This window comes from Homo sapiens, chromosome 9 (assembly GCF_000001405.40).
Source record: "Homo sapiens chromosome 9, GRCh38.p14 Primary Assembly".
NCBI classification, from domain to species: Eukaryota; Metazoa; Chordata; class Mammalia; order Primates; family Hominidae; genus Homo; species Homo sapiens.
Genome location: NC_000009.12, coordinates 78,285,103 through 78,573,460, shown reverse-complemented (window position 1 = coordinate 78,573,460; position 288,358 = coordinate 78,285,103). Strand labels below are relative to the sequence as shown.

Below are 288,358 nucleotides of genomic sequence, written 5' to 3'. Positions count from 1 at the left end.
GTCTTGCTGACACAAAGCTATGTGCAGCAAAGCTTTTTCCAAATTTGGGAAGCACAAAAGAGGATAATAAAAACCTACCACATGGGACTATTGACAAAGTTGAATGCCATAACTAGAAATCAGCCACATGAGGGCTTGGAAATAGTAAGCCACTGTGCTATATGTGTCTTCCACCTGCTTCATGCCTAACCTGGCGGTAGGGATGACATACAAGATCTCCTCTACTACATTTAACAAATAAGGAGACAAAGGAAGGAAAAAAAAATGACTTGTACAAGGGGGACATTTATTCGGCACACGTTTATCAATTTCTTGCCAAATTCTAGCTACCACCACACTACATTGCACAAGCAATGTTAAAGTAATACAATAAGCCCCATAACCAAAGAAAGTACCAAGTACTGCAGAATAAATCACCCAACAAAATTAATACTGCAACAGCTATACACCCAGCCTTCAGAAGAAATTCCCCTAAGCCTTTGGTTAAGGATTTCTGACAACCTGAATTCCACCTTAGCACTCAGGTTTCAGGTTGAAGACAATGGCAAAGGTGCATTGGGGACATAGGAGTCTGTGCCAAAAGACAGGCAAAGGGGGTGCTATGTAAGATGTTACCTCCAACAATAGGCTGGAAACTGTCTATAGACCACAGCACAAACAGAAGGAGTTTTCCAAGGTAAAGCATAGAAGTCCGTTGCTTCACTAGGGCCGGAGGCCCCTGTTCTCCCAAGAAGCTTTGGATCATACCATGAAGAGCCCAGCAATGCAAGCTGTAGAGGCTGGCTGCCTGAGATGGTGCACTCCACATTTATTATCATCAGCAAGAAATCCTGCATTTCAGCACCCAAAAGAAATAAGAAACTCCTGTCTGATTGCTGATGAGCACATGTACACTTCTCTAGGCTCCGAGTCCACTCCTGATAAACATCAAAGAACCAGCTGCTCTTACCAGGACCTCGTGGGGTTTTTACTTACCCTCCAATTCCAGCAATCCCAAGATGAGTCATATGTTTTTCATGAAGAGCAAAAAGAGGTGAATGAAACCACAGGCCAGGTAACAACGGTAACTTATTCCTGAAACAAATACTTCCAAGGACAAATACACAATAAATCATCTAAACTATACCAAAAGCCTCAGAGAAAGAAAAATCATGTGTCATTTCAAATAATTCACAAGTCTTAATTATCTCAATTTTTCTCCTTTAAGGAAAGTTTAAAATTCAAGATGCAACATCACAACCAAAGCTCTCATTGGGAATAAAACCTAACCCCTCACAGAATCAAACATCTGCAATCACATGAGTAACAGAATATGGGTAAATGGGGGGAAATGCAGAAAATACAAATACCATGAAAGTTGCATAGAAAGCATCAAAGTATCAGGCCAAGTTCACAGTCACTGAAAGCAGACAAAAAGTGAGACCAAATCCCAGCTCCATCACTTTCTGTGTGACCTAGGACAGGTTACTTAATCTTTATAAGCCACAGTTTCATCATCTATACGAAGAGTATAATAATATGTGCCTCTGTGTTTTGTAGGAATTAGATAATATGTCAAGTGCCTGGCTTATAGTAGATACTCAAAATTATTGAAAAACTCTCTTTTGAACTCCCAAGACCCTATCACAGCCACACAACTTTACAAGTATTAAAGACATGATTTAAAGGCAGTTTTAACTGTTTGATCCTTTTTCTGGTAGATGTTCAAGTGAGTTAAGTTTTTATTGGCATGCTAAGTTTCATGATCTGTGGATGCATTTCTCACAATTACCAAAAACTGTTCTCAAGTTACTCTCCAAAATTTGTTTCATTTCTCTCCCTACTTAACTTTTTCCTAGGGCCACATTTGATCAGATTTTCTTTTTCAACATTATCAAGGTAATGAGTTAGAGGAGGGCCTTTCATCCCCTACCAGATCACTGAAGGAAAACGGATACTTGTTGCTATCCAACAGCAACTCTTACAGATGACTGGCAGGCATGGCTCAAGACGAGGTGCAGCCTTTCCTGTGGTTCCTTTCTGTTCTGTTACCCTTCCTTTCCTGTGGTTTCAGAAAGGACTTCTTCCGGGCAGCAATCCCTAGCCCATGCAGGAATAATCCAGCCTGTGTGCAAGCAACTAAGTCACCCATAGTTTTTACCTGGCCTATTTTGGCCCCTTCAGTTTCACCGAACCAAAGTAAAATTTGACTTCTGTTCCTTTTAGTTTGGGATTTTTTGGAATCATGTGTAGTAAAGGTCTACACAGGAACCTATTCAGCTCCCTATCACTGCCTTTCTCATCCACATCATTTGGTAAACCAGGTATACGCACCCTCCCTCCCTTCCTCCCTTCCCTCCCTTCCTCCCTTCCCTCCCTTTCTCCCTTCCCTCCCTTCCTCTCTTTCTTCCCTCCCTTCCTCCTTCCCTTCCTCTTTTCTTTCTTTCAATCAGAAAGATAACTGCTATAGTGAGAATCAAGCTGTGCTATAGTCCCCACAGGTAATCACTTTGCATGTAAAATGGGTTTGCTTTACCAGGAGATGACAATTCTAATCCATACATTCAATCCAATAAACTGTTAATGAATTTTTAATGTGTGCCAGGCCCCATGCTATGTGCTGAGAATACAAGGATTATTGGAGACATGGTCCCTGTCCCCATGGAGTTTTAATAGAGAAGTAGAAAAGTCAATAATGTAGTGAGTTATTGTACTCTATTGTGTTATAATAATATAGTATAACAATACTACAATACTCTGTAATGCAGAATATAATAGGGTATATGGTGACTGTTTTGGGGGAAAGGGTCATTTTGCTGGAGAAGATCATCATGGAAAGCTGTTTTTAGTTAAGGATTTTATTGTCTGATGGAGAAAAATTGTCAAAACTTTCTAAAGTTTCTCCCAGATGGTTTCTCAAGCTACTCCAATAATCCTCCATGGTGTTGCCAGAATCATCTTTGTAAAACATAATTTAAGGCCAGGCACGGTGGCTCATGTCTGTAATCCCAGCACTTTGGGAAGCCAAGGTGGGCGGATCACTTGAGGTCAGGATTTCGAGACCAGTCTGGCCAACATAGCAAAACCCTGTCTCTACTGAAAATACAAAAATTAGCTGGGTATGATGGCATGCGCCTGTAATCCCAGCTACTCAGGAGGCTGAGGCACAAGAATAGCTTGAACCCGGGAGGGAGAGGTTGCAGTAAGCCGAAATCATGCCACTGCACTCCAGCCTGGGTGACAGAGTGAGACTCTGTCTCCAAACACACACACACACACACACACGCACACACACGCACACACACACAATTTAAGCCACACCTTTCTTAAATCATTTAAGGAAACCCTATATCTCCCTTACGATAAAACTCCAAAGGCTAACTCTCACGATGCATGCTCCATGCACACTTCATGGGCCTCTCTCCACTCTTCCACACTCTCTCACATCTCCACAGTCTTTCATGTGTTAATTCCTCTTTCTAGAAGTTTCTACATCCCTTCCACCTCTGACCCCTTTTCTACCTGGTGAAATCCTACATCTTCTTTGAGATCTACCTCAAATATCAGCTCCTCTGTGAACCCTTCTGTGACACCCTCCACCTGCTTTGCCCACCCAGGGAATTTGGCACCTCTAACAGACAATGTTGGTTGGCTAAGAGAATCCTGTTCCTCAACCCCACTATTTTATCAGTTAGAGTCTCCAACAGAAATAGATGGTACATTCAGATTAGGTCATTTGAGAAGAGCTTCATAAAGAGACTATTTACAAAGAAGTGGCAGCAGAGAAAGCCAGCGTGGTGGCTCACGCCTGTAATCCCAGGACTTTGGGAGGCCAAGGTGGACGGATCACGAGGTCAGGAGATTGAGACCATCCTGGCTAACACAGTGAAACCCCATCTCTACTAAAAATACAAAAAAATTAGCCGGGCGTGTTGGCAGGCCCCTATAGTCCCAGCTACTTGGGAGGCTGAGGCAGGAGAATGGCGTGAACCGGGGAGGCGGAGCTTGCAGTGAGCCGAAATAGTGCCACTGCACTCCAGCCTGGACAACAGAGCTAGACTCCGTCTCAAAAAAAAAAAAAAGCCTAATGGGTATTGCAGCACCCAGGGAGCCAGAGACAGCAGGGTGTCTCTAGGCCCACAAGGGAAAGGGGAGCTGGCCACTGCTGGCCCAGAAGGAGAGGACCACATGTCAGAAGCTTCCAAATGCAGCCTGCTGCTGCCACAAGGGAGAGAACAAGGGAAGTAAACAACCAACCAAAACCCCACCCTTGTTCTCCTCTTTCTCTGCATCTGTCCACTGTTCCCCGTTGCCCAAACCCAAGAGCAAGCAGACCCGTTGATGTCTTTTCTCTGTCAGCCTCCTGGTGTAGAAAGCAAGGTTTAGAAAAGAGAAGCGGGGGTCTGGAAACGCTACACTCTCATTTTGTGGTTCCTCTTGCAGCTGATGGGGAGAAGGGGGTGGCATTTGACATGGCTTGGGCTTATGTCACTGAAAGTCTGCCTTGAAGCTCATAGAATGGCTCTTACTTCCTTGATGAACAAGCCAATCCGGTCATCCCTGGCATTTCCCCTCCTCCACCCCGAAAGTGGATCTGACTCTAAAGCTATGGCTGCCATCTTGAAACACTGGGGGAGAGTCCAAGAAAATCACAGAGATACCAGATCTCATGTCATTGAGGCCTTAAACCCATACTAGCAGCTGCCTGCTTCCAGACTTCCTACTGTGTTAGAAATACATAACTCTATTGATTTATGCTATAATTTAGTGTTTTCTGTTACTTATAAAGGAAAGCATTCCTAACAGAGGTGGCTTCCATATATTATAGCAAGTCCTGTTGAAACCATCTGAATAGGTGTCTGTCTTCTCCCCTGGAATGTAAGTTCTGCAGAGTCAGGGCTGGCACAGGGCAGGCCCTAATTATTGCTCATGGAGTGAGTAAATGAAGCAATGCACGAAGCACTGCAGCTATATAAGTAGGATTCAATATCATCTTGATGCTTCTTCCAAACGCCATTTCTTCCCTTAGCGTTATTTTACGCTCTTAAATCCCTTGCTCCCTGTGTTTCCTCATCCTCCCTCTGCCCTCATACATCCATCGCGTATCAAGCAGACTTGCCTCATACAGATTATTTGCATTCTGTTTAATACCTATTTTTAAAAATGATTCTCGCTGTAAAAGAGATGCGCTGATTAATGTACTCAAAATATCTTGCACTACACAGCCAATTCCTTTATCCTTGTTCTATTCATAATGTATAACCCTTTTCTCTTCAAATGTGCATAAAAGGACCCGTTCCCCATCAGCTTATTTGTAACTGCAGAGCTTGAGGTGGTGCTAGATGTCAAAAATGAAAAATTGCTAAATTCAAAATTGCTTCTCTCTTTGTTTTAAAGGTGACCCGCAAGTAGTTTTTATATTTTTTAATGAGCTAATTGTAGGATTATATGCTGAATGCTCCAAATGCAGAGAGTGAGAGAAGAACACTCAGCACATACCTGCTACAAAATATCTGGTATTGTTTCCTCGCCTCTGCAACCCCAGAGTGCTGACACCCACATTCCCCACAGCCCTAGTGAGGAGACTGACTCAGAGGCAGCTCTGCTTTTGAATTGGGATAATGGGTGTCTAGAACAATGGTAAGCTGGGCTAGGAATGGGAAGGCACAATTTGGCTATTTGCTGGGTGACCTTGGGCAAGTTGTCTTAGCCAGAGCTCAGCCCCTCCACACCTGCCACGAGGGAACTGGCCTCTTCATTCCCTCCCTCTGAAGAACTGATGGTTATGACTTCGTGTTCAACATGTGCCTTCCATAAAGGGAGGCTATCAGAGCTGTAAATTATTTCCAAGACTCATCAGGCCCATACACATTTTATTTGATTGAAAACATTCTGGAATGTATGCAGTGATCCTATCTGTTCCTCAGTTCCAGACCCTGCTCTTTCTGGTTCCAAACACAGCCCGAGGCCAGGCTAGGATTTCGAAGATCTCAACTCTTGTCCTGCACTGAGATATAAAGACACTCCCTCAGAGTGACTCAGTCACTTCACAGGTCCACAGCCTTTTCCAGGTCATCTATGAATCTATTCAGGAAGAAAATCATGCCAAACAAGAAGTGGAAGTTCACTAGGTGACACTGTTTAAGGAAAATCACAGAATTTCATTAGCAATTTTTCATTTTTGACATCTTTCGTTTTTGACCCCCTCCTGATGAAAATGGCACCCTGGGATCGACGTGAAGTTCTGCCTTATTTACTCTGTCTCCAGTTACCTGTCACCTATTAAAATGTGGACAACCATTTGAGGGTAGCACATTAAATTATTCATTATCTACTATTACAGCTCAGACAGCATGAGTTGTTCACATTCTGTTCCAATGAGCTGGCCACTACAGCATCAACAGAACAGCAAGCAGGGCAATTTTGCTATGGAGTCCAAAGAAGGGAGAAAATCAGAGTGAGTAGAATCACAAAAGGAGGGTACCACCATGAGGGGTGCTGAGCACTTGTCATCCATCCACTCCTTCCCCCATCAAATATTAAGTGTCTACTGTGTGCCACGGAGTGTGCTAAGAGTGGATGATCCATTATAATGTGACTTCCTAATCACAAAGAAAACTAAGAACACTCAAGATCAATGTGGCCCACTTCCTGAAATCCTCCCAAGCCAGCACTTCATAATTATGCCTCTCTGGGAGCTGGAAAACTTTGGCTTCCATGCCCAGGGGACACAAGACCTCCACACTGGCCTCCTAAGAACCAAGCAACACTGACCATCTGAACACAGCTCCTCTTCCCCATCCCACACTGACCCTACTCTAGTTGTTTCCAAAAGACTGTGGCCTTCCTGTTCCTTCGCCCACTGATGTGGCAGCTGTGTGGGCCTGGCAAAGACACTAATGAAGGAACGCTGCTAATCTGGGAAAAGAGGAGGGCTGAATCACTATTCATGCCATGAATTTATCAGCCCTGCTTACATACAAAAACGAAAACAAATACACGATCAGGAGAGCCATGCTACGTGGATCCTGCAGAGACTCCATCTTGGTCCTCGGAGTTCTCTGTGAGCGCCTAAGATTTAGACAAGAACCCTGAGGGACGGAGTCCACCCTCTGCCCTCACAGCCTCTCCCCGGAGGCTTGCTAGACCCAGGGCTCTTTCAGACTCTATTTTGTTAAAGTGTTACATCTCCCAGTGGGAAAAGGTGGTGTGTGTTTGTTTGTTTTGTTTTGTTTTTGCCTTCCCATTAACGTATCAGAAAGATGTTGGAAACAAAAGCCCAGGTTTGGCCTTCTAGTGAAGTTACTTGAGCGTTGCCAAGTGCACACAGGGAAGCCAGCCACTTCAGGAGGTTAGAGCATCAGCAAGTTGGATTTGAGCATCAGCATCTGGATTTGAAAATGCCAAGCTGGTACTTGTGGGTCAAATGGAAATACCATGCTGAACTCTATGCCTTGGGAGCTTAAGACTGATTAAGTTACTGCTGAGACCTTACCTAGTCAGAATTCATCTGCAAAATGAACTACAAGAGCAAGCCATCCACACTCAGGTAATTCCTATCATAAACCTAATGAGAAAGTAACTCAGAAGCCACCAATGGCTTTTGCCTGAAGAGATGAATGACGTGGAGGAGAATCCTTGGCTGTAAGAAGAACAGAAGAAATTAATTGCTGAAACCTTCACAGCATGTTGAAAGCCAAGAATTATCCCCTGGATCTGCACTTATAATTTACAACAGCTGCCTCCTTCAGACAGGCCAAAGTGGCTCTTGGGCAGAGCACAAAGCCCAGCTGATTGCAGCAGTGAATCTGCATACAGGTCAACACTTAGCACTGCACAGATGACGCCCGTCCTTGGGCACATGCATAGAACCTAGCCGGGGCCAAAGACTGGAGCCCTTGCTCCCCTCACTCTCTGTAGCTAGCACTTCCCTTGTGACAAAGCATCATCCCACTCACGAGCTTATTGTCATGATAACATTTTTTAAAATTCCACTGAGAGATGGCTGAAGCACAGTCTATTTACTGATACTTTTTAGCTACTAGAAACTAGGATTGTCACGAATGCATCATGAAAGAACATCTTATGCCCTTTGGTGAACTCCTTGAGGGTGGTAATGGAAGGACCAGGGAACGACATCAGGAGATTCCTTTGGGGTAAATACCTAAAGTCAAGGCACTTAAAATATATATATAGGAAAAAAAATAGGATATAAGTAATCAGGAGAAAATGAAGCCAGAGAAGATGGAAAGTTGATATGCAAAAGATTTATTTAAAATAAATAACTTTTGTAAGGGGTAAAATTTGCAGAGGTAGAGTCTCAGAGAAGTGTGATTTCTACTAAAGATAAGTGCAGGTCTTGGGTAAAGCAGATCATAACCTCTGTAACACATATTTAACAACTTATTTTCTGATTCATACCGGAAACTAATGTTTCTATTTGAAGGACAAAGTTTTAAGATTCTACCCAATGTGAACTTGCCCAACAAGCCATTTCTACTTATCTAATTTGTAGCCTCCAGTGCTGAGAATACTATTTGGGAAAGAACGGAAATTCAGTGAAACCAAGATTTAAACAACATGAATACAAGTATGGAGCGGCAGATTTTGAAAAATTGCTTTAAAGACTTGCAGCCACTCTTCACGTGATCAGTTCTGAAAAACTGGGCTGCAGATTTCATTGTGGGTTCTCAGCAGAGAGAAATTGAAGGGCATTATTACAGAAAGCCCCAATTCTCCAGTCAAGCTCCCTTGAGAAGAACTTAACACAGCACAATGATCTCATGATTACCTAAAATTCCAAAATTAATAAGATGATTTATTTTGCTTACAGGGCCAGCTGCCCTTAACTTGATGTTCCTAAATTAGGTAAGACACTGAGTTTCTTCAGCTGTTTACACTTTGCTGTGAATGTGTTTATTAGACCCTTTTCTAAGAACAAGCAAAGCTAGGAAGAAAAAATATATGTGTGGTCCGTGGTTCTTGGGGATGAAGACCAGGGCATATATTTTATGGTGAGACCAGTTGCTCCCTCTAAGGGTATCAGATTTTTCCTTGGGTTATTCTACTAACATAGAGATGGAGACATTTTTCAAACTGCTTCGGTCATATTTTAGTGGCCATTTAATGCATCAAAATCAAGGGGGCAGACAATAGGATACTATACAGGATGGCCAACTTTCCTGGCTCTGCTGGCCTCATACCCCACCCAGATAAACTCCCTTCTTTCTCCTGTATCCATCACATCTTCCTTACCCTTATAGGATTGCAGTTGCACAGGACAACAGGAGTTTGGATCCATATACATATGTATAGATATAGATATAGCTGGCTGGGCACGGTGGCTCACACCTGTAATCCTAGCACTTTGGGAGGCCGAGGTGGGTGGATCACCTGAGGTCAGGAGTTCAAGACCAGCCTGGACAACATGGTGAAACCCCATCTCTACAAAAATACAAAAATTAGCCGGGCATGATGGTGGGTGCCTGTAATCCCAGCTACTCGGGAGGCTGAGGTGGGAGAACTGCTTGAACCCGGGAGGTAGAGGCTGCAGTGAGACAAGATTGCACCATTGCACTCCAGCCTGGGCAACAGAGGGAGACTCCATCTCAAGAATATATATAGATAAAGATATAGATATAGATACATAAAATACAGGAGCTTATATATATATAAGCTCCTGTGTCACCCCAGTGAATAATTCAGAGACACACTCCAACCTGAACCCATAGATAATTTAATTTATGGCCCGTTTCTGCTGTTGTTAGTACTTGTCCCTCCAGCAGCCTTCTCTATCAAATGTGCTAGGTATGAAACCACAAATTCTTGCCTAACCCCCTCAGCTTTTTTTTCCTTTTACCCAATAAAAAGGGTAACTCCATAATCCATCTGCCAACAACCTCCATCATGATCATTGCTAGACACAGGAATGAGACGTAGCCTTGGTGACGGAGCCATCTCCAGGGCATGATGGGCTGGCAAACAACATTGTGCAGGACTCGACCCCAGCAGTGACATCATGTGGCAGCAAGAAGCAATGGTCATAGTAGGCTTGCCACATAGACTCCATCCAGCTCCTTCCACATCGGGAGTGAGTTGGGGGGTCAAATGATCACCCACCACCTCTACTTATTGAACTGAGCCAGCTGCTGCAGCTCTTGTACAAACTTATAGGAGAGGAAAATGCTGGACTTTCTGGTAATAAAGCGAGCAGGTGCTCCTGCAATAATTGAGAAGATTACATTCTCATCACCCTCAAATTTATATCAAGTCCTTCTGTTCTACTTCCTTAAAAGGAGACATAAGATCAAATTTTAGCAATCCCGTAACATGACAAACATTTTGAGCAGCAGAATTAAAAACAACAACAGCATCTCCCAGTAAGACCCCCTTCTCCTTAGCCTCTCCACTCCTCTCCTTCAAGGTGCCTTTCCTGGCACTATCACCACCCTCACAACCCGCTGTGCTCCTCATTCCCCTCTCACACTCCATCAGTTTATTTCTGCTAAAATATTAACTGCTAATTAAACTGTCAGCTGATGCTAATGACTTCAGATGAACATATATCTGGGAGCATTGGCATTTGTAAAAAAAGACTTACAAAGAGCATTGCCTTCCTCTCCCTCATGTTGCTACTGTCTCAGGGGCTGTCCTGTGAACAGTTCCCACCCTTTCTTTCCTTTGCCCAAATAAGGAGTAGGATGAATTGAATTAAGCCTAGATATTCTATTTTTTTTTTTTTTGAGACAGAGTTTCACTCTGCCACCCAAGCTGGAGTGCAGTGGTACGATGGCTCATTGTAACCTCCGCTTTCTGAGTTCAAGCAATTCTACTGCCCCAGCCTTCCAAGCAGCTGGGACTACAGGCACACACCACCACGTCTGGCTAATTTTTTATATTTCTAGTAGAGAAGAGGTTTCCCCATGTTGGCCAGGCTGGTCTCGAACTCCTGACCTCAGGTGATCCACCTGTCTCAGCCTCCCAAAGTGCTGGGATTACAGGCGTGAGCCACTGCGCCCAGCTGATATTTTCCTCTTGAACAGTGCCATCCTTTGCACTAAATGAATCTGGCCTCATGATGCTTCATGGTACACTGGCCTCTATCTGTTGAATGTAAACAGTTTAGAACCATGATTTTCACTTATCTGTCATGGTATCTTCTATTGAGGAATTTTTCACACATACAAAGTGGGTCTGTAGCCCATTAGATCATGATTTCCCAGGAGAGCTCAAAGGCTTATGTGGAAAGCTCCAAGTTAGTGTCTAAAACCAAGGGTCCTAACCTTCATTCTGTGGTTTCCTGGAATCCTAGAGAGGAGAAGATTGCAGACAACAGCAGAATCCGTACCTTCCAGTGAAAACTTTTGAGTCCCTAGTTGAGGGTAGAGTGAGATTTCAGAGCAATCAGGAAGACTTCTTCCTCTTGAAAACTGCCCAGACTTTTTTCTTAGTGCCTTGCACTTTACTGAAATGTAAACATGCGTGTCTGGCTCCACGCACCTGGTGGTCCAAGGGAACAGGGTCTGATTTGTCTTTCCTTTGAAGCAGGGACTCAGTAAAGGTTTGTTGAGTGAGTATATAAACGATACATAAATAAACGAAAAACAATGAACAACCATTGCTTCTGATACTATCTGATACTAATAGAGGGGAAAAAAAGATGTTCATCAACTTATTCTCCAAAATAAGCCAATTACAACATGGAAAGTTTGCAGGACTCCCTATAATAAGGACATGCGGGCTTGATCGAGACGTTTTAGCCAGGCAGCACTGTGACGAGAAAGACAATTGCATATTTTAAGAATGAATTATTATGGAAATGTTTTCACAGGGATAAATAATAACAAATTTCTACATACTGTATTTTAGCATATTGTGAATTACATAATTCAGCAATGCACAAATTGGCGTATCAAGTGTGCTTTGCCTGAGAGCTGAAAGAAACTGAGAATCCCTTCACCCACATCTAAAACACCCCCAGTGTCACCAACTGCCTGAAATGTATGTTATGGCTAGAAGTGTGTCCCCAAAATCCATATGTTGAAGTCCTAACTCCCAGTACCTCAAAAACATGGCCTTCTTTGGAAATCAGGTAGTTGCAGGTGTCAGTAGTTAAAATGAGGTCATACTGGAGTAGGGTGGTCCCATGATACAATACATCTGGTGTGCTTATTTAAAGGGAAGATTTGGACACAGTCGAGCACATAGGGAGAACACCATGTCAAGGTAAAGAAAGAGATCGGGTGATACAGCAGAAGCCAGAGACACCAAAGATTCCAGCAAACAACCAGAGGCTGGGAGAGAGGGAGAGTGATAGATTTTGGATGTTTATCCCCTCCAAATCTATTTGAAATGTGGTCCCCTATGCTGGAGGTGGGGCATGATGAGAGCTGTATGGGTCATGGGAGCTGATCCCTCATGAATGACTTGATGTCCTGCCTATAGCAATGAATTCATGCAAGAGCTGGTTGTTAGAGAGCCTGGCACCTCCTCTCTCTCTTAGTCCTCTCTTGCCATGTGATGTGCCTGCTCCCACTATGCCTTCTGCCATAAGTAAAAGCGCTCTGAGACTTCACCAGAAGCTAAGCAGATGCCATGCTTATACAGCTTGCGGAACCATGAGGCAAATAAAACTCTTTTTTTTTTTTTTTTTTTTTTGTTTGAGAGGGAGTCTCGCTCTGTCGCCCAGGCTGGAGTGAGTGCAGTGGTGTGATCTCGGCTCACTGCAAGCTCCACCTCCCGGGTTCACACCATTCTCCTGCTTCAGCCTCCCAAGTAGCTGGGACTACAGGAACCCACCACCATGCCCAGCTAATTTTTTTTTATTTTTAGTGGAGATGGGGTTTCACCGTGTTAGCCAGGATGGTCTCGATCTCCTGACCTCGTGATCCACCCGCCTCGGCCTCCCAAAGTGCTGGGATTACAGATAAAACTCTTTTCTTTATAAATTACCCAGCCTTAGATAATGCAGAGAGGCATGGAGCAGATCCTTCTTCACAGCCCTCAGAAGGAACTAACCATGTGACACCTTGATCTCAGACTTTCAGTCTCCAGAACTGTGAGACAATAAATCTCTGCTGTTTTAAGCCATCCCATTTGTGGCAGTTTGTTACTGCAGCCCCAGGAAACTAACGCATGGTGCTACCTCTTGCTCTTTGCCTAACTCTTTTCTCTCATCTCTCCACCCCCCAATTAAATGAGCCCAGTGACACAAGAGTAGTTGCTCAGAGTGTCAGCCTGAATATCTTGGTTAATAATGGCCATCACAAAGTCAACTTCTATTCTTCTGAGTGAGGCAAAGTATCCATCATGTTGAATTTCTCATCAGGTTTTTGGAAGACTCCAGAATCTTCATCATGCTCACTCTTGCTTCCAACTCTGCCCTGTGTGCGCCAAGTTTAATCAGCTGGGCACCCCTGAGACAAGCACCAACACTTCTTTGTCTATATAGGTAGTATTATCTTATTGTTTTTCAACTTGGATAACTAAGAATCCTTCAGAAGTATAATTTATAAAATGTCCACGCCTAGACACCCCCGAAGTATGAGAGTACTTCAGGAGGTGTCTCCTGTGGTATTTCCATCTTCCCCTACTCTCATTCTCCAGGAGGGTGACAGATAGTGGATATCCAGAGAGTGGAGACACAAGGAGGCTGAGTGGTTGGGATGACTCAGTGCCCATATCTGAGCCTATATAAATATTTCAGCCACAGCAACAGATAAAGAGATGAGCTAAGTCTTCTTATATAGGACCAAACATCCCAATGAAATGAGGCCTTCTCCCTTCAGAAGGCCACAATAAACAAGAACCCACCAGAAAAGGGCCTCTGCTGCCACTTGCCATCTTACTTGACCACAAAAATATCAGTTAAACAATCACATAAATTCACTCAACCTTTGTGCAGAACTTATATGTGCCAGGCACGGTTCCAGGAACTGAGAATACAACAGTGACTAAGAAACAAAACCCGCCCCTCATGGAACTTAATCTAAATGGAAAGGGACAGAGAATAAACACGGTATAGAAATCAACACATTGACTATGTTAGTGATAAGCGTTTCACACAAGAAATAGGAGTGTCTAGCAGAAGTTATTTGAAGAGTGTTGCTTGTGTGTTTTGCCAGGTCAGACAGAGTGCTGGAAGAAGACGTGACAGAGAAGATGAGATTTAAGGAATGAACTGGAAGTCATCATGAGGGAGGAAGCCATGCAGCTATGCAAGGAAAGAATCTTTCAGGCAGAGGAGACAGCAAAGGCAAAAGTTTCAGTAGATGTGAAAAGTACAACACATTATGCAAATGCAAACTAACAGTGTTATTAGAGAGGAAGGTGAAAATCAATATTCAGTAAAATCTTCCATTTCAGAGGAAATAGAAGAAGAAAATAATTTTACACCAACTGAACACATGACTTCATTCTTTTGCTCCATAGAGACTTTTGCCTCACCTTGCATATCTTAGCCCTCAAAAATACAGGAAAACTACCCAAATTGTATTAAGGAAATAAAATTTCGAGTAACATTGGTAATAGGGTTGTTACCCCAGCAAAGCCCAGTCAATCCTGACTTATACAAGGGTGCAGAGAGTAACAAGAATTGAGCAAATTGCTAAAGAAAATAAGGTTTCTTTTACAAATAAAAATAATAGTAATAATATGATCTTCAACTATCTGTAAACATATGAAGTAGATGTAGTCTGGAATATTCTGGAAGTTAGATACAGAGTTGATAAGTAGATTTCAAATCATTCCAAAATAAATGCATAAATAAATAAATAAGTTTGTAATAATTAGACCAGCCCAATACTCACTGAGGAAACAGGCTTCAGCAGGAGATGTTGTGGAAGGAATGCTGGCACCAGCACCAGGAGTGTGGGCTGAACTAGGAGGGTTTATGGGAAATCCTTTCCTACTAGAAGTTTCAGAACTCCAGGAGTAGCCCTTTTGTTTTTTGGGGTTTTTTGTTTTTTGGAGTTTTTTGTTTTTTGGGTTTTTTGAGATGGAGTTTCACTCTTTTTGCCCAGGCTGGAGTGCAATGGCACAATGACTGCTCACTGCATCCTCCTCCTCCCGAGTTCAAGTGATTCCCCTGCCTCAGCCTCTCAAGTAGCTGGGATTAGAGGAGTGGGCCACCACACCCAGCTAATTTTGTAGTTTTAGTAGAGACGGGGTTTCACCATGTTGGCCAGGCTGATCTCAAACTCCTGACCTCGTGATCCACCTGCCTCAGCCTCCCAAAGTGCCGGGATTACAGATGTGAGCCCCCGCGCCCGGCCGCCCTTTTGTTTTTTAGCAGTCCCTCATTCCCTAATATCTCTTGGCTTTGACAGTGGTGTAACTAACATTCACCAATATTCAGATCACAGTGTCAAGGTTAGTGAGTTTCTTTTCATTTCAGCAGTCTAACTCACGGCTGTCATCATCAGGTGTCATTTAATACTGGGGGAAAATGTACTTGTGATTTCTGACCTTAGACAGTTATCAGAGTTTAGCCTTAATAATTGTGTCAGAGATAAGATCATTAACAGAGTTCAGATGGTGGCAAAGGAACCCTAAATAAATTTACTCTTTAAGAATATATTGGTATCTTTATCGGGGCTCTTCCTGAGACATTTCTGACAAACAAGAGATGAGGATATTTTCAGTGTATGTTCATGCTACAAATTAAACTCCCATCATGAGAAATGCAAATTTCTTTCCTGAGAGCTCTGCTCTCTTGTTTGCTTTAGAGGAGTCATGATTATGATGGTGTAAATACCAAGCTTAAGACCTTACCACTCAAATAATCACTCACTTACTCACTTCTTACACATGTCCACCTGCCACAGCAAAATTCACCTTTGCCTCCACGCATGTTAGGTTTATCTTTTCCCTCGAATGTATTTTCATACATTAGATTTTCACGCAGATACCAGCCCTGTACATGGTGGGGCCTCAATCAACGTAAAACAACAATATCTGCACACCTCTTAGGGAGCTACTTGATATGAAAAGTTTTTCATTACTTTTCTCACATTATCTTTTTTATTCAGCAAAGCCTACCCTACGGGTGTATTTTTTTTTCCCCTCAAAACGTCTTTATGCCGGATCCTTCTCTTCTCTGACTGAAATTCATCTGTGTTTATTCCTCAAGCTCTTGCACTTATATATTTTATTACAGCTTCTTCATACCCTTTCCCACTCCCAAACCTAATCCTTTTCTTCTTTACCCTGAGGGCCCCTGCCAATATAACTTCAGGTGAAACAAATGAAAATACTAGCTTTTGCCCCAGGCTTCAGCCTTCTTCCACCAAAATTAAAACGTAAAAACATCACATGGATATTAATATTATATTCCCTGCCCTGTAAACCTTCTATAACGTTCTGTGGTCTGTCAGTCAACAGCATTTATTGAGTGTCCACTATGAAAAGGAAGTCAGTGCCCTTTGGAGGACTAAAGGAAGAAAAAGTATTCTTTGCTTTCCTTTACTACCAGTAAAAGTTCCGTCTTGTTGTTTCCCTCCACTCGGAATTCCTCCACGCCCCCGTACCTGTCTGCAAACGCTGGACCAACACTTGCCCTAAGTGTTTTGTTCCTCTCAGGTACCCATTCTCCTGGTTTCCCAAAGAAATCTTCACCGTACCTATAAACTGTCCAATTCATAATAAGCTACGCCCCATCAGCTCCAAAAGGCCATGACAGAGGCAGTGAACTAAAATCTGTGAACCCTGCTGATGCGCCTGGAACTGTAGTAGACACTTTACGTTCCTAATAACATTCATTCCTAGAGCTAGTCTGCAAGATGAAAATTACTCCCATCTCTCAGATCTTGCCAATCAGAATCAGAAAGGCTCAGTAACTAGTTTGAAGGTTTTTAAAGTGGCAGAGTGGAGAGCAAATTCAGATCTGTTTGACTCTAAAAAGCTTCCAGAGGAAATACGTTTATTTTGCAATTTGGCCAAAGAAAATTGCCTATCCTTATCAAATTAGGAGTTGGGGATCAAGAAATTCAGATTTTGCTGGGCACGGTGGTGCGTGCCTGTAGTCCCAGCCATTTAGCAGGCTGAGGCAGGAGGATTGCTTGAGTCCAAAAGTTTGACTCCAGCCTAGGCAGAAAGAAAAGAAATTCACATTTTCTTAAGTGGTAGTGACAGAGGCCATTAAGCTACAAATGAAAGGGTTTGAGTTTAGAAATGGGCAGCAGCATGGGAAAGACAAAATAGAATGTACATTTGCAAGAGCTTTAGGAATAACAGTGAGATTTCAGCCGAAGAGTCAAAGGATTTCCTGGGAATTATCCAGTCATGGTTGGATGATCTTGGGAAGAGTATTGGAAAGAATGACAGAGGCTGTGGCCACACTGTTCTTGAGGACAGTCTTATTTCCCTCTGGAGATTCTCCCATATTAATGCCCATCCTGGTGTTTCAAGGTTCAAAGCCTCAGCCACAGCAACAAAATGGCTTCATGAAAGATAAAGAGGATCAAAAAACTCTCATACCTGGTGCTTTTGCTGTTAAACCAATCTCACCAGCCCATTCACAATCGCAGGGGGTCAGTGTAACATCAGTAAGCCACATCACCCAAAGCCCAGATGGTCCAAGTCATAGCCACATGTAGCTCCTTTATGGCATAAGAAATTATGTATCCCAAGAGTCAAAATGACTGGGGAGATGTTCACACAGGAATTCCAAAGTGAAAGCTGGGTTAGCTCCCACTACTCACCACAAAAGTCCTCTATTTATGCATTTATAAGGTGAGGTAAGGGTTGCCTACTCAAGTGCTGGCAGGGACAGGCAGGTCATGTGAGTGAGTGGTGACAGGAAATGGTAGGGTGATGGAGAATTTGAACACAGAACAAGGCTCTTAACTGTCCAATCCAATCCTACTGTCACTTTAATCCCTCATCTAAAGAGAGGAGCTGCAACCCAGTGAAGACGATTGTTGACCAGTGAGAATGGATACCCAGCATTGCCAGATCTTTCCATCTTTCGAGACAACCTGGAAAAATGTAGTTTGTGTGTGTTCTCTGGATTGTTTAATTGGTAACTAATAAAGCATTTTTAATAGGCAAAATTGAGCTGTGAACTGCTCCAGGCAGCCCCCACACCAGTTTGGATTGTCTCCAAAGTCCTCCTTCATCCTGAGCCTTCTGGCTCTGTCATTGGGTTGGATCCCTTTGTTCTCGAGGCAAGGTATTCCATCTACTAAACTAAAGGCAGGTATGTGTACCTCTGTAAAGCCTAAGCAGCTACTGAGTCCTGCCATGCTCCCTCCTCTCTCCTTCTTATATCTCTTTTATCAGTGTACAGTTAGTTCCACCTCAAGTATATCCATGTGCTCAAGTACATCTGTGTGCTCCCTTACCTGCTATGAACTGACAGCTGCCCAATTCCCAACAGATTTGCTATACCTCTTTTGGACTGTCACATAAGCTCTCTTAGCCATCAAATACAAACACATAATCGCCACTATCAAAAGTAAGCATTTGCAGTGCAGGCCGGGTGCAGTGGCTCACACCTGTAATCCCAGCACTTTGGGAGGCCTAAGTGGGTGGATTGCCTGAAGTCAGGAGTTTGAAACCAGCCTGGCCAGCGTGGTGAAACCCCATCTCAACTGAAAAATACAGAAATTAGCCAGGCGTGATAGAGCATGCCTGTAGTCTCAGCTACTCAGGAGGCTGAGGCAGAAGAATTGCCTGAGATCAGGAGGTGGAGGTTGCAGTGAGCTGAGATCATGCCACTGCACTCCAGCCTGGGTGACAGAGTGAGACTCTGTCTCCAAAAAAGCAAAAAAAGTAAGCATTTGTGAGGTACCCTCTACCAAGCTAGCTGGCTACGATCCAGCTTACTTCCCTACACAGGTAATGTTTATGGTGATTACCAGTGTGTTATCTGAGTCAGACTGCCTGGGTTTGAACCCCAACTCCTCTACCTACTAGGTGTGTCATTTGGAAAAATAAATGATACAACCCCTCTGTGCTTCAATGTCCTCAGCTATAGATGGAAATTACAACAATACCTACATCAAAGGTTGGTTGTAAGGATTAAATGAATTCTTATAGGTAGACCTCTCAAAATGGTGCCTGCCATACAAGTGTTCTATGGTTTTGCTAACATTATAATTCAAAAGGACCAACCAGCACTTTTGATGTAGGTAATACCAAAATGGGGTGTTAACTGATAGCGATGGAGAATACGAACACAGAACAAGGCTCTTAACTGCCTGATCCAATCTTACTATCACTCTCCCTCCATCAGTCAGTCCTCCCCACAAGGTCACAGAAGCAAAAAGCTGCACAAAGACAAAGCAAGTTCGCATCTTATTACCAGCCAGGACTGCGGCTAGCAGGGAGACTGAGGCTGAGATTGGTCTGGCTTGGAGCTGGATCACAGGCTGGGCTCTCAGACCTTAATGTGGAACTCTAGAGAAGTAGATTTAAATATACAGATGGACTTTTCAGTTTAGCCTCTATAGCTCTAAGTGGTCTAGCACCAAACTATAGAAAACACTAGAAAAGAGTGTTACACCTCCTTTCCTCCAAAACCAAAACTTAAATTTCAGACATAGCCCTAGCTAAAGAGAGGCAGGGCTTAATGCCAATTCCCCTCAATACACACACACACACACACACACACACACACACACACACAGACACACACACACACACACCCTTCTGGGGCAACAAATAAACAAGAATTCTCTGGCTTTTGTTGTACAGAAGGAAATTGGTATAAGCAGTTGTGTCTGGTCTCTCCCAGTTGGACAGCAATTTCCGGAAGGCTTTTGGGGAAACAGGCCCTCTCATTTCCCCAGGCTTCTGGAATGAAGAGAACAGCTTCTAAGAGTGGGAAATGCAAAGGCAGTCCCTCATCTAGTGCTGTGAACACTTCAGTGTCCTAGAACTTGGCCGTCGCCATCTCTTCCTCCCTAGAGTTGGAGTGACTGAAGCTATGTCCTGACTCATCTTCAGAAGTAGAGCAGGGCGGAAGGAGAAGAGAGGACCCCCGAGCTCCTGCCAGAGACCAGCTCTAAACAATAAATGTGAACAACAAACACAGCAGGAGTGACCTTGGGTCTACTTATGTGTAAATGAGGGTTGGACTCATGGTCTGTAAGTTCCTTCTCACTCTAACGCTTTATGAGCTATAAGGCCATGAGCTCAGGCACCACGTCATATGACTGCCTGAGTACAAACACTATATTTCTATGGCCTTGGCCTGTAGAGAAGCCACCACAAGTTCAGTCATTGAACTTCATCAACCTAATTTTATAGCTTGCTCCCATTCAAAAAGTGCCTTCTCTGTACTCCACCCATGTTCACTGAAAACCTTCCACCCACCTGGGGAGCTTTCAGATATGGAACTCTGAGTCAAGTGGAAAGCCACTGTGAAAAATCCAGCTCTCTGGCCCTTGAGGAGTAGAGCATTGTGTTGCTCAAGGGTACACTGATTCCAGGCACTTCTGATTTGCTGAAAACAATGACCACTTGTTCTGTAATTCCTCATGCTTGTTCTCAGCTCAAATTTCATCTAGATGTTTCAGAGTTAGTAGAGCATGTGAAAGGGTGTGTTTTTCACGCACACACACATTTTTCATGTGCTTTTTGTGATTGGATAACTCAAATATAGCTTTGTTTTAAACCTTCAGACATGCTGTGATATTAATGGAAGAAGGAAGTTTACAGGAAAGGGAGACATCTTGGCTTCTATGTGAAAGGGCAGACTTGAAGGTTGGCTTTATTTTATCAACCCAAATGTGACCTTTGAATGAAAGAGGTTACTCAGAGCATTACAAAGAAAATAGAACTTCAGAAGGAACATCACGTAGATACAATCAACAATGAAATTTCTAACAATCCCAGTCTCCAATGCAAGCACAGTTTTAGGTTATGCAAAATTTTTCTTTGCAATGAAAAGAAATCAAGAGCTGGCTGTAATTTCCAACGCACCATATTGCAGTGCCGTTATTTAGAAAACTAAACATATGTATATATAATTTTTAAACAAAGATGTTGTTGTTGTTGTTAAGTGTAAAGCCTACAGCAGTTATATTTGTTACAAACGTTGGGTCTAATCCAGGGAGGGGGGAAAATTACTTTTTCTGCCACAGGAAGTCTTACCTCTATTAGCTCTGGGACACGGTTTTTCAAAATTACAGTTTCCCTCCCTTTGGGCCCCAAGAAAATATGAGGATGGAGAATCGGCTTTGCATCTTTGCTCACATAAGTCACAACATTTTAGAGCAGAGGATTTTGGAATAATCCTTAGAACCAACTACTTTACCCTTCCATGTATTATTATTATAAGGTCCAAAAAAGAGAGCAAATCAAATAAAATGGGATGAATGTCAGAAGAACGTGACATTATTCTATAATGTGTTATTTATTACTGCTAATAAATAACAATCAATGAATACTTACTACGTGTAAGTCCCTGATGTAGGCACCCTTATGCATGTTAACTCATTTTTTAAGAGTTGGGGTTTTGCTCTGTCACCCAGGCTGATGTGCAGTTGCACAGTCACAGCTCACTGCAGCCTCAAGCTCCCAGGCTCAAGAGATCCTCCCATCTCAGCCACTGGAGTAGCCAAAACTGCAGTCATGAGCCACTGTGCCTGGCAACTCATTTAATCCATCCAACAACCTTCTGAGACTAAGTGCTATTATTACACCCATTTTATACATGAGGAAACTGAAGTCTAGTGAGATTCAGTAACTTTCATGGCAAGTGAGAACACTAGAATTCAAACCTGGGCAATGTGGTTCCACATTTTTAACCACTGTGTTTTTAAATTGTGTACTCACTGTGTGCAATTCTAAGGCTTTGCTAGATGCTTCAAATTTATTGTCTCATTTAATTACCATAGCACTGTAGATTTCCACACCCCAATTTACAGATGACCAACTACAGATCAAAGAGACCAAGTAACTAAACAAGGGGCACACAGTAGGCAAGTAGCAGAACAAAGATTGGAACCCAGGCCTACCAGGTCTCAAAGTTTATATGAAGTTACGTGTCAAGTACCCTGTGCTAGGAGCTAGGAATTCATAGTAAACATGTGACATGGTTCCTGCATTCCTAAAGATTATGTCTCCACCTTTCTGGGAAGGAAGATAGAGAAAGAAAAAGATGTTACAGTATAATGTGATTATTGAAAAAGGCCCTAATTTTGTAAGCAAAATTACACCCTGAGATCTTGGAGTTCAACAGTAGAGTCTTGCTCCCTTTATAACGGTCCAATTTTTTTTTTTTTTTTCTGAGATGGAGTCTCACTCTGTCTTCCAGGCTGGAGTGCAATGGCGCAATCTCAGCTCGCTGCAAGCTCTGCTTCCCGGGTTCATGCCATTCTCCTGTCTCAGCCTCCCGAGTAGCTGGGACTACAGGCGCCCGCCACCGCACCCAGCTAATTTTTTTGTATTTTTAGTAGAGACGAGGTTTCACCATGTTAGCTGGGATGGTCTCCATCTCCTGACCTTGTGATCTGCCTGCCTTGGCCTCTCAAAGTGCTGGAATTACAGGCGTGAGCCACAGTGCCCGGCCTATAACAGTCCAATCTAATGTGACTCCTGAATGAAAGTAGGCCCACCCTATTTGCTTAGGTGATCTGAAGAAGCCATTCCAGAGAATCTGTGAGCCTCTCTTATGCATCCAGGGGTGAAAATGGAAACAGAGTACAAAATCTGACTATTTAACTTTACCAACCAAACAAGCTTAGCTGAGCTTTCAAAATAAACTTAGTAGTTCTGAGAAATAAGAAGAGTTACTTACATATGAAGAGCTCTAAGGCAACTGGAGACTGGAAGAAATAATGGGAAGGAAGGAACCAGGGGGTCCTACCAATTTGGCGACTAGGACCCTATTCTTCATTAAGTTTCTAAATTTGGTCCCACAAGTGTGAGCAGAATGAGGAAACACTGCCTGTGTGGATGAACGCTGGTCTTTCTGGCTTCCAGGTGTGAGTCAAAGGGTGAAAAGGGAGTGAAAAACTTACATATCTGTCCAGATGACTGATGGTGGGGAAAAATCCCATTTTTCACAAGTTATGGGCCGTTTTTTTTTTTACTGCTAGTAGTGCACAGAAGATTAAAGTGAAGTCTATATTTCACAAATGGGAGGACCAAATGATTTAAAACCTTTGTTATAATGACCTACTTCGAAGTGAAGAATCAATTTCTTTTACAGCAAGAACCTGTTAATTTAGGAAAAGGGAAAGAGGAAGGAAGCACGTGAATGGAGCATAAGAGAAAAAGAGGAAAAGGCGGGGAGAGAAAATAGCTAAGGAGGTTAGGTAGAGTTTTTCTGATTCTATTTTTATATGTCAAGCAATGTAGAGGTCACTTTGCATAGTGAAGAGAGGATGAACTTCGGATTCTGTTTTTAACTCCATCTGCCCCTTAAAACCCCCAATGGCTGCTGTAACAAATCAGCCCATATTTAGTGGCTTAAGACAACCAAATATATTATGTTAGAGTCAGAAGGCTGATGCAGGTCTCCTGGGGCGTTAGCAGGGCCTTGTGACTTGTTCCTTGTTGAGACTCTGGGGAAGAAAGTGTTTCCTTGCTTTTCCAGCTTCTTGAGGCTGCCCACATTCCTCAACTCGTGGCCTGCTTTCTTCCACAAAGCCAAGCCAGCAATGGCCAGTAGAGTTTCCTCACATCACATTCCTTTAACATTGACTCTCCTCTTCCCTCCTGCTTCCACTTTTTAAGGACACTTGTGATTACATTGGGCTCACCTGGATGAGCCAGGATCATCTCCCACTTTTTGAGGTCAGCTGTTTCCTCCTTAATTCCGTCTGCAAACTGCCTTTTCCATGTAACCCAACATATTCACAGGTTCTGGAGCTTAGGACACAGACATCTTTGTGGGGGTGGGGGGCATTATTCTGCCTACCACAGGGGCTGAGGGACCCTGGCAACTTACTTAGCTACTGACTCTCAGTTTCCTTATCTATCAAATGAGAATAAACACTTGCTTCAGGATTTCTGCAAAAATTAAATGATATTACATCAGTAACTCATCTGTAAGAGTGGGCCCTTGGTAAATACTACCTATTGTTATCTTTGTTAACTCTTATTAGTCCGTTTTCACACTTCTATAAAGATACTACCCGAGACTGGGTAATTTATAAAGCAAAGAGGCTTAATGCACTCACAGTTCTGCATGGCTAGTGAGGCTTCAGGAAACTTACAATCATAGTGGAAGACAAAGGAGTGGCAAGGCACGTCTTACATGGTGCAAGTGAGACAAAGAGTGCAGGGGAAATGCCAGACACTTATCAAACTACCAGATCTCATAAGGACTCCACTATCACAAGATCAGCATGGGGGAAACGACCCCCATAATCCAGTCACCTCCCACCAGGTCCTTCCCTCAACACCTGGGGATTACAATTCGAGATGAGATTTGGTTAGGGACACAGGGCCAAACCATATCACTTAATAAACCTATTAGAGAAGGCAACAATGTCTATAAAAAGCTTTTCTAATGACCCAAGCAGTCATTTAACAGTATATGCTGACAATTCTATTTTGAGTTGTTTTTTTTTTTTTTTTTTTTGTCTTCGTTTTTCATTATATGAAACTCCCTGGAATGCGTCCTGCAAGCTGTCATCAGCATACGTACATCAATCAACATGTTCTTGCTGCCTGGCACAGGACTGGCAGGAAACAACAAACTTAAGCCAAGAGGGCTTTCTCCACCTTTGCTTTTTACACAGAACCCTGCCTGGAGTCAAGGGGAGCTCAGAAAATGAAAAAGAAGTTAAAGTGGTATCTTAAGTGATTTTACTTCTCCTGTCACACAAAGCAATAGGATCTTTCTGGCAGGAGCCCCTTCAGATATCAGTAGATCCAAAGCACTCCGAGTGACCTGTTGGGAAAATGGCGGTGTCTTATGTTGTAAAGACTGAAAGTTCTAAATTTTAGACGATAAAAATTAGAGAATCGCCAAGCAAAGGTACCTTGCTCCTTTCAGTATTATAGTATTACAGCCACCAAATATTGCCTACTTATTATCCAAATGTTCTGAGCAAGCTTTTCTTCAGCAAAGCTAAGTATTGCTGGAAGTTCTGCCAGGTACCTACCAATTAACTACATCTTTTACTTCACAGCTGCTGAGATAGTAGGAAATTCAAGGCAGTTGTTCCCAGGAGCTAGCCAAGTATAAGATTCCACTGAAGATGAAGAGAGAGCATTTGGAGGTGCAGCTAAGCTACAATTCATCTAAGATGAGAAGTAAGAGGTTTCTTCATGGTTACCATAAAGTTGGTCACCTCTAACAAGCATGGCCAGATCAAATTATTCTGTTCTCTACAAGCATAAAATATTAGGTTGGTGCAAAAGTAATTGTGGATTTTGCCATTACTTTTGCACCAACCTATTACTAGGACAAGTCGCTGCAGACACAAGCCACAGAGCTCCAGGGATCTTAACTCTCTACAGCTTCTCCATGGTCTGGGGAGAACTTGTCCTGATAGCTCTAACCACAGAGACTTTATATTGGGGCAGCAGCCTTCCTGTCACACTTCACTTTTTGTTGGGGTAGAATAAATTTTCAGCCATAGTTATATATAATGAAACAGAGCAGAACTTGGACTTAAGTTGCATCTTCTGATTCTGTGGCTTTTCCCTACCACAGCAGGGTGCCCCTTTAAATTAAAAAAACAGAGAGAGAGAGAAGAAAAAGAAAGAAAGGAGTAGCTGCCAGAATATGCTCAGGCTAGTATACTACAATATTTGAAACAAAATGGATGCTGCTTTTAAGTATGTGATGTTGTTTAACTTTCACAAGAAAAACATCTTTGTTAAGTGTTCATAATTTGTGGACAGTTTGTTTTCTGAGAAAAAACAAACTCTCCAAAAGTATCTGTGCCCTGACCTTGCCCTCTTGCTCATTCTGGAAGGTTCAGGGAATAGCACTACTCCATAGAGTTTGCATTCAGTATCTTGGGAATCAGAAAACTTCCAAGAGTGGCACGGGCAGTAGTGGGTGGAGACAGAGCCCTCCAGCCAAACACTCTCACTAACACATACTCCCTCGGGCAGCTGAGGCTGCAGCCAGAAGAAGGAGAGGCAAGATCCAAGGGCAAAGAGAGGGGTTCTTGGCCAACCATCCATGCATCAAAGGACAAATAGCTATCTCCCTCGACACATGCATGGAAAAATGGAGCAGGCAGAAAACAATAAATTGTCAAAATGGCAGCTCTATGTAATCACCAAGAGAGCTAATTGGGTTACAGAAAGAAAACACACACACACACACACACACACACACACACACACAGTCATAGAGACGGAGTCCTGTGAAATACAACCTAATGCTTCCTTATGAATTTTCATACTCCTCTGTGATCCATCACAGCAGATATTACACCCCAAACTATCATCCATCATGAACACCACAAGCCAGCAGGGAAGCACAGCACCAAGGCGACTCGTGACTTCTGCTCCCTGAAGTGCCTCCCCTACCTCCTGCAACCTATAACTTGGGAACTCACTAAGGAACAAAGTGCTAAGGCAGCATGCATTTAGTGGCACCTATGCTTGCATGGGAGTGGCGGTGCCAGGGCATTCTCCTGTTTGCCGGGGAATCCATTTGCACCACACGTGCAAAGCTGGGGTGTAGAGCATCTCCTCAGCAGGAGATTTCTACTAAACAAAGTTTTGCCTTCTGTGCAAGATGCTCTCACACCTCAGAGGCCCTGGTAATCTCCAAGTTCCAGATTTTCCCATTAAGCCTTCATTCAATGAAGTAGGCTCTGTCTTTTTGTTGTAAGAAATTCTAATTTAAGACTCCAATACTTCCATAGGATCCTTCCCTAGCGTATCAACCTAGGGACCCAGGAGAAGCAGTGGGAAAAGTAAACAAAGAAGAATGAAGAAGAATAATGGAGGAACAGTTGAAAGAGAGATTAAATATGTCAGGTACCTTCATATACATCATCTTGTCTTTGCAACAACACTAACAAGAGAATTTCATTTACTCTCATTCCAATTTTAGTATATGTGCTGCCGAAGCAAGCACAGAATTTTATTTACTCTCATTTTGCAAAGGAAAGACCTGAGAATCAGAAAAGTTACTCAGCTTTTCTATGTAGAAAGATTATTTTGTGTTTTCTTTATTGTCTCAGAAGGCTGGTAAAGCTAAGTACAATAGGCTGTGGGTACCCCACCTTGTTCTCAAGAGGAGCTGCTAGACCTATTCCTGCAGGTTTTGCTAAGAGGTGGCCACACCTGTGCTTGGATCCCACCATCCCATTCAACCTGTGTAAGCAGAGTCTGAGGCTTGTTGAGAAGGAGAACAGGTGCAAGAGTCATCCACCCAAATGGGATTTCTACAGGATGAGGGGACTGAGGTTCTAGTCCTTGGCTGGAGGTCAAGTCAAACAAACTCATCAGTCTGCCCTGGTGCAGTCACAAACATGAATAGGATGCATTTCGAGAATGTTAGGAAAAGCTAGATATTTCTTCCTTGGAGTATGTGGGCTTACCAAACCTCAGTGTTGTTGCTGCCTCAAGCCCAGAAATTCATACACTTCTGAATACAGTAGGGTTCCAGCTTGTCCTCCTAGCATGTGGCATGGCAAGTATATGTGGGCTCCCATGGGCCCAGTACAGACTAAGAAGGGGACTTGGTCCTATTTGTCCTTGTGGAATTCAAAAGAGCTTCCTGCCAGGGCAAGAAGACCTCAGCACTAAGAGGCTGTGGGGTAGCCCACCACAGGCAAGACTTGAGGAGGGATTTAAGAGAACAGCAGAACAGCATGAGGATTTTGTATACCACAGGGGTCCCTGTGAGGTACCTCTGAAGGACCCAGGGATGGCATGGAGGACCTGAGAGTTGTGCATGTTGGCCAAGGAAAACTGCAAATAGCACCAGCTAGCTAGAGACTTTTGCCTCTTTTCGTCTGCATTTTGCTCCCCCTGCCCCAACTCTAGAGGGCCCAGAAGATAGGGAGGGACAAAGAACAAAGAATGTAGAGGATATAGGAAACCATGCTAACATGGTTTGTCTCTGTGTCCCCACCCAAATCTCATCTCAAATTGTAATCCCCTCATGTCGAGGGAGGGACCTGGTGAGAGGTGACTGGATCATGGGGGCAGTTTTCCCCATGCTGTTCTAGTGATAGTGAGTGAGTTCTCCTAAGATCTGATGGTTTTATAAGGGGATCTTCCCACTACTCTCTCTCTCTTTCTCACCTGCCACCATGTAAGATGTGCCTGCTTCCCCTATTGTCATGATTGTAAGTTTCCTGCGGCCTCCCTAGCCATGTGGAACTGTGAGTCAATTAAACCTCTTTGCTTTATAAATTACCCAGTCTCAGGTATCTCTTTATAGCAGTGTGAGAACAGGCTAATACAAATGCCTACCTCCTCACTACAGGGCTGCGCTGAACCTGGGCTGGTAGGGATGGGGAGAAAGGATGGGGAGGAAGAAGAAAGCTTCCAATTATAAGTGAGCTTCAAGTTTTAGAATGGACTGAACTAAAAACATAAAATGGATTGAACTAAAAAATTTTAATGGCTAAAAATGAGCTTTAATTATCAACATAAATTACGATTACTGAACAGTTGTCAACAACTGAAAAGCTTTGGGATTCTACGGTAGGAAAGTGGGGTTCATCATAGCTTGAATGAAGGTGGTATTGTGATAAAAAAAATTTTTTTTTTGAGACAGAGTCTCACTCTGTTGCCCAGCCTGGAGGGCGGTGGCGCAATCTGCTCACTGAAACCTCTACCTCCTGGGCTCAAGTGATTCTCCTGTAACAGCCTCCCAAACAGCTGGGATTACAGGCGCTTGCCACCACGCCTGGCTAATTTTTGTATTTTTAGTAGAGATGGGATTTCACCATGTTGGCCAGGCTGGTCTTGAACTCCTGACCTCAAGGGATCTGCCCACCTCAGCCTCCCAAAATGCAGGATTACACATATGAGCCACCATGCCCGGCCTGGAGAAAAATTTAAAAACAGTATTTTCCGACTTGGACCCTCTCAAAGTCTGCTAAGCTAATAGGTTAATCACATCGAATATCCCAGATGTTTGCAAAGTCAGCATTTGAACTTTATTTTCCAACTGCAAAGGCAGAGGATCATTCTCGTGCTATGGGGATAGAAATCGAAGTCAGCTGAGGTTGTAAAACTTAGAGTTAAACAGATGTCCTGGAATCACTTTTCTTTATGGTTATCAGCAGCAGCATAAATCTGTTTCTTACAGGAATTAGAGAGATTTGTTTAGGAATTTCAATAGGAGTCTATGGTGCAAATCAGTCCAGTTCCATATAATTTTGTCCACCATTGTGTCAAAGTTGGTAGCAGGAGAATACGCTGGCTGACCAACTTAGTGGAAGACACCAAGAAGTAAGTACTGACAAAGACTCCCTCTTTTACCAAACTTTTGTTAGGTTCCTCTGAGCCCTCCGGACAAAGCCTCCACCTCTGCCTGTGTTCAGCAATTCTTCTAAGTCAGCTTGGCAAAAATCCCCCTACCCATGGCAGCTCCTGTTAGTAATTTTCCATGTACTGAGCCCTTCACTCTGTTTCTAAAGCCCCAGCTATCTTTGCTGTGTTCAGAGTTGAGCTCAGTCACTCCTCGATTGCAGTAGTCTCCCCTGCGCTGCCACAGGCTTGAAGAAAATACATCTCGCCATCTTTAACAAGTGTACAGTGAATAAGTTTTCATTAACTGTACTGACTCCAGTTACCTTACTGGCTTGAACAGCGTCAAAAAGTAACAAGACAACTGCCTCTATTTCTTGTGTCTGTGGTTTTGTCAAGGCTGTTTTATTCCACTGTTGTCAAGTACATTTTTAATTTTCTCATTCTTTTTTGTTGTTTGAATTAAGGGAAAAGAGGGAAAAGATTTGAAAAAAAAAAAACATTTTAAAAACATTACAAAGGGACTGAGGGAAAGGACCAATTAGTATGCATGACAAAGAAAGGCTCTGCATGAAAGGCTGGGGAGGAAGAGAAAGGAAAGGGCTCGGGGAGGGAGAAGAGAAATGAAGCGGGTTTAGCCAAGTCAGGCTTATGTACTAAATGTTATAGCTTTATAAATTCCCAGAAGTGCAAAAAAGATCTTAGTGTATATAATGCTTTAAAAAGTCACAGAAGGAAAAAGGAAATGAATTCAACTCACTTGCTTTCGGGGCTGTCTTAAAAAAAAAAAAGAGGCAGGTAAATGCTGCTAACAGAGCTCTTTGCAATGTTTCAAAATGAATAAATAAAACCTTCCCTGCCAACATTTTTTTATTATTATGTCTGTCTCTGACTTTTTAAATGCTTTCCTTAAAAATGTTTTCATGCTTCCTTTTCCCTCAACGTTTTACAGTTCGCGTTCTTAAATTTCACTGGAGACCTGCATATCAAGTCGCATCTTGCTGATTTGATAGCTGCTTTTACGCAGCCCAGCGGAAGGCAATGCCTTAGCATCACTCTTGCTGGGAAGAGAGTTTATTAGCAAGGCCTCCCCGGCTTGGCTGGCAGGAGGACATGCTAGGAAGGCCAGACTAGGCTTGGTCTGGCCCAGGGGCCAGCCAGCAGGTGACTGGCTCAGGCGGAGCAGGCCACTCAGCGGTGACCTTCAGTCTCATAGCAACAACAAAGGAAATCACCTCTTTCCCCAAACATCATTAGAGACCCTTGCTTTTCCACCCAGGTTGGAAGAGAGGAAGGGAAAGTGGACAGAGGCAGGAGAAGAAAAATCCTTGTTTTGCAATCCTAGTAATTAGTCCTAGAGGATTTCTCCAACTGCTACTGCTGGCAGGAAGGCCTAGAAAGTGGAGTCGTCAGGCTCACTGCACCGGCCACCGCAGTGCCGGCTCCCTACTTGAAATTCAAATGAGAGCTGCTCTGACCTTTCCTGTCACATATTTTATTTCAGAGACAGTTTACAAGGCCTCTCCACCATGCAGGTCATGTTTTAGTTTAAACAGAAATACTCTCGTAGGTGTTAGATGCGAGTTAATGATTACACTGAAATCATCCTAATTAGGCTCTGTTGTTACACACTGCCCTTTGGGGGCTGCCGCTGTTGTCACATAAAGTATTTTGTAGAAAAATAATTGGTCTGAGCTCTCTTTCTCCCTCTTTTCGCACACCCATCCACTCTCTTCCTCTTTTTTCAAAAAAAAAACAAAACAATAATTATTATTGATCTTTCAGCACTTGATTGGGAAGATCATTCACCTCTCGGTCCCTATGATCCTTCAGGAAGGCCTTAGGCTGTCAGCGGCTGCCGAGGGAGGTCACCTCCGCTGGTCGTTTGGCAGCATAGGCCTGCGTCACTTCATCAGGGGGGAAATGAGAATTAGATCCCTATTAGAGTTCCTCCAAAGCAGCCTTACACTTTTTGTTTTATTCTGCTCTGTTTTGGGGGGAGCCCCCAAGAGGAACGGCTGACTTATTCCAAGAGGCTTGTCACCTTCCTGCACTGTGCACTGGTATGAGGAATGATTCAGTGCAGTGGGTGGTGCTCATGTCTCTGTATAATTTCTTTGTCATTTACCTACATCTATATACATACACCATGCACAGTTCACTCTCCAGCAATTTTATATCTTGTTACCGCCAGGATAATCCAATATTGACTTTTTTCCCTCTCAACTTTTCTTTGTTTCTTCTCATTTACCCTCAATAATTGACCCAAATGCCTTACAGAAAAAAGCACTTAGCTATTTAAAGGGATATACTTAACACTAGAGGAAGAGGAAACAAATTTGGGGAAAATGAACAGGGTTTATTCTGAAAAATGGACAATGCTGATGAAGATAAAATGGACCATCACTTGGAGAAAAAAAAAAAACAAAAAAACAAATTTTGTCCTGAACTTCTGACAGTTAAAAGTTGGCTGAAGAGTTGAAAGGAGAAAGGAAGAGGCTTCAAACGAAGAGGCAAAGATTCAAGCTGGGAAGGGTGTGCTAACCTAATACCAGGAGTAGGCTGAGTGCTTAACATCCTTTCCTACAATTGAGAGTCCTGACTACACTTTTTAAGGTTGTTTCCAATCATAAAAGTTTTGGAAAAAGTTATCCCAAGGCCAACTGTCTCAGCCACTTTAAATCTAGATTCAGTGTCATCAGAGAATTTGGGAAACAAAAAATTTTAATGAAGTTTATGCAGCAAAAAGTTGTCTGAGGCAAGTTGGCAAGAAATTTTCTCATCCTGATTTTTAAAAAAAGTGTAAAGAATCAACAAAATTATAAAAACATCACTACTGTTTACCTACCTTAAACATTCAGAATGTCTAGGATTTGCTGTCTGGACCAATAATCCTTTCCACTCAAAGTGTGGTTCACAGACCAGCAGTGCCAGCCTCACCTGGGGGTTTGTCAGAAATGCGGAATCTCAGGCCCCACCCCAGATGTGCAGAATCAGAATTTTTACTCTAACAAAATCCCCAAGTGATTCACGCATGCATTCAGTCTGAGACGCTTATTATACTATATTCTTACCTTCAGAGGCCCAGGACATTTTTCTCCCCCTTAAAGATTCCCTGACTCAACTTGAGTCCTGTGAAATCCACCTTACATTTCATGCCACCATGGGGAGAGACATATGAGCTCTGACTCCTCACTCGGTTTCCCCAAGAAGAGGAAAAGTATAAGACACAGACATTAATTGGGTTTTCAAGAAAAAAAAAAGAGTAGTACTGAAAACTTCCTTGAGAAATATGTTGTTGTAATGTTTTGCTTTTATTTTCTTTTGACATTGGGAAGGTTGGGGTGGGTTACAGGGACAGGATTCAGGGAGCCTTGAATCCCTTTGAAGGAAGTCATAAAAATTAAAATACTAAGTTAGAGACCTTTTGTTCTTTTTCTCTTTACTTAAGAGCTAAAGTAAGTTGTCAGTCCACAAAAACCCTTGCTATATGAATAAACATTCCACCGGCAATGCTAAACATTCAATTAATGTCCTATGCAAGTATGAAAGAACTAGTTTCTCACTGGTTTGATTAGCTTACATCTTGTTAGGATTTAGTTTTAGAGGTTTTATATACACACACACACATCGATATATGTATATGTATATATACTGTGCCTATATATATATGGTAAAGACACTTGCTGTCTCTCCTAAACAATTAAAAGCAAGTTTATTTCATGACCCCCACCAACCTTAGACTGCAGCCTGGCAGCCTCATGCCTGCCAAGGCCTCCAACTGCAGTGTTTGTTGGCAACACCTTTGTCACTGCCTAAACAAGGCATCAATAATTAAATTCCCATTTATAAAAAGAGGAAATTATTCATGCCATCAGCACTCCCCATCAATAACAGGAGGAAACCTAACTATCTCATTACCCCATCACACTGTGTGCAAACAGAACTGCCCGTTGTTGACAATAAATATTTGATAAGTGAGGAAACAGGAAGGATAAACCAAGGGTGCAGAGTGGAGCTGCACAGTTGCCAGGAGACTTGGCCTCGGTGACTGTGGTTTACCTCCCAGGTCATCCTGGAGATGCCTCCTGGATTAGCTGCAAACTGACCACAGCTGAATGAAAAGCAGGCCATGTGCCTGCTTCTGAATCACACAGCCTTTCTATCTTTATTCATGTCTAAAAATATAACAAATCTTGGTTCTCACTTTTCTTCCTTTGCTTTCTCAATACACTCCTAGAGAACTTTCTCAATCAAAGTTTTAAAATACGCTATTGTATTTGAAATATTCTACTATGCCTCAACATCCCAACTGGAAGTTTAGTGAAAAATGGACTGACCAAGTGGGTGGGCACTCAGGATTCAAGCTCAGCTTTCCCGCGGACCTGCTGGGAAGCCACGGGTAAGCTGCTTTATCTCTCTGTGCCTCAGTTTCCTCAAGTTGAAATTGAGATATTTGGAAAAGCTGATTTCTCTTTCAGCTCCTAAAAATAAAATGTTTCTTTTCATGGAAAGCCTTCCCTCATAATAATTTTTTAAAATACAGGAAAATCATAAGTCACCCCAAAGGAAAGATGCAGTGTAATTTTCAGTTTGGTACTAGCTTTGCTGCTGACCTTGGATAAATCATTAACCCCAGCCCCTACGTTTCTCCACTCTGTTGCATAGAGATAATGCCGATTATTTTCTTTTGCAAGGTTATTCTCTATTTCTACCCCTATCTATTTTCCACCCTACTCAGTCCTCCTTGGTATCTTTGGAAGCAGACACCATCACCCATGCTCCCCTCCTTTCTAACTTCCTGTTGGACTGGGCCAGTGGAAGTCTCCACCAAGAGACTGGAAGGCAAGAGTTGAGAGATGCTAGGATATTTCTTCGCCACTCCATCCCTGTTTCTGCAACCCTTCTGGGACAGCAGTCCTGTCTTTCCCTAACTAAAGCTCCCACCAGATGGTCCCTTGCCACAGCTCCTGTTCTCACTGGGCTCTGGAAACCTATTTCCTCCCCTTTCCCCCTCACCCCCAGGCATAGGAACAGCTTCCACAGTGGCCAGCCTCTGGTTTCTTTGTCTCTGCTCACATCTCTGTAAGTATGTGTTTCAGTAAAGCCCCCTATTCAAGCTACCAAAGCTCAGTTCCATTTAAAGACAAAACTCTGAGTGATACCCATAGTAAATATTAAGAATAATCCATCTAAAATACTTCTGGTGATGTATTAGTTCCTTAAGGCTGCCATAATAAAGCACAACAGACTGAATGGTGAAAGCAACAGAAATGTATTTTCTCATGGTTCTGGAGGCTGGAAGTCCAAGGTCAAGGTGTTGACAGGGTTGTTTCTTCTGAGGCCTCTATATTAGTCTGTCCTCACCCTGCTATAAGGACATACAAGAGACTGGGTAATTTATAAAGGAAAGAGATTTAATGGACTCACAGTTCCACATGGCTGGCGAGGCCACAATCATGGTGGAAGGTGAAGGAGGAGCAAAGGCATATCTTACATTGTGGCAGACAAGAGCGTGTGTGCAGGGGAACTGCCCTTTATCAAACCATCAGGTCTCATGAGACTTATTCACTATCACGAGAACAGCACAGGAAAACCTGCCCTCATGATTCAATTACCTCCCACCAGGTCCCTCCTACCACACTTAGGGATTGTGGGAGCTACAATTCAAGATGAGATTTGGGTGGGGGCACAGCCAAACCATATCAGCCTCTTTCCTTGGCTTGTAGATGGTCACCCTCTCCCTGTGTCTTCACATCATTTTTCTTCTGTTGTGTCTGTGTCCTAACCTCCTCTTCTTATAAGAACATCAGTCAGATTGGATTAGGATCCACCCCACTGACCTAATTTTAACTTAATCACCCTTTAAAGACCCTTAACATTCTGAGGAACTGGGAGTTAGGACTTCAATGTATTAATTTGGCAGGGATAAAATTCAGCACAAAAGGTACTTTCAATATAATTTCAGCAGGGACTTTCAACATAATAAGGCCACAAGTTTTTAAGAATGAAACCTGGCAGTATTTCTCACATATCCTTCAAGAGAGGTCTCCCAGATCATAAACCTAAACCACAACTAATAGCCATGCTATTCACGGGGTATGTGGTACCAGACATAAGCTCCAACCAAACAATGGTGACAATGTAGTACTGACTTTACCCACCTCAACCAGAGGAATCTGTGACCAGAATGGGAGCATGCCAGGCGGGAAAACATTAATTGGGAGGCAGAAGATGGGAGGTTCTGGCTGAGTGGCCTTGACTATCACTCAACATTTCAGAACCTCCATTTCTGCATTCATAAAATAATAATATCAACCACCTCATGAGGTTATTAAAAGAATCAAAGGAGACAGTAGATGTAAAAGTCCTTTGCAAACTTAAAATACTGTCCTGTAGAAATAATACACTTGTCCTAAGTTCAATTGTTATGTTTTCTGTTTTTTAGAGTATGAAGAGTTGAAAGACAATAAGCCCTTTGAAATCAGGAAACTTTTGTCATACGCTATTTTTATTCCTTCCACAGCTCCTAGCTGAGCACACAGTGGGTTTTCAATATATATTCATTGAAGTAAGTTTTCATCAGTGCAGTGCTTATCTATCTTCTTTTAATTAAAAACAAAAACATTGAGCAAACGCACCCAGTTCTAGAAGATGAAACTAGATATATCTATTAGTTTGCCCATTAAGTCAAGTTTATGAGAACTTCTCCACATTTTTGCCTATGTCTTTTAGTAATCAAAACACACCAAGACATTTAGGATGCATTCTGAAAATCATTTATCAATATTATTTCCAGGGGCCATTATGTATGGTCCATGATCCTTGTCTGAAGATGGGAGAACTTCTTCAGTTTCCTGATACAGTAGTCTCCCTTTATCCATGCGGCATATGTTCCAAGATCCCCAAGAGATGTCTGAAACCTCACATAATACTGAACCCCATATATTCTATGTTATGTTTTTACTTATACATACATACCTATGATAAAGCTTAATTTATAAATTAGGCACAGTAAGAAATTAACAATAACTAGTAATAAAATAGAATAATTATAACAATGTACTGTAATAAAAGTTATGTGAATGTGGTCTCTTTCTCTCTAAATATCTTATAGTACTGTACTCACGCTTCTTCCTGTGATGATGTGAGGTGATAAAATGCCTACATGATGACATGAAGTAAGGTGAATGACATAGGCATTGTGAGGTAGGGTTTAAAACTTATGAATTGTTTATTTCTGAAATTTTCCATTTAATACCTTCAGATCAAGGTTGACCTCAGGTAACTGAAAGCAACAAAAACAAAACTGCAGAGAAGAGGGACTACTGTAATTAGATGGAACTCTCAATGTAATTGGAGTTTGACCCGATAACAGCTCCATCCTCTAATCAACATATCATGGGTTCATGCCTACTCTGAAATTTTACTTTAAGGAAGACTGCGTTTTGCATCATTTTTACATTATACTAAGTGACTACTGAATGCTGGAATCCTAATTCTTCTTCAAATGCTTGAATAATAAAAAGTGTTATAAGAAATACCAAGGAAGTCTAACTAGAAGTAGAAATTATTGGATAATGAATAATGGGAATTATAAATTGGGATTTTTTTACTTAAGAAATACTTTCTTGAGTCTTTTGATCTTCACTTGATCTCTTTTTACAAATCCCTTAATTTCAATTCAATGTCACTCACCCAGAGCATTATAGTAGATAGTCTTTCCTTGAGTTAGGGCTGGTTTCTTTATAAATTACCCAGCCTCAGGTATTCCTTTATGGCAAGTTTGCCCAACCCATGGCCCATGGGCCTCATGTGGCCCAGGACAGCTTTGAATGAGGCCCAACACAAATTTGTAAACTTTCTTAAAACATTATGAGTTTTTTTTGTGAATTTTTTTGTGGCTCATTGGCTATCATTAGTATTAGTGTATTTTATGTGTGGCCCAAGACAATTATTCTTCTTCTAGTGTGGCCCAGGGAAGCCAAAAGTTTGGAAACCCCTGCTTTATGGGGACATAAAAAGGCCTAACACAATAAGAGACATATTCTATAAAAGGGATGGATTGGTCTGGCTCTTTCCAGCTCTCACATTCAATGCTCCTGTGAGGCCATCAGACCCTCCAAGCCCTTAGGCTACATACATTCTAAAACAGGAAGGAACCTGAAAGACCATATTTTCTTTTTTTTTTTTCTTTTTTTTTTTTTATTATACTTTAAGTTTTAGGGTACATGTGCACATTGTGCAGGTTAGTTACATATGTATACATGTGCCATGCTGGTGCGCTGCACCCACTAACTTGTCATCTAGCATTAGGTATATCTCCCAATGCTATCCCTCCCCCCTCCCCCCACCCCACCACAGTCCCCACAGTGTGGTATTCCCCTTCATGTGTCCAGGTGATCTCATTGTTCAATTCCCACCTATGAGTGAGAATATACGGTGTTTGGTTTTTTGTTCTTGCGATAGTTTACTGAGAATGATGATTTCCAATTTCATCCATGTCCCTACAAAGGATATGAACTCATCATTTTTTATGGCTGCATAGTATTCCATGGTGTATATGTGCCACATTTTCTTAATCCAGTCTATCATTGTTGGACATTTGGGTTGGTTCCAAGTCTTTGCTATCGTGAATAATGCCGCAATAAACATACGTGTGCATGTGTCTTTATAGCAGCATGATTTATAATCCTTTGGGTATATACCCAGTAATGGGATGGCTGGGTCAAATGGTATCTCTAGTTCTAGATCCCTGAGGAATCGCCACACTGACTTCCACAATGGTTGAACTAGTTTACAGTCCCACCAACAGTGTAAAAGTGTTCCTATTTCTCCACATCCTCTCCAGCACCTGTTGTTTCCTGACTTTTTAATGATTGCCATTCTAACTGGTGTGAGATGATATCTCATATTTTCTATTCCACATATTTTGTGATGAAGAGACTCAGAGAGATTAGCTTTGGCTGGATTTCTCATAAGGGACTATGTGTCAGGCATGGGCCTGGAGTGAGAACAACACCCCTGAGTATGGCCAGGCCTCTCCTCACTACATGCCCAGCCCATGTTGTCACCCATCTCATTATTTTACCCATGAGTTCCTTAACCCAGGATTCTAAAAATTAACTCATGCATGGCTAGATTTAAAAAAGTGATCTGAAAGACCAAAATGCAAGTTTTCTGAGGGCCCAAATCTTGTCTTTTTTTTTTCTTGTTAGTTGGATATATTTCTCAACCTCACCTTAACCTTTTTCTGTTTCTCCCAGAAAATCTAGCACTTTGCCTCACACAAAGCAGGTCTTAAAAAAAATAATAATAATGTTGTTTAAAAATGTTGGCTTCACTCAATTTGCAATGATATATTTATCATCATTCTTTCCTCACCCTTAGCATGATTTGACATATGGGTATAGGGAAAGATCACGGAAGAAATAGCTCACCATAAGAAATCTGAATTCCTGGTTATTTCAGAACTCCTATCATATTTTTATGCCCACATGTCTAAAAATAGAAATTAGCTTCCTGAGGGGCCACTGCATCACTGTACCATGATATTCCTCAATGTTCCACAAATGTGCACCACCAGTTGCCCACTTTGGAAACTATATCCACTAGCACATGTCTTAGTCCATTTGGGCTACTTTAACAAATACCATAAACTGGGTGGCTTATAAAACTAGAAATTTATTTCTCAGTTCTAGGGGATGGAAAGTCCAAGGTCAGGGTGCCAGCAGATTCTTGAGGGCCCACTCTCCAGTTTATAGATAGCACCTTCTAGCTGTCTCTTCACATGGTAGAAGGGGAGAACTGTTGATCTCCCCAGGACCTTACAAGGTTACTAATCCTGTTCATGGCAGCTCCACCTGCTCTCATGACCTAACTGCCTCCCAAAGGCCTCACCTTCTAATACTATTACATTGAGAATTAGGTTTCAACATATGAATTCTGGGGAGACACAAACATTCAATCCACAGCAGTACACATAAAATTACTTTGTCAAATCAAAAGGCGGTTTTGGCCACAAATTAAATGCAAACTTGGAATGGCTGCCAAATCCTATTTATCAATGTAACAAATAATATTTACCAATTGCTTCATTTCCCTAAATTGTTTTCCATCCTTAGGATATGTAGCTTGCATCTTAATTTAGCACTAATTTCTCCACACTAGAAACTTCTCCTGCGTGTTTTACCTTATTCCTGCTTCGACAAAAGTAAACACTGATTTGGACTCCTCTGGCAACTTGCTAATACAACAGATTAGTGCATTCTGCCTTAGGCAAAGTCTTTCCTTCTGCCTTTTAGGGATTGTGCAGCCATCAGATGTAATTTTGATGCTTGATATTTTAGCAGTCATGCATGGGACTTCTTTAGGCAAGCGAGACTGAAATATCTCTCTGACAACATGTTGGAATATGTCCCAGTCAAGGACACAAACACAGTTGCCTCTAAGACCAGGAATGCTGAAAGGGATGGTATAGTGGAAGAAGAATGAGAGAGAATCAACTCAGAATTTAGTTCTAAATCTGGGATATGATTATCATCTATGAATCATGGCTTGATTTTTTTTTGTCTCCATATGTACCACAACTGAGACATCGAAGACCAGAAACCTAGAAAACATGTGAGATAAGTAAAGATGACAATAAGACCTTAAAGCCAAATTAACACCTCCTTCATACAGACAATAAATATGTGATATGCCTCATGAATAGACAAAAATGCCCTCTCAGGGTGGCCCCAAATTAAGATCTTCAGGTGAGTCACATTAAGGAGACAAAAAATAGGGTACTCCGGTGACAAGGATTCTCTCCCTGACCAAAACTTTAGTCAGCTTCCTCTGAATCCTTTGCTTGATGAGGTCTGACATTGGGTTTCCCTTCCCATCCTTGCAGGATCCAGTTTGAGCAAGAATTCTGATCAGTCAGTTTAGGGAAAATCCCCCCGGGGCTTTCATATCTGACCACCCTGGATATGCTATCACCCTGCCTTCAGTAATAAACCTAGCAAGTCACTTTAGCCAGAAACACTTTATCTTTGAGGTTTTTCCTCTTAGTAATTTTCCATGCGCTGACACCCACCGTGCTGCTTGGTTATAAATCCCCACTTCTTTTTGTTAGAGTTGGAGTTCAGTGCCATCTCTCTCCCTCACTGCAAGACTCCATTGCAGTGGTCCCTGTACCTATGGCCAGGCTCCCCTCCCCCTGGGAATAAAGCCATTCTTATTATCTTTAACAAGTGTCGTGAATAATTTTTTCTTTAACACTGGCTTGGATTGGGGAGGGGGCATGTCAGCAATCAGATTGGTTGTTTTTTCCTCTAATCCAACCTGCTTGTTAATACAGGACAAATCCCCCTCCGGCCCTCATTTATCTTACTCATCAGTTTGATGAGCTCCGGGACTCCCTATCTCACCAATCCATAATCTCTCAGCTCAGTGTTTCCAACATGAGCATGCATCAGAATCCCCTGTAGACTGAAAAACTGACTACTGGGTACTATGTTTACTATTTGGATGACAGGTTTAGTAGAAACCCAAACCTCAGCATCACACAATATATCCCAGTAATAAACCTGTGCATGTACCCAGAATCTAACATTACATTTAAAAAAATCCCCTGTAGAGCTCACTCAGAATCCCCATTCTCAGGAAGTTGGGGTGCTGAGTGCCCCAGCATCTGCATTTTTTTTTTTCTGAGACAGAGTCTTGTTCTGTCACCCAGGTTGGAGTGCAGTGGCCCAGTCGCGGCTCACTTCAAGCTCTGCCTCCAGGTTCATGCCATTCTCCTGCCTCAGCCTCCCGAGTAGCTGAGACTACAGGCACCCACCACCACGCCTGGCTAATTTTTTGTATTTTTAGTAGAGACGAGGTTTCACCGTGTTAGCCAGGATGGTCTCTATCTCCTGACCTCGTGATCTGCCCGCCTCAGCCTCCCAAAGTGCTGAGATTACAGGCATGAGCCACAGCACCCGGCCTGCATCTATATTTTTAATAAGCTTTATAAGTGAATCCAACACTGATGCAGTTCATCTTACATATATAAAAATTGGTGATAACAGATGTTAATGAACTTGTCCCAGGCCACATGGCTAGTGCTAATTAGGTACACAGCTGGGCTCTGCTCTAGTCTCTAGTCTCCTCTTAATCTCCTGGTTGCAGTAATGAGCCTCTGCTTCTAATGGCATTGATAGTCAGTTCACCACCTGACTTTATAGGTCCTTCTTTTTATTATTTTTTATTTGCTTTGTGTGTGTGTGTGTGTGTGTGTGTGTGTGTGTGTGTATGTGTGTGTGTGTGTGTGTGACAGAGCCTTGCTCTGTCACCCAGGCCGGACTACAGTGGTACACTCTCAGCTCACTGCAACCTCTGCCTCCCAGGTTCAAGCAATTCTCCTGTCTCAGCCTCCTGAGTAACTGGGATTACAAATGCCTGCCACCATGCCTGGCTAATTTTTGTATTTTTAGTAGAGACAGGGTTTCGCCATGTTGGCCAGGCTGGTCTCGAACTCCTGACCTTAAGTGATCCTCCCACCTTGGCCTCCCAAAGTGCTGGGATTATAGGCATGAGCCACCGCACCAGGCCAGTCCTTCTTAATACAGTACCTTGCGCTAAACTCTCTCCAGTCACTCTCCTCCTACCTCCCCGACACCCTCTACTTTAGTCAAGCAGCCCTCCATGTTCTGTTCCCCTCACATGTTGTCATCTTCACGTGGAATATCCTCTCTTCTCTACCCAACAAGTTATTTCATCAATTCCTCAACTTTCTGCTCAGTTCCCACCTCTTCCTCAAGCCTATGTGACTGTTGTGCTTTCACTCTTCTCCCTCTTTTGCCCTCTAATTACACTTCTGTCCTTAGTGCACAGCTTGGCCATTAGCTATTTATTCTAATATAGTTGCTGTGATGGTTAATTTTATATGTCAGCTTGACTGGCATATTAGTTCATTTTTGCATTTCGATAAATAAATACCCGAGACTGGGTAAATTATAAAGAAAAGCAGTTTAATTGGCTCATGGTTCCACAGGCTGTCCAGGAGGCATGGCTGGGGAGGCCTCAGGGAGCTTTTATTCATGGCAGAAGGCAAAGCGGAGCAGGCATCTTCACATGGCCAGAGCAGGAAGAAGGGATGGTTGAGGGGAAGGCGCTACACACTTTTAAACAACCCCATCTCAAGAGAACTCTATCATGAGACCAGCACTAGGGGGATGGTGCCAAACGATTAGAAACCACCGCCATGATCCAATCGCCTCCTACCTCCCACCAGGCCTCACCTCCAACATTGGGAATTATCATTTGACATCAGATTTAGGCAGGGACACGATCCGAACCCTATCAACCGGACCGTGGGACACCCAGATCGCTGGCCAAACATTGTTTCTGGATACACCTGTGAGGGTATTTCTGGAAGAGATTAGCATTTGAATCAGTGGACTGAATAAAGCAGATGGCCTTCCCTTGTGTGTGTGGGCCTCATGCAATTCGTAGAAGGCCTGAATAAAACAAAAAGGTGAAGAAGCTTGAATTTACTCTCTGATGTTGAGCTGGGACATTGATCTTCTCCTGCCATTGGTGCTCCTGATTCTCAGGCCCTTAAACCAGGACTGGAATCTACACGATTGACTCTCCAGCTCTGAGGCCCCAAACTACACCACCAAATTTCCTGCATTTCAAGCTTGCAAACAGCAGATCATGGGACTTCTCAGCCTCCGTACATATAGCTTATTAAATCTATATCTATCTATCCTATCGGATAGGTATCCACACATATCTCCATCTGATTGGCTCTATTTCTCCAGAGAACCCTGACTAACATACTTTTGTTTCTTTTTTACTTATATTTTTTCTTTTAATTTTTATATTTCATTTCATATAGTATTATTGTTTCTTTTCATTTGTTTCTTATATTGTTATTGTCTCTTTTCATTTGTTTCTTATATTGTTGCTTTTGTTTCCTATGTTGTTATTGTTTCTTTTGATTATTTTGCCCAACTAGATCATGAGTTCACAAAGTCAGGGCCCATTCTCTGTATTTTTTCAGTATTCCTCATGGCTGCTAGCAAGGTGTTGAACAGGTAGTGGGTAATCAACAGATATCTGCTAGTAGCTTGTGATTATTCTGTTATTATTACATTGCCAATTGACATACGTTTGTCCTATTTGTAAGATGTAAACTCTTTGCCACACAGTGGCTCACACCTGTAATCCCAGCACTTTGGGAGGCTGAGGCAGGCGGATCATGAGGTCAAGAGATCGAGACCATCCTGGCCAACATGGTGAAACCCCGTCTCTACTATAAATACAAAAATTAGATGGGCGTGGCAGCGTGCGCCTGTAGTCCCAGCTACTCGGGAGGCTGAGTCAGAAGAATTGCTTGAACCCGGGAAGTGGAGGTTACAGTGAGCTGAGATCATGCCACTGCACTCTAGCCTGGTGACAGAGTGAGACTCCATCTCAAAAAAAAAAAAAAAAGATGTAACCTCTTTACATGAAGTTTTATTATTATTATTAGCGTATCACAGGCTATGGGGCACTTGGATATTAGCTTGGGAATTACAGGGTGCAGGGCACTTGGCCAAAGCCTATAAACTGCCAGTATTGTGATATATTTTATTTGTCCTCAGAATGATTTTAAAAATTGACCATTATTTCAATATTAGAACATTTCACATAAAATCTTAACTTCAAGCTTCTCCTAGAAAATCATAAAACCTGGGAATCCTCTGCTCACATTCTTGTAGGTCAGAAATGACCCTGGACTAAGTAAAACCAGTTGCCTCCTTTAGGCAGGACTTGTGTAGTCCAATTTGCCATAGTCATCACCCTTCCTATGGTGTCCCCAACTCTGAAAGTGAGTGTCAATAGCCATTCATCATCATGCTTGACTGCTGTTTTACAGCTAGTAGGAAAACAGCTGCTGGGACTATTGTTCTACCAAAGGAGAAAAATCAAAAGATATACCAAAAAGACTGCTCAGTAAAAACAATTAGAATAATGCCTTTGTAAAGGCAAGGAATATGCTTGTATGTTTGACATGCAAACAAAGCAAGTCAGTCTTTTTTTTTTCTTATGTCCTGCCTGCCTCAGTCACTCATCTTGGGTGTCATGTGCACTGACATCTGTAACCACTGATATAGGCCCTACGTGAATGACTGGCCTAGCTATCGTGTATTGACCAGATAGGCTAAGTTATGTTGCCATAAGAAGCCCAATAATAACAAATGTTATCTCTTATTTATCCAACATATCCTAAGAGTCAGCTGGGGGCTGACTGAGGTCTCTTCTCTCTTGCTGATAGAACAATAATCATCCCGAATATTGCCAGTCACATAAACAGAACAAAGCTCTGAAGAGTTCACACATAGGCAACTAAATGCTCCAATATGAAAATGATACATAATATTTCTACTCATAACTCCTTGGTCAAAATTAGTAAAGTGGCCCTAACTCAACCACAAGGAAACACAGCCCACTTTCTGCCTAAGGACAAAGGGCTGGAAATAAGTGATGAGCAGCACTGATGGACAACCCATAAAGCCAGCAATAACCTGACCTTAAGAAGACTAACCCTGCCCTTGGAGCATGACGACCAACCATTGGTGGTCACTTGCTGATGTGTGGCTTTGCTGGATGGCCAGAGTCCAACAGAGCTGTCATTCATTCAAAGTGTTTGCACAAAAGAGAGCCCAAAACTTTGTTGCTTATTTTTGAGTATTTCTAGAGAAGTATAAAGAACTGAATAATTCTTCAGATCTGTGGCTAACCATGAGTCCTATATATCTTAACCATCAATATCATATCAATAAGAATGATACTCTCCTCATGAATTTAAGATACTCTGTTATACCTGGGGCAATGGCAACATGAACTGATAACAAAGGCAAGATTTCCAAGCCACAGGGGTAAGAATTTTATCAAGAACAGTATAATTTGTTCAGGAGAGAAGCAAAATGAGAGGAAATACATGAGCTCACGGTGCAAAAACCATGTCTAATTCAACATTTTATGTGGCATCTTGCATATTAGTGCTTTAAACTTTTAACAACTTTAATAACATCCTTGAACCTTATTCTTCTCTGACAGGCACATCATAAAAGCCACCTTCAAAAGTGATGCCAGACAAACTACACTTGCTGCTTAGTGTTCTTTCTGACAAGTATCTGTATACTACTCGTAATATGTAAAAAATACTCATTTAATTTGCCTTTTCAATATCACAATGAAAAAGAAAACATAATCAAGGAATGAGAACACATCTTTGAAGGCTCTAACAGGGCCTGGCCATTAAGACTATCTATGTGAACACCTCTGCATCCATCTTTGGAAATCAGCAGTCTTGCTGAAATATACTTAGACTACCCAGCTCCTTTTTCACAGTATTGAAAACATACGCATATTTTTTTCTACATGAACTGACATTTCTCCCATAGTCTCCTTGTGTGTGAAGAAACATTTTAATCAGAACTCAATTTATCATATAGAATAATGAATGCTTTAAAAAAAAACACACACACAGATGAAGATACCTTTACAAATAAGCTAGGACTTTCATAAATTGCTACCTGCTGAAAGCACACAATGAGGGCCCTGTCATGAAATCACAGTGAGATAATAACAGTTTAATAAAATTTGGTGACCAATTGAATACATGTATTAAGAATTATGTAATAAGAATGCCTTTTTGTATATTTCCTGCGAGCCACAATTTCAAAAATCGAGTCTATCTTCCCAGCAAGCCAAGCTGGAGGATTCACAGTCCAAGACATCTTGAGGTCTGTATTAAAAGTTCAATCTGGCTGTTTGGTCCCTCTCAGTGCACGGCTCACACAGGCAAGACATCTGAAGGTTCTGAAGTATGGCTTAAGATTAGCATTACTGTCATAAAAGCAAAAAAAAAATCTTTTTAGAATTATTTTTATTTTTTTTTATTTTTTATTTTTGAGACTGAGTCTTGCTCTGTCGCCCAGCCTAGAGTGCAATGGTGCCATCTGGGCTCACTGCAACCTCTACCTCCCGGGTTCAGACGATTCTCTTGCCTCAGCCTCCTGAGTAGCTGGGACTATAGGTGCCTGCCACCACGCCCAGCTAATTTTTATATTTTTAGTAGAGATGGGCTTTCACCATATTGGCCAGGCTGGTCTCGAACTCTTGACTTTGTGATGTGATCTGCCTGCCTTGGCCTCCTAAAGTGCTGGGATTACAGGCATGAGCCACTGTGCCTGGCCTAGAATTCTTTTCAAATTGGAAACCAGATGTATATTCCAATATGACTTAAGAAATAAAAACAATGGAACAAACCACAGATGGCTACTTTAGGACCATGAAAACCTCAACTTTTAATATCACGAACAGATACTTTTCAAAATCACACACACACAACAACAACAACAACACAGAGATGCAAATCCCAGAACGTGCAGAATATTCTAGGATCACTCTAAGATCTTAAAGGACCTGATATTCCATTCCGATGGCCCCATTCTGCCATCACTTAGCCACATCAGGTTTCCAGAGAGCTTCAGCTTGTGATATCCCAAACCAGTGTAACAGTCCCAGAAGATTCCAAAGGATGATACAGACAGAGAGGTTTTTAAGCTCAATGATTTGGAACCGTCATGACATGTGGGGCCCCAGGAGTAAGTCTAGCAGGGAGAAGGTGGGGAATAAAGGAAGCCTGTGAGGCATTGGAGTGTCCCCTGGTACAAAAAGTTGATGCCCAATTAGATTTAGAAAAAGTGACAAAGAGTTGATGCCCAATTAGGTTTAGAAAAAGCTCTTCTCTGTAAACCTCAATTACCTGTGATGCCTTATGACATTCAGCATTTACAAAGTATAATTACACAATAGTGTCTGACATTTAACGTCTATGGATAATTTAAAAGACTTCTACTTCAAAAAGGCTGCTCATGAGCAACAGTAATCACTTCAATTAGCTTGGCACCATTACAATGTAACAAGACCATTTGACTGCCTATTAGAACCAGCCAAGCTCCTCAACTGTGTTAATTTAGCAGTCATTGCTAATTTCTGGGCTTTGCTACATTTGCATAGGAAAACACAGCCCTCTAAGCAAGAGAGGAAGTTTCATTCCTGAACTGGCTTTCTATTCTTAGAGGGGCTTTTTATATTTTCACATAAAAATCAGAAACACATTCAAAATGTAAGCATTTTTTAAGTAGTATTGGGTAAGATAAGACCCTGAACCAAATTGAAGCAACATGCTTGTTATCTTAGTTTTATGTCATATATACATATGCGTATGTGTGTATGCATGGACACACATTTATAAATACACATAAGTATATGATATATAAACATATATATAGGAAATTCTATAATAGCCAACATGCAACATACATTGGATAATAACCAACATATTTATAATATCCAATCTGTTTTTTAAAATGTATATTATCTAACATATAATATATACATTACAATATATTTAAAGTCAACTCGGCAAAATTGTGATTGGAAAAAATCGTAGGCTTTGTCCTGCAAAAAAATTTTTCAATGATAAGTCAATCCACTAGTACTGGAGCTATGGATACATAGTCTCCTCTATTATTTTTATTTTTGTTATTGTTATGCTTACTATTGGCACTACCTTGCATAAATTAGGCTTTATAAAAATAATATTCTTATACATGATGTAATTTGCTTCTCACCATAAAGAATCTATTTTATAGAAGAGGAAATTTATGCTCTGAGTTGGAGTATACAAAGTGACCCACACACCCAAACCTAGAGATTACAGCATGCGCCTTTTAGCGTCAACTTCAATAAAAAAGTATTCAACATATTCCATAGCTGAGCACTGCTAAGTACTAAATGCTTACGAACAGAAATTCTCATAAAATAACTTGAAATACTGTGGACTCCTGACGCAGTGCTCTTTTGGCAAGATGCAATAACCTTTTCCTAATTGGGGTCCTCCTGACTTGCCACGGTGTGAATATGGTTTGTTTGTCCCCACCAAAACTTGAAACTTGATCCCCAAAACTCCATACCATTTAGTAGTCACTCCCATTACCCTCTCCCCAAGGCCCTGACAACCACTAATCTTTATTCTATTATTTGCCCCTTCTGGACATTTCATATGAATGGAATCCTATAGTATGTGGTCTTTTCTGCCTTGCGTCCATCATGTAGCATATTTTCAGGGTTCAACTGTGCTGTACCATGTGTAAGTACTTTCTTCATTTTTATAACTGAATATTATTTTACAGTATGGTATATCACATTTTGTTTACCCATTTATCGGTTGATGGACATTTGAGATTTAGGTTGTACTTACTTTTTGGCTATTATGAATAATTCTGCTATTGTGTGAACGTATGTTTTCATCTTTGATGAGCATTACCTTGGAGTGGATTTGTTGGGTAACACGGTAACTCCATTTTTAACTATTTGAGGAAGTGTCAAACTGTTTTTCAAATTACACCATTTTACATTCTTAACAGCAACGTATGAAGGTTCCAGCTTCTCCACACCCTTGCCCATGCTTGTTATTGTCCATCTTTTGTATTATGGCATCCTACTGGGTATAAAGTAGTGTCTCACTGTGATTTTGATTTGTACTTCCTTATTGCCTAATGATGTTGAACATTATTGATGATTATTGATCATTTGTGTATCTTCTTTGAAGTGTGAACCCCGAAAATCTGAGACGGGTCTCAGTTAATTTAGAAAGTTTATTTTGCCAAGGTTGAGGATGTGTGCCCACAACACAGCCTCAGGAGGTCCTGACTACACGTGCCCAAGGTGCTCAGAGCACAGATTGGTTTTATACATTCCAGTGAGACATGAGACATCAATCAAATATGCAAGATGAACATTGATTTGGTCTGGAAAGGCAAGACACCTTGAAGCAAAGACAGGAAGACTCAAAGCGGGGAGGGGGCTTCCAGGTCATAGGTAGATAACAGACAAATGGTTGCATTCTTTTGAGTTTTTTGATTAGCCTCTCCAAATGAGGCAATCAGATATGTATTTATCTCAGTGAGCAGAGGAGTGCCTGAATAGAATGGGAGTCAGGTTGGTCCTAAGCTGTTCCCAGCTTGACTTTTCCCTTTAGCTTAGCGATTTGGGGGCCTCAAGATTTATTTTCCTTTCACAGAAGAAATCTTTAATTAAAATTTTTGACGCTTTTTTTCCTTTTCTTTTTTTTTTCTTAGAGATGGGGTCTTGCTCTGTTGCCCAGGCTGGAGTGCAATGGTGAGATCACAGCTCTCTGCAGTGTCAGCCTCCCAGGCTCAAGCAATCCTCTCACCTCAGCCTGCCAAGTAACTGGGACTACAGTGCTGCACACTACTATGCCTGGCTAAATTTTTGTTTAATTTTTTTGTAGAGGTGGGGTCTCACTACGTTTTCTAGCCTGGTCTTGAATTCCCGGCCTCAAGAAATCCTCTCACCTTGACCTCCCAAAGTGCTGGGATTACAGGTATAAGCCACCATGCCCAACCCTTTTGCCCATTTTTGATTAGGTTGTCTTCATATTATTTAGTCGTAAGAATTCTTTAAATATTCTTGATACTACCTCTTTATAATATTTATAATTTGCAAATATTTTCTCCCATTATGTTAACTGTCATTTCACTCTTTTAATAATGCTCTTTAAAACAAATACGTTTTTAATTTTTATGAAATCTTATGTATTATTCTTCACTAATTGTTTCGATTTATGTATCATATCTAGGAAACCATTGCCTGATCCAAGGTAATTGTATGATCAAAGGTCATGATGAGTTATAGTTATGTATTATCCTAAGAACTTTATAGTTTTAGCTCTTACATTTAAGTTTTTGATCTATTTTGAGTTAATTTTTATATATGGTATGAGTTAGGGGTCCAACTTCATTTTTTTTTTACATATGGACCTCTACTATCCCAGTAACATGTTGCAAAGACTATTCTTTCCCCCAACTAAATTGTCCTGGTACTCTTGTAGAAAATCATTTGTCCATAAATACATGGGTTTATTTCTGGATGCTGAATTTTATTTCATTAATCTACATGCCTATCATTATGCTAGTATGATACAGTCTTAAGTATAAGGCTTTGTAGTAACTTTTGAAATTTGGTAGTGTAAGTCCTCCAATCATTTTGAAGATTGTTTTGGCTCTTCAGGCCCCTTGAATTTCCAAATGGATGTCAAAATCAACTTGTCAATTCAAAAAAAATTATGCTGCAATTTTGAAAGAGATTCTCTTTGTCTGTCAATGTTGGATTAGTGTCAATGACCATATTAAGTGTTCCAATCTATGAACACAGGATGCCTTTCCATCAATTTGAAGATTTCTAAAACTTTCTTTCAACACTGTTTTTAGTTTTCAGTATACAAGTTTCACACTTCTTTTGTCAAACTTATTTCTAAATACTTTATTCTTTTGTGCTTTTTAAATAAAATTGTTTTATTTGCTTTTTGGATTACTCATGAATATACAAAAATACAATTAATTTTTGTATGTTGATACTTCATTCTGCAATCTTATAACTCATTTTTATAGCTTTAAAATTTTTTGTGAATTTCTTAGAATTCTCTACAAAAAAAAAAAAATCACATCATCTGTGAATAGAGTTTTATTTCTTTCTTCCCAATCTTGATGTCTTTTATTTTTTATTTCCTTACCCAACTCTCCTGGCTAACACCTCCAGTCAAATTTTGAGTAGAAGTGGCAAGAGACACTTTTTTTTTCAATTACTTTCCTAGTAGTTCCACTGGAGAGTACAATTAACATCTGAATTTATAATAATCTAGTTTAAATTAATATGAACTTAGTTTTAATAGTATACAAAAAACTTGATTCTATATAGCTGTATCATCTTTTCTTTGTGGTGTTATTGTCACACAAATGGCATCTTTATACATTGCACATATTTTCAAAATGCAGATTTATAATTATTACTCTATGCAGTTTCCCATAAATCACATGGGAGAAAAAGCTTACAAATAAAATATATATTTATCTGTCTTTTATATTCCAACATACCAATGCTTTCCATTTATTCATGCAGATCCAAGTTACTAATATCCTTTAATTTTAGCCTGAAGGACTTCCTTTACTATATCTTACACAAGAGATTTGCTAGTGACACATTCTTTCAGTTTTTGTTTATCTGACAGTCTTAATTTTTCCTTCATCTTTAAAGTTAGTTTTGCTGGACATACACTCTTGATTGACAGTTGTTTTCATTCAGTACTTTGAATATGTCATCCCATTGCCTCTGGCTTCCATGGATCCTGATGAGAAATTGGCTGTTAATCTATTAGGCATCATTTGCAATGCAGCTTCTACTTTGCTGCTTTAAAGATTTTCTGTTTGTTTTGGCTATCAGCAGTTTAATTATTTTATTTCTAGAAGTGGCTCTTTTTTAGTTTATCCTATATGATGTCATTGATATTCTTGGATCTATAGATTAGTGGTTTTTATCACATTTGGGAAGTTTTGGCCATTATTTCTTCAAGTATTCTTTCTGCTCCTTTATCTTTTTCTCTTTCATGTTTCTGTGTTTGCTCTACCGGTGGTTCTTATATTTTGATGTGTTTTCATGATGGTAGTTTTTGTTCTTTCTCTTCTGGGTGTAGGACTCCCTTATGCATTTCTCGTAGGATTGTTCAAGTGTTGATGAATTCCCTCAGCTTTTGCTTGTCTTGAAAAGACTTTATTTCTTCTTCGTTTAAGAAGTATAACTTTTCTGGCTATAGTATCCTTGGCCGACACTCTTTTTCTTTCACACTTTGAACCTATCATCCCATTCTCTCCTGGTCTGTAAGGTTTCTGCTGAGAAATCTGCTGTTAGTCGGGAGGGAGGTTTTTATAAGTGACTAGATGACTTTCTCTTGCTGGTTTTAGAGTTTTTCCATTGTCTTTGACTTTTGACAGTTTGACTGCCATGTGCTGTGGAGAAGACATTGAATTGTATCTATTTGGTTTTCTTTGCGCCTCCTGAATCTAGATATCTAAATTTCTTGGTGAACTTGAGAAGTCTTCATCTACTATTCTGTTAAATATGTTTTCTCTTTCATTTTCTCTTTGCCTTCTAAGACATCAAAAATTTGAATATTTGATTGCTTTATGGTGTCCCATATGTCATAAGGCTTTTTCATTCTTTTTTATTTTTGTCTGACTGGGTTATTTCAAAAGACTTGTCTTCAAGTTTTGAGAGTCTTTCTTCTGCCTGCTATATTCTACTGTTAAAGCTTTTGAAGGTATTTTGTATTTCATTCAACAGATTCTTCAGATTTTCTGTTTGGTTCTCTTTTGTAATATCTATTTCTTTGATAAATTTCTCATTCATATCCTGATTTGTTCTTCTAATTTCTTTGTATTGCTTTTCGATATCCTCTTATCTCATTGAGCTTATTTAGTGTCAAACTAAATTCTTTTTCTGTAATTTTTAAAAATTCTTTCTGATTTGGATCTCTTATTAGAGAATCCTTGTGTTCCTTGTCAACTAAGTGTGCCTGTCCCTGGGCCCTCGGGCAGTGTATACTGGCAACAGTGTTAGCAGGTTCAGGTAGGCTGATTCTTGGGCCTCCAGGAGACTTGCTTGCATGCTGGGAATGGCAGCAATTGGCCAGGCAGGTAGTTGAGCTCTCAATCTCCTGGGCAGTAGGTGTGGCATAAGCAATGGAAGTAACAATGGTGGGAGTAGGACAACCCTCTGGGACCCAAACTGTTTGCACTGGTGTTGGTGATGGCTGCAATGGGCTGGATGGGCCAGTCCCCAGACCCACATGTGGTGCATGCACATGGATGCCAGCTGTGGTGGCATCAGTAGGGTGAACGGGCCCAATCTCAGACCCTGGGAGGAATGCTCAAGTGCCAACATTGGTGGACTCAGCTGGGCAAGCTCCAGGCACCCAGACAATGTAGTCAGGTACTGGGAATGTGGAGCAGGTCCAGTGGACCCGCCCTCAGACCCCCCAGAGTTGTGTGGCAGGAGGGGTGGGGTGATCCCCAGGCCACCGGCAGAATGCTCAGGTAGGGCAGTAGCAGGTGCACTTCAGGCCTGACACAGAAGATGACAAGCTTGCTTTTAGTGGGAGCAGCTGTAAGCAGGTAGCTGAGTGGCTCAAGTTTCTCTTACACCTCAGCCCACAGCAGCCAAGAGCAACCGCAGTTGTGGACAGTGGAATTTGTCCTCAGGGCATGTGGAAATACATAGCTGCCTCTCCGTTGGGAGGAGGGCAAGGCGTGTTGCTGCCCATAGCTTCCATTCACTCCCCTCAACAGCAGTGGCTATGGGCAATGGGGATCCAGGAATGTGGAGATATAGAAGCTGTTGAGCCCAAGGGCAGGACAGTCAGGTGGGGCTGGGCTCTCAGAATGGCATCATGATGCATCTTCTTAGGACTAGGGATTTGTGAAACCCAGTGTGAGCTCTCTCTCTCTAGACCAATGCCTTCATGTGGTCTTCAGGCAGCTCCCTATGTTAGTCTTCAGGTCCTCTAGGGCCTAGGGGCTCTCCGGTGACTAAGATTATAGGAGTTTGTGGCAGGAATGTCGACCTCTGGGGGTCTCTCATTTACCCTTTCCCCAAATTAGGGAGCTTCTACAGACTCGCAGCCAATCCTGGCCAAACATGCTACCTCACTTCCCTCTCCTTTGCTTTCAGTGTTGCCCATCATTTCTCTGTTGAATTCCAGTGTCCTTTCTTAGATAATCTATTCAAAGTGTGATTATCTACTTGCTATTTTGGTTCCTCTCTGTGGAAGAGGTGAGTACCAAGTCTGGTCAGTCATCTTGAAGCCATTTTCTCTCAAATTTGCTTTTAAATCATGTGAATTATTTTATACGGTTATTTTGACTTTTCAACTCTAGAATTTCTATTTAGTTTTTTTATACATAATGTATATTTCTTTATTGTCACTCTCTATTTATTAAGACATTATTCTTATGCTTTTTTAGCTTTTTAGACAGTTTCCTTTAGCTCTTTAAACATATTTTAAGTATCTAATTTAAAGTCTTTGTTAAATAAATCCAGTATCTGGGCTTCCTCAAGGACACTTTCTGTTGATTATTTTTTTCATTTGTACAGACTATACTTTCTTATTTATTTGCCTGTCTCTAAATTTTTTTCTGAAAATTTATATTTTAAATTATATAATGTGGTTGTTCTGGATATCTGATTCAACCACTCTCCCCATGGTTTGATTTTGTTTTTTGTTGTTTCTGTTTGGTGACTTGTCATGAACTAATTATGTTAAGTCTGTATTCTCTGTCATGTGTGGCCACTGATATCTCTGATCAATTAACTTATTGGTAAGCTAATTACTGGACAGAGATTTTTTTTTTATACACCTGTAACCAATAAGTCTTCCAGGCTTGGCTGAAAGACTCTTTGTGTTGGAGTGTGCCTTCTTTATGCAGCCAGACAATTGACAACTCTGCCTTAGCCTTCATTTCCTGCCTACACAGAGCCTCAGGGTCATCCAGCAGTGAGAATTTACGGACTTCTCAGGTCTTTACTGATCATGTGTAAATCTCCTGGCATGCACACAGCCTACATCTGTATGTGGACTTATAGATTCCCAGGAATATATCAGAGGATTTCAAAGCCCCTATGGATATCTCACTCTCTAGCCTATTGTTTGCCCCAACTGCTATCTCCACCTCAGGCAGTGTCAAAGTAGAACAACTGCCTCTAAATAGTTTTGATAAATGCCCTTGGAGAAAGATTTTTTTTCACTGGATGAGCTCTGAGTTAAAACAAATAAAAGACGCCTTGCAAGTAGGTCCAGGGACCCACCAGACAAGTCAAATAACAACAATTCCCCAGGAATGAGGCTTTGGAGGAAGTCCAGTCCCATTCTGTCTCTTCTGGTGGTTGTCAGGCTGCTGGTTTTAATCTTGATTGTGGGATACTCTCTTTCAATGCCACCACAGAGCTGAAAAGACGTGAATAGGAATAAGGGAAGTTAAGATGCCATGAAGATCACTGTTCTTACTGAGATTCACCCAATTGTCTTGAATAAATGCTCTCTAGGTTGCTGTAAGCTTTTGGTTAATTTCCAGAGTTCTGAAAGCTAAATATGGCAATTTTTTCTAGGTTTCTCATTGCTTATATGGAGGAGAGAATTTTTGGAAGTTCTTACTCTACCATTTTCACTGAAATCTTTTCAAATATTTTTTTTTCTAACAAAAATCAAAATTCCTCAATTTGATTCAAATCTCTCCTCAAATTGTATCCTAGCCAAACTTACTTTCATCTCCTCACCCTCCTTCAATTACCTGAACTTTTACTTCAACCACGTTGGTTTCCTTCATGCTGCCAGAATATATGATGCCCATTCCTACCTGTGAATCTTTTTATATTTTTACTCTCAGTTGGACTGTTCCTTCCTTCCCCTCTGCCTTCAAAATGCCATCCATCCAGTGAGTCCTGTTGACATCCTCCCTCAGTTTCCCCAAGCACTCCTACCCATAAAGGTGCCATCTCCCTTCTGATGGCACCTAGAACCTCTTGCATTCATGGTCATCAGCTGACTTTACATTGTTTTATATTGCTCCTTTTTCTTGAATCAGATCTTGTTTAATAAACAAGGCTTTAAGATACTTGAGAATTAGTCCATATTTAAATTATAATTACTCCATAGCAGGTGTTCAATAAATTTTAACTGAATTGAATCAGGCAGAAATAGATGGTTTCTTTGAAACTAGTTCATAGTTCTCTTTATGCTTTCACTGTTATACTTGTACTTTGCTAAAGGCTCTTTTTCTTCTGGGCACCAATTAGATGCACTGACATTTCTTCTCAGCAACAGTGGTAGGGAAGACTTTAAAGGAACAGAATTGTCCTGACCGGCTCTTTTCTAAGATGAGCTTCAGAAAATAGTGGCACTAAACAAGACCTTGAAAAATATACGAATAAGAGTGAATATTTCTCAATTCTCCAAGCAGATAAATACGAAAAATGAACAAGCATTTTTGATTGATTTTGCCAACCTGGCATATGGTTTATTTAAACTAGTTCATATTTTTTCTTCTTATTTTCATTATGTGTGCCCAGGGATTTACTAATGATAGAGTAAATTCAAACCAATTCTTTTACTCATCCATTCTAATAATAAGGAGTATGTGTACATGTTTGTGTGTGTGTGCATTTAATGCTCTGTTAAGCACCTACTACATAGCAGTTAAATAAGAGATAATTAGAAATCATTATTAATATCATCAATAATAACAATGAGGAGAAATTCTCATCACTGAGATTCCCTGGGTCTTCACATTCAAATCCCAAGAAGAGTTTGACGTGGAAAAGAGAACAACTATTATAAGGAAATAATAGAATGAGCTCTAGTACTGTAACTGACAATAACAGAATATAATATGTAAAACAATTATTATATTATTATATGTACATTGTAAAAATAATTAATTAAATCTTGGCTGCCAGTGCACCAAGAAAATCAGCTCTCCTGTTGAGTGAAAGAAATAAAACATAATAGACACTTAGGGCCACATATCAACAGTCTCATGAAATAAAACTGCTCTATAATAAACTTATTCAAGTTGCTCTTCATAAGATGTAGAAAGACCAATTCTCTCAAGTTCCTTTTTATTCAATTTTTCAAATTATCCAGTGGTTCAGATTAAATAAAGACACATGTGGCCAGGCACCGTGGCTCACGCCTGTAATCCCAGCACTTTAGGAGGCTGAGGCAGGCAGACCATGAGGTCAAGAGATCATGACCATCCTGGCCAACATGGTGAAACCGCATCTCTACTAAAAATATAAAAATTAGCTGAGCGTGGTGGCATGCACCTGTAGTCCCAGCTACTTGGGAGGCTGAGGCAGGAGAATCGCTTGAACCCAGGAGGTGGAGGTTGCAGTGAGCTGAGATCGCACCACTGCACTCCAGCCTGACAACAGAGTGAGACTCCGTCACGGGAAAAAAAAAAAAAAAAAAAAAAAAAAAAAAAGACACCTGTGATCTTTATCTTTTAAGACTGTATTTTTCTGGTTTTACTGATGATTCAAACAAAACTTAATTTTGATTTGAATTATTAAATAATTCATGAGAGTGTATTTTCCTATGTTGAAGCACCAATACTTCTTCCACTTTGCCTTGCAGTAGCTTCTTCCAGCCTGACTTGGCTCCCCTTTCTGACCTCATGTGCAGCCATTCACTCTGGCACTGATTCCAGATATTTTGGCATTCACGGTCCTGCCTTGGAGCCTTTGAACTTAGTGTTGCCTCTGCCATGAGGGTGCTCCCTCAAGTCCTTGCAAGGTATGTTCGCTTCCCACTTTAGGTCTCTGTTCCAATGTTCCTCTGTCAGTAAGGCCTCCCCTGATGACTTATTACAATAGCAACCAACCCCCGTCAGCACTTTCTATCCCACTTTCCTGATTTAGTGTTTTCCTTAGTAGTCATCACTGACTGAAACACAATGTATCTTAAGTATGTATCTGCTTACTGTATGTTCCATACAACTTGAATGCAAACTATACAAGATTAGGGATTTGGGTCTCTCTTGTTCACTGCCTTATCCCTAACATCTGTATAGTGACTTGCACAGAGTAAGTGCCAAAAAGATAGAGAACTGAATGAGCAAATCACATATCACCAAATGCCTGTATTTCTGTATATGAAGGCATACCCAGTGGTGCTCATTACAAACTAAAATGCCTTTGGGGGCTGGGCAGGTGAAGTAAAAAGGAGAATAAACCAACAGGGAATGGTGAGGCTAGTTGATGAGGGCATGGCAAGACACTTCTCACACAATGTAAAAAAGCTATCTTCAAAGCTAAAATAAGTAAGACAGAATTATGGTGGCCCACAGAGCTACTGGACAAGATGTGTGCCCTCAGGCTAACAGCCAGTTTGTTTGTTTGTTTAAGGCCACCACAGAGACAAAAGCATGGCTTTAAATGCATTTTAACCAGAGCTGGAAACAATCACCTTGAAATGCTGTGAGTCTTGAAAAGCTGCTCCATCTGTGAAATTAGGATTTTTACAATAAATAAATACTCCTCTCACTAGCCCAGCCCTGAGAAAAAGCACTGTCCGTTTAGAAGTCTAAACTCTCCTTTGAATAAAGTAAAACAAAAACTTTTTATTCAAAATATATGGGAAAGTTTATATCCATAGATGTCTTCTGAGAGAAGTATGAAAGGATGCACATGAGTAAGAAGAAAACTGAAACTAAACATTTAGAGTGGGATGTGAGAAGCAATGATGAACAAGGAAATGGTAAAGAAGTTAGGAAAAAAGTATGAATTTAGGTTAACTATTAATAATATTGACTAATTCAAGGAGTTTCCTTTTTCATTGATATAAAATGGTTACACATATCTTTAGGGTATATATGATATTTTGGTACCTGTATACAGTGTGTAATAATCAAATCATGGTAATTGGGATATCCATCACATCAAATATTCACCTTTTCTTTGTGTTGGGAATATTATAATTCTTCTTGCTATTTTAAAATATATAATTAATTATTATTAACTAATTTTCCTAGTGTATTATCAAATATTAGAATTTATTCCTTCTAACTGTATTTTTGTACTCCTTAACCAACTTCCCATGATTCCCTCACCCCTCTTCCATTCTTAGATTCTATTAACCATCATTCTACTCTCTGCCTCCATAAGATCCACTTTTTTAGCCCCAACTTATGACTGAGAGAGAACATGTGATATTTGTCTTTCAGTGCCTGACTTATTTCACTTAATATAATAATCTCCAGGTCCATCTGTGTTGCTGCAAATGACAGAATTGTATTCTTTTTATGGATGAATAATATTCCATTGTGTGTATATTCCACATTTTCTTATCTCTGCGTCCATTGATGGGCACTTAGGTTGATTCTGTATCTTGCCTACTGTGAATTGTGCTACTATAAACATGGGAGTGCAAATATCTCTTGGAAATACTGATTTTCTTTCTTTTGGATTGTCCAGCAGTGGGACTGCTTGGTCGTATGGTAGTTTTATTTTTAGTTTTCTGAGGAACCTAGGAAGTTCCTTTTTAAATAAAGTAAAACTAGATATAAATAATATCAAATAATACAGGGAAAATACTGGAATTAAATTATTCTAAGGGCCTATAGTTTTCAAAGGAAAAATAGAGACACTGATGAATTTTGAGCTTCATTAAGTCAAGTATGTATAGAAGAATTTTTTCATCAGAAGAATGAAATGGTACATATAACTCCCAAATAGCAAATAATCTAAATTTGATTAATACAACCTAAGGGAGGAAAAAATTTAAAAATAAACAAAGCAAACGTATTTTAAATAGAGAACACAAAATAGAATGGTAGAATATATCAAAATTCTATCAGTATTTGCAATAAAAGTAAACAGAATAAACTCACCAATTCACAGAAAGTGATGCTGAGACTAGATTTTTTAAAAATCCTTACGTTGAATATATTCAATGTAAGTCATTACCTTGGGTAGGGAGGGAAGAGACTATTGATAGGAAAAAGCATATGGGAATGTTCTGAAGTGATGAAAATTTCTCATCTTCATCTAAGTGGTGGTTAGATGGATATATCCACATATAAAATTCAGAAGGCTTTACATTGAGATTTGCACATTTTACTATGTATACATTTTTAAAATAAATGATGTTATTGTTTCTGTGTAGTATTACATATATATACATATATGTATATATCTACACATACTGTGTGTGTATATATATATATGCACACATATATCATATATTTTAAAAGTTTCAAAGGAATTGAAACAATATAAAATGGATATTGAGTTGCCTGTTTCTTGTGAGATATCCTGAAAACCACACACCAAAAACACTTTAAAACGCTAAAAAGAAATTTAAACAGGAAAGACATGTTTTATATAAATTAAATATTTATGAATCTCAACATAACTAATTCCTCTAAGTATTTTAGAGAAAATACACTTTTGTCGATCTCCCTTGTACAATTTTTTTTTTTACCTCCAGCAGGTGGAAGCTGAAGAGATATATGCAAAAATAATCACTGAGAAGTGGTACAAAGCTGTTAGTGGAATTTAAAGTATGTGTTGTGGGAGAGCTTGCCTTTGGTAAGGAAGATCAAGGTTTGCTGCAAGGAGAAGGTGGTTTTAGAATCAAGCCATAAATACGACTGAGGTTATTATATGGGGCAGGTAAAGTGAAGACTAGCCATATGGGGAAGGTAAAGTAAAGACATGCCAAGTAGAGGACCCCTCATGAACAGGATCAAAGAGGGAATGATAGGGGGCGATTGGGACCAAGGGGCTCTGGGTATTGGGCAAGTGACAGTGTTCTAAGCAGAGGGCACTGCAAGAACAGAAGAGCAAAGGTAAGACCTGTTAAAAGAGCAGCCAGGATGGAGAATAGAGAGCAATGAAGAGGAAGGGAGAGCCCCAGAAGGTTTCTAAGCAGGAGAGAAACGTAGAGTCTGCAGCAGGGTGCAGTGGGTATGGATGGGTGTGGGGAGATTTTCTTGGCAAATTGCCCATAGCTGACCTCAAACCTGGACGCCTTGGTAGCAGTGGGCAGAGCCATCAGGCAAAGCCAACTTTCTCTGTTTAATTCACTTGACAATGTAGAAGAGCAGAAAGAAAACAGGTACTCAATTCTTTTATTTTATTTTTTTGAGACAGGATCTCACTCTCCCACCAAGGTTGGAGTGCAGTGCCACAATCACAGCTCCCGCAGTCTTGACCTCCCAGGTTCAAGTGATGCTCCCACCTCAGCCTACCAAGTAGCTGGCACTATAGACGTGCTATTACACTGGGCTAATTTTTTTCTTTTGTAGAGACAGAATCTCCATATGTTGCCCACAAAGGTCTTGAACTTCTGGGCTCAAGGAATCCTCCCACTTTGGCCTCCCAAAGTGTTGAGATTACAGGCGTGAGCCACCATACCCAACCTCAGTTCTTATAAACTCTTACGTGCCTAAGTGAGCATGTATGAACGTAGGGGTGATCCTCTGAAGCCAGAGATAAAGCAAGAGCAGGCATCTAGCAAGATAAGCTAGCCCTGCAGATCAATCTATCTCAAGGGTGAGCTTAGTCCTGATGCCAGATTCTAGTCTCAAGAATGAGAGCTTTGTTTCTAGAAACTTCACATTTTTGGAGCAGAAGGCATAACCTGAGGGCTATTCCCAGGTATAGAAGTGAACTAGGGCCCCCTTTAGGAAGCTATATCTCCAAAGGGCCACATGCACTAGAAAAGGGTTAGTTACAAATTCCAGCCAGGAATTTGTAACCATGGGCCAGCCCTCACACTTCTTAGGTATCCAAAAGAATCAGAAATTGAGAACTTAAAGCAGACCCAAGGTGAGAGTACCCCTAGGTCCCTGGAAGAAGTACCTATCAAAGCAGCTTCAAGGTTCCAAGTAACATGAACTCACAATGAAGTCTGAAAAACTCACAGTTAAAAAGATGCCGTCAATAAGAGTAAACAGAAACAACAATCAACAAAAGCATATCCAAAAGGCTAGATATTAGAATTGTCAACTATAATTTATATTGAATGTTTAATATGTCCAAAGAAATAAAAGCAAGAATTAAATCACATGATACAGTGTTCTGGGTTAAGAGGGCAGATTGAAGATACATTCAATTTTGCTCCCTTCCAAAAGCCAAATTATACTGCCAAAACCTTAAAAATCTAAGGAACAAGTAGCACCACCTACTTCTGGAACTAGAGGCTGGGAGTCTGGAAGGCTATAAGGAAAAGGACTGTGTGAAACCTGTTTGATAATCATTTAGATTCTAGATCTTCCGCTTCCTCTCCATACCAATGGGTAACTGCTTTTCACTGACCTCGCAAAGGTCCCCAAGCTTATTCACTGCATACAATGAAAGGTCTCTGGACTGGGGTTGAGGTCAGTATGGTTAAGGGCCCAAGTACTGTACCAGATATTTGTAAATTATTTACGATATGATGTAACACTGAGCCCCCTGCCTCCTTCCCAGTATCAATCCCCAGGAAAATTGACAGCCAGACCCTTATCTGGCAGCCAGACAGGGGATTAGGAGATAATTCTTTGGGAACATGACCTACCCACAGGAAAGACCTAAAGAAAATGACATCGGGGGTCCACAGTAAACAATCCACTGGATAACCACTTGTGTGATGCTCAGTCAGTTAAGTTCCATTCCCCACCTGCTTGGAGCCTCTGATTTACTTTTCAGCCCCATCATGAGCAAGCAGCCAAGAATTACCAGGTATCAAAAATAATCTTTAAAATGGAAAAAAAAGGTTAAAATAAATAAACAAAAATAATATAGAGGAAGGTAGACTTTGCAGGGAAAAATAAAGTTTAAAAACTGTCATCAGTATCCTTAAAGAGATAAGAGAACCTATTGAATCCATGAAATGAAAAGATGCTCTAACAAATCAAAAGAAGCACCATCAGAAGGATTTCTAAAACTTCAAATATTGGAGGAAAAAGAGTTAATACCTAATTAGACTGGCCTTACATTGTAATTTTTTCTTGAGGAACTTGGAACTTTTAAATTTACAGATTCTTAAAACTCAAGAGAAAGAGGCTTGTGTCCATTCCATAGATGTGAAGTCTGAAGAAGATCATAAAAATGATTAACTGTGTCCTGATTTGCCTTGGACAGTTCCTGATACATTATATGAACACCCTACTGATGTGGCACCCCAGTGCTAACAGCGATGGTCACTGCAGGCCCTATCCAAGTCATGGCCACTGTCCCTCAATGAGAATTGAAGCTCTCTTCCCTTTAGTATAACTTATAATCATAGGATTTGACTCTTTCATAATGATGCCCTTTATAAGTTATTAACTAAACAATGAAAATGACAGTCTCAAATTATAAAACCCACAAGACAGAGTCACAAACTCAAAACATGTTGTCTCAAAAGAACTAATATTTACCTTAGAAAAATAAATATCGTAGGTTGCCTTTTACTACACACAGGTGAAAGTCACGTGCACTGGAAACCGTGACAATATCACTGCTCTGTTATCACATAGTGCAAATCATGTGCCAATTCTAATAGCTGAGATGTCCTAGAAACACTTTTTGTACAATTCGTCTTCCTTGACCCCATAATGAAAGAAAAAAGAGGACAAGAAGGGAAAAGTGAAGGAGGAGGAGAAAAGCTTTGAAGTTCTCATTTTCTTAATCAGAAGTACTGACTTTAAGTCCCTGCTCAAAATAACCGTAACCAGTAGACATAGAACTTCTTATTGCTCCTAGTTTACAGATAGGAAAGCTGAGATTCAGAGACCTGATGAGTTTCCCAAAATCATATCACTAATATGCTAGAATACAAAAACCCACCACAGATTATTTGATTCTAGATACTGCATTCCAACTACAGTACCTCTTTCCTAAGTTTTAAAAAAAAAAAAGAGAGAGAGAGAATTTGGAAGACCTAGCTACTGCTAAAAGTCACTGGCAAGACTGTTTCAAGTTCTTTCCAGCAATGCTACTAACATCCTTGGATTATGGGTGCTTAGGCAAATCAACAAGAGCTCCATGTAATCAGCTTCTCCAGTCAACAACAATTATAAAAATATTAGCTAACATCTTTTTTTAAACATAAATGGCATGGTACACAAAGAAGTCACTCATACAGTATTTGTCAATTAAATGTTTTCATTAGGTGTTTATAATCCTATTTCAATGTAGCAAGGACAATTTTGGAATTTGGGTGTTGCTCCATTTGGGCTTTCGGATTCGATCTGTTCGGACATAAAAGGCTTTCAGATTTTTCCCATCTCATTCTCCTATCAGAGAGGGCCTGCTCATCCTTCCCCAGGAGGGCAGGACCATTCTGCAAGGAGATTCTTAGCATAACCAATATCCTGGGATATGCACTGCACCTTAGGACAGAGGAGGGAACTTTTCTTGGGCAAGCTCAACAAGTTTCCCCCTATTGTGTCCACGCTGAGTCACTTCCATAATTCTTTCCAGCTCAGCATCTGTTAGAAAGTCAAAACCCTGTTCTTACATGTAATCCCACCAAGACTCATTCAAACACAAATTTAAAAAGTGATTAACTATTACCCTTTGAAGAAGCTGCACAGTGAAACACAACATGAAAAGAGTTCAACTTGGGGCTTCCTTCAGTCAATCAACTAGAAAGGCAGTCATTAGAATTACCAGTCACTATACCAGGTTCTGGGGTCTCCTCTGTAATGGCACAAAATGGTGTTTCTCCCTAGGTGTGCTGCACTGTCATTACTGACTTTACCTCTTCTTGGTTCATTCTGGAACTTTTCTTACCCTCTTTTTTCTGGTAACAGGCATGACCAATCATACTCTATCCTCCATTCCTTCCCCTACATCATCAGCGATTGGTGTGGGATGTGGGTGTGTGATATTAGCATGATCCTCACTGTATAAACAATCTGAAGATAATGAACTGTTTCCATCTAAGTTATTAAACGGGACCATTGTAGCCTGGAGCTCCAGTGACCATCTCTCCTGACCACATGGAGGAAGGTTATCTGCAGAACAGGAAAAGGAGCCAAAACATATATATTGGTGTGCTTGGGCTGCTACAAAAAAATACTAGAGGCTAGATTGCTTAATCAACAGAGATTTATTTCTCATAGTTCTGGAGGCTGGTAAGTCCAATGTCAAGGTGCCAGCAAGGTAGATTTAATTCTGAGGCCTCTTCTCTGGCTTATAGGCAACTGCTGTCTCTCTGAGATCTTACCTGATCTCCTTGTAAGAAAGAAACCTCTCTGGTGTCTCTTCTTATAAGAACACTAATCCTATGGATCAAGGCCCCACCCTTGTGACCTCATTTAACCTTAATTACTTCCTTAGTGACCCCATCCCCAAATACAGTCACCCTAGGGGATAGAGCTTTAGCATATGAATTGGGAGCAGGGAGGACACAAATGTTCAGTCCATAGCAATACATCAAGTCAGATCCTAGCACAGATGAGAGACACCACACAGCTAGGCTTCATGTCCATGGCTCCAGGCCCCATGACCAAATTATTCTGAGTGAATCTTTCACGTTTGTGTGCCACTTTGGTATTTTTCCCAGCCATATGAACAGAATCATTCATTTTATACCCAAGCTATTTTTGGCTTGGTTTCTGCTGGTGACAACTAAAAATTTCCTAATTAATACATTGGATATATTGACAATCAGAATATAAAACCTCCAAACAAGAAATATGAGCACATTGTCTTCATTGAATGAACACCATCTTGCACAAGGGAAAGAATGGGACTGGCCAGGAAAAGCATTACCCAAGACCCATCCTCACTGTTGGTAGCAATCCTTGCTGAAGTTAAAACTCTCAGCATCACTTTCCATATAAGAGACAGAAAAGTTCTCTAGCTTTGCCTTCTTCCAAAGCAACAATTGAGGGAGTCTGATTTAGGAGTCAGAAGCACCCAACTTCAAATCCTGGACCTGCTTCTTACTGTGTGATGTCAGTTAGTTACTCAACACCTCTGAACATCACCCTCCCGAACAATGAAAATAATAGCACTGACCTCACTAGTATGGTGTGAGAAGAAATGAGAGAATATATGTGAAGAGCCCACCCTTGTGACAGGCACATAGAAATCACTCAAAAGAAGCCCGTTCCTCTTTGTGCAGATATACAGATTCCACCAAATCTGACATCAATCATGACGGGGCAGGAACTGCAGCATTTCTGTTTCCCTTACCTGCACCTCAAATCTCCCTGTGGGAAATTGCAGGCCTGCAAATATTCGTGGGGTTCATGAGCAGAGGCCAGACAAGCCTTGGAACAATAGCCTTTTTCATTCTCCTGCTAGAGAGTCCTGGGGCTCCATCCAGAACCTTTCACCCCAGTATCCGTAAGCCAAGTCTAAATTCAATTACTGTGAAGTTAACTAAGCATTAAACAAAAAATCCCAATCTGGAAGTCATCACTGCTAATTAACTGGTTTCCACTCACTGCTGCTGCCTTTCAGCGGTCAGCTGACAAGGAGAGCTGTCAAGAACTTGCCTGCGGGGTGGGCTTGAGCTGCCGTGACTTGATTTGAACTGACAAGGCACAGCAAGCTAATATCAGAGCCCTCTTTAGGCATCCCACGTGACACTGGAGGGGCACTCACAGAGTGAGTAAGGCACTGGATAAACAGACTGGCCCAGACCCAGAACAGAGACAGGTTGGGGAAAGGTGGGGGGTGTCAAAAAGGAAGATGTCCCTGAAACCAAGTGGGGTGCAGAAGTGATTAGTTAGGCTGTGAATGGGCTGCTTTTCAGCATGATAGCCTCATCCTGGTAGATTCATTATTTTGTCTTATAGCAAGAACACCATAAATATTGGATGGATGGATGGATGGATGGATGGATGGATGGATGGATGGATGGATAGATGGGTAGATGGTTGAATGGATACATTTTGGCAATTAATGGGTTCTGAAATTCTCCCAGGTTCTTGTTGTCCCAAGAGAACAAATTCTAGACTGTTACTGCAGAACCTTGCCCTCATCTCTACCCACCTTGCTCAAAAGAACAAACAAGCAAACAATTACCACCCAACAGTTATTCTGTGTTGTTCTGTGGCACATTTCTAGGGCTGCGGGCTGTGGGTTGTACCTGCTCAATTATTTTGTGTCCTCTTCTGTGGGAAGGAAAGAGGTTGAATAAAAACTTTCAGGCCAGAGTGATGATGGTACAAAGCCACCATCATAAACAGGGAGCCGGAAGTGGGTGTCTTCACCTTTTGATTCACCTCTTCCTGTTTTCTTCCCCTTTCAAGCCAAGGGTTAAACAGTTTATTAATTGCTAATGACTAAATGTACTGTGCTAATACATTGTAACAACAGTGACATTTCTAGAATTAGTTTGCAGGTCTGGAGTGATACTCAGTGATAGCCAAAGAGTCTACAGAAGTATATCAAGGGCTGTATTTGAAAGTTGAAGTGAGTCTGGTCTAAAATGAGCTGAAGCAGCACCAGGAAATATCTGTGGAAATAGGAGCTCCACGTATACGAGCTTCTGTTCACTTTGGAGGTGAGGGGCTCAGGCGTCCCCTGCCCAGAGTTGCCCTGCTAACCAGCTCTCCAGTATTTAACAAGCCCAGGTCAGGTTCTGAACAGATGTCCTCAGGGTGAGCATCCTCTGAGAGGCAGGAGAGTATGAATGGCTCCTCAAGTCCTCACATCAGAGCTTCTGCCTTTCTAAAGCTGGGCAGTGGTCCCTATCAACACGATGCCTGCTCTCTAACAATGCCATGAATCTTCTCAAATCAAGGCCCTTCTGTCTCAGAAATTGGCTTGCAGCCCCAGATGTGTGTGTCTTCTGACCCATAACATTTTTTAATTGAATGTTGATGTGTAAATACCCAGAGGCTTTGCCTATGTCTCCAACATTCAACTAGGTACCCAACATCTCTTGAAAACTGAGACATTTGGTTAACACTAGCCCTACAGTCCTCTGGCCACAGCAGCTGCCTCCTGAAGGGGGAGCATGGACTCTCCACATCGCCACAGTCTCCGCCTCTTATTGTCTGATTTTGTACTGGCTTCACCCATTTCTATTTCTTGCCAGACTCTGGCAGGCACCTGAATTTGTGGCTCCAGGCTTATGAATCTCTCTGCACAAAAATCTCTGAGAGCCAAGTTGGAAGTACAGGTTTCCAAGGGAAAAATAAATAAATTACAAGGCTTCTCTGCCACAAGTCTCACTACCATCTCCTTGTCACTCGTGGAGCCATCTTTCCTATCCTATGATATTCACACCTAGCTCAGGGGGCATCTTAGCTCAGGTAGCTATAATAAAATACATAGATTGGGTGGCTTAACAACAAACAGTCATTTCCCACAGTTCTGTAGGCTGAGATGTCCAAGATCAGAGTAATACTATGGCTGGATTCTGGTGAGGGGCTCTCTTCCAGGTTCCAGATAGCTGAGTTCTCATATCCTCACATGATGGGAAAAGAGCAAGATAGCTCTCTGTGGTCCCTTTAATAAGGGCACTCATCTCATTCATGAGGGCTCCATCCTCATGAACAAATCACCTCCCAAAGGCCCCACCTCCTAACACTATCACAATGGGAACCAGAATTTCAATATTTGGATTGGAGGGAGGAGATAATCAATTCGTACCAGTGGGAACTTAGAAAAATTAAATTACATTTATATTCGGGAACTACCCACTGAAGTGCCTACTATATATTACAAATGGATGCTGAATAAATATTAGTTCTCTTGTTTTTCATAGGAAATGGGGCTGGGTCTTCAATACTCTGGGAGTTTTTGTTTGTTGGTTTTTTCAGCTTCCCTCTTGACCCACCAAGAAGAGTGATTGTATATAATTTCTTAAAGCAGTGGCTAGTTCCACTTCACAGTTTACTCCCATTTGTTCTCATTCCTTGGTCTTGAGTTTCTTCCACCTTTCTTATTATGTTTTTCATTTTTCTCTACTGCATTTAGCATCAGACGCTCTCTCTGTTACTGTGCAGATGAAGGGTTATAAACTTAAAGACCTTCAGGGTTCAAATAGGCCATGAAAATGTGTGAAATTCCTGAGCTTAAGATGACAGTATGGCCTATAGTCATCTGGATCAGGCCATAGCCTAAAGTCATTTGCATATGACTTTGGAAGAAAGGAAGGAAGGAAGGAAGGAAATAAGGAAGGAAAGAAGGAAATAAGGAAGGAAGGAAGGAAGGAAAGAAGGCAGGCAGGCAGGCAGGTAGGCTGCCTAGCTGGCTGTTCTGAACAAACTAGTCTGTTGCTGGATTGGACTAGTGGCCACCAGTTTGCAAAGAGTATTTTAGCCATTCCAACATAAAATCTAGGTTTCAATCCAGAGTCTAGACCAGACGATTTCCAAGCTTTTTATTTTTGCATTCGGATTAGTAAATTACATTTAGCCCAAGTCTCATTATATGAACCTATGTTCATTTATAAAGTAAATTCATCTACCACTGTATTAATAAATTTTGAACATTGTAAAACAAATACAAGGACACCAAATGCCACAGACAATCTGATGCATCACTTGGATCCCTCCTTCAGGACCAAAAGGCTTGTTCCCTCAGCTGCTAGAGAAAACCTCCTTGCCCAAGATCAAACCCTATCCCAGTGGCCACTTGCAGGAGTATGAAGTGCTGGTGCCCTCTTAGAACTTGAGGGCTCAGGAGAACTCTGAAAAGCTTTCCCTGCTTCAGAGCTTTCTGTGAGTCAATGGAGGTGTTTACTGTAACTGCACCACAGCCAACATCTCCCTCCTTTCTCCGCCAGTCCTTCCTCTATGCACTCCAATTGCACTCCTCTACAGGTGTTGATCCTGATGATGATTCCTAATAAATTCCTCGCTTATTAAGCTCTATCTCAAAGTCTACTTCCTGGAACTAGATAATTAGAAGTTCTGATATGTCCCCTCTCCCCACAAGGCACTGTCTTACAGACATTTTGGGTTACTCTCATCTCACTCTGGAGAACAATGGTCTAAGCCAGTGCTGCCTGACAGAATGTTCTGGAATGATAGAAATGCCCAAAATGGCAGCCACTAGCCAACACGTGGTTATTGAGCACTTCAATGTGATTAGTTTAAATAAGGAAGTAAACTTTTAAAAATATTTTATTTTAATTTTAATTTAAATAGCCACATGTGACTTGGAATGACAAGTGCAGGAATAAGCTACTTGTATCCCAGATGGGCAGATTTAAAGGGTCCGGAGTTGTTATTACTCTCTTTTTCATTTTGAGAAAGTAAGTGTGCAGTAATGAATATAATATATATGCAGGGAGTCATTTAATTTAATCATTATATGTTGTTAAAAAAAAAAAAAAACCTTCATCCTCATGTCAGATAAAATATTCAGTAGCATCCCAGACTGCTTCTTTGAGCTGGAGACAGTCTTTGTGAGTTAGCCAGGGCAAGTGCTCAAGGGGCAGAGATAAGACCTGCCATCTGCTCTGGTTTGATCAGTTCAGTTCTGATGTAAGTGAACATTCCCCAATCAGTTTTTTCTGCACAAACGCTAAGCTTCCATTTAAGAGATCTGACCAAGAATCTGTCTCCTACCCTGGAAAAATGCTGCTGCTAAACCCCAGCAAAACTGCACAGAAATTTATTCATCAGTGACAGACTAATAATGTGGTAGGTTCCAGGGGTAGAAGGAATCCAAATCCAATTGCCTTATGATCTAAAGCGAGACATACCTAAGCAAGGTGAACCCGGGGAAAACAGTTCCGTTTCCATGAGAGGCACTTCCTCATCTCTCCCTCCACAGCCCTTTTTTCCAGTTTGAAATAATTTCCCAGGCTGTGATTATCAGAAGCAAATGGGAGATGCACTCAGACCTAGGAGACAGCAGATACCACCGTGCCCTGGGAGCTGGTGGAGTGGTTTGAAGTGTTAATGCATTATCTACTCCTCTGGAGAAAGGTTAAAGTTTGGGCTTGAATCACAAGTGAAAATGAGGTTGGTGGCCTGGTTGTCGCCCCTCATAGACATTTATCCACAGTATCGAAGCCTGGCCCAGCTGGTGGTCTCGGCTCATCAAAGCAGCAAGGCAAGAGAAAAGGGGGGTTAGAAGCCCAGAGAGCTTTAGAAGTGGAACACTGGCTCACTTTTGCTTAAAATGACAATTAAGCTATGCATGAGTAAGAATTCCTCTCCTAGGGAGCAAGCGAACCACAAGTTTTGCCCTTTCCTTTTCCAAAATGGCCTTGCCTCTAATGTGCCTGTGCCTCTGTGCATGATGACCCTAGTGTGCAGTGCTCTCTCTTCCTTCTTCCTTGGGCTAACTTGAACTTACTAACCAAAATTCAGCTCCTCCTCATGCTTTCATTCACAAAGAGTTCTTGGGTGCCTTCTATGAGCCAAGGGATACTATGATTACACAAACATTTCTTGGACACAGCTATATAGAGGTCAGACACAGTCCCTGCTCTCAGGGAGATTATAATCTGTCAGGAAAGATAGACGCTAATAAAAGCACTGTGAAGGAGGGCAGTAGGATGCAATGAGAAGATACAAGGAAGACCTGAGCAAGTCCAAGGCTTCACAGAAGCTTGGTTAGGGAAGAAATTGTTAAGCTGATGCTCACCGTGATCCATTTCTCCAACCTGAGGCTCAGTCTACCTCAGTGTTGATCAGTATCCTGTGCAAACCTTCATTGTAACATTTACTGTTGTATCATCATATCTTCTAGTACTGAGATTGTCTATTCCCTTCTCTGCATTGCAGCTGTCTATTTATATATGTGGTCATATGATTGCCCACAAACATCCTATTTCTCCTTCCCTCTGGGCACATTTTAGGATTGGGCGCTCTGTGCTCCCTTGGATGTAGTCTTTTGACTTGCTTAAGCCAATAAAATGCAAGCAGAAATGACACGTGTCTCTTCTGGGCAGAGCTTTGAAAGTAAGTGTGCAATTGGCTGTGGTCCTTTTCCCAGGTGCAGGGGAAAGGTGGCATTACATTGTAGATGAAGCTTCCAAAAGCCTGAGTCCCCGGGTACCTAAGGGACAAAGCCCCATCACTGACTTTTCTTGGATGTAAAGTATGAACATGAAATAAATGTTGGTCATGTTAAGCCACTGAGATTTGGAAGGGTTGTCTATTTTTGTCAATAATAGTCAACCTCGTCTGGTTGACTATTACAATATGTTAGCCCCCCTCAGGATTGGGCACTCCTATAAAATAAGAGGTACTTATATATCTTTGTATCACCAGTGCCTAGCACATGGTACATACTCAGTGAATGTTTGTTGAATTAATGTCAAAGTATACTTAGACTGTTTTTAAAAATCAGCCTAATGGAAACTCAGCTCAGATGTCTTTAAAAACGGTGAAATTGGGCCGGGCACGGTGGCTCACGCCTGTAATCCCAGCACTTTGGGAAGCCGAGGCGGGAGGATCACGAGGTCAGGAGATCCAGACCATCCTGGCTAACACGGTGAAACCCCATCTCTACTAAAAGTACAAAAAAATTAGCCAGGCGTGGTGGTGGGCGTAGTCCCAGCTACTCGGGAGGCTGAGACAGGAGAATGGCGTGAACCCAGGAGGCAGAGCTTGCAGTCAGTGGAGATAGCGCCACCGCACTCCAGCCTGGGCGACAGAGCAAGACTTTGTCTCTAAAAAAGAAAAAAAAAAAAAAAAAAGATGAAATTGTCAGAAACTGGATCACTGCAGACAGCTAAGATAGGAAATGATTGTTGTGGAATCCGTGGAAGCAATGTCATTGAATGTGATCACGTAGCATATGCTATGATACACAATGTTTATGAAAGTAGTTCAGTTATTTGCTCAGAATGCTGACTTGCATTGAATACAGATAAGAGCAAAGTAAAAAAAAAAAAAAAGGTTAATGATGTCCTGGATCACATCCATTATTTTTGTAATTGCATCTCTATCCAACTGACACTAGGGAGAATTAGCTTCATATTCACAAACCAGGGAGAAGGATAAGTAATTAGGAGAAGAACCAATTCCCCAAAGGTTTTAAATTCGGAATCTACTCAATTACTTCCCCCTTGAAAACTATATCCATTATTTGAAAGCACTTTTCAAGTTTCTGAGTCATCCTATTTATAATACTTTATCTTCAATTACTTTTCTCATTGTATCTTTCATGGAATACATTTCCAATTTCCTGCTTAATTCCCTGTCTACACCCATGAGTATCCCAGGCTAGTCACTTAAGGGTTGGAACATATGTGAAGTAATAATGCAATGCAATATTCCCCCAAATATTTAAGGGACAAATATTTGTTCCTCATTATACCTTGCATTACCCATTAATTTAAAAATAGATTCTTTGCAGAGAGGATAAAAAGAGAATCTGCCATAAATTTGGAAAGAGATGTCCTTTTTCAGAATATCTCTGTAAAAAGAAATCATTAATGATGTTAGCCTTTAGAACAGTTTTAATTTACGTGTAATTGAGGAATATGAATCACTGTGAATTCTAATTAAAGGGTCATTATTCAAGTCAGTGGTGAGGTAGGCTAATTGCTATAACAAATAGACCTAAACATCTGATGCTCAAAACAATAGAAATTTATTTCTTGCTCACTTGCCCCTGGACCAGTGTTCAGACATTCTGAATGCTGTCAGCCCTCCTCCACATGGTCATTCCAAGGCTTCTTCCACCATCTCATTGGTCTTTATTCTGATCCCCATCCCATCAGTGGGGACTAAAGAACACAGACTAGCATGCATGGAGGATTTCAGTGGGATGGGCCAAGTAGTAACACTCAGCCCTTCCACTAACATTGTTGTTGGCACAGTTCAATGGGCATATCTGATGCAAGAGAGGCTAAGAAAAAGAAGCAGTGGATTTCAGGAACACCTAGCAATCTTGCTCGCAATGCAACTTTGGGTTGATGTACAAATACCAGTGAAATTTAACAAAACAGATAAAAGAGACAGATGCAAATGAATTGAGCTTGTTTGCTCATTGGATTGGTGCATCCCAGTTACATCATCAGTCCTGCATGATAAAGTGAGGTTTGACCCAGTTTGATCAATTACATTTTCTCTCCCAGTATCACCACTAGAGGTAGGTAACGCAATACAATACTTATAGACTGACTATTATACCAGGAGTACTCCAAGTGTGATCTGCAGATATCTAGAAGTCTCTGAGATGCTTTCAGGAGACTAAAGAGGTAAAGAACATTTTTGTAATAATACTAGGCTGTTATTTGCCTTGTCTACTATGTTGACATTTCCACCAATGGTGCAAGATCGATGCCTGACCTTTTAGCATAATTTAAGGTATGAACTTACGGTTAAAAGAGGGATGTGGGAATTAGAGAAGTTTTACTTAAGAATCCTTGATGATGCAGTAAAAATTATATTTTTTAAGTATGAACTCTTGAGTACACATCTTTTTAATATTCTATATGACAAAATGGGAGGTATACATAAAGCACTTTTGATGCATACCCAACTATGATGACTGTCTCAAAGAAAAGCATATGTGAAATTGTTCGAATGGAAATCTGCACTAGCCAATTTTTTCATGAAACAACACTTTTACTTGAAAGAATGGCTGACAGTCATACCATAGTTATTCAAACTTGGGTACTGGCAGACATTTTATGAAAAATGAATGAAGCAAGCTAGTCACTGCTAGTGAAACACATGACAGTATTTATTGCTGTCATTATTGTTATTTATATGATGAAATATGAGCTTTCAACTAAAAATTCAAATTTTAGAAATTTTGGATACTCCACTATGAGCTTAACAACTTCCCAACACTTAAAGACTTCTGATAAAACTGGTGATGATATTAATGAATGTGAATTTTTTTTTTTTTTTTTTTGACAGTGTCTCGCTCTGTCACCCAGGCTGGAGTGCAGCGGCTCAATCTCGGCTTGCTGCAACCTCTGCCTCCCGGGTTCAAGCAATACTCCTGCCTCAGCCTCCAGTAGCTGGGATTACAGGCACATGCCACCATGCCTGGCTAATTTTTGCATTTTTAGTAGAGACAGTATTTCAACATGTTGGCCAGGCTTAGTCTCGAACTCCTGACCTCAGGCAATCTGCCCACCTCAGCCTCCCAAAGTGCTGGAATTATAGGCATGAGCCACCCCGCCCAGCCATTTGTTTTGTTTTTTCTACAGTGAACTGTGTCAGTAATTTGGAAACTCTGCATAACTCAGGAAAACAGTATTTTCCAAATGAACAATACATAATGCTGCAAAATTACACATGGGAAAAAGATTCATCCAAAGTGAAAAAATGACAGACTAATGGATTTTATTGTCACAGAGGAAGAAAATTTTATTAGTATGATTTCAGATTCCACATATCAACTAACTTTAAAGAAACTACCATTGTTCAAGTTCTAGTATAGTATCCAAAAATAATGTCCACAAAAAATTATATGAAAATACCGCTAAAATATTTCTCCCTTTTCCAACTACATAACTGTGTGAGGCCTGATTTTCTTCATATACTTCAACAAAAATAACATAGAACAATAGATGATGGAAAGTGGAAGCAGATACGAAAATCCAGCTATCATCTGTTAAGCCAGACCTGAAAGAGATTTGCAAATATCTAAAATAATATCACTCTTCTCACTTACGTATTTTTATTTTGGAAAATATAGTTATATTTTATAAATTATGTTACATATTAACATATGGTGAATATGTTATTATTTTTTCAATAAACCAAAAATTCCTTTTAGTTTCTCAGTGTATTTTTTGTTTGTTTATTTGTTTGGTTTTTTTTGAGACGGAGTTTCACTCTTTTCACCCAGGCTGGAGTGCAATGGCACGATCTCAGCTCACTGCAACCTCTGCTTCCCAGGTTCAAGCGATTCCCCTGCCTCAGCCTCCCAAGTAGCTGGGATTACAGGTGCGTTCCACCAAACCCAGCTAATTTTTATATTTTTAGTAGAGACGGGGTTTTGCCATGTTGGCCAACCTGGTCTCAAACTTCTGACCACAGGTGATCCACCCACCTCGGCCTCCCAAAGTGCTGGGATTACAGGCGTGAGCCACCGTGGCTGGTCCTCAGTTTTAATTTCTAATATGGTTAACATAACAAAAGTTCTTTGGGATCCTAGTCTCTTTCATTTTGTTGATGAAGAAATTTTGACATAATTAGGTTTATTCATTCAGGAAATATTGTGTATCTATTACGTTTTAGAACCTGTGGGGGTACGAAAATGAATAAAACATAATTTTTGCCATTAAATAACCTAAGACCATGTGTCAATTTTTAGACAGATACACAGTAACACAGAAGTTACGTAAGCTCCTGAGACACGTAGCCTCAGAACTGAGAAGGCTATCTGGAGCTAGATAAAAAACATTTGACTTGAGTTTACAAATCTGCTTTAAAAATATGGCTTAGTAGATTATATCTCAAAGCCTTAGCGTCCCCAATCCATAAAATGGAGAGCTCGCCTACCTCACAGAGCTGATGTGAGGATAAAATGTAGTGCTTGTGGAACTCTAAAGTGAGATACAAAACAACTATGTCATTATTGTCACTCTTTTCAAGAAATTCAGCAAGTTGATATGATAAAGTGAAGGGAATACATACATCAGTGTTTTTCTGTGTTACCATTATAACATCCAAAAACACTAAGTTTTGAAACAAATCTGACTCCAAGGCTTTCATATCAGAGACTGTAGACCCCTTACCTTAGCTCAAATCAAGACAGGACAAAGAGAAGATCAGAACACTTTTCCCAAAATTGGTATTAAACCATATTGTCTGCATGGATATCGTGAGTGACTGCTAAAACCCAAGTATGCTATGTCCACAACATTCCTATGATCTGGAAGCTTCCTTTTGTCTATTAAAAGAAGTATTCTGGCCAGGCATGGTGGCTCACACCTGTAATCCCAGCACTTTGGGAGGCTGAGGCAGGCAGATCATGAGGAAAGGAGTTTGAGACCAGCCTGGCCAACATAGTGAAACCCCATCTCCACTAAAAATAAAAAAAATTAGCCAGGCACGACGGCGCGTGCCTGTGGTCCCAGCTACTCAGGAGGCTGAGGCAGGAGAATCACTTGAGCCCGGGTGGCAGAGGTTGTGGTGAGCCTAGATTGTGCCACTGCACTCCAGCCTGGGCAACAGAGCAAGACTCTGTCTCAAAACTCTTGGCCGGGCACCGTGGCTCATGCCTGTAATCCTAACACTTTGGGAGACCAAGGCGGGTGGATCACTTGAGGCCAGGAGTTCGAGACCAGCCTGGCCAACATATCAAAACTCCGTCTCTACTTAAAAAAAAAAAAAATACAAAAAATTAGCTGGGTGTGGTGGTGCACACCTGTAATCCCAGCTACTTGGGAAGCTGAGGCATGAGAATCACTTGAACCTGGAAGGCAGAGGTTGCAGTGAGCCACCGCACTCCAGCGACTGAGCGAGACTCTGTCTCCAAAAAAAAAAGTATTCTTCAATTAGCTTGAAGTGACCAGTTCTCCAGGACCCCAAACTAGCCCACAGTAATAATCAGTTTCTCATATAAATAATCATAAATTATGTTTAAAATCTGTTTTATAATTTGAGAAATATCTCCATAAAACTCATTCACCCATGCTTTTTTACTCTAATTTGAAAAATCAGCAGTATTTAACGTATTCAGTTAATAAATACGTATTAAGCACCCACTTTGCATATGGCACTTTGCTAGGCAATGGGGGTGTTAGATAAATGTGATTCTTACTCTCTCAGATCTGAGAGTCTGGCAGAAAAAATAGGCAATGAGCAAAGAAATAGCATAAAATATAATGATTTGTGCTAATATGGGCAAGTTCAATGTTTTGGAAGCACATTTTAAAAGCACCCAACCAGTCTTGTAGAAAGATAAAGTGGAAAGAGTCATCATGGGAGGCTTCCTGGAATAAGAGGTGTTTCAGTCAAGATCTGAAGGGTGAGGGGATATTCAGTCAGGTAAGGAGAAAGGGGAACAGTATTTTAGTCAGAGAGCACAGCTGTTCACACCTTCTTTCCCTCCAGTTGTGACCTAAAGCTCTCCTCCTGTTCAGAGCAATGACCTTCTGGCCACCAAATCTGAGAGATACTTTCTAGCGGTGTCATGTTCATTGACCTCTCACATCTGTCTGGCATGAATTCTTTCTTGAAACCCTCATTTCTCTTAGCTTCTGTGACATCACAGTATACTACTTGTCCTCTCGGTACTTTAACTTTCTGTGCTTTTTATAATTCCATCCTCTACTCCCCCATTCAATGTTAACTTTCCTAAAGGCTTGAGCCTATGCTCTCTCTTCTTTATACTTATGTTCTTTCAAAGTCCATAGCTTCAATTATAACTTATACAAGATTTCTTACAGGTTTTTATGTCTCCAGCATGGACGTTCTCCGCTGAGCTCCAGAACGGTGGTTCTTACTGACTGTTTGACCTCTCCTCTTGTACAGATCAAAAGCTCCTCAGATTATCTGTGCAACATCAAACTCATCAACAAATCTGGTCTTCTTTCACAGTTTCCTCTTCATTGACTGTCCCCACCAGCCATCCAGTTATCCAGCCAGACTCCTGGGAGTTTTCTTTCGCATGCCCTTTTCTTCTCATGTCTCCTATCTTAATCCACCACCAAGTCCTACCAACTTTATCTCCCAAATATCTCTCAAATCAACCTACAACTCTCTACATCCTCCACAGCCACCCTAATCCAAACCAGACCATCCATTGCCTGGATTACTACAACAGCCCTGCCAAATGCTTTACCCAAATACTTTCAGCCTCCCTCTGCCAATTCCCACTGCAAACAGAATGATCTTGAAATATTCTATTCTACTAACTCTGCCTAAAATGTGTCTGTGACTCTGAACTTCCTTTAATACAGAGATACACAGTCCTTACCATAGCCCACAAAGCCTTGCATGATCTGACTTGCCTCCTATTCATTCCAGCCACACTGATTTTCTTCCAGTTCTTCATTATTATAAGGTTACCTTGCTGAATAGGACTTTGTAAATCTTGGGGGTTTTTTGGTTAGGAATAACCTTCTTCCTCCTTCTTCTAGCTAATGCTGATCATCCCCATCACTTTACCAGAGACTTTTTTTAACCTAGTTGACAAGGTCATTAAGCTCTCGTAGCATTATATTTCTCCCTATTCTTGTTCTAATATCATTGATTTGATCATTTAATGATCATTTAATAATCATCTTCCCATAAGGACTGAGATTCCTTCTGGGCTTATCCTTTGTATCCCCCAAAGTTTAATATAGGGCCAGGCTGAGTGAATAGATTTTTTTTAATTAATTAATATATGTGAAAAGGCTCAACAGAAGAGCAGGAAAAATGCATGCATGAAAGGCTGGGCAGAGTTCAGTAAAGATGAAGCCTCTAGGAAAGAAAGAGGAAGGTGGAAGGAAAAGAGTGAGTAAGGGTTAAGGCTGGAGAGGCTCACGTGAGTCCAGGCAAATAGCCACAGTAAAGAGTGAAATGAAAAATCCCTGCATTGGTTTGGACAAGGGAGTAAGATGATCAAATTTGCATCACTTTGGCTTCCGTGTGAATACATAGGAAAATTCAACTCTAGAGACAGAGAGAAGACTTCAGCTATTCAGAAATCTGGGAAATGAATGATTCATTGGGACATACAGACTAACAGTGGTGGCAGTAGGAATAGAGAAAATTGGATTGGTTTGGAAAACAGAACATGAGGAAGACTCAGCAAGCCTGTGACCTCTCTTTTCCAAATGCTTCTATAATCACCTACTAATTTCAAAACCCTAGACTGTGTCTCTTCTGGCAGAGACTTGAATTTCCTGCAAGCAGCCCAGGTCTCTCCTATAATCTTATATTTCCTCTTAAGTATGTCTTTGTAGATCACACTCCCTGGTAGAAAACACGGAAGCAAGGTTCTAATAGTTCTTCTAGCTCCTTGCCTTGTGCTAACGTTATGCCATCTGTCCCAATCATTGGGTTAATAATAGCTTTTTAAAGTGCTTTTAATTTTTTAATTATCTATACATTCTTCAAATATCTGAACTCAATGTTAATAGTATTCTTAAGAGTTCATTCCATTACATTTAAACATTTTATTGCAAGTATCAACCCTTTTAAATTTACCTGATTAAATTTGACCTTTCATCTGTTCACATTTTTTTCTCACTCCAGAGTTCATCAAAGAGTACCCTTCATTCAACCTTCCACCATCAATTTAGCATCTATTTTGTGCTAGACATTTTCTGGGCACTGCAGATAAAATGACGAATAATACATGGCTCTTAACTTCAATGAGTCATAGTCTAGTGGAAAAGATAGGAATATAAAGAAGCATTTAATCTATTTAATATATTTAAATTTTGCCCTATAAATGTACTAAAGACATATAAACACATGTTTTCAAAGCCCCAAGACCTCTCCTGGAGAATGCTTCATATAAGAGAGGTCTTTTGTTCTGAATCTTAAAGGATGCATAGAGTGTGACATGCAAAGAATATACGTGAAAGGCATGGAAGAGAGAACAGGACATTAAAGTCATGACACATACAATAATGTGATCTGATCAGATTTGTTTTTAGGAAATAATTCCATCAGTCACCATTGGTTCATCAGCTGCCTCATGGTTTTCTTCCTCAATGGTATTATTTAGGATTATACTATGAATTTCTTTTAGAGCATCTCTCTTTAGTATTTTCTTTTTTTTTTTTTTTGAGATGGAGTCTTGCTCTAGTCACCCAGGATGGAGTGCGGTGGCGCGATCTTGGCTCACTACAAGCTCCGCCTCCCGGGTTCATGCCATTCTCCTGCCTCAGCCTCCCGAGTAGCTGGGATTATAGGCGCCCACCACCAAGCCCGGCTAATTTTTTGTATTTTCAGTAGAGACGGGGTTTCACCGTGTTAGCCAGGATGGTCTCGATCTCCTGACCTTGTGATCCGCCTGCCTCAGCCTCCCAAAGTGCTGGGATTACAGGCATGAGCCACCGCGCCTGGCCTAGTATCTTCTCTTTCAGAAAAAAAAAAAAAAAAAAAAAAAACTAGTAAGAACAGCAGGATATACTGTTTCCTACACTTGTTTCACTAGACCAACCAGAATGACTTCTGTAGAATTTTGCTGATATGTCCTGAGTTGCTTTACATCAGCACTGGGTTGAGTCACTAAATCTGGCAGTGGGTCTTCAACAAGACAATACTTCATTTCTGAATAAAACTGTGCTTAGCTCACCAATTCCTAAAATCAGTTCAGGAGACAATTACATTGCAGCAACTCAAAAGAAAAAGAAAAAATATACTAACATGAATCACACATGCCCCAAGTGCCACATATACCATTCGAAGAAAAAAAAAAACAATTGTTTTTTTTTTTTTTAACCACTTCACTATTTAATTACAAGCAAAGTCCTCTGTGGTTCTCCTTGGTCTCCTCTCTCTAAAAAAAAAAAAAAAAAAAAAAAAAAAAAAAAAAAGAAGAAGAAGAAAAGAGAAAGGAAAATCACTTCCACCATTAACTCCTAATCTAAAAAGTAAATTCTGCCTTAAATAAAAATCTGGGTCTTTCTACTAAGCTAATTTAGTGTTCGCATCTTGTTACTGAATGATCTTAAACTTCTAGGGTCCCCACTCTATGTATCTGACAGCATCTCTCCTTCATATCCCAAAAGCCCACACACAGAAACACTTGCTCTCTCTTCATCCACTGGATGAACTCTTAATTCTCCTACCTCCATGAACCCTATGGCTGTCCCCCAACATAGGAGAAACCAAGGAATTCTTAAAGAACATGAAGAGAAAATGCCCCTTAATGAGACCAACAGCTCATCAGCCACTGTCTCCAGGGAAACCCACAAATGTGCCCCAGCTCAATCAGCATTCTCATTAGCTGCAATGGGAAGAAAAAGAACCAAGAGAGAAGGGTCAAGAGCAATTGTCTGCCACTGCCATGAAAAGACAGGTTTTTTAAGGCTTCGATTGGTCCCTATTGAAACTGTCACTCTCAGATTACAGCCAGCAGTACCAGGAGCATCCAGAAACCCAGAGAAAATCACCAAGCTGGTTTCTGTCTGGTTTCTGGGAATGACATGCAACCTGTCAGCAGGCATCTTAGCCCACCGAGCCCAGCAGCTGGGGTGGTGGTGGCAGCTACCCTGCTTGACAGCACCTTCTCCAGAGGCCCTGTATCATTACAGTCTGCCCTTCTGCTGGGGTAGAATTAACTTGTTGTGACTGTGTGACAGTTCTGACGACTACATAGTTTGAGGCAAGGAGCTGGGTCACACGCTGCTACATGCATGGGCTGTCACTAACTGCTCCACTAAAACCAGACAAAACCTTGTCAGGAGAGATCAACTCCTCTGGAGACAGAGGTAAGAGACTCAACTCATGGCCTGCTCATGAGGGTTTTGTTCAGTTCAAGGACAGCATCAACTGACAAGAGGACTTACTCAATGTTACAGGGAGACACAATCAATGCCAGCAAGAGGAAGGAGGCAGAGAGGCAGAAAGGGGAAAACACACCCGGACAAATTTGAGAGTGCTGAAGGAGACAGGCTGTTAAGAGGTGGCAAAAGAAGACAGTGTCCTCACTTTGGAAAATCGATGACATAAACTCCCAAATCACACCTATTTCACAGTCATAAAAGCTCCACCAAGAAACTAAAGCAATCAACCTTAGTGTTACTTAATACAGTATCTTCTCTATGCTTAACACTGTGCTAAGTATTATAAAAGCTACAAAAACACAACACATGACCCCTAACTTTAGCAACCTTACAATTTCGCTGTTGAGATAAGACATGCTCTCATAAAAATACACAATGTGGTCAACATACCCCTCTTTCCTCAGGCCTATACTCCCAGTGGGAACCTGAAGACCTAGTTCAACCTGCAGAAAGAGGAGAGGGCTCAAAGGACAGAGAGAGGCACAGTGTGAAGAAATCACAGGGAAGTTACCCCATAGCTCCTTTAAGAAATAACTTTGCCCATCCTTGGGCTACTACAGGAGGTCAAGATTCTTGCTGTCCTTTACTCTCTTTTGGCTACAGGAGGTCAAGATTCTTGCTGTCCTTTCCTCCCTTTTTGGCTGTACCTGAGGAAAGTCCCTCCAGGTCCCCAGACTTGGGTGTTAATTGACTCACAGTTCCACATGGCTAGGGAGGCCTCAGGAAACTTACAACTATGGCGGAGGGGAAGCATGCATGCCTTACATGGTGGCAGGCAAGAGGGAGCACGTGAAGGAGGAACTGTCAAACACTTATAAAACTGTCAGATATCCTGAGAACTACTATCACAAGAACAGCATAGGGGAAACCACACCCCCATGATTCAATCACCTTCCACCAGGTCCCTCCCTCGACACATAGGGATTATGGGGATTACAAATCAGGATGAGATTTGGGTAGGGATTCAGAGCCAAACCATATCAGTGAGCTTGCATACTTTTCATGCTATTACGGTGATGTGCTATTTAACTTACTCTTCCTTCTGCAAGTTGTCAGACTCAGGGATCCTGACAACTTTGTTAAACCCCAGGTTTCTTCCTCTTCTGTTCTCTCCATCCCCTATCCAACCTAAGCATATGCAAGAAAGTGATAGGAACAACCTGAGTTTGTCCAAATTAAAGAGATGGGCTTTGAGTTGTAAATATTGACCCTGAAACCCAACTGTGGATTTATTAGCTATGTAAATTTGGTCAACTTATTTAGTCTGAGTTTCTATTTTCTTAACTGCAAGATTAATGTAAAAAATAAACATATGAAAATACCTAGCATGGTATCTGGTACTTGGTAGGTAATTAATAAATGTTGGCCAGGCACAGTGGCTCATGCATGTAATTGCAGCACTTTGGGAGGCCAAGGCAGGAGGATGACTTGAGCCCAAGTTCAAAACCGGCCTAAAACATAGTGAGACCCCCATGTCTACAAAAAATTTTAAAAGTTAGCCAGACGTGGTGGTGTGTGGGAGGCTGAGGCTGGAGGATCACTTGAGCCCAGGAGGCTGAGGCTGCAGTGAGTTGTGATTGTGCCACTGCACTCCAGCCTCAGTAATAGAGTGAGAACCTCCCTCAAAAAACAACAACAACAAAATGTTGGTTTCTTTTTGTCTGTTTTAATCCTCTACTAGTGACACTGAATGCCCAATTAAGTGTAAATTTGTATGTACAGTCTTTATTCTTAATTAGTACACTTGATCCCCATTATTCACAGAGTCCATATTTGGGAGTTGACCTACTCACTATAATTTATTTGTAACCCCAAAATCAATACTTGCAGCACTACTAAAACCCTATGACTTTATTACTTGATTTGGGGCTATACCCACAGATATGCACAGAGTGACAAAAAATTTAAGTCACCCAATGAGCACATTCTTCACTGAGGCTGAATAAAGTGACACCCTGCCTTCTTGTTTCACCTCTTGTGCAGTAAATGAGTATTTTTCACAGTCTGTTTTAGGGATACGTTTTTTGTATTTTCATGCTTTTTGTTGGTGATTTTGCTGCTTAAAATGGCCCCTAGGTGTGCCTGTAATCCCAGCTACTTTGGAGGCTGACACAGGAGAATCACTTGAATCTGGGGGACAGAGATTGCAGTGAGCCGAGTTCGCACCACTGCACTCCAGCCTGGGCAACAGAACGAGACTCTGTCTCAAAAAAAAAAAAAAAAAAAATGACCCCTAAGCATAGTGCTGAAGTGCTGTCTAATGTTCCTAAGCATAAGGAGGCTGTGATGTGCCTTATGGAGAAAATGCATATGTTAGATAAGCTTCTTTCAGGCATGAGTTACAGCACTCAGTTACAGCACTGCTAGCTGTGAGTTTAACATTAATGAATTGACACCACATATTAAATAAGGTGTTTTTAAACAAACCCACATAAAACAAGGTTATGAATTGATTGGTTGTCAAAAGTGTTGTAACCAGAGGCCCACAGGAACCTAACTCTGCATTTCCTCTAGGAGCAGTGGGTTCAGTACTTGCTAATTCAGTGTTTGTAGTAATATCAGAGAACATAACCGCCAAGAATGATGAGAACTGATGTATGTCTTTTTCTCATTTAATTTCCACACTGATTCTCTGAGGCAAGAAGCTAATTAGCAGAGTCCATAATTGCATTATGAAAAAGAAAAAAACATTCACTTGATTTGGGTCTTGAAGGGTCTTAAGTACAAAAGAGCTCGGGAGAGAGGAGAGGTGCGTGGCAAAGTGAATCGGCAGGATCTGTTCATCGGAAAGTAAAGGGCTTCACTTACCAGATCATGAGGTGAATGTTGGGACTTTGTGGGACATTTTTACTTCTGGTACCTTCCTCAGTATTATTTATAAATCATTTTGGATGACTAGATGGATTATATTCATTTTTCTTTCCCTCAAATCTCCTCTAATGAGCTTAAGCATTGGTACTGCCTTGATCTATAATTAGTAAGATAGCAGGTGATACACTAATCTGGGATGAATTTCCCAAACCAGAGTCCGATGAGATAGCAAAGGCATCAGAGTTCTTTTTATCTAGTCAACCTCTCAGCTAACTCAGGCAAGAAGCATAAAAAGATTCAGTTTGTCTCTATCTGGTCATTATCTTTTCTTTAATGTATTTTCCTACCCTGAACACACACCTTCTCTCGGACAGTGTTAGGAATATAGACAACTCTAAATAAAATTCCATTCTTTCAGGAAAGTTTAGAGTCATTTTCTTAGGGACAAGAGGGGAACTTGATAGGCATGTTTCAATTCCCTCTATTTCAAATGAGAACTGTAAAGCTCTGGGAGTTCATGAGACAGACCGGGGACTACAGCCTGTTTCTTCCACCAGTTGAATGGACTTTCCATGCCTATAGCAATTATGTGTGTGGATTTTCCAGAAAAACCCTAATTTTTAAAATGTTTGGTTCCATCTTTGCTCTAAGAGTACTGATGCCTGTTAGTCTCTGGGCTCTGAATTTTGGGTCTGATGATAAGGTCACCACAATTATTATATCATGTTTTCTCTAAGTGATAGGAAGACTTTTCTTAGTTCTCATCCTCTTGCGGCAATTCATCCAGGCCTGTGGCATCCATTGTCACATCTGTGGGTATGATCCCCAAATCAAGTAATAAAGTCATAGGATTTTAGTAGCCAGATGAGTCATTTTACTGATAATGATGAAATTGAGTCCCCAAGAGGCCAAATCATAACTGAAATGACACAGCTAGCAAGAGATAGTGTCAGAATGTAACATAGGCATCTAAAAATATTATGAATATATAAAGAACTTGGTTGATATTAACTTGCTAGTTTAATATCACAATTGGTCTAAAGATTGCAAGAACCTTAAAAGCAGCATTAGTCATATATTCATACAAAACAAACATAATGGTTAAGACCTTTATTTGTCTCCAAATTGCGAGGCAATAGGCTCTGATTTTCTCATTAGAGTAATATTTATTGACCTATATCACCACGGAAAATGATTACCCTGAACACCTGCCTGCAAAAACAACCATGAAAACATTTATCAGGATTTGTATAACAAAAGGAACACTTTGAATGAAACACAAATACTTGGTCTACATTTTATTAGCACTTAAAACTCAATTATCATTTCACACCAGAAGTGAAGGCAGTGACATTGACAGGCTTTTAGCAATAAACCTACATACACAATTCTAGCTCTTAGGTCACTTGAAGAGCCTTCTCAAGCTGCTAGAGGCCAGCAGATCACACTGTAGGAAGAATTGTTCTAAATGATTAAGGAATCTGTACCATTAAAGAAAAGCATTGTTTAAAAGGCAAACTGTTTTCCAAATTAGGGGGTGCCACACAATGGAAGAGTATAAGAATTATCATCCTATTGCTCTCCCCCAACAAAGGATGCTCTGATAACTGGACTTTTTAGCTGCTTGCACAAAATAACTGAATTGCGGCAACAACCTCCCTGACTCATAATTCTTATCCTTCTAATCCATCCTACATTCTTCTGCCAGACATCTCGGCCTGAAATATCATGTTAATCATGCCAGCTCCTGCTCAAAATCCTCAGTGATCCAAAGGCCCAGAAAGTCACAGCTATTAGAAAGTATCATCTGGGACAAAACACTATTCCTGCATTCATGGCCTTCTGGGGACCTGTGGTCACAGGAAGATAAAGACCAACTTGGAAGTTTTTATCATCCTACTGCAGTCAAAAACTCAAATGGTTTACAGAGAGGTTGATCTTGTGCTTCCGTTTACCTGGGATTTCTCAGTTTGTGTCTGTTATCACAGCTAATAGCACTTCTGCTTGGTTTTCAAAAGTGTCCTGGTTTGGACAAAAAATTTTATAACATTAGTTATAGGCATTATGATACCACATGCCTGCGACCATTATAAACATTTTTTTACCAAAAGTTATAGACACTACAAGGACCTAATAACAGCTCATCACCCTCTTCTCATCTCATCCTCCACCCAGCACTGCATCGTAAGCATGAGTGAGGAGGATCATCATCAGGGCCAGCAGAGTAAAACACCTAGCTGATGCAAACTTTACTCCCACCCCATCCTGAGGTTGCTTCCCATCTTTTCCTGGTATGCTCTTAACATCTTGTGATTCTCCATCCAAAAACACAGAAGGATTCAGACCTGACAACACATCTTGATGCTCGACTGCCTCCGGAATGTCCGGTTTCACTAGGTCAGCAACTAAGCACCCAGAATCACACCAGCCCCATGTATTAGACAGGGAAGAGGCACATGCTTTCCACTACCTAGGAGAAAGAGCTTGTCACCAAGAGACCCTGGCTAATAGATTTAAAAAGAGAAAAATATAGGCCAGAAAGTATAATCTTCTTAATCCTGGAACATTTACAACTCCATATACTTGATGTTTCTATGGAAAACCTAGAATATTGCCCCTATCTATTCCTACTGAAGTCGCTCTAACAAAAAAGAATTCTAAAATAGAATTGAGTTCCCTCAAATATTATGAAAATAAGCTTTCATGGTCCTATTGTCCTATTTTATGTATTTCTTCCCAATCTCTGTCTTGCCTAAAAAGTTTTCACAGTCTGCATATAGTATATTTAAAATTTTATATCAAGCTTTAATCAAAACTTCTTTATATAGTTGCCAATTATAATTATAAAAGCATCTCAATGTTTTTTAGTTGATACATTACAATTTAATAATTTACCTGGTTTTATATTTAATTTCCTTCCATGTTTCTACAATTGCAAGGCATTTGGCTAAGCACTGGGAATAGTGAACTTTAAAAAAATAAAAATAAATGTTTTTACTAAAGTACAGAATATTGGACTCTTTTGGAAGACTAAATTTGAATTCTTGAGATATATTTTAATAGCTCTGGTACCATCATCACATATTAATCACAAACTTTAAGAAAATCAAAAAGAGAATAAGAAAATGAGGAAGAGAAGAGAAGGAAGAAGAGGACAGAGGGAAAGGGAGTGGGTAATGACAGAGCAGGGAGAAAACAGGAGGGAAGGACTTATAATTACAAGGATAAATTGAGGGTCTTACTTCTGTTCTGACATTTGCTTCATGTAAATGATGGAAATACCATACCAATTCATTTGAATACATGTCAAGTCCTTCCATGAATTATAATAAATGTCAGCATCATTCTAATATTTAAAAACAAAAGCTATCTATAATTCAGCCATGACTCTTTCCCTGTTGTCTACTCCATCATGTAAAATAGCCATTGCCTGGCCTTTAAGGTCTTATACACTCAGCCCAACAACCAAACTAATTTTTCTCCTTTTGTCTGCATAAAACCTCATCTCCAATCAGAGATACTTATTGGGAAACAAATATGGAGAGTTTGCATTTTCAGTAATGCAGGAATAGCTTTTATTAAAATAAACTTCTCACAGCTAAGAATTATAATCTCAGGATTAATTTTTTTAAAGAAAAGAACTATTTAAAGGCACAAGAGAATAAAAAAAAAATGCATAAATTGAAAGGTAGTAGACCTTGGAAAAAAGGGAACTGAACTGGGTGTGAACATCACTTTGATAGCTTTTCTTTTAAGAGAACTTCCCAGTCCAAGGGATGTTAGACAAATAGAATTCAAGCAGAATTATAGCCTTAACAGCTTGAAGTATCTGAGGACAGAGTTCACAGCCACCAGAGTGGCTGGCGATAAAGAAAGGAAATTCAAGTAAAGGAAGGATCCCCAAAATTTGCATGTAAACTCCCCTCAAATCTTTGTCTGATTTTTACATGACTTTTGCACACACACACACACACACAAAGACACAAGAAACCCAGCAGAGAGCAACAGCTAAAACGCTAAAAGAGTAGAGCAGAAATACCTGGTGCTGCCCACTGCACAGTAGGAAGAATCTGAAGTTTAGGTGTTTCCAAAGTAAGAGGGTTTGGGTAAACATCTTTGGTTTTCCACTAAAACCCCAGAAGGGCATATTTTAGGATGAAAATGTTTGTCTCTGAATTAAGGAATTTACCCTAGTAATACTAAGGGCAAAATCAACAGACCCACCTTAATAACACCAAGCTTCCAAGGAGATCAGCCAGTCATTTAATCACCTAGGTAAACAAAAACCAATACTCTTCACTGGAAGATAAAAACATCCAGAGATTTTACAATACATCATCCATAATGTCCAGTATATAGTAAAGAAACAGTAGACATGCAAAGAGTCAGGAGAATGTGACCCACTATCAAGAGAAAAGATAGTCAATAGAAATTGATCCTGAGATGACCTAAAGGTTGGAATTAGAAAACAAGGACTTTAAAGCACCTGCTTTAACACTGTCAAGGACTTAAAGGAAAAACTTGTCAGAATGGCTATACAAATAAGAAGATCAACTGGGAGATAGAAGATATAAAAAAGAACCAAAGGGAAACACTAGAACTGAAAAAGGGGGAACGGCTGAAATTTTAAAATTCACTGAAAGGGCGTAACAGCAGAAAAAGGGGCCACATAGGCTGCAGAAAAAATAAAAGCCAGTGAACTTAAAATAATAGTCAGTAAAAGTAATTCAACATGAAGAATAGAGAGAATAGAGATTCAGAACAGCAAAATAAAGCTACAGTGGCCTATGGGGCAATATTAAGTTATCAAACACAAATAATTACAGTCTCAGAAGCATAGGAGAGGAAATGAGGAAGAAAAAATACTTGAAGAAATTATCACTAAAAACTTTCTCAAATATGGTTAAAAAAATTAACTTACTGTTCCAAGAGAATATGTAATCCCAAGCAAAATTTTTAAAACAAACCCATATCTAGAAACATCATAAACTTTTAAACTAAAGGTAAAAAAAAAAAAAAAAAATCTTAACAGCATTTGGTGAGAGGGGGAAAGACACATTAAATACAGGAAAATGACAATAAAAATGAAGATTAAGTTGTCATTAATAATAGTAGAGGCCAGAAGAACAATATTTTTTTACTGCAAAATAAAGGAGAAGGGGCAGGTGGATGTACCAACCCAGACATCTATATCAAGTGAAAACATTTTTCAAAAATGAAAACATGATAACTACATTCATGATCAGCAATCATGAATTTTAAGAAACAATAAGGAAATTCTTTGGACTAAAGAGAAATGAAAGCAAATGGAAACTCATGTCTATAGGAATAAAGAACATTAAGAATGATAAATATGAGAATAATTATAAATGATTATTTTTCTTTTTAAAATTTCTTTAAAAGGCAAGTGTCAAGTTAAAGCAAATAATAACATATTGTTGTAGGCTTTATAGGCTTTAGAACACAGATACGTTTTTTTATTATTTTAAAATATTTTTATATTTTATAAAATACAAATATACACATATTTTAGAAAAAAATTACAGTTATATGACAAAGGTTGGGATAAATGAAATTATACTCTTGTATAGGTTCATATATTTTACAAAAAATGGTACAATATTCACTCTGTATTAAGTTAAGAATATTGCATACTGGCCAGGTGCAGTGGCTCACACCTGCAATCCCAGCACTTTGGGAGGCCAAGGCGGGTGGATCACCTGAAGTTGGGAGTTCGAGAAGAGCCTGACCAACATAGAGAAACCCCATATCTACTAAAAATACAAAAATTAGCCAGGCATGGTGGTGGGCGCCTATAGTTCCAGCTACTCAGGAGGCTGACGCAGGAGGAGCACTTGAACTCGGGAGGTGAAGGTTGCAGTGAGCCGAGATTACACCATTGCACTCCAGCCTGGGCAACAAGAGCAAAACTCCATCTCAAAAAAATATATATATTACATACTATAATACGTAGAATAGCTACAAAAATTAGACATATAAAATAGCTTACATGCCAGAAGAAATAAAATGGAAAGTTAAATATATGATTAACCTAAAAGAAAGCAGGAAAGGAAGACGGAGAAACAAAAAAATAATAATAATAAAACAAATAGAAAATTAATAGTCACTCTATATCCAGCCATATCAACAATTAGATAATTATAAAATGATAGACCTGAATTCTACAACATCGATAATTACATTAAAAGTAAGAGAACAGTTTCTAGTCCAACATGTAAAGAGCTTGGTAGTTATCACTCCTATCCTCCTCACAACAACAACAAAAAAGATGAAGCCAGGTGCAATGGCTTATGCCTGTAATCCCAGCTCTTTGATAGGCCAAGATGGGAGGGTCACTTGAAGCCAAGAGTTCAAGACCAGCCTGGGCAACATAGTGAGACCCTGTCTCTAAAAAAATAAAATACAAGAAATTAGCCATGCATGGTGGTAGGCACCTGTAGTGTCAGCTACTCAGGAGGCTGAGAAGGGAAGACTGCTTAAGCCTGGAAGTTCGAGACTACGTGAGCTATGATCATACCACTGCACTCCAGCCTGAGCAACAAAGCAAGACTCCTCTCATAGATAGGTAGATAGGTATATAGATAGATAGATAGATAGATAGATAGATAGATAGATAGATAGCAGCTCTTCATAGAGGTCATGAAACAAACTGCCATCTCGAAAACTAGAGAGGGAGGTGGATACAGGAGCCTGCAGCTGAAGCCAACATCCATAGGAACACTTTAAACCATAATTGACAAATTAACTCAGGTTGAACCAGCCTGAGAATTTAAAACTCCAAGGGTCTGGACGAACACAGGATCCCATGCTTAAATGAGTTTTACCTACCAGGTTCTCACTGTGAAAATCGACGAGAACTCTCCTTGTGCTTCAGGCAAGAGGAGGAGAAAATAAATCATTTTGAAATAATACCCAGAGCTTTCTGTTCCCCCTAACCAATCCTGCCCTCAAGGAAATCTATTTTGTTATAGCCAAATTGGCCGAGGTTTTACCAAAGCCTAAATGATCTGGAGGCAGGAGAATAACACGCTCCCAATGTGAGGAAAAGAAAATATCCAAGCATAGGACAATAGTACACTTCCCCTCTTCCCATACCTTACCACTGCATCAATATGACTGCTACATAATAGGAGAGGAGTAAAGCTAAAAGAACTGCAATTCTCATACTCTATTCAAAGAGTCTGTAGGGACACAAAAAGACAACAGGGTAGACAAAAACAAGCACACTAGAGGAAATTTTAGCCTCTGATACCACTGCTACAGCAAACAGTAAACAGTCTAACTCATAGCCAGATAAACAAACAAACCCTCACATTTGAGGCCTGATGCTCAGTTCTTGTTACCCAGCACATCATGTCCAGCTTTCAACAAAAAATTACAAGGCATACTAAAAGGCAAAACCATGGTCTGACAAGATTTTTTGTTAAAGCATCAAGAACAAGACTCAGATAATATATGGCAGAGGTTTTGGAATTATTAGACCAGGAATTCAAAATAACTGTCATTGCAGACATTCTTCATTTTATTGCACTTCACAGATACTGTATTTTTTTTTATTTTTTTATTTTTATTTTTTTTTACAAATGGAAGGTTTGTGGTAACCCTGAGTCAAGCAAATCTATCAGCACTGTAGAAGTAATGTCTAGCTTAAGGCCTTATTATTTAAAGGATACATTTTGTAAGGCTATAGCTGCCATACGTAGTGATTCCTCTGATGGATCTGGGCAAAGTAAATTGAAAACCTTCTGGAAAGGAGTCACCATTCTAGATGCCATTAAGAATGTTGGTGATTCATAGGAAGAAGTCAAAATATCGACATTAATCGGAGTTTGGAAGAAGTTGATTCCAACCCTCATGAATGAGGTAAAAGGGTTCAAGACTTCAGTGGAGGAAATAACTGAAGAGTGGTAGAGGCAACAAAAGAGAACTAGAATTAAAAGTAGAGCCTGAAGATGTGACTGAATTGCTGCAATATCATAAAATTTGAATGGATGAGGAGTTGCCTTCTTATGGATGAGCAAAGAATGTGACTGCCTGAGATAGAATCTATTCCTGAAGATGCTGTGAACATCACTGAAATGACCACAGATAATTTAGAATATTACATAAACTTACTAAGTTGATAAAGCAGCAGCAGGGATTGAGAGGATAAACTCTAATTTTGAAAGAAGTTCTACTCTGGGTAAAATGGGACCGAACAGCATGGCATGCCACAGAAAAATCTTTTGTAAAAGGAGGAGTCAAATCAATGGGGCAAACTTCACGTCTGTCTTATTTTAAGAAATTGCCACAGCCACCCAGCCTTCAATAACCACCACTCTAGTCAGTCCGCAGCCATTAATATTGAGGCAAGACCCTTCAGTAGCAAAAAGATTGTGACTCGCTGAATGTTCAAATGACCGTTAGCATTTTTTAGCAATAAAGTATTTTTGATTAAAGTGTTTGCATTGTTTTTAGAATAATGCTATTGCACACTTAATAGACTACAGTACAGTGTAAACATAAATTTTACATGCACTTAAAAAAATTCGTGTGACTTTCTTTATTGTGATATTTAATTTATTGCAGTGGTCTGGAACTAAACCCTCAATATCTTTGAGGTATGCTTGTAATATTCTAAGGGCTTTACTGGAAGGAGTAAACAGCATGCAAGAATAGATGGCTAATGTAAACAGAACAATGGAAACTCTAAGAAAGAATCAAAAGGAAATGCTAAAATCAAGGGTAAGTGAATGAAATATTTAAATTAAAGGCCAAAGACTGTCATGCTGAATTTATTAAAAGGTAATATTTATGTAATAAAGAGTCTGACACCATATTTTATGTTTGACTGCTGGCAGCTTTCAAGCTCTGCCACTTTTCATTCCCCTCCTAACCCACATCTGGGCAAGCTGATAAGAAAGCCAAGTGCTCCTTCCTTTGGCACTGGTGAAAAGTTCAAACCATACAGTCCCCAGTTCATGCACAGGAACCTTCATCCCAGCTTCACCTTCTAATCACAATAAAAGTCAAGGCAGTCTTTTTTTTTTTTCCCTAATTCTCAAGCCATTTGTTTTGCTAGTTTGGGTGCCAGCCCTGCCCTCCCCAGAAAGCCTCATCATGTGGTTATAAACCTTTTCACACACCCTCTTGGTGCATGTGTGGCATTGTGAGTCTTGACATGAAAACCTAATAGGAATGGCAGTGGGGAGTCTATCCCATCTATGTAAAGTAACCATTAAAAACTCTACTCTCCTCTCTCTACAAGAGACACAGTTTAAAAGAAGTACTTGATAAGAAGCATTATGAGAAAAAGCAGGATTATTTTTAATAATAAAAGGATCTATTCATAAGGAAGACATAGCAATCTTAAATGTGCATGCACCTAATAAAGGAATCTAAAATAAATGAGATAAAATGGACAGATGTCAAAGGAATGACATGCTGACACATGTCATGGTATGGTTGAACCTCAAAGGCATTATGATAAGTGAAAGAAGCCATACACAAAGTCACATATTACACAATTTCATTTTCATTAAATATCCAGAATAGGTAAAATTCATAGAGACAGAAAGCAGATGGGTAGTAAATAGGGACTGGAGAGAGGAGAGAATGAGGCACAGTGACTACAAAATGGCATGGGGTCGTCTTTGGCGATGATGAAAATGTTTTGAAACAAGACAGAAGTGATGGCTGCACAACCTTGTGAGTGCAGGCATGGTGGCTCACGCCTGTAATCCCAGCACTTTGGGAGGCCAAGGTGGGTGGATCACTTGAGGTCAGGAGTTCGAGACTAGCCTGGCCAACATGGTGATACCCCATCTCTACTAAAAATACAAAAATTAGCTGGGCATGATGGCAGGCGCCTGTAGTCCCAGCTACTTGGGAGGCTGAGGCAGGAGAATCACTTGAACCCGGGACGTAGGAGTTGTGGTGAGCTGACATTGTGCCCTGTACTCCATCCTGGGCAGCAGAGCAAGACTCTGTCAAAAAAAAAGAAGAAGAAGAAAAAGGAAACGGAAAGGAAGAAAGAAAGTTAGGGATATAAGTGCAAGAGCAGATTATGGAAGACCTTAGGGACCAGGCTGACACTTTTTGGTTTTTTATTTTTTTCCTCCATTCCGTAAGAATACCCTGGTAGAAAGCTCTTCTCCAACAGATTTTGTAAGTAGTAAGTCAAGAAATCATTTTCTAAGAACTGCTTAATAGCTGTAGTTAGGAAACTTAAAATAATGCAGTTATTTATTGTTTGTGAGAGAACTTTGACTTTACTTTTCATCACATTATGACTTATTATGTCTGTACAAATATGTCCTCATGAGAGGCCTCTACTCTGAATTTACTGTGGGTGGTCCATGTCACTGAGTTTTGTGGTTAAAAAAAAATAGCCACCATATCATCTATGTGCCATCAAGACACGTTTAGATAAATGAGAGAAACTCGTCATTTAGAAAACAAGAGAGTTTTCAATTTAATGGATATCCTCAGGATAATTTATTTGATCTCATTCTCAGCTCTCCTGAATTCAACTCTAACTAACCCCTAACCCATACAAAGATATCAGAAAGCTTTACCAAAAGAAACTACCCATTCGTTGGAGATAATGCCACAATGATCAAACATTACCATAGTTTTATTTTCCCCATCACAGGTTTACGACTGAGTTCAGCTATGAGAGAGAGACATAAGTTATTCTCAAGTTCAACCAGAAAGAAAATATTAGAGTGTTTATCAAAACTACAACAATAGTTGATCAACTAAAGCTCAAAAAAAATTAATCATCTGTACATTATATACAATGAAAAGTTGAAAGGTATGCCTTATTGCATGCTTTAGACCAATCTAATCCCCTTCTCTATTTAGATACAAATTTGCAAAAATAATTTTATACATTTTTTGAATTCAAAGCTTCGGGTACTACTGTTGACTGAAGCCCTTGAAATGTGCACTGATTACAGTGCCAATGTAATGTACATTAGCAGAGAGCTCAAGTATCATACAATAACCTTAAATCAGAGAGAGTTGTAAGAGGCTAATAATGAAGATGAAGTAACGCTGAAAGTACCAGCCTTTTATTCTGAACTCAAGAAATGCATTAGAAAATATGTTTTAAGAATAGGTCATAGAGAACATAAATGCAAAGTAGAAGAAAAGAAAAGGAAAAAAAAACTCTACTAGGCTCAGGGAGGAGAAACGGGCAGAGTGAGTGGGAGAGGCTGTACCTAAAAGGATATGCATAATTTAGAGAATAGAGATTGAAGAGACTCCAGGACGAAAGTACCATTCATTTAGATATAGTGGCAATGGTTTCAACAATAACCAAGAAGATGCCGCCTGCACTCTGTAAGAAGCAGCATTTGAATTTAAGAGCACATTTATTTGAAAATCTTTAATATTGCATTTCTATACCACGCTCCAAGAGGGCAACCCATTCTTTCTACCAACTGTTTAATTTCCAGTGACCCATAATAACTTACATGAATCTTATGATAAAGCATTTTAAAATAAAACAGAGAAGCTTTAAAAATAGAATATAAAATCATTTAGAAAGAAAAATAAGGGTTAAAAACAAAAGACTGCATGGGGAAATATTAGTCCATAAATTCTATGTCTTGGGATCTTAGACAAATGCTGGAGGTGGACTACAAATCTGGTCTGGGCTTTCTAGCTTCCAAAACAAAGGAAAAAAAAACACAGTTGGTTACAGCAATAGTTCTCAAACTTTTTGGCCTCGGGATCTATTTACATTTTTAAAACTTATTGAGGGCCTCAAAGAGCTGTTTATGTGGGTTATATCTACTGACATTTATCTTATTAGCAATCAAAACTGAGAAATTTTAAAAATAGTTATGAATTGATCTTGAAAATAGCAATAGACCTATTACATGTTAATATAAATAACATTTTATGGAAAATAACTAGATTTCTCCCCCCAAAAACATTAGAAGATTGTCATTGTTTCACATTTTTGCAAATCTTGTTAATATCTGGCTAAACAGAAAACAACTGTATTCTTGTGTCTGCTTCTGCATTCAACGTGTTGTGATACCACATATTCAGCAGCTTCCAGAAAACTCCACCATACACTCACAAGATAATGGGAATGCAAAAGCCGAATAGCTCTCATATTAGGAACATAGATTTTACCTCCAAGACTCCCTGAACTTGTCTCAGGGACCCACCATGGATCCCTGAAAGACACTTTAAGAAAACAAAGGTTACAGGAATCATAGATCGTGTAAGACAAAAACAAGTAAGAGATGTACAATATTTCAAGGAATGAGATCTGAAAGAAAAAAAAAACATATTCCCATGAATCCTTATAAAGAAAGGGTCATGTAATGTAGTGTAGTCCATCCTCAACACTACCCCAATAATGAACGCATTTGGAAGTGGTATATGATTAGACATCCAGACAGGAGTTGTACACACATTCCCCTATTTCCCATAATTTATAGCTCTGGATAAGATGTGAGTTAAAGAAATCAATATTTCCTGTAATTGATGTCGAGTGCAGTTTGTAATTATGTTTTGTGGCCTGTGACTTTTATGAGTTTGCTCTATAAAACAATTAACAACTCCATAAAAATAATACTTTTGACATTGTTATTTTCACTTACAGGCTTCTGCTAGATCCATATTGGGGATAAAGGGATATGATACCACAAAACTTTATAATTGATTTTCAATACAGGAAAAAAATTATTTTTCCTATCTCCAATGATTCTATTTTAATGTGCTTTTTAATTATAAATCCTTAATAGGAAAAATTGCATAGTAGTTAAGGGAATAACTTTGGAGTCAGATGCACCTGGGTTTTGATCCCAATTCTGCCTCTTGCTAGTTTTGTAAACTTGAACACTTTCACATTTTTGAACCTCAATGTCCTCCTATGGAAAATGGGAGTTGTAATAGCAGCCACCTCACTAGGTCATTGTGAGAATGACAGGTAATACAGATAAAACCATTAGCACTGTTCTTGGCATTTAAAAAGCACTGAGAATGTTAGCTATCATTAACTACAAGTATTACACATATCTCCCTGGCACCTTTTCCTCCCAGGATCACTCCTTTGGTCATCACTCTAGAGTCAAGGGCACACAAGGACCCAAAAGGAAGGTGGAAAGTGACAGAGGAATGGAGCCCAAGAGAAAAGAAGGCCAGAGAAGATATGGAGATAGAGACAGAGTCTTGGGACTGCAGCCAGATCAGTGGGGAACTAGAACAGGAATCAAGCAGACCCTGAGGATTTCCACTTCTGAACATTTCCTGTCCTTCCGTGAGTTAGGTAATGAACACCAGCTAACACTGAGGTTCTGTGCCTGTGCTTCTATTTCTTTTGAGTCCCTGTCATAATTAATGAATGCTATTAATGGAGTGCTGTGCCTAGCAATTACCACTAGGTTGCCTACAGGTCATGCTGGAGAAGAGAGAGTAACAGATGAATTATTGTTCAATAAACATTCACCGCCCTCCTCTTCCCACTGTGAGTGGAGTTTACTTCTCTACCTAACTTGTGTTTGGTTTGGCCATGTAACTTGTTTTGGCCAATGGGATGTTAGGAAATGGGGGTTAGGGGGTCACAGGACTTAATATGACTTGCTCTTGCTCTCTATTGATTCCCCATCAAAAGAGATGTCTACAGTAATTGCTGCCCAAGAGCCCATGCACCAGAACAAACACACCTGAAGCTGACTTGAACCCAACCTGCAGTCTGTAGCTATTCCCAGAAGCCCCTGAAGACTAAGGCACAGCTTCTCAGCCTACAACAGCCAAAGCACAGTCAACCCAGACTTATGAGCTTGAGAATATATGCTTTTTCTATAAGGGACAAATTTGGGGATATTTTATAACTCAGCATTATTGTGGCAATAGCTGACTAGTATTTTTGATTGGGCAAAGTGTCTGAGCAAGATTTTTCTAACTCCTATAAAGAGACACACTGGAAAAGAATTCTGGATGTGACATCTGGCCCTACTGCAGCCATTTTGCCACCATGAAGAAATCAGACTGACAGGGAAGACACCCTAACTTCAGTGTCATTAACACTGAGCCACTGACTGTAGAAGGTCTGTTGCTTGCCTTCCCTCTGTTGTGAAGATTTTGTTAAATGTTCTTAATTTTTATGTCATTTAAGACAATTTTCTATTTACTGCAGAACTCCTCTGATATTTTTATTTTGTTTAAAAAGAAAAACACAGTTACGCAATGCCAAGATCGTGTAAATACACACTGCTGACAAGAAAAGGATATAGCCACTATCTAATTCCTTATTATTCTATGGCCCTCCAGAAGGTTGCCTTGGGGCCTATTGATGTCAATAATCCTAATTCCTGATATTCTTTTCCTATAAGGCAATTTGATACAGTTTGGCTGTGTCCCCACCCAAATCTCATCTTGAATTACAGCTCCCATAATTCCCACATGTTGTGGAAAGGACTTGCTGGGAAATAATGGAATCATAGGGGTGGTTTCCCCCATACTGTTCTCATGGTAGTAAATAAGTCTCACGAGATCTGATGGTTTTATAAGGGGTTTCCCCTTTCCCTTGGTTCCCATTCTTTCTTGTCTGCTGCCATGTAAGACATGCCTTTCACCTTCCACCATGATTGTGAGGCCTCCCGAGCCACATGGAACTGTGAGTCCATTAAACCTCTTTTTCTCTATAAATTACCCAGTCTCTGGGATATCTTTATCAGCAGCATGAAAATGGACTAACATAATTTTAATTTTGACACAAAAAGAAAGTTCTAAAATAGTCAAATTCATAAAATCAAAGAGAGAAATTGTGGTTGCCAGGAGCTATGTGGGAGAGGGAAATGAGTTTCTAATCAAGGGGCATAAATTTGTAGTTATGCAACATGAATAAGTTCTAGAGATCTGCAGTACAACATTGTGTGTGTGTGTGTGTGTGTGTGTGTGTGTGTATATATATATATATATATATATATATATACATGGTTAGTAACACTGTATTATATACTTAACATTTTCTTAGCAGGGTAGCTCTCAAGTTCAGTGTTCTTACCACAGTAAAATAAAGTTATTTTTAAAATGAAGGTTCTGAGATGTGTGCTCATGCATGTCTGAGAGGCCAAGCTACTTTCCATACTAAGATTCTCCACAGTGCAATGGTCACTTGGAACCAAAGCATTTGAGGACTTTGGGGGGAAATGGAACGGTTCTGACCTGGGCACCTGGGCTCATACTGAAGCTGTATACCATAGTTTCCTCATTTGTTATGTTCCTTTTCACTAGGGTCCCTATCAGCTATAAAACTCCATACAATAAGCTTATCATGGAATTCTTGCCTACCATGTGCCCTAAGACCTCAGCATAACACTCAGCAACCTCAGATATTATAAAATCAGGCCTTGTGGACCACTAGGCATCCAAGATCTCAGCCCTGTCCTTCTTGCACTAGTTTGTCTGAACTTCTGTGCAACCCCCCACTGGTTTCTGGCCTCCTCATTCATCTTCCTGTTTCCCCGCTCTCTGTAACCCCTCTTCACATTCAGCCCTGCTTTTCCACTTGCAGTCCTCAAATTTCTCCCTCTTCTAGGGTTGCTGTGCCATGTCATTGGGACCAAGTCTGTCTGTATTTTTTTCCATTCCACCTTCCTTCTGGAAATCCTCTGTCCACAGCTATTTAAAGGCAGCACCTGGCCACCACCACTGCAGTTGATGTCTCACATGAAAACATCGGTCTGCAGAGAGTTGTTTTATTCTGGTGCCTTCCCTCAAGCCTTGGAATCTGAGGTGGAGTCAGAGGGAGAACAGCCCTCTCTCCTACTCTGCGCATTGTCATCTGAGCCCAGCGGAGACACTGTCATATACATAATGAGTGAAGAAAATTAATTGCATGGCAGTTTTTTTCAAAAGTCCCTATCAAATTTATGAAATCAACATTCAATTCTCCACCTTACAATAACATAGGAGACGCATACATTCAACCAAGGAAATTTGGGAAATGAAGTTGTAAGATTATAGCACCCTTTCATGGAGAGGCACTTGCCACTTGAAGAAGAAATTGGTTCTGCTGCCAGATTTGGTCTGGAGAAGGGAAAGAAAGATCCCTGGACTTCTCACTGACTGCTCAGCTCCTGTCGGAACACCACAAATATTATAATCCAATAACTCAGAGATTAAGGCATTCATGTTATCCGCTCTCACTTATATTCTTTGATCCTGTTGACTGCTTTGGTGCTTCTAGGTAGAATGCAATGGAATGCAGACCAGAATGACATCAGAGATTCCACATTACCAGACAAGGACTACATTGGTAGACTGGAGCACCACGAGGTCAAGTAACACCTCTCATGTTTAGACAGCAATTAGTGCTGATGGCTTTCCAAATCTAGGCATGCTGCCTTTGTGGGGAGGCCTATGTGCCTAATAACTTCTGTCCAGGTCTCCTGGGTACCTAGAATTCTTCTACCAGTAACATACACATGTGCATGCATGCACACACATACAAACACACACACATTTCCAGTGAATCAAAGGGGGCCATAATTATCAGACCAGGACCTGTCTCATTTGAGGAGTTTCCTAGCCTTTCTCAATGTTTGTGAACTTATTTCCAATTCTACCTTGTCTTTCAATAAACTTCGGTGTTTGGTTAATAATCCTGGCTTTACCCATCTAGCAAATGTTTACCAAACACCTACGTGCATTAGGCACCATGCTAATTATTAGAATCTTCACTAGACCTTGCAATTAACTACTGCCACATTTGCACAGTTGCCCCCTTTATCCTGCCAGGGTCAAAAGCAAATTCCTAAATACGCAGAGTTTTTGACACTCTTTCCTGGAACCCCTTATTTGATCACTGAAAGCACTATGCAGAAAATTAAACTGAGCTGTTAAACTGCATTTCTGTAACTGGTCTTTTTCTCCCAAAGACACTACTGACAACCAGAAGAAAGGAAAACATCATCTGTGCTCCCAGTTAGCTTACTTCCTGGAACTTCAGAGCAACTAGAGATCCATTTGCCATCAAGAATGGGAGACTCTCAGTCTCCCATCAATCAGTAATTAGCTATTCCACAGATTTATTAAACTTTGGCAGATTTCCCATAGAGCAGCCACAGTTATCTTTGTGAATTGTAAATAAGATAATGATACTGGTCTCTCAGAAGAAAACCTATATTTATTACTTGGAATTATAAGGCCTTTAATAAAAATCACCTTTCCCATTTGGTCTCTTCCACATCCCTATTACATAATGTTCTACCAATTATTGCTACCTAAAATTACTTAATTAATTTAATTGTCTCCCTCTACTAGAATAAGATCTTTGAGGGCAGCAGGTATGTCTGTCTCATTGTCATTTATTCGGTACCTAGTAGAGCACCTGGCTCATAGTAGGCACAGAATAAGTATTTTTAAATGAGTTACTTTTTTAATAAATGAGTAGTGCCTGGCTCTTCTTCATGTTTTATAAACACTCTTGGGGTCGGGGGGGCACCATCATCCATTTCCGGAATTTCTGTTCTTTCCATCAGGAATCTCCAGCAACCACTTTCTCAGTCGCCCTCCTGGGACTGGTCACGTTTACAATTATTCCCTTTAATACTTTTAGAAACCAATGAGCTCATTGAACTTGTGTGCATCAAAGAGCTTGAAAACCACCATGGAATTGTGGTTAAGCTCGACACAAGTTGCAGTTGCTGAGATATTTTTGGTTTACAGAGTGATTTTTTTTTCCTTCAGAGACACAAGATCCCCCCATCTAAACTCAAGCCAATAATGTACCTTCCTTCCTTTTCTCCAATAACCACAAAATATGATGCTGAACTTTTGTGGATTTTTGATGTTATTAGATCTGAGATCTTTTCCAGTTGTTATATGATAGCTCATCAGGTTACCAAATCACTCAGAATTCTTTAAAACATTTTGAAAACCATTAATTTATTAAGCATTAAGTTATAGCTATAGTTTAATTAACTTTAAAGTCAAAAGAACTTACTTTCTGGGGAAAGGGTAGAATTAAAGCATTCAGGCAGGCTTGCCTTAAAGATGTAATCAAAAAGGTGACATGCAGAATGAACTAGAATGTGGGGTTGTGCCAGCAGCTATTCCTATGCTTATGCTGCTCAGGGTTGTTTCCCTAACTATGGGGGTAGCTCAACATCCCATTCTTCCATGGGGATATGGATGAGTCATAGAAACAGCAAATGTACAAGCTGAACAAGAGCTTAGAAACAAGCTCTTAGGCATCAGCTTGTCCACACCTCCATTATAAACTGACCCAGAAATTTTTGCCCAGGAAAGAAAAGTCCACTGAGAATGGAAGAGTAACTGCCAAAAGACAGAATTTCTCTTACCACTGCCCCTGTCATGACCAAACCTGCCAGTCTGCTTCACTGTATGGAATTTGCAGAAGACTCATAGACCCTCAAAGATGCATTTGCTCTTGTTCCTTTCACTAAGAGACATGGTGAGATCTCAATGCAGTGAATAAACAGAGGTACAAGTCCAGTTTGTCACTGGGGATAGGAGGGAATAAGTGTGAAACAAAACCTCTGAAATCTGTCACCGCAAAGGGGAAAAACACAATGGCAGCTGTGGAAACACATGTGCAGATCCATAGAAGTGTTTCCTTCTTACTGATACCCCAGGATGTTCAATTCATTGCCTCTGAGAGATAAAAGGCAGGGAAAGTGCACGGAAAATGTCAGGACATCATGTGCTCTGGAGAAGGAATAGGCAGCCAGAGACCTGCTCCTTTTCATAATCATGGATGGAGTATTTTCAGAAGGCTACACTGCCTTTGTTACTAAGAAGCTGCACATCATCAAAGCAGGCAGTGAAAGGCCATATTCCTGTGGGGTTTCACCCTCCTTTTATGCAATGCCTAAGCAAGCTCATTTATTCCCATCTTATTCATTTCCCTCTAGCTGCTACCAAGAACCCCAAAATGTTCAGCTCCGAAGTTAATGCACATTTACAGCCTGGGAGTATTTTCCTTTCACTGAATTGGAAGAGAGGAGCAGGGAGGGAGAAGGGAGGTAATTTAAGTTGTTCTATTGTTGGGAGTGAGGGGAGTAATTCTTGCTTATATCAGCAGCTTGCCGAGTCCCACCATCATTCCTACCCCCCTTTATTTTATTTATCTCTTTATGGCCTATCTGATAATGCTAGAACCACTTCCTGTTGTATACTGGCTGAGGAAGCTTTCTCCAGGCCCAAGAGCAAATCAATAAAAGTAAGCCATAGCGATTCATAAAAATAAAATTGTCATCATTATTGTTCTATTATTGCTGTGTCTGTGGAAAGAATCTCCAGAACTGAAGGTTTCTTGGCTAATATTTATAATCTGCGTTGAATGGTGCTAATGAATGAGTGGGTGTGCATTAGACTGAAATGCGATGGTGTTTGATTTATACCAAGTCCAGGTCTGATTGCTAATGTTAAATCCATTAAAGTGTCTCTTAGATCTGCCTTAATGTACTCCCCTGCATATAATAGAGCTTAAACATACCCGTTTATTTAGCTTTTCATTATTGGTTGAATATTTGTCTTTATTACTTTATCCCCATGATAAATTTGACTTATGATAGTTTAAAAAAACAGCACTTCGAGAAAGCTAAGCTTTTAAAAAGCTACAGAAGTAACTCCAGATTCCCCAGTCTTCCCACAGATAAAAGAGCAGAATATCCTCAAATAATTATTATTTTTAAAAGTTCAAACTGTTAAATCCGAGCATGTCCCAGATCACAAAATCCAGACGCTTAGGGGAAGAAGAAATATTTTATCCTGGAAGGAAAATCACAAACAGAGAAATGAAAGCTATCTGCCTAAGCTGCCACCTTTGAGTGTCTCTGGGGTGGAAAGCTTTCTGTATTCCTTTAAAACGCTTCTCCCTGAAGGAATCCATAAAGCACAAGTGTAAATAGGAACAACAGGTTGAAAAGACTTAGGTGTAATCATCGAGAGTCCCCTCTAAGGTCAACCATTTCGCAGGGATTCTGAAAAGGATAGTAAGTATGAAATACACCCACTGCCTGTGCTCCCCTCCTTTAATCTACAAGAGTTTTCCATTCACAGCCCAGGCAGTCCCAGGCGACAGACGCCAAGTCAATTTGGGGTGTATTTCTGATGCTTCCCCTCAGTGCTTCACTGGCTTTACTTGAAAGCTTGACTTCCTGCTAAGTCCGTGTTTGCTGATGCGTATCTGGATTAGGACAAGGAACAGACTTCCTGTGTATTTCTGACAATGCTGCTGCTACCTCTGGCTTTGGTGGTCCAACCTATCCTCTTACAGGAGACCTGAGATGGACATGGGAGACACAGCAAGGCAAACGAACCATGAGGATCTGGATTTGATAAAGCAAGATAAAGAGATAGGTAAAAAGGAATAAATCCCCTCCACCCCAATAAAGCAGCTAAACACAAATCCTAAAGTAATAGGCAGATGATTCTCTAAATACCTCCATGGTTATTTGGTTCCTACTGGGGATGTGGACAAGATTGCTGCAATCAACAAGTATGGGGCACACCCATGCTGGGTAGTGCAGGAATAGACCATATAGCTCCTTTCCCCAGAAAGTTTATAGTTCTGTTTTGTTGAAGGAAATGAGAAAAATATTTCCTAAGTTGAATAACCAGAGATCAATAAGAAATAGAAACCACCACCTATTGCAATATGTCATGAACAGCCCAGAAAGTAAATGTCGTGCATATGACAGGTGGGGATGCAATGGTCCAGTTCTTGCAGGGGATTTTAGAGAACAAGATGGTCTCCAGATAGATGTGAAAGAGTGACTTTGTGGAAGAGGTAGGGAGACAGCTGTAGCAGTAGAGGGACATGTGCACAGAAATAGCAAAGTCTAGCATACATTTTAACTTAAATTGGGCAGAATCATATTTTAAAACTAAAACACATATACACATACATACAAATGAAATTACTAAAATCCAAGTATTTGTCACACTTTTCTCAATGAACCTGCGTATTTAGTACCACTTGACACTAAATATTTTGGATTTACATAAACAAATCTAATCCTGGCATGAATCTACAGTCTATTTTTGATGGCTTTGGATTTCATGATAAAATTTTTACACAGCTTATTATAAGACAAATACTAAAATTAGGCTTTATCAAACTATAAAGGTTTTGTACGTAGATTTAAGGTCACTGGATTCATTTATTTAGCTTTGTTCTATAATGTACTAAATAAGAATGGGAAAAGAATAATTCAAGCTTTGCAATATGTGTTGCCAAGCAGTTGCCATGTCATCTAGCCACTGAAACTCAAAAAAGAAACACTTTCCCCATCATAAAAATTAGCTGTAGAACAAAAAGGTCCTTCTTGGAATGATGTATAATGAAAAGAATTTTTTTAAACTGTACTGTCATTTGAAACAATGCTACTGATCTTCTCTCTGTAGGACATAAATTTTGAAGGTTCTCCCCAGGAACCAGGATGAATTTACTTTGATCCTTCCACTATCTCTCATTCCATTTTTCCTTATCTAATAGTGGCAGAAATTTGGAAGCTGACCAACCAGGTTAATGATGCATTAAATATCCAAACAAATACAGGACAAAGTATACACAAAGCAAGTATGCATCTTGAATTATAACACATACAAACAGAAGAGGTAGCCCAGGATAGTTGTCTAGATTATAGTCAAAGTTTTGCCAATAAGATAGATCCCTGAACCTAAGGGATTGTTGGATCTGATGGTCCCAGCATTTCCTTCAGTCTCTAAGGTCTCATCATTCTGTGATTCTTGAGTCAAGAAAGCAGAGATTCCTGACAAGGTCAGGAGAACAAAGAAAATGGAAGATGAGGACTGACATTTAACAAGCACCTACTATTGGCCAGGGAAGATGATAAATATTCTATACACAATCTCTAATTCCATCTTCCCAACAGCACCATTATTTTACTATTATTTTCCTATTTTACTGAGAGGTAAACTAAAGCTCAGGGAGGTTACTTAATAAACACACAGTCAAACAGCTACTAGGTGGCCACGCAAGGATTTTAGCCTCACTAAGTGTAACCAGGGTTGACACTCACAATATTTATCAGCCAGAGTGGTGTGGATAGTGGTGAATCGGGCAGATGCAGCAGCCAGTTGGAAAAGACACCCAACGTCGATGACCAGCACAGTCTTATCTGCAGGAATCAGCACAGGTTTAACTCAGCGCACAGGTTCTTCCATTAGCCATCAATGACACGCTTAAATTAAGTTCTCAAACTCTTGCTTTGTCTCTAAATTTGTATTCGCATTTACTGAAACAGTGAAGTGTGTGTTTGCTAATGAAAACATTTTAGGTGGAGATCTATCAATCTCCTTAAGTACCTCTTCTTTTGGGAAGAGGTGATGGTTCTCTGAATACAGTAAAGCAAAAACAAAAAAATTCCTATAACATTTTATCTGCACTGTAGTACACAGGACATGCTTCAGTTATCACTGGTAAATAGTCCAGTCTTCATTCACTTTCCTTACTGCTAACACAAAGTCCACCTGAAAAGCACCAAAATAAATTTGTTTTAAAATGTAGGGACTATGCCTTGTTAAAGTGAAATCTGCATTTATCTCTAAATTGTAAGCAATATCAAATCAAGATAAATTGACTAAGTTACCTTAAACTTATCCCAATTGAATATGATTCTGCAAATATTATTTATAACCCAAAAATATATCAATATAGGAAGAACCTACAGTAAAGGACTGGCCTTTTCCAATTCGCCATTCACACATAACATCAAAGATATTGACAGGTAGATGACAGATGGGTTAGATTAGATAAATGATAGATAGCTATTTCATTTTTCATGTAAATATATCATTGCTATCATCTGACTCTTTCAAAAATTAAGCAGTGACCTTGTATTCACCATGTAATTCAGGTTAATCTTTGACACTGAAATGTAGCACTTCAGAAGGGATACGGGCATAAACTGTGGCCATGATGAAAAAATTAAAGTTTTCTTTTAGGAGAAGCATGCCCTAAGACATACATACTTTGTACAGAGAAAATGAAAAACTGGTAGAGACAGTTAAAATCTTAAATAATTTTTTTAAAAAAACCACATAGCAAAACAATAATCCCTGTGTTCTCCAGCAAAATCTAGAAAGTAAATGTTCTTTCAGATCAAAAGTTCTAGATTTTCTAGGCCGGGCATGTTGGCTCATGCCTGTAATCCCAGGAATTTGGGAGGCGGAGGCAGGTGGATCACCTGAGGTTAGGAGTTTGAGACCAGCCTGGCTAACATGGCGAAACCCCGTCTCTACTAAAAATACAAAAGCTAGCCAGGTGCAGTGGTGTTGCACCTATAGTCCCAGCTACTCAGGAGGCTGAAACAGAAGAACTGCTTGAACCTGGGAAGCGGAGGTTGCAGTGAGCTGAGATCACACCACTGTACCCCAGCCTGGGCAACAGAGCAAGACTCCATCTCAAAAACAAAAAACAACAACAACAAAATTCTGGATTTTCCATGTAATCAACCACATTCTCCACGATAAATGGATTCTTGACTGGATAGGTTACAAGTAAATTCTCTAAAGAAATGCTAAACGTTCCAGAAGTTTCTTCAGGGGGGATTGTAATGAATATCCTGCCCTTCAGAGGCAAGTGGGCTTTGGCAGCAAGAGCAGAGGACAGAAGTAAGGAGGTGGAGCTTGAGTCCCAGCAACACCATAGCCCTGTGACCTTGGTCAAGTCACTTTCCTTCTATGTCTCAATTTCTCATCTATAAAATAAGACAGTTACCTCCTCCTACCGATATCCAGTGATCACTGTGAGGACTGATACTCAAAATACTTAACATCTAATGCAATATAAGCACTGAATAACAACCTTGTTTATCCTCTACCTCATTCCAGGAAGGACTCAAGGTAATCAACAGAAGAAACAATACCAAAAAACATCTATTAAGTTAGAGAAATTTAGGGCAAAGAAAACGAACTTCAACCATAAGATAAAACAGAGAATTAACATGTAAAAGAGCACCAAATTTGGGAAGACATTTCTTGCAAAGACCCTAGCAAGGGGAACATTGAGAAATGCTACATAGTAGAGAGATTCTTGATGTCTCATTTACACAATCTGTCAGCCTCTATTACGGTGATCTTTGGGTTTTTCTCCAGGTGTTCATTAAGCCTCTGAGAGAAGAAAGAAAAGAGACATGTATTTCACGTCCATTATTCCTGGTACAATGGTAGCCCTTTCTAAATGTTATCTAATCTTCACACCAACACTACTATAAATTAATTATCCTCATTTTACAGATTACAGGAAACAGGGGTCCCAAGAGGATGATTCTCACAGCAATCTGAGTATGAAGCCTCAAATGTCTGTTTACTTCATTGCTGTAGCCATGATTTCAGATGAATAAAATGGAAACAAATAACCTTAAATAATGAATTAATGAAGAACCCTGAACTCTACTACGGAAATACATCAGTGTCTCCAGCAGACATAGGTGAGGGGTGACATCCTTATGGTAATAATAGAGTAAACCAGGGGTCCCCAAGCCCCAGTCCATGGGACACCAGTCCATGGCCTGTTAGAAACTAGGCTGCACAGCAGGAGGTGAGTGGCAGGCAAGCAAGCGAAGCTTCATTTGTATTTACAGCTGCTCCTCATGGCTCACATTACCACCTGAGCTCTGCCTCCTGTCAGATCAGTGACAGCATTAGATTCTCATAGGAACACAAACCCTGTTGTGAACTGTGCACGTGAGGGATCTAGGTTGCATGCTCCTTATGAGAATCTAATGCCTGATGATCTGTCACTGTCTCCCAGAACACCCAGATGAGGTTGTCTAGTTGCAAGAAAACAAGCTCAGGGTTCCCACTGATTCTATATTATGGTGAGTTGTATAATTATTTCATTATATATTATAATGTAATAATAATAGAAATAAAGGGCACAATAAGTGCAATGCACTTGAATCATCCCAAAACCAACATCCCCCACCTCCCTACTCTGTGGAAAAATTGTCTTCCACAAAACGGGTCCCTGGTGCCAAAAAGGTTGGGGACTACTGCAGTAAACCATCAAGTAAGGTTGAATACTGACATAACAGATTTACTTCTACTGTTAAAATCTATGTTATTGACCCTAGAAAAGTATTTTCATTAAAGAACTAGCAGATATTTAAATTCATTTAAAATTCAAATTATAATTTACACCAGTTCATTCACATATTCATGAAATGCTTAATATGTATTAAGCATCATGTGAGATGTTGCAAATATAAAGGTAATAAAATGCAGTCTACACCCCAAAGAAACCTATATTATTTTAATAACCATATGTCTAGCTATAACAGATAATGAAATATGTTTGTCATATTTTTTATTTGGGTTTGGGGCATCATTTGAAATTTAAAAATAGGATTTTGATTAGTCTATAGAAGTGAAGATTCAGATATCTTAAAAACATAAAAATTAGATATTTGCTAAATATCCATTATGGTTCTAGCACTGGGTTAGGCATTAGGGAACTTATGAAACCATTAAACAAATGCAGAATCTGAGCTTGCCATCCTCTCCCCTTAAAGTTAGGCTGTGTCAGCTACTAGGATACTTAGCTTAGCAAGTCTACTGAAATGCCAACCACCGTTAACTGATTATTTTTACTTTTTATATCACAGCTATCTCTAAGCAACCTAGCTAGTCCCTCAATGTAAACAAAGCCTTTCAGTCTAATTCTCAGAGAAGCTTCTTGCTTCAATTTTCCTTCATTCTTAAGCCTCAGCATTCTTCTGTCTGGCGTCACCCCTGACTTATCTCAATAACATCTCCTTTCTGAAAGCTCAGGGCATTCACCCATTCAATCACTCTTTCTTTTCTCAGTTACCTGTTACCTACTTCCTGCTTCCTGGCTACCTCTCCATGCCACTCCACACTTTGGCATCTGGATCAGAGTCTTTGTCTCAGCCTGTCTCCTGTCATCATCATGGTCAAATTCAACATCCAGGTTCAATATACTTCCACATTTTGTATTAAATAGTAGCCACACCCAGCCTGGATTCAACTGCCTTCTTCTTTCTGCAATCCCTTTCCATAAGTTCATCCATTTCCATTGCCTCAAACCTCTAATGATGCCCAAATCTCTATCTGTACCCCAAAATAGGCCCCAGAACCTTAGACATAACATTTTCATCTGCTTGATAGCTATATTGGTAGATAATTTGGCATGTCCAAATTAAATGCATCGTCTTTCCTCAATTAACTCTCCAACCCCACCGTTCCCCTTCTCCTGTGTTCCCATGTCATACGGCCCCAGCATTCTCTTCCTCTTAGGGTTCATATCACTGGATTCACTCGAATGTTTCCAAATCCTATAGATTTCCCCCAAGCAATGTCTTTCTTCACTTTCCTGCTGCTGTCATTGGTGTCTCTAATATATTGTCAGCTCCTTAACAGCAATGATTATATTGTGGCCATCTTTGTGTTTGTCACAATACCTAGAACATTGTGAATGGCTAATAAGCATCTGTTAAACTCTGTTCTATAAAATGATTTCTCATGTATTACCAGAAATTGACCCAAGTTTTGGGTCCTGGTGTTTATACAACATAGAAAATGTCTTTTTTTTTTTTAAGTATACAACATTATGGATACAAAATTAGATACGGGGCTTTTGAAGGAGCACACATAAGTGAAGTGCCCTGAAGTTTAAGATTCACTGGCTTCATGGTAATGTATACTTTGGAAATGCAAATGAACCTTCTAATTGAGATGTAAGTTTATTGTAATTTTTTTTTTGGTTTATAAACAACAGAAATTTATTTCTCACAGTCCTAGAGGCTGGAAAGTCCAAGATCAAGGCTCCAGGAGATTCAGTGTCAAGTTAGGGTCCATTTTCTGGTTCATAGATGGCACCTTCTCATTGTGTCTTCACCTGGTGGAAGGAGCACATGAGCTCCCTTGGGCCTTTTTTTTTTTTTTTGTTATATAGGTACGTACATGCCATGGCAGCTTGCTGCACCCATCAACCCATCATCTACATCAGGTATTTCTCCTAATGCTATCCAACCCACACCCCGACAGGCCCTGGTGTGATGTTCCCCTCCCTGTTCAACTCCCACTTATGAGTGAGAACATGCAGTGTTTGGTTTACTCTTGTGTTAGTTAGCTGAGAATGATGGTTTCCAGCTTCATCCGTGTCCCTACAAAGGACATGAACTCATCCTTTTTTATGGCTGCATAGTATTCCATGGTGTATATGTGCCACATTTTCTTTATCTAGTCTATCATTGATGGGCATTTGGGTTGGTTCCAGGTCTTTGCTATTGTGAACAGTGCTGCAATAAACATACATATGCATGTGTCTTTATAGAAGCATGATTTATAATCCTTTGGGTATATACCCAGTAACTGGATTGCTGGGTCAAATGGTACTTTTGGCTCTAGATTATTGAGGAATCACCACACTGTATTCCACAATGGTTAAACTAATTTACACTCCCACCAACAGTGTAAAAGCATTCCTATTTCTCCACATCCTCTCCAGCATCTGTTGTTTCCTGACTTTTTAATGATTGCCATTCTAACTGGTGTGAGATGGTATCTCGTAGTTTTGATTTGCATTTCTCTAATTACCAGTGATGATGAGCTTTTTTTCACATATTTGTTGGCTGCATAAATGTCTTCTTTTGAGAAGTGCCTGTTCATATCCTTTGCCCACTTTTTGATAGGGTTTTTTCTTGTAAATTTAAGTTCCTTACAGATTATGGATATTAACCCTTTGTCAGACAGATAGATTGCAAAAATTTTCTTCCATTTTGTAGGTTGCCTGTTCACTCTGATGATAGTTTCTTTTGCTGTGCAGAAGCTCTTTAATTAGATCCCATTTGTCAATTCTGGCTTTTGTTGCCATTGCTTTTGGTGTTTTAGTCATGAAGTCTTTGCCCATGCCTATGTCCTGAATGGTATTGCCTAGGTTTTCTTATAGGGTTTTTATGGTTTCAGGTCTTAGGTTTAAGTCTTTAATCCATCTTGAATTACTTTTTGCATAAGGTATAAGGAAGGGGTCCAGTTTCAGTTTTCTGCATATGGCTAGCCAGTTTACTCAATACCATATATTAAATAAGGAATCCGTTCCCCATTGCTTGTTTTTGTCAGGTTTGTCAAAGATCAAATGGTTGTAAATGTGTGGTGTTATTTCCGAGGCCTCTGTTCTGTTCCATTGGTCTATATCTCTGTTTTGGTACCTGTACCATGCTGTTTTGGTTACTGTAGCCTTGTAGTATAGTTTGAAGTCAGGTAGCGTGATGCCTCCAGCTTTGTTCTTTTTGCTTAGGATTGTCTTGGCTATTTGGGCTCTTTTTTGGTTCCATATGAAATTTAAAGTAGTTTTTTCTAATTCTGTGAAGAAAGTCAATGGTAGCTTTATGAGATAGCATTAAATCTATAAATTACTTTGGGCAGTGTGGCCATTTTCACCATATGGATTCTTCCTTTCCGTGAGCATGGAATGTTTTTCCATTTGTTTGTGTCATCTCTTATTTTCTTGAGCAGTGGTTTGTAGTTCTCCTTGAAGGGGTCTGTCACATCCCTTGTAAGTTGGATTCCTAGGTATTTTATTCTCTTCGTAGCAATTGTGAATGGGAGTTCACTCATGATTTGGCTCTCTATTATTGGTGTATAGGAATGCTTGTGATTTTTGCACATTGATTTTATATCCTGAGACTTTGCTGAAGTTGCTTTTCAGCTTAAGGAGATTTTGGGCTGAGACAATGGGGTTTTCTAGTTTATTGTAATTTTCAACCCTAACATCTTCTACTAAAGTGATGCCTTGTACAGTCAATGATATACTAAAATCAAAACTTCTATTTTTTTAAACAACTACTGTTTTTATTTTTTTCCATAGGTTATTGGGGTATAGGTGGTGTTTGGTTACATGAGTAAGTTCTTTAGTGACTTATGAGATTTTGGTGCACTAATCACCCGAGCATTATACACTGTAGCCTATCTATGGTTTTTTACCCTTTCCCTTCTCCCAACCCTCCCCACAAGTCCCCAAAGCCCATTGTATCATTCTTATGCCTTTGCATCCTCATAGTTTAGCTTCTACATATCAGTGAGAACATGTGATGATGGTTTTCCATTCCTGAGTTACTTCACTTAGAATAATAGTCTCCAATCTCAGCGAGGTCACTGCAAATGCCATTAATTCATTCCCTTTTATGGCTGAGTAGTATTCCATCATATATACATATATATACCACAGTTTCTTTGTCCACTCGTTGATTGATGGGCATTTGGGTTGGTTCCACGATTTTGCAGTTGCGAACTGTGCTGCTATAAACATGCACGTGCAAGTATCTTTTTCATAAAATGACTTATTTTCCTCTGGGTAGATACCCAATAGTGGGATTACTGGATCAAATGGTAGTTCTACGTTTAGTTATTTAAGGAATCTCCACACTGTTTTCCATTGTGGTTGTACTAGTTTACATTCCCATCACCAGTGTAGAAGTGTTCCCTGATCACTACATACACACCAACATCTACTGTTTTTTATTTTTTGATTATGACCATTCTTGCAGGAGTAGGATGGTATCATTTGTGGTTTTGATTTGCATTTCCCTGATCATTAGTGATGTTGAGCATTTTTTCATATGTTTGTCGGCCATTTTTATATCCTCTTTTGAGAACTGTCTATTCATGTCCTTAGCCCACTTTTTGATGGGATTGTTTTTTTTCTTGAGGATTTGAGTTTGTTGTAGATTCTGGGTATTAGTCCTTTGTCAGATGTATAGCTTGTGAAGATTTTCTCCCACCCTTTGGGTTGTCTGTTTACTCTGCTGACTGTTCCTTTTGCTGTGCAGAAGCTCTTTAGTTTAATTAAGTCCCGGCTATTTATCTTTGCTTTTATTGCATTTGCTTTTGGGTTCTTAGTCATGAAATCCTTGCCTAGGCCAATGTCTAGAAGGGTTTTTCCAATGTTATTTTCTAGAATTTTTATAGTTTCAGATCTTAGATTTAAGTCATTAATCTATCTTGAGTTGATTTTTGTAAAAGGTGAGAGATGAGGATCCAGTTTCATTATCCTACATGTGGCTAGCCAATTATCCCAGCACCATTTGTTGAAAAGGGTGTCCTTTCCCCACTTATTTTGTTTTGTCAAAGATCAGTTGGCTGTACGTATTTGGATTTCTGGGTTGTCTATTCTGTTCTATTGGTCCATGTGCCTATTTTTATACATGTACCACGCTGTTTTGGTGATTGTGGACTTATAGTTTGAAATCAGGTAGCATGATGTCTCTAGATTTGTTATTTTTGCTTAGTCTTGCTTTGGCTATGTGTGCTCTTTTTTGGTTCCATATAAATTTCAGAATTGTTTTTTCTAATTCTGTGAAGAATGGTGGTGGTATTTTGATGAGGATTGCATTGAATTTGTAGATTGCTTTTGGCAGTATGGTCATTTTGACAGTATTGATTCTATCTATCCATGAGCATGGGGTGTGTTTCCATTTGTTTGTGTCACCTATGATTTCTTTAAGCAGTGTTTTGTAGTTTTCCTCATAGAAGTCTTTCACCTCCTTGGTTAGGTATATTCCTAAGTTATATTTTTTTATTTTATGGCAGCTATTGTGAAAGGGTTTGAGTTCTTGATTTGATTCTGTTTGGTTGTTCTTGGTGTATAGAAGAGCTACTTATTTGTGTGCTTTAATCTTGTGTTCAGAAACTTTGCTGAATTCTTTTATCAGTTCCAGGAGTTTTCTGAAGGGGTCTTTAGGGTTTTTGAGGTGAGCAATCATATCATCAGCAAACAGTGACAGCTTGACTTCCTCTTTACTAATTTGGATGCCATTTCTTTCTCTTGTCTGATTGCTCTAGCTAGGACTTCCAGTACTGTGCCAAAGAGGAGTGGTGAGAGTGGGCATCCTTCTCTTGTTCCAGTTCTCAGAGGGCATGCTTTCAACTTTTCCCCATTCAGTATTACGTTGGCTGTGGGTTTGTCATAGATGGCTTTTATGACATTGAAGTATGTCCCTGGTATGCTGATTTTGATGAGCGTTTTAATTATAAAGGAATGCTGGATTTTGTCGAATGGTTTTTCTTTATCTACCGAGATGATCATGTGATTTTTGTTTTTAATTCTGTCTATGTGGTGTATCACATTGATTGACTTGCATATGTTAAACCATCCCTGGCATGAAACCCACTTTATCGTGGAGGATTATCTTTTTGATATGTTGTTGGAGTCAGTTAGCAAGTATTTTGTTAAGGATTTTAGCATCTATGTTCATTAGGGATATTGGTCTGTAGTTTTCCTTTTCAGTTAGGTCCTTTTCTGGTTTTGGTATCAGGGTGATACTGGCTTCATAGAATGAATTAGTGAAGGTTCTCTCTTTATCTTGTGGAATAGTGTCAATAGGATTGGTACCAATTCTTTGACTGGTAGAATTCTGATGTGAATCCATCTGGTCCTGGACTTTTGTTAGTAATTTTTTAATTACCATTTCAATCTCGCTGCTTGTTATTGGTCTGTTCAGGGTATCTAATTCTTCCTGATTTAAGCTAGGAGAGTTGTATTTTTCCAGGAATTTATCCATCTCTTCTAGGCTTTCTTACTTATGCACATAAAGGTGTTCATAGTAGCCTTGAATGATCTTTTGTATCTCTGTGGTATCATTTGTAATATTTCCCGTTTTGCATCTCATTGAGGTTATTTGGATTTTCTAGCTTCTTTCCTTGGTTAATCTTGCTAATGGTCTATCAATTTTGTTTATCTTTTCGAAGAACCAGCTTTTTGTTTATATTTTGTAATTTTTATTGTTTCAATTTCATTTAGGTCTAATCTGATCTTGCTTATTTCCTTTCTTCTGCTGGGATTGGGTTTTGTTTGTTCTTGTTTCTCTAGTTCCTTGCAGTGTGACCTTAGATTGTCAGTTTGTGCTCTTTCAGTCTTTTTGATGTAGGCATCTAGGGCTATGAACTTTCCTATTAGCACCGCCTTTGCTGTATCCCAGAGGTTTTGATAGGCTGTGTCACTATTGTTGCTCAGTTTGAAAAATTTTTAAATTTCCATTTTGATTTCATTTTTGACCCAATGATCATTCAGGAGCAGGTTATTTAATTTCCATGTATTTGCACGGTTTTGAAGGTTCCTTTTGGGGTTGATTTCCAGTTTTATTCCACTGTGGTCTAAGAGAGTGATAAAATTTCAATTTTCTTAAATTTATTAAGGCTCATTTTGTGGCCTATCATATGGTCTACCTTGGAGAAAGTTCCATGTGCTGTTGAACAGAATGTGTATTCTGCATTTATTAGATGGAATGTTCTGCATATATCTGTTAAGTTCATTTGTTCCAAGGTATAGTTTAAGTCCATTGTTTCTTTGTTGACTTTCTGTCTTGATAACCTGTCTAGTGCTGTCAGTGGAGTACTGAAGTCCCCCACTATTATTCTGTTGCTGTCTATCTCATTTATTAGGTCTATTAGTAATTGTTTTATAAATTTGGAAGCTTCAGTGTTAGGTGCCTATATATTTACGATTGTGATATTTTGCTGTTGGGCAAGGCCTTTTACCATTATATAATGTCCCTCTTTGTATTTTTTTAACTGCTATTGCTTTAAAGTTTGTTTTGTCTGATATAAAAATAGCTACTCCTGCTCACTTTTGGTGTCCATTTGTATGAAATGGCTTTTTCCACCCCTTTTAAGTTTATGCGAGCATCACCAACCCCTGAGACTTAGTCACAATTCTGGACAAAGGAGAAGTCAGGGAACAAGTGGAATTGACTGAGACAAATTTTTTGTCATGCCAGAGTAACACAGTCATGTGTCACATAATAACATTTGGGTCACTGGCAGACCGAGTATACAACAGTGGTCAAATAAGATTGTAATGGAGCATATATTGAAACCTGACTTAGGCAGTTGATATTGACGTTGGTGATCAAGTAGGAGAAATGACTGATATTCAGTAATGATGCTGGGATATTTGATTTGCCATATGAAAAAAATGTATATAAATAAAAATATACTATCTAGGTTTGTGTAAGTACATTCTGATGTTCACATGAAAAAAAACACCTAATGACACATTTCTTAGAATATATCCCCATTGTTAAGCGGTATATGACTGTACAAGTTGAACTTCAGAAAAAAATAAGAAATATATGTTTCTTGCATACTATTATTCATACCCATTCAAGCGCTTACACAGCCTTAGAATTACATATTAAAGTTAGTCCAAATTTAAGGCATTAATGCCAGAAAAGTCATTTCAGAACTAGTAAAGAGGAGCCTCATTAGACCCCTCCATGTTTAACTGTACAGTTGGTTTCCTTTTAAAATACTTATGGCTGAAAACGTGGTCTGGGATAGGCTTTCTTCACTGGGAAGATGTACATTAGTGGAGGTTAGCACCTTGCCAACGTGGCCATTCTTTTCAAAATTCAGAGATATGTAGGTCTTTCCCTGCTAAACCACAAATCTAAAGACTGGAAAAAACTGATCAGCAAATAATTCTGCAAAGAAAACAGCAGTCTATTCTAGGTCAGATTTCGGTGACAGATATGCTTACTTTTGCTGGATAAGCACCAATAAATTATCTTTTTGGTAATGCACGGAAATGATTACCTTGTATAAATGTCATCCACCTAGATTTGTACAGGACAAAAGGGGAGATTCATTAATAAGAGAAAATTAGACATAGAAGACAACCCAATACGGAGAGATAAATGAGATATAATGCTGGCCAATCTACTGTGTACCATTTACAAAGAAGAATGGGCACTTGGTTTTAAAAATATAATTTCCCTACTTATTTTTTTCTATTTTGCAAAGTGCACCAAAGCACCGTTCAGCCATATTCCCATGACACTAATAGAAGAAAGAAGAGCATAGGAAAGTGATAATAATACAGCTGGACTTTGCTTTTATCTTCACGCCTTTCATCCAAGGATGTTTCTGCCCTTAAATAATAATTGATTAAACCTCACAATATCCCTACTGAAGGTATCTTCTGAGGGGCCCAGACAGAAGCAGAGAGAAATGGCAGGGATTGGATCACCCAGGTTCAGGCCACAGGGCTCTAACAGAGCCAGAAGCAGACCCAAGAGAAGCATCTCCCATCAACCACTTTTAATCACCTGGAAATGGCCAGGGCCCTTGAGATCGTTAGCCAGGCTACCTCCATTTTGGCATGAGCTATATTTTGTATTTAATTATTTTCAGGCCATCCACCTTTGACAGCTGTTCTTCTAAAAAATGGGACTAGAGAATTGTGAAAGGCTTGCCTATGGCCTCCAACAAGTGTCACTTCTCAGGATTGCTGCGGAGAGCCTGCAGGTAGCACATATCAAGTACAGTTCAGTAATTGGGGGGCTGCCGGAGAAGTACTTTCATGCTGACTAATTAATCTCTAGTAATTAGCACTCAGATGTAACAAGTGCAGTATTTAAGGGTCATAGCAAGGGAAATAAAATCTGCTCTTCAAAAATTTTCTCAAGAGTTTGATTGCCTTCTTTCAGATAAATAAGAGGATCCATCCACTCAGGCACAGAAACTGGAATAAAAAAGTTACTTCATATGCCCAATGCTAAACACTGCCCAAAATTACCTCCAAATAGTAATACTTGGTCTAATTCCTTTAAAATCTGAGCAAAAGTTATAGACTCCTTATTAAACTGGAAAAGACTTCAGAAATCATCTAGCCCAACTTTTTCTTCCTACAGATAAGGAAATAGAGGCCAGAGAGGTAAAGAAACTTTCCCAGGCCCCTGAAGCTGCTTGGGGCAAAGCTCCAGCTGGACCGAGGGTCACCAGGTCTGGAGTTTCACCATATCCCCTGTTTTCCTACATCAACAGGGGTCTGGATGCTGCTCAATGCTCAGCAACCTTACACACTGCATTTGAGAAACCGCACCTGCGCTGGTCCCTGGCCAGCTGCCGTGAGATCAGGACAAAGTCCGCCTGGCGCCCTGCTTCATCTCCCTCATCTAGGGCTCCTATGCCTCATCTTTGCCCTCCTATGCCTCCAGCCTCACCATCCAGCTCTTACACCCTGTGTCTCCTTCCTGCAGGTCCCCACTCTCAGACCTAAGTGTGATGTGATCCCTTCCGTGAGCTGGAAAAGCACACCCAGCCCAGGATGCAGCAGGACCCTGAGTCTAGGCATTTTCATCTGTCAAAGGGACCAAGCTATGTCATACACACATACACCTGCACACAGAGACAGATAGAGATCATGCCTCCTCTGAAAATCTCTAAGACCTTTCTAGATGGAGACACCTCTCTCTCTCCTGTTAACCTCAGAGTAAATGATGGCAACCATGGCAGAAGCATCTCCATTTATGCCTTCGACTCCCTCACTCGTCACTCCTCTGTCCATGTCTCTGCATCCTGGCCTCCTTCCCTGACTCCAGTTCTGATTCTTGTCCACATCCTTATCTGAACAAAATGATAAACTAAGGGAAGGCTCTAGTCCATGGAGTTTCTCTGAACATGAGAAAATGAGAAGCCTCGGCACCTGCTTCTGGGGGCCCCCTGCCCTGCCCTGGCACTGTGAGGAAAGGGATGGGGGCAGGAGACAGGGTTTGGACTTCTGCAGCCTCCACCCTGGGCAGCGCTGTCTTCACCATCCATCCACTATGGAAATCCAACTCCTGAGCAGGAGCCAGGCAGAAGGTTTTAAGTTGCTGGCCTTTGTTTTTGTTTTTCCTTCTCTGTGGTAAGAAGGGGTGAAGACAAATACAACTTTTCAGGACCTTCCCCTCCTCTTCTCGCCCCTTGAAGCCAGCTCTGCAGGAGTCAACCCCAACCTAGGAGAGGATGCGATGCGCTGAACAAAGCCCTGGAGGGGTCCAAAAGGGAATGCCTAATTCAGACAACTTCTTGTTTTTTGTTCTTTATTTTTTTGAGATGGAATCTTGCTCTGTTGCCAGGCTGCAGTGCAGTGGCATGATCTGGGCTCACTACAACCTACGCCTCCCAGGTTCAAGCGATTCTCCTGCCTCAGCCTCCCGAGTAGCTGGGATTACAGGCACATGCCACCACACCCAGCTAATTTTTATATTTTTAGAAGAGACAGGGTTTCACCATGTTGGCCAGTATGGTCTTGATCTCTTGACCTCCTGATCCACCTGCCTCAGCCTCCCGAAGTGCTGGGATTACAGGCATGACCCACTGTGCCTAGCCCTCATTTCTTTATGCCTCAGGCTTTACCTACAAAATAGGGGGCTTAGATGAGACATTCTCAAACCTTTCTTTTTGCTCTAAAATCTTAGTCCTGCTTTTTTTTTTTTTTGGCAAGTGTTTATTAAATGCCTATTTCTGCAAATCACTGCCCAAACTACAGGGAATACAGGGGTCAGATAAGCCACAGTGCCCACCCTCAAGGAGCTAATGTAAGTACAATGGGCACATGATTCGAGAAATTCTATGATAGAGCCTATCCAAATGCTGGGGGCAACTGCAGGGAAGCTGTGGGCAAGAATGGGGGAGAAATCATGGAGAACATCACAGAAGAAGGGACAAGTGTACTAGGCCATGAAAGGTGAGTTGGAGTTTCTAGGTGAACAAGGCCTGAGAGGAAGCAGAGGATGGAGAATGTTCCAGGTAGGAATGTTCCACAAACAAAGGCCCGGCATAAACATATACCAGGTGCAGGAAATGTCAGGAGGCATGGTGTGGCTACAGGGAGAGGAAAAGAAAAGGCCAAGTGAGTTTCCACATTGTACTGAGTGAGGAGTTTAGATGGGTTGTTGCAAAATGATTTTCTAAGATGCTAACGTGTCAGCAACATCTGTGAGAATAAATCTGATTTTTTTCCATTGGAAAGTGATACAGACGAGTGTTATGCGAAGCCCTCATAAAATCTTAACATCTTCTGACACTACTTCAAAATGATTCTTTTTCTTTTCTTGTGAAGAACAGGGTGCTAATAGACTCAGCCTATTGTTTTCAAGCAAGTTCCAACAAGATCCCTGAGATCCTTTCCCCAAAGATGATTTGCATGTAAAAATAAAGGAGGGGGCATGTAATGACTGCAGATTTTCTAGTTCAAAATTCCTTTTCACCTAAAGATCACACTTCTTTGCTTTTGTTTCAATTAAAGAAGAAAGAAATGGATCCCCCAGACTCCTAAAAGTAGTGGGAGGTATGCTCACAATTTCTGCCCCAGTGACCACCTACCCTCTTTTTTTGCAATCTCCCCACAAGCCCCCCAGAGCTTGGCTGTGGCTTGCAAGCACACCCCCTTGGTCTGCCTCTCCCACCTTTAAAGCATGCCAGTTTGGGGGTCCAGCATTGTTTAGACAATAAGGAAGCCCTACCCTAGGCTGAGGGCTCAAAGCAATGCAGATAATATCTTAATATGGCTGAGCACTGGGTTTTTTTTGTTTTTTTGTGTGTGGTGTTGTTTTTTTAAGACGGAGTTTTACTCTGTCCCCCAGGCTGGAATGCTGTGGTGTGATCCTGGCTCACTGCAACCTCTGCCTCCCAGGTTCAAGCTATTCTTGTGCCTCAGCCTCGCTAGTAGCTGGGATTACAGGTACACGCCACCATGCCTGGCTAATTTTTTTGTATTTTTATTAGCAACGGGGTTTCACCATGTTGATCAGGCCGGTCTCAAACTCCTGGCCTCAAGCCGTCCACCCACCTCAGCCTCACAAAGTGCTGGGATTACAAGCGTGAGCCACCGCACCCAGCCTGGGTTTTTAAAAAACAAAGGGACAGTAAAACCCTAGTGATTGGTACTCTCTCTCAACGTCCCGAAAACTGTTGTCCCATTGTAGCAGAGAGTAGGGCCTAGCCCAAGGGAGGACAGCATCCCTGAAAACAAAACAAATTCTAAAAACGTCTGCCATATTATTTCATAAACACCAGAAGTATAAAACAGTAAAAAGCTTCTCTTCAATTCTCAACTCAATTCCCACTTAGAAGTTTTTGTCAACAGTTTGTGGTACATCTTTCCAGACCATTTCCTCTATCCCCAAAAGAACTTTTTTACCCCTAGGTCAAGTACATTGTACATTGGGTTAATCAGCTTAATTAATTTAAAATTCTACATATGGTTCCAGGGCAGGGGTCAAAAAATGTTTCTGTAAAGGGCCTGATAGTAAATATTTTTGGCTTTGTGGACCATAGTCTATGGCAGCCACGAACTCCGCTGCTGTGGTGTGGAAGCAGCCACAGACACTATTTCAACAAATTGTCTGGGCTCCAATAAACCTTCACGAACAAAAACAGGCCCTGGCAGGATTTGGTCTGTGGGCAGGTTTGCTGGCCCCCGATCGGGGCATGACCTCCTATATTTTGTTTAAAGTAGAAGAGAATTTCCCGTGCTTGTAAAGATTCAAAACCTAGCGGAGTTTGAATATCTGAAACAATCACAGAGCAACACAAAACGGCAAACAGCACTTACGATATTGGGGACAGGCATTTCAATAGCCCCTAAGGTTCGGACCCCAGAACGGCATTGGGGTGGGGCCTGTGAAGGAGACAGGAGACACATTTCCAGTCTTCTTAATTAAGGCCATTCACAAATGGCTTGGAAAACGTTTGTGGAGTGAAGCAATTTGGGAAACCTGTGAAATGGACCAGACAACCATTAGCCTCTACCCCCGCCCCGCTTACTCTCCCGGCACCCCCAGCCCCCACCCCCAAGCGAACACACTGGCAAGTGGAAGCACACACAGGCATATTTCCGATGATTAATCTTACTGTTTCACTTTGAAACCTAAAAGAAACAAAACACTGGGAACATTCCTATTTCCCATTGAAAGTAATCACAGCTTTATATCCCTCGATGTTTCCATAAAGAGAGCTGTTTATTTAGAATCCTTGCTGATAAGGACACCACACGCTCATAACTTATTACATATTCTCTTTCCATTTTGTCTTTTTTTAAGGGGGGGGAGAATTATGTATATTTTATGATAACCCAAAGTGACTTATACATAAAAAATACAGACTTTAAAGATAAAAAGGATTAGTCGCAGGTAATGCATTTTCCATGAGTGGCTATAGGGCTCTAGGTTGCAAGCGGTACCGGCTGCATACAAATGAACTGATAAAAGTCTGGCACTGTGGATGGGTAGCAAGGCTCATGCTTTGCTGGAGATGATTCTTAAAGTTACAATAAATCAGACAGACAGTGTCGGCCTTTGAGGATAAACCTGTGATGGCTTGTTGTGCCTCTCTGAATCGCCTCAGAGGCCCAGGGACTAAAAGTGCCTAGATGTCACATTAAATCTACCGGGAGGATGGAGCACTTCAAAGAGGAACGCAATCAGATCTGATGGAAAATACATTTTCTGAAAGCTACTGACAAAAAAGTAATCTTTGATGTGGATGTTGAATAACAATTGATATTGTCTTTCCTGACATTTTTCATTATTGCCGTCTTATACAGCCTACTTCATGTATTAAAGCAATATTAACTGTTTGACAGGGACAAATCCTCCAACTATCACATAAGCAATTGTTTCTGAATTGTCCTAGCCCACTGCCTGTAAAACCTGTCCCAATAACTGCTTTTAAATATGATGGTAGACTCTTCTCCCTGACTAGCTAGACAGTGTCTGAGCTCCAGCATAGTTCAGTAGAGTCTGAGGAATATTAAAAATGGTTAGCTGGTTATGAGGTGTCATTTGATTATAAGGAAAGAGCAGGAGTGTTTTTTGAAGGTGAGTTTTAATGAGAGAGGTCTATAAAAGCTAGTCCTTATTATTCCCCCATCTTCGATACACATTTATGTCAAGTATATGTGTGCGAATCTTAGGCCTGCTGCAATTCTTGTAGCTCAAAGGGAGAAATAAAGGAATGTACAGAAGATCTTTGTTATTTATGCAATGAAATAAAGCAATCTCTGGCTGTGCAAGCACCTATAAAATATGCTGGAATTAAATCCCCCAATATGCTTCTGGGAAAAAAAAATGCAAGCAGATCTGGAAGGCACATGTCACTTTCAAAACCCAGGATACCTCCTGAGGTTTGATGTCTTAACCTTCAGCTGTGAATGTGTATGGTTTCATTGTAGGTATTTGTAAAGCTTAAAATCTCTAATTTTCTGATGACCTTGAGCTTCTTGAGAAATGGGGGGAAGTTCTATAAACGAAGAGCTGGGATTTTTTTCTATGAAATGGGGCTAATTGTACCCCAGAGTAAAAGATAGAAAATGAATACCCCACAATTCAAAATCGCAAAACCATAGAAAATGAATACCCCACAATTCAAAATCGCAAAACCATGACGACCCTGTGTTGTCAATGCTCAAAAGTTATCATTTGCACCTAAGAAACCTAGGGGATGAGATATATATTCTTCACTCACATGATTATTACATTCCCGTATTCCCTGGAGCTTCCAGCTTTCCCATGCCTTGCCAATACTGTAGCTCACCTTTATTTTTATGGTGTGGAAGTTTTACTCAAAGTCTACTTCTCTGCTGGGATTGGGGTGGGTGTGGCCTCCTTTACAATAATTGGAATAAGGAAGGCAATGGTGAGCAAAAAGAAAACAAAAATCACCCCCAAAAAATGAAGAATTGTAAGACACAACATTGCCACTTAGGAATATTTTGTGACGTTGGACAAGGTCTTGGCCACTCTCTGCTCTACGTGAGGAGTCAGTAAGCTTTTTCTTAAGGAGCCAGATAGTAAATAGTGGAGGCTTTGTGGGTCACGCTATCTCTACTACGAATACTCAGTGCTGTCATTGTAGCACAAAGCAGCCATAGACAATACATAAATGAACGGCGTGGCTGTGTTCAAATGAAACTTGAACTTCAAAAAGTTGGTGGTGAGCCAGATTTGGTCCACAGACCATAGTTCGCCAGCCCCTACTGTGGATCCCTTCTCTATAAAATCGGTGTCCTAAGATGAGATGAGATTTAGCACTCTTTACTGCTGAACACATTAAACTCATTAACAAATGGGACAGTACTTTTACTTGAGAGAGCAAAAGACACCAGGCATGGAGGTTCATGCCTATAATCCAGCATTTTGGGAGGCCAAGGTGGGAGAAGCGCTTGAGCCCAGGAGTTTGAGACCAGCCTGGGCAACATAGTGAGACTCTGTGATATGGTTTGGCTGTGTCCCCTCCCAAATCTCATATTGAATGGTAGTACTCATGATCCCCACATGTGGTGGGAGGGACCCAGTGGGAGGTAATTGAATCATGGGAGCAGTTTCCCCCATGCTATTCTTGTGATAGTAAGTTCTCACGAGATCTGATGGTTTTATAAGGGGGCTTCCCCCCTTGCTCAGCTCTCATTCTTCTCCTTCCTGCCGCCCTGTGAAGAAGGATGTGTTTGCTTCCCCTTCCACCATAATTTTAAGTTTCCTGAGGCCTCCTCAGCCATGCTGAACTGTGAGTCAACCAAACCCCTTTCCTTTATAATTACCCTGTCTTGGGTATGTTCTTATAGCAGTGTGAGAACGGAGTAATACACCCTGTCTCTACAAATAATTGTAAAAGTTAGCCAGGCATGGTGGTACATGCCTGTGGTCCCAGCTACTCCAGAGGCTGAGGTGGGAGGATCTCTTGAGCCCAGGCGAAGTCATAGTTACAGTGAGCTATGATCATGCCACTGCACTCCAGCCTGAGCAACAGTGCAAGACCCTGTCTCAAAAAAAAAAAAAAAAAAAGACAGAAAGCAAAAGACAATAGAAAAAAAATCCATAAGACAATGATAATTATCCTCCAGGAGATGTTTGATGAGTGTATTTATCTTCTCTCAATAAAATGAAAAAGCTACATCATTGCAGTGGCAACAGAATATTAATCCACTCAGCCAATTTTTTATATGTTTTAAGATTTAGCACAACTATCACCTCTTGAAGTTCTTTACAAACTCAGGAAATACATTATATACTTTCTCACAAAGTTGAAAGTGTGGGAAAGTAGTAAGATGTATCAAAATTGCTTAAGAAGAGAAATTTCTAGGTAGAAACAGAAAGTTGCCCTCAGGCAGGGCTTTTTCTTTCTTTTGAAGAGACAGGGCTCTGTGGCACAGGCAATAGGGGAGTGATGTGATCATGGCTCACTGCCACCTCAAACTCCTGGACTAAAGCAATCCTCCCACATCAGCCTCCCAAGTAGCTGGGACTATAGCTGCCAGCCACTACACCTGGTTAATTTTTTTAAATTTTTTGTAGAGACAGGGTTTCACTATGTTGCCCAAGCTGGTCTCAAACTCCTGAGTTCAAGCGATCCTCCCACCTTGGCCTCCCAAAGTGCTTGGATTATAGATGTGAGCCACTACACCCCATCAGGCAGGTCTTTTTTGAATGCTTGAGCAGCCCTTCCCAATAATATAAATGTGAAATGAACAAGTGTGTATTATTTATTAGGGTACAGCAAGAACTTGGGGCTAGATCTTCCTTTTGGATAGCAGGGATATGTCATTACATAAGGAACATATCAGGCAGGACCAGTAAGGCTGTGCTGCAATAACAAGTAAACTGCATCTCTCCATGGCCTAAAAACCAACAAAGAGGCGGGCAGATCACGAGGTCAAGAGATACAGACCATCCTTGCCAACATGGTGAAACCCTGTCTCTACTAAAAATACAAAAATTAGCTGGGTGTAGTGGCGTGCACCTGTAGTCCCAGCTACTCAGGAGATTGAGGCAGGAGAATCGCTTGAACCCAGGAGACAGAGGTTGCAGTGAGCCAAGATTGCACCACTGCACTCCAGCCTGGTGACAGAGTGAGACTCTACCTTAAAAAAAAAAAAAAAAAAAAAAAAAGGTTATTTTTTGGTTCCATGCTACATTTACATTTTGGGTCTGCAAGATGGCTCTGTCCATTGTAGGCACTTCTGGACCACCGTTAACAGCAGCACAATCTTGACACAGGCTTCCATAATCCAAAAGGCAGAGGAAAAGCAATCACGGAAAACTTTTCACAGACTCCTAAAAGTGGCACACATTGCACTTCCATCCACATTTCATTACCAAAGCGAGTCACAAGGCCAAGCCTTTTCTAGCCTCTGAAAGTCACCTCTCGTGGCCTTTCACGCCACCTGCCAGTCACCTGCAGCTGACCTCAGCTCACTTAATAGATTCTAATTAGACTGAAGCAATGGCTCAGTCCAAAGACCAGAGTATACCTTTGTTTCCAGCAACTCTCCTTTCCTCTTTCTGATACCACATGTGCCTTGCCAGGGTGACTTTCACAGCCAGCCACATGTCACGCTGCCCCTAGAGCACATGGCTTACACTGAAGAGCCTCAATGATTTGCACACAGGCTCTGTACTACAAGCTGTGTAGCCTTGGGCAAATCGCTTAATCTTTCTGTGCCTTGGTTTTCACATCTGTAAAGAGGAGGCTTAAATTAGTTAAACCTAAAGTATTGCTACTAATGCAGTCATTGCTGTAGCGTCAGCCATTGCTATCACCTGCATCTAAACACTCTTCCACATTAACATTTTTCATGCCACCCCTCTGTAGCCTTCCTGAGACAATGATAATGAACTTACTATTTATTGAGCAACTATTATATACTGGTAGATTAACATATTTCATCATTATATATGAATTTAATCCCAACCAGAGCCCTAGAAAGTAGACATGTGACCGGGCGCAGTGGCTCACGCCTATAATCCTAGCACTTTGGGAGGCCGAGGCGGGTGGATCATGAGGTCAGAAGTTGAAGGCCAGCCTGGCCAAGATGGTGAAACTGTCTCTAATAAAAATACAAAAACTTCGCCAGGCGTGGTGGCAGGTGCCCGTAATCCCAGCTACTCAGGAGGCTGAGGCAGGAGAATCACTTGAACTCGGGTGGCAAAGGTTGCAGTAAGCCGAGATCACACCCCTGCACTCCAGCCTGGGTGACAGAGTGAGACTCCATCTCAAAAAAAGAAAAAAAAAAAAAGAAAAGACAGAAAATGGACATATGTGTGCCCATCTTACGGATAAGGAAATGGGTTAAGAATCTTACCCAGATGCATAGCTAGAAAACTGATTCAGGACTCTGAAGAGCTTGTGTCCTCTCACTAGACTGTGCTGCTTCTCCCCTTCCCTGCCTGAGCCAAACAGAGCAAGAGGAGAGGTGGTGGTGAGAGAGAATAGACCTCCTTAATTGATGAATCCTTCTACAAAAATAAAGACGGGGGGAAGGGGAGGCAGGAGAGATGAGGAGGAGGATACTGCATTTCCAACTCTTTGAAAGGTGACTGTTTCTTACCTCTTTATTCCCTGAGGATTGGTAGCTTTGCTGTTTCACACAAGGAGGGGACAAACATATCCCCCATGAACATTTGTCTAAAGTTCATCTCAGCCCTCTCCACACTGCAGCCCCACAGCACGTTCTGAGAGAACCTCAGAGAACCTTCTTCCCTTCGCCAGCTTTCCTCCCCACTGGAGACAACACTCATCTGCATTTAACGTCCATCCCTGAGAGCTTCAAAACAAAGCAGCCCAACCAACTGAAACATCTTTGAAAGGTCCCAGAGGATGTGTGTGCTGCAGGCTTGGCGGAGACTCCGGCAGCCTGACGCATGGGCTTGTGGGCCAGGCCTGAATTCTAGTCCTGTCACTGACTCACTGGGGCAAAACTTCAACTCCTTCCAACTCTAAATGGCAAGTTCCAGACTAACCTCTTCCCTGATTAGATGTTCCAAACCTACCTCGTTAAGCTCTGGAAAATCCCAGTAAAATGGAGCACAACGTTGTCACTGTGAGATAGTGCTCTTGCCTTCACTTTATTCCTTTGAGTCAAATCGACTAATGTTAACGTAGGAGAGAAATGGTTTGTTGGTCTCAAATAACCAAATAATTCGGTAAATGTCACTGAGACACAGAAAATACAACAATCAAGTTTTGACGGATTCGCTGCGTGTATCAACACAAAGCAAAGCTCCCGTCCTGAAAGCAGCATAAGAAGAAAAACAATGTAAAGAAAGAGGAGATTCTGTGCCAAAATGAAATGAGAAGGTGTACACGACAATGCATGAAAGCCATCCAGCATACACAGTCACCTGATGCCTGGCGATGATAGGGCCGCTATGGTGCTAGCAATATCCTCAGACTTTAATTACCACTCTCCTTAAGTTATGAAGTTAAGCACATCCTCTCTCAGACGGGGAAAGACCTCTGTGGGACACCTACTCCATATCAGGCCCTGTGACAGGTGCTTACATACTTTGTCACAGATTCCTCACTCCCAGCCTCTAGAGAAAAGTACCCCTGTCCTTAGTTTTCAGAATGAGAATCTCAGGTTTGTAGAGGTCACCATGACTACAAAGCCACTCAGCCAGAGGCAGATTTGAAGTTCAGGTCTCCAGTTCCAAACACAAATATAGCAGACCCTGATTCCAACTGTGTCTGGAATTGGTGGGTTCTTGGTCTCACTGACTTCAAGAATGAAGCCGGGGACCCTCACAGTGAATGAGTGTTACAGTTCTTAAAGATGGCGTGTCTGGAGTTTGTTCCTTCTGATGTTCGGACATGTTCAGCGTTTTTTTTCTTCTGATGGATTTGTGGTCTCCCTGGCTTCAGGAATGAAGCTGCAGACCTTCGCGGTGAGTGTTACAGCTCTTCAGGCAGCGCGTCTGGAGTTCTCCGTTCCTCCCGTCCGGAGTTGTTCATTCCTCCCGGTGGGTTCGTGGTGTCGCTGGCCTCAGGAGTGAAGCTGCAGACCTTCATGGTGAGTGTTACAACTCATAAAGACAGTGCGGACCCAAAGAGTGAGCAGCAGCAACATTTATTGCAAACAGCAAAACAACTAAGCTTCCACACGGTGGAAGGTAACCCGAGCAGGTTGCCAGTGCTGCTTCAGGCAGCCTGCTTTTATTCCCTTATCTGGTCCCACCCACATCCTGCTGATTGGTCCATTTTACAGAGAGCTGATCGGTCTGTTTTACAGAGAGCTGATTGGTCCGTTTTGACAGGGTGCTGAGTGGTGCGTTTACAGTCCCTGAGCTAGACACAAAAGTTCTCCAAGTCCCCACCAGATTAGCTAGATACGGAATGCTGATTGGTGCATTTACAAACCTTGAGCTAGACACAGAGTGCTGATTGGTGTATTTACAATCCCTTAGCTAGACATAAAGGTTCTCCAAGTCCCCACTAGACTCAGGAGCTCTGCTGGCTTCATCTAGTGGATCTGGCATCGGGGTGCCGACAGAGCTGCCCGCCAGTCCCACGCCATGCACCCGCACTCCTCAGCCCTTGGGCAGTCAATGGGACTGGGTGCCACAGAGCAGGCGGTGGCGCTCCTCGGGGAGGCTCAGGCTGCGCAGGAGCCCACGTTGGGGGTGGGGAGGCTAGGGCATGGGGGCTGCAGGTCCCAAGCCCTGCCCCGCGGGGAGGCAGCTGAGGGCTGGCGAGAATTTGAGCGCAGCACCAGTGGGCCGGCACTGCTGGGGAACCCGGCGCACTCTCGCAGCTGCTGGCCCAGGTGCTAAGCCTCTCACTGCCCCGGGGCGGTGGCGCCGGCCGGCCAGCCGCTCCCAGTGCGGGGCCCACAGAGCCCACACCCACTCGGAACTCGCGCTGGCCTGCTAGCACCGCGCGCAGCCCCGGTTCCCGCCCGCACCTCTCCCTCCACACCTTCCCGCAACCAGAGGGAGCTGGCTCCCGGCCTCGACCAGCCCGGAGAGGGGCCCCCACAGCGCAGTGGCGGGCTGAAGGGCTCCTCGAGCATGGCCAGAGCGGACGCCGAGGCCGAAGAGGTGCTGAGAGCGAACGAGGGCCGCCCCTCGTTGTCACCTCTCACAACCACGCTGTCTCGTAAAAGGGCTGATGTTACATGTGACAAAACAATTAGAAAACAATATAGGGTGTACTGGACATCAGTTATTTTTGCTGCTCAATATCCATTTACCACTCTTTTGATTAAATAGAAGCCAGTGCTCAGTGGGCATATTCTGGTGCTGATGTTTCTACTTTCCAGGCTCAAGAGGTAGAAAATTGTGATCCCACCTGGCCATTGGGACCCTGATCTCCACCAACCACAGGGCCAGCTTCAGGAACAGCTGGATCCACCTGCTCCAATGAAACAGGTCTGATCTTTGTGGCCTTGGCTCCCATTTCAGGCAGCTGTTCCCACAAAGTAGCAAAGATCATCACCAACAGTTGTAAGCACATAACCTACCAGTTTAGCAACCCCAACAGATTTCTTTTTAAATACTTCTTTCCCCAAAACTCCAATAAAAGTCCTGAGCTGAATATGAATTGACCACTTTTGGTCACGTCCCTTTCTTGGAACCAATGGCGTTGCCAGATAAAATACAGGATGCCTCTCTAAATTTGAATTTCAGATAAACAATACATTGTTTTTAATATAAGTATTCTCCATGCAAAAGACATTAATAATAGTAATAAACATAATAGTAGTAAAAAAAAATCATAGTTGCTTATCTGAAATTTAACTGAGTATTTTGGTTTGTTTTTGCTGTTGATGTTTTGCTAATTCTGGCAACTCTTAAGAGCCAATCAACACAGCCAAGAGAGGCGGAAGAGGGTACCTTTAGGCCAGAGCTGGGATACGCACCCACCCCACAGCAGGAAAGTAGGGTCACCTCATCTAAGCCACATGGGCTGATATGGGGAAAAGGATAGGTCCCCAAAAGAAAACCAGGTACTCCTCCAAGGAGAGGGGGGATGGATGTTTAGAAGCCAAGACAACAGATGTGCGCTAGAATTGAAGTGGGTCCCTCTAAGGAAGAAGAGCATATGTTTTTGGCGGAGGTGAGGGGCCTGTGGACCAGCTGAGTGGGGAAGAGACAGCCTGAGCCCACTCCTCCTCAACCTTCTTTGTGTTTTTACCCACACACATTTGCCAGATTGCTTGAAAAAGGCAACAGCTGTGGAAACTGACAGTTTACAGTTGTGATAAATCGCATTAGTAAAGTATTTCAATTAAAGTGATATCTAACTAAAAAACAAGAAGGCATCTCTGAACAAATAAATTAGTCCTTCAATTTGTGGAGCCTTTGTGTGGAAGATCTCAGCCCTTACCTACTCTCCTATTGTTCTGCTTTTCTCCAGGAGAGGGCCTGCCACAGGGTGTGGGGATGCTTCATTATTTCCATTGAGGAAGGGGCGAAGACTAAGGATGCATGCAAAAACACAAAATCTGTAACTAGGCATTTATTTCATTCCCTTTGGGTATTTCTTAAGCACTAAAATCCAAACTCAGTCTCAGATTTGCTGTAATTTCCCTCATTGTGTTTCAGGAGAGAAGGCATTCAAGAGTCTCCCTGTGGGGTCCGCCTGTCCGGCCCCATCAGCGGGGTGGCCAGGCCCCACAGGGCTGTGTTCTCTTTCCTAAGCCAATTCATCTACATCTGTAACACTTTAAAAGGAACTCAGGGGCATGTCTTCCCCAGCAGATGCTTTTTCCTCGGTTTAGGGTTTAGAAAGTCATTCTCCTGCACAAAATGAATGGCCCAGAGACTCACTGAGCCCCTTGTTCTCCTAGGGTCAGGGCCAGCATAACCCCCAGACCGCAGGGGCCCAGGGCCCTACAATGGGCTCCACGCCTTCACCTCCCTTCCCTTCCCACCCCTCCTGCCCACGAAATCACATCCCCCTCTCCAAATTCTCCACTTCAGCTTAATTTTCAGCAGATCCATTACCCTGCCAGTTAGTAATTCAGGACTAATTAGGTGATTGCTTTCATTTATGGTAGCAATTGGGAGGGGGGATGAAATGGCATTGCCCCTATTCTTGTTGGAAAAATAAATTACGCCCATTGTTACTGGAGATCTTATTTTTCCCCCAATCAAGCAAATTAGCAGCTTGGTTCATTTTCCCAGCATTCACTCCTGAGCAGACGGCAGCGCCCTGGAATGTGGCTTAGAGCTGTGTGGTCAGTGCAATTGTTTGGAGCTGTTTGTGCCAACAATGAGAGGACCCGGCTGTCTCCCAAAGGACGAGTGGCACTTGTCTTCCTTAACCCAAGGAGTTGTTGCGAGCGGCAGCCAGGCCGGGCTTCTCAGGAAGACGTACACCGCCATCTAGTGGACACCGGGGATAACTGCAACGTGTTCGTTCCCTGCGTTTTCTTCTGGTCAGTGAGGACAAGCAATTATGTTTCTAGTAAGTTACTAAAAATAGGGTGGATTCTTTCAATCTCCGGGAGCGAGGAAATGTTTGCCTCAATAGCTGTAATGAAAGTGCAATTCAAGGCTTGCATAACGTCTCTTTTCTGGGTAGCTCGCCTCGGTACTGATTTTCTGGTCCAAAACAGGACTGTTGGCATGGTCTGAGTGAGGTGGGGCAGTTCTCCCGCGCTCAAGTCTAAACAGAGGACTGAGAGTGTCAGTACCTCCAGGCAAGTGGCTCCTTTATCTCAGCAGCCTCTCCATCATCATCACCCGTGTCTCACCATAGCAAGCCTATTTCTGAAGTGCGTGAAATACAGGCGTTCAAAAGCTGGCTTGCTCACACCCAGGGGCACAGCCACTTCCCAATGGAAGTCAGAGCCCCCCCAAATCCTAATACTGGGTGCTGAGGGGGTGCTCATTCTCCACCCCCTAACAACATATGCTTTCATGTCTTTTTTCTTTCCACTCATTCTACTTACAGAAACAACACATTTGTCTCTCCCTGGTTTACAACGAGAACCATGATTTGCCTGGGGTTTGTGAACAGGAAGGATAGCAGTGGGGGAACAAATACATCGCAGTATGGGTGGGATTCGGTCAATAGTTCTCTACCACGGGCGATTTTGCCCCCCCCGCCTCCTCCCCGGAGACATTTGGAAATGTCTTGGTACATTTTAGGTTGTCACAACTTGGGAGGCCAATAAATATTGTCCAATGCCCGGGAAAGTCCCCCCACCGCAAAGAATTATTCAGCCCAAAATGTCAATCCTGCTGAGGTTGAGGAAGCCTGGTTTAGGGTAACAAAGATTGCCCTGCAGTAATGGGGTTATGATAACATTGATTGTCCTCAAATGAGCCACACTGCAGAGACTAGATAATTCATCCTCTCCCAAGTCAGTATTTACCACCTTTTTTCTTTTAGACTCTTCCATTTTAAACATAATTTAGCTGTCTTTTTTAATTTTTTTTGTGTGTGCCGCTGGGAAGAAAAAGGATTGAAAGGGGGGAGGGGAAGGCGACAGAAAAGGAGGATTAGAAGCATGACCTGTTTCTCCTGGAAGAGCTCGGCACATTCCTGTCTCAGATGTGCTTTGTGACCGAGCAGGGTACAATTAAAAGCACAATAATTTGCTTGTTATTCAAGTCAGGCATTAGTCCGGGTAATGGCGTGCTTGGTGGAGAGATGGATTTCCTTGTTAGGAGCTAAGCACAGGATTAGCTGAATTCTCCATGGAGAAATCTTGATTTGTTCAAGGTCTTTCATGTTTTCTACAGAGAAGGGATTATGTCTTCTTAAAGAGGTTCCTTGCTTAAAAAGCTACAAAGTATAAGAAAAGGATTTAGGGCAGAGGGGCCTGTGGTTAAGTAGCTGAGGGGTATAGGGAATTTTAGAGCAAAGGATTATTTAAAGCCATAAAGTTCAAAAAATAATTGGTTTAGCACTACTGGGTCAGCGCTGGCAAGTGCGCGGTAAAGGCAGTTAAGCATGAGCTAATATTCATTTTACTTTGACTAATTATTGCATGGGTCCAGGAGAGAGACGCGAAAGAAAACATGGCCCCTCCTTGGCAATCAGAGCGTGCCTTGTTTTTAGTTTCTTTGCCTTACAGGCACACTTATATGTTGGGATGCCCAGAATCCATGCATCACAAGGCCCTTATTACATAAAACACAGGAAAATTGTTCTCTCAAAATAGAACAGCACATGCCGTGCTATCCCAGTGACCAAGAATAAACCACTATTAGTGTTAACTCTATTGATTTCATCAGCCAGAGAGGACATGAAGTAAAACAATCCTGACTGCACCCAATGCCCCTGCCTAAGTCTAGGTGAGCAGTTCTCAGCCAGGGGCAACTCTGTTCCTCAGGGGACACTTGGCAATGTCTGGGGACATTTTTAGTTGTCACTACTGGGGAGGTGCTGCTGGCATCCAGGATGCAGAGGCCAGGGATGCTGCATAACATCCTACAATGCACAGAATAGCCCTCACCACAAAGAATTGTCTGGCCCAAAATGTCAACACTACTGAAATTGAGAAATCCCGGTCTAGACAGAGGTGATGTTTTACTTTTAGTTAGTTAAAGGATTTCAGAATTCTCCCTTCCCCACATCCATAACTGATGATTATCAGATGACCATAATTATTGTTGACTGCCACACTTTTCTTCCCCTTTTCAACACTGGGCCTTGTTACAATTCTGGAAATAAAGTGCTGTCAAGGGAAACCTGCCCTCGGTATGCCAGGGCCATCCAAGATTTGTGGTTGTGCCTCCCTACTCCTTCCACAATGGACACACACCCAAGAAGAATAAAGCTGCCTTCTCTGCAATTTCCCCAGATTCTGAATTTTGAAGACTTTTCTTCCCTTTTCTAAGATTACTGTTCCTCCCTGCATGACAAGTGTTCAGTTAAATCATTTGTCCTGCGGCTTTAAAGGAGTTAAGAGCCCACAGCTTCAAGATATCCATTTTCTCCCTGGTGACTGATGATTCTTATCCCGAGGGAGGTGAATGCCTGGGACAGGAGCTTCTACAAACCTAGTTAAAGCCAAAGGGCTGTGAATCAGGACCATTCCAAGGCATAGCCATCAACTCTCTGGGACATCCTCAAGGATGTACTTAACCTCCAGCTACAGGAGAAGATGGGGGAAGACAGAGGGTTTCAGAAGGGGAGTTAGAGGGCACCTGGAGAATTAAAGGTGGACACACTAAAACTAAACCCTACCCCTGTTGCCTTGCACAGATCAACACAGAACAGCCCCGGGTCCCACCGGCCAGCCCTTCTCTGCACCCTGTCTAAGCTCATCTCTCTGCCTTGCCCTCACTCCCATTCAGTACATTCTCAGTGCAGTCGTCACCATGATCCTGAAAATCTCAAGTCCTATCATGTCACTTCCAAACTCAAAACCCCTCAAATGCTCCCATCTTGCTCCAAGTAAAAGCAAAAACCCTTCTTTTCACTCTCTCCCTTCCTTCCTTCCTTCCTCAATCTTCCTCCCCACAACACACCCCTGCTTCTCCTGGCCTCATCTTCCATTCTTCACCTACCTCACAGTCTTCTCACTTATTCTACCCTTGCTTAGAATGTTTTTCCTCTCCATATCTTCTGGGGCTGATCCCTCAAATCTGCCCAGATGTCCCCTTCTCGTTGGAGGCACGCCATCTTCCTCCTTCATGCTTTATTTTTCCACCACACTTATCATCTTGTAATATGCTGAGAGCTTTAGTTATTTTATTTCTGAGACTTTACCCCACCCCACCCCTCACTCCCAGATTGCAAGGGCAGGATCTTCGTATACTTTGTTTTCACTAGTATAGCTAGGACTAACTATAGTGCCTGACCCCAGGGAGGCACTCAAATATTTGTTGAATAACTGAGCAAATGGACCAGGCTACTTTGTGTCAGAAGCTCTATCACGAAAGTTTCCATCCGCCTCAGTTCTGCTAGTGGACTGGGGAACAGCAAGCTAACCATGAATCCGCTCTAAAGTGTGAATGACAAAAACACTCACTGTGCCTCCTGGAGGCTTGTTTCTTTAATTGTAGCAAAATGCACAAAACATAAAATGTACATCTTAACCTTTTTTTTTTTTTTTTGAGACACAGTCTTGCTCTTTTGCCCAGGCTGGAGTGCAGTGGCGCGATCTCGGCTCACCGCAAGCTCCGCCTCCCGGGTTCACGCCATTCCCCTGCCTCAGCCTCCGGAGTAGCTGGGACTACAGGCACCCGCCACCACGCCTGGCTATTTTTTTTTTGTTTGTTTGTATTTTTAGTAGAGACGGGTTTCACCGTGTTAGCCAGGATGGTCTCAATCTCCTGACCTCGTAATCCACCCGCCTCGGCCTCCCAAAGTGCTGGGATTACAGGCGTGAGCCACCGCGCCCGGTCTTAACCATTTTTAAATGTACAGCTCAGTAGTGCTAAGTGCATTCACATTGTTGTGCGACCCATCTTCAGGACTTTTTCATCCTGCAAAACTGAACCGCCGTACCCACTGACCAATAACTCTTTATTCCCCATCCCACCTCCCCTGCCAACCGCCTTTCTACTTTCCAAAAAATTCTGCAGAAGTGCAGCTGAAGTCACATGGAAGGCTTTTAGGCATGTTCCCTGCCACCTTTGTGTTCTCCCTCTTCCTTCATGTAGCCTTCCCTTTTTTACCCCCTTCCTCCAATGACATGTCTGGGGTAGGGTAAACTAAGGAAGCCACTTCTCCCTAACTTCCTATGGTAACACAAATGACGCTTCCAGCATCAAGTACCCCCCAAATACTTGGAGAAATAGTTTGCCCAATTTGGAGAAAGAAGCATTATTAAATTCCTAACTGAAGAAAAATTCCATTTGAGCCATGCTAGGATTCAGGTTCAAATTTGCATAATCACAAAGCCCACGTTCATGGACACTCTAGCCTCTTGCTTTTTTATGATATAGAAATTCTGGGAAAGGAAGGTCATCTCTGTTGTTAATTAGAAAATCATGATACCTTTGGAGTCTCAATGTTATTTATGAGATGAAAATGGACAGGCACAGTGCATTTCCAACATTAGTCCTGAAAATATTTTCGATGCTACTTTACATGAAAATAACACATAGAACACATGAAAGCAGTGCAGCTGTGACTGAAATGAGGGCAAGAGGCCCCCAACCCTGCCTGCTTGCCAATTCCCTCTTGTACCTTGACTTCTGGCCCTGCAAAGAGGTCCCACAGGGGCCATCCCTAGACCTTGCAGGATTCAGCCCAGGATTGATCTGGATGACCCTGGGCTCCCTTCTAGCTCAGTAAGTTTTTGTTTGCACAACTGTCTTTTCTAGACTCTAATTTCTTAAGAGTTCTTGACAATAGAGCCAATCACAGATCTCCATTTCACCATGGGGCTAGCATTGCCAAGAGATCACCAACATTTGTTTCATGCCTGTCCTAAGAGATTAACTGATTAAATGAGCGTGATTTAGGGGGCAATACACCACACTGGTAGTCAGGAACTCCAACATTCTGCCATTAAATATTTGAATGACTTTCGGCAAAGAGATTTCACCTCTCCAGACCTTTAATTTCTCCTCCTCAAATAAGAGAGTTGGACTACATCAATGTTTCCTAAAGTATGGTGTTTGTACCACTATGGAAATTACACAAAAGGTGGAACAAAGATAAATGCTTTAATATTTTTCTACCAAACATAAAAATACATACATAAGTAGCCCATCATCAGCCCCATGATTTGTTGGATATTATTGCTACCGCAGGGCTAAAGTGGGTGGTACCATGATGATCACATCACACACAAGCAAGGCAAGACCCCGGTGCTTGCACATGCTGTGAAGGTTTCAAACCTGCAGAAATTGTCCCTTTTTCCCAAGCTGTCCAGAAGAATCAATGACACGGATGAAATGGATTGTCAGGGTGGATTTTTATATACTGAACTTTCATGTGCATTGCTGGAAAGACCTTAACAATGCATCAGACCATCACTTCTGATGAATTGTGAATGGACCCAGCGCAGTGGCTCACACCTGTAAACCCAGCACTTTGGGAGGCCAAGGCAGGTGGATCACAAGGTCAGGAGTTCAAGACCAGCCTGGCCAAGATGGTGAAACCCAGTCTCTACTAAAAATACAAAAAATTAGCTGGGCATGGTGGCGGGCACCTGTAATCCCAGCTGCTCGGGAGGCTGAGGCAGGGAATTGCTTGAACCCAGGAGGCGGAGGTTGCAGTGAGCAGAGATGGCACCACTGCACTCCAGCCTGGGTGACAGAGTGAGACTCCATCTCAGAAAAAAAAAAAAAAAAGATTTTAAAATGGTTGATGTGATAAATGACTGCAGTTTGGGAAACCCAACACTTGATTTTAAGGTTTCTCCCACCCCTAACAGTCTATGATGTGTAACGCGCTTCTAGGAAGGCTGCTGTGCTCCATTCCTCCTGCATATCAGTCTTATATATAACCTGTGTTCGTCTCATTAAGGACAAATTTCCTAGTTCCAGAGGGGAAATCTGGAGCAGGCTCTTTTTTCTGTAAATGAATGGGCCTTTACACAAAGAACACAGACTTATATGTACAGGCTTAAACATATGCACACAAACATGCACGCACACACACACAAAAGTAAAGTCACATGATGTCTTTATTGTCAAGTTAGGCCCCAAAGTTATTACAGCATTACGCTAGACTTAGGGTGAGATTCTCACCTACTTGAGACTCTAGGCACGAGTGGCTTTGGTCACTACCTCTCTGTAAAGTTTGTGCAAAGTGGTGACTCTACTTTGCAGTGGCAATAGCAAAAGAAGAAAACTAGGACTTATAGGTGGTCGGCGGGAGATCCATACCAATGCATAAGCAATTTTTCTCACCATTTATTAGATAGCTCATCAAATAGGGAGAATCTAGGCACAAAGTGACACAAGCCAAAGATTTAAGCAACTCCAGTTTGGTTTACGTAGCAACTAAATCATAACATTCTTGAAGCTATTAGCTACCTACTCTATGTTCAGTACTACCCTAAACCCAACTCAGTCTGTGTAAGTTGCACTACTCCTGCCCTGTTTGCAGCTTTGTTCACTCATTCATTCACCCATATTATTGTGTCTACTCCGTATGTGTCAAGCACTGGGGTTATCACTAAAAGCAGTACAGTCTCTGTGTCTAACTAGGAAGATACATGAAACACTTAAATCCAAACACTGATTAAGTGTAAATACCAGTAGTAAAGACAAAAAAGTGCAAGAGCATCTTAGAAGGTGACCAGAAAGATGAGAGGGGCTTCATGGGTGAAGTGAGACTTAGGATGAACCTAAAGAACAGGTGGGATTTGGATAGTCTGCAAGGAAATGAGAATATTCCAGCTGGGCCTATTATATTTGGGGGACAGGGCAGAGTGTGAAGCATGGAGTTTGAATCAAGAAGTAGAAAGAGAAAATGTTTTAAAGGAGGCTTGGGTGGGGGAATTACAGGGATCTTGAATGTCTGGCTCTGGCATTTAAGCTTTATTCTGAGGCAGTAATATACTACAGAAGAGTTTATTTCATTGCAAAGTAAGATGTGATGCCTTAAGAAATTAATTGAAACAGAATAAATTAGAGACAAGCATACTAATTAAGGGACTACTAGGAGGAGGGGATAACCCAATGTATGATGGTGTCTTAATCTACTGAGCTGCCACAATACAATACTAGAGACTGGACGGTTTAAACAATAGAAATGTATTTTCTCATAGCCTGGATGCTCAAAGTTCAAGATAAATGTCCCAACAGGGTTGGTTTCTTCTGAGGCCTCTCCTTTTGGCCAACAAACTGCCACCTTTTTGCTGCATCCTCAAACGGCAATGTGAAAGTTGGAAATGTGATTGTGAAAGATCACAGAGAGTTCACTGGTGTCTCTTCCTCTTCTTATAAGCACATCAGTTTTATAGAATGAGGGTCCCACTTTTATGACCTCATTGAACATTTATTACCCCAAATACAGGCTCTATTTCCAAATACAGTGACATTGGGGGTTAGGACTTCAACATATGAATTTGAGATGAGGAGAGGGCACATTTAAGTGTAGAACACATGGTAAAAGCTTGAACTAAGGTAGTCATGATGGAAAAGCAAGACAAAGAACAAATGAGAATGACTCTGGAAAGCCAAATGCAAAATATTTATGAAAGATAAAGAAAAATCAAAGAAAATTTTAATATTACCAACCCAAAGGCATGGAGGGATAGAAGTGCCTCCCAGAACAGAGCAGCCTCCTTGTGTGTCTGGAATTGGTTCCTTCCGGTGGGTTCTTGGTCTTACTGACTTCAAGCATGAAGCCACGGACCCTCACAGTGAGTGTTACAGTTCTTAAAGATGGTGTGTCCGGAGTTTGTTCCCTCCGATGTTCAGATGTGTCCAGAGTTTCTTCCTTCCAGTGGGTTTGTGATCTCATTGACTTCAGGAGTGAAGCCGCAGACCTTCGCAGTGAGTGTTACAGCTCTTAAAGGTGGTGCATCCGGAGTTGTTTCTTCCTTCTAGTGGGTTCGTGGTCTGACTGACTTCAAGAATGAAGCCGCAGACCCTCGTGGTGAGTGTTACAGCTCATTAAGATAGTGTGGACCCAAAGAGTGAGCAGCAGCAAAATTTATTGTGAAGAGTGAAAGAACTAAGCTTCCACAATGTGGAAGGGGACCCCAGCAGGTTGCCCCTGCTGGCTGGGGTGGCCAGCTTTTATTCCCTTATTTGGCCCCGCCCATGTCCTGCTGATTGGTCCATTTTACAGAGTGCTGATTGGTCCATTTTACAGAGTGCTGATTCGTCCACTTACAATTTTAGCTAGGCACAGAGTGCTAATTGGTGCATTTACAAACCTTTAGCTAGACACAGAATGCTGATTGGTGCGTTTTTACAGAGTGCTGATTGGTGTGTTTACAAACCTTTAGCTAGACACAGAGTGCTGATTGGTGCGTTTTTACAGAGTGCTGATTGGCGTGTTTACAAACCTTTAGCTAGACACAGAGCACTGATTGGTGCGTTTACAATCCTTTAGCCAGACAGAAAAGTTCTTCAAGTCCCCACCGGACCCAGAAGCCCAGCTGGCTTCACCTCTCAGTTGCAGAGCTTAATATGCCATTATCCTCTCTCCCCTCCCTCCTGCAGGGTGACCCATGCATATTCCTATGCAAGAACAGTCTGTTCTTTTTATTATATGAGAATTGTTGTACCAAGTATAAAGAGTTTTTAGGATTCTGCAAGGGACTATAACTAGAAGAATTGGGATGAAATTAAATGAGGTGGATTTGGACTTCAGAAAAAAAATAGACCATGCAACGTTCATTCAGCAACCCAAAGCCAGTTTCAAAATTGCACAGAAGTGCATTCAGCAAACCACCATCAGAAGCACTAAAGGCCCTTTCTCTGTAATCTCATTACTGAGGTGCCTGAGATCCAATGATATTAGCCAGACCATTGAAATGTCCCAACTACCTAGCCATTATTGTAGCTCTTCATCACTTAAACTAAAAGATAATCCAATCAGAAATCTGAATGGTGTTCACAAACTGGCTTCAATTACACTTTCCAGGAGCAGACACTGAGATAAGCATTTGTATACTGCCTTAGTCAGATCAGGCTGCTAGAACAAAGTACCATAAACTGGGTGGCTTATAAACAATAGAAATTTATTTCTCATAGGTCTGAAAGTCCCGTATCAGTGCGCCCACCTGTGCCTACATGGTCAGGTTCTGGTGAGGGCCCTCTTCTAGGTTCCAGATTGCCATTTTAACATTGCATCCTCACCTGGTAAAAGGGGGGAAGAGGGCTCCTTGGCCTCTTCTTATAAGGGCACTAATCCCATCACAATGGCTCAAATCTCATCACCTCTCAAAGGCCCCACTTCCAAATACCATCACACTGACAATTGGCTTTCAACATAGGAATTTTGCGGGGGAAACAAACATTCAGTCCATACTGTGTACATGTGGTTTATTAAATACATGCTTCTCCAGGAGGCTGGCAAGTGACTGGAGGAAGCAGGACAGAAAAGGGGGAAGCCAAGCAAGGGTGCATGCCAGGCAGGTCACACAGAGGGAGCTTCATCCTTATTCTTGCTCTCAGGGGGACACTCAAGTGTTAGTTATGCCTCATAGTTAGAGCAAGAGAGCTGGGCTTCCTTATTCCTTTCTCTGCCTGTCTTAGGCCAAGGGCTGCACCAGAATGATTTCTAGGCACTTTAGTCTCCTGGGTGTTCGGGCAAATTCCAGTAGCCCAAGTACAGTTTTTCTAAAAGGAGCCCCAGGTACCTACCACTGTCAGTAAAAGCCCAACCAAGCCAGTGGGAACATGCACAAAAAAGAAAGGTAAAAGAGAATTCAAGGGGATCATATGGGATACCATAAAGCATCAAATACGTGAACTTTAGGATTCCAGAAGGAGAAGTGAGAAAAGACATAAAAAATCTATTTAATAAAATAATATCTGAAAACTTGTCAAGTCTTGCAAGAGATATAGACATCTAGATTCAAAAACACTCGCAGATCCCCAAATAGATTAATCCCAAAAAGATCTTCTACAAGGCACATTATAGTCAAACCGTCAAAAGTTAAAGAGAATCCTAAAAACAGAAAGAGTAAAGTGTCAAGTGACATTAAAGGAATCTCCATCAGACTAACAGCAGATTTCTCAACAGAAACCTTACAGGCCATGAGAAAATGGGATAATATAGTCAATGTGCTGAAAGAAAACAACTGTCAACCAAAAATAGTACACCCAGCAAGGCTATCCTTCAAAAATGAAGGAGAAATAAAGTCTTTCCTAGACAAGCAAAAACTGAGGGAATTCATTACCACTAGAATGGACCTACAAGAAATGCTGAAGAGTCCTACATCTGGAAATAAAAAGGCAATATTTACCATCATAAAAACACACAAAAGAATAAAATTCACTGGTAGAGCAGATACATGAACAAGAAAAAGGAAAGAGTCAAACTTTATCACTACAAAAAAAATCAACCAAATTGTAAATGTAAATGATAAAAGAGGAAGAGAGGAACAAAGACTATCAAAACACAAGAAAACAATGAACAAAATAATAGGAATAAGTCTTCACCCCTATCAATAACAACCTTGACTGTAAAATAATTAAATTCACCAATTGAAAAGATATATACTAACTGAATGGATTTAAAAAAAAAAAGACTCAATTATATACTGCCTACTAGAAACTTACTTCACCTGTAAAGACACGTAGACTGAAAGTGAAAGAATGGAAAAAAGTATTCCATGCAAACAGAAACCAAAAGCATTCAAGAGTAGCTATATTTCTATCAAACTAAATAGACTAAGTCAAAAAACATAAAAAGAGACAAAGAAGGTGATTACATAATGATAAAGTTATCAATTCAGCGAGAATATAAACAATTATAAATATATGTACCTAACACCAGAGTACCAGATATATAAGGCAAATGTTATTAGAGATAAAGAGACAGACCACATGACAATAAAGTTGAAAAGTTCAACATCCCACTTTCAGCGTTGGACAAATAATCTAGACAGAAAATCAACAAAGAAACATTGGCTTTAATCTACACTACACACCAAATACACCTAACAGACATTTATAGAACATTTCAACAGCTGTAGAATGCACATTCTTCTCATCAGCAGATGGAGCATTCTCCAGGATAGACTGTACGTTAAGCCACAAAACAAGTATCAACAAATTTTTTTAAATTAAAATCATATCAAAGGTCTTCTCAGTATAAATAAAACTAGAAATCAGGCCGGGCATGGTGACTTACGCCTGTAATCCCAGCACTTTGGGAGCCCGAAGCAGGTGGATCACTTGAGGTCAGGAGTTCAAGACCAGCCTGGCGAACATAGTAAAACTCCATCTCTACTAAAAATACAAAAATTAGCCGGGCATGGTGGTGTGCACCTGTAATCCCAGCTACTCAGGAGGCTGAGACAGGAGAATCACTTGAACCCAGGAGGCGGAGGTTGAAGTGAGCCAAGATCATGCCACTGCACTCCAGTCTGGGCAACAAAGAGTGAAACTGCATCTCAAAAAAAAAAAAAAAAAACTAGAAATCAATAACGAGAGGAACTTTGGAAACTATACAAATATATGGAAATTAAACAGCATGTTCCTGAATGACCACTAAGTCAATGAAGAAATTAAGAAGGAAATTTAAAAATTATTGAAACAAATGAAAATAGAAACACAACATACCTAAACTTATGAAATGCAGCAAAAGCAGTGCTAAGAGGGAAGATTATAGCAATAAATATCTACATCAGAAAGAAGATTTTAAATAATCAACCTAATTGTGTACCTCAAGGAAATAGAAAGCAAAAACAAACTAAACCGAAAAAATAGTAGAAGATAGAAATAAAGACCTGAGCAGAACTAAACAAAATATAGAGGCTAATAAAAAATAAGAGTCAATGAAATGGCAAGTTGTTTTTTGAAAACACAATCAAAATTGATAAACTCTAGCTAGACTAATCAAAAAAAAGGGGGGGAAGACCTAAATAAATAAAATTGGAAATGAAAAAGGAGGCATAACAACTGACATCACAGAAATACAAAGGATCAACAGAGACTATTATGAACAACTATATTCTAACAAATTGGAAAACCTACAGGACAAAGATAAATTCCTGGACACATACAACCTAACTAAGATTGAACCAAAAGAAATAGAAAGCCTGAATCGACCAATAACAGGTAATGAGACTGAATAAAGTCTCCCAACAAAGAAAAGCCCAGGACCAGATGGCTTTGCTGAATTCTACCAAGCTTATAGAAAAAAGCTAATACCAATTTTTCACAAACTACTCCAAAAAGTTGCAAGGAATGAATTCTTCCTAACTCAATCTATGAGGCCAGAATTATCCTGATACCAAAACCAAAGACACTACATACAGAAAAAGAAAACTACAGGCCAATATCCCTGATGAACATATATGCAAAAATCCTCAACAAAATACTAAAAAACTAAATCCAGCAACACATCAAAAAGATAATATACCATGATCAAGTGAGATATATCCAGGTATACAACAATGCGCCAACATAAGCAAATCAACAAATGTGATACATCACATCAATTCAATAAGGGACAAAAACCATATGATCATCTCAATAGATGTAGATAAAACATTTGATAAAACTCAACATCATTTCATAAGAAATTCTCAACAGATTAGGTATAGAAGGAACATACTTCAACATAATACAGATCAAATATGACAAACCTATAGCTAGTATCATACCGAATGGGGAAAAGCTGAATGCCTTTCCTGTAAGGACTGGAATAAGACAAGGATGCCTAGTTTTCACCACTCGTATTCCAAATAGTACTGGAAGTCCCAGCCAGAGCAATCAGGCAAAAGAAATAAAAGACATCCAAATTGGAAAAAAAAAAGTCAAATTGTTCCTGTTTGCTGATGATATATGAGCTTATATATAGAAAAACCTAAAGACTGCACTGAAAAACTCTTAGATCTGATAAGCTAATTCAGTAAAATTTCAGGATACAATATCAGCATACAAAATTTAGTAGTGTTTCTATACACCAATTATCAACTAGCTGGAAAAGAAATAAAGAAAGCAATCAGATAATAACTATAAGAAAAACAAAATGCCTAGGAATAAATTTAGCTAAGGTGAAAGACCTCTACAATGAAAATTACAAAACACCAATGAAAGAAAGTGAACACAAACAAATGGAAAGGCAGCCCATGCTCATGAATTAGAAGAATTAATATTATTAAAATGACCATACTCAAAGCAGTTGACAGATTCAATGGCAATCCTTATCAAAATACCAATTAGATTCTTCACAGAAATAGAAAATCCAATCATAAAACTTATTTGGAACCACAAAAGACCCTGCAAAGCCAAAGCAATATTAAGCAAAAAGAACAAAGCTGGAGGAATCACACTACCTGACTTCAAAATATACTACAGAGCTATAATAACCAAAATAGCATAATATCGGTATAAAACAGATACACAGATCAATGAAACAAAATAGAGAATTCAGAAATAAATCCACATATTTACAGCCTTTTGGACAAAGGCAGGAAGAATATACACTGGGAAAAGGATACCTTCTTCAATAAATGGTGCTGGGAATACAGCATATTCATTTGCACAAGAATAAAACTAGACATCTATCTCTCACCATATATAAAAATCAACTCAAAAGACTTAAATGTAAGACTCAAAACTATAAAACTACTAGAAAAAACACAGGGGAAACACTCCAGGACATTGGTCTAGGCAGAGATACTACGGCTAAGACCTCAAAAAAGCACAGGCAACAAAAACAAAAATAGACAAATGGGACTATATTAAACTAAGAAGCTTCTGCACAGCAAAGGAGACAACTAACAGGGTAAAGAGACAACCTGTAGAATGGGAATGAATATTTGCAAACTGTTTATCCCACAAGGGACTAATGCCATGAATATGGAGGAAACTGAAACAACTCAACAGAAAAAAAAAAGCATAAATAATCCCATTTAAAAGTAGTCAAAGAATCTGAATAGACATTTCTCAAAAGAAAACACAGAAATGGCCAGGTTCAGTGGCTAATGCCTGTAATCCTAGCACTTTGAGAGGCCAAGGTGGGAGGATCACTTGAGGCCAGGAGTCCGAGACCAGCCTGCCTGGGTAACATGGCAAAACCTGTCTCCACAAAAAATACAAAAATTAGCCGGGTGTGATGGCATGCACCTGTACTCCCAGCTACCCAGGAGGCTGAGATGGGAGGATGGTTTGAGCCCAGGAGGTGGAGGTTGCAGCGAGCCAAGATTTCACCATTGCACTCTAGCCTGGGTGACAGACCATCTCAAAAAAAAAGCAAAAAGAAAGCAAAAGCAAAAAAAAGAAAGCAAAAAGACTCTAACCTGGGTGACAGACCATCTCAAAAAAAAAGCAAAAAGAAAAAAAAATGACCAATAGGTATATGAAAAAACCATCAGGAATCAGAGAAATGCACATCAAAACCACAATGAGATATCATTTCACCCCAGTTAGAATGGCTATTATCAAAAAGACAATAAAAAATGCTGGTTGAGGCTAAGACAAATGGATCACTTGAGCCCACGAGTTTGAAACCAGCCTAGGTAACATAGTGAGACCCTGTCTCCTTAAAAAAAAAAAAAAAAACTCTGGTGAGGATGCAGAGAAAAGGAAACTCTTACACATTGTTGGGGGGAATGTAAATTAGTACATCTATTATAGAAAATTATATAGAGGCTATCCCATTTCTTGGCATTTATACAAAGGAAAAGAAATCAGTATATCAAAGGGATTCCTGCACTCCCGTGTTTATTGCAGTACTATTTACAACAGCCAAGCTATCAACTCCGTCTCAGTGTCCATCAATGGATAAATGGATAAAGAAATTGTAGCATATATAAACAATGAAATACTAGTCAGGCAGAATTCATACTAGAAGGCTAAGGCAAATGGATCCTGTCATTTGCAGCAACAAGGATGGAACTGGAGGTCATTATGTTAAGTGAAATAAGCCAGGCAGAAAAAGATAGATATCACATGTTCTCACTCACATTTGGGAGCTAAAAGAGTAGGCCTAATGGAGGTAGAGATTACAATGATAGTTACCAGAGGCTGGGAAGGGTAGGGGCAGGGATGAAGAGAGGTTGGTGAATGACTACAACTACACAGTTCGATAGAAGGAATAAGTTTTAGTTTTCAATAGCACAGTAGTGTGACTATAGGGAATAATTTATCGTATATTTCAAAATAACTAGAAGAGGCTGGGCACAGCGGCTCGTGCCTGTAATCCCAGCACTTTGGGAGGCCAAGGAGGGAGGATTACCTGAAGTCAGGAGTTTGAGACAAGCCTGGACAACATAGTGAAACCCTGTCTCTACTAAAAATACAAAAATTAGCTGGGCATGGTGGCGCACACCTGTAGTCCCAGCTACGCAGGAGGCTGAGGCAGGAGAATCATTTGAACTCATGAGGCGGAGGTTGCAGTGAGCTGAGATCACACCATTACACTCCAGCCTGGGCGACAGAGCAAGACCGTCTCAAAAATTAATAAATAAATAAATAACTAGAAGACTTGAAATGTTCCCAACACAAAGAAATGATAAATGTTTGCGGTGATCGATATCCTAAATACCTTAATATGATCACACTGTATACATGTATCACCATATCACATGTACCCCATAAATATATACAATTATTATGTATTTTTTTTAAAAAAACTCTTAGAAGGCTATACACTCATTTGTTAATAGCAGTTACCTCTATGTGGTGGCATTTTGTTTGGTTTTCATGATTTTCACGTTAAACTTTTACTTGTGTTTATATTTTCCAAAATTGTATAACAAATTGTATTACTTTGTAAAGAGAAAAATATCCATTTCCATGACCTTCATGCTTTTTAAGGGCCTGCATACTTCCCACATAAATTGCTTTTCCTATTAACCCTCCAAATTAGGCAGAATAACATTGATTCTTTTTTAATGAAAAAAAATCTAATGAAATAAAGTGGTCTGTCCAAATTCTCACGTAAGTTATTATAGGAGTTGATATGAAAATCAAGGTATCTCAGTTTCCATTACAATTCCATTGCAACACTCCCTGTTCCATCTTGCATTCCCCTTAGCTGGTAAGGAATATTCACAGTCTTTATACCCTTCCTCCAAAATCAGCATGGCCAAAGAGGCTTCTCCACTAGGCACCAAACAGGCTCAACATTTCAAAGATCTGCCGTTCCCTTTGCTTTCACACCAGAAGGAGTCTACTTGTTCCCTGATGAAGAGGAATATTAGTGACACCTAATAAATGAAGGTCACTGGGAAGGGCCCAGAAGTGATGCATGGCTAACAGCTGGTACTAACCCTGTTGGAACATGAAGTGTGGCTCCATTTCCATAAGCTGCTTTGTCATTCTTTCTTTATTAGTTTTTACGTGACAGAGAATTGATTCAACTGTCAGGGAGCAGGAACTTCTCACAGCTCACAGGCCCAAAGATGCGCTGAGCTGCCTTTCCTAGCCTCACTCCCCATCCACAGGGACACCAATCCACCCTATGGAAAAAATAGCATCAGGGAAAGATCAAAATACCAGATCTACATGAACCACCTTAGATGGAATTTAGAAAAATAATTGTCACATCCCCATCCTCATTACCAGCACCAAATCTCTCAAAATCCTAGGAATAGCCTTACGCATTTTCTAGGAAATGGTAGCTTTCCTGTAAATTAGGGACATTATTTTAAACTGTCCAGGACATAAGGAATACTAGAATTCTGAAGACTAATTAAAAATGTAAAGTATTTTTAGGGGACTGAGGACTTCACCAAACTTGTGTGGCTTCCACATCAGCCAACTTCTTGGAGGGCACTTTCCTGATATATGGCTGCATAGAGTGCTGTGTAGTTCAGCTACATGGAACGCTGGGCTCACCCAGTTCTGGGCACCTGGAAAGATTATAGTTCTGTGTTGCTTTTTTTTTTTTGAGGTTTTTTTTTTTTTTTTTTTTTTTGCTTTGGGATCATATGACTATTTCTGGCCAATTGGCTGTGAGTGGCAGTGATGTGAGTCGTTTCCAGGCCAAAGCACTCACTATCAGTGAGACCCTCCATCTGTCCCACCTACATCACAACCACAGATGTATGTATTGAGACGGGGTGCCATGAGGTCGAAGCAGCCTTTATCATTGAGCCACTCCTTGGAGGAATCTCCCAGACTGACGGCCAACATTAGGTAAAAATAAATAAATAAATGTTTATGTTTTAAAGATACTTAAACCCTGCATTGATTGTCATAACGACACAACTAGCCTACCTTGACTCACGCAAGGGCATACTCTAGGTCAGGCTCTGTGCTGGGCACTGTGTGTCCATTATCTCACTTACTCTTCAAAACAATCTGATGAGATGGAGTCCATGATGATTCCACTTCATTGATGAAGAAACACAGCAAGGTTCAGTAACTCGTCCAAGATCACACAGCAACTAAATGATGGAAGCAGAATTAAAACCAAGGCTTGACATCAAAACTTGCATCAGAACCACCATATTGCTACTGTGGAATACATAAGAGAAAAAAATAAAGAAGCCAAAGCTGATCTATATAATATAAAGCTGAATCAGGAGAAGGAGAGAAGAGAGAAAACAAGAGAATCTTAAGGACTGGAGTTGAGAGAAAAATTTGAGGATTAGAAGGAAAAGAAGTCACCTTCGAGAAAAGACCTAAGGCATCATCTCCCAAAATAACATTCAACAATTTAACTATACAAGGAGAAGTATCTCCGGGGTTAAAAAATACATACACACACACACACACACACACACACACACACACACATGCACACACACACACAAATGCATAAACTAGCAGTTCTCTTAACTGAATTACATCTATGTAAATGGAGAATATCACAATTACAAGGAATATGGAAAACTTTGCCTATTATAAATGCTAAGAACAGCAGTTCATGCCTGTAATCCCAGCACTTTGGGAGGCCAAGGCAGGTGGATCACTTGAGGCCAGGAGTTCAAGACCAACCTGGGCAACATGGCAAAACCCCATCTCTACAAAAATATGCAAATTAGCCAGGCATGTTGGTGTGCATCTGTAGTCCCAGCTGCTCTGGAGGCTGAGGGATGGCTTGAGCCCTGGAGGTGGAGGTTGCAGTGAGCTGAAATCATGCCACTGCACTCCAGCCTGGGTGACAGAATGAGACTTTGATTCAAAAAAAAAAAAAACGGCTAAGAACCATTACCTATTTTATCAGGTGTGAGAATGAGCCACTTTTCCCCACAAAATATTTCACTTCCAATGACTATCCAAATGCAAATCTTTATAGAACTTCGATAGAAATTTCAGAAAATTTTTATTTTTTGTTTAGAATGTAACCTGACTTACTGTCCCATCTGATGGTAAATTAAAGAACCCATAGCAATAATATTGAAACAGAGTGATCATGACATGCCTGAATATGTCAACACATGTGTTGCCACTTTTAAGAAATTCTTTCAAGCTGGCCAGGAGCAGTGGCTCATACCTGTACTCCCAGCACTTCGGGAGGCTGAGGTGGATGGATCACTTGAGGTCAGAAGTTCAAGACCACCCTAACCAACATGGTGAAATCCTGTCTTTACTAAAGATACCAAAATTAGCCAGGCATGGTGACACACGCCTCTAATCCCAGCTACCTGGGAGGCTGAGGCAGAAGAATCACTTGAACTCAGGAGGCGGAGGTTGCAGTGAGCTGAGATCGCGCCACTGCACTCCAGCCTGGGCAACAGAGTGAGACTCTGTCTTAAAAAAAAAGAAAAAGAAAAAGAAATTCTTTCAAGATGTGATTATAAATATATAGCCCCAGAAGTTAATAGAAACATATATCTAAATCTAAAATTTCAATCAGTAAGCATGAAGATGATTCTTCAGTAAATATTCACATTTCCTAACAATGTTAGAAAATATCTACACATATACATACTTATGTATATAATACTTTATTATGCTTTAAGGAAATTCAATTGGAAGAATCAAATCAATATACCAGGTCTTAATATTTTCAAAGTTTAACTCCTCCTGAATACTGACCATGAAAAGATCTATTTTGACACAAAACTATGAGTCTGCTTTAGAATTTACGGAATTGTGTTTTAATTCCTTAACTTGTCACAGTTTCAGAATCCACTCACCTTCCCCTCCTGTATTTTCATTCCTGGTTTTAATTGCCTTCTCTTTCTGGCCTATAGTTTTCATGCTTTTTTAGTCAGACTTGGGGCTGAACTTCAGCAAAGGACAAAGCCTTCCACTAGAAAAGAAAGGGGTTAGCTGTGCCTCTAACCACATACATAAATGCCCTAAGGAATAAACAAACAAAAACTCAAAGTGGGCTGTCACTGATGAGACAGTTACAGAAGGCTATGTCCATTGTGTGCAAACACTCTAAAATAATTCCAAACTTCTTGATGTCTCACATATTGTTACCTCTTTTTAGTAATTGAAAACACAAACAAAAAAAAAGATAAATAACAGGTGCTGGAGAGGATGTGGAGAAATAGGAACACTTTTACACTGTTGGTGGGACTGTAAACTAGTTCAACCATTGTGAAAGTCAGTGTGGCAATTCCTCAGGGATCTTGAACTAGAAATACCATTTGACCCAGCAATCACATTACTGGGTATGTACCCAAAGGATTATAAATCATGCTGCTATAAAGACACATGCACACGTATGTTTATTGTGGCACTATTCACAATAACAAAGACTTGGAACCAAGCCAAATGTCCAACAATGATTGACTGGATTAAGAAAATGTGGCACATATACACCATGGAATACTATGCAGCCATAAAAAATGATGAGTTCATGTCCTTTGTAGGGACATGGATGAAGCTGGAAACCATCATTCTCAGCAAACTATCGCAAGGACAAAAAACGAAACACCACATGTTTTCACTCATAGGTGGGAATTGAACAATGAGAACACATGGACACAGGAAGGGGAACATCACACACCGGGGCCTGTTGTGGGGTGGGGTGGGGAGGGATAGCATTAGGAGATATACCTAATGTTAAATGACGAGTTAATGGGTGCAGCACACCAACATGGCACATGTATACACATGTAACTAACCTGCACGTTGGGCACATGCACCCTAAAACTTAAAGTATAATAAAAGAAAAAAGATAAATATGGGAGGTTGGAGAAAATCCAGTAGAGAACAAAATCCCATCCATCCTCCTTTGCCACTTCTCTCCCATGCACGATTGTCACTCTGATTTGATCATTCAGGGATTCCCCAACTGACCACACCAGCGTTTATTCCCACGCTTTTGCAAATGCTCTTCCCCCAACTCCTCTTCCTATACAGATCTTACATATCCATTAGAGCCCAATTTAAGTACCACCTCCACCAAAGAGCCCCCAAGAAAGTTCAACACACTGGGGTCTTTCTTCCTCTCAATTTCCATTGCTCCAATCTTCTTCTATGACACACTTAGAAATGCTTACAAAACAAACCCATCCTATGTGATTAGTCTCATTCCTCCATCAAGAGAATATTTCTTTTTTTTCTTTTTTTTTCTTTTTTGAGACAGTCTCACTCTGTTGCCCAGGCTGGAGTGCAGTGGCATGATTTCAGCTCACTGCAACCTCTGCCTCCTGGGTTCAAGCAATTCTCCTGCCTTAGCCTCCCAAGTAGCTGGGATGACAGGCACGTGCCACCATGCCTAATTTTTGTATTTTTAGTAGAGACAGGGTTTCCCCATGTTGACCAGGCTGGTCTCAAACTCCTGACCTCAGGTGATCCAGCTGCCTCAGCCTCCCAAAATGCTGGGATTACAGGCTTCAGCTACCACACCCGGTTCAGAGTACTTCTTAGAGCCATCTCTCCTACATCAGTTTTATTCCCCAGCATACCTAGCATAATATTGATCACATAGAAAGGGTTCAGTTTAAATACATTGTTTGGATAATTATGTGAAATAATGGAATATTGAAAATGGAAGGACAAAAACAGAAATTTTGGGATTAAAATCCAGTTTCCTCAACACAAGCAAATATCAATCTTAATTGTGACAAACCCACCCCTAATGACGTAATTATTTAAGAACTCATAAATGAATAAGTTCCACTGCTTCTAGAAGGAGACAAAAGGTTACAGACTTGAACTTTGGCAGTGACCTACTAACCTGTTCTATCATTCTCTAGAACAATGTGGACTGGAAAAAGCAGCTTAAAATTCATGAATTACTTTATGAAGAGACTTGTATGGAAACAAGGGCTCCACAGTTGTAGTAATATCGATTCTCTAGAACATTTAGCTTTGGTAGTAAGCTTTTGTCCATTAAGCAGCACTCACTGCTGAGCATGTCAGACAAAAATTCTGAGACCCCAACATTAATGCACTTTCATGAGAAAATTTGAAATTCAGTTTAGTTGAAGTTCAGTTCGGTTCCTCAAACACTGAAAAGAAGCTGAAAATCTAATGATATGGCAACAGGTAACTTAAAAATAGTGGACACTGTAGATAACTTTCTTCCCATCACTCCCCCACTGTTTAGCAAGGAATATTGCTTGGGAAGAATTTCCCCCAGCCCCAATATAAGCCAAATTGCATCAGCTCATCCCCCATCCCCCAACCCCTAACCCCTTGCTATAGTGATTCTGTTAGCTGTGGGCAAAAACGCTGTTAATCAGTTCATGGCAATCCCTGGCTACGATGACTGGTTTCAGTTAGTCCAGTCAACATGAAAGCAGAGCTTTTGTTTGATAGTTTGGGGAAAAGATCTCTGGAAAGTTCAGTGCTACAAACTGAATTGTATCCCTCCAAAATTCATGGTGGTATTTTGGAGATGGGGACTTTTGGAGTTAATCAGGTTTAGAAGAGGTCATGAGGGTAGGGTCCCCATGATGGTAGGGTCCCCATGATGGGATTAGTGCCCTTTATAGCAGAGTTTGCTTCCTCTCTCCTTCACTCACATGCACCAAGGAAAGACCATTTGAGGGCATAGCAAGGTGCCATCTGCAACAAAAAGAGAGCCCTCGCCAGACGTCGACCCTGCTAGCACCCTGATCTTGGACTTCCAGCCTCCAGAACTCTGAGAAATAAACTCCAGTTGTTTAAACCACCCAGTCTGTGGTATTTTGTTATTACAGCCCAAGGTGCCTATGACATCTTGTATGTAGGTTGTATGATGGTGTGAAGCCTGAAACAGGAACAGCCATTTATATCCTCTGAAGAACACCAGCCTGAAGATAGAGCCTTCTAGAGAAGGGCAAGCTCCCAGGGAAACAGAAACCATGCCCTAAAGATATCACACCTAATCTCACTTAAAGTTTGGGTTTCTTTCACATGCAAATAAAATCTCCTTGTTTGTAGAAATTACAAACGCGTAAGAATAAATTCTAAAAGTGAGTAAGGAAACACAAAAGCAGATTGAATTTTGAAAGCAGGGAGATTGGTGGGTTTTCTCTTTTATTTGAAAATTGGATTACATTCATTAAGGCTTTACAGAGGATCAGGCATATGCATTATCTCATTTAATCTCCATTTTGCAAAGAGAAAACAACAAATGTTTTATTATTGTTTGTTCTAAAAACAAAAACTTACACAACTGTAATTGAACTGTTAAAAAGATTAATTTATCTGCTCCTGGAAACCATCCTCCTACAGAATGTAGCAGTACAAACATTGCTTGGTACAAAAGAATCACTCTCTACAATACTTGAATGGCAAGTGGACAATCTTTTTTTTTTTTTTTTTTTTGAGACAGAGTCCGGCTCTGTCACCCAGGCTGGAGTGCAGTGGCGCAATCTTGGCTCACTGCAACCTCTGCCTCCCAGGTTCAAGTGACTCTCCTGCCTCAGCCTCCTGAGTAGCTGGGATTACAGGCATGTGCTACCACGCCCAGCTAATTTTTTGTATTTTTAGTAGAGATGGGGTTTCACTGTGTTAGCCAGGATGGTCTCAATCTCCTGACCTCATGATCCACCTGTCTCCGCCTCCCAAAGTGCTGGGATTACAGACGTGAGCCACCACGCCTGGCCAAAAGTGTACAATCTTTTACCCAAATGAGTTTACAAATGAAAGATAGCTCCAGCTGACCCCAACATAAAAATTATTTAATCTTGCCCTCTATTACAGTAGCATTAATATAGTCCACAGATAAGATGACCACAATACTAGGGACATAGTAGGGATTCAATAAATATTGAATTTTATGAATTCTTAATCTTTTACAAGGTGTCGTTCCATTAATAGTGTTTATTCAAATGCTTCTGTTGAAAGTTTCAGTTTGAACATGACAGCATGCAAATGCTAGCAATTATACTTGACTGAACAATTCAGATCAAACTGGCATCTTATAACTTCAAATGTTGTGCTATATAACTTCTATTTTCCACTGTAAATCCATTCTCCACTTTCTCCACCCTGCTGACTATTATGGACTCCATTGACAGCCTTCCAGTTGAGTTTGATCAATGCAAAAGCCAGATAACAGAAAGAGAGACAAAGTCAGGGTATTTATTCCAATGACTTCTCCCCGGAAAGTGACCACAGGCTGGCTGCCTCCTGTCATCCACCTGTTCCATACAGCCTAGCCTATATCCAGATTCCAGGAGCCACTATCTCCACTCGCCCCTTCAGCCCTGGGGGTAGTAACAGACTCCCACGTCACTGCACTCTCTGTAGCTCTAGCATACTGCACAATCACTTGCGATTCTGCTCTACACCTACATAAATAATCTCTTTATTAAATTCACTACAAATTATCCATTTATGATATAACTTTTGATTCTGCGAGGACCACAACTGATTCTGTAACACAACTTGAGATCAGGAAAAATACAGGTGCTCTTTTAGCAAAATAAGACCTAAAAGTTATACAATTTTGAGAGATATGTCTCAGGCTGACACAGTGACAAGGTATTAAGTCTTACAGTAGAGACATCTAATTATTATTTAGATCACCATAGAAACCAAAAAGAGAAAAAAAAATTAGAGAAAAAAAAAATTAAGTCACTTTTCCAGTTAAAAGCTACCTTGACTTCTTTTCTCCCCTCCATCCTCCTCATGATTCTATTTCCTCCTACCTAGAAGTGAAAATGAGTATGGAGGACAGAAAATGAATATGGGGGACAGAAAACTGATTTATATACAACTTTGGGCTGGGCATGGTGGCTTATGCCTGTAATCCCAGCACTTTGGGAGGCAGAGGCAGGCAGATCACCTGAGGTCAGGAGTTTGAGACCAGCCTGGCCAATCTCTTTATTAAATTCACTACAAATTATCCATTTATGGTATAACATTTGATTCTGCCAGGACCACAACTGATTCTGTAATACAACTTGAGATCAGGAAAAATATAGGTGCTCTCTTAGCAAAATAAGACTTAAAAGTTATACAATTATGAGAGATATGTCTCATGGTGAAACCCCATCTCTACTAAAAATACAAAGATTAGCTGGGCATGGTGGCAGGCACCTGTAATCCCAGCTACTTGGGAGGCTGAGGCAGGAGAATCACTTGAACCAGGGAGGCAGAGGTTGCAGTGAGCCAAGACTGTGCCATTGCACTCCAGCCTGGGTAACAAGAGTGAAACTGTCTCAAAAAATATGTATATGTGTGTGTGTGTGTGTGTGTGTGTGTGTGTGTGTGTGTGTATCTATATACACATCTTTTGTAGACCAAAAGGTGGAGGAATCTGGGGGAAAGCCAAAGCTTAGAAACTGAAAGGAAGTGGTAACGTCAGGGGAAGGGAAAGTATTCAAAGGAACCACCTCTGAGGTTAAAGGTCATAGACCATGAGAAAGAGAAGGTGTGTCTATGATGAACACCCACCACTGGCTGCAGGAGCCTCCATGTGGAGACGCCCTGATACCAAAGCATCATGGTTGGATGTGCAGTTCCACCATACACCACGCTGCCCAGCTGGAAAGCCACAGACAGCAATCCTGCTAAAGGCCTGGCCATTCAGATCCTACACTCCCACGCCAGATGTTGGTATGTTAGCTAGACCAGATGCTCTGCCCTACTTTTCATTTGAAAGTGTCTGTCATTTGGGTTATACCATAATGAAGAATAGATTGAACTCTTGTTGGGGTTCTGTGTGTGTGTGCCTCAGCTTACTTCCAATCAAAAGGCTAGCAAGATTCCTTCACAATAGTAACAAACAGGGAAAGAGGGTTGCCATCGAGCTGCCCAGCAATGTGGTTGGGGTCTGTGTGCATACCTAATTTGAATTGCTTGCCAACCTAAAAATCTAGATCAGCCAGGCGCAGTAGCTCACGCCTGTAATCAACACTTTGGGAAGCTGAGCTGAGCGGTCACAAGGTCAGGAGTTCAAGACCAGCCTGGCCAACATGGTAAAACCCCATCTCTACTAAAAATACAAAAATTAGCCAGGCATGGTGGGGCACGCCTGTAATCCCAGCTACTCAGGAGGCTGAGGCAGCAGAATTGTTTGAACCCGGGAGGCAGAGGTTGCAGTGAGCCAAGATCGCACCATTGCACTCCAGCCTGGGCAACAGGGCGAGACTCCATCTCAAAAAAAAAAAAAAAATCTAGATCTCTTTCTTTTGAAAAAACTCATAAGAACTGGCAACACTGGGTCCTCATTTCCAAAAAGCCACATCACTGGGGCTAAGCACCAGCCTTGCCCTTGAGACCAGGCCTGAATTCTCCAGTTGCCATTGTCTCTACTATCTGCGACACTGACATGTTTACCATCTACATCACTGACATGTTTACCATCTGCCTCACTAACATGTTTTTTTGTTTGTCTTGTTTTGAGATGGAGTCTCACTCTGTCGCCCAGGCAGATAGGTCTGGAGGAAACTCCAAACTGGAGTGCAGTGGCGCGATCTCGGCTCACTGCAATTTCCGCCTCCCAGGTTCAAGTGATTCTTCTGCCTCAGCCTCCAAAGTAGTGGGGACCACAGGCATGCACCACCATGCCTGGCTAATTTTTGTATTTTTAGTAGAGACAGGGTTGCACTATGTTGGCCAGTCTGGTCGTGAACTAACCTCAGGTGATTTGCCCACCTTAGCCTCCCAAAGTGCTGGGATTACAGGTGTGAGCCACCGCGCCCAGCCCTTCGTGACATGTTAAGCACTATTTTCCAGAACTACCTGAATGGGCAACCCTGGAAACTCAAATAATGAGTTCTTTGATCTACCTCTTCTCCTTCCACAGGGAAGAACCACAAGATGCTGGTTTTAGGTCGATACAGAGACCTTTAAGTTTTACTTTAATAAGCGATGAAAATATTTAGACCCTCATGTGTTATAGAACCAAGCTGTAGTCCGGTCTACTCACCCTGTGTGATAAATCTACATATATATATATATGCACACACACATATATACATACATATATACACACATATATATACACATATACACATATATATACACATATACACATATATATACACATATATACACATATATACACATATATACATATATACACATATATACATATATACACATATATACATATATACACATATATACATATATACACATATATACATATATACACATATATACATATATACACATATAGTATGTGTATATATGTATATATATACACACACTATATATATGTATATATATACACACACTATATATATGTATATATATACACACTATATATATGTGTATATATACACACACTATATATATGTGTATATATACACACTATATATATATATGTATATATATACACACATATATATATACACACACACTAAGGTTTTACGGCAATAGAAAGAAAAATGTTTATTTGCCGGGTGCCAAGCAAGGAGGACTAAGCAGCTAAATGCTCAAATCCTGGCCTCACCGATGGCTTTCAGGCAAGTGTTTTTAAAAGCAGAAGCTACAGGCAATATTCTAAATCAACACACGGAGATGACACATTGGTTTAGGCCTAAAGAGGCAGATTATCCCGAAGCGCAGGCTTATTGGTAGTAGGCAGATTCAAAGCTTTGCTGGTTTGCAATTGGTTAAGGAAAAGAAACTTGGTTTTAAAATTTGGGGTTCGCAGAAAAATGTTAATTGGCTATATGGGGACGATGACTTTCTCCAAACCCTTCAGGAAGAAATTTAGAATAAAAAACATGGTCAAAGTTCAGTCTTCAATTCCCTTTTATCTGAAGTCTATGCGCAGGTAGATCAGTTTGTTGGGGTCCTCAGTGGGGATCTCTGAAAGACAACTCAGGGACATGTGTTAAGATGTTGTCTTTAGTTTCTATCAGGAAGGCAAATATCTCTGGAACTCTAACTTCCTTGGCTGTTGCTTTAGGCTACTCTTCCCTTCTGGTTTAACAAATTACTTATTTACTTCTGGGGCTAGCCAGGTGCCTGGAATTTCCTTTGAAGGACCTCAGAATTGTCCTTTATTTCCAAGTGTGGAGTCCACAGGCCCCTAAAAAGGGGTTTTCTGTTCCATCTCATGATTGAGAGACAGTCTTCTTGATTACGAGAAGTGGCATCAGCTTTACTGTGACCTGATTAATAAACAGTCATTTTCCTGGGTCATAAGAAGACTCTGAAAGAAAAATGTGTTCTTTAGGTTGCATGTGCTGGCCCATGCCTGTAATCTCAGCACTTTGAGAGGCTGAGGCAGGAGGATCCCTTGAGCTAAGGAGCTTGAGACCAGCCTAGGGCACATAGAGACCTCGTCTCCACTAAAAATAAAAAATTTTAAAAAAAATTAGCCCCGTGTGGTGACACATACCTGTGGTTCCAGTTACTTGGGAGGCTGAGGTGGAAGGATTGCTTGAGCCCAGGAAATCCAGGCTGCAGTGAGCCATGATTGCACCACTGCACTCCAGCCCCGGTGACAGAGTGAGACTGTCTCAAAAGCGGGAAGAAAAGGATGCTGTTTAAATTCCATTCTGCTTCCATCTCAGAATAAGATCTAGAGAATTCCAAAAACTCCTTAACTTTAAAGTGGTACATTGTTTTATGTTTTGTTCTGTATTGAAGTCAGACTGAGTCTCTGCCCACATTCTCTCCTTCATCCCACCCCTAATCCCATCCCCTTGAAAAGCTGAGAAAATGTGCCCTTCACCCTCAGTTCAGTCCCCTCTGGTTTGAGAGGCCCAGATTTGCCTGTCTGTGAAGCTTTACCTTGAGTTTCCACTGGGCCTCTGATGGCAACAGATGAGGAGAAAAACAAGAGCTTTTCCATGTAACATGGAAATGGGTTGGAAGCCACCTTTTTGAAACTCTGTCCAGGGTAAGCAGCTGCTTTTCATACTATTGTGTCCGGAATTGGTGGGTTCTTGGTCTCACTAACTTCAAGAATGAAGCCGCGGACGCTTGCGGTGAGTGTTATAGTTCTTAAAGGCGGCATGTCCGGAGTTTGTTCCTTCTGATGTTCAGATGTGTTCGGAGTTTCTTCTTTCTGGTGGGTTCGTGGTCTCGCTGGCTCAGGAGTGAAGCTGCAGACCTTCGTGGTGAGTGTTACAGCTCTTAAAGGCAGTGTGGACCCAAAGAGTGAGCAGCAGCAAGATTTATTACAAAGAGCGAAAGAACAAAGCTTCCACAGTGTGGAAGGGGACCCGTGCGGGTTTCTACGGCTGGCTTGGGCAGCCTGCTTTTATTCTCTTATCTGGCCCCACCCACATCCTGCTGATTGGTCCATTTTGCAGAGAGTTCAGTGGTCTGTTTTGACAGGGCTCTGACTGGTGTGTTTACAATCCCTGAGCTAGACACAAAGGTTCTCCACCTCCCCACTAAATTAGCTAGATACATAGTGTCCACACAAAGGTTCTCCAAGTCCCTACCAGAGTAGCTAGATACAGAGTGTTGATTGGTGCATTCACAAACCCTGAGCTAGACACAGGGTGCTGATTGGTGTGTTTACAAACCTTGAGCTAGATACAGAGTGCTGATTGGTGTATTTACAATCCCTCAGCTAGACATAAAGGTTCTCCAAGTCCCCACCAGGGTAGCTGGATACAGAGTGCCCACTGGTGCATTCACAAACCCTGAGCTAGACACAGGGTGCTTATTGGTGTGTTTATAAACCTTGAGCTAGACACAAAGTGCTGATTGGTGTATTTACAATCCCTTAGCTAGACATAAAGGTTCTCCAAGTTCCCACCAGAGTCAGGAGCCCAGCTGGCTTCACCCAGTGGATCCCGCACTGGGGCTGCAGGTGGAGCTGCCTGCCAGTCCCTCGCCCTGCGCCCGCACTTCTCAGCCCTTGGGTGGTCAATGGGACTGGGCGCCGTGGAGCAGGTGGTGGCACTCATCGGGGAGGCTCGGGCTGCACAGGAGCCCACGGAGCCGGAGAGGCTCAGGCATGGTGGGCTGCAGGTCCCGAGCCCTGCCCCACGGGGAGGCAGCTAAGGCCAGGCAAGAAATTGAGCACAGCGCCTGTGAGCCGGCACTGCTGGGGTACCCAGTACACCCTCCGCAGCCTTTGGCCCAGGTGCTAAGCCCCTCACTGCCCGGGCCGGCAGGGCCGGCCGGCCACTCCCAGTGCGGGGCCCGCTAAGCCAACGCCCACCCAGAACTCCAGTTGGCTGGCAAGCCTCATGCGCAGCCCCAGTTCCCACTTGCACCTCTCCCTCCACACCTCCCTGCAAGCTGAGGGAGCCGGCTCCGACCTTGGCCAGCCCAGAAAGGGGCTCCCACCATGCAGCGGCGGGCTGAAGGGCTCCTCAGGTGCCGCCAAAGTGGGAGCCCAGGCAGAGGAGGCACGGAGAGCGAGCGAGGGCTGTGAGGGCTGCCAGCACGCTGTCACCTCTCACTATCATGGTGAATAGAAAAATACACAGCCTGATGAAGAGTTGGTTAACTGCTCACCCAATAGCCCTGGAAAGAGAGAGAAGAACACATGTTTAACATTTCAATCAGGCTGACAGTAAGCCCTGAAGACTTGTTTGAGGGATAAGCCTAAGGCAAGGTAGAAAACTGGAATGGGAGTATGTCAGCTTGGCAAAAAGAACTGCAAAGAAGTTGAAAGGCACTTTAGGAGGTCAGGAGCTCAGTTTCTTAAATACCATTGACTGCTAGAGCTGAGTGGGACCTGAAATCTCATCCAACCCCTATTTAAAGGTCAGGAAATGGAGCCAAGAGCCATTAAATGGTTGAGGCTGCACGCTGTCTTGTTAACCTCTGTACTCCTGCACTCAGCCCAGTGCCTGGCACAAAATCGCAGTTGGCTGACTAGATGGTTGATTGAATGAATATATGACAAAACCTGAACTGACACTCAGGACAAAGATTTTATAGTCAATGATTCCCAACTCCACTGATCATCAGAATTGCCTATGGAAGCTTTATTAGAAAGATCCCTAGACCCTACCCCAGATCTCTCAGTCAGAGTCCTCAGATAGGGAAGCCTGGTGAGGTTAGAAACCTCCTCCTCCTCCAATTCGTCCTGATGATCACCCAGATTTACAAACCGTTGCCCTGAATGATACCGCCTCTCAATATCACACATCTAAAACAGTTGGTATTTATCCTACCACATGAGATCACCACGGACAGTGATCATCCCCTTCTAGAGGGGGAATAAATGACCTCACACACCACTACTGAAAATTTTTCTAAACATAGTACATGATTTTCAGGGCAGTTGCAACTTTTAAGCCAACTTGGAATCCAAGGGAAGTGCTGATTTTAAAGCAAAGGATTCCATGCACTAAAATGGCATAGGATTAATTATCAAGGAAAAAAATACATATGGATACACAGGACCTCAGGATGAAAGCTTTGTCACACAGACTGATAATGAGACATCACATGGTCTATACAGACGGGTCCTGGTAGATGCTCTAAACAAGGATTCAGAAAATAACATAACTATATTAGAGCTTCCTTTATTGTGACAAACAGCGTATTTTTTATTCAAAGGAAAATAACTACATTTTATGTCAATAGTAAGTGTGTGTGGTTTATTTATCCCCCATTACAAAGCTTTGTCTCACAGGAGGTCTGGCATTCATCATGAGCTTGTTCAGAGCTATCTGGGATCTCCTGTGAACAAGAGAAAGAAGCTAAGCATAGGCCATAACAAATTAGAGGGTATTATGTTAACCAGACACCATTCTCAAAGAGTCATCCCAAAGATAAATGCATTTATGTTCACAAGGTTCTTGAGCTCCAAGAAAGATGTGCTGTGCATTCAGTCCTATTAGTAACTTATTTGGTTTTCATTTATGCTTATACCCACAATAATAATAATAAAAAAAAAACTGAGCAGTCTGATTCATTCACTCACTTTACATAGGGAAAGTGAATACTGGGCCCTCTCACTTTTTTAAAAGCCTATATTCGTTTGTTTAAATAAAAGGGTAGAGGGGAGAAAACCAAATAAAATCGCTTTTCATCCTTGCTTTAACCCAAATCTCTAACCTCTTGTAATTAGTACATTCCAAAAGGCAAGTCTGCAGGCAGAAAGGAATTGCTCTGTTCTGGAGGCACCATCAATAATGCCTCATATTCCAGACACCTGTAATGTGTCTCTGTCATGGCCTCTGCCTACTATAGGAACTCTGCAAAGTCCAAACACAAGTTTTTAAGTTATCCGGCCCCCTGAACTCCTGAAGGAAAGGAAAGAAAAAAGTAAGGGACTGGGAGAGACTATGGTGGGGAGGATAGCGCTAAAGCAGAAACACAAACCAATAAACACAAGTTCGGAGTCAGAGCCACCACAGAGTCTTAAACCAGGCCCGTTGTGTTTTGATCTTGCAGAAGCACATATGGTCTTCCATTAACAGGTCTCAGAGCAGTGGGCAATGTTACCATACCATATGCGCTGATTGCAGCAACAGGGCTGATTTATGTTAGTGAGTGCAAGGTTTTTTCTTCGTATTTCATCTCCTTGTTATTTCAGGAGAAATGTAAGGGTAGATTTATTCTGCCATTACAAAGAGGCTTCCTAGAGTTTGTTTAAAGTTGACAGTTTCCAGTAGAGTGAAGCAGATCTGTTTCCCACAAAAATTTGGTGAAAGCTAGATGTTCCCTCTCCCTCTCTCCCCTGAAATAAAAGCAGATTTACCCTCATCCCTACGCACATTCATCCTAGAATCACGGACAAATAGACAATGCAAGAATATTGTAGAGTCACTCTGTAAGTTTGATATTTACACGCGGCCTCTCCTCTGTAGGTATCATACTTATAAGCTATCTCTTACAGGGATATTTGCATGTGACCTCTCCTCTGTGGCTCTCTCTTCCTTCTCTACTCCTTTGCTCACCCCAAGGAGTAAATCTGGCCAGGGTTGAGTGGCTGCACAAGAGAAATCAGAAAAATCCCAAGGATATCTCCCTAGCAGTATCTAAGATCCTCCCCACTTTGGCCAATAATTTCCCAGTAGTACAATCAAAATGGGTCAAAAGGAAAATGAAAGCCAAGAGTGAGGCAGGGTTTGGCCAATGCTAGTACACAAAGATAAAGGATATTGCTTGTGAAATGTGCAAACAAGATGTCAAGAGCTGCCGCCACATGCCCCACAGGGTTCAGTCACCTCTACTTCTCTGAGCGTAGAAACTGATTCATCTTGGGTGGCTCTGTGCCTGAGTTCCACTTGTGTCACAACCTTATATCTGAAGCCCAGCCAACCAGCACACTCCTACAGTACCTAACAGCATAAAACTTCACTGCCCTCCAATGCACTTCTCCAAAATTCCCTTTCATTATTAAATCTCCAGGAGGGAAGCATTCTAATAACTAATTGAGCCCCAAGGTTGAATGACTAACAGCCATTCTAAAGCTAGTCTCCATTTCAAAGTGGACAGTCGATAATAAGAATGGATTGCTAATTGATAAAAGGCCAAAGGTGAGATAAAAGGGAAAGAATCTTTTTAGGCATTGTGGGAAAGACTCATTTTTAGACTACTGTATAAATTTTATCAGACTGTCTTCACCTCCTAGAAATACCCCCACTTACCTCTCTCTTTTCCTTATTACCCTTTTCTAAAAGCTCGGGAATGGGATGCAGCTCTGAATTAGCAACAAAGTCAAGGGTGCTGATCACCCTTGACTTTTGACAAGTCTTTGTTTAGCTAACAAATCTCATTGCCTTACAATAGAAAATAGCATTCCCTTTCCCTCATCTACCTCTCTTTGAAATTAGGGAAGTTATTTAAAGAATCATTGTTTTCCAAGTCACCACCAAAATTTTTACTGAAAATGTAATGCATAGTTGCAGGGGTATTTGTTACATTTCAAGTCAGAACTAAAGCCTAGATGTTGATTTTGTTGCAATAAGACTGTGGTTTTATTTAAAGGGTGCCAGAAAGGACTACATTTTTTGACTTTGTGGTTTTTTTTGTGGCTTCAGTTAAAATCTACATTAGGAAACTTATCCAAAGGATGTTAAGAAATATTATATGGGATCTTCTGTCTTAATCTGGCCTAGGTTTTTTAACTCCGACCCTTTGATTGCTCCATTCTGAACCCACCTCTTTTATATAACAAGTATCCTGCAAAGCAAAATAAAGTGTTTAAAAACACGTGTTGTGAAGAAGTTACAATAACAGCTTTAGATTCAGACTCAAATTCAATATTGGGCTGTCATTTGATATCTGTGTGATTTAGAGTAGTTACTAACACTCTAAGTTTTAGTTTTCTCATCTGTAAATTGGGTTTACTAACACCTATGTTATGATGTGTGGAAAGGATTCAATGAGATAAAGTCTGAAGACACTTAGCAAAGTAACCAGCACATCCTGAGTGCTCAGTATAAATTAATTATTGTGGGGGGCTGGGATTGTAGCTATTGACACAGCCCATTCTCCCAACATTGAACTCCACTAGTGTGTAGAAAAGCATCGTGGCTGACTTCTCTTTGTCCCTTACCACAGGACCATGCACAGAGTGGATATACAATAAACACTTGCCAAATTGAGTAGCCAGCATAGTGGACACAGTTAATTAAGTCATTCAACAAGTACCTATTGCAGGCACCTGTTGCAGGGAATATCTTAACTCAGGATATACTTAGGATATAAAACTGCGATGAAAGGAGAAATTCTCTGCTTCTGTCGAAGTTACATTTTAGTGGTGAGAGGCAGATAAACAACAAGTAAACTAATAGATGATATATTTCAAATCATGTGGCAATATGAACTATTACTTGTTAAAGAGAATTACAGAATGGAGAATGACTTGGGGTGGGGAGCAACTTCATGTAGATTCATTTAAGAAATCATCTTTAAGGCCAGGCACGGTGGCTCACGCCTGTAATCCCAGCACTTTGGGAGGCCAAGGCAGGTGGATCACGAGGTCAGGAGATGGAGACCATCCTGGCTAACACAGTGAAACTCCGTCTCTACTAAAAATACAAAAAATTAGCCGGGCATGGTGGTGGGCGCCTGTGGTCCCAGCTACATGGGAGGCTGAGGCAGGAAAATGGCATGAACCCGGGAAGCAGAGCTTGCAGTGAGCCGAGATCACGCCACTGCACTCCAGCCTGGGAGATAGAGCAAGACTCCGTCTCAAAAAAAAATCATCTTTGAAGAAGTAATGTTACATCTAAGAACTGGATGTTAAAAAGGGGTTAACCAATCCCAGCACTTTGGGAGACTGAGGTGGGCAGATCACAAGGTCAGGAGTTTGAGACCAGCCTGACCAACATGGTGAAACCCCATCTCTACTAAAAATCCAAAACTTAGCTGGGCATGGTGGTGCATGCCTGTAATCCCAGCTATTCAGGAGGCTGAGGCAGGAAAATCGCTTGAACCTGGGAGGCAGAGGTTGCAGTGAGCCGAGATCACGCCATTGCACTCCAACCTGGGCAACAGAGCGACACTCCATCTCAAAAAAAAAAAAAAAAAAAACCACACACACACACAAAGGAAAAAAGGAGTTAACCATGTAGTGGGAGAGGGTCCTGGGCAGCAAGTACATAAACTGAGAGTCAGGTACAAGCTTTTAGTATTTAAATACCAGAAAAGCCACCAGTATGACTAAAGCAGAGTGAGTAAGATGGTAGGGGATGGGTCGGGGGCTGGCAAGCAGAACCAACAACAGCGGCTAAAGTAAGCTAGGGTAAATAGTTTGGATTTTCTTCTAATTATGATAAGAAGGCATCAGAAGGTTTTAAATAGCTTCTCAGGAAAGATGCCTGCTTGGTGGATGATTATGTGATGGAACAAGTGAGGCTATTCTGGCTCCTGCATAATTATTTCACGCTAATATAACATGCAAGATTGTCAAAGCAACCAGGTACCTCTGTGGCTGACATTTGGAGTTGTTGTATCTCAGAAACGTATTGCCTCAATTAGAAAGAAAAAAAATCAGGACTTGCTTATAATTCTAGAGAACAGAAAATTAGATCAAACCTATCAATTCATTCAATGGAAGAAGGCTATAAAGATTTAAGGGGGTGAGGTGGGAATCTTTCATTGAATCCCAAATGCCTTCTGAATCAGAAAAATTATAAACTCTTACCTCTATAAGCAACTGCTTTTCTCTCCTTTGTATTAGAATTAAAATACCATATTTATTAGCATTTATACCCTAATCTCCAGGAAGGTAATATAAGCCTCAATAACTCATAAAAATTCCTGGGAAAGAGAATGTGCCATAGCAATGCCAGATCGTTCAGTATATTATCAGGAAAACAGAAGCCATTCTACGTATTTCAAACAGAAGGAATTTGATACAGGAAACAGAAAAATCTGGTCAGGTGCGGTGGCTCACGCCTGTAATCCCAGCACTTTGGGAGGCCCAGGTGGGCAGATCACCTGAGGTCAGGAGTTCAATACCAGCCTAGCCAACAGGGTGAAACCCCGTCTCTACTAAAAATACAAAATACACCTGTAATCCCAGCTACTCAGGAGGCTGAGGCAGGAGAATTGCTTGAACCTGGGAGGCGGAGGTTGCAGTGAGCTGAGATCATGCCACTGCACTTCATCCTGGGTGACAGAGTGAGACTCCATCTCAAAAAAAAAAAAAAAAAAAGGAAGTAGAAAAATCTGGGAAGAGCAGGCAGATGAAAAAGGAAAAAGGTGAACTTAGCCAGAAGCTAGCAATTGCAAGAAGCTGCTCCCATACCCAGAACTGGAGCAACAAAAGGGAACGTGTAACTTAGAATCCATGATCTCTATGCCACTGAGGTTGGAAAGCACCCATTGCTGGTGCTGTTGGAACCACAGCCATGGTTGCTTTTGCAGGACGTCTGGAGCCTAAAGTTGCCCAAAGTAGTCATTGTTGCTGCTGGAGCCAAAGTCCACAGGTGCTTGGTGGCTGAGGCTTCTAGGGCATGTACTCCCTGGGCAGGAAGCTGGGAGTCAAGACTTGCCTTCCATCACTGCTGCCTCTGCTGCACTTACTTCTAGAAGCACCGAAAATATCTTCCTCCTTCCTCCTAATCTCCTGCCAGTGCCTCCCATTTGCAGAAGATAGCTAGAAGCTATCTGGCAAGAATGTTTCAGAAATATAGTTTGCAGACTTCTAACCTCTACCCCAAACCCACCCCCAGGAACACACAGAAGAAAACAAAAGGACAGGAAAGGGGCCAAGAGCCAACAAAGAGCACATCTTTTCCTCAGATTTCTACTGTTAGAAATCTTAGGAAACCGCTAGGCATGGTAGCTCATGCCTATAATCCCAGCACTTTGGGAGGCCAAGGCGGGAGGATCACTTGAGTCCTGGAGTTCAAGACCAGACTGGGCAACTTTGTGAGATCCCATCTCCATAAAAAATTTTTTAAAAAAATTAGCTGGGCATGGTGATGCATGCCTGTAGTCCCAGCTACTTGAGGGGCCAAGGTGGGAGGATTGCTTGAGCTTGGGAGTTTGAGGCTGCAGTGAGCCATGATTACACTACTGCACTCCAACCTGGGTGGCAGAGCTGAAAAAATAAAAAGCAGCAGCAGCACTGGCAAACCAAGCTAAATAAAAGCTGCCTGGAGATGTTCTGAAAAGTGTTTGGGACTAAATAGAAGAAAAGAGACAATCCAAACATCCAAGGAAGCAGGAACAGAAGCTCATGAAACAAGCAACAACTTTAGTGCTTCTTTAGCATCCTATCATCGTCTTAAGCTACCTTCCTTTACCAACCAATCTATTGTCAAGAAACCAAACAAGCCTCATCCACTGTAAAGTATAAGTGATTGATAATGGCTTCATGAACAACCAATATGGTAGACAAAAGAAATTTAGGAGTGACATCAACCAAAGTCATTTTTAATAAATAATTCTTAAGATGTTCTATAAGCAAGAAAATAAACTCCTGTCCTTTAGTTCACATAATCTAAAGAGGCAAATATATGGTTCAAATAAATAAAATGCCATGTGGAAGATATGTAAGAGATAAGTACAAAAGAATAGTAGTGTGAAAACTGATCTAAAGCAGAGTTTATCAAAGTCAGCACTACTGGAATTTTAGACCAGATAATTCTTTGTTGTGAGGTGCTGTCCTGGACACTGAAGGATGTTTAGAACCATCCCTGGCCATTAGCACCCCCAACTTGTGACAACCAGAAATTTCTCCAGACATTGCCAAATGTCTCCCAAGGAGCAAGATCTAAAGTATCTTGAAGAAACTTAAGCTGAGAATTAATATATATGTAGGAATTGCCTAACAAAAGAGAAAGATAGGGATTCTAGGCAGAGAAATTATATGCAAAGGTATGAAGGCATAAGAAAGCAATGGAGCTGGAGCCTAGAGTGTGAGGAGGATGAGGGGGAGTGCGAGGGCTATGAATCTTGAAGGCAGAAAGTATGTAATACACCAGAATAAAAGTTTAAACTTTAATCTTTAGGCAATGGAAAGTCATTGAAGGATTTTGAATAGGGCAATGATTTATTCAAATAAGCATTTTGGAGGCACTTCTCTAGTGGCTATTGAAATAACAGAGTAAGAGCAGAGGAGATTAAAATAAGGGAAACCCAGTTTCCTAACTAGTTGCCATCATTATGATCAGATAATGAGGATCAATATGAAGGCCATGAAGGCAAGATGAGAGATACTTAAGGAGAGGAAATCAATAGAATTTAGTGATTAAGTGAACATGGAAGGCAAAGAAAAGGAAGAATGCAAGAATTGCAGATTGCAGGCTGGAAACAGGAGTAAATGGAGCTGGCTGAAAAGTAGGTCATCCCTTAGATATGTGAAGTTTCAGCTGCCTGTAAGACATCCAGGTAAAGATATCTACTGGGTAACCTTACATGTGTGTAAACATATGTGTGTATGTACATATATGTCTATGTGTGCATATAAACTTGTTAGCAGAGACTGGGGCTAGATCTGTTTGAGAGTCTCCACAAGAGGCAGCAACTGACACATCCATGAATTACATCATGGAAGGAGAAGAGAAAACAGATTTCAGGGGAACATTATTAACATTTGGGAAAGGGAGAGGTCAGGGAAAAAGAAAAACTCCAAAATAATTCTGAAAAGAAACATGTTACCAAACCCAACTGGGATCCACTTAACTGGCACAGTAAAGCCAAACATCCACACCAAGGTTTTGCAGAGAGAAAAAGGAGAATTTGCAAGGCACCAAGAAAGCAGTGGGCAGCTTCAGTGATGGCTTACAGAATAGAAAAGAAAATAAAATTCTGTCCTTTAGTTCACATAGTCTAAACATGGAAGTGCAGGGTTCAAATAAACAAAATGCCATGTGGAAGATACGTAAGAGGTAAGTACAAAAGAATAGTAGTATGAAAACTGATCTAAAGCAGAGTCTATCAAACTCAGCACTATTGACATTTTAGACCAGATAATGGTCTAAGGGCAGGGGTAAATTTCAGGAAAGCAGAAGTTACAGACAAAATCATAAATCAACATATGAGGGTTACACACTGGTTTGGCCTAACAAGGCAGGCTATCATGAAGCAGAGATGTACAGGTGATAGGTGGATTCAAAGACTCTGATTTGTAATTAAGTGAAGCTTTGTCTAAAAATGTGGAGTCAGCAGAAAAAAAAAACTGTATTATTATCTGGACTGTGGGCATGACTTTCCCAGGACCCTCAGAAAGAAATTTAGAATAAAGAATGGTGATCAGAAGTCAGGTCAGCCCTCAGTTTTCCCTTGTCTGAGGTCTATGTGCCAGTGGATTCATTTGGTGGGGGTCTGGGTTTCTGAAAAACTTCTTGCTTCTCAGGTTGCTCATTTACTTCTCAGGGCTTGCTAGGTAACTGGAATTTCCCTTGAAGGAACTCAAGGTTTTCCTTTACTTCCGTGCTTGGGAAGCCTGGCAAGCCCCTAAGAGGGATGGATCCCTGCTCCATCTCAAATAGAGATAAAAGAAGTAAGATGTGATCAGAATGTTTGTGTCTCCCTAAAATTCATATGCTGAAACCTAACCCCCAAGGTGGTATTAAATAGTAAAGCCTATGGGAGGTGATAGAGTCATAAGGGTAGAGTCCTCATGAATGAGATTATTGTCCTTATAAAAGAGGCTTGAGGGAGTTTTGTTTGCTCTTTCCACCATATGAGGATGGATTAAGAAGACAGCATCTATGATCTGGCCCTCACCAGAGTGCTAGTGCCTTAATCTTTGACTTCTCAGCCTCCAGAGCTGTAAGAGATAAATTTCAGTTACTTATAAGCTACCCAGTTTATGGTATTTTGTATAGCAGTGCAAATTGACTAAGACATAAGAGATGATAGAATAACAGCAGCTAAAGAGAGAGAAAGAGACCATTTAAGAGAGAAGGAATAGTCAATGGTACAAAAAAGCCAAGCAAGGTAAGAGCTGAGTACTGGCCCTTGGATAGAGTGATCAGGAGCTTCTGGTAACCTTTGCCAAGGCAATGTTAGGAAGGTCCAAGAATCTGATTGCAACAAGCAGGGGAGTCAAGCAGACAACTCTTTCAAGAATCATAGCACTGTTATTATTTCAATAACAAGATTGAGCATGTTTGTCAGCTAAGAGAATGGACGCAGAGAAGGAGTGATTAATAGTAGTAAGTCCTCTAGGACAAGTTAGTGGAAATGAAGGATGTAGTTGGTGGAAGGGACTTACCTAAAAAGAGAGAAAGACATCTCTACACAAAGAGGGATTTGAAGGTGTGTGCGCATTACAGAAGATGTTCATGCCTCTGAGAAGAAGGCAAGGCCATCTGCTAAGAATTAGATCAAATAAAGTCCTTTGAGGGGAAAAGCTAGGTTGGGCACTCCAGAAGGGAATAAATATGTCTAATAACTATCACCAGAAATTGGAGAGAACTCAAACACAGAGAAAGCTGACCAGGCAGCTTTGAGGATGCAGTTGAGATCTGAACTCATTTGTTTGTAGTGGGGCCACTCTGGGGATGTGCAATTTTTCTGGGCTGCACTCAGCAGCTCAAATAAAGATGAAAGGAGAGGCAGAGATTGCTCATGTTTGGGGATTTGCAGGAGAATTCTGGCAGAAGGTCCAAGTAGTGGGGAACTCAGATTGTTGGTGAGAAACCAACTGACTGGATCAGGTGGGGGTGGGAAAAGAGAAGTCCAGAGGACTATGACAGGGAACTGGTGATGGATCATTTGGTGACACAGAAGTTGATTACAAATGGCCACAGGCTCTGACACCCGCCCATTTGCAAGCGTCTACTCCACCTCTTGAGCCTGGGTGGACTCTGCATTGTTTAATAGAGTATGGGGGAAATGAAATGATGCCATGGGAGCCAGGTCTTTAGACACTGGCAGCTTCTACTCCTGGTCTTTGGAAAATCCACTCTTAGAGCCCGAGCAGTCATGTTAGAAGGTCACCTACACTGCCAAAAAGAACACAGAGGGGAAGAAGAGCCCCCACAGAGCCATGCAGTCCAGCTAGCCCATAGAGGCACTGGGCATGTGAGCAAAACCAAGCTGGACCCTCCAGACCAGATGAGCACCACTGAGCAACCCAGTCCCTGCAACGTGGAGCAGTGGAGTCCAGCCCAAATTCCAGACTCACAGAATTGTGATGGAAAATGATAGGAAGTTGTGTTCTGGGTCGACCTGGAGACTCCAGAAATGAGGCTTTCCCAAGTTTCACAGGGGCCAGGGTCTCGCCATGGGGGTGGACTATCAAAGCAGGTGGTGAGAAAGATCTTGGCTCTTATTAATGTGTGGGAGAAAAATTATTACTGAAAGGCTGGGATGGGGTGTGGGGGATTTACTCAGGATCAAATTATTGCTAATCATCCCTGGCTGTTCTTATTCTGAATTTCAAAAAAGGGATGCAAGTGGGGAAATTACTCACCAGCAGTCACCTCAGCTGCCACTGTGATGCCTGGTGACACATAATTAGAAAACAAATGACAGATTAGTTTAATAATATTCATTAGCAACTAATGAAACTGACAGTGTTTCCTATTGAAAGCAGGTTGGGCTGTTAGTTGATTTTAAGCAAATTGTGCTCCACCCCCTGCACAGTCCGTCCCCCAACTGCCTTTCAGCTAAATGACAGGTTGGAGGTAGAATGAGGAGAGGATTGTAAATGGGTCATAAAATGGCATAAAGAGTGAGATGGTTGAGGGGACAAAGAGAATAAGAGAATACAAAATCAGAATGGGAGGGAAGAGATTCCTGGGATCCAGAGGGGAAGAAAGAGAAGGAAAGGGTTAGGCTTAAACTTTCCCTCCCAGGTATCTTCAGACATCTAACTGCTCTCAAAAGCAAATTTCCATTTGCCTCTGGGAGGAAATGGTTAAATGGAGAAAAATCAGTGCTTGCTTTCCGGCATTGTTGTTCTTTTCTTTATCCTTAAAAAAATAAAAATAAAAAAAATTCTCCTAAGTAAGAATTTTAACGATATGCAGAAATCATAGCTGTCTTGCTGAATCGCTGTAGGACTGACCCCCCTTGACAGTTCTTAAATTATTCAGCTATCAAGGGCCTGCTAAACATTAAATTAAGCATCCTCTCTCCCCTGTCCTAAACCATTCAGTTATGCAAATGCACAGATAATGGGGCATATGACAGCTGGAGGCATTAATCACGCAGCTCTGTCTCTGGGCTGTTTTTATGTAGGAACTGCATCTGCCAACAGACCGAGCAGCCACAATTAGATCTCACTTAATGGAATGAGGAGCCGCTACCTAGCCCTCCACACTCGTGTTAGGTTGTAGACCTGGGAGTGAATAAGGCACTTGGGAGATCTCACTGCTCTCATTCTTTCTCTCCCCAACCCTCTCTTTTAATACCTGCTCCTCCAATTGAAATGAAAAATTACCTGTAATTGTTATCATTTGCAAACAAAACCTGTCAGAAGACAAACCTGCTGTTTACAATGGATGTTTTTGTTGTTCCCCGGGAAGGTTCTTAGGGGAATTTCCTTCATTTGTTTTTTTTAACTAATTCTCCATCTCTGAGGGGAGGCTCAGGGCTGGGGAGTGGGAAGAAGAAAACAAACAGATTTCCCATTACAGTCTCCAAATTGCTGCCTTGAAGACGCAGACTGACTCACCCTGAAAGGCTGCTGGAGTACTCGCCAGCTTACCTGAAGTTCATTTGTGGCTGCTTTGCTTCCACGAAGATAATTGTAAAAGAAAGCAAGGCAGGCAGAGCCAAAGCATAAGCTACCAGCCTCTCCCCAACAGGAAGCCATGAATTAGACCGGCTGCAGAGACATCCCTATCTTCCAAAGAACTTGTGCTTCCTCATGATTTAACATACTCAATTTACAGCTTATGTATATGTTAAAATCCAAGTTGTTGAGCATTTGCACAGCGGTCTATGTTTTGTATTTTATCTGTTTTTTCCAATTTTACTTGATTAGGATATGAAGACAACACGGATAGCTTTCCGGAGTACATGATTTGCTAACAGTTGCCATCTGTATGGGACATAAGTTGGTGTATCTTTTTTATATACCAAAACGTTGGTTTCCAAATGGCTTCTCAAGAACAGTGCTCCATGGTTCCACACAGTACTTATGGGTAGAGAGGGGGCCCCATGTAGAAGTGGATCGTGATCATGACCCTCCCCACCCCCAAACAGCAAGAGCACCGTTTTTCACACAAAAGCTCAGTATGTGAAACAGTTACAAGGAATAAAAAAGTTCTGTTTCTAAAGTAGTTTCAAAACCACTGCTCTCAAATGAGGTTAAGGAGACATGCAGACTTGGTCTCTGGTGACATTCAATCTCAAATCTGCTCTCCCTGCTTGCTAAAAATAGAATCATCCAAATGGCTAACAATCAATGGCACTGTTTTTGCTCTTCCCATCAAAAGTTCTCCAACACTTTTAGAAAGTCTACATATGTTCATGAGCAAGAAACCAAGTGTAGAGAGGAGGGGTGATGATGTGCTAAAAATTGAAGCCAGCCACCCTCCCTTCCCCTCTAATCCCACTAACTACCATTTCAGGCCAATTAGCTCCAAGCTGGGTCAGTGCTCCCTGAATGTAGGCCTCACCTCTGACCTTGAAAATGCTTGCACAGTGAGAGTGAGCAGGCCAGCTCATGGAAATCTGTAATTACTACCGGGGGAGGAAACTCATGAAAAGGTTTATCTGGTCAGGTTCAGTAAAGTCAACTCAAGCATATACAGGACACGGGGTGCCCCTTCCCAGACTTCCAAGCCTGGCCATACTGTCTTTCTTTAAACCTTCAAACAGTTCTTCCTACTAAGGCCCTTCCAGAGCCTGAATAAATCCAGTTACAAGGTGACCTAACTCAGTCTCAGCTCCTTGTTTCATCTGGAACAAGATCTCAATGGCTATGGGACTGGTTTCTTGGATTTGAGACAGAGCAAGGAGCCCCTCTTAAAGGCCTGCTACCCAACCCCCCAAACATGGAAATATAGGGAAGTCTTGAGTTCCTTCAAGGGAAATTCCAGGTACCTAGCTAGCCCTGAGAAATAAATAAACAACTTGATAAGCAAGAAGGTAATAGTAGACTAAAACAATAGCCAAGAAATTTAGAGTCAGGAGATGTTCGATTCCCCTACAGAAAGTAAAAACAACATCTTAACATATGTCTGAGTTATTTTTCAGAAACTCCGACACCGCCCAAACATATCCACTAGCACATAGACCTCAAATAAGGGGGAGCTGGGGACTGTACTCTGGCCACAGTTCATTGTTCTAAGTTTCTTCCTGAGGGGCCTGGAGAAAGTCAAACTCACAAGAGATAACATTCCTTTCTGCTGACCCTATAATTGCCAGATGGTTTCTCCCTGTCTGCTGCACAGACAAAACCAGTTCATTGAGACTGTGGTATTGTAGTAAAGGAAGAGTTTAATTAACGTGAGGCTGGTCACACAGAAGATGGAGTTATGACTTAAATCAGTCTCCCCAAAGGCTCAGAGGTTAGGGTTTTCTGAGGATAGTTTAGTGGGCAGGGGACTAGAGAATGGGTGCTGCTGATTGGTTGGGGATGCAATCATAGGGGTGTAGCAAACAATCCTTGTGCACTGAGTCCACCTTTGGGCGGGGGTCCACAGGACTAGTTGAGTCATGGTTCATGAGTCCAGGTGGGCTCAGTCTGAAAAGCATCATGAAAGACCAATCTTAGGTTCTACAATACTGATGTTATCTATAGGTGCAACTGGGGAAGTCACAAATCTTGCAACTCTGACCCCATGACTCCTGAGCAGTAAGGGATTATAGAAACTATGCCTACATTTTAGCAGAATCCAGGACACTGTCATCATCCTAATCTCAGGGCTTCTCATTAGTTTTTGATCTCTGAGCAAGGAGGCAGTTAGTTTTAGGGAGGGACTATTATGCTTGCTGTCAAGTTAAACTATAAACTAAATCTCCTCCATGGCTAGCTTGGCCTATGCCCAGAAGTCAATAAAGACAGACAGCCCATGAGGCTAGAAGCAAGATAGAGTCAGCCACAAATCTGAGTGCTCCAAATGCAACCCTGTGTGACTCTTCTCTACTTAAAAATTGTAGGGGAGTAATAACAACCCCACAGGTTTGTAGAAAGAATGAATCTCTGTGTCAAAATACAGATTAACAAGAGAAAAATAAACATATGTTTATTAACATATACATGGGAGACATCCAGAGGATGAGTAGTTCTCAAAGAGGTGTCTTTGAATTCCGACTTTTATCACTTCTCTAAAAACTGTTCTTTGCTGAAGTAACAAGACAAAGGAAAAGTACTATAAACCAAAAATAAAACCCTGAGCACTTCCAAACAACAGAACAGATCATCTCTTGACCAAGAGGACCCCAGAGAAACCTGAAAAACTGAATTTCTGGCCACGTCGGGAAGAAGTAGGACATGCTTCATGATATCCCATCCCTTTTGGAGTTTAGGCACAACTGACCAGCATGAACGTGTGAACCCTGAAAATCTGAGACAGTTCTCAGTTAATTTAGAAAGTTTATTTTGCCCAGGTTGAGGATACACACCTGTGACACAGCCTCAGAAAGTCCTGAGGACATGTACTCAAGGTGGTCAGGGCATAACTTAGTTTTATACATTTTAGGGAGGCATGAGACATCAATCAATATAGTATAAGAAGTCTATTGGTTAGGTCTGGAAAGGCGGGACAACTTGAAGCAAAGGCAGGAAGACTCAAAGCAGAGAGGGGCTTCCAGGTCAAGGATAGGCGAGAGACAAATGGTTGCATTCTTTTGAGTTTCTGATTAGCCTTTCCAAAGGAGGCAATATGCATCTATCTCAGTGAGCAGAGGGATGACTTTGAATAGAAGGGGTGGCAGATTTGCCCTGAGCAGTTCCCAGCATGAAGGGGACCAAGATATTTCTCTTTCACAAATGTTAAAATAGAGATCATAGGACTGACAAAACAGACTCTGTAGTAATAAGATGCCAAATTACAAACAAGACCTAAGGCCACACAAGGCAAGGGGTGAAGTCATACCCTACAAACCATAAAATCTCATTAAAAGGCTTTTTTAACCTGATATGTGGCTTACTTTCTAACCTGATATAGCATGACAGATCTGTCACATGACAGCAGACTCTGAAGGAAATAAGAATTTTTTACCTCAAAATATATTTCTTTAACATATTTTGAAATGGCCCTACAAAGCCATCTTTTGCGGGGAAATTTTACACCTACAGTGAATCTCCATTATTGCAGCCAGGCCTTTTCTTCTAGGCCTTTCTAGGATCTAGGAGAGATTAAGAGTCTGATGCCTTTAAAAGTCTGAAAAGAGACATTTACAATCTATTCTCTGAGGTCTGTGACCTAAAAGGCTTCATCTACATAACAAGAACCATGGCCTCCACAACCCCTTTATCTTAATTCAAGAATTCTTTCTACTGATGATAGTTTGACTCTCTTCTCAACCAATTTTCAACTACATCCCTAAAACCTACCTATGACTTGCAAGCCCCCACTTTGAGATTCCCACCTTTTCGGGCTGAACCAGTGTATACCTCCCATGTATTGATTTGTGTCTTTGCCTGTAACTCCTGCCTACCTACATTGTGTAAAACCAAACTGATCTACCCACCTCAGGACCACTTACTCAAGGCTTCTTGGGTTTGTGTTTTCTCCAGTCCGTGGTCACTCATATCAGTGCTCAAAAAACCTCTTTAAAATATATTACAAAATTTGACTTTTCCATTAACAGTAATTTGAGTGTCTCTGGGCAGCAGCACAGGGAAAGACAAATAACTGGCAAATAACAGCTAGTTAGTAAAGCTTGCTATTACATGTTTCTCTTGTATCATCTCCAGGCCAATGGTGGGTCTAAAAGCTGTCCTCAGTGGTTAACATTTGTTCTCCCTGGTAGAGAGGGGGGCAGGATACCTTTGGTCTTTGTAAATTTATGTCCTGCTTCTATGCAAATAGAAGGACAGAGAGTTGTCCTGCATCTGTTTAATTATCTTCAACTTGATAATCCTTTATATTTTGGGGAGGCATGTTTTGGTCTCCCACTTCTCCACCAACAAACTTCTGACCCAGTTGAGGGCAGGTTCCAGCTTTATTCATTCTTACCTATGTTGCTGTCAGGGCAGAAAATCTTCCCTTCCACTTTCTCTGAAGTTTTGCTGGAGTGAACTGACAACAAACAACTTAGCAGGAGAAAAGGCATACAAATGTATTATGTGCATAAGCATGGTAGCCATACAAAATATGATACCCTGGCCTGGCACAGTGGCTCATGCCTGTAATCTCAGCATTTTGGGAGACTGAGGCAGACGGATCACCTGAGGTCAGGAGTTTGAGACCTGCCTGGCCAACATGGTGAAACCCCATCTCTACTAAAAATACAAAAATTAGCCAGACGTGGTGGTGTGCACCTGTAGTCCCAGCTACTCGGGAGGCTGAGACAGGAGAATCGCTTGAACCTGGGAGGTGGAGGTTGCAGTGAGCCGAGATCATGCCACTGCACTCCAGCCTGGGCAACAGAGTGAGACTCTCTCACACACACAAAAAAACAGAGACCCTAAGAAGGGCCAAATGCAGGCTTAAATACCCTCTTCACAGGGGAGAGGGAAGTAGGCACCTATAGGCAACTTTAGAGGAGAAGCACATTTTTAGGGCGAATGAATAGACCCAGGAGGCAGATATTATCTTATAAATGATTCTCTTTGGAATTTGAATGAACGGAGAGCAGACAACGTCTTGTGACAAAGTCTGTCTAGGTGTGGCTTCATTCCTCAGTTCTACCTGAGATGGATAATGAAATTTCAGGGAGGGAATGGAAGGCAATTGTGTCCTTTCAAGGGGGTCTAGTTTAAGGCAGATAAGGAAATTTCAGATAAATATTCCACCCTGCACTAGGGGGAGGGAGGAGACAAGAGAGGTGTGAGTGCTTAGTACACAATACAAGGTTTGAAAAATGGTCTTTCCATGTCCTGTCACTCCCGTCCCCCAATCCCGTATTAAATGAACAATTACATAACAATTCTCATATCTACTATACTCAAAGTAGAACTTGGGCTGCTTGTTAGAAGAAACAATTCAAGTGCACAAGCAAATGGATACCTAGCCCCCTTAGTTATGCATCTAGAGGCCCCACCTGGTGGATCTCAATAGAAACACTACTCCCCACTCCCTAAAATCTGTCAACCCTGTTACTCCCACCAGGTCTAGCAGTCATCTTCCTCTTCCTGTCCTGCAACACACAACACTGTAAGTGTGCTTTGTAGCACTTACTACTCATTTTAAAAGTCATTCTATTCATGTATCCCATTTCTCACTTATTGTTCATCTTCCCCTGCCTGTCCTGCAACACACAACACTGTAAGTGTGCTTTGTAGCACTTACTACTCATTTTAAAAGTCATTCTATTCATGTATCCCATTTCTCACTTATTGTTCATCTTCCCCTGCCTGTCCTGCAACACACAACACTGTAAGTATGCTTTGTAGCACTTACTACTCATTTTAAAAGTCATTCTATTCATGTATCCCATTTCTCACTTATTGTTCATCTTCCCCTGCCTGTCCTGCAACACACAACACTGTAAGTGTGCTTTGTAGCACTTACTACTCATTTTAAAAGTCATTCTATTCATGTATTCCATTTCTCACTTATTGTTCATCTTCCCACTAGAGGGTAAGGTCCAATGACACACATCTGTCTCAGGCTCCATCTCCTCATCTGTGCAGAATGCAGTGCCTTGCATTTAGGTATCTGAAGGGGGTGACTGCAGAAATGGTCATCTGCAAATTCCAGTGGGCCTAAACACTCCCTTGTCTAGAGGCTTTTGAACTACTCCGGCTCTTCTTCCTCTCCATAAACACTGTCTGAATAGCCTAAAGAGGCAAAAACGGCAGAGAGCCAATGGAAAATACCATGTTTTCATCCTGGAGCAGTGATAGAGATTTATCAGGCAAAGCACTTTGGTTGCTTTTAACCTCAGTTGGATTTTAAAATGTTGGAGTCCTCTGGAAATGCTGATTTGCATAAAGCAAACAAACAAGTATCATTCTTTTGTGATGATTTTCATTTTCAAAGATCCTAGTACCCACTGTGCTGCTAGCATGTGGTCTAAAGCTGAGCAAAGCTTTCCATTTTTGTCCCAATGCTTAAACCTTCTAGGAAGGCTGTTCAAGAAAGTGCCCACCCATGAAGTTTAGCTTGGGGGAAATAAAGCTGAAAGATGATTTCACTAAGGTAGCTTAGAAATTTAAAACAATACTTAAATTGAAGCAGATGTGATTTGCATTTTCTGGCTGCAAGGACTAGACCTAAATTAGGATACTGAAAGAGGTTTTACTGTCTTCCTTAATATTAAATTATACAAATATCAGATCATTTAATTGAACAGAGTAGGAGGGACAAGTACAGGCTTGCTGAGCAGCTAGTCTACATTTCTGGCACTCTATTTTGTTCAGAAATATTTCACGACTTAACTGACAGGAACCCAACTTATACTAGCATAAGTGAAAACAAAAGAAATTGATTGAATTGTAGAACTGAAAAGTTCACATAAAGGTCTAGCATCAGGTATAGCTGGATCCAGGTTCTTTACAGAAGGCAGGTGTTATAAGATCTTTAATTTTCAAGAGTTTTAGCATAATATTATGCATATGTTGATTAAGCTTCAATTCTAGAAAGAAGTTGTAGCTCTAATAGACACTTATATAAGAAAGGGAAGCTGCCAGAGGCATTAACTTTTTTTTTTTTTTTTTTTTGAGATGGAGTCTTACTCTGTCACCCAGGCTGGAGTCCAGTGGCATGATCTCGGCTCACTGCGACCTCTGTCTCCCAGGTTCCAGCAATTCTCCTGCCTCAGCCTCCCAAGTAGCTGGGACTAGAGGCACACGCCACTACACCCGGCTAATTTTTTGTATTTTAGTAGAAATGGGGTTTCACTGTGTTGCCTGGGCTGGTCACAAACTCCTGAGCTCAGGCAATCTGCCTGCCTCGGCCTCCCAAAGTGCTGGGATTACAGGCATGAGCCACCGTGCCCAGCCCTGGCAATAACTCTATATACTTCTATTATCCATATCTCCATCATCACTATGTTAATTGGCAAAGCCTTAGGTGTTAAGAAAATGCTAGCTGGTTAAGTAGCATGATGGGTGTTAGGAATGGGTTCTCAATGGTAAAATTAAGGCTATTCAAGATATGTGGGTTGGCCAAAGTAGTTTTGAGAGGCTCTTCCCTCTTGCAAGAACTGTGTATATCATTTCCTCAAGACCTACAGCTTTTACCCCTAGCGCTGGTCTCCAGTGCTTAATCTTTAACCAATCACGTGTCAAGCCATGTGTTTGGAGGATTTCTGGTTGTATCATGCTAACCTTAAGGTAAAAGAAATTGCCTCTGGGATACCATCATCTCTGTCTCGAGTGAAACTTTCATGCAAAGACACTGATGTGGCCACTCTGCAGACACAGGACAAACCCACACCCAAAGTTTGGTTCAGATATGGAGACTGATGATGCTCTCAAGCACACATCCCTACCCACCCATAATTGAGTTCCCTAGGGAGAGCAGGGCAGGCCTCTCAGGCTTGTTTGAACCTGCTTGAAAAGACAGTATCTCAGCCTGTACAGGCTGCTATGGCAAAAATACCATAAACAGGGAGGTTTATAAACAACAAATTTATTACTCACAGTTCTGGAGGCTGGGAAGTCCAAGATCAAGGCACTGGCAGACTTAGTATCTGATAAGGACCAGCTTTTTGGTTCATAGACAATGCCTGCTCACCATGTCTTCATATGATAAAAGGACCACAGTAAGGTTTTGGGTCTCCTAGAATCAATGTCATTTCAGAGACTGTGGCCAGTATTCCCCAAAAGTTCTAATTATGTTTTTTTCCCCAGTGCATAGTTACCATGGTAAAAGGCCACAAGTCCTTCCGGGGAAGGCTGGGAGAGTAATTACCAGTATGAGTTTTCAATAGTGTGTCAGGGTCCTTCCTCAAGTAGGCACAGTCTCTCCTTCATTCAAGGGGTTCTGGGTCTATAAACTTGTTCAAGTCCTAGAATTTACTGAAGGACCATGACTGTTTTAATTATTCAAGTTAGACTTTTGTTGATTTGACCTGAAATTTTTCTGCTTATAGAGATCAAGAATGTAATAGGCTTCCTATGTATTTCACTTCTAAGAACACCATGATTATTAACTAGCCATGCCATAGATATGTGTACATTGGACTACTCTGAATGCTACTTTGACTCCGCTGTCCATTTTGGTAACTATACCTACTTTGCCTTTGGTGGTTGTGTGTCACCAGCTGGCCCCTGCCACTCCAGGATCCAATCACTCCCACTGTATTAAGCTTTCCAAGTGAATGACTGTAGTTCCCCCGGTAAAGTCTGGCCTGCAGAAAAGAGTGATCACAAGGCTCTTCAGTGATACTTGGGCTCCCGTCACAAATTAATTTCTCAAAGTATTGGTGAAAGTTATATCTTCTGGACCCTCCCAGTGTGGGTAGGTCTTAAATGACAAATCTACTCTAACATTTTAATCTCCCCAAGCCTTTTAATCCCCTCCTCTACATTAAACCAAGAGAGATTGGACATTATCCAATTAGCTCACAGTGGGCCAATTTTTGATCCATGTTTCAGCCAAACGGAGCCCTTTCTAGCTCCCCAAGCTGTAACATTAAATTCAAAGTCTCTGCTTAGTGGGCCCACATCAATAAATTCATCCTGATCCAACTTTATGTTCCTTCCACCATATCCCACGCACTTAATATTCATTTTCACACATGCCATAAATTAGAAATTATTTATGCTTATATAAATTAGAAAACCTAGTTCTTTTGGAGTACAGTATACCTCCTCATGGGTCATACTTTGTACCTTATCTTTAGGTGACTGCTGGAACTTGAGTCTATAAGTTCTCAAGAGATCTCTATAAGCAGAAAAATTTCAGGTCAAATGAACAAAAGTCTAATTGAGTCTAGTTAAAGATCTAAAGCCAACGGGGCCAGCAGGGAAAGTCCTGAGGAGAATTAGCACCCTCTTGCATGGCAACTGTCTGAGAGGAAGCCATTACTACTATTTCCTCAGGTAATGCTGTGTTAATCCCTGAAGGCAGGAGGCTACTGTTACTGGCAAAAAAAAAGACTCATCAGAATTGAGGGGCTCAATGTCCCCCAGCTTCAACAGAGTCTTCCCACATTTCCCTATCCTAACTTACAGAAGCCCAATCAATGACCTCGCTTTAACAGTAGTCACCCTGCTAAGCTGGGAGTTCAACTTGCACTGTAATTCAGCCAGTCACAGGATAAGGTCCTACATTTGGTTTTTGGCAATTTCAGCCCCACAGCTCCAGGAAACAAGGCTTTCCCCTCAGACCTTAGGTCATTTATGTGGCATATGTGCTAAAAATTCAAATCCTTAAGCTTATCCTTCTCTTTCACCACTTTGCCCAGTAATGTTAGGAGAAAACAGTCAATGTCATTATATTCCTTACTTTTCCAAAAATGTTCAAGAGTATCATATACAGAGTTACTTAGCTCCTTGCTTCTTATAAGTGGTTGATTAGGAGTACCCAATGTAGATGTTTTGCATGTCTCTATAAACAGTTCATGCCATGGACTATCAGTGCTCTTTTTATTTCTGAAAATAGTCACTAACATATTTAAGTTGAATCACGTTAGAGAGACAATTTCAGAAACCACACAACCAATTCAGAACTCTCATCCTTAAAATTATGTTCCTCTAGAACCACTGTCAATACCAAAGTCTGTATTAGCCAGGGATCTCCAGAAAAACAGAACCAACAGGATATATAGAGATAAGAGAGGAGGTTTATCATGGGAATTGGCTCACATGATTATAAAAGCCAAGAAGTCTCAGGATATGCATTCTACAAGCTGGAGAGCCAGCAAAGCTAGTGATGCAATGCAGTCCAAGTCCAAAGGCCTGAGAATCAGAGGAGCCAATGGTGTAGCTCCCAGTCTCTGAGGTCAGAGGCCTGAGAACCAGTAGTCCACATCTGAGAGCAAGGGAAGATAGACTTCCCAGACCAAGAAGAGAGAATTCACCCTTCAGTTGCCTTTTTGTTCTATTTAGGCTCTTAATGGATTAGATAATGGCCACCTATATTGATGAGATTTTATTTATTCAGCTATTGTTTCAATTGATAATCTCCCCCAGGAACACCCTCACAAACACTCACAAATGTTTTATTGGCCACCTGGACTTCCTTAGCCCAATCAAGTTGATATAAAATCAATCATCACAAAAAAAGAAAGGAGACTGGCCTGGGTTTTTATTGTGATTAGGGACTGCTGCCAGGGAGAGAGTTCACACAAAGAGGCTCATGTGATTTGAATCTCCCTCCCCAACAAAGCAGGGAGCACCCAGGCCTTCTCATCAGCTTGCTCACATGTAGGGCGGGAGGAAAAGAATGAAGATGGAAGTGTAATTTGTCAGCAAAGATCAAAAAAGTGAAGTCAGACTCTATTGCAGACCTAAAAGAATAGAGATTTTGAAATTCATAAAGCTAATAAAACAAATTTGTTTAACTGGCTCTTGCTTGAAATAAAATATTTATTAACTGTCTGCCTATATGATAGAATTTGTTTGAGACTTGCTCTTATTATAATCCAGTAGCAACGTTAGCGTAGTTAACCTTATCCACCTTAAACCTTTCAGTGGCAACAATTATTAATCAAAAACAACTCATGGGTTTTAGTTGATCAAACTGTTTTAGGTAGGTTTGCAAATACCTCTGCATTCCTTTATGTCATGTCTGTTCTCAGGCAGCTTCTCTGCAAGTGGTGGCAAAAGCTTAGCACACTAGCATTGCAGTGACCCCAGCGAGGGAACAGGCCTCTTTTCTGATGAAGCCAACAACACTCTAGCTTGGCTCACATGCCTGAACTGGAACCAAACCTCTGATGGGCCGGGCCAGGCCAGACTCACCTGCTCTTCGTGAGAATCAGGTTACTCAACGAAAACCATAGGGCCTTCAAGTGAGAGAGAGGGCACACAACAAACCACAGTCGTCCACTTCACATGCTTTCCCAGTCAGGGATAAGACTGGTCCTTTCTTAATATAACTTGGCTTTCCAAAACTGCAATTGCCACATGGTATACACATACAATGGAACATTACTCAGCCATAAAAAGGAATGAAGTACTCACATGTACTACCACGTAGATAAACCTTGAAAACATTACACTAAGTGAAAGAAGCTAGACATTTTAAGAGCCACATATTGTGTGACTCTGTTTATATGAGATGTCGAAAAGAGGAAAATTCTGAGACAGAAAGTAGATTCACGGTTGCCATTAAGTGGAATGAAGCCTGCTGATAGGTATGGGGTTTCTTTTGAGGGTAATGCAAATGCTCTGGAATTAGTGTGATGGCTGTATAACCTTTTGAATGTACTAAAAAAACCACTGAATTGTATACTTTCAAGGGGCATTTTATGATTTATGAATTAAGTAACAAAAAATTAAAGCTTTTTTTTTTTAAGGCAGCAAATGTGACTTTACAGATAGAATCACTTCAAGCAGAGGGAAGCTGACACTACATGCCTTGGATCCCTTCTGTCTCAGTAATCAAGATAGCCCGAAGGGGCTCCAGTCACAAATGAAATGATACTTTATTCAGTGGCAGGTTATCCATAACCTTGCCTCTCCTAAGGCTTTGTTCCTTCAAAGCACAATTTCCCAAGCTAGTGTTCTACTGATCACCATTGCTCAGCAAATTCAGAAGCACTGGATGAATTAAACAAAGTCTAAAAACTTTCCTTCTGCAGAATTTCTGCAGCAGGGGGGACTCAACATGCTAATGAACATTGTGAATCACTAAGAAGAAAATGGGATATGTCTCCTACCGTTAATTTGACTATAGAACTATGTATTTGGTTTTTCTCTGAAGGAACATCCTTTGGAACTAATTTTTCATGGAAAGTGGTTTGAAAACCACCGCTCTCCAGCACTAACTGGCCCTTCATTTCTTTGGATTCTGAGAGATCCACCATAATAAGCAAATCTTATTACAATTGACCGTTTTTTCTTAAATTTACTCCAGGGTTTGATCCCTGGCCTTGTCCTTTGTTAACTGTGTGACTTTAAGCAAATTTCTTGGGTCCCTCTGCAATCCAGTTTTCCATCCATCAAATGGGGGATAATTCCAACCTCCCAGAGGTATTGGAACAATCAAATGAGGGGCAAAATAAGATGCCAAGCACAGTACCTAGTAAAAATCTAGTGCTTAATAACTGTGCATCTTCCTTATCAAATTTATTATAAGTTCTTCACAAAGAAGTAAGCCTGTGTCTAACTGCCGGTATGGTGCTATGCCCATCACAGACTCTGTGTTTGCTAAATGAGTGTGTAAATGCACCGCTGGACCCACATCCCTGAGCCACACAAATCCAGAGTAGACAGTCCATGACAAAGTGATGACCAGAAATGGGAAGAATTCTGGAGCTTACCACACATTCTGTACTAGAGGAAGTTTCACAAAACCCCCCACAAAATATACCTCTCTGCCTGGCTATACTTTGCCTTGCTTTTTAAGGATCTCAGTGTTCCAAAGCTTTGCTTGAGTACACTGATGATATGAGCTGCTTTTCTGATGCAGGCAGATGGATGATCCTAACGCAGAAAGCATTAAAGCAGAGAGAACAATCAGTCCACAGCCAGGAAAACCTAACACTGACACACAGAACGACATTCTTCATGAGGCATGCTGGTTAAGAACTTGGACTTGGGAACCAGATCACCTGTGTTTGAATTAGGCCCAGCCAAGTTGACCTTTAATAGATGCTTAACCTCTTAATGCCTCAGTTTCCAGTCTGAGCACTTACAGTGTTGTGATGAGGATTAGAATTAATAAGTGGGAAATGCTTGGGGCAAAATTTAGATCATAATAAGTACTCAGTAAGTATTGGTGGCTATTATACTCATAATAATTGGCATTATTATTATTAGTGCTTTATATCACAAGCCCTTTTCAGCCCTGTTCTACCCTTCTCATATCTAATAGTACTCTAACCTCATGGGTGAAACAGGAGAAGAGGGAAAAGTTATTAGACTGAAAAGACTCAAGCAATACCATCAGAATTACTAAAGAAACTTTGTTCATAGAACAAGTGTGAAAATTTCTTTTTATTAGTATTAAAAGGGAATTTTAAGGCTGTAAGACCTTAAAAGGAAGTAGTGGTTACTATAATGGTGTACTTTGAGCCACATGGCTAGTTAGCACCTTCCCTTTTCACTAGGAGCCATGAAATCTATTATGTTCCCTTAAGAGAACAGTTTTCAATGAGAAATTGCTGCATTTGTAAGGAACATATTGACCATGATAGAAAGATTTTATTCACATCTATGACAAAATTGGACATGACTAAAAGGTTTGGGCAGCTCAATTGTCAGCATCAAAACCTAGAAACAAATATCATGATACCCATAAAAATGCCTTATGTGTCACAGGACACTGATCTAAGCCTATAATTCACATTCCAGTGTAGGCGGCCCTGAAGGCATTTCAGATCAGTGGATTCAAGTATGTTTAGCAGAACGAGCCTCTTCTCAAAAAATCTTACAGAGAACCCAAATATGTAAACCTAAAAATAATATTGCTGAGTCACTCTGGGTTGAAAAACATAGAATGTCAGTTCCTTCCACCCAAGAGTGGCCCCTGAGCTCTTCAAATAAATGAAGTTTTCAGGCTTCTCAAAGAACTTTTCAGACTCCACGAGGTCATACAAGGTTCCATGAGCCACCCTCTGCCTCCACCCATAAACTCAGACATTAACTTGGAGAAGATCAAGGTGGGGAGGAGAGAGTATTGCCATAAAAAAGCCTGTACCATTATTCCCAAAATACAGATCGCCCTCTGAAGGGGCCTTTTACAATTATTAGATCATACTAAGTTCTAAACTGCATTAAACTAAATATCATTAAATTTTTTCCTTCTCATCAGTAAGTGGCAACTCTTGAATATCAGATCAGTTCTAGGCAGACTGAAGAAACTACCTTTTCTCTGTCCATTTCAGTAGCAGTTTAAGTACACTTGCAACATTGTGTACTTGCTAATGTCTTTTTCATTGTACTAATTTTTTGATGCGTGAAGGGGGCTGTCCTGTGCTTTATGAGATGTTCACCAGCATCCTTGGCTTCTACACACTAGATGCCAGTAAAAACCTCCAAGTTGTAACAACCTAAAATCTCCAGACATTGCCAAATGTCCCTTGGGAAGGAAAATACCTCCAGTTGAGAATCCTATTCCAGACTAACCCCCCTTCCAGACCATTTCCCACAGTGGCAGGAGAAATCTAAGATGTCAGTCTAACCAGGGTACTCCCTGGCTTGAAGTCCTTCCATTTGCTCATTTGGTCAGGTGGTAAACACTTGAGAGTACCTGCTGTGTGCAGAAACCTGCACCCAACCTTCAGAGGGCTCCCTTTGACTTTTGGCCTAAAAGTCTGAAACCATCTCAACTGGCACATTGACCACCTGCATCCCTTACCAACCCAGTCATCATGTAATACCTGAAGTCTGGTTCATACACTTGAGACTTTGCACTTGCTTTTCCCCATGTCTAGAAATCCCTTTCTTCAACCCATCTACCTACTTGGGAGCTTTTTTATTAAAACCATTTGACAAAGCTCCATCTATGTGACAGGCTCTGGGGATACAGTTAACGAACGAGACAATTCCTGCCATGCCAAGACTTGATTATTGCCCCAATATGATCAGACATATTTCACTCTGCACCTATTCTGTCCTGTTTTAATTGCAGGTTTGTGCATCTGCCTCTTTCTGGAGAGGCAGAAATACTCCTTGACAAGCTTCTATATGTTGTTCTGCACCCATCACTTCTGTTCAAAGAATGAATTCAGTAGTTTAGTGTTTTTCTTTATTCAAACTCAAAATTTTGAGGGTTACAACAATAGGAGAGAAAGATAATCCATAAAGGAATATTCAACCCAAAAAGGAACATTAAAATACATATTTTTATAGTACACTGTAATTACAGAAAAATGACAATAGCTATTAGAGTTGGAGAAATGAGTAATCAACTAATTTCAGTTCTACTGACTTTAAGATTGCTGGAGAAAAATAACCCTGGTTGAAGCTAATTTTGAGACTTCTCTTCAAAAGCTTTGTGCCAGCCAGAAGCTAGGTATTAGGCTACATCTCTGCTGGCTTCTCTAAATTTGTGTCCAGACAAATTGCAAACATCACACCATCCAGTGGTCACTGTGAGTCTGCTTTTAACAGACTGATTGATTTTTATAATGTTCCAGGCAATTTCAAGTTGTCAGTAAGAACTAATTCTGCCTCGTTACTGCCTTCACTCTTGGCAGCTCCGTGACCACTTATTGGTTTTTGTCTTCATGTTCATTTTCTTCTGCTAATTCTAAAGTCTTTTTTCCCTTCTCCAGCCCCATTCAAAGGTCTAAAGCTATAATCAGAGGGAGCCCCCCAGCACAATTACAGGTAAAAGTATCAGCTCTTTTTGTTGGCTCCAAAGTTGAACCCTAAAGCCTCATACCCCATGAAACCTTCTGCAAAACCAAAACCCATTAAGCCTCTGAAATACTATATTACTTAATCCATCCAGCCACTTGGTAGTTGAAGTCCTCTCTTAAGTTGATATTAAACCAACTTGTCAATCTGTAGTTCTCTTCATTTCATGCAGTTTGGGAATAGAAGCTGACTGGTGCTGACTCTCCATAAGTATCTCCATACAATCTAAAATAGGAATGGCTTATGAACTGCTTTACTCAGAAGTCATATGGTGAGTGAGGCCTCATAGTCAGATGAGAGCTCAACAAGTATATTACACAGTGGCAGAATTATTAAATATATTCCTAGTAGGGCTTACATACTCAAAATCAACTTCTTGCCATTAAGCAGAAACATGGGCAATTATTCCCATTTATGCCACACATACTTCTTAGGCAGTGGAAACTGCTGTAAGACCTTTACTCAGTATAAACACTAGTGCATAGCCTGCCAAATATTATAAAGAAAATACTCTATGCTTTTTCCCAGTTGATCAGATCTATACTTTAGGAGGAAAGAATGACAGATCCTCTAATTTACCAAGATTATATACGTGATACCCTATCCCATGTGATTACCAGGAGCCCAACATCACTCTTCAGGTAGAACCACTAAGATGAATAAGATACGCTTATGCCCTTGAGGAACTCAATCAACTGAAGCCCATAAAAACTGAGACAGTGCCATAAAAGAAGTATAGACTCTAGGGGCCCACAGAGGAGGCAGCCATTGATTCTATGGGAGGTAAATGTCAGGCAGAGTCCCACAGAGAAGATGAGAAGAAAGCTGTGTTGGGATGAGGGGTGGAGACTGAAAGGAAATCGAAGAGGAAGGAACAGCTGAAGAAAGATGGGGGCAACGCTTCAGACGATGGTTAAGGCACAGCCAAAAGGAGGCTGCTGGGAAAGAGTCATGATTACCCCACAGACATCAGAAATTTTAAATAAAGATGGTACCTGTTTTATAAATAATCAAGATGGCCTTAACACTCCCCTCAGCTTAACTAAACTTTACACAAGCTTCTTCCTGACTCTGGTCCCTCACAGTTCCTAACTGTAGACATGCATTACAACAGATCAGATACAACTAATTACTAAACATTTTTTAGAGCATTTGTTTTTCTTCTTTTTTTATTTTATTTTTTCCTGAGATGGAGTTTCACTCTTGTTGCCCAGGCTGGATTGCAATGGTGCAATCTCGGCTCACTGCAACCTCCACCTCCCAGGTTCAAGCAATTCTCCTGTGTCAGTCTCCCGAGTAGCTGGGATAACAGGTGTGTGCCACCATGCCCGCTATTTTTGTATTTTTAGTAGAGACAGGGCTTCACCATGTTGGTCAGGCTGGTCACGAACTGCTGGCCTCAGGTGATCCACTCGCCTTGGCCTCCCAAAGTGCTGGAATTACAGGCATGAGCCACTGCGCCCAGCCCATTTTTAAAGAAAACTTGTAACTGTCAATTTTTTCTCTGCCCATTTGAAGTGTACATAAACCTACACAAATCTTTTCGAAAGCCTCTTGCTGGTTTTTACGATCCAAGAATGTCTTTCTCAAGGGCCCAGGAACCATCTCTTTGAAATGACATCATCATTGACATTAAAGTTTACTTTTAAATTAAAAGTTTTACATTTGAGAATATTTTTAAAAAAAAGAAAAGAAAAAAGAAATTAAATCATCAAAGGAGATAGCACACCTATTTCCCTGTTTCTGTGGGAAGGTAGGAACCTAACTTCATTGGGCACCTTGATCCAAGTCCTCAAACTATTTCTTGTCCTAAAGATGGAGGAGTTTACTTTTCCTTTGGGGAAAGCCAATTTGCAAACACAAATGGCCTATTATCTCTCACTCACTCACCCCAGCCCTTAAAAACCCTACCACCCCCTGCTTCAGCAGAGTTGAGTTCAGACCTCTCTTCCCTAGCGCAACAGCCTTAAATAAAATCTTCCATGCCTGTTTAACTTTGTCAGGTAGAGTTTTTTTATGTTTTTTTTTTTTTTTTTTTTTTTTTTTTTTTTTTTTTTTTTTTTTTTTTTTTGAGACAGAGTCTCACTCTGTTGCCCAGGATGGAGTGCAGTGGCATGATCTCAGCTCACTGCAACCTCTGCCTTCTAGGTTCAAGCGATTTCTGGCTAATTTTTGTATTTTTAGTAGAGACGAGATTTCATCACGTTGGCCAGGATGGTCTTGAACTCCTGACCTCAAGTGATCTGCCCGCCTCTGCCTCCCAAAGTGCTAGGATTACAGGCGTGAGCCACCGCACCCGGCTGTCAGGTGCAATTTTTTGCTTTGACAAAATACTCTCCCTTCTTGGACCTTGCATTTCCTTTCGGCTCTCTCCTCATTCTGTTGCCCTCTGTACCAATATTCCTTCCAAAACTTCTCTTCTCCATTCTGACTGTTGCCCCCAACCCCCACCAAAACTGTCCTGTCAACCCCTTCAGTGACCTGACCTGACGAATCCAATGATCACATCTTTGTTTCCATGCCACTCGACCAATAAGCAGCACGTAACCCAGCGATCACTCTTTCCTCCTGGAAAGCCCTTTTCCTTCAGCTTCCAGCACTTCCGACTCTTCTTCCCTCTGGCTGCCCCTTCTCAGCCTCCTACTCATTTCTCCAACCTGTGAATGTTGAAGCACCCCAGACTCAGACCTTACACCTATTCTCTTTTCCACCTACACTCACTCCTAGGTGTTCTCATCCGCTCTCACTGCATTAAGTACAACATATGTGCTGACCACCTCCACTTACCTATCTGCAGCCTGCACCTTGTTCCTGAACTGTGGACATACATTTCAACAGATCACATGCAACCGATTTTTTTTTTCTTTTTCTTTTTCTTTTTTCTTTTTTTTTTTGAGACAGAGTCTCGCTCTGTCGCCCAGGCTGGAGTGCAGTGGTGCGATCTCAGCTCACTACAATCTCTGCCTCCCAGGTTCACGCCATTCTCCTGCCTCAGCCTCCCAAGTAGCTGGGACTACAGGCACCCGCCACCACACCCAGCTAATTTTTTTTTTTTTGTATTTTTAGTAGAGTTGGGTTTTCACCGCGTTAGCCAGGATGGTCTCAATCTCCTGACCTCGTGATCTGCCCGCCTCAGCCTCCCAAAGTGCTGTGATTACAGGTGTGAGCCACTGCACCCAGCCTACATGCAACTGATTCTTAACATTTGCCCTCGCACATCTAACAGACATCTCAAACTTAACTTGTCCGAGACTGACCTCTTCCCATGCCCTGCCCCAAACTTGTTCTTCCCACATTCTTCCCCATCTTAGGAAATGCCAACTCCATCCATCAAACTGGTTAAAAACCGAAACCTAGAGTCACCCTGATTCTACTCTTTCTCACATAACTGTAAGTAATTTGTCATGTCATCCTGCTGCACTTTCAAAATATGCCCAAATTCAATTAGTTCTCACTTCTCCCCTCCACCCTGGTCCAAGCCATCACCTCTCACCTCGATTATGGCAGCAACCTACTAATGGATCTCCTCCCTTCCCTTCCTTCCCCACCCCCAGTCTATTCTTATCCATCTCCAGCAAGCAGATGGAGCCTTTTAAAATACAGGTCTGCTCCATCACTCACCCTCTCCAAACTTCTCTAAGGGGTCCCATCTCATTCAAGGCATAGCCACAGCCCTGCAGTGGTCTAGAGAGCATCACATGACTGATGCCCACAGCTCAGCTGACCATGGCCCCCACAACTCTGAGAATGACTCTCACTCCAGTCATTCTCACTCCTTACCCTTCCTCAAACACAGGCCCTCTCCCATCTCAGAGCCCCTATACACGCTGTTCTCTCTCTCCCTGAGGCACTTTTCCTCAGATACCTTCACCCGCTTAGGCTTCTACCCAAATGTCACTTTTGCAGCAGGCCTTACCTGGCAATTCTATTCCAAATTGAACCTCCTCTCTTTTCCCTGGTTGATTTTTCTCCAAATTCTTATTCTCTAATATACTACATGTTTTTCTTTGTAGTTCTTTACTACATAGTTGTTTTTTGTTTTTTGTTTTTTTTTGTTTTGTTTTTTTTGACAGGGTCTTGCCCAGGTTGCAGTGCAGTTGTGCATCCATGGCTTACTACAGCCTCAACCTCTCAGGCCCAAGTGATCCTCATGCCTCGGCCTCCTAGCTGGGACTACAGGCATACACCACCACATCTGGCTAATTTTGTATTTTTTTTTGTAGAGATAGGGTTTCTCCATGTTGCCAAGGCTGGTCTTGAATTCCTGGGCTCAGGAGATCCATCCACCTCATCCTCCCGAAGTGCCGGGATTATAGGCATGAGCCATGGCATCTGGCCATGCGTACCTGTCTTGACTGAAATGTAAGCTCCATGAGGGTGGATATCTCCTGTTTTGTTTTTTGTCATGTCTCCAGCAACTGCAACGGTGCATAGCACCTACCAAGTGCTCAGCTGTGAGTGAATGAAGGCAACGAGAGAGATTAGTAGTCAAAGAGCATAGGGAATAAAGGGATGCAGCAATGCCAGAAGTAAGGCTACAGCGCAGGTCCAAACAAGAAAGGAGGAGGTCCTGAGCATGGGCTGTGGAAGAATAGACAAAACTGTAGACACAGAACCTAGTCTCTTCTGAGAAGGGGATGTGGTAGGAAGTGTTCTCAAACCTACTTGGCTGTGGAACGCTTTTGGGTGCAAGTATCTTTTATGTCTGTAATTCAACAGAATCCACCTTGGGAAACCCAGGATTCGATGTTCTCTGATGGTTTCTTTTCCCTCCAAAACTAAAGTTTGATGAGCCCAAGTCAGAATCATAGCAATTTGGGACATTAGGCTACATAGTCTCTTGGTTACATAGTAGCCACCATTATGGAAACCCATATGCTATGTGGGCATCCCACCTCAAAGACAAAGACTGGCCAGAAGTGGTGGCTCATGCCTGTAATTCCAGCATTTTGGGAGGCTGAGACAGGAGGATCGGCCAGGAGTTTGAAACCAGCCCGGGCAACATAGTGAAACCCTATCTCTACAGAAAAAAAAAAAAAAAAGTAATTGTAAAACATAGCCAGGCATGGTTGCACGTCTATGGTCCCAGCTACTTGGGAAGCTGAGGCAGGAGGATCACTTGAGCCCAGGAGGTTGAGGCTACAGTGAGCTATGATGGTACCACTGCACTGCTGCCTCAGTGACAGAGTGGGAACCCATCTCAAAAAAAAAAAAAAAGACAAGGACTAAAATTGCTCTATCAGTTTTAGAATCCTCTCAGTCTCCAGTGACAGAGAGCCTGACTGGCATGACAAAGACATCCCCAATTGTCTCATGTAACAGGAAATCTGGGAGAAAGCAGCCCAGATGCAGTGATAATCTAGTCTCAGGGATCCAACTAGCTTCTGTCCAATTTTCTTTTTTTGATAACTCAGGTTTGCAAACCGGCTGCTACTGCTCCGGGCATTGTATCATTGTAACAGTGTGCTACACTAGAAGAAAAGGGTGGGCAAAAAGCTTTCTCCTCAAAAAATAACTTTTATGCCTTTTTATCTGAGAAATTAAAAAGTCAGCTGGATATGGTTGCTCACACCTGTAATCCCAGCACTTTGGGATGCCAAGGCAAGGAGGTGCTCAGGAGTTTGAGACCAGCCTGGGTAACATGGCAAAAACCCCGTCTCTACTAAAAATACAAAAATTAGCCTGGTATGGTGGCACACATATGTAGTCTCAGCTACTCAGAAGGCTGAGGTGAGAGGATTCTTTAAGCCCGGGAGATGCAGGTTGCACAGTGAACTGAGATCACACCACTGCACTCCTGCCTGTGTGATAGAGTGAGACCCTGTCTCAAAATAATAATAAAAAAAAAAAGAAACAGAAAAAGAAGTCTTTCCCAGAAACTGCCAAGGGACTCAGCAGCCAGTGTCATGTAGCCACTTAGAGCTGCACAAAAGGCTGGCAAAAGGAAATGGGACTACTACAACTGGCCTAGACCTCCCTAAGCCATCCCCTAGGGCTGAAAAAGAGCCCTTATTCCCTAAGGTCAAGGGATCTCCACCCCTACCTCAACAAAATAGGGGAGACTTCATGAGAAAGAAGTGGGGGTAATGATAGGCTGTATGGGTCTCTGAGTCATAGCTCCCATGTGTCTAATGACTTTAATGGCCACCAGTAGCTCCTGATGGTCCATGAGATGCACATCACCCACCAGCCTTGACTGGCAGTGGCACCTGGAAGCACGGTGTTGGGAAGTGTCTACAAATGAAGCATTTGTAGGATCCAAGGAAGGAAGTGCTGTGCTTTATAGCAATGGCTGCAGTGCACATGGCATAGGGGACTCACAAGCAGCTGAGTGCTCTGTGTGACCATTCTTTTCTTTCTTTCCTCACAGAATAGTCCCCACCCTGTGACAGGTGAGCTTCAGTTCATCCTAGTCTAATGGCAATTCCTATTTTCTTCCCCAACAAAACTAGTCCCCACACCGTCTCTGCTTCTGCTGCTGGGTATCTGAATGTCATCTGCTCATATTGAGGAGGAAAGGATGAAGCCCCGGAGAGGCATCGGCAGGTGGAATCCCACATTCCTCCTGACATCTGATTGAAGCACAAGTAAAACAAGCCTAATGCTGTCCTCACCAAGTTCTAAAGATGACAAACTGTACTATATACACAACCCTTGAATCAGAACTTGAGATAAATCGATTTGGAAACTTTGTACCTGAAAAATTGTCTCAACCTAAGAGCACCAGTATGTCTGCATCATTTTTAGTATCTATTTTTACAAACCACTTTTCAGAGGCACTATAGCAATAAGTCTAAAGTGTTCCATTTCCAAATCTGAGCATTTTTATGCAAACTTTTCATCTTCCTGGGGCATACGAGTCCAAGAAAAGCATTTCATTTATTGAAAGGTCTGCATTGCAAAGCTTTGCCCTGCTAGAATGCAGGCTCTATGACAGTGGGACTTTTGCCTGGTCTGTTCATTCAGTATCCTCAGCACCTAAGCCACTGCCTTATCTAAAGCGTTCCATAACTACTTTTCAGATTAATGTCACAGGATGTCCATTCCTCCTGTGCTATGTGATGTGTCCTCTACCACTTTCCCCTTGAAAATTAAGGTCTTGATGGAGCATCCTTTGACATCAGTGGCATGCCCCAGATGAGAAACAGGGCTATGTAGAAGGCAGGCAGGTTGAGTCAAAGCCATCTATTCAGTGTTAGGTGAAAGACTCAGGAGACAGAGCATGCAGCACAGGCACTGGTTATAGGTCCATAGGAACAGCTTTCTTCATAAGGAGCCATGCTGTGCCAGGAAGTCACTTAATAACAGCAAACACTTATATAAGTGCCAGGCCCGGTTGAAAGTGCTTTATTTACATTACCTGGCTTAATCCTCACAACAAGTCTATCAGGGAGATGCTGTTACTGTCACATCCTTTAACAGATAAGAAAACCGAGGCACCAAGTTAAATCGGCTGCTTGACGACTATCACACACACAGCAGCAGAACCTAGTCTACAAAACTGTAGACACAGAACCTAGATTCCTGGCACCCTGGTTTAAGTATCTGTGTGCATGACGTCTTCATCACAAGGTGGCCACTTTGGCTTCCGGGACCTCAGCCTTCTCTTTGTCAAAGCCAGGAGAAAGCGGGGTAGGATGATCGATCAATGGCTTTCCAACCATCTCAGCTCTAGCACTGTTTTTCAAAATAAATCTTACATGACCGACCAAATTCATAAAAACACAAAAGAGGAAGGTGGTTTACCAGGGGTTTGGGATGGAAGGGTCGAACGGGGAGTGGTTATTCAAAGGGTATAGAGTTTGTTTTGCAAGTGGAATAGTTCTAGAGATCTGTTTCACAGCAATGTGAATATGCTTTACTGAACTGTACAACTAAAAGTGGTTAAGATGGTAAATTTTACCTTCTATGTTCTTTATCACAAGAAAAAGAAGAAATTTTACCTGGCAGCTCGATAAGAAAAACAGGGGCAGGGCTGCCTGATTTAGCGCAAGCAGGGGCCCAAGATCCTAGCCTCTTGGCTTTTCCCAGATCCTTTCACCACCTCCACAAGAGCAGCCCCTAAGGCGGTTCCTCAGAGTACACGTTTAAAACCACAACACAGGACAACCTCTAAATTCTTTTTATGGTGATTCCAAAGCCTCAGATCAGATCATGCCTTCAAAAATCTCAATCTCAAAAACCCGCGGGGCCCCTCCATGCATAGATCATTTATAACTCCCCATCATGGTTCTTGAGATCTTCCACAATGTGGCCCCAGCTTAAGTGACCCCCTGAATCCTCCACTCCAGTCACATCTGACTCCACTCTTCGGCTTACTGGGTCAGGCACTGGCACGCCAGACATCACGATGTCCAATTTCCTGCTCCCGTTGCCTGCTAAATCCCATTTCCCTAGACTCTCCTATTCCCCTGTACTCAGAAATTATCACAACTGTCTCTTGAGCCTCTGTTCATTGCCTGTCTCATCCTCATTTGTGAAACAAAGGTGGTGCACTCAACTGGTACCCCAGCTCCAAAGGCTCTTTTGATTCCTACCTTAGCTATGGGTGAGACTTGATCTTCATCTCACTGTCACTCTGACAAGCTGCCCAATTCCCCTACCCTCTGTCTGTCCTGAGGGTTTTACAAGTACCCGGGACTCTCGGATGGAAGAGTTGGTGGGGAACAGTTGGGAAGAGACTCAGGTACAGAGGAGCTGTTGGTGATACCTCCTGCCATGGTTCTGACCCCAAGGAACAGGGAGAAAGTGGATACTAGGGAAGACAACCTCAGCCATGATCAGCCTGTAGGAAGGAGCACCACAGAAGGTAAATGGGAACACAGAGTCTCATTTTGTTGCCCAGGCTGGAGTGCAATGGTGCAAACTCGGCTCACTGCAACCTGCCTCCCAGGTTCAAGCGATTCTCCTGCCTCAGCCTCCCAAGTAGCTGGGATTACAGGGCATCACCGCACTAATTTTTGTAATTTTAGTAGAGTTGGGGTTTCACCATGTTGCCCATGCGGGTCTCAAACTCCTGGCCTCAAGCAATCTGCCTGCCCCGGCTTTCCAAAGTGCTGGGATTACAGGCATGAGCCACTGTGCCCTGGCACACGTTTTTAAGAAATAATCCTGACTAAAGCACAGAACAATTCTTATCTTTGTCTGTGAAGCTCCTTGCATCTTCCTGGAGTCCTGCAGTGACTGATGTTTCCATCATGTGTTCGCTCCACCAGCAGCCACAGTTGCCTGCCACTCACTACAGCACCCCCATCGCATACTCTGACCCAGCCCACGTAGAGTTGGCCGGAAGAGGGTACAGAATAGGAAAATAAGGCATCTGAAAGGGAAATGCATGCTTCCTAGTTTAGATCTGCATCAACTCCTTTGCCCAATACAGGAAATTATTTGGCTACCCAAACACAGTAACCCATTTCTCTTTGTTTGGGAACATGGTGATTATATACACAGGAGAGGGAGTAAATAAGATAAAGGACATAATGTGAGCTAGATTTTTCATTTGGTGAGCAGAATGAAAATCATTTGAACATATCCCTATGGAAAAAATAATCAATTTTTCATAGACTTGCTATAGGTTTCATAAAATATATTGCACACATATTTTTAAAGTAAGAAAGTGGCTTTTTAATGATACTTAAAATATACAACATGGCAAGATTTAAAATGTGTTGGAGGCTTGAAGTTTGGTACTGCCTGCTAAAATATAGATGATATGGATAAGCCTGTCTTCTTGGGATAAATGTGAGAACTAGTTTATCTTATTATAAAGCTAATAGGAAGGAACTTGGTATTCAGGCAGTTGAGTAATTGGTATAAATCCTCCCAAGATAGTACATCCCCTAAACTTCTACCATTTAGCGGTTGCCTATTGGTCTGTGTGCATTAAATAACTACTCTTAACCCAGAGGCTAGCAAAATATTGTTCACGTAGAAAAAGTCAACCAAAAGCGGAGTAAGCATGGTCGCCACCAATAGAAGTATGAACACCACTCGTTCAACAGATACTTCCCAAGCAGTGCTCTAGGGCGAGAATATAGACACACAATCAAGGTGGTCTGGGTTTTCAATCCCTCTTCCAGGCAGACTAGCTCAGCTTTTATGAGCAACTGGCTCGATTTTCTACAGCGATGGGCAAGCTTTTCACAGGAACACATCTCCATTGAAAGTGAAAGTAGTGAAAGTCCATGCCCCATAGCTTTGTCCAGCCTCTTACAAGCATTTAACGCAGATCTACAGGGCACAGGTAAGAACATAGAGGACAAACGCAACTGGAGAAACAGACATCTTCAAAGCCACTGCTGGTGGGTCGTCAGGGCCCTCCCTGTCCACAGAGCACAGGCTGCCCATTTGTCACAGTTATAAAAATATCAAGGTTTTTTCTCCACTCTCTGCCAAATAGGGATGTGCCTGGCATGTAAATAGCACTTCGTATATATGAATGAATGGGTGGATTAAAGAGAGAGACAATAAAGATTTTTAAAATGTACTTGCAGCAGATCCAATAGATGAAGAGCCAAGTTTACCAGAAAAATCACTCAGGTTTGCTATTCTTTGTTACACAATAAGTTAAATACTATTTCACTCTTTTGTGTCTAGCACCTTGCTTCAAGGAGCTATGATGACATTAAACATCACTGACTTCAGAGAATTTAGAGTCTAGCTGAGAAGACAAGTAACATGCCAAACTTATGATACCAAAGGTCAAAGAATGAGGAGTTTGCAGAAGGAAAGGTCACTTCGGACCAAGTTGGCTGAGAGGACTTCTGGGAGCCTTAAGAAGGACTTTAACAAGGGCATGGAAATATGGTAGGCTTTGAGTTACTAAAGGGTCACAGGCGGCATTTCACAGAGGTAGAAAAACAGAAACTAAGAGAAGCAGAAATAAGCATAGAGTTGGCCCGATAGCAATGACAGACCGCACCTGTCCTAATCCAGAGCTGTAGGAAATAGAGCTCTTATAGGGTGGGACCTTCAAGTGGAAGAAAGGATAACAAGCTGCCTGTGAAGTTGATTTGTTACATCGGGGAGGCATTCTAGGATCTTGAGTATGAGCGACAGGGAGTTCCTTCAGCATGATGAGAATTCACTGTAGGATTCCTTTCAAAAGCATGCTCCCCCTGACATTGAGTTAATGATTTCATTTGCACTCAGCTTTTCAATATCCCATCTCAGTCGTTCCCAATTTATGGACCACAGAGTTATGGCAGAGGTCTCTGAAGTCATATAAGCACTGCCTAGAGAGCAAGGAAGAACTCGCTCCCATACAGTGCCACTATTTTGTTCCAATAGACGTAGATACTGTGTGAGACATAAAATGCAAATGCATTCAAAAGCAACAGTAACCTGAGTTGCCTCAGGCACAAGCCTATGGCTACATATGAAGTCACTTCATCAATAACCCAAATGTCACTGGCTCCAATCTTCCCTGCTGCTCAAGCAGGACCTCAGCCTCCAGTAAAATGCCCTCTCCGGCATCTCTAGGAGTTCCCAGGGATTTTGCACTCATCCCTGCAAACAATCCCGTCCTCACCAGACAGCCACTGGGTGGCGCTGTGTCTGCACGACTTCATCACACACTCCCAGACCTGGGACCCCAGCTTGGCTAAAGTTACAGGATGGTTTACTTGGCGTAATAGGCAGAAACTCCTCATTCCTCTTCTGAGCTATTACTCCCAAGTAATATTTGTGCTACAATATATTACTGAGGATTTTTTTTTTTTTTAGAAAAATAGCTCCCCCAGTTTTTACTTACAACCCCTCAGCCATAAATGAAAACGGTTTTTCAACATGAATCCAGTGGAGATGGGTCAGGAAGAAAAATACCAGGGACAGATCAATCCCATGCTATGCTCCCAATCGCCCCTCCCATAATCTGCTGTTAAAATTTGCATCCTCTTTCACCTAGCAAATTAAACTAAGTGAGCAAGGAAACAAAGTGTAGGAGGATTTTCACTGCAGATTATTTGCAAGAGTGAAAAACAAGAAACAACAGAAACATCTCCTGGTACAGAAATGGTTAAAATAACTCCAGAATATAGGCAGCTGTTAAGAACAATGAGGTTGGCTTGTAAATATTGCTACAGAAGATCTCTAAGATGCATTGTTAAATGGAACAAGCAAATCAGAAGACATTAGGTTTCGTGTGGCCCAATTTTTTTTTTTTTTTTTTTTTTTTTGAGACGCAGCCTCACTCTGTCACCCAGGCTGGACTGCAGTGGTGAAATCTCAGCTCCCTGCAACCTCCGCCTCCCAGGTTCCAGTGATTCTCCTGCCTCAGCCTCCCAAGTAGCTGGGATTACAGGCACGCACCACCATGCCCAGATAATTTGTGTATTTTTAGTAGAGACGGGGTTACCCCATGTTGACCAGGCTGGTCTCGAACTCCCGACCTCAGGTGATCTGCCCGCCTCGGGCTCCCAAAGTGCTGGGATTACAGGCATGAGCCACTGCACCTGGCCTAGTGTGGCCCCATTTTTAAAAATCGGTGAGGTAGATATACATAGCTACGTGTTCATGTCCAGAACAAAACCTACCGAAGTATTGACAACCTTTCTCCTTTCTTCCCCATCCCTAAAGAGAAGTGTTTCCTTACCACTTGGATCCCTCAAGAAGTGATTTGGGAGATAATAATAACAAGTGTTAGAGTCCTGGACTGGCCAGATGGTTTTACACGTAACAACATGAAAGAGGAGCTAGTGGATGAAGGGTAGCGTCTAGCTAGGAGGTAGAGAAAAAGAGGTACCTAAGAGCGTTTACAAGGAGAGGAAATGGAGATCTTGGAGCAACTGCCACAAGACTCGGCCCAGGGAAGAGAAAGCTGGGTAAAGTAGGGTTTAAGTAAATTTTGCTGTGTCATGCACCGTGTGATCCTTTCAGAGTCCGCAAGTAAATCTATAACAAAGATCTAGAACACCCACAGAGGTCTTGTGATCAGATTTGTGTTTCTTTTGCATGTTTCTGTGCTGCCCATTAAGTGAGAGCAAGAAGCCTAGCTTAACATTGCAAATGGATAAAAAATGCAAGGAAGGCTGGGCGTGGTGGCTCATGCCTGTAATCTCAGCACTTTGGGAGGCTGAGGTGGGTTGATCATCTGAGGTCAAGAGTTCAATATCAGCCTGACCAACATCGTGAATGAAACCCCATTCCTACTAAAAATACAAAATTTGCGGGGCATGGTGGTGCATGCCGCTGATCCCAGCTACTTAGGAGGCTGAGGCAGGAGAATCGCTTGAATCCGGACGGCAAAGGTTGCAGTGAGCCGAGATTGCGCCACTGCACTCCAGCCTGGGCGACAGAGAAAGACTCAGTCTCAAAACAAAACAAAACAAAAAAATGCAAGGAGGGCGGCCTAAGATACTGCCCAAGTGATCACACCTCTGCAAAATTAGGTATAGTGGGCTTTGCTACAATGAACATATATTGCATTTGTAATTTTAATAGGCACAGATTTTACTTACACTCAGGACCAGGAGTAGGGTGGGTGAGATAAATTTAACAAGACCCTCACTCTCAGGGTCTTGCCCACTCAGAGGAGGCATATGACCACCCCTGTAAGGAAGTGCCTCCTCAAATTTTGCACCCTGGCCACCCTGCTTGCTCCATGGTAGTCCTGGCCCTGCCTCCCCTCTTCTTGTGACCTATCACAGTCCTGGATCTCATTTAACTTCAATCTGGGACACCATCCCCTACACACATTATACACAGTACTTTGTCATTTCAAAAACACTTTCATACGCATATTTCACTGGCTATTCACAATAATCTCTGAGGATGACAAGACTGGTATTATAATTTCCATTCTACAGATGAAAGACCAGAAATCCCAAGGTCACACTGCTGGCAAGTGGCATCAAACTCAGCCCAGTTCAGCTGACTCCAATGCCTCTATCTCCTAGAGTTTTCTGATGCCAGGGACAAAACATAAAAAATAAAACTTATATTCTCTTATGTGTCTGAATGGGTGAATCTCTGAAGTGAAACAAGCCCAAAACCCAAATATTCACCTCTCCCATCAAATAAGGACCTGCATCTTCCCTCCCCACCCTCCCCTTGGAAACTATAGGATACAGAAGCCCACAGGTGATAAAGTTCTAGCCCCAACGGCTGCCTCACTAGGTAGGCTAGGTAGGCGCAGCCCCTCTGAATTTTTAATTAACTGCAGCCTTTCTAGGGGGCTTACTAAGCAGGGCCTGGCGGCTGAATGGCACCAGGTGTGAACCACAGGAACTCTTTGGGAGTTGGGGTGGGGCATCTGCCCAGGAGACATTAGTCTAAGAGAATCTCCTAGAGTCAGACAATCCCAGCAGGAACTCATGCAGCTAATTGCGGTCAGCATCTCTAGCTTTTCCCCTGGAATGACAGCAAAGAAATACTGTAGCAGCTAGCCCAGAGTCAGCCAGGTGGCCTGCTGCCCAGCAGTTTGCTTAGGGAGTTATCAGACCCTGAAGTACCCTGTGTCCATCCCGCTATGTTTTAGGGTATTAGCAAGATCCCAACATTGCATTTCATAAAAGTGAATATCCCTCCCCCTGCCCTCTGCAGAGTTTATTTTGGTTGTAAAAGAATACATGCTTATTCTCATAGATTTGGAAACTATTGAAAATTATATAGAAAATACTTAACCAAAAATACTACACAGAAATAATTGCTGTTAATTTATCAGTGTGTTATCGTCTATGTTTTGCTTTTCACTAAATAGGATTCACACTACATATTTCGGTTTTTAGTTTAGATTCATGGGGTACATGTGCAGGTTTGTTATGTGGGTATATTGCATGAGACTGAGGTTTGGGCTTCTAATGATCTTGTTGCCCAGGCAGTGAGCATAATACCAGCTGGTACTTTTTTAGAAACTGAAATTGAAATATTAAATCAGCAAAACACTCAATTTCCAATTTTTTTTTCTTAAAATCTAAATCATGCTTGGCAGAATTCATCCTGTTCTTGTTTACCTGATTCCCTAAAAAGAGTACAGATCCCTTTCCCTCTAGCCTGGTTCTTAGGTACACTATTTTTTATTGTATTTTATTTATTTAGTTATTAGACAAGCCTCTGCCTCCCTCTTCTGTTGAAAAGGGGAATAACTTGCAGCCAACACAAATTCTAAATTTGAGAAAACATTAAAACGAAACTCTATCCTGGGATGTTTATATAAGCTGTGCAAAGTGGCCGTAAAGAGGGTCTGGTATTACAGTACTATCCATATAACACTCAAATTAATACTTCCCAGAAAAAGTAAACTTTAAATCAGATAAGATCAGATCAGGATAAATTGTACACCCACCTGAGTAGCTGAACAAAATCAATGAAGTGATTCTTTGGTCACTGGACTAAGAGATTCAAGATTGATTTTTCCCCCTTTTAGTAAAATATGAAACTCCCTTGTAACTTGAAGTATTATTGGAGTCCTGTATCTTATGAGGATTTATGTGGCAAAGGCATAGCAATTTATCTAAAAACTTTCTTTCAACAGCTATACAGATGGCTGAATTTGCATGATCTCATCAGGCAGTGATTTCTAAAAGCATTAACCTCAGAAATAGGGGGGAAGAAAAGGTTTCCTGCTAAGTACCAGGGTTCTCAATCACAAAATTAAGTATTCCTTTGCAAACTCAGTTATATCCTAATCAGTTATGACCTCTTGCAATATTCAGTGGTCTGCAGGGAATTTTGAGTTTCTAAGGGGCTTTCTGCTGTCCTGGAAGCACTCTGTAATAAGATTGCTTTATAGGAAGTTTTTCTTTTTGACAGAGCTGCTTATGCACCGTGGAGTATTGTTGTAAAGACTTAGCCTGGCTCATCTTATCCATGAGTGGTTGCTGCCTTCGGATCATCTGATGTGTATACTGTGCTTCTCCTCTTACTGAGGGTTGCCAATATTAAGCACTGACCTTGTATTAGGCCCTCTGCATATATGTGCATGCTAACAATTAAACATCATTATCCTCATTTCTGAGGTAAATAAACCGAGGATTAAATGTAACTTACCTGAGATGGTGATCGTTCACAAGGCAGTGCTGAGAAGCAGACCCAGACAGTGAGAAGGAGAAGAGAAAAAAAAAAAAAAAAAAAAGTCTGTGCTCTTTTTAAAAGAGGAGTAGAGGAGCTCTACTCCTCTTTTAAAGGCTCTCCCTCACCTGGCAGGAAGGCACACCTGAGACCACTCCTTCCGTGGTGATGAGAATCACCTGCGAAGCTTGCTCAGCACAGCTTCCCACCCCCACCCCTCTCCCTCGCCCCAGAGATTCTGAATCAGTGGGTCTACACTGGGCCCAGAAATTGTCTTGTTAACAAATGATCCAGGTGATACTTATCATCAGGCAACTGTGGGAATGGTCTTAGACCACGAGTCACCAGCGTAAAGGGCTAGAGAGTATTTTTCTGTTGTCAGAGAGTTGAGTTCAGTACTCAACCTGGTAGTAGTGCCACACGAGCAGCCAGAGATCATTTGCAAATGAATAGGCATGATTGTTATCCAATATTTTACTTATAAAAACAGGTGGCTCCCAGGCGCAGTGGCTCACGCCTGTAATCCCAACACTTTGGGAGGCCGAGGCAGGCGGATCACGAGGTCAGGAGATTGAGACCATCCTGGCTAACATGGTGAAACTTCGTCTCTACTAAAAGTACAAAAATTAGCTGAGTGTGGTGGCACACGCCTGTAATCCCAGCTACTCAGGAGGCTGAGGCAGGAGAATCGCTTGAACCAGGGAGTCAGAGGCTGCAGTGAGCCGAGGTCACACTGCACACCAGCCTGGTGACAGAGTGAGGCAAGACTCCGTCTAAAAAAAAAAAAAAAAAAAAAACACCAGGTGGCTGGCTGTAGTTTGCTGACCCCTATCTTAGACCATTCATAATACCTTTTTAATACCATTTTTTTTTTGAGACAGAGTTTTGCTCTTGTTGCCCAGGCTGGAGTGCAGTGGTACAATCTCAGCTCACTGCAACCTTTGCCTCCCGGGTTCAAGCGATTCTCCTGTCTCAGCCTCCCAAGTAGCTGGGATTATAGGCGCCCGCAACCATGCCTGGCTAATTTTATATACATATATATATATATTTAGTAGAGGAGGGGTTTCACCACGTTAGCTGGGCTAGTTTCAAACTCCCGACTTCAGGTGATCTGTCCGCCTCGGCCTCCCAAAGTGCTAGGATTACAGGCATGAGCCACCACGCCCGGCCCATAATACCATTTTTAAAAAGCCTTTAATGCTCACTAGTGGTCAACTCACTAAGGTTGTGTCTTAACAGGCAACTGACTTACAAGGGCATCTTCCAAACGCCATGAAACATCACTCATGTTGAAGGATAAAGTCAGAGCTATATCTTCCCTCCCTCTTCAAGAAGCAGCACTTTTAATGTCAGATGGAGGTTGCTGATCTCCTCTGTCTACATAACTACAAGACACAGGGAGAAGACTTGGTAGGTCCAGCACAGACAGGTAAGCAAAGCTTGCAACTTGTCATATTGGTGAATGTGTTAGGCAGAATTCTAAGATGGCCTCCAAGATTGGCATATCCCGGTGTAGACACACTTCTTCAAATTATTTAACCACACTGATTTAGGTGCTACTCTGAAAGGATTTTACAGATGTAATTAAGGTCCCAAATCAGTTGACCTTAAGGTAGAGCAATTATCCTCATAGGCTTGATGGAATCAACGGAGCCCTTGAAACCTGAGTTAGGGGTCAGAGACAGGCCAGTCAGAGAGAATCACAGTGGAAGGAGGGGCCAAAGTAGAGGGGAGAGTGTCCATTGCTGGCTTAGAGATGAAGGGGTCTGTGGGGCAAGGAAGGTGGGTGGCTTCTAGGAACTGAGAGCACCCCAGCTGACAGCCAGCAAGAAACGGCTTCTAGTCCTGCAACCATAAGGAAATGAGTTCTGCCAACAGCTACTGAGCTTGGAAGAAGATTCCAAGCCCCAGATGAGATCCAGAGCCCTGGCCAATACCTTGACATCAGCCCAGTGAGTCACGGAGCACAGCAGAAAATTCAGCCACACCATGCCTATTCTTCTGACCTATAAAAATTGTGAGCTCATAAATTTTTATTGCAGTAAACTGCTACATTTCTGATACATAGCAACGGAAAACTAATACAGAGAGGCCTAGAGCTTTGATGTCTGAATTACTGCTGGTGATAATTAAGTTCAACAATTTCTGGTTTTAAGCGAAAATGGAAGTGTCCCCCTTAAAGCCATATTCATTCGTTGGACGTGGATTCTCACGTAACTCCAGCCGGAGTGCAAGCCCTCCTCTTACGAATGTGACTGTCAAGATGCAGACTGTGATACTTGCAAGCTTATTTCAATACACTTGTGATATGCAAAGACTCAAACCAAATCTCGGGATGAATGGATGAGAGAGTATGAAAAGATAAAAAAGGAGTTTACATCTTGGACAAGATACAGATATTTGAAAAATTAACTTTTAGGAAGTATGATAATTGAAATATAAGAAGACTGTACCAGAGCTCAGAAAACAGGGCAGTTAATTCTGAACAAGAGTTCCAGCTTACATGATAAGGACACAGTATAAACATAATAGAAACATACAGTATTTTAAAGGACTACGATGAAGCTTCAAGTGGAAAATGGTGGGGATTACAGGGAGCTTTGAACTATGCTCTTTACACAATGAACCACCCAGGGCCCCTCAAGCTACTCCTGCATCCCAGGATTTAGTAGCTCTGACCACCATGTAATCTTTTGGGGTACCTATTATTGTGTTTTTTCTGGGTTTTTTTGTTTGTTTGTTTGTTTGTTTGTTTTTTGAGACAGAGTCTCGCTCTGTCGCCCAGGCTGGAGTGCAGTGGCACGATCTCAGCTCTTTGCAAGCTCCGCCTCCTGGGTTCATGCCATTCTTCCGCCTCAGCCTCCCGAGTAGCTGGGACGACAGGAGCCCGCCACCACACCCGGCTAATTTTTTGTATTTTTTAGTAGAGACAGGGTTTCACCGTGTTAGCCAGGATGGTCTCGATCTCCTGACCTCATGATCCACCCGCCTCAGCCTCCCAAAGTGCTGGGATTACAGGCATGAGCCACAGCACCTGGCTGCTTTTTTTTTTTTTTAACTCTCTCATGAAGATGGCTGATGTTCAGTTGAGTCCAGAAAAGCATTTGATTTGCCTGTTGTTGTCTGGGGATGCCCTTACTGAATGCATGAGAAGTCATTCAACATCAAAGATCATTCAGCCATAGACGTGAGAGCCACTGTCACCTTATATAATTACAATAGCCAGTGTCCCCTTAAAATTTTCCCCAGAGCAAAATAACAGAGATGGGGAAGGCTGGAGGAATGTAGGAACATGGGCTTAATATGGAGGAGTTTCTATTGGCACCCGCTCCCAAGCAGCCTTTTAACAGAGATGTTTAATTGATCTTTATTGAGCAGCACCTTCCCTTCTGCTTATAAAAGAAATGACCACTCTTCCCCCTGTTTTTTTCTGAAGAAGTTAATAGCTCAGTTTTCTTTTTTTCTTTTTTTTTTGCTCTGTCTCCCAGGCTGGAGTGCAATGGCGTGATCTTGGCTTACTACAAGCTCCGCCTCCCGGGTTCATGCCATTCTCCTGCCTCAGCCTCCCAAGTAGCTGGGACTACAGGCGCCCGCCACCACGACTGGCTAATTTTTTTTTTTTTTTTTTTTTTTTTTTTTTTTTTTTTTTTTTAGCAGAGACAGGGTTTCACCGTATTAACCATGATGCTCTCGATCTCCTGAGCTCGTGATCCGCCTGCCTCGGCCTCCCAAAGTGCTGGGATTACAGGCGTGAGCCACTGCGCCTGGCCTCAGTTTTCTCTTACAGCAGAGATTTTTAATGACCGGGAGGCTATCATAAACAGAGGTTATTGTCCAAAATAGAAGCCACATCATAATCAGCCCTCACCGTTGAGACTGGTTCGCTTGCATCTGTTGATTTTCGGAGGGGCTTTTCCCAGCTCACAATTGCATTGTTCCTGCCACTCAGGGTCTGCTGTTCAATTAACAAATGCCTTCAGCAAAGTAATTTATAGGCTTTTGCCAAAGACCCTTGAGGATGCTGTAATGTGTATTGATTTGAGCCCATCATGCAGTGGCTCCCGGACGAGGCCTGAGCGCTGGACCCTAATCGTTTGCACACTTTGCACAAGAATATTTTGTGGGTATAAACAGGATCATTTCATACTTCCAGGATTCAGTGTAAATAGAGCTGCTGCTTGGTAGCTATGAAGAGTGGTTAAGAGCAAAAGTAATACTTTCCAAGTTACTTTAGTTCATTTTTAAATAAATAAAGGGCTTTATTGGTATTAGCATTAGTTCTTGAAATAACCTTCAAAGAAAACAAACAGGTATTAAAATGTCCATTTTACAGCTAGAAAATTGTGAATTCAGTGTTCCTTCTAGTAGACTCTTTGAGGAATAGAGTTATCAGTAAACTAGAGACTAGTGCTTGCTGCTACAGTAAACTATTATATCCCAGGACTTGTTCTAGAGTTACAGATTTTCTCTGCTCCTTCTCTGACGGCTGGCTTTACCTCCTGTCACCTGCCACTCCCTCCCCACCCCTCCAAGTTGCATCTTAAGTGCAGTAGGCACTGTGGCCATAATTTCTAAACCTAATTTGGGAGCCTGTTGTATGAAAATGACATGCTCTTAGGTGGACCACCAGACAAAAATGTTTAAAATCATGATTGTCCACAAAAATCTAAGATACATGATCACTGTCAGAGTGTGGCTCTAACCTGCCCCTCAATAGCTAGAAAAGGAAAGTGAAGGAAGGGAAACACCTACTGTTTATTGACATGGGAACATAAATAAGGTAGATGCAAAACTGGGCCTGAGCTCTTACCTTGAATCTGATGGAGAAGGAGAAGGGCTTTATGCCTGAGATTGTGGTTCTCATTTCACCTGGTATCACAGTTAAACACAGCCTATGTTAGGTTCTTTTTTTTTTTTTTTTTTTTTTTGAGACAGAGTCTCGCTCTGCCATCCAGGCTCGAATGCAATGGTGCAATCTCGGCTCACCGCAACCTCTGCCTCCCGGGTTCAAGCTATTCTCCTGCCTCAGCCTCCCAAGTAGCTGAGATTATAGGCAGACACCACCACGCCTGGCTAATTTTTGTATTTTTTTTATAGAGAGGGGGTTTTGCCATGTTGGCCAGGCTGGTCTCGAACTCCCAACCTCAAGTGATCCACCTGCCTTGGCCTTCCAAAGTGCTGGGATTACAGGCATGAGCCACCACGTCCAGCCTATGTTAGATTATTTCCCAGTGTTATAAACTGAATTGTGTCCCCCCCAAAATTCATCTGTTGAAGCCCTAACTCCCAGCACCTCAGAGTGTGACTGTATTGGTGATGGTGCCTTTAAAGAGGTAATTAAGTGAAAATAAGGCCAAAAGGGTGGGATCTAATCCAATCCAACTAGTGTCCTTATAAAGAAGAGGAGACACCAGGGATGTGTGAGCACAGAGAAAAAGGCATGTGGGGACACAGTGAGAAGGTGGCATCTGCAAGCCAAGGAGAGAGGACCCAGGAGAAACCAAACCTGCCAAAACTTTGATCTTGGACTTCCAGCCTCTGGAACTGTGAAAAAATTAATTTCTAATTGTAATTAATTTTTCGATGCCCATATAGACATCATTTTCTTTTAGACAGGCTCTCCCTGTTATTTAGGTTGGTATCAGGAATGGAGCAGGGATTGGAACTCAGGTCTCTCTGGCTTGAGATAGGAATCTACAGTTTTCTAACTCTTGAGCCCACGTACCCATCTGTTACCTGCCAGACACCGCATCTGACCCATTCTCATCTCCAGCAATCATTCTTAAACTCCATCAAGCATCAGAACAGCCTACACTGCTTCTTAAAACACGATCGCAGACCCTTCCCCAGTCTCAGACTTTTAGATTCAATGGATCAGGGATGTGGCCTGAGAATGTGCATTTCTAATAAGACTCTCGGTAAGTCTCCTGCTGCAGCTCCATGCTGGACCATGCTTTGAGAACCACAAACACCAGGCACTGCCTTACTCATAGAAGTACGAAGATAGAATTATTTATTTGTCTCTTGCCCTCCCCCGACTCTAAGCTCTTACAGATCAGGCTTGTATTGTTCAACATTTTCCTGCTGTATGGTCCAGGGACTAGAGTGGGCTTCTCCAACCAGCAGCCCATGGGCCACATGTGGTCCAAGATAGCTTTGAATGTAGCCCAACACAAATTTGTAAACTTTCTCTTTTTTTCTGAGACAGAGTTTCACTCTTGTCATCCAGGCTGGAGTATAATGGCATGATCTCGACTCACTGCAACCTCCACCTCCTGGATTCAAGCCTCCCAAGTAGCTGGGACTACAGGCATGTGCCACCACGCCTGGCTATTTCTGTATTTTTTGTAGAGATGGGGTTTCTTCAAAGAGGTAATTAAGTTAAAACAAGCCCACTAGGGTGGGCCCTAATCCAGTTTGACTGGTGTCCTTCTAAGAAGAGGAAATTTGGAAACACCAAGAGACACCAGACACAGGCACACACAGAGGGACAACGATGTCCACACAGTGAGAAGGTGGCATCTGCAAGCCAAGAAGGGGGGCCTCAGAAGAAAGCAAACCTGCTAGCACCTTAATCTTGGACTTCCAGACCCAGACCATGAGAAAATAAATTTCTGTTGTTTAAGCTCTCTGGTTGCTGGGCTCTGCCATATTTTGTTATGGCAGTCACAGCTAACTGAAAACATTGTTATGGGATCCTTACCGTGTCGCTTTGCCAGCTGGTAACCTCTGTGGCCAGTGGTGCCTTTGCCCTAGTTTTGCTCTGACCTGCTGGGCTTGTTCCGCCCACTCAGCCTGGCAGGCGCACTCAGCTCACGCTACTGGCCTGGATCCCATGCCTGCCAAAGGTGAGCCGAACGCAAAGTGGCGAGGGGTGTGTGAGCATGCTTGGGGTCTGGGCCACTGTGCACAGCCAGGCATACCGGCTGCAGCAGGGCGGGCAGCTCCAGGCACTGGCACAAGCGCCAGCTCCCTGCGAAGCTGCGGCCGGACCAGGCGTACCACAAGCAGTTCCCAGCTGACACCAGGGAACATGGTGGCACCCAGAAGCTTGAAGACTCCAGGAACCGCAGAGCCTTAAAGAGAGTGTCACATCCCTGGCTCAAGAAGCTCCTGGGTCTGGGCTCCTCGAAAAGCCGCAGCTCTTCTCTCGTTCTCTCTTCTCTCCTTGTCACCCTCAATGTGGTGAACAAGGGGTGTATTTCAGCCTTGTTTGTGTTACAGCTCTTGCATCCCTGCCTTTCGGCGGGTCCCAAGTTCTTGTCCTGCATCCAGGAAGAATGAGGTATTCTCCTCAGAAAGACAAGTGAGGATGAGCAAGACGAAGAGGAGCTTTATTGAATGATAGAGCAGCTCAGAGGAGACCTGCAGTGGGTAGTTCTTCTCTGTAGCCAGGGTGTCCAGACAAGTATTCAGCTCTCAGCAGAGACGGTAGCTCCTCTCTGCAGGCAGGTCATCCCGTCATCTCTTCAGCACTCAACAGAGAGAAGACCCTGGGGTAGATACCTTCCCTCCGCAGCTGGTTGGCCCAACGTCTCTTCTGGTCTGACTGCGTCTGGGGCTTTTCATGGGCCTCAGAGGGGAGGAAGTGTGTGCTGATTGGTCCATGGGAGGCCATGGGCGTGCCTGGGGAAAGCACCACAAGTTCCCGCGGGACCAGCAGCCAGGCCTCCAGGCTTCAGGCACTCCCCAGCCTAAAGGTGGGACTTCCCTGGGGACCCGCCCCGTTCCACTCAGGAGCCATTTGCCTCCCGCCACCGTTCATGGCGCCCAGGCTGTTCGTGCCAAGGGGGGCCTACAGGCCCACACCAAACTGCCCTCAGCCCTTGCTAGGCCTTCCTCCCATGCTAGTTGGTGCCCAAAGTCTGCCCATGGAGGGGGCCAAGATGGCAGGGGGCTGGCGTGTCAGCGCTGCCCCAATACTGTGCACACCCGGTCAGGCTGCAACAGTGCCCAGTCTTGGGCCCAGCCTTGCTCTGAGATTGGAGCAGGCAGCAGGAGTGGGGAGGGGCCAGGCACGGGGAGCAGACAACTCCGAGCCTGTTGGGGGAAACGGGGGCCCTTTCCAGACCTTCGAGAGTGCAGAGATGCCTGGGTCCACAGCCGCGACTTGGGTGGCTGCAGCTGCACCTGGGAGGGTGGGGCTCCTGCCTGCTCCTGGCTCCTACGGGCTCGGTGGAGTGCAGCACTGTTCTGGGCCCAGCTCCACCTCGGGGCCCCTCTCTGCCCACCCCTCCACGCTCGACCACGCTGCTCCCACAGCCACTCTTGCCGTCACTGCCTGTGCCTCCCTGCTGCAGCCAACGTGATGGTAGTGGCCGCTTTGGATGGCTTGCCACTGCCATCAAGAGTACCCAAAATATGAATGTGAAAGGAAGCCTAGATTAGCTAACACCTATGTGGTGTTTACTACATGCCAAAAGCTGCTCCGGATACATCACATGTATTAACTCAATCCTCACCAAAACCCTATGACATGGGCACTATTGTAATCAACCCCATTTTACAGATGAGAAAACTGAGGCACAGAGAGGTTCAGTGAACGGGCCATGCATCTGGCAAGTGGAAAAGCTGGGATTGAAACCCAGTCACCAGCTGGAGAATTCTCTGTTGTGTCTCAAAATTACTGCCCCATCCCCCAATTGATCATCCACAAAACCTTCCAAAACGGGTCTTGGAGGCAATGTGGAAGGCAAATCTGAGGATACTCTGTCCCGCTCTTCAGAGTCAAGGAATCACAAGTTGGGAAGGTTTGGAAAGACAAGGAAAGCCGGTTCATCTCAGAGGCCACAGGATGAAAAGAAGAGACACCTGAGCCTGATGAACTGAGGTCCCCAGGACAGGAAGGCTTTTCCCAGGATGGCTGCCACCCTGATCCTCCGCCCTGCCAGGGACATGGGCCTGCTGTCAGGTGGCCTTATGTTCCTCTGAGCGTGTTGGCCCCTGCAGGCACCTAGGGTGCGCCATGGGCTGCTAGGGCATAATGTCAGAAATGGTTCACATCCTCTCCAGCAGTCATTTATCCAGGACAAGCAGAGAAGAGATGTCAGACTGAGACACAGAGAACCTTGCCTTTATCCTCTGGACCAGAGCTTCTCCACCTCAGCACTAGTGTCATTGTGCGCTGGGTAATTCTTTGTCGTGGGAGGTTGCCATGAACACTGTAGGATGCTTCATAGCATCCTCAGCCTCTACCAACTAGATGCAAGAAGCACATTGCCTACTTGTGACACCAAAAATGTCTCTAGACATGGCCAAATATCCCCTAGGGGACAAAATAACTCCTGTTGAGAAACACTCTTCTACAGTATAAGAGAAACAGAAGAAAAAATACTACTTTAAGACATTTATTTCCATCCGTCAGAAAGTTATAAGATGTGTAAACATTCCTTGTTGTTTTCTTGAGACAGGATCTTGTTCTGTCACCCAGGCTGGAGTGCAGTGGCATGATCTCCACTCACTGCAACCTCTGCATCCCAGGTTCAAGCGATCCTCCCACCTCAGCCTCCAGAGTAGTTGGGACCACAGGCACACACCACCATGCCCGGCTAATTTTTGTATTTTTTGAAGAGACAGGTTTTCTTCATGTTGCCCAGGCTGGTCTCAAACTCCTGAGCTCAAGCAATCCACCTGCCTTGGCCTCCCAAAGTGCTGGGATTACAGGCATGAACCACCACACCTGGCAAGATACGTAAACATTCTATATCTATGGTATAAATTGGGCTGTCTTAGAGGCACCCCCCGCCGCCCCCGGCCCTTGCACAGTGCACAACCTGCCCAGTTGTACGCGGCAGTCCTCCCCTTCTCTCTCTCCTCAAGCCTGAAAGGAGAATGAGGCTAATCTGCCCTGCCTTTGATCATTTCTTTCTGCTTCACAAATTTCTAAGATGCTAAAGGAAACCCAAGAGCTGACAATACCATCAAAATTCAAGCCTCCTTGGGGTTTGGTTTGGGATTGACCTTTCTCCACTCTGGGGTGAAGATTCAGAAAATAAATCCCATACTGATCCTTCTGATTTTCTAGTCCAGCCACAAATGTGTGACAGGCATGAGATGCTAATAACATTTTTTTCTCCCTCATTGCTGAAGCAATAGATAAAACAATTTTATAGCTGTGTTCTGCTATCCCTAAAGCAGGCAGTATTAATTAGGAAATAAAGCAGTGACAGGGTGTGCGTTAATGGGCTATTAATGCCTGCCATGGGTGCCCCACACGGCCTGAAGCCAAAGGCCGAGTGATTTCCACCACCCAGTAAGTGCTCTAATAGCCAATTAAAGCCTATCCTGAATTGGCTCCTTTCTCTTGGTCAGGAATTTTTTCAACTTAAAAAGTCATGAAGTTTCCAAGTAAGCATAGATTTAGTTTTAATGCAAGTTCCTTCTCTCTTCCTGCAATAAAAGGGAAATCCACCCACAGAGGATAAGGGAGAGAAATCAAAGGGAAGCCTAGGGTGACAGGGACTGACATACCTGCCCTTGTAGTAATTCTTAGACCCTGTTTGCTGGAGGCAAGAGGTCCCTAGTGTGGGGTTATTTACTCTAGCCATTCCCTTCCTGTTTGTGCAAGCTTCAGGAAGAAAGGAGACTGACATTTTTGTAGGAGCTTTTGTTTTAGAGTATATTTAGTCCTGTTTACACTGTATCTTCTAACAATACCTGTCTCCTAATAAAAATAAGAGCTGAGATGACATACACTGCATGCTTACTTTGTTCTGGTGCTGCTACAGGCATGTATCTATTATCTCATTTAATTCCAATAATCCAGCCTCCTGGGGGAAGGTCTATTATTATGCCCATGCTGCTGATGGAGAGAGAGGCACAGAGAGGTTAAATAACTTACCCAAGATCACACAGCTAGCAACTGGGAGAATCAGTTTTTAAACCCAGATCATCTACCTCTAATTCTAGCAGCCTGGAGCTGGAGTCAAGGCCTACAGAGCTCTTCTGCTTACCTTGACTTTGTGGTACAGGCCAATGCTCATGAAGCAAATGGATTATAGTATTCACATTGCAGACATTTTCTACTCCTGGGGTCAGAATGCAAAATCAACACACAAAAATCAGTTGCATTTCTATACACTAACAATGAACAATCTGAAAAAGGAAATTAAGAAAATAAAGCCATCTATAATTACATCAAAAAGAACAAAATACCTAGGATTAACCAAGGAGACAAAACACTTGTATTCTAAAAACTACAAAACAAAGCTGAGTGAAATTAAAGAAGACACAAATAAGTGGAAAACATCCCATGTTCACGGATTGAAAGACTTAATATTGTTAAAATATCCATATTACCCAAAGCAACCTGTAGATCTAACACAACTCCTAAGAAAACCTCAATGGCATTTTTTTTTTGGCAGAAATAGGGGGAATATTTTTAAAATTCATATGAAATCCCAAAGAACCCTGAATAACCAAAACAATCTTGAGAAAGAAAAACAACCTAGAGGCCAGACATTTCATGATTTCAAAACATATTACAAATCTATGGTAATCAAAATAGTATGGTACTGGAATAAGGACAAACACATAGACCAATGGAACAGAATAAAGAATCCAAAAATAAGCCCTCACATATATGGTCAAATGATCTTCCACAATGGTGCCAAACTACAAAACACAGAAAGGATAGTCTCTTCAACAAATGGTGTTGTAAAAATGGAATATTCCCATGCAAAAGAATGAAATTGGACCCTTATATTATACCATATGCAAAAATTAACTGAAAATTAAAGTCCTGGCCAGGAGCAGTGCCTCACGCCTGTAATCCCAGCACTTTGGGAGGTCGAGGCGGGCAGATCACAAGGTCAGGAGTTCGAGACCAGCCTGGCAAATATGGTGAAACCGTGTCTCTACTAAAAATACAAAAATTAGCCAGGCATGGTGGCGGGTTCCTGTAATCCCAGCTGCTCAGGTGGATGAGGCAGGAGAATCGCTTGAACCCTGGGAGGCAGAGGTTGTAGTGAGCTGAGATTGTGCCACTGCCCTCCAGCCTGGGCGACAGAGTGAGATTCCGTCTCAAAAAAAAAAAATTAAAGTCCTAAGTATAAGATGTGAAACTATAAAACTTCTAGAAGAAAACATAGGGGAAAGGATTCATGACATTGGATTTGGTTTGGCATAATTTTTTGTATACAACACCAAAAGCACAGGCAACAAAAACAAAATAGATAAATGTGATTACATAAACTTTAACATTTCTGCCCATCAAAATAAACAGCAAAAAGGCAGTACAAAATGGTAAGAAATATTTGCAGACCATATAATATGGTAAATAACTGAATTAATATCCAGATTATTTAAACTATAACTGAGCAACAACAACAAAAATAACCTGGCTGGGTGTGGTGGTTCACGCCTGTAATCTCAACACTTTGGGAGGCCGAGGCAGGTGGATCACCTGAGGTCAGGAGTTCGAGACTAGCCTGGCCAACATGGTGAAACCCCATCTCTACTGAAAATAGAAAACTTAGGTGGGCATGTGGTGGCACATGCCTGTAATCCCAGCTACTCGGGAGGCTGAGGCAGGAGAATTGCTTGAACCTGGGAGGTGGAGGTTGCAGTGAGCTAAGATCATGCCACTGCACTCCAGCCTGAGCAACAAGAATGAAACTCTGTCTCAAAAATAAAAATTAAAAAAAAAAAACAATTTAACAATGAACAAACAACTTACATAGATATTTTTCCAAATAAAATATACAAATGAACAGCAAGCATATGAAAAAATGCTAAATATCCCTAACAATCCAGGAAATGCAAAGGTAAACCACAATGAGATATAACTTTACACCAATTAGTAAAACCACTACAAAAAAAAAAAAAGAAACAGAAAACAACAGGTGTTGGAGAGGATGCACAAAAACTGGAACCCTTGTGAACTATTAGTGGGAATGTAAAATGGTGCAATTGATATAGAAAACAGTATGAACATTCCTAGGAAAATTAAAAATAGAATTACTATATGATCCAAAAATCCCACTTCTGGAATATATCCAAAACAGTTAAAAACAGGGTTTTGAAGAGACATGGTACACCCATGTTCACAGCAGCATTATTCATAATAGCCAAGATGTGGAAGCAACCCAAATATTATTGATGGATGAATGGATAAACAAAATGGGGTCTATACATACAATGGAATATTATTTTGCCTTTAAAAGGAAGAAAATTCTATCACATGCAACAACATGGATGAATCTTGAGGACATTTTGCTAAGTGAAATAAGCAGATCATAAAAAAACAAATACTGCATATGAAGTACCTAACACAGTCAAACTCTTAGAAACAGGAAGTAAGGTGGTGGTTGTCAGGGGTTGGGAGGGAAGGAAGAAGGATGGTGGTTGTTCAATGGGCGTAGAGTTTCAGTTTAGCAAGATGAAAAAGTTCTAGAGATCTGTAGTACAGCACTGTGTGTATAGTTAACCCTACCATTCTAGACACTTAAAAATAGTTACGATGGTAAAGTTTGTTATGTGTTTTTTACCACAATAAAAAAACTGACATTAAAAAAGAGCACAAGGCAAAGGTGAGAAATGAATTCATATTGTGGAGTCTCTGAATTTGGAGACTTAAAGAAAAAGGAATCTGTTTTTCTGGGTTGCTTAAAACACAGTACCACCAGGTGTAGTAGGGAGTGAACAGAGGGCATCTCAAGGTCCCTTCTGGACTTAGGATTTAATGCCCATTTATTGAGAACCTCTTGGTGCGTTTGCTCAGTACTATATCAAGATGGAGTTGTTCCATGTGCCCTAAAAGCTTATGATCTAAAAAGGCCAGAGAAACGGCAGAGACATAAAAAATGCCAGAACAATGCAACAACCTTAATCAGACTGTCTTTGCTTTTCTTTGCTTCTAAGTCCCTGGCTTTAAATTTAATATTGTGTCATGTCTCTATTTTTCTTGAGTTTTCTTAAAAGATCATATAAAGATTTTCTTCCATGCTAAGGCTTTTATATTGTATTTTTCTTAAAATGGAGTGTGGTACATTTACCCTTCATCCAAGGATTGCTTATAACTCACCTTGCTTTATTAAGAATGCTGCTAGAGGCTTCTATGCCCCTAGTAATAAAAATGTATTTTCGGGCCCATTCAAACCAATGAACTTCTGAGTTTTCAGAGCACAAGATAATGAAAATTCTCTAGATCGGTGTCTTTTAGTACTTTTAATCTCTTAACAGATCCTGAGTGTCTCAGATGAAAGGGACTCTAGCGTGAATCGCTATCATTAATAGCATTCCATCCAGGTAATGCTTGATTATTCCAATTTCTCACAAATTTGGACACTTTTACTGTCTCTATAACATCTCTAGGGGGTGAGAAAGAAAAGGGACCAGTGCAATTTATTTCTCAAAATATACACAGAAATATAATTGCACATACATACAGGAAAGCATTATAAATAATGGATGAGTAGCAAGGGAATGCCAATAATAGAACTACTCATGTAGCAAGACAACACTCATCACTAAATGTCCCCTCACCAAAATGGATTGAGAATTCTTAGGGGCCACCAAGCCAGAGATGGAGATTTATAGAAATCTGGGATGTTTGAAAAGTGAGAGGTTGTGTAACCTCCTTGAATAAGATAGCAGTTATCTTCCAAAATTGCAAAAATGGTTCCAACTAGTCTCCTCCTTATATCCTCCCCCTTAGCAATGTGACTTTACAGCTTCTCCCATCAAGAGGTGGAGTCTGTTTCCCCATCCTGTGAATCTGGGTTGACTCTGACTTGCTTTGGCCAATAGAATGCAACAGAAATGGCCAGGTGCAGTGGCTTACACCTGTAGTCCCAGCATTTTGGGAGGCTGAGGCGGGCAGCTGGCTTGAGCCCAAGAGGTCAAGACCAGCCTGGGCAGCATGACAAAACCCCATATCTAGAAAAAATACAACAACAACAAAAAAATAGCAGGGCATGGTGGCACGCACCTATAGTCCCAGCTACTTGGGATGCTGAGGTGGAAGGATCGTTTGAGCCGGGGAGGTCGAGGCTACAGTGAGCTGAGATCACACCATTTCACTCTAGCCTGGGTGACAGCGAGATCCTGTCTCAAAAAAGAAAGAAAAAAAAAAAGAATGTAGCAGAAATGATGGTGGGCCACTTGGGAGCCTAGGCCTTTGGAAGACTTGCATCTGCTACTCTCCCACCTGGAGCCCTGCTGCAGCCACAAGCACAAGCCCCTGCGACCTGCTGGATGATGAGAGACATGTGGCTCATCAGCCCCATGAGCTGCGCTGACAGCCAACCCCTAGCTTACCCCACAGATGCAGAAGCAATTCCAGCCAGGATCAGCTAGGTTTTGGGAAAGAATTAAGAATTCACTCTTGTGGCCGGGCGCGGTGGCTCACGCCTGTAATCCCAGCACTTTGGGAGGCTGAGGCAGGCGGATCATGAGGTCAGGAGATCAAGACCATCCTGACTAACACGGTGAAACTCTGTCTCTACTAAAAATACAAAAAATTAGCCCAGCGTGGTGGCGGGCACCTGTAGTCCCAGCTACCCGGGAGGCGGAGGTTGCAGTGAGCCAAGATCGCGCCACTGCACTCCAGCCTGGGTGACAGAGTGAGACTCTGTCTCAAAAACAAACAAACAAACAAAAAGAATTCACTCTTGTATGTGAATATGCTGTATGAGCTCCTCTGCAAACAGACTATTTTTCAAAAGCATTTTTGTTATTGTGAATCCCTGTATGAACATATCAAAAATAGCACTTCAATGATTATTAGAGAGTAATGGTAAATTGAAATTGAGGGTAAAATATAATGATCTAACCAAACTCAAAAAATTTTTCTATATTTATATAAATATATACTTTTATATATTTATAGTAATTATGTATATTATATAAATATATATAAATTTTCTTCAGACAATCATCTGAAGAAAAACAGACTTGGATGAAAAAAGAGTCCAAAGAATAAGAGCAGTGAAGAAACAAGCTAATTTAACACCAACTGGTGCCTCTAGAATATAATGGGAAGTATATGTTTAGTTCTTTGTATAATTTTGATCACACATGCATTATATGAGTTGTACATATTTGGAAGAAAACACAGCATTAAGATCATCAATAAAGAAGGATGCCAGAAAGGTAGCCTAGGGCAGGAAGTCACTCCCCATGTTAAACTGATTGACAGGGCAACCCAAGGAAGTGGATATGAAGTTTAACTAGGGCTTGGCAGTAGGAAGAATCAGGGGACTATCCCTGGGCTGGTACTGACCTTCCTAAGAAATGAAAGGACAGAAAGCTGACTGGAATCAAAACAGAGAACCGCAAAGGGCAAGGTTGGGTGTGTAACATGTGGATCCCAGCATATGTGTCTCTACACCTCTGAGGCTCTGTGTGGCTGTTAATTTTTCCATCCTCCATGATGCCCATCAGTATAAATGACTCAGGGTTGGCTCACTTGGGTGTCCTCATCACTTCCACCTATCCATGGAGTTGACAGCCACTTGCTCAAAGTCCATCTCCCTGGGCTTACAGCCACCAGGGAGGGATGAGACCACCACAAGTCAGGGAGAAAAAAAGGTTGTCACCAACAACCAGATGAGAAGGAGGAAGACACGTTCCGTGGAGCAGCTGGGTGGACTGATGACATGGGGTTGAGTTCTGAAGGCCCAGAGGAGGTGGACGTAGGAAAAGAACAAGAGAAGGGCGATCATGAGGATACAGACAAGCCCCATAATATGGATATTTAATTTATATATCTTATATAAACTCAATTAAATTTGTTCTGAATTAAAAAGAGAGAAAATGATCATTGAAACCATGTCCATGATTTCACTCACCAATCTGCTCAATGAGTTCAGAGCATAGAGTCAGAGGGAAATGGGGAGTGTCAATCTGCTGTTCTCTCAAGAAGTCCCGGTCCTCGGGAGCCTCTCATTCCAGAAGCATCTTGCTTTTTGCATTTTTCAAGTGAAGGTTGACAGAATATGCATCCCAAAATATACCACACTGGTATAAGAATTATTTTGAGCAAAAGGTACTTTAAAAATAGCAGATGCAAGAAGAACATCCTAATCTTCCCATTTCTTCCTAAAAACAGAAGATAAAAACTCAAGCGTGAAAGATGTGCCACGGGAAAAGAAACATTCTTCGATGGGGAGCCATGGCCAGGAGATTTCTGTACGCACAGACCTTGTTCAAATAATTCTTATCTTCTTTTGGCCTCCCCATATAATTTAGTTACTTTTCTATAACTGCCTCTCTTTGTTCAACCTAATATAAAAGCATGTTGGTTTTGCCACTTCTTTGGGGCCTCATTTCTTTGTAAGGGCTCCCATGTCACATAAAACTGAAATGCTTTTCTCCTGTTCTTCTGTCTTATGTCAATTTAGTTCTCAAGCCCAGCCATGACCCTAAGAGTATACAGGTAGAGTTTTGCCTGCTCTACACAAGCAAAAATATTCCTAAGGGCAAGCGACCCCTTCATCTGGTTCTCAAAGAAACAGCAATCTCTCCTAATGAGAGGAGAAAAATGGACTACTTCGGCTCTTTGAGAAACAATCATGTAGGTCTCCCAAATGGTATAGGCCTAGGGAATTTTTCAAAAATAATTAACCATTATCAATGGAATTTTTTTGGTCTGATGTACTGATTCAAGAGCCTAACCTTCCCATAGTGGGAAGGGAAGGATAAGGAGAGATTTGTTAAAGGCTACAAAATTACAGCTAGACAGGAAGCATAAGTCCTAATGTTCAATACTAGTGTAGGATGACTATAGTTAAGGATGATATATAGTTTCAAATAGCCAGAAGAATATTGAACGGTCCCAGCACAAAGAAATGATAAATGTTTGAGATGATGGATATGCTAATTACCCTGATCTGATCACTGGACATCATATGTACCAAAATATCACCATGTACCCCATGAATATGTACAATTATTATTTGTCAATTAAAAAAAATTTATCACTGGGCACTGTGGCACGTGCCTATAGTCCCAGCTACTCGGGAAGCCAAAGCAAGAGGGTCTCTTGAGCTCACAAGCTCAAGACCAGCTTGAACAATATAGCAAAACCCCGTTTCTGAAAAAATATAATAATACTAATTAATTTTTCTGCAAAAGAATCTAACCTTCCCATAGCATATGACTTCGATGTACTGAAAGAGAAGAGAAAGAAAGGCAAATGAATCAAGGGCTGCCGACCCAAGGAGTCAAGGGGCACCCTCCAGAGAGCCTGTGGAAAACTAGAGAAAGGGAATGTCCACTTAGTGACATCCTAGAGAAGACATGAGCCCAGTGTCCCGTGGGCTCAGCAGGCCATCTTCTCTTCCTACATCCTACACTTTCCTTCTCTACTGACTCGACTCCTTCCCGCCCACATTGAAATAGCCACAGGCTCTACCCTGCAGGAAATGCCCTCCCTCTCCTCTGTCCTTGGCGTCCCTCTGTCCAGTACTCTAGTATTTCCCTCCACCACTGGGTTTCTCCACCTGCCTCCTGTTGCTCCCCTCCCCTCTCCCCTTCAGTCCACTGCAGTCTGGTTTCTGCCCCAATATTCTACAGGAACTGCTCTCCTTGAAGCCCGTGATGATTTGTTTGTTGACAAATCCAAAGCACTATGTCTCAATCCTTATCTTTTGTGACCTCCAAGCAGAGTTGAACCTCTTAAATGATGCCTCTAGCTTGAAAATAGCTCTTTCCTGGGTTTCTGTGCCACCACCCTCCTAATGGTTTTCTCCCTCACACCATGCCCTCTCGGTCTTCTTCTGAGCTTCTCTTTCCTTTTGGTGTTTCTCGGGTTCTGTGTCAGGTCCTCTGCTCTCTTCCTTGGCTGTCTTCCTGGAGGATTCCTCCGACTCCCCTGGCTGAAATCTGTCTCCCTCCAAGACCACTCTCCACAGCTTTAGACCTCTATATATGACTTCCTGTGAAATATCTCCCTTTGAATGTCTCATATGGACACTTGAAACTTAACTCACCCACATTAGTCAATGTTTGGTCAGAAAAACAGCCCACGAAAGGTCATTCAACGAAGCATATTTCACCTGATGATGGAAAAGCCAAAAGGCCAAACGGGAGGTCAAAACAGCCCAAAGAGTCACAACAGCTGGAAGCCACAGCCACCCCATGGCTGGGGGTGAATGAAGGAGATGGTGTGGCCACAGCCTTAGCACAGAGCTGCCCGGTGAGGGTAGGGACTCCAGAGACAGAGCAGCCAGTAGCCCTGCCACAGCTGCAGCTACTGGAACAGCCTGAGTAGACAGAGAGGAAGAAACACTCTGGCTTCTCTCTTGCTCCTGTTCTCCAGCCTCCTGCCAATGCTTTCCATTGGCTGAACCTACCTGGAAGAGTTGACAAAGAGCTCTGGAAGGTGACATTTTCAGGGCCAGCCCCCTGTGACACTGAACAGAGCAGTGGAAAGCCAGGAAGTGCATCTGAATCAAACAGGCGAATGATGCACAATACCCACTTCTTCCTGTGTCCCCTATTCCAGTGAATGGACCATCTTACAGTTGCAAGGTGTTAATATTTCATTTTGTGAATGTACCATAGTTTGTTGAACCATTTCCTCTGTTTGAGCATTTTGGGTAGTTTCTAATGTGTGGCAAGTATCAATAATGGTGCAGTCAAATAACTTTTTGTGCATATGTATTTTCATATTGTTAGAATTATGTCTTCAGGATAAGTTCCTAGACATGGGGTTGCCAGGTCAAATGTTAAATACACATATATTTGTTAAGATATTGCCAAATTACTGGTACCAAAACAGAGATATAGACCAATGGAACAGAACAGAGCCCTCAGAAATAATGCTGCATATCTACAACTATCTGATCTTTGACAAACCTGACAAAAACAAGCAATGGGGAAAGGATTCTCTGTTTAATAAATCGTGCTGGGAAAACTAGCTAGCCATATGTAGAAAGCTGAAACTGGATCCCTTCCTTACACCTTATACAAAAATTAATTCAAGATGGATTAAAGACTTAAACGTTAGACCTAAAACCATAAAAACCCTAGAAGAAAACCTAGGCGGTACCATTCAGGACATAGACATGGGCAAGGACTTCATGTCTAAAACACCAAAAGCAATGGCAATAAAAGCCAAAATTGACAAATGAGATCTAATTAAACTAAAGAGCTTCTTCTGCACAGCAAAAGAAACTACCATCAGAGTGAACAGGCAACCTACAGAATGGGAGAAAATTTTTGCAATCTACTCATCTGACAAAGGGCTAATATCCAGAATCTACAATGAACTCCAACAAATTTACAAGAAAAAAACAAACAACCCCATCAAAAAGTGGGCAAAGGATATGAACAGACACTTCTCAAAAGAAGACATTTATGCAGCCAAAAAACATATGAAAAAATGCTCATCATCACTAGCCACCAGAGAAATGCAAATCCAAACCACAATGAGATACCATCTCACACCAGTTAGAATGGCAATCATTAAAAAGTCAGGAAACAACAGGTGCTGGAGAGGATGTGGAGAAATAGGAACACTTTTACACTGTTGGTGGGACTGTAAACTAGTTCAACCATTGTGGAAGACAGTGTGGTGATTCCTCAAGGATCTAGAAGTAGAAATACCATTTGACCCAGCCATCCCATTACTGGGTATATACCCAAAGGATTATAAATCATGCTGCTATAAAGACACATGCACACATATGTTTATAGTGGCACTATTCACAATAGCAAAGACTTGGAACCAACCTAAATGTCCAACAACGATAGACTGGATTAAGAAAATGTGGCACATATACACCATGGAATACTATGCAGCCATAAAAAAGGATGAGTTCATGTCCTTTGTAGGGACATGGATGAAACTGGAAACCATCATTCTCAGCAAACTATCACAAGGACAAAAAACCAAACACTGCATGTTCTCACTCATAGGTGGGAATTGAATAATGAGAACACATGAACAAAGGAAGGGGAACATCACACATCAGGGACTGTTGTGGGGTGGGGGGAGGGGGGAGGGATAGCATTAGGAGATATACCTAATGCTAAATGACGAGTTACTGGGTGCAGCACACCAACATGGCACATGTATACATATGTAACTAACCTGCACATTATGCACATGTACCCTAAAACTTAAAGTATAATAATAATAAAATTTAAAAAAAAGATATTGCCAAATTGCCTTTCATCGGAGTTATACCTTTTTGTATTCCCATCAACAATATATGAGAGTGCTTCTTCCTGTGGCCACTTGCAAGAACGTCAGCCTCTGGAGGGTACCATATTGCTTGTACATTTTGAGTATCACATACCAACTCTCTTAAGAGAAAGTCAAATGAAAAATGTCCTTTCAAAGATGCCCAAATTGCTCATCTCTCCTTAATCGCTTTTCAAAAAAATTAACTCCTGCTCTACCATTCAGATCTGAGCTCAGATGTTACCTCCCACATCCCAGTTTGGATGGTGCCCCTCTGACATACAGTCTCACAGCTCTGTGTTGCTTCACTTCATATTTTACATCCAATTGTTTACTTGTTAATGTCTGGCTCTCCAGCTAGGCTGTAAGCTCTAAGAGGGCAAAAGAAAGCAGAGTTTATTTGGCGAACTACCCAGGCTTCCATTTGGTTTAGGTGTGCTTGACTCCACACCCAGCTCCAAGGTGGGCCCTGATTTTTATTTCTGCCAATTAGCATAGCCCTTCCTCATTGGTTTAGAAATGAGAATCTGACCTAAGATGGTCCAATCAGAACAAGCCTTGACACCATCACTGGGGAGGCTGAGATACCCGTTTTTGTCACCTGGGCAACCTCATATGAAGAGGCAATGTCAGGAATGTCTGTGCCCTGTGATTAGAATAAAACAAGACATGAAGAAGGGCAAAGTCACTGAGCCCTAAAAAAGCAGGCCCTTTGGAGCGAACCATACCTGGGGCTGGCCCTGAGTTCTGATTTAGATATCGTGTGTCTTTGCAAAATTCATGCTGAAATTTAATTGCCAATGTAAACGTGTTGAGAGGTGGTGGGATCTTTTTGGTTTGTTTGTTTGTTTGTTTGTTTGTTTAGATCCAGGGACAAACTGGAAAAGAGGCATTTGAGGCTTGAAGGATCCACCCTCATGAGGGATTAATTCAGTCTCTCTAGAGAGTGAGTTCTTGCTCTTGTGGGACTGGATCGTTGACTGCAAGAGCAGATTATATCAATCAACAATTTTTCTTCTTTTTTGGCTTTTGGTAGTTTGGATCAAGTTTTCTATTTATTGTGAACATCAAATCCTAATTGATACAAAACATTCATTGTTTTGTTTGTCCCTGTATCCACAAGAACCCTGCTCGTGGAAGATGCTGAGTAACTACTGTATCTGTTGTATAATGTGCAGCCGGGAGAATTTGGGGTGGCTTAATAGAGGGGGTGACAGCTGAAGCCTTAATTTGAACCTATTTCCTTAGAAAGTGTGTAACATTGCCCTAGATTTAAATGCATCTGAAATCCTAAAGTGTTTCCCTGTGTATTTTATAGCAGAATGTTTGCTACCTGAGATTAACCTGCTCACCTGTCGTTTCCCAATAACTCCTGAATATATTTCTGCTTCAGCCCTGGACTTTCAACCTCAAGAAACTAGGCTTTTAAACTTGGGGAAGGGAGCAGAAAGGAATGATTCGGCTCTATCTGATGTTCACTCTGCTGGATAAGATAATCTTTTTTTTTTCTCCCCCCAAATGACCTGTAAATTCTTAGATTTCAACTTCAAGTCTCGTTTCTCAGGCATTTAAGATGCCTTGGGCTTTTTACCCGGCTAGATGGAAGCCAAGATTTTATTATTCTATTGGGGACTATTCTGCTGAGCCAGAGCCATCAGAGGCAGCTTTAACTTTAGGCTGTTATATGATATCTTTCAAAGTATAATCAGGCTGTATGGCTCATGATCTGGCTATTCGATTAAAGGTATTTGTTGCCAAAGGGCTGCACTTCTGAAAATACTGAGAGATAAACAAACTTGACCAGACGGGGAATGAAAATTCTACAAGTTGAGTCCCTATATTTTGATCAGGGAATTCTTTTCCTCCTTTCCTGGTTCACCAAAAAGCACACTTGCCCAGACTATTTATATTCTCAAATGCATTTGTTACTCTCAGGGTTGCTGGAATATATGTCCTACTACTACTGATTTTTGACTTCCCAGTGTATCTTTTGCACACTTTTGCTTATACTTTAAGGTGTTTTTTTTTGGGAGGAGGAAGAATAGGTTGCAAGAAATACTGGTAGAAAAGCAGTAATAAATCACTTCACCTTTCCCATCAAATAATTCCTCTTGTATTATCCTTTTTGTGGAACGTCTATGCAATTTGTTTGGTGACTCTCAGGATATTTAGAGTCTTAAAACATCTCCTTATAATCACTTATTAACTACAAAGAGACAAGTAATAGCTTGATAGTGGAGAAACCTCGTGGACACCACATGAACCAAGACACCAGCGACTATATCACCGATAAGACGAACCAACATCAGGTGCCTCCTCCCAGGATGCACTGAGGAGGACACAGTATCACTTCCATGGTAACCCTGCCAAAAATGCTTAACCTGAAACAGTCATGAAGAACTAAATTTGAACAAACCCGAACTGAGAGATGCCACAACTTGCCTATACTTTCTTTTCTTTTCTTCTTTTTTTCTTTTCTTTCTTTTTCTTTTTTTTTTTTTTAAGACAGAGTCTCACTCTGTCACCCAGGCTGGAGTGCAGTGGAGCAATATGCAGCCCCAACCTCCTGGGCTCAAGTGATCCTCCAACCTCAGCCTCCAGAGTAGCTGGGACTATGGGCACACAGCACCCCTAAGCCCAGCTAATTTTTTTTTTTTTTTTTTTTTTTTTTTTTTTTTTTTTGGAGAGATGGGATCTCATTATGTTGCCCAAGCCAGTCTCAAACTCCTGGGCTTAAGGAATCCTCCCACCTTGGCCTCCCAAAGTGCTGGGATGCTGGGATTACAGGCGTGAGCCACTGTGCCCAGCCTGGCCTATACGTTTCAAAAATCGTCAATAAAATGAAGAGTGAAGAAGCCGATGAACTAGTTCATATTTAGATTAAGAGACATGAGAGGTAAGTGCAATGCATGACTGTGAACTGCATACTGAGCTCACAAAATAGCTACAAAAGATGTTACTGGGATAATTGGCTAACTTTGAATATGGCCTGTAGATTAGTTAAATGTATCAATGTTAAATTTCTGATTTAGATAATTGTGCTGTAATTATGTAGGAGAATGTCCTTGTTCTTAGGAAATAAACACTATTTAGAGATAAAAGGGCACAATGTCTTCAACTTATCCTTAAACAGTTCAGGAAAAAAATATGTATATATGAAAAGAGTAAATGCCAAAGGCAGTGAAGCTAAATGTTAATAATTGGTGAATATGGGTGAAGTAAAGAATAAGAGGTATTTGCACTAATCTTGCAAATTTTCTCTAAGTTTGAAATTTTATCTGTATAACATATAGAGATACAGATAGATAGCTGCAAATATGTAATATACACACCATTCAAAATAAGTTGATAACCGAGTGCATAAGTTGATAACCCAGTGCATCAACCTAAAATCCAACCTATTCCTCAGGTTAAGGTATTCTTTTTTAAAAAACAATTTTTTTAAATTATTATACTTTAAGTTCTAGGGTACATGTTCACAACGTGCAGGTTTGATACATAGGTATACATGTGCCATGTTGGTTTCCTGCACTCATCGACTCATCATTTTCATTAGGTATTTCTCATAATGCTATCCCTCCCCCAGCCTCCCACCCCATGACAGGCCCTGGTGTGTGATGTTCCCCACTATGTGTCCAAGTGATCTCATTGTTCAATTCCCACCTAGGAGTGAGAACATGCGGTGTTTGGTTTTCTGTCCTTGTGATAGATTGCTGAGAATGACAGTTTCCAGCTTCATCCACGTCCCTGCAAAGTACATGAACTCATCCTTTTTTATGGCTACATAGTAATTCATGGTGTATAAGTGCCACATTTTCTTTATCCAGTCTATCATTGATGAACATTTGGGTTGGTTCCAAGTCTTTGCTATTGTGAATAGTGCTGCAGTAAACATACATGTGCATGTGTCTTTATAGTAGCATGATTTATAGTCACTTGGGTATATACCCAGTAATGGGATCGCTGGGTCAAATGGTAATTCTAGTTCTAGATCCTTGAGGAATTGCCACACTGTCTTCCACAATGGTTGAACTAATTTACACTCCCACCAACAGTGTAAAAGCATTCTTATTTCTCCACATCCTCTCCAGCACCTGTTGTTTCCTGACTTTTTAATGATTGCCATTCTACTAGCGTGAGATGGTATCTCATTGTGGTTTTGATTTGCATTTCTCTGATGACCAGTGATGATGAGCATTTTTCATGTGTCTGTTGGCTACATAGATGTCTTCTTTTGAAAAGTGTCTGTTCATATCCTTTGCCCACTTTTTGATGGGGTTGTTTGTTTTTTTCTTGTAAATTTGTCTGAGTTCTTTGTAGATTCTGGATATTAGCCCTTTGTCAGATGAGTAGATTGCAAAAATTTTCTCCCATTCTGTAGGTTGCCTGTTCACTCTGATGGTAGTTTCTTTTGCTGTGCAGAAACTCTTTAGTTTAATTAGATACCATTTGTCTATTTTGGTTTTTGTTGCCATTGCTTTTGGTGTTTTAGTCATAAAGTCTTTTCCCATGCCTATGTCCTGAATGGTATTGCCTAGGTTTTCTTCTAGGGTTTTTATGGTTTTAGGTCTAACGTTTAAGTCTTTAATCCATCTTGAATTAATTTTTGTATAATGTGTAAGGAAGGGATCCAGTTTCAGCTTTCTACATATGGCTAGCCAGTTTTCCCAGCAACATTTATTAAATAGAGAATCGTTTCCCCATTGCTTGTTTTTGTCAGGTTTGTCAAAGATCAGATGATTGTAGACGTGTGGCATTATTTCTGAGACCTCTGTTCTGTTCCATTGGTCTATATATCTGTTTTGGTACCAGTACCATGCTGTTTTGGTTACTGTAGCCTTGTAGTATAGTTTGAAGTCAGGTAGTATGATGCCTCCAGCTTTGTTCTTTTTGCTTAGGATTGTCTCGGCAATGCGGGATCTTTTTTGGTTCCATATGAATTTTAAAGTAGATTTTTCCAATTCTGTGAAGAAAGTCATTGGTATCTTGATGGGGATGGCATTGAATCTATAAATTACTTTGGGCAGTATGGCCATTTTCATGATATCGATTCTTCCTATCCATGAGCATGGAATATTCTTCTATTTGTTTGTGTCCTCTTTTATTTCATTGAGCAGTGGTTTGTAGTTCTCCTTGAAGAGGTCCTTCACATCCCTTGTAAGTTGGATTCCTAGGTATTTTATTTTCTTTGTAGTAATTGTGAATGGGAGTTCACTCATGATTTGGCTCTCTGTCTGTTAATGGTGTATAGGAATGCTTGTGATTTTTGCACATTGATTTTCTATCTTGAGACTGCTGAAGTTGCTTATCAGCTTAAGGAGATTTTGGGCTGAGACAATGGGGTTTTCTAAATATACAGTCATGTCATCTGCAAACAGGGACAATTTGACTTCCTCATTTCCTAATTGAATATCCTTTATTTCTTTCTCTTACCTGATTGCCCTGGCCAGAACTTCCAACACTAGATTGAATAGGAGTGGTGAGAGAAGGCATCCTTGTCTTGTGCCAGTTTTCAAAGGGAATGCTTCCCCTTGCCCATTCAGTATGATATTGGCTGTGGGCTTGTCATAAATAGCTCTTATTATTTTGAGACATGTTCCATCAATACCTAATTTATTGAGAGTTTTTAGCATGAAAAGCTGTTGAATTTTGGCAAAGCCCTTTTCTGCCTCTAGTGAGATAATTATGTGGTTTTTGTCATTGGTTCTGTTTATGTGATGGATTACGTTTATTGATTTGCATGTGTTGAACCAGCCTTGCATTCCAGGGATGAAGCCAACTTGATCGTCATCGATAAGCCTTTTGATGTGCTGCTGGATTCAGTTTACCAGTATTTTATTGAGGATTTTTGCATTGATGGTCATCAGGGATATTGGTCTAAAATTCCCTCTTTTTTTTTTGTTGTTGTGTCTCTAGGTAGGCTTTGGTATCAGGATGATGTTGGCCTCATAAAATGAGTTAGGGAGGATTCCCTCTTTTACTCTTGATTGGAATAGTTTCAGAAGGAATAGTACCAGCTCCTCTTTGTACCTCTGGTAGAATTCAGCTGTGAATCCATCTAGCCCTGGACTTTTTTTGGTTGGTAGGCTATTAATTATTGCCTCAGTTTCAGCCTGTTATTCCTCTATTCAGAGATTCAACTTCTTCCTGGTTTAGTCTTGGGAGAGTATATGTGTCCAGGAATTTATCCATTTCTTCTAGATTTTCTAGTTTATTTGCGTAGAGGTGTTTATAGTATTCTCTGATGGTAGTTTGTATTTCTGTGGGATCGGTGGTGATATGCCCTTTATCATTTTTTACTGCATCTATTTGATTCTTCTCTCTTTTCTTCCTTATTAATCTTGCTAGCTGTCTATCAGTTTTGTTGATCTTTTCAAAAACCAGCTCCTGGATTCATTGATTTTTTTGAAGGGCTTTTTGTGTCTCTATCTCCTTCAGTTCTGCTCTGATTTTAGTTATTTCTTGCCTTCTGCTATCTTTTGAATTTGTTTGCTCTTGCTTCTCTAGTTCTTTTAATTGTGATGTTAAGGTGTTGATTTCAGATCTTTCCTGCTTTCTCTTGTGGGCATTTAGTGCTATAAATTTCCCTCTACACACTGCTTTAAATGTGTCCCAGAGATTCTGGTACGTTGTGTCTTTGTTCTCATTGGTTTCAAAGGACACCTTTATTTCTGCCTTCATTTCGTTATTTACCCAGTAGTCATTCAGGAGTAAGTTTTTCAGTTTCCATGTAGTTGTGCGGTTTTTAGTGAGTTTCTTAATCCTGAGTTCTAATTTGATTGCACTGTGGTCTGAGGGACAGTTTGTTGTCATTTCTGTTCTTTTACATTTGCTGATGAGTGCTTTACTTCCAATTATGTGGTCAATTTTAGAATAAGTGCAATGTGGTGCTGAGAAGAATGTATATTCTGTTGATTTGGAGAGGGGAACTCTATAGATGTCTGTTAGGTCTGCTTGTTGCAGAGCTGAGTTCAGGTCCTGAATATCTTTGTTAACCTTCTGTCTCGCTGATCTGTCTAATATTGACAGTGGGGTGTTAAAGTCTCCCATTATTATTGTGTTGGATTCTAAGTCTTTGTGTAGTTCCCTAAGGACTTGCTTTAAGAATCTGGGTGCTCCTGTATTGGGTATATATATATTTATGATAGTTAGCTCTTCTTGTTGAATTGATCCCTTTACCATTATGTAATGGCCTTCTTTGTCTCTTTTGATCTTTGTTGGTTTAAAGTCTGTTTTATCAGAGACTAGGATTGCAACCTGCTTCTTTTTGCTTTCCATTTGCTTGGTAGGTCTTCCTCCATCCCTTTATTTTTGAGCCTATGTGCGTCTTTGCACATGAGATGGGTCTTGACTCTTTATCCAATTTGCCAGTCTGTGTCTTTTAATTGGGGCATTTAGCCGAGTTACATTTAAAGTTAATATTGTTATTTGTGAATTTGATCCTGTCATTATGATGTTCACTGGTTATTTTGCCCATTAATTGATGAGGTTTCTTCATAGCATTGATGGTCTTTACAATTTGGCATGTTTTTGCAGTGGCTGGTACCACCTGTTTCTTTCCATGGTTAGTCCTTCCTTCAGGAGCTCCTGTAAGGTAGGCCTGGTGGTGACAAAATCTCTCAGCATTTGCTTGTCTGTATAGGATTTTATTTCTCCTTCACTTATGAACTTAGTTTGGCGGGATATGAAATTCTGGGTTCAAAATTATTTTTTTTAAGAATGTTGAGCTGGGCGCAGTGGCTCACGCCTGTAATCCCAGCAGTTTGGGAGGCTGAGGCGGGCAGATCATGAGGTCAGGAGATCGAGACCATCCTAGCAAACACGGTGAAACCCCGTCTCTACTAAAAAATACAAAAAAAAAAAAAAAATTAGCTGGGCATGGTGGCAGGCACCTGTAGTCCCAGCTACTTGGGAGGCTGAGGCAGGAGACTGGTGTGAACCTGGGAGGCGGAGCTTGCAGTGAGCAGAGATCACGCCACCGTACTCCAGCCTGGGTGACAGAGCGAGACTCCGTCTCAAAAAAAAAAAACAAAAAAAAAAATGTTGAATATTGGTACCCACTCTCTTCTGGCTTGTAGGGTTTCTGCTGAGATATCCGCAGTTAGTCTAATGGGCTTCTCTTTGTAGGTAACTTGACCTTTCTCTCTGGCTGCCCTTAACACTTTTTCCTTCATTTCAACCTTAGTGAATCTGATAATTATGTGTCTTGGGGTTGCTCTTCTCGAGGAGTATCTTTCTGGTGTTCTCTGTATTTCCTGAATTTGAATGTTGTCCTGCCTTGCTAGCTTGGGGAAGTTTTCCTGCATAATATCCTGAAGAGTGTCTTCCAACTTGGTTCCATTCTCCCCATCAATTTCAGGTACACCAATCAAACGTAGATTTGGTATTTTCACATAGTCCAATATTTCTTGGAGGCTTCGTTCGTTTCTTTTTACTCTTTTTTCTCTAACCTTGTCTTCTCACTTTATTTCATTAATTTGATCTTCAGTCACTGATATCCTTTCTTCCACCTGATCCAATCAGCTATTGAAGCTTTTGCATGCATCACGAAGTTCTCATGCCATGGTTTTCAGCTCCATCAGATCATTTAAGGTCTTCTCTACATTGTTTATTCCAGTTAGCCATTTCATCTAATCTTTTTTCAAGGTTTTTAGCTTCCTTGCAATGGGTTCAAACATCCTCCTTTAGCTCAGAGAAGTTTGTAATTTACCGACCTTCTGACCTACTTCTGTCAACTCGTCAAATTCATTCTCCATCCAGCTTTGTTCCGTTGCTGGCAAGGAGCTGCGATCCTTTGGAGGAGAAGTGGTGCTCTGATTTTTAGAATTTTCAGCTTTTCTGCTTGATTTCTCCCCATCTTTGTGATTTTTATCTACCTTTGGTCTTTGATGTTGGTGACCTACAGATCGGTTTTTGGTGCAGATGACCTTTTTGTTGATGTTGATGCTATTCCTTTCTGTTTGTTAGTTTTCCTTCTAACAGTCAGGTCCCTCAGCTGCAGGTCTGTTGGAGTTTGCTTGAGTTCCACTCCAGACCCTGTTTGCCTGGGTATCACCAGCGGAGGCTGCAGAACAGCAAATATTGCAGAGAGCAAATATTGCTGCCTGATCCTTCCTCTGGAAGCTTCATCCCAGAGGGGGAGCCACCTATATGAGGTGTCTGTTGTTCCCTACTGGGAGGTATCTCCCTGTTAGGCTACACAGGGTTCAGGGACCCACTTGAGGAGGCAGTCTGTCTGTTCTCAGAGCTCAAATGCTGTGCTGGGAGAGCCACTGCTCTCTTTAGAGCTGTCAGACAGGGATGTTTAAGTCTGCAGAAGTTGTCTGCTGCCTTTTGTTCAGCTATGCCCTGCCCATGGAGGTGGAGTCTAGAGGCAGTAGGCCTTGTTGAGCTGCGGTGATCTCCGCCCAGTTTGAGCTTCCTGGCCACATTTTTACCTACTCAAGCCTCAGCAATGGTGGACGCCCCTCCCCTAGCCAGGCTGCCGCCTCACAGATTGATCTCAGACTGCTGCGCTAGCAGTGAGCAAGGCTCTGTGGGCATGGGACCCACTGAGCCAGGCATGGGAGAGAATCACTTTGTCTGCTGGTTGCTAAGACCTTGGGAAAAGTGCAGTATTTGGGTGGGGAGTGTCTCATTTTCCCAGGTAGTCTGTCATGGCTTCCCTTGGCTAGGAAAGGGAAATCCCCTGACCTCTTGCACTTCCCGGGTGAGGTGACGCCCCGCCCTGCTTCAGCTCGCCCTCCATGGGCTGCACCCATGTCCAACCAGTCCCAATGAGATGAACCAAGTACCTCAGTTGGAAATGCAGAAATCACCCGTCTTCTGCGTCAATCATACCGGGAGCAGCAGACCAGAGCTGTCCCCATTAGGCCATCTTGGAACACCTCCCAGGTTCAGGTATTCTTAGGCAATATATATAGAAACAAAGGCAGGCTACCCACAGAGACAGGGTCAGTGGATACATTAATCAGGGCCCTGCCTATATTCCTATTAACTTATTTTGTCACTAGACTAAAACATTTTACACTTCCTTAAACCTAATGCAGATTTCTTATATGTTTAAACACTCAAAGCACAAATTCCATACTTGTCCCTAAGTGAGGTCTAAGTTTGTTAATATTCTCGTGTGTGCTAACAAATAAGCAGAGCTTTCTGCATAACCTAACTTTTGCAAACATAAACTTCTTCTAATATGCCTTATTTCCTATTTTCTTAGAAAATCCAATCGACATCTCTAGGATTTCAGATACCACAAGCTCTTATTTCTGTCACATCAAATGAACAATTTTATTCTTTAGCTTCTTAAAATAAATTCAATAAGCCTTTGCTCATTGCTAGCTTTTCTATCTCTCTTCCAATCTCTTTGATCAGGATCAAGACCAAGATTCTGTCCACTCTGGAATAATAATCCAGGGGTAATTAGAACTTCTTACCTTCTTTAGCCCAAAAGAAGCCAATTTATCACAAACTGTCAGGAATTCCATCTTTAAATTACCAAGAGCCCAATTACTGACAGAAACCAGGAATCTTCCTTCCAATTAAAATGATCGATTTCTTAGCAGACTCAGTAGCATTTCACTTTTTAATTATACTCATTCCCATCAAATGTGAAAAAATTCTTCCTCGTTTTATTTTCCTTCCAAAGAACGTGATACAACAAACATTAATCATGGAGGGCAAGGCCAGACCTGATAATGCCTTTGGTAGAATTGGACAACATCTAATGTTTTGTCCATTTTTATGTGTCTTCAGCTTGTAGAGCCCCTTCAGCTCTAAGAGGAGGGAGGAGGGACTACTTCTTTGTTACCTCACATAATTCACTTAAGTGCATGCCAAACCTGCCAGCTTCAGGTAAGTTATGATGAGACAGCATTAGGCATTTCAATCAATGGGCTCTAGCAGGGGATTTAGGCCTTAGGGACAGAACATGATTTTATTTCTCATGCAAAGAACAGAATTGTAGTATTGGAGACAAAGCAGGGCATAGAGGTAAACACAAGGAACACAAGAAAAAAATTTGGTTTTTCTTGGTTGTATGGCATTATAATGATTACATGTTGTAAATAATTGTATTTTATTTAATTAATTTATTTTTTTTGAGACAGAGTTTTGCTCTTGTTGCTCAGGCTAGAGTGTAATGGCACAATCTTGACTCACTGCAACCTCTGCCTCCCAAGTTCAAGTGATTCTCCTGTCTCAGCCTCCTGAGTAGCTGGGATTATAGGCATGTGCCACCACACCCAACTGATTTTGTATTTTTAGTAGAGACGGGGTTTCACCATGTTGGTCAGGCTGGTCTCGAACTCCTGACCTCAGGTGATCCGCCCACCTCAGCCTCCCAAAGTGCTGGGATTACAGGCATGGGCCACTGCACCCGGCCTTAACCAATTTTAAAAGAAAAAAAAAAGTTCCAAGTTCCATTTGGGGAAGAAGTACAATTTAGAGGCTCCAAAGGAATATGAGGCAGCCCCTCTCCCAGCCTCTGCAAGGCTGCAAAGACACCTGTCAATCTACCTTGCTTTCCATTTTAATCTTCAAGGAAAGACCAACCAGTTCTGACTCCTGCAGCTTGCTGACCCAGAAGCCTGTATCTTTATCTCCCCTTTTCACCCCTCTCTGCGTGATCAGCAGGTTGGCATCAGTTCATTCCCTCGAGACATACAAAGGTCAAGTTTTTTGCTCTGATGAATATTTTCCAGCAATATCTATTCCAGAACCTCCCTGTTTGGCCAGACACCAGTGATTACCCCTTGTCCGTATGTGGTAGTTAACCATTTTCCAAAAGCTTTCAGATTTATAAAGATGGTTCTGGGGGAACTCACAAGACACTAAATTTCCTCATTCAACCACAGAATCATATTTGACCATTTTAGTAGAAAACGAAATTGGATACTAAGCTCTTGAAAAAATATATATATTAAAAGTCCACGTATGTGGTGGTGGCTCATGCCTGTAATCACAGCACTTTGGGAGCACAAGGCAGGTGGATCACTTGAGGTCAGGAGTTCGAGACCAGCCTGGCCAACATGGTAAAACCCTGTCTCTACTAGAAATATAAAAGTTAGCCAGGCGTGGTGGCAAGTGCCTGTAATCCTAGCTACTTGGGAGGCTGAGGCAGGAGAATCACTTGAGCCTAGGAGGCAGAGGTTGCAGTGAGCCAAGATCACACCACTGTACTCTAGCCTGCACAACAGAGACAGACTCCATCAAAAAAAACAAAAGGTCCATGTTATGTGACAGATCATACCTCTCTGCCTTTACTCCAAGCTCAGTTTATGGTACTCAGAAAGACCAACGTGACCTACATTAAGATTTTTCATTCAGCCAGACGCAGTGGCTCTTGCCTGCAATCCCAGCACTTTGGGAGGCCAAGACAAAAGGATCACTTGCAGCCAGGAATTCAAGACTAGTCTGGGCAACATAGCGAGACCCTGTCTCTACAAAAAAATTTAAAAAGTTAGCCAGGCACAGTAACATACACCTGTAGTCCTAGCTACTGGGGAGGCTGAGGCAGGAGGATAACTTCAGCCTAGGAGGTCGAAGCTGCAGTGAGCTAGTATCACGCCACTGTACTCCAGTCTGGGTGACAAAGCGAGACCCTGTGTCTAAAAAGAACAGACTTCACTGGGCACCTCGAAGGGCAAGGCAGGACACTAGGTGCTTGAGGTAGAGAACCATCGTTCTTTCCATGCTGCTGTATGGGGAAGGCACATATGCAGCCACCTTGGCATAGTAAAGAACAAAACAGAGATGGTATAATGGGAGAAAAGGATCCCCCTGGTGAAAACAAAGGAAAAGAACATTGTCCCAATGGAAAGGACACAAATGAGTTTAGGAAGAGGTTGGCGGGTGTCATCTGGTCTTCCTGAGTGGGCACAGAAACTCCAGGCTTATGTCATAGTGTGGGCAAATGCATGCCACTTTCCAAGAATCACAAATGCAGGAGAGGTGCAAGAGGCCATGTCCCATGCTACAAAGTCCTGACTGCCAGGCTGGGAGTACTGGACTTTGTATGCATCAACAAAGAGCACAAGGGGAAGTCATAGTTCAACTGGCTGTGGTGGGAGGGGAATATGGGGGCAGAGAAGAGACTGCTGAATAATCCACTGAGGGCTGACATAGCAGAGCTGACATGGCAATGGAATGAAAATTAGCAGATATTTGAGAAGCACAGGTCTGATACAGATGACAGGGATGTGCAACCACATATGAAAGGGTGAGGAAGGAGGGGAGGCTGACTCTGAGCATGACTTTTATGTGTGAACACTTAGTTGGAATCCATGGACTGCCTGGCTTTTGCTACTTAAAACTTCATTGTGGTTATTATTCACATCCTGCATCGAGCCCTTGTTTTAAACTTTTAAACATCCTTAAGGTAAGTGGTGGGGGAGTTATTTCAACCCTCCTGTTACAGATGACAGAACCAAGCCTTGGAGCCTGTGACCTGAACAGGGGAGCCAACTAACCAGTGCAGAGATGGGACAAGACACTGGTGGAGTCCTCATTATGCAATCAAATAAACCAGGAAGATAGCTCAAAACAGTCCTAGTGGCATGTTTCTGGGGCAAATGGGACAAAGCTCATAGAACTTTACACCTTCAGAGCTGGGCACGGTGGCTCACGCCTGTAATCCCAGCACTTTGGGAGGCTGAGGTGGGCGGATCACCTAAGGTCGGGAGTTCGAGACCAGCCTGACCAACATGGTGAAACCCCGTCTCTACTAAAAATACAAAAATTAGCCATGCATGGTGGCTGGCACCTGTAGTCCCAGCTACACGGGAGGCTGAGGCAGGAGAATTGCTTGAACCTGGGAGGGGAGGTTTCAGTGAGTCGAGATTGCGCCACCACACTCTCCAGCCTGGGCGACAAAGCGAGCCTCCATCTAAAAAAAAAGAACTTTACACCTTCAGCTGCAATGGAAGGTGGTTTGCTGATAATGCCCATTCCAAAAGCAAATGGAAAGCTCCCACACCGTGTTGAATTTTTTTAAATGGATGCACAAGAATTAAGTCTTAGATCTTTGGTTGAACTAAATTACCCTTAGCAGGTGCTATTTTTAGACCTCAAGCTTTCCCATCATAAAGAACAATTTGTCTAAAAAGCAGGTAGAGAAATTCATTGACAAGGGCTTAGATGTTTTAGGACTTTAATGTTCTTTACATATTCAACATAAAATACTGACAATAGATAAACAATAGGGGAAAGACTTTTCAGCAAAGTATCACTCTCGTAGTCATACATTACAAAGAAAACAGTAGAGAACAAAGGATAGGGTAATTTAACAGAAATGTTTAGTTTAATGGCATAATTGAAAAACAACCAACCAATCAACTTTCTCTTCTACCTATGGAAAGAATGGTAAAAATGAATCAAGAACTTCTAGGTCTTTTTCATAAAACAGCTTAAAAAGAGGAAGGCGAAGACTGGGGAGGGGGTACAACTCTTGCTAATGGAATGCTATAATGCACAAGGTCAAGGATTTAATAAATTCTAAAAGTGTCTACATATATCAGTGATAACTGTATTATTAGAAATATAAATGTATAGAAATATAAAGTATATGGTATTAAAAACAGACCTTGCTAATATAAACATATATAAAGTATGTCACTTCTCCTGTAATAACAGCATAAAGATCGATCTACAGTTTGCCCTTCGCCTGGCACTCTTAAACCACTCCTCCAATGGTCAATGTTGACCTTGAATCAACAGCCGCTGAACCCAGGAGACCCCACAGATGTGTAGATTCAGCACCTAGAGGGCCCCCCTACCCTCTGTGCTGTGTGTTCCCATGACTCCAGAAATAATTAATCGCAACTTGCATTATTAAGTCCACAGGCAAGTTTGAAATCTAACTAGAAAAAGTAGCAGCAAAGGCAAAATACGCGGGAATTTGTTAGAAAAGCAACAAGATTTCTTAAAATGCTTCCAGTTCAAGTCAGAATTAAGGTGACATTAGGTCCCACCAGCTTTACAGAGTTGTGGATGTTTTGCTGTTGTTCTTTCAAAAAAGAAGAATCTGCAATAAACATGTTCATTTGAGAAAAATACTGTGTTAACTTTTTGTAGCCATCCCCAAGTTACTTTAAACTTTGTATGTTGTTCAAGAACAGAGTATATCCTGGTTAGGATGTGTTCATAGCTGATGCATCTCCAAAAATTTTTTCATGAAGGCGGCCAGCTTCTGAACGTCTTCAATTGTGACAGCATTATACAGAGAGGCCCGGATGCCTCCCACAGACCTAGAATGACCAAAGATCCAGGCATTGAGAACAAAAACGTCTAATTTCGCATCAAAACACCTTTTTCTAGCCACTGGCTCCTGAGAGTTGCAGCACCTGAGACCATCATTTCCGGTCTCCTACCTAAAAACTCCCGACACCTGGCACAGAGCTTCACACGTCTCAGTCATCAGAAAATTCTCCCTTAAGCTGTGAAGGTTCACCATGCTCACATTTAGAGTCATTCGAACTATTCACTCTTGGCAAAGAAAGCAAGCAAGATGTGGGGAAGAAAAGGTAAGTTGGAAGAAGATAGCGATTCTGTTCAACATTCATGAGCCTGTCGTGACAGTGCCAGCAAGATCGGGGCTGGGCTATTCTCATGTGAGGACATTCCCTGCTGCTATTCTCATGTGAGGACATTTATTTTTCATAGAGCATGCAAGACTAGCTACTAATTTGATGTTCAGTTGGAATAATAATGATTCTCTACCTCCAGAACAGAGTGGTGCTGGCCTCATCAGAGATGGAATGGCAACCTCTGTGCTATACGAGCAGTGTAAGAGATTTTCAAAGGTAATTTTGCCAAAACCCTCATGGAAGATGGAGCTCCATTATACTCTCAGCTGGGGAATTATGCAAAGGGTTCCATAAACAACAGGAAGAAGGCACATCCTTATAACAGCTGGGTTGGCCCAACAAATTACATAACTGCTACTCCAAGCTAAGCAGGCTCCTATAGATTTGTTTTATTCTGCATTTGAAAAACTAAGCTAATTCTTTGCCAAGCTCGTGCATTGCAGATGTACTCACCTATGCCCTTTCAAGGACAACATATTGAGTTCAAGAGCTTTATCAAGAAATCTTTTTTCTAAAGCATCATCTCCTTTGGCATTGCCAATGCGGAATGGAATATTCATCTTGCTTCTATTTTGGGGCTCCACTGGACAACTGAAAAACATGTTTATTATTCCAGCTACTTTTCTGAAATGTATGGGTTGTCATAAACAAATCAACAGATTTTTTTTTCTTAACACTTCCTAGATGCAAGCAGAAGATTTTTTAAAAAACAAAAAACAAAAAATCTGCCCCAGCACATTTATTGTTTACTTAGGGAAAACAAACTCTTGCATATGGAACAGTGGGTTATCATCCCCTTGTATGACTTGTACTTAATTTCCATCAGCCTCAGTTTCCTCACCTGAATACTGGGAATAATAATATCTCCATTTCAGACTAGTTGTGACGGTTTAGTGGTACTACATATATGAAGCTTCCAACACATGGCAGCTGCACGGCAAATGTGAGTGACCTCTTTCTCTGCAAGGCTGCAGAGAAATAATAAGTTGGTCCTATAGTGGCTGTAAGGCAAAAATAATGAGCAGCAACTTCCAAAGGACTTACCATGGTGTATTGCCCCAAGCTGTGTGACCCTGAGCAAGTTACTTAACCTCTCTGCTATGCCTCACCTTCCTCATCTGAACAGTGGGAATAATAGAGGAACCTACCTCAACCACCTCAAGTTGTTGTAAGCATTAAATAAGTCAGTCTTTATAGAGAATTTTTGTGGCCCATTTAAAAATAAGAAGAGGTGGAATCTAGTTTTCCATCTTTTGAATCTGGGCTGGCCTTTTGACTGGCTTTGGCCAAGAGTTTACAACAGACTCTTTGCACCTTCCAAGCCTAGGTCTCAAAAGACCTTACAGCCTCTCCTCCCGCTCTCTTAAAATATTGCTGTCATGGCCAAGCGCGGTGGCTCACACCTATAATCCCAGCACTTTGGGAAGCCGAGGCAGGTGGATCACGAGGTCAGGAGTTTGAGATCAGCCTGATTAACATGGTGAAACCCCATCTCGACTGAAAAAAAAAAATACAAAAATTAGCTGGGCGTGCTGGCACACACCTGTAATCCCAGCTACTCAGGAGGCTGAGGCAGGAGAATTGCTTGAACTCGGGAGGTGGAGATTGCAGTGAGCCAAGATTGTGCCACAGCACTCTAGCCTGGGCAACAGAGCAAGACTCTGTCTCAAAAAAAAAAAAAAAAAATATATATATATATATATATATTGCTGTCACTTAAGCATGTTTGAGCTAGAGTGCTGGAGATAAGTGTCCCAGCCAACAGCCAGCACCAACTGCCAGATATGTGAAACCACTGTAGACCATCTGGCTCCAAATGAATAACCAGATGACGACTTCAGTAGAATGAGGCATCCCAAGACCAGCAGAAGAACCCCCTAGCTGAGCTCAGCCCAACCTGCTGACCCAAAAAACTACGAGCAAGTGAATGGTGGTTGTTTTCAGTCACTTAAGTTTTAAGGTGTTCTATGATGCAGAAACAAATAACTGACACAATTTAAAACTATGTCTGCAACATATTAAATGCTATATAAGTACCTGTTAATACATCTATCTTTTTAAAAATTTTTATTTTAAATTTTTCTGGGTACATAGTAGGTGTACATATTTATGGGAATAAATTCATCTTTTTATTCCCAGCACTTTGCATAAGGTACATATCGACTCTCAAAAATGATTATGAGTGAATTTTTGTCTAGGAAAGGTTCGTGTTTGACTTCAGTTTCTGCTTTGGAAAATAAGCAGCCAAAATTATTTTTCACTGGCAACCAAAGGAGACAAATGGAAGAATAGCTGACATTACTCTGCAATTTTTTTAAAAAAAGGTACAATGTGTAATAACCCTCTCTTTCCCTTTGCTCAAGTATATCCTCTTTTATTCTTACACTTCTACGGGTGGAATTCATTAAAATTACAGCAAATAAAGGCAGTGTGAGAGGCCCCCTGAGGGCACATCTGTAATTCTTGTTAAAGTTAATGAGAGTCTAGTACACAGCTTCAAGCAAAAGAGAGGCCAAAGGGGGAAACAAATATGGGGAAAAGACTTTGAGCCTGAATTCCAGGCCCCACTATTCGAAGTGGTAGGTTTCACGGCTGACATTGAAAATAAACATTCAACGGCTACCCTCTTTTGATATTCCACTGCCTCAGGCTCCCAATGTGAGGCTCCAATCAGAGAGGTGGAGCAACAAAAAGCACATTTAACTTAACAGAAAAAAATTGAAAGCAGGAAGAATTAAGCATCCGTATTTACAGTTCCTCTCCCTGCAATTTACCCATCCTATCATGAAAGTAGAAGATATCACAAAGCAATAATGTCATAAAAGTGAGAAATTAAAGACTAAATTGTCATGCAACAAATATTTATGCACTACCCATGGGAGAGTGTCTCTAGTATGGGGCTGGGGGGAGAAAAAAAGATTAAGGGAAATTAACTGCTTCCAATCTACAGAGAGATGGCTCCGGAGGGAATCACAATTATACGTAGGAAGTGCTGTAACAGCCAAGGGCTGCAAAGGCAGAGAAGCCAGATAAGGAATTCAGCAGCGGCAAGGTTGACAGGTTTCAGGGGAGGGGACAAGGCATGGTTCCAACAGATGAGAAGAAAGGGCATCTGGCAGACAGCTGCATCTGCAAAGGCACAAAGGCTTCCGGCAAGTCTGCTGACTTAACTGGAGCACTGGCTTCCTGGCTGGGGTGGCTGGAAGACCTACAGGGCCGGGGCTGTGGAGTGCCCTGCTGGGAACTGGACTGGATCCTTGAGCAATGAGGAGTAATCCACAACAAAATGCGGTCTGTGTTTTAGAAAAATAATTACAGCACACAGAGGAGAGACTGGGGGGTGAAGAAACTGGGAACGCACAGACCTGCTGGAAAGCTCTTATGAAGAACTTTCTACGGTTCCAGTATCTAATATGGCCACAGTAGTCTTGATGACCAAAATCATTTTTTTCCATCTTTAGGAAGCTACATGGGAACAACCAGATCACACAGCCCTGAAGCTACTGTGCATGTGAATGAACCTGTCTTCTGCTTCATTCCTGAAAGCTGCACCTCTGTTTTGGATTCTATATTGTGTTTGTGTATTTACATTTTGATTCATAGTAATGTCTCATGCTATGGGTTTGCACTGAACGCAAACTGTAAATTAAAAAAAGGAAATGGCTGGAAACAAACAAAAAAAAAGCTTTCTAGGTCAAAAGAACTAGGGCCTGTACCAAGGTGCCGGCACCGAGGAGCTTCAAGCATGGGCGGCAAACTCTAAGCCAGCATGTCCCCGCACCACTCACATAAATGAGTAGGACGGGCCGGTGTGGAAGGTGCAAACAAGCTCTCTCACATTTTAAACGTGGAGGACTAGTCTGAAAAAGAGGCTCTCCCTTTTTTTTTTCCTGAAACATATGGCTATCCCTGTCAAAGTTTCTTTTTCCCATTTTCACAGGCACATGGATTATGGAATAAGAAACCAGATCTCTAAGTATCTTCCAAGAGCCCAATATTGGCTCAAGTTGTGTTTTTAAACATGGGTGACCCCGTCAAGCACCACTGTGGGCTGGATCTAGCCCCTGCTCCCCAGTGAGCAATCAATCCCTGGAGTTAACACCAAATTTCAGAGGTGACCAGGTCTGTTGTTTGAATGGGTTGAGGGCCGAGGTAGGAGAAGGGGCCAAGGCAGACTGAGAGGCTATGTGGGCTATGGATGGGCATGGAACCAGCTGGAAATCCCAGGGCTGCAAAGATTTAAGGAGAAAGTCCAAGTGGGAACCAGGGAAAGAGCCGCACTTCCCAACATCTTGGTGGAGCACGAAGATGTCAACAGGCATTCTGGGAAAGTGGTTCCATGGCCAGAGAAACTTAGGAAAGCTGCATTCACAGAGCTAGGCAGACCTCCTCACTCCTGACTTCCTGAAGCCTCTCAACAGCTCACCGACCACGTAAATGAGGAACCCCAGGAGGTCAGACAGGAACGCAGTGTTCCCCCATGACTGAAAAACCCTTCCTATTGTGGGGATGAGAGTTCCAGACAGTCCCCTCGGAGACACGCTGCTCAGGGACACACCGGGACTTTCCAAGGTACTGGAGGAGGGGAACATGGCAGAGGTACACCTTCAGCCAGGGACACCCATCCCACGAAGGTGGTAAGGCTCAGAAGGGAACGCAAGAAAGTCACAGGAGATGAGCAGGCAGTGAAGAAACATCACTCCACAGTCAGGCCCCTCTGAAAGGATGTGTCAGATACACAGGGAATGAGAAAGAAGAGTATGTGAAGAGAAGCCTACCAAATGCAACCCTATGTAGGCCTCTCCTTACTGCCTGGTTTTGTCAACAAAAAATTAATTTTAAATTTGTACATGATTATGAAAATCTAGAATAAAAATATGAAGATCTGCCACCCCTCTTCCCACAAGAGGTGGCTACCCTAATGGTCTGCTGTGCATTCCTGAAGATCATTTTAGATATACACATGTACGTCTGTGTGCATATGCATGTATACATGTATGTGTGTCTATGTGTAAATATGTATGTATATATAACTCTTGTAGTTTTGTTTTTGTTTTTGTTTGAGACAGGGTCTCACTCTGTCACCCAGGCTGGAGTGCAGTGGTCCAATCTCAGCTTACTGCAGCCTTGACCTCCTGGGATCAAGCGATCCTCCCGCCTCAGCTTCCCAAGCAGCTGGCACTACAGGCATGTACCACCACACCCGGCTAATTTTTTATTATTATTATTATTTGTAGAGACGAGGTCTCACTATGTTGCCCAGGCTGGTCTCAAACTCCTTGGGGTCAAACAATTCTCCCACCTTGGCCTCCCAAAGTGCTAGGATTACAAGCATCAGCCACTGTCCCTGGCCTTGTTGTAGTTTTTAAAGACTAATAGATTTGTCTTTTCCTACACTTGCTCTTGCTCCTTTTGGTCTGATGACATAACACAGTCATCTTCCCATGTCTGCTAAGAGACCCGCTTCATCCTTCTCAATGCAGTCATTCCATATTACCCACAGATCCTCATTGTTTTCATCAGACCCCTACTGATGGGCACAACTGCATATTTCCACCATTACATCTTACATTGGACTTGCTGGTCCCTAATTTTGTGCACACCACTGTACCCAGGCAGAGTGCTGGGGAAGGGTAAATCTGTAGACATCAAAATCCTTGGTCAAAGCCCATGTAAGTTTTGAATTATAATGAGCGCTGCAATCTTTGCTCCAAATTTGTCCAGATTTATACTCTCACCAAAAGTGCATGCCCTTGCTGGCACCAGATGTTATCAATCCTTTTAATGTATGCAGATGAAAGGCAAAACATATCTCATGGGTTTAATCTGCATTTCCTAAGGAACTAATGAAGGTGGCATCTTTCCATTTGTCTATGAGGCAGCTTGCATTTCTTCTGAGTTGTTTCCTCATACTGTTAGCAACCACCACACCCCCACTTTTATTTCCTTATCCTTTTTCATTCATCTGTGGGTTCTTGCCTAAATTAAGGATAGTAACCTTTATGTTTAATATACTACAAAATCTTTCTCATTCTGTCATTTTTGATTCTGTTTATGATGTCTTAAGCCATATAAAATTTTAAAATTTTCATGTAATTAAATACGTCATTCTTTTACTTTATAGCTTGAGTTGTATGTTTAAGGCCTTCTGCACTCCTGGACATAGACAGCAGCAGAGGTTCTGGAATGAGCCTTCCACCCCCATGTTCGTAGCCTGGCTGGTCCCACTTTCCAGCTGCATCCTTGTCCTATCTGTGCTTCTGCTGCATAGGCTCAATGTCTACTTCACAGGGTTGTGATGACAACAAAATGCATTCACATGTGTAAGGTGCCTAGGACTCTGCCTGCTTCATTTTATTTTAGGGTCTTCGCTAGACCCATCACGTGCCTCCTTCTCTTTCCTAAGGCCTGGTACCCACATAAGGTGATAAAGGTGACCTCAGATCCAGACATGGAATCTGTCACTTGGACATCCTTATATAATAAAATTAATATATATTATATACTTATATAATTAATTATATTACATAAGCTTATATAAGCACTGTGTGTCAGGAATATCATAATTGCTTTATATAACAATAACCACAAATAATGATATTAAGAGCTAACATGCAAGGAATGCTTCCTGTGTGCCAACCACTGTTTCTAGCACTTTATACAAATTAACCAGCACAAGAGTCCTCAATCCTTAATGTAAAAATGCTCTCAATCCTTATATTATATATTCTTGATTCAGAAGCATTTCCTTTTAATTCTCTTGACAATTTTAAGAAGTATGTATCATTACCTCCATTGTACAGATGAGAAAACTGTGGCTTAGAGCAGTTAGGTCATTTGCACGAGGTCACACGCACCACCGTGGCAAAATGGGGCTTCTAAGCCCAAGGTGCTAAACGGCCCACGTGGGCTCAACATGGGGTCAGTCAGCACAGTGTGGGTGACTGGGCTATGGAATCAACTTGGAGGCTTCGATGGTTGTCTTATCTAGTCCCAGAATTCCCTGCCAAGGTCACTGGCAGGGCTGGTGAAACCCCCAGCAAACAACCTGGAACTATGTTAAGGAGCTGGTTTACGAGTCAGGGGGCATGGAAGTGGGGAGGGGGTGCATCTTCTCAGAGACAAAAATGAGGAGCAAAGGTGGTGGTAAATTGCAAATTCTAATTCTAGGTATTCCTCTTTAAAAGTGGCCACCTCCCATGGGGCCATGTTGCTCAACTATTTCCATAGTTCCAAAGAAAAGAAGAATTTCCTGAAAATCTAAGTGAGTTCAGGCACAGCCTGGGAGTCTCCAGCTATAAACAGAGGAGAGACAGAGTACAGCCTCCTCTCTACTCCAGTAACAAGGTCCCACAGAACACCAAGTGCCTGGGATGACGCTTTCCAGGCAGGCAACTGAGGGGGTGGTGGGAGTTCCTAGAAAGAGGTTTATTCTTAAAAGGACTGGAAGTCCTGGGTCAAGGCAGTTCAGAAATGAGTGAAGAGCTCTGGGTGTGAAGGATGACCAGATTCCCCAGGAGATGACCTGCCCAGGAGATGACCTGCCTGCCACATTAGTTTGGCAGGCTGCCTTCTGGGAGAGGCCCAGGTTTAGTGCTTGGAGTTAAAGGACCTAGGCGTGGCGGGGGGGGATTCAGGAGAGTCCCAGAATTCCTTCTATGCTTTCTTATTTTGTTCCTGATGCCCTTAATTTTTTTCCCAGTGGTATCACCGTTCTTTCTGTCCTCTAACATCATGTCTACACATCTCCTGAGAAATGTATAGAGCTAAAAGCTAATAGAAAAATTGGTCTCCCGTCCACTATACCCACCAAGTGCTTTTACTCACATTCAGGTTCTCAGCACTTTTTAGGGAGCCAGGGAAGATGATTTATTCTTCTCGGTCTTCCAGGAGCCTAGAACAAGGCTAGTGTACAGAGCAGGTCCTCAGGAGCCATTTTATGGATGGATGGACGGTTGGATGGATGGACAGATGGATAGATGGATGGGTGGGTGGGTGGATGGGTGGGTGGGAGAATGGATGAGTGGATGGATGGATGGATGGACAAGTGGGTAGATAGATGGGCGGATAGGTGGAAGGGTGAATGGACAGATGAGTGGGTGGGCGGGTGGATGAATGAGTGGATGGATGGATGGATGGATAGATAGATGGGTAGATAGGTGGAAGGGTGAATGAATAGATGGGTGGGTGATGGATGGATAGATGGATGGGTGGGTGTGTAGGTAGATGGATAGATAGGTGGGTGTGTGGATGGGTGGGTGAATGGATGGATGGGTGGGCAGATGGATGGATGGATGGATGGATAGATGGATGGATGGAAGATTGATGGATGAGTGGATGGGTAGGTGAGTGGATGGATGAATGGATGGATGGATGAATGGGTGGACAGATGGATGTCTGGATGAGTGGATGGGTGAATGAATGGGCGGGTGGATAGATGGGTGGATGGGTGAATGGGTAGATGGGTGAATAGGTGGGTGGAAGGATGGGTGGGTAATGGATGGATAGATGGATGAGTGAGTGGGTAGATGGATGGATAGGTAGGCAGGTGGTAGATGAATAGATGGATGGGTGGGTCAATGGTGGATGGATGAGTGGATGAGTGGATGAATGTATAGATGAATGGGTAGACAGATGGATGAATGAATGAATGAGTGAATGAGTGGATGGATAGATGGGTAGGTGGGTGGATGGGTGGGTGAGTAGATGAATGAATGAATAAATAGGTGGACTAAACACGCCCTCACACACTTCCACGGACCTTCTTCCCAATCCCAGCATAAACCATGCCCTTCAAGCAGCCCATGTTCTGCTCCCCAAACACACTGTACACTCTTCCCTCAGTGCCTTTGCGGGGATGATTCTAACCTTTCTAAAAGTACTTCTGCCCTCTTCTCTGCCTAATTCCACTCATGACCAGGGCTCATAATAAGCTCATGCAAAAGCCCTCTCTTCACTCCAACCAAAGAGTATCCCCCTTTTCCAGGCTCATGCCACATTCTTTAGCCCTTGGCTATGAAATCTTTGGATACCTACTGCTGATCGTGCACTTTAAATGGCTTCAGTGAGCACAGGCAGGGTATCCTGGCCTCCAAACTCACACATCAAGGTCTAGTGTGGAAGCTTCCCCAGCACTGAGCCCCCAGCCTGCACTTGCTTCTCTGTTGCACAGAACCAGAGAACAGGCAGTAATGCAGAGTGTGTACCCCTTCCCTGAGATGGTGCCTGGGAAAGGAGCCCAAAGGCCAAGGCATCCCGCCAAGCCTAACTCCCCCTGGGCTTGCAGCTGGAGGAGGGCCACTGCATGTCAAGAGCTCACAGAAACAGGCAACAAGCATTGCAAGAACAAAGGTGACAGCAGCATGCCATCCAAAAAGTACACCAGCACTGCCCGCCCATGGGTGGTTATGGAGATGTGTTAGTTAAGTCTTGGCTAAAAAGTACAATCCTAAGTTAGGACAGAGGCATCGTTTTGTCGGTCCCATGTGGCCACTGAATTATCTGAGAGAGGGCAAATTTCCAACTTACCATCAAGCAGATATTTTTGTTACTATAGACTGAACCCCAAAGAGCAATGGCCACTAAGAAGGGGGTTCTCAGTTTGGTGAGTTTAAGCATTTATGTATATGTGTAGGCGCACATACATGTACACAGCAGGAAGTCTGGTCTTTGTATACCTGTAACCACCTTAAGGGAAAGGGAAAAGCAAATGAAGATACCACCTGTTACACTTCTCTGCATCCAAGGCACCGCACTAGGTGCTTCCCATCTGGCATTTTGGTGAAGGGCCTATTGTTGTGGATTGAATGGTGACCCTGAAAAGGTATGCGCATGTCCTAACCCCCAGAATCTGTGAATATGACCTATTTGGAAAAAAAGGACTTTGCAGATGTCATTATGTGAAGGATCTCGAGATGAGATGATCCTGGATTATCTGGACAGGCCCTAAATCCAAAGACCTCTCTTTTTAAGAGACAGAAGGGAAGACACGGCAGAAAGAAGGCCATGTGAAGACAGATGTGGAGGCTGGAGTGATGCAGCCACAAATCAAGGACCACCCTGAGCCACTAGAATCTAAAGGAGGCAAGGCATGGCTCTCTGGAGGGACCAAAACCCTGCTGACATTTTGATTTTGAACTTCTGGCCCCAGAAGAGTGAGAATCAGTTTTCTGATGTTTTGAGCCACTAAGTCTGTAGTACTTTGTTACACCAGCCCCAGGAAACTAATACAAGACCCAGACATTTTCTGCAGAATTCCCAGGTGCAGGGGCAGTGGTTAAGACATACTCATTAATCATTTGTTCATGGGAATATTTAAACTGGAGTCAGCCCATGCCAAAGCCAATTCCATTCACAGACTCTGGGATAACAGCATCTGTCTTATAATAAGGAAAGGAGTGAATTTTCTTAAAAAGGGAAATAACGCAGAAGAGGAGGACAGGAGTATTTGTCCCAAAGATCGCTAACAGGAGTCCTTAAATTGACACATTTCAGAAAGTACATTTGTTTTTTTCCCAGAAGATATACAAAGGAGGGAGTAGACGGGACCTACCCCAGGGAGTGAACTGAGATTCTTCCCCAGGGCGATGTCTTTGGTGTGAGAAACATCACCACCCACTGGGACACAGGTCCCAAAGCCTGAGAGCCCCAGGGTGAGGTACAGGAGGGAAGAACTCACCACCCACTCCCCTGCTCATGGGGCCCAGGACCACACACACTCACCAGTATTTTAATGTCTCAGAGAAAGGTGAATATGTCCACTTTTCAAAGGTACACAGTATATACACAGTTTTAAATTCACAAGAGGCAAAATAGGAGATAAAATCCATTGACTTACACGTAGAATCCTTGAGAATTATCAATAATCTCATAAATTGTTTGAGATTTGATGGAGCTAAGCTTCTCCATGGCCGCGGCACCTCCATTGTTTTTAATCCACTCCAGAACCAAGCCCATGACGTAGATGCTAAAATGAAGATTTTTAAAAAATCCGTTTAGCTCATCTTTGCAAAAGTAGAACTATATTCAAGCAAACTGCTGTTGAAGGTGCATTAAAACAGACTTAAACACATTATTTGAAATAGACAAGATAGTCAAATGCAGTGGCTCACGCCCGTAATCCCAACACTTTGGAAGGCCGAGGCCGAAGGATCGCTTGAAGCCAGGAGTTGGAAAGCAGCCTAGGCAACATAGCAAGACCCGTCTCCATAAAAATTGAAAAATTAGTTGGGTGTGATAGCATGTGCCTATAGTCCCAGCTACTTGGGAGGCAGAGCAGGGAGGAATGCTTGAGCCCAGGGGTTCGAGGCTGCAGTGAGCTATGATCACACCAATGCACTCTAGCCTGGGTGACAGAGCGAGATCCTGTCTCCAAAAAAAATAAAGAAAGAAAATACACAAGACAAAAGCAGGGCCCATGTGAACAAGAGCATGTCATCAAGCAAGGACTAGGGTCAACCCAATTCTAGATCCCTGAGGGCCATTCAGAAAAAGGTTTAATCAGATTTTTCACTAAACATCATATCAGTCCCTCCTTGTCCAGCTTAAGCCCTAATGTAAACTCTTCTTGAGAGCCAGAACACACTTCCTTATCTCCACCAGAAGGCATCAGCAGACCCCAATCCCACCCCTACCCAGAGCGAGCTCTTCACTTCCTGAACTCCCAGAGCGCCTTGCCCATATTACCTGCATAGTTTTTTTCCACTTGCTCTTTTAAGTTTCTGTGTGCCTGTTGTTTGGCCTCTGTGGTCTTGGAAGGCTAGAAGCCCACGCTGTTCATCTTTTCTACCCACATCCTTAGCACAGTGCCTTCCAGCCAGCAGAGAGCACTGTGGCCGAGGGGTTAAAAGGACGGGCTCCCCCTCCCAGTCCTGACTCCCATTGTAGGGCAGCCACTCACTAACAGACTACCCAGAATTAGTCACCTCGGTTTTCCCATCTGGAACCGGGAGATCCACCTACCTGTGGTGGACACCTGGCATTTTATCCACCCTGCTCTTCCCAACTCCACCCTCCAGCCAGTATGCAGGTCCAGCAAGGCCCCTTGGCTCCCTGGTCTCAGAGTTCGGCATAGGACCTAACTGGGCCAATCAGGGCCTTCCCTGAGATTTTCTGAATTGGGTGTGGGGAGAAAGAGTGGGGAGAGCAGAAAAAGCGGCAGAATATTAGTGCAACTGTGAGACAGGAGATGAGAGCCCTAGGGGATCATGTTTCTAGGAAACATCTGAAGAAGGCCCATCTGAAAATGAAGCCAACATTCCCGCTGAGAGAAGCCAGGATCAGAAGTGGAGAGCAGATGGAGGAGGATTTGTGTCCCTGGTTCCAGGAAGTCCAGCTGCACCTGGGCCCTTCCCGCAGCTCAGGACCATCCCTTTCTGAACCAAGTATTTCAACTTCTTCCTGCCAGACCAACGCTTAGCACAGGGCCTGGCACGTGGCAGGTGGGCCACACAAATGGCAGTCAGTAGTCCCTTCAAACTTAAGCTGAAAATATGAAACACTGAGGAGCGGTGCATGGTTTTCCCCAGTCTGAAAACCCCTCTCCTTAAGAAGGTGCTAAAGGCTCCACGTGTACTCAGTAAAAGCTCAGGGCACAGGAGGAGAGGTCGCCCAGGGAAGACACCATCTCCCTTGAGCTGGGAGTCTGGAGGTCAGCTGCCAACTATGCCCTCTCCAGAGGTGTGAATCAAAGATCCCCTATGGGAATTGTGCAAAAATTTACTGGGAGTCAATGCTCAGCTAAGATCTAGGGTGGGGATACCCAGCTGCTTCCTCCTTTATTAACAGGAGGGGACATTATGGGGTCTGGAAAATGCTCTAACAGCCAGCAGCTTGTCACAGGGAAGCCCCCTATACCAACTGGCTCATTCACTGTCTCAAGTGGGACCCAAGGCCTGGGTGCAGTGGCTCATGCCAGCTCATGTTGGCAAAAGCCAACACCGGGCTGCCCAGAGGGGCCTTAGGCAGGGAGCAGCCAGCAGCCACAAACATCCAACAACCTCTCCTGAAGCTTCCCCAGCCTACCTCCCCAGACAGCACTGGGAAGAAAGAGCAAGAGTGGCTGCTGGCAGAAAGGGAAGGCAGGGAGGAAGAGGAAACAGCCCCTGAGAATATCCACAGCCTCAGCGGTAGCTCTCTGGCTAACGTCCAAGAAGTCAGAGGGACAAAAGAGACAGAAGAGAGAAAGTAAGAGAAGGGAATGAGTACTTCCTGAAGTCTACTGTGGCCTCAGCCTATCTTTATTGATCACAATAATCCTCGGGTTAGAGCCACCGTCATCCCATTTTCCAGATGAGGAAACTGAGGCTCAGAGAGGTTAACTTTGCCTCAAGTCATCTGGCAAGCAGCTTAAAGCCAGGACTCCAACTCTAGCCTGTCTGACTCCAAGAATGCAAGCTCTTCCCACAAGTATGCAGGCCCTCTGCTTTGCCAGGGGCTGCAGGGCTCCAGCCACTAGCTCCCCTGCGAGTGGGACTGCAGAGCTATCACCACACACCAGTGACAGTGGCCAAGTCCAGCACACAGCACACATGCACGTGGGTGTGCATTCCAGACACGAGGCTGCCCAGCCCTCTGTTCATCAGATGCTCTGCAATTCCCACTTCACTTCCAACTGCTCCTCTCCCACACCTGCAGCCTGTTCACCCCCCACCTCCACACAGAACCACAGAAACACACCCTGCCATGTGATTGAATCCAAGCAGAGCCCAGGTCACCAACAATACTTCCAGGTGACCAAGCTTCCCTTTTGCCTGAAGCTCTGTGTTAGCCCAGGGTTTCAAAGCTGACATGGGCCCTTGCTGCACTGTGGATTTGGTTTGTCTAAATCCAAAGTGCAGCAAGGCCCATGTCAGGTCCACCGTCCTAGCCAGACCTCAGTACCGACGCCTGAACCCCTAGCTGACTGCTGTGCTCACACTCGCCGCCCATGATCTCTGGCTTTCTTAATGGGATCTGAGGAGGCAAGGCCAGCAGAAAGCTCACCCACTTTTAGGGGCTGCCTGGAGCCAGCACCCATAACTTGGCTCTATGAAGCCTAAACAAGAGGCAGACAACTCAGAAGCAAGCAAGCTGTCCTGAAGACTGAAGACATCCCTGGGATAGGAGGTCCTGCCTCCCCTCCCACCCAGCCCTCTGCAGAGCACTGATGTCTAGCCCCTGTGACTCTACTTAACACAAGATAGGAGGTCCTGCCTCCCCTCCCACCCAGCCCTCTGCAGAGCACTGATGTCTAGCCCCTGTGGCTCTACTTAACACAGGATAAGAGGTCCTGCCTCCCCTCCCACCCAGCCCTCTGCAGAGCACTGATGTCTAGCCCCTGTGACTCTACTTAACACAGGATAGGAGGTCCTGCCTCCCCTCCCACCCAGCCCTCTGCAGAGCACTGATGTCTAGCCCCTGTGGCTCTACTTAACACAGGACCCTCGTGGCTTCCAGTTCTTTATTAACTCATGTTTCAACTCCCATACCGTCTAAAATCTTGAAAACACAAGGGCTCTAAAACGCTTACACAGCTTATAGAGTGGTCTCAATTCTTCCCACTACCAGTGTGACATTTTTAAGACTTATGCCTTCATTTCTAAAATGCCACCTGCAAACACACAGGATAGGGTTCCTAACTCTGCCTATTAAATGATTAAATAAATCGAGGTATGTCCATTCTACAGGACACCATATATATTTTAAAACAAAAAAGGGCCAGGTGTGGTGGCTCATGCCTGTAATCCCAACACTTTGGACGGCCAGTGTGGGAGGACAGCTTGAGGCCAGGAGTTTGAGACCAGCCTGGACAACATATTGAGACCCTGTCGCCATAAATTTTTTTTTTAATGTAGCCAGGCATGGTGGCACTTGCCTGTAGTCCTAGCTACTTAGGAGGCTGAGGTGGGAGGATCACTTGAGCCTACGAGTTTGCGGTTTCTGAGAGCTATCATCACACTGCTGCACTCCAGCCTGCACAACAGAGCAAGACCCTGTCTCTAACAAAAATAAAATTTAAAAGTAAAAAATAAAAATAGGCATTTGAGCTGACATAGCAGAATGCCCATGGTATATTGTGGAGTGGAAAAATAGAATTCACAGAACAATTTGTATGGTAAAGTTCAAGTTCCATTTGCATGATTAAATATATGACTCTGTATATTTGCATATGCCCAGTTAAGAGTCTGTTAGGATACAAAGCAAGCAGTGAACAGTGGCTACCCTGGTGACTCTGCCCACCTGCAAGTCTTTGCTAAGAGTATGTTACTGTTTGTTTCTTTGTTTCTTTGTTTGTTTTTTGAGGCAGAGTTTTGCTGTCACCCCGGCTGGAGTGCAGTGGCACGATCTCAGCTCACTGCAACTTCCGCCTCCCAGGTTCAAGTGATCTCCCGCCTCAGCTTCCAGAGTAGCTGGGATTACAGGTGCACGCCACTACGCCCGGGTAATTTTTGTATTTTTAGTAGAGACAGGGTTTCACCATGTTGGCCAGGCTGGTCTCGAACTCCTGACCTCAGGTGATCTGCCCGCCTTGGCCTCCTGAAGTGCTGGGATTACAGGCGTGAGCCACCACACCCAGCCTAAGAGTATATCACTGTTATAAATTTTTTAAAGCAATACAAAATAGTCCCTGTGCACCAGGGCTTAGAAAAGGACACCAGAAAGTCCCCTGGAAAACTCTCCCTGGCTGTTCTAAGACTCCAGCTCTGCAGATGAGGTTCTGAAGTTGATGTTATGGCACAGTTTTCTCAGGAATCGGTGAATGTAGCCACTGAGTTGAGCACTTTTCCCAGAGGAAAGCTCCCAAAACTGGCTCCACTACACACCCCTCTGTGAATTCCAGGATTCCAGGCATCCCCATCCCACTGGGAGAAGGTAGTCTGGGACCAGTGAAGCCTTCCAAACAGGCCCACAAACTTAATTTGCATGCTCCCATTCTTTTATTTATTTATTATTATTATTATTTTTGAGATGGAGTTTTGCTCTTATTGCCCAGGCTGGAGTGCAATGGCACAATCTTGGCTCACTGCAACTTCTGCCCCCTGGATTCAAGTGATTCTCCTGCTTCAGCCTCCCGAGTAGCTTGGATTACAGGCATGTGCCACCATGCCTGGCTAATTTTTGTATTTTTAGTAGAGACGGGGTTTGTCCATGTTGGTCAGGGTGGTCTCGAACTCCCGACCTCAGGTGATCCACCTGCCTCGACCTCCCAAAGTGCTGGGATTACAGACATGAGCCACTGCGCCTGGCCTGTTCTCATTCTTTTAACAGGTGGCCTAAGATTAATGGTCTATTTGTTTTGTATTTTTATTAGTTACTTCACCTCATACTGCAGCTAAAACAAACGTATGCTTGTGTATTCAGTTAGTCATGGTAAGTAAAAAATATTTTGTGCAGTCAGAAGGGAAGTTTAGGGATCTTTTTCTCTATGCACTAATTGGGGTTAGTGTGTTCTACTGAAGGGTTAAAGAGAACAGCAGTGTGTTCTTTATTCCACTCTAGTTCATCACTCAGGGCTACGGAGCAACGATTTGAAGGCAGTTTTATCCAGCACAATTAAATCAAAGTTCCCAGGGCCTATGGTCATTAGACTCTGTGGGGAAAAAAAAAAAAAGGCGTCTTTTCAAAAGTGAGGCCTTTTCAAGAACTCTACTATGTGATACAAAGTTCTGAAGGGCTCCAGGTACCCCATCAGCCTCACATCACGGACTGGGGAGGGGATTTTGCACACATCTTGATGTCTCCATTTGCAGCTTGTTCTCATTGGGTGAGCAATGATTTTCTAACCTTGCATGGTTTTTGTTTTGTTTTTGTTTTTGTTTTTGTTTTTGTTTTCAGACAGTCTCACTCTGTCACCCAGGCTGGAGTGCACTGGCGTGATTTCGGCTCACTGCAACCTCTGCCTCCCAGGTTCAAGGGATTCTCCTGCCTCAGCCTCCTGAGTAGCTGGGACTACAGGCACCCGCCACCATGCCTGGCTAATTCTTGTATTTTTAGTAGAGACGGGGTTTCACCATGTTGGTCTGGCTGGTCTCGATTTCCTGACCTTGTGATCCACTCGCCTCGGCCTCCCAAAGTGCTGGGATTACAGGTGTGAGCCACCGCACCCGGCCGTGTTCATTCCTTTTTAAAAAAATGCTCTTCAAGGTAACCCTTGAAGAAGGTACCAGAGAGTGACTGTCTGCCCTGCCCCAAGCTGTACCCTGATCGCAACTTGCTGGCCTACAGGCTGTGGGACAGTTCAGGAACAGCACTCTTTCCCTGCCCCCTCCCACCTTCTCACTTCTGAAATGGGTGATGGTCTTGGGCTCCTCTGAAAGCCTCCTCTAGCTGCAAGGCAGGCCCTGGCCCCATCTCCAAACAGGTAAGGACAGCCTCCTGTACCTCTACCTGCCATGTGCAGCCTGACATCTCGGCCCCTTCCCCCGGAGGCCAGCACTTGAGGTCCCCAGCTGCACCCTCACCGCTCAGCCTGCCCAGTTCTTGTGTCCCAGTTGGCCAGTGACCACTGGTGCTTCCCCAGAGGTAAGACAGGCGAGTGGGAGGTAAGACTCAGCCCCACTCCCATCCCTACCATGCATTTTAGAAACATTTCAACCAAGGTAAAAGACAGTAGGGTTTAGAGGTGACCAGGAGAGTGCATCCCAGAACACTCCCCTGAGGAAAGTGGGAGACACAATGTGAGGAGCTGCTGCTCTGCATCGTGTGACCAAGCAGAAACCCAGCAGAATTTTCACCAGAATTCTAACATTGAAAAAAATTCCGGCGGTGGCTCACGCCTGTAATCCCAACACTCTGGGAGGCCGAGGCAGGTGGATCACCTGAGGTCAGGAGTTTGAGAGCAGCCTGGCCAACATGGTGGAACCCCGTCTCTACTAAAAATACGAAAAGTAGCCAGGCATGGTGGCAGGCGTCTGTACTCCCAGCTACTCGGGAGGCTGAGACAGAATTGCTTGAACCCGGGAGGCGGAGGTTGCAGCGAGCTGAGATCACGCCACTGCACTCCAGCCTGGGCAACAGAGCAAGATTCTGTCAAAAAAAAAAAAAATTCTTTCCTTTCCATAGTAAATTATGTAGAAGACATTTTCCCTAAGCAGCACCTGGAGGAGGGGAAGCTCTGACAAAATCCTGGCCCAGATGGAACCACTAACTGCACCAGCCTGAGCCCCCTCTTTCCTACGCTCCTTTAAGAGAACTTCCACCAAGACAAGAAAATCCTGTTGAGAGAAGAGCTGGACTCCAACAGTGAACTATTCTCCTAAGGCAGAATCCTGCAAACACACGCAAATCCACACTCATCCTTTTGCTGGTGAAGAGAGAGCACTAATGGCAGAATGTACATACCCAGGATCTAGAGTCAGATGGCCTGGGTTCACACCCCAGCCAGGCCACTTCCTAAAATATGACCTCGGCTTCCTCACTTGCAAAATGGGAATCATGATCATAACACTGGCTACCTACTAGGGTAGTTGGGAGGATTAAACGGTCATACACATAAAGCATCACCATTCTGCATCATAGTGGCCCTAGAAAGATAAATCTACAAACTCCAGCTCTTCCCTTGTGTCTGCTCCTGCTGAGGCTCTGAGAACTCACAATAACAATAACAACATAGCAGCTAATATTTATCAATCACCAAGTGCCAGGTACTCAGTGCAAAATTTAAAATTTTTATATATATACACAGATTTATTTATATGTATGTTAATCTTCACAGCAACCCAGTGAAAGGGGTACTATTATTACTTCTAGAACCTACCACACAGACATGTTAAGTGACTTGCCTAAGGTCACACAGCTAGTAAATACTAGACTCTCTTAGGCAATTGTAAATCTTAAGAGCCATGAAGATTTTCTCAAAATACCCAAGTTTGGGAGTTATAGGATCCTGAGGCAGGGCAACCCTGCTCTTCCTGAAGTGCTGCAACGCAGCCCCCAGTCAGCGAATGAGAGCCAGGCTAAAAGGACCCCTTCAGATTAGGCTAAAATACAGAAAGATGTTGGCCGGTTGTGGTGGCTCATGCCTGTAATCCCAACGCTTTAGAAGGCCAAAGCCGGCGGATAACCTGAGGTCAGGAGTTCAAGAGCAGCCTGACCAACATGGTGAAACTCCATCTCTACTAAAAATACAAAAATTAGCTGGGCGTAGTGGCACGCACCTGTAATCCCAGCTACTCGGGAGGCTGAGGCAGGAGAATCGCTTGAACCTGGGAGGTGGAGGTTGCAGTGAGCCGAGATCATGCCACTGCACTCCAGGCTGGCAACAGAGCGAGACTCCGTCTCAAAAAACAACAACAACAAAACCCAGAAAGGTATTTAAGCCAGTATGTTCTGTCAGGCAGCCAGCTTCCCGCAGGCCCGACAGAGAAAGAAATGAAGGCAGGGGAGGCCCAGCTTTTGAAAGTTCTTCTCCAAAGCTGCACTGGCTGTTTGAGATGCAGGCCACAGCACCTCATGTATAGAGAGCTTTTGGGTTAATGGTGAACCACCGGATCCTGGATTACCAAGACCAAACAAAAAACAACATCCCCAGAAAAGAACAAGAGGAAAAGCTGATCAAATGGTAAAGAGATGGTGCAGAGGGAGAGGTGAGCTGGGCAGAGAATCTGATAGGATATCTGGGGCATTTGATCACCGGCTCCTGGAAACATGCTTTACTTTATTTTACTTATTATTTGTTTGTTTGTTTGCTTATTTATTTATTTATTTTGAGATGGAGTCTCCCTCTGTCACCCAGGCTGGAGTGCAATGGTGCCATCTCGGCTCACTGCAATCTCCACCTCCCCGGTTCAAGAGATTCTCCTGCCTCAGCCTCCTTAGTAGCTGGGATTATAGGCATGTGCCACCACGCCTGGATAATTTTGTATTTTTGGTAAAGACAGGGTTTCACCATGTTGGTCAGGCTAGTCTCTAGCTCCTGACCTCAAGTGGTCCATCCACCTCAGCCTCCCAAATTGCTAAGATTACAGGTGTGAGCCACCGCGCCCAGGCTTACATGTTTTATTTTAAAATGTAACCTCCGCTTTGATGAAAAATAGTGAGACCCCTCCCTGGGTCCACAAGACTGACTCCCAGAGTTACCTGAAACATGGAGGCGTGTTGTACAAGGAGCTGTTTCCAGCCTGCACCTTGTATTCCAGGACCGAGGGGCACTCTCGGAGGGCAAACCCCAGCAGGTCATCACGGACAATCACCACGGTGACCCCAGCAGAGCCAACATTCTTCTGGGCACCAGCAAAAATCACACCAAACTTAAAAAGAGAAAGACATGCTGCTTAAGAAGGATTTGGCCATTTTTCATACATGTATGCAAACTTCCCAACTCTTCCCGAAGCACAATTTTTTTAAGGAAATGACTCTATCCTGTGTAGGGAGCAGTTCATGCTCTAAAGCAATCTCCATGTGGACAGCAAACCCATACTCAGAGTTCCAAAGCCTGAGGATGATCCGTCAGCCTGGTCCTCACCTGGATGGGGCTAACCCAAGCCCATCACTGCAAAGTCCTGGCACATATTCACATTCGCTCTGCACACCTCCTTTCTACCCCCAAAGTAGAAAGGAGTCTTTAACGTGGGGCCTCTAACTCTCCCTGGTTACCAAGAGAAGAAACATTTTTTTTTTCTTTTGAGACGGAGTCTTGCTCTGGCACCCAGGCTGGAGTGCAGTGGCGCAATCTCGGCTCACTGCAACCTCTGCCTCCCGGGTTCAAGCAATTTTCCTGCCTCAGCCTGCCGAGTAGCTGGGATTACAGCGTGTGCCACCATGCCCAGTGAATTTTTGTATTTTTAGTAAAGACGGGGTTTCACCATGTTGGCCAGGCTGGTCTTGAACTCCTGATCTCATGATCCACCCTCCTCGGCCTCCCAAAGTGCTGGGATTACAGGCCTGAGCCACTGCGCCTGGCCAAAACAGATTTTTTAATCTATTTACATTTGTATAAAAGAACAGTCAGAAGGTGCTGAGAAAGGGACTGTTATGACAAAGAGAAGGGATGGGACAAGCTGCCTGAGGGAGAAGAAATTATAGAAAACAGAGGCTTAAAGGTACTTTAGGTAATTCTGTTGTGCAAGATACAGAACCCTCTCCCATGCCTCTCTCCATGAAACCCTTAGGAAAATTGAGCGTTGGCAGGAAGTTGGGGGTGGGGGAAAGTAATTTATAGTTATTTAAAATTGCCAGTGCCTGGTGATAATAAAAAGCAGACCATAAACCAAATACAGTATATCTAAACAATTATTATTCAGCCTTTAAAAAGAAAGGAAGCTCTGACACACAGTACAACATGGACGAACCTTGAAGACATTCTGCTAAGTGCAATAGAACCTTGAAGACATTCTGCTAAGTGCAATAAGCCAGACACAAAAGGACAAATAGTACATGATTCACTTCTAGGAGATACCTAGAGTAGTCAAATTCACAGAGACAGAAACTAGAATGGAGGCTGCCAGGGGCTGGACGGTGGGGAGAGAGGGAGTTAGTGTTTAATGTACAGATTTCATCTGAGAAGATGTAAAAGTTCTGGAGATGGATGGTGGTGATGCCTGCACAACAATGTGAATGCTCTCAATGCCACTGACCAGTATATTTAAAAATGGTTAAAATGGTATATTTTATATTAAATGGTAAAATTTGTTATATTTTATCCCAATTAAAAAGGCAGAATACCACTCAGTCAGTTCAACTGTTGTTCTTAGATTCTCTACCCGCATCGCACCCTGGGGCATGTACCTACAGCGCCAGTCCCACTGCCCTGCCTTGGCAAGCCACTCATAAAACGGTATCCTGTTGATGCTTTTGGAGGTGGGTACCAGGCAAGGGGAAGCTCCCTCACATAGGTCCCCTGGGCTCGGGATAATCTGCATCTGCTCTTGAAGACAAGTCTCTCCCCGTCTGTTGACCAAACACGTTTCTAAGAACCACTCTCAAAAGCAGGTAGTTCCCCAAGGACTCGAGTGGGACCCTGTGAGGCAAACATCACCACGAGGCTGGGAACAGCAGGACTCAGGCACTGCAACAGCTGGGAATTCGCACCTGGCAGCCTGCTCACTGGCAGCTGCACTGGCTCAGGGGTTCTGCAGGCCTCAAACACCCATGGTTCTTCCCGCTCTTGTATATATTAAAATGTCCCTGCAGACACCGAGTCAGTGGGTTCCCCTCACCCTGCCTTTTATACTCTACCTTGGAAACATCCACTGGCTTGGACAGGAAGTTTGAGGACATGTCACAAACCAGTACTGCTCCCTTGACATCGGGTATAAAGTCAAACTCCACACCATGCACCGTCTCATTTGCGCAATAATACACGTAGGAGGCATCTGGGTTGAGGTTCCAGGTGCTTGGATCTGGAATTTCTATCACAGAAGACAAGTTTGAGACTTTGCACTTTTCACTCTCCTCTTTCCTTACATAGATGGGAGTCAACCAGGAGACTGACAGGCCTCCCCTAGCAGGGAAAGACTAACTGACTCCAAAGCATTGCACGAGTGAAAGCAACCTCCCAGCCTCATCCTTTGTTACCATCGTTATCAACATCCTGAGAGGATGAGCGATCCAACCTTTCGACTTTTACTGGGAACAAATCATCTTCAAAAATGGCATGGGAAGGTGGGCATGGTGGTATGTGCCCATAGTCCCAGATATTTAGGAGGCTAAGGTGGGAGGATCACTTGAGCCCAGGAGCTGGAGGCTACAGTGTGCTATGATCCTGCCTGTGAAGAGCCACTGTACTCCAACCCGGGCAACACAGAAAGACTCTGTCTCAACAAAATAAAATAAAGTAAATTTTTTCAAAAGGCATGGGAGATATCTGAGTTTTTACTTGTCGCCCAGTATCCATCTATCCTACATCCATTGATGGACTAGTAGTTTCTTCTTGGAACCCCAGCCCTCACCTACTCTCAGCCCACGTAGTTCCAGGGGAGCCAATGAAACCTACAGCCCAGAGGTAGAATGCAACTCAGGCATGGCCACAGGGACTGATTCAGAATGGGGCACAGGACATGAGACCGTTACTGGGAATGCTCCATAAAGGCATTGAAACTTGGGAGAATATAAGGTCAGGAGCAGCTGCAGCCACCTTTCAAGAAAGGGACAGCTTTTTCTGCCTGTGGAGCCACCAGGTCCTGGAGACATTGTTGGGGCCCCTGATCAAGCCATATCTAAAGCCAAACCAGCCCCTGGACTTTTTCAGCTAATTAGCTGAAAAACTACTACTAACTACTGACTAGCTTCTGCAAGAAGAGTATGCATAGGCCAGGCACAGTGGCTCACGCCTGTAATCCCAGCACTCTGGGAGGCCGAGGCAGGCGGATCACCTGAGGTCAGGAGTTCAAAAGCAGCCTGGCCAACATGGTTAAACTCTGTCTCTACTAAAAATACAAAAATTAGCCAGGCGTGGTGGCCAGCACCTGTAATCCCAGCTACTTGGGAGGCTGAGGCAGGAGAATCGCCTGAACCTGGGAGGCGGAGGTTGCAGTGAGCTGAGATTGCACCACTGCACTCCAGCCTGGGTGACAAAGCAAAACTCTGTCTAGAAAAAAAATAGAAAATAAAATAAAGTAAGAGTATGCATAGGCTCTAGTCTTAGCTAGTACAGCCACCCAATCTAAATGGTAATGAACTAACACTGTCAAGGGGAGAAAATAATTGAAAACTACAGATTGCCCTGGGTCGGGGTAACCCACCATTGAGCACGTCACCACCCAGCTCAGCTCCCAGAACTTACTTGTATAACTCCCAAGTTTAGGGTGAACGATATTTATAGTCCCAAACTTCTTGGCTTCTTCTGCGGCCTTAGCTGACCAAGCTCCTGTCACCACATAGTCAGCACACCTTCCTGCTTTCAAGCCAATGAGGTTTAAGGGGACAGCACTGAACTGGCCGCACCCACCTCCTTGCAGAAAAATCACCTTATAGTTGTCTGGAACAGCTCTGGGCAGAAGCATAGGTAACAGTCAATACATAAACTCATGTGGTCAAAGATTGAGAACAAGTGATGCTCTACCAAGTGCTTTAACTTGGGTGGATTTACTACAAGAAATATGGTAATGTTACAATACTACTTTGTCTTCCCTAATTCACTCATTTATTTATGCAATCCTTGGACAACTATTTACTGGAGACTGTGTTGAAAGCCTAGGGTTACTGTTTGACCTGAAGCTCTTCCTCCTCTTCTTAGTGACAACAGCCTGATGTTCCTTTAGGAAATTACCCCTCTGCCACTCTCAGTCGACATGGTTCAACTGTGGTCAACCCTGGCTCAAGGGGATGAGTACCTGCCCCAGGCTGGCCAATGGAATTTGGTACTGAGACCTTTACTCAAACTTCTAGGTAAGGAAAGCTGTTTCTATTGAGGGAAAGAAGAAACTTGTAGGAGCTAATCCTGCAACCAATGGTGGCCACCCAATGAAGAGAACACATAAGAAAGCAGAGCCAGAAGATGGGGGAAAATCACCTTCCTGCAGTCATTTAGAAGCACCTAAATTCTCCTGCATTTATCTGTTAGGTGAGATAATACATTTCTTTTTTACTTAAGCCAGTGAGTTGGGGGTCCTATAACTTGCAACCAATAATCCTGTGTTATGCAACATGCTATGAACCAGGTGGATGTTGGGCAGGGGGTTTCGATAATGTTTTAGGCCTACCCATGAAATCATGTATCTATTATACATCAAAATAAAAAGCAAAATTCTTTGACTCCAGGATGAAAAAGTAAGATAATGATGAGAATGGCTACAGGCAGTAGAAATAAGCCCAGCTCCAAAAGGACAAGGCCATGGAAACTGGACCCAAGCCACTGAGTAAGGTCAGAGCCTGGGAATAGGTGTACGGAAGCCAGATGGCCAGGGAACAGAGCTCCAGCAAAGATACAGAGGTAAATTAATAAAGGGCAGGGCAATGTGGCAGGGTCTTGGGGAATGGGGTGGTAGGAGTGTAAATATCTTGTCCTGAAAGATGTATGGCCTATATTCAGTGCTTAGTAGGATAGCAAGCAACCAGCAGGTCTTAGGAGACTCTGGCCATGAGGTTCTTAGCAGCTGGGAAGACTGATAACCCAAGACAGAGTTCCAGGTTCACATTATTCAGATGCAGGGCAGTTAACAAGGCCAAGAATTAGATGGAAAGAAACCAGGCCGAGGTCTAGGTACAGGTATACAAGGTGGGAACCAGGTTAGGAGAAGAAAAGATAGGCCCTTAAATTGAACTGGGACCCCAGTCAGAGGAAGTTCATAGCCATGTGGTCAAATGTCATCTCTCCCAGGCTGATGTTCCAAATACCCACTCCATGAAGGACAGGATTGTCCTATGAATGTGACATGATACTCAGCAGGCCAATGGACGAGAGAAGCCAAGCAGATGGCTACCAGCTCTGAACATTCACATTGCAATTAGCGTCTACAGCTCCTCACAGAAATATCACCAAGCCTGCCCCATCTGAATCATTTTATCAAGCAATTTGAAAAAGAAAACTTGAAATAATCAGTATAATTCCAATTTTGTTAATGTAATAATGCAAGAATGGGTCCTAACATATTAGTGATTATCCCTGATTAGTGGGGTTAAAGTTAATTTCAGTTTAGTTGTGAGCTACAGTGTTTTTCCTACCATAAATGTGCATTATTTCTGTGAGCAGGAAAAAAAATGGTATGCTTTCAAACTTGCTATATTCGTAGGTTTATGTGAACATGTTTATATAATATATAAAAATCTCTCCTTTAAATAGCAATCTATTTAAGAATAAGGGATTCTCTGGATAGGAAAGGCAGTACAGATAACCCAGGAGATTTCGTCTAAGCAGTAGTTCCTACAGTTCAGAACTCTTACAATTACCCAAAGAGCCTGTTAAAAATAAAGTCTCTCCAGAGATTCTGATTCAGCAGGACTAAGTGGTGCCCACCACTTGATTTTTTTTTTTTTTTTTTTTTTTTTTTTGAGACGGAGTCTCGCTTTGTCACCTAAGCTGGAATGCAGTGGCACGGTCTCGGCTCACTGCAAACTCCGCCTCCCTGGTTCAAGCGATTCTCCTGCCTCAGCCTCCCGAATAGCTGGGAATACAGGTATGCGCCACCATGCCCAGCTAATTTTTTCTTTTTTTGTATTTTTAGTAGATGGGGTTTCACCGTGGTAGCCAGCATGGTCTTGATCTCCTGATCTCACGATCCACCCGCCTCGGCCTCCCAAAGTGCTGGGATTACAGGCATGAGCCACCTTGCCCGGCCCCACTTGAATTTTTTAATATTCCCCCTAACCAGGTGACTCTGACAGATCGTATGAGACTCAAACTTCGAGAACACCTGAACTAGTTTATAGTCAATTATGCTGACAAAGATGACCATTTCTGTGTCATTTACATCTCTTTCACACCAGTTTAACTGCCACAGTGCTGAAAAATCATTCCTAGATACAATGATTTCAAATCTTTGGAAATATCACATAAAATAAAAACAAAAACATATAAACACGGGATGGGGAACAAATAAAAAGCGTTAGGTACTAATAGTGAATTGGAGAGAATCTTACAAGGATTATTTTAAATTATGAAATATTCTGAACAAACAATAGAGTGTAGAAAATACTGGAAGACATCCAGATTTAGGAAGTATCTAACAAAAGTAACATGATTTGGTCTTTTTAAAACTTACAGCAATTCCCGCACAAGATTCTCTGTATTGTTAATAATCTTGGCAAAATCTGATGACCTGTGACTCATTTCTGTGAAAGGAAAGATAAACAACAATAACAAATATTCCAGCTCAAAACCAAATGAACAGAAATACCTACGAAATTTGCAAGTAAACAACAATACAGGGAAATTTCAGTTATTCTGCATTCAAATTGTGGGCCAAGGCTCACTTAGTTTAGGGGACCATACAAACTGATTTTCAAATTGCAAACATTTTAGCTTTATAGTCATGGCAGAAGGATTTTTCAAGTGGTACATTCACTGAGCAAGTTATTTATTAATTCATCACTCCGTGATGCTCTCTGTGATTCTTCTTACCATCTCTTTCTCACAAACAGGAATCCATGTGCAACAGTTGCCCTTTAGGTCTGGAGCACAAAATTCCATGCTGTGATCTCACTTCACAGAAATCTAAGTATATGTCCCAAACCAACAGGAGCAAAATTTAACAGAAATAAGCAATATAGTTAACCCTATGGTCTCTTAATACCATGCAGTCTTCAGAACCGCCAAAAATAAAAGAAAATAAGTTTTAGAATGCAGAGGTCCTCTTCCCAAAAAATATAGGGGAAACTTAATAAGATTATCAATGTGCGAGGTCTTCATAAAAGGCTTATGTACTTTTAAACTTTAATGAGGTTGTATTTAAGTATAATAAAAACTGTAAATTGAATGTAAAGCAATATTATAAATGTTTGGAGGCACTGTTATGCAAATATACAGTATCTTCTGATCCTAAATCCTATGATTAGCAAAAACCAATTATGACAGGGTAAGCTGAGATGTCAGAACCTCTCACCAGCATTTATGCTATTTTCAAAATGGTTTCTATCAGACATGCAACCCAAGCTATTAAAGTTTAAAAATGTATCTATAAAGGCCTATAGGAAGACCCTATAGGCCCTGTAATTCTATATTTGATGCATTTAAATTAGTTCCCTTTGGGCCAGGGCTCAGTGGCTCAAGCCTGTAATCCCAAAACTTTGGGAGGCCAATGTGGGAGGATGGCTTCAGGCCACGAGTTTCAGATCAGCCTGGGCAACAAAGTGAGATCCCATCTCATGGGATCTTTAAAAAATGTTTTAAACATTTAAAAAAAATTAGCCAGGTGTGGTGATGTGTACCTATAGTCCTAGCTACTCAGGATGCTGAGGCAGGAGGGTCACTTGAGCCCAGGAGTTGGAGGCTGCAGTGAACTATGATCACGCCACTGTACTCCAGCCTGGGTGACAGAGCAGGACCCTGCCTCTAAAAAAAAAAAAAAAAAAAAAAGCTTCCTTTGAAACATGGACATTCACAGAATTCAAAAGTAAATCTTACCAAGAACACTAATGCCAACTCCTTTGTAGTCTAATAATTCCTTTTGTATCTCTAACAACACCTAGAAAAAAATAAAGGAAAATAGGGTTATTTAAATATGTTCTGCACTGCTTTCCCTCTGAACATACAAACCTGACGAGGGGACAAGGAAGGGTCTACAGTGAGGTCCCCAGGCTTCCATCCCCACCCACAGCCAGTCTCCTTCCTTCCCATGTCCACAAAGCCAGCGATTATGCAACTTACACACAAGGTAAGCATGAAATTAGGCAATGTGACTGATGTTGATACACTTTTTCCAAAGGCCCGAATTTACCGATTCCCTAGAAAATGTCCCCTTCACAAATCTCATTCACCACTCTCCTAAAGCTAAAGTAAAGAATGCATAAAGTTCTGGGTTAAAGGGACAACGATAAAAAAATTATGCCCAGATTATACAGGTAACTCAATTTTCCGATCTCTTTTGGTCTAAGGTGCTAGACTGGGAAGCGTGGGGTGGGCAGGAAGAAGGAAGAGCCTGCTGTGAATAAGATTCGTCCCAGGGTGCTGCAACAAGACTGGCACAATGTTGATAATTGTTGAGTCTCAGAGATGGGTCCTTGGAGGTTCATTACACTACTTTTATCTTTGTGTATGTGAGGATTCCCTTAATAAAAAATAAAGAGAAAAAGAAAAGCTTTAAAAATGAACACAAAATAAGTGCAAAAGCAACCAGCCAGAGAAGGTCTACAGATAGGAGGCACCTTTTTTTTTAAGATGCTTGCTAAGGAGGGCATCATTAAAACACAGCTATAACCTAAACTGGATTGCAACTTGTCTCAAAAAACAGTATTTTAACAATAAAGAATTAGACAAGGCCGGGCGTGGTGGCTCACGCCTGTAATCCCAGCACTTTGGGAGGCCAAGGCGGGCAGATCATGAGGTCAAGAGATTGAGACCATCTTGGCCAACATGGTGAAACCCCGTCTCTACTAAAAATACAAAAATTAGCTGGGCTTGGTGGTGGGTGCCTGTAATCCCAGTTACTCAGGAGGCGGAGGCAGAAGAATCGCTGGAACCCGGGAGGCGGAGGTTTCAGTGAGCCGAGACCAAGCGACTGCACTCCAGCCTCGTGACAGAGCTTGACTTCTCTCAAAAAAAAAAAAAAAAAAGAATTAGATTAAAAAAAAGACTGCCTTGACGACTGGGTCTAAGAATGTGTTATTGTTTTCTGAAATGTTGGATGCTTGTTAGCACCAGCTGATCAAATAAAATAGAGTGAATCTTTTCTTTTAGTAAAGAGAAACATTCATCTGTGAATAATCTTTGAACTTGCTCCTGAGACTGTATCTTTCTTATAGACAGCATTCATTGAAAATAGTTCTATAAAAGTTTATAACCAAAATAATTACAAACAGTTTTAAAGACTCCTACTGAAAAATCACACCTCCCTAATCCAGTAGGTTTTTTTTTTTCCAGTTGAAGAATGCATTGCTTTTGTGGATCATAACCAATTTTTTTTTTTTTTTTTTTTTTTTTTTTGTTAAGAGACAGGGTCTTGCTCTATCACCCAGCCTGGAATGCAGTGGGACAATCACAGTTCACTACAGCCTCAAACTCCTGGGCTCAAGAGATCCTCCCACCTTAGCCTCCTGAGTTGCTTGGATTACAGGCGTGCGCCACCACACCCAGCTCACGACTAATTTTTTTAATGAAACAGAACAGACTAGAGCAGGATAGAATACAAAATAGTGTATGTCACAGGTAATTAGGCTACACATCATTTCATAAGGCATTTATTTTTGTTACAATTGAATGTGTATACTTTGTCATTTTGTAAACATGTTTTTCACTGTAGGTTACAGTCAAAAGAAGTTTGAAAGCTTCTCTAATATTTACAATTCAACTAAATCAAGGAAATACATAAAAAGCAACATCTGCCTGCCCCCTCACCCTCCTGCCCCCCAGGTTACATGCAGTCCAAGGGCAAAAATCCTCCCAGAAAAATTAATAACAAATAATTGTATTACTGATGACAATTGCCATTACAATTATAGTAATAAATTAATAACGAAATACATAGGGAACAAACGTTGGGAACACTCCAAAACATGGGGGGTGCAGGAGGAGGCTACAGGAAACATCTCCACAGCTGGAGCAGGGAATCTCGCCTAAAATGAACTGTAACCACTGAGAAAAAATAAGCCCTGTCCTCTCAGCTACTGTGAGCGCTGCCCCTAGAAAAGTAAGAAGTCCTTTCCCCTTTAAAATTGGATTCTCTGTTCTTACCACAACACAGAGGAGGCTCTGTCCCAGGGAGATTTCTACTCTGCTCAACAATTGATAATTGTAAAATACTTGGCTATGCCTCATGCTGCTCCAACATATTATCAGCTCTATCCTGGTTAGAAAAATAAAAATCTAACGGCGGCGGCAGCCGCCTGACAATGGGCTCAAGGCACATCGGAGACTTTGCCTTCTTCACTGCGGGTGGGGCTGGGGACGGTGGGTTTGGCGGGGGAGGGGAGGAGCCGGGCTGGGGCCTGGGAAGGCAGAGAGTGAGTTCCACCAGCAAGATCTGATTGTGGCCCGGGAGAGAATTCAATCACTCGGTTTACTCCAGAACGAAATGAACAGGGAATTGGGTTAAGCAGCCCAAAGTCTACCAGAGTTAGAATACTCGAACGCCTTTAGGGGACAAGCAGGTTAAAAAAAGGAGGGGGGTGGGGAGAAAGGCTTTAGGAAAGGGTAGGTTCTATGGGGGACAAGGAGGGGAAAGCTGGACTGAAGGTTTTCAAATTTACATTTCTGAAAAGCAGTGTTCCTAAGTGCTGGCTAAAGCAAACACTGGTGTAAGGCGTAGGGGGGCACGCACACGCGGACCTTTAAGTTTGCAATCCCTTTCAGCTAACGTGATCCACTGCATATGCAAAACCTGTCATCGGTTCATTCCCGTTCATCACTCATTCACACTATGTCCATTCATGCATCCGCTCCACACTGCCCGGGCTCGCCGCACAGCTGCGCGAGGCGAAGGCAGAGATCAGAGCTTTTTCTTTTTCGCCCCGCCCCAGCCCCCGGACCGGCCCAGGAGATGGCACAGCCCGGGCGTCTGCAGGTGCGTGGCACCGGCGGGACAGCAGGCCCCGGCCAGCTGAGTCGTGCACTGCCTCGCACCAGCAGTCAGGGCCAGGGGCAGCTGCACGGGCACGCCTCGCCGAGCTTCCTCACCAACTGCATTCTTCCCGAAGCCCGCTTGCCGGAGCTGCTGATCCCGCTGTGCACGCTGATGCAAAGCGCCTAGGGGACTCAAGGCAGGGAGCGGGAATCCGACTGCCACACGCAGGGATGCAAACCCACCCGCGTGCGTGCTCCCGCCTGAACCTCACTCCCGGCGCCCGCTCGCGGGGACTTACTGAGTGCGGCAGCTTGGCGGGACCAGGCCCAAAGTTGACCACCTGCCTGGGGGCGTCCATGGTGCGGCGGCCAGGGCGGTGAGTCAGCCAAGGAGGACCGAACGCGTGAACGGCTGGCGTTCCTGGCCGCTGCGGTGAGAGTCTGCAGCCGGCCCCGAACCCCCGCCTTGTTCCTGCGCCGAGTCGGCGCCCCATTGGCCCGTGCTGTCGCAGGCCCTGCGCTAATTGGTTCGCGCGAAGGAGCTCACATCCCCATTGGTCGCGCTTCTGAGCCGAGTCGAAGCAGTTGCTCCTCCTCGCGTTTACTGTTTCAACCCCCATTTTTGATCAATGCAAGGAGCGCGCGAGATTGCGCCAGCCAGCCGAGCCGGCTCGGCTGCGCGCCCGCCCGAGGATTGTGGGCGGCGGGAAGAGGCTGCCCCTGCCAACCTGCCTTCGCCCCTTGAGCCCGCAATCTGGCCGGTTCCAGTCCTCCAACCCCAGAGGACCTCAGCTCCTCTCTCTTGGCTGAAAGGGCAGTTGCCGAGCAGATTTGTAGCCCCCATCCACCCACCTCTCCACCACCAGCCCCCAGTTTGGGCTGTGATGTATTTGTTCCAGAACCACCAGTCACTAATCTACCAAACTTTTCTAAGCACCCCCCACGGGCGTCAGATACCCCAGTGGAGAGAGAGGACCCCCCCAAGGTTGGAAGCGCAGGATGAAGAAGGGCCGGGGGTGGGTGGATACGGTTCTTTGTATTTGCACGTGGGTCCTGAGTTCCTGCAGGATTAAAGAACGGAGGTGGCCAAGGACGCAGGGAGGAGCGATAGCCTGGGAAGCGTGGATGCCCGCCAGGCAAGTCCTTTAAAGTCGCTGATTCTCCATTTCCTCCTTTGGGAAACGAGTGAGCTGGAAACCTGCGACAGCTCTCAGGTTGCGCCCGCGCTGACAAGCTGTGAGTTTAGAAACGTGAGGAGATATTAACAAGAACGCGATACCCATAGGGCGCTGCAGCCCAAACCAGAAGAAGGTGGCCCCTAGCCAGGCCAGGCGCAGGGCCAGAGCTGCTCAAACTTTTCCACAGAAGTGTCCTTCTCAAAAGAACTCCAGTGGAGACCCGCATGGGGTTCTGAAACAGAATACCCTCCCCCTACCCTGCAAGAAAGAAGTTCCTTTGAAGTCTGGAATTTCATCATTTTTAAACTGTGAATTTTGCATTCTCTACCATAATTTAACCTAGTTTCTTTTAATGTAAAAATATTTTCCCTGTCTGAGTAAAATTGATGCGCCAGGAATATATACAGTCCAACTGCCCCGTTTAGAGAAGGCTTGTAACTGGACAGGACTTTGGCTTTTGTTTGCTTTTCCTAATGAGAATGTGGGCGGTATGGGGCTGAGAGCAGAGGCACTGCTCTGGATCTGGGAATTGGAGGACAAAGTTTCCAGAAAAAGGCAAAATGAACAAGGCCCCTGCGTTCCTCAGCAACTTCATTAAGAAAACCGCGACATTCAAGACAGAATAAATCTCAGCCCAGAAACTCAGGCATGCAAGAAGCATCACATATCCATTATTTTACGTAAATAACTCAGTTATTATATATTAGTAGCTGCCCCTAGCAGCTTATCTACTGGAGACTAAGGGAGTCAGCCTTCATCCTTCCTGGAGTTAGTTCCTAACACCAGGGCTATACACAGTCCCATGTAGTGGGTTGGGAGAAGGGACAGCACATCCATTTGGTCCTCTGTTCCCAAAAGATATGGCTGAGTTGTTTCCACTGCCCAAGCTGATGTGGCTGCTTGGGTTGATGAGCAACCTACTACTTCTGTATCCCACTAGGGGCACAGGAATTTGGGGTGGGGTGGCGGTGGCTATTGTCTCATCTGCTAAGACATCCCCTGCAGCCATTCCTCCCGGGGGTCCTGCAGTTTCCAAGATGGTATTTCAGGGACACAAGTCACACATACAGTCAGCCTCAGGACCCACTGACCTCTGTTTGTCTTCCTCCCGCCCCTGGGCAATCTCCTTTTCAGTCTAGAGAAAATCTGTCTTTTCCATGTTTCTTCCTCACACTGTGCCCACAAACACCTTAAACCAGAGCCACAAACTCAAATGCCTCCAGGGGCCACTCAGGGATATGAAACAAGTAGTGGGAACTGTGGCAAATTGAGTTCACCTGTCCATTTGTGGCACAGGTGCACGCGGCCACTGCACATTTATGATTCCCCCATCCATGGGATAGGGTTGATGGCAGGAAGTGGCTGCTCAAACCGGCTTCATGTTTCCCAGCTCCCTTTGCATCTAGGTGAGCCACATGACTGGGTCCCCCCAGTGGAATGTGGGCCAAGTGGATGTGTGTCACTTTCAGGCCAGGGTGGTTGAGAAATGGGTGTGCTTCTCCACTTCCTTTTTCCCATTCCACAGGCTGAAAACAAAAAACTCCCTGGCCCCTAAGGACAGTGGAGACACAGCAAAGAGGGAGCCCCAGGTCCCTGAATCACCTGCACCAGACTTGTCATATGTAAGTGAGAAATCAGCTTCTTTTGTGCTATGTCACTGAAATATGAGAGGCGATTTGTTACAGCAGCTCACATTATCCTGATTATTATGCCATCCTAAATGCAACAGCTGAAGTTCAGATCCAGCTGGTTGTTGCCAAGCAGGCAAATGAAGTTGCTTGAGCTGTCTTCACGTTTTGAAAGAAAACCCAGGAACCCAGATTTTTATGTGACATCTCATTTTTAAACATCTACAAATGTAAATTTCAGCAAAACACTGTACAGATCAATATTTTGAGGGGCAAACTCCAGCTTATCTGAGGCCTTATTGAGCCTACAGGTAACAAGCTCTCTGAAGGACTGTTTATAGTGTTCTGCCCCCAAATTTCCTCCAGTTCAACAAGGAACACCCTCAGCTAAGTGCTTGAATAAAGCAGCAGCAAAGGAGGAAACATAATTTAATCTCAAAATATTATTTTGTCCTTCTTGCCTATTTTGCACTGATCTATAAAGACAGTCCAGGCCGGGCACGGTGGCTCACGCCTGTAATCCTAGCACTTTGGGAGGCGGAAGCAGGCAGATCATGAGGTCAGGAGATCGAGACCATCCTGGCTAACACGGTGAAACCCTGTCTCTACTAAAAATACAAAAAATTAGCTGGGCATGGTGGCGGGCGCCTGTAGTCCCAGCTACTTGGGAGGCTGAGGCAGGAGAATGGCATGAACCCGGGAGGCGGAGCTTGCAGTGAGCCAAGATCGCGCCACTGCACTCTAGCCTGGGAGACAGAGTGAGACTCCATCTCAAAAAAAAAAAAAAAAAAAAAGACAGTCCAGAGGAACCCCTGCATGTGGGAGGGATCCTTCCCTCTTAGTAGATTCTCATTTAGCAAGTACAAAGAAGCTTCTTTATGAAATACATATTTCGTAAAAAGGCAGAAATTCAATTTTCACAAGTATTATTCATTGAGTACTTCTATATGTGAAAGATGCTGGGCTCTGCTGCGATTGCCAATCAGACCCAGCCATCCTGTTTAGAGAGCAGTGAGAAGAGAAGTAGGCAACATGAGCAGGGGAGAAAATCTATTTGGAATGAGACAAGATTATTTCTGCTGCCCTTTTTGTAGTTGGAGCTAAAGATCCTTTTCCCTTATCATTATTCCCAGAGAACGTGAGGAAGGGAAGCTGGGCCCAGTGGCTGACGCCTATAATCCCAGCACTTTGGGAAGCCTAGGCAGGCGGATCACTTGAGGTCCGAAGTTTGAGACCAGTCTGGCCAACATGGTGAAACCCCGTCTCTACTAAAAAAAAAAAAAAAAAAAATTAAAAATTAGCCTTGCATGGTGTCCCGCACCCGTAGTCCCAGCTACTCAGGAGGCTGAGGGAGGAGAATTGCTGCCCCCAGCTCCAGCAACCACCATTCTACTTCCTGTCTCTATGAATCCGACCACTCTAAGTACCTCTTGTATGCGGAGTCATACAGAATGATTGATCCCGGGAGGCGGAGGTTGCAATAAGCCAAGATTGCGCCACTGGACTCCAGCCTGGGTGACAGAGTGAGACCCTGTCTCAAAAACAAACAACAATTTTAAAAAGTGGGAGAGAGGCAGTAATCATAGTTTATGTAGCAAAAAGAAACCAAAAGTCAAAGTCCTATTACTTTCTTTATTCTGACCCCAACAGATAGGAAAAGATATCCATCCTACTCTCTTTACCTCAGTTTATTTCCTTGCCTACTTTGCTTCATTTTTTTATTGACAAAATATGCATAACATAAAATTTACCATTTTCAAGTGTACAGTTAAGTGGCAGTAAGTACAGTCATATTTTTGTGCAATCGTCACCACCATCCACCACCAGAACCTTTTCATCTTCCCACACTGAAACTCTGTACACATTGAACTATAACTCCCGCCACTCCCCAGCTCCAGCAACTACCCTTCTACTTCCTGTCTGTATGAATTTGACCACTCTAAGTACCACCTGTAAGTGGAATCATAAGAATTTGCCCTTTTGTGTGACTGGTTTATTTCACTTAGCATAATGTCTTCAAGGTATACCCATTGTGCTTCATTTTTTTTTTGTAGAGATAGGGGTCTCGCTATGTTGCCCAGGATGGTCTCGAATTCCTGCCCTCAAGTGATCCTCCCACCTTGGTCCAACAAAGTCCTGGGATTACAGGCATGAGCCATTGCACCTGGCCTCATTTTGCTTTATTTTTAAAGATTAGTATAGATGTTTAAAAGATCTTTAAGCTCCGCACAAGTGAAATCCCTAAAGAGGTTATTTAAGAGGCACGCTCTCTGTGGACTAGTGGGCAGAATTACACAGGGGATGCACACTGCTTCTACCTCTTACATCCTTAAAAGATTTCAAAGTGGAAAAAGCATCAGAATTTATTTAACTTTTTTTTTTTTTTTTTTTTAGAGAAAGGGGCACAACTCCTGGCACCATCTCTAACGTGTTTACACACTGGTATTTTCCACTCCCAGCCCCGCTGGCTCTGCTCATACGCGTGTGCATTTTTGGGATCAGCACTCTTCATGAGGGCTGCCTCACAGAAGGGTTCCACATGGAAGCCTGAAAACTAGCCACAGACCACTCGTTTCACCACCTGTGCAAAGTCAACACATGCCTATTTCAGACAACCATCCAGGCTGTTTGAGAACGACTTTTGTAGAGTTAATAATCTGTGGGTTGTTTTGTTCTTTCCTTTTCTTTATGAGGCCAGAGGAAATACTAAGGCAAAGCACAGAGAGAGAAAATTCAGGGATGACGGGAGCAGAAGCCAGTTCAGGATGTGAAAAGTCTTGCTTTTTCCTCTTCTTTTTCTCATGCTTCAAACTGAGTGCCAGCTCCAAAGAACCACGCACACTGCCTCAGAGATAAGCAGGGACTGTCATTTAATTGTATTGTTTGGCTTATGTCTTGTATAGAAAGGCAGCAAAGATTAATTAAAAATAACAAGAATTCAAAGCTGCTGGGGGTGAGAGGCATTTCTGTAACCATCAAAACGAACTGGGCAGGGGCAAGGGGAGCAGCTGGCTTGAGGGGAGGGAGCTGGAGGGGAGGGAAGACTGGCTCAGCATGTTGTGGTGTGTGCATCTGAGGCATATCCAAGCAGGGTGTGTGTGAAGACTTTTTAATGACGTAAGAATACGCCTCATATGAAATATCAAAATGAAAGAAAAAGCTGCTTCTCATCAGCACAACAATTAACTATCTCCAAAAACAATTTTTTTAAGCCCACCTCCTTGGAGTCACAAATTCTACTCAAACTTAGACAACAAATTATAGTCCCAAACCAGAACATCAACAGATGTGTTCAGATTCATTCATTCAACAAGTACCGTCACGCATCGCTTAACAACAGGGATATGTTTTGAGAAATGCATCCTTGGGCGATTTCATCGTTGTGTGAACATCATAGAGTGTGCTTACACAAACCTAGATGGCACAGCCTGCACACACCTAGGCTATATGATACAGCCTAAGCCTATACAGCATGTTACTGTACTGAATACAGTGAAGATTTGTTGAATGAAAGAATGAGGTTACATATACTATACCTATTGTGATAATTCTGCTAAAACAAGGAGAGGTCTGTTCCAAAGTTGATGTCTTCACCCCTAGAGACAGAAAACTGCTTATTATTATTAATTATCCTGCACCCCTTTCAGCAGAGTTTCAAAGGAGGTTTCATCTTTCCTCATTCTCAAATTCAATCTGTTCTGCTTCACAATTTTTCTGTGCTCTATCGACTTCTATCTCCATGCTGCCTGCCTCGTCCAAGCTCCCATGATCTCTTCTAGACTCCTGGGCCTGGACTCCTTGCATTGACATCACTGACTTAGAATCCAATCTCCAAACTGCAACCACAGTGAACTTTTGAAAACATACGTAAGGTAGATCATGTAGCTCCTCTGCTCAAAGTCCTCTAACAGCTTCCCGTTACATTTAGAACAACAATCAGACTCCTAATGGGCCCACAAGACCATACTTAGCCTGGTTCTTGGTCATCTCTTGGCTCAGCCCTTGCTTGTTTCTCTGGAAACTCACCAGCCTCTGCAATAGTACTTGTTTGTTGTCCATTTCCACACTAGACCATAACTTCCCAGAGAAGCTGAGACTGCACCTGCCTTTTTCACTGCTGTATCCCCAGCATCAAGCATATTAGGTGCTTGATAAATATTTCTTGAGTGAATGTACAGGGCAGGAAGAAGGAAATTAATGAAAATGCTAACAGTCTGTTGCTGGGTTGATAATTCTAAAAGAGTGAGGTGAGGATAGGCATAAGACCACCAAAAACCCCTGAAGATCCTAGGACGCCACTCTGCACCCTTTGAGAGCCTGTGGTTCTTCAGGCCCATCCTCCCACAAGTCATTTCTGCCAAGGCTGAAGGCCTCATCGAGTCCTAACATGTCGCCATGCAATTAGGATTCTAGCTCAGTTTCTTCAATGCTGAGTGAAGCTGCATGTGGAAGCTTACCAAATGATATGGTTTGGCTCTATGTCCCCACTTAAATCTCATGCTGATTTGTAATTCCCAATATTGGGCGAGGGGCCTGGTGGGAGGTGATTGGATCATGGGGGCAGATTTCCCCCATGCTGTTCTCGTGCTAGTGAGTAAGTTCTCATGAGATCTGATGGTTTAAAAGTGTACAGCACTTCCCCCTACCACCCACCACCACTTTGCCATATTAAGACGTGCTTGTTTTCCCCTTGCCTTCTGCCATGATCATAAGTTTCCTGAGGCCTCCCAGCCATGCCTCCTGTACAGCCCATGGAACTCTGCATCAACTAAAACTCTTTTCTTTATAAATTACCCAGTCTCAGGTAGTTCTCAGCAGTGCGAGAGTGGACGAATACACCAAATAATTCACCTCCATTCAGCTTGCACTAGATGCAGTCACACTTATCTGAATTTGCACAACCACTCAAAGTTCATGGCAGACAATGGCAAGTTGCAGGTTGTTGAAGGGATGTATTTTGTGGAGGGAGAATAGTTAGTTAGAGAGCCAGGCCCACAGGGTAGCATATGTTTGTTTCTCAAACTCACAGAACTGGAAGGAATCTTGGAATGTCATTTAGAATCATCTACCCATGCATTCTGAGAACCAGTCTCTCCCAGCATTGTCCTGAGGCAGTGGGAAGGAGAAATTACATTGCCCTGTAAATCAGTACAAAGCCATTTCCAGATGACTGCCCAAGGATTTGGGTGGAGGTTTGCAGAACTGAGGAGTGAGATGAAAGAATTTTTAAAGTAATAACATTTATGCTGATTCTGTATATCCCAGCATACTTTAACTTTCATCGCCAAAATGGAACCCTTAGGTAACATAGAATGACTTGGTGTCCCCAGGCTGGCCCCAGTGTCTCAAGTCGTTAAACATGCATAAACCTCCTTGGACAGCCAAAGATGATTAATGAATCCTAATCAGGTATACTAATCATGTGGAATTAAGGAGCCAAAAGGAACTCTGTAAGCATTCTAAACTGTAAGGTTAGAGATCAAAGAAAATCACCAAGTGTGCTTATGACAAATAATGTCAAGAGCACCCACTCTCTTCCAGACAACACAGGGTCATTTTCATGTATGAAAATATGAAGTATTTCCAGTGTGTCTTACATACATTTTGGGGTGTTTGTGATTGAATTATCCAATTTGACTCACAAATCTCAGTTTAGGCCAACTCCTTCACTTTCTGATGAGAAAAATGGTGCAAGGAGGTAAAGTGATGCTGTGAGGCTGGGCCAGTTCTTCCACCTGTGGCTTCATACATGGACGTCCTGGAACCTATTGGTAACGTATTTTTCCATTTCATAGAAAGAAAAGCCAAAACTCAGATCCAGGATTTGTCCAGGATCACCAGGAGTCTGTTCTGGGCTTTGAACCACGGAGAGAACATCAAATCACTGCATTTCCATTCCAAAGAATACAACTCTTTCTGTTAGGCACACTGCCCTATTTTAAAAATGATGTAAAGGTGTCAGTAATTTAAATTGTCCCAGAAGAGAGCAAGCTCCGAGTAATACAAGCTGAACCTGAGCAATCAGATGGGATCTAAGAAGTCAAGGGTGTGAGCCGAGAAAGCTGTTGCACAAGCGTGTGACATGCCCTGTCTTGCCCTGCTGCCTGGGGATGCTGCCGCTCCCTCAATAAAATGCTGCATCCTTTCCAAACGGGAGACAAGGGCCTCAAAGAGTGCTCCTGTGGCTTTTTGCTGGTGATGCCCTTCTATCCCTCCACCCCCAGATTTTATCCAGAGTCTCTTAAGCAGCCTGGGTTAAGGTTTTCCATTTTTCTCTGTACGTTTCCTCTTTTCATGCTCAGCTAATTCTTACCTCTCATTGCCTAACATCAAGTTAGTTGTTGCCATTGTCCTGGACTTTGATGTTTCTGCGATTGCTGAGTGCCATAGGGAAATGTCTAACCATCCTAGGGGTATGGCTCAGAGGAGAAGCTATTGGTTTGCAATAAAAATCTTGAGATGTGTTTATGTAGAAGACCCAGTGAACGGAAGAGTCTCTCTCCTTCTCTAACTGGTTGAACTTGACATGTTTATACACTGTCTAGTACCTGTTTCTTCAGGTACTAAAATACTTTGCCTTTGTTTTTCTAGATCTCCTTATGTAGGAAAAATGTTAATAGCATTTGTTGTTCCATAACTGTTTTATCCCTTTTAAAGTTTCCTGAGGCAAATGTGACACATGATCACTTTCTTTTTTTTTTTTTTTTTTAGACGGAGTCTTGCTCTGTCGCCCAGGCTGGAGTGCAGTGGCGCGATCTCAGCTCACTGCAACCTCTGCCTCCTGGGTTCAAATGATTCTCCTGCCTCAGCCTCCTGAGCAGCTGGGATTACAGGCGTGTGCCACCATGCCCGGCTAATTTTTGTATTTTTAGTAGAGACAGGGTTTCACCATCTTGGTCAGGCTGGTCTCGAACTCCTGATTTCGTGATCCAACCACCTCGGCCTCCCAAAATGCTGGGATTACAGGCGTGAGCCACCATGCCTGGCCACATGATCACTTTTAAATGTTCAAATACACAGAAATTTGGAGTGTAGAAAGGGAAGAACCAGAAAGTAACTCATCCAAGATTAACCACACATTAACGGTGGGAGTGGAAACCAGATCTCTCTCGTTTGCTCTTAGTCTAGGGTTCAAGATACTTTTCGTGCTACTCCTTGTTTTCTCATGAAAAGCAGGCAATAGCCTAGTCTCCTCCACCCTATAGGAATGCTGGGTGGCCTGAGCCTGATGCCCTGAGCTGTACCCCTGGACTCTTTTAATTGAAAGTGACAGATATCCAACTCCAACCAGCTTGGGCAGAAGAGAAATGGATCCATGCATGGAACCTGAAACCAAACCTCAGGGTGGGCGGACAAGGGTAAGTAAGGCTGCACTTCTAGGTCAACCCAAACAGAAAACCCAAATGCTGTGAGGTATGCATCTCTGTATGTCTTTCTGTTTTGTTTGTTTGTTTAGAGACAGGGTATTGCTCTGTTGCTCAGGCTGGAGTCCAGTAGCATCACCACAGCACAATGCGGCCTTGAACTCCTGGACTCAAGCAATCCTCCCACCTCAGCCTTCCAACTGGCAAAGATTACAGGCACATGCCACTGCACCTGACCATCTGTGTATGTCTTTCTTTGGTTTTGTTTTCTTTTCTCTTTTCTTTCTCTCTCTCTTTTTTTTTTTGAAACAGGGTCTTACTCTGTTGCTCAGGCTGGAGTGCAGTGGCGCAATCTCAGCTCAATGCAACCTCCGCTTCCTGGGTTCAAGTGATTCTTCTGCCGCAGCCTCCCTAGTAGCTGGGATTACAGGCGCCCGCCACTGTCCTGGCTAATTTTTGTATTTTTAGTAGAGACAGGGTTTCACCATGTTGGCCAGGTTAGTCTTGAACTCCTGACTTCAGTGATCCGCCCGCCTTGGCCTCCCAAAGTGCAGGGACTACAGGCTTAAGCCACTTTACCCAGCCTATATCTTCCCTTTCTAACTTTGCTTCTCTCTTCACATCATTTTATCCACTCAAACTGGCATTCTCCTCAAGCCTATAACCATGGCCAGTGATTGTATCATCTTTGCTGTGAGAGAAGAAGGGACTCTCTTCCCTTGTTTCCAGGTTAAACATCATCTCTCAAGGATTTCAATGCCTTTGAGTCACACACCCATCCTGTACCCAGGAAAGCAGAGCAATCAGATTGGGACCCACTGAACCACAATACTGAAGTGAGGTAGAAACAGTTCAACCCCAAAAGGGGATGCTCTTGGCAGAAGAACCACAGAGGGCTGGGAAGGCAAATGCTGTATGTACCTCCCCTTCCCTCCTCCTTTACACAGCTCTGCCCAGTGACTCCATCTCAATTTTCATCAATAATCTGAATCCTGAGGTGTTTTGCTGATATACACTGTCTCCCAGACAGTCCAGTTCATCATCCACACAGGAAGACTACTTAGAATGAGTTACTAGCCCAGCAGAAATCTGAGTTTCAACAGAAAATCAATGATTAACATTTTATCCCAAAGTGCTAGGTAATATTACAAAAGCAAGAAGTTTTTATTTTAAAATCACTGAATCCTTATTGCTCTGAATTGCACATGACCTCAAATGGCTGAACTCAAAAGACCATACCTCATTGAGAAATATTTACCATGCAAGAATTCTTTATCTATCCCAGAGCTTTAGCAAAAAGCCCATCTTTCCTGCACTCCCTGTCCTGTCATCTCAGATTGTACTACTGAGATTTATTAGTTTTATATCTCTGACTAGGACAACTCAAAAATAATAAATATTTCACCTCTTTCTTTTGTTAGAAAACTACAGAATTGTTACTTCTGCAGAAATCTCAATGAATCTTCACTTCCATTTATGAATTGCATTGTTACAGATATTTTTCAGCCTCAGGATTCGAGCTTCCCCACATCTCACTAGTTTCAAATTATATGAAGGTCAGCAGTAGTGAACATTCAATGCTCTTCCCTCCACATGAATGCGGGCTCCTGTGTTCTGAGCTCACTGCCTGTTGGCCACGATTGGTTGCTTCAGGATGGATCTCCTGATCCAGGGGGTGTTCATCAAAAATCTTTCCCAAGATTTTTGTTTTAATTGTGGTAATAAACACCTAACATTAAATTTACAACTTTAAACATTTTTCAAGTGTATAGATCCGTTGTGTTAAGAACATTCACATTGTTGTTCAATCAATCTCTAGAACTTGTTCATCTTGCAAAGCTGAAACTCATTAAACATTAAAGCTGAAACCCATTAAACACCTCTCCATTCTCCTTTCTCCAGCCCCTGGCAACCACCATTCTACTTTCTGTCTCTATGAATTTGACTACTCCAGGTACCTCCCATAAGTGGTATCATATAGTATGTGTCTTTTTGTGACTGGCTTCTTTCACTTAGCATAAGGTCCTCAAGGTTCATCCATGTTGTAGCATGTGTCAGAACATCCTTCCTATTAAAGGCTGAAAAATATTTCATTGTATGTATTGTATATACCACATTTTAAAAATCCATTCATCCATCAGTGGACACCTTTGGGCTCTTGTGAATAATGCTGCTATCGACATGGGTGTACAAATATCTCTTCGAGCCCCTGCTTTCAATTCTTTTGGATATATACCTAAAAGTGGTATTACTGAATCATATGGTAGCTCTATTTTGATTTTTTGTTTGTTTTTGCA

At 42.2% G+C, this 288,358-nt stretch overlaps 1 protein-coding gene and 1 long non-coding RNA gene across 4 annotated transcripts, besides 14 other annotated features; both read right to left on the bottom strand.

Moving 5' to 3' along the window:
- Window positions 70,408-70,909: an enhancer, noted in NCBI's record as "NANOG hESC enhancer chr9:81117468-81117969 (GRCh37/hg19 assembly coordinates)". NCBI's record gives its function as "activates a minimal SCP1, AML or CMV promoter by ChIP-STARR-seq in naive and primed H9 embryonic stem cells {active_cell/tissue: H9 hESC(naive and primed)}" and the evidence as "EXISTENCE:reporter gene assay evidence [ECO:0000049][PMID:30033119]".
- LOC107987083 (uncharacterized) lies at window positions 93,496-215,856 on the bottom strand. Of its 2 annotated transcripts, XR_001746759.2 has the most exons (4): window positions 214,809-215,856; window positions 151,269-151,367; window positions 123,264-123,426; window positions 93,496-107,040 (listed from the first exon to the last, which is right to left on the bottom strand). It is a non-coding gene; the product is annotated as an uncharacterized LOC107987083 (long non-coding RNA). The 2 variants fall into 2 exon arrangements; XR_001746760.2 differs by lacking the exons at window positions 93,496-107,040; window positions 123,264-123,426 and adding an exon at window positions 150,287-150,437.
- Window positions 132,557-136,173: an enhancer, noted in NCBI's record as "VISTA enhancer hs1585". NCBI's record gives its function as "enhancer in: neural tube[3/4] | hindbrain (rhombencephalon)[3/4] | midbrain (mesencephalon)[3/4] | dorsal root ganglion[3/4] | forebrain[3/4] | eye[3/4] | cranial nerve[3/4] | nose[3/4]" and the evidence as "EXISTENCE:transgenic organism evidence [ECO:0001131][PMID:17130149]".
- Window positions 162,937-163,436: an enhancer, noted in NCBI's record as "H3K4me1 hESC enhancer chr9:81024941-81025440 (GRCh37/hg19 assembly coordinates)". NCBI's record gives its function as "activates a minimal SCP1, AML or CMV promoter by ChIP-STARR-seq in primed H9 embryonic stem cells {active_cell/tissue: H9 hESC(primed)}" and the evidence as "EXISTENCE:reporter gene assay evidence [ECO:0000049][PMID:30033119]".
- Window positions 174,274-177,498: an enhancer, noted in NCBI's record as "VISTA enhancer hs1530". NCBI's record gives its function as "enhancer in: forebrain[3/3] | limb[3/3]" and the evidence as "EXISTENCE:transgenic organism evidence [ECO:0001131][PMID:17130149]".
- Window positions 176,154-176,448: a silencer, noted in NCBI's record as "tiled region #1047; K562 Repressive non-DNase unmatched - State 24:Quies". NCBI's record gives its function as "represses a minimal TATA promoter and a strong SV40 promoter by Sharpr-MPRA in K562 cells {active_cell/tissue: K562}" and the evidence as "EXISTENCE:reporter gene assay evidence [ECO:0000049][PMID:27701403]".
- Window positions 179,665-180,231: an enhancer, noted in NCBI's record as "NANOG hESC enhancer chr9:81008146-81008712 (GRCh37/hg19 assembly coordinates)". NCBI's record gives its function as "activates a minimal SCP1, AML or CMV promoter by ChIP-STARR-seq in naive H9 embryonic stem cells {active_cell/tissue: H9 hESC(naive)}" and the evidence as "EXISTENCE:reporter gene assay evidence [ECO:0000049][PMID:30033119]".
- Window positions 215,794-215,843: an enhancer, noted in NCBI's record as "active region_28488". NCBI's record gives its function as "activates an Ori minimal core promoter by ATAC-STARR-seq in GM12878 lymphoblastoid cells {active_cell/tissue: GM12878}" and the evidence as "EXISTENCE:reporter gene assay evidence [ECO:0000049][PMID:35858748]".
- Window positions 222,689-223,188: an enhancer, noted in NCBI's record as "H3K27ac hESC enhancer chr9:80965189-80965688 (GRCh37/hg19 assembly coordinates)". NCBI's record gives its function as "activates a minimal SCP1, AML or CMV promoter by ChIP-STARR-seq in primed H9 embryonic stem cells {active_cell/tissue: H9 hESC(primed)}" and the evidence as "EXISTENCE:reporter gene assay evidence [ECO:0000049][PMID:30033119]".
- Window positions 243,368-276,336, bottom strand: PSAT1 (phosphoserine aminotransferase 1). Of its 2 annotated transcripts, NM_058179.4 has the most exons (9): window positions 276,191-276,336; window positions 272,799-272,859; window positions 271,438-271,507; window positions 268,521-268,726; window positions 266,975-267,147; window positions 264,878-265,047; window positions 255,657-255,785; window positions 245,273-245,410; window positions 243,368-244,480 (listed from the first exon to the last, which is right to left on the bottom strand). In NM_058179.4, exons 1-9 carry the CDS (start codon window positions 276,248-276,250, stop codon window positions 244,375-244,377), a joined length of 1,113 nt encoding a protein of 370 aa, NP_478059.1. In that variant the 5' UTR covers window positions 276,251-276,336; the 3' UTR covers window positions 243,368-244,374. The 2 variants fall into 2 exon arrangements, with proteins under 2 accessions (NP_478059.1, NP_066977.1); NM_021154.5 differs by lacking the exon at window positions 245,273-245,410.
- Window positions 275,731-275,970: a silencer, noted in NCBI's record as "silent region_19967". NCBI's record gives its function as "represses an Ori minimal core promoter by ATAC-STARR-seq in GM12878 lymphoblastoid cells {active_cell/tissue: GM12878}" and the evidence as "EXISTENCE:reporter gene assay evidence [ECO:0000049][PMID:35858748]".
- Window positions 275,923-276,506: an enhancer, noted in NCBI's record as "NANOG-H3K27ac-H3K4me1 hESC enhancer chr9:80911871-80912454 (GRCh37/hg19 assembly coordinates)". NCBI's record gives its function as "activates a minimal SCP1, AML or CMV promoter by ChIP-STARR-seq in primed H9 embryonic stem cells {active_cell/tissue: H9 hESC(primed)}" and the evidence as "EXISTENCE:reporter gene assay evidence [ECO:0000049][PMID:30033119]".
- Window positions 276,507-277,090: an enhancer, noted in NCBI's record as "NANOG-H3K27ac-H3K4me1 hESC enhancer chr9:80911287-80911870 (GRCh37/hg19 assembly coordinates)". NCBI's record gives its function as "activates a minimal SCP1, AML or CMV promoter by ChIP-STARR-seq in primed H9 embryonic stem cells {active_cell/tissue: H9 hESC(primed)}" and the evidence as "EXISTENCE:reporter gene assay evidence [ECO:0000049][PMID:30033119]".
- Window positions 276,507-277,250: a biological region, named in NCBI's record as "NANOG-H3K27ac-H3K4me1 hESC enhancer GRCh37_chr9:80911287-80911870".
- Window positions 276,981-277,250: an enhancer, noted in NCBI's record as "active region_28487". NCBI's record gives its function as "activates an Ori minimal core promoter by ATAC-STARR-seq in GM12878 lymphoblastoid cells {active_cell/tissue: GM12878}" and the evidence as "EXISTENCE:reporter gene assay evidence [ECO:0000049][PMID:35858748]".
- Window positions 284,785-285,286: an enhancer, noted in NCBI's record as "H3K4me1 hESC enhancer chr9:80903091-80903592 (GRCh37/hg19 assembly coordinates)". NCBI's record gives its function as "activates a minimal SCP1, AML or CMV promoter by ChIP-STARR-seq in naive H9 embryonic stem cells {active_cell/tissue: H9 hESC(naive)}" and the evidence as "EXISTENCE:reporter gene assay evidence [ECO:0000049][PMID:30033119]".

Coding starts and splice junctions, on each gene's coding strand:
- PSAT1 (NM_058179.4), bottom strand. CDS start 276,250: ATGGACGCCCCCAGGCAGGTGGTCAACTTTGGGCCTGGTCCCGCCAAG. Junction 272,860..276,190: donor CCGCCAAGCTGCCGCACTCA/GTAAGTCCCCGC, acceptor ATTTTTTTCTAG/GTGTTGTTAGAGATACAAAA. Junction 271,508..272,798: donor AGTTGGCATTAGTGTTCTTG/GTAAGATTTACT, acceptor TTCCTTTCACAG/AAATGAGTCACAGGTCATCA.